Raw genomic sequence first — 272538 nt, 5'->3', positions numbered from 1 at the left:
AGAGAGATAAATTTAAATCAATGTGATTCTTAAGAAGAGCGCCCTTCGCCACCCTGTCTGTTAATTAATTTCCAGTAATGCCCATATGACCTGGAACCCACATGAATGTCACAGACATCCCTCACTGAACAAGAGAAGTATATAACTGTAAAGCTTTAAACAAAATATCTTGCCTTGCAGATTTATAAAAAGGCAGTTTGTCTGGCTTAGCTAGCCTATTTTAAAGCTTTCACAATAGCTAATACCTCTACTGTATATACAGACAATAGTCTGTGGCTCTGGAGCCCTCTGAATATTTATACTGTGAAACACTACAGCGAGACTAGACCTCTGCTTATCAGGGTCTTTGGATCCATCAGTAAAGACTTGCACACAGTCGGAATACATTAGCTCAACCCTTGAAGAAAAAAGCAGCTCAACAAATCTGCTTTCCCTTGTGTTTAAGCTTTACATTTAATAAATAGAGATCCACAAAAGGAGATTTCATTGCCCATGGTGGCATTTCTGGATTGTAACAGCTGGACAAAATCTGAAAGACTTATACCCAAATTTGTGCATATTCTGACATACTGCCGCCTGCTGGAGACACGAGGAAAGAAACAAGCTGAACACAACCCAGCTCACTTGGAAGCCGAAGCTTTTCATGACGTCTGGGAGTGAGGGCTGAAAGAACTATCTCCACCGAGGCTTCTGCTGGAAAAATCCTTTTGCAAAAACAGAAAATCCATAGACACAAGTAATTTCATACTATATATTGATGAAAAAAATTGACCATAAACAAATTTCAACAACAAGTCACGAAATGTGCATCCAAAGAGAAATGAAAATGTAGCTTGAATGATTAATTCTACTTCGTGTGGTGCTTAGCCCACCTACGGGCTTCGCTATTGGTACTCTCCGGCGCCAGCCAGACACTGAGACAGATCAAAAAAAGCTGACGCGCCAATCCACACACGCGCTGGCACACCTGCCCCGCCCTTCAACCAAGGGGATATAAGCAGCTCGAGTGCGCATAACGCCCCTTCTTCATTCTCAGCCTCGAGGACTGGTCATAGCAGCTCATCTCAAGACTCAAAGAATCCACGAATTCAAGAGAAGATTATGGACAAGCTGGCCGAAGAGCGTCGCCATCCGGCGGTTTGGGCCCTAACCTGCCAGGGCTGCGGCACCTCTGCTTCTCCAAAGAGGACGCCAACTCAGTGGTGCTTCACCTGCCTGGGCTGGCAGCATCAGCGCCACGGGCTTCCTGCTCCACCTGCCTCCGCTCCTCCCCTCTCGAGGATCCGAGCGGCAAGCGGCGATTATGGGCGCCGTTTCTCTGGCTTCCACTCCCGACAAGACCGACGTGGACTTCGCTGCGTTCCCTCCCGCCTCCTTCACCGAATGGGCCAAGTCGGGTGGGGATCTGCGGAGCTGCCGCGACTCCTCCGGCTTGAAGAAATCTATGCAGCATCATGATTCCCTCTCCAACGTTCTCCAGAGCAGCCACTTGAGTGCGCCCCACAGCCTGTGGAGTACCTCGCGGCGCTCTTCGCCTCCGTTACGGACCGCACCAGCCTTCGCTCCTCCCGCCGCAACCCCCGGAGCCGCGCAGCGCGACTTTACACTCGGCTAGCACCCAGTCACGGACTCCGACCCGGACTATGGTGTGTGTCCGCTGTGCCATCGTTCCAGGCCAACGTGCAGCGTGATTGGTGTGCCCCCTCACCGCCAAGGGCGCGGTGAAAGCTACTGTGAGTACTGCTGTGTGGACGGCTGGCCTCCTGTCTCCGGAGTCCCAGAGAGATAGAGGACTCCGTGAGGCTCTGCCTGGTATCCACCTCCCCCCCCTGGCCCGGCGGAAAGCCCATGCTGCCGTCTGAAAGAGACCGGGCACATGGCTTCCTTTCTGGACCGGTGGTTATGCTAATGGCAATCAGGTGTTCGCCTTAGTTTAACAATATGACCTTCCTCCTGGGTTCCATTGATAAGCTCCTGCCTACGAGCAGTCAGAGCTGTCACCGGAAGACATCGAGGAGATCCAGAACACGGCCGAAGTCCTGATGCGGATGTGCCGCGCCACACGCCATCAACAGAGGTCGTGCCAATGGCCAGCGCCCAGCTCGGTCTGAGACATCTGTGGCTCGTCTCTCCTCCCTCGCGGAACGGGACCAGAAGGGTATTTTGAGTTGCCCCTTTCTACCTCTTCCCTCTTCGGTCCAGACATACAGGTGATCATCGAACGCCTGCAGGCAGCGGCCCGAGGCTCGCAGCGCTCGCCCCCCACCTCCAGCCCCGCCGTATGTCAAATCCACCACGCGGCGTCCTGCAGAGCGGAGGAGGTCTGCCCCCTGGGATCCCGGACATCTGGCCATAGTTCCTCGTCCTCCCGGGGCACCGACCAGCCGAGACGGTTCCCAGGCTCCCGTGACACGGAGAACTCGTCTACTCGTCCTCCTGCATCTGTGGTTAAAAGTGTCATTAATTAAAGGCCGTCAGGCCTGTTCATCTCTAAAGAGCAGCAGTCCTCCCTTCTTCACCGTGCTCATACGGCAGGCACATGTCGAGCCCGGCTGAGCTCTCTTCTTCCCTCAACGGCTTCCCTCGCGTCAGATAAAGCAAAGAGTCGAGGCGAGTGATGAGGATGTGGCGGCAGCCCGGAGTTTCTGGCGTCTCTAAAGAGCAGTAATCCTTTACCACACTCAGCGCCGCAGGGCCATGCGGAGATTGGCCGCGGCCTTTTCTCCTCTGACGTGCCAGTCCCCGTCAGAGGTTCCCTGCCGCCATTCGATGCTGAGCTCCCGGGCCGCCAGCATTACTGTAACAGCAGTCACACAGCCCGCCAGCAATAAAGAGCACAACCCTTCACTCTACGCGGCGCCCTCACGCCAAGGGCGTGTCAGATCCAGCTTTGGCCCCCCCACCCTCCACGACAGCCCGGGAAGGCCCCGTGCTGTCATGGACCGCGGAACCCCCGGGGCTGTGACGGCCGCAGTGGTGGCGGTTTCTTCACGTAATCTGAGGCACAGGAAGTTCCTCAGATTCGCCGTAGGGCAATGTTATGGGCAATGTGTAAACTCTAACTGAAATTGCCACAATTGAGGCAAACTTTAAGTTACACTATCACTAAAGGTAGACCACAGAACTTGTAAAACTGTACAAGCTTGTACCACTGTGGCATTTTACTGCTACCTTTGCAATTGTAGCTAAGGAGTGACACAATGAAGGATAGAGCTCTTCATGTATTGGCAGGACAAGAGCCAAACAGCCCGGGAGGACTGATGTTTAAAATGTGTCTCAAATAACAACAGCAGACTGTCAAAGAAAGACCAGTGACTGGCACTAGAACACTTGATTAAATGGGCAGAGCAACTTGAGACAGAGGGAGTACTGGGAACATGAGAAGGGCAAACCAGTGATTATACAAAACTTCATGAAATGTAAAAAGAAAAAAACAAAAGAAAGAAGAGGAAACGGCGGTCGACCTTGAGAGAGCGTGCACCTGCAGATAACATTTCTCACGCTTCTCCAATCAGAGAGGAGAACACGCACACACACAAACACGCACAGGCTGAAGGTTGTTGTTTGATCCTGCAGAAAAGTAAGAGAAGAAGAAGAATAAGAAGAAGAGAAGAGAGAAGAAGAAAGAAGAAGAAGAAGAAGAGAGAAGATAAGACAGTGGAGGGAGTTTGGGGCATTTGGATTCCTTTCCTGCAGCAACAATGAGTTTAGTTCAGGCTTTGAGAGAGTTTATCAACCAGAGACTAACTGCTGCTGCTGGAGAAATCTTCACCGTGTTTGAAGCAACTATCGTCAGCTACGAGGAAGAGATGGCTCGTCAGCGCGAACTGCTTCAAATCAGCTTGCCAGTATCATCAGATCAAGTTAACAGGTATAGGAGAAGTCTGAATGGAGACATGAAAGTGACTGGTGGAGGAACTCCATCCTCGCTGAAACTCCTGTACTCCCTACACTCCATGATGTGCGACAGTGTTGACTTGTGGCTCTCTGGGTTGAGGCTGGGTTGTTGTCCGTCCGTGTCTGTTACTCAAAATAATGTTGTATTTCCAGCCATAAAATGCGAGCGCTGGATTTTCCCCCACCGTCGCCACGGTGGGTTTGTTTTGCTGCTGGTCTCAGTTTGATGACGTTGCACGCCCGGACACTTCATAAACGTGCAACATCGTTACGAGTTTTTCTATAAATTGATCAATATCGTGCGTAGTAACATCCTTTCAGCTCCCCAACATATTGGGGAAAAGTAAAGGAGTCGTTACTTGATAAAGTAATTTTGATATAATTACCACTTTTGACATAGTAATTCATTACTTTACTCTGTTACTGATTACAGCAGTTGCATTACTTAGTGAGAGATTACTTTCCAACACTGCTCTCATTTCATGGCAGCACTACGGACCTGCAGGAACTACGTGAAAGACTGACACCAAGGAGCCACTCTGTCATCAACTACCAAAGAGAATCAATGCTTCAAAATAAAGATAATCATGACAAATCTTTTTTTTTAATAATTTTATTTATGCATTTTCAATACAAATTTACATATTAAGTGTGTACCAGACACAAAATGACTTTTTTTACCCCCCCAAACTTAGAGAACCCCCCACCCACCCCAATCCCTCCCACAGCAAAGAAGAACAACGAAAAAACAAAAACAAAAAACACACACACTCGCAACGTTTATACTGTACGTGCTGAAGTAACCAGGAAATGAAGGTACAAAATGAATTCGATACAATTTAGAAATAAAGGTGAAAATAAGGGTAAAATGTAGAAATGTGCCATGGTGATGTTGTTCCTGTTATATTTCACTGTGGTAAGCTAACTAATTCAAACGTCTCTATATACCTTAGGAAGGGCTGCCATGTTTTTTCAAAAATTTCCATTGAACCAGCAAGTGTACACCTCATCTTTTCTAGATGCATATGCTGCATTAAATCAGCCACCCACTGGCTATGTGTGGGGGAGGATGCATCCCCCCATCTACATAGAATGAGACGACGCGCCATTAAAGATATAAATGCCACAACCCGTGGAGACATATTTTGGACAGGTGTTTTAGGCAGGCAGCACTCCAAAGAGCACAGTCAGAGGATTGGGAGCAAATTTAACATTGTAAGCTTCAGGTAGAGTTTGAAACATTTGTTTCCAATAATTAGTGATATTAGGACATGACCTAGTGAACCTAATCATGACAAATCTAACGGATAATTGATAGATTTGTCGACCACAAAAATAATCGTAAACAATTAGTTGCAGCCTATAATAAATTTATGTATGCTATTCCATTGCAAAACATGGTGGCAGTTGTGTTGTAGCCTTTATCCTTCTGGGCCACCCGTATAAACATGACTAGATCAATACTCAGTTGAAAGCTGTAAATTACCTCAAACTGCTTGACAATACAAGGCTGAAACAAGGCTGAAATAATCATGATATTCATTGAAAAAACATCTATCTTCGTACAAGCAGACTTATTCTTTACAAATGTTAATGTTTTGAATATAGCCTGTCCTGTCTCATCCTTCCATCACTGTAAAACATTCTCATCCATCACTTCAGTGACTTTTGTCTGGTTTCCCTGCAGAGAGTCTACAGAAACACATTGGTAACCTGAAGACGGGCTCCTTTGTGAAGCAGGAAGAACATGAAGCTCCACACATTAAAGAGGAGGATCCTGTTGAGACGACTGTTCCTGGTGGTGAAAGTGAGAATTCCCTGAACTCAGTGAGAGACTTGACCACCCAGCGACTCACTGCTGCTGCTGGAGAAATATTCACAGAGTTTGAACGAACTATCCTCCAGTACAAGGAGGAGGTGGAGCGTCAGCGCAGACTGCTGGAAATCATCAGTAATCCTCAAATCAGGTTACACAGAACAGGTATAGAGAAGTCCGAGTGAACACATGAATGTGACTTTTGGAGGATCTCTGCTGTGTTGGTTATGTTTGGTTTATCCACCCCAGACAGAAGCAGGATTTGTGTCTGTTAATTTGTTAGAATCCATATTCATCGTACCAGTCACTCCAAATATAGTGACTCTTTGTTTCAAAGTAAGAAATAAAAGTCACTCTTTGACGATCAGTTTCAACTCACGGGAAAAAGAAGCACTCGCGAAGTTTTTCGGTGAGCTCAGTATTTAATCATAAATATTATATACCTCTAAATGAATTATGCCTGCAACTAACGAGTCAGAGATTTCAGCAACATGTAAGTTAAAATCACCAATATTAAAATTATATTTGGAATTAATTATTTATTAAAGTTCTGAAAATTCACTGATAAAAAACGCTTGGGTACTGGGGGGCTGTACACTGTTAGAGGATTGAGGGACTGCTAAAACAAAGGGCATAGCACTTCAATGATGTTAAAACTTTTAAAACACCCTGCACACGCTCTCAACAAGTTTTTTTATTTTTTTTTTCTTCAATATAGACAGTCCCCCTACCCCTCTCCCTGTTCTGGTTAAAATTGGTGGAGAAGCCTTGTGAGGAGAACAGGTGCATCAGTGCCAAGCCATACCTCAGTTAAAATGAGACTATCTAAATTATTATCTATAATAACATCATTTATCATAAAAGATTTTTTTAAAAGAGAGCGCACATTCAGCAGCTCCATGTTCAGAGTAGTGGATAGGCTGGATGTGTGCGCTCTGTGAGTTTTACTGTCCGATGTTGTTTTAAAAACAGTTCGGGAGATGTGGCGACTGAAAGAAGTGATGACTGTAATGGTGGTGATAATATCTGGTGTGTCTGTGAGCCATGGGTGAGTGTGTGGTGGTGGTGGTGGTGGTGGGGGTGGTGGTGTGTGTGTGTGTGTGTGTGTGGGGGGGGGGGGGGGGGGTGCTTGAAGGCAGTCAATCAGTGGGGGATGTGTGTACTGCATGCTGAATGTTACCTGCTAAAATGGAGCTGCCCAGCGTGCTCGGGTGAAGTTCATCCTGTGGAAAAAAAAGTTGGGCAGTTCCAAAACTGGTTAAAATTGTCAATGAAGTAAAAGTTTGGAGCTGTGCAGGAGTGCTGGAGCCAGGTTTTGAGGCTGAGCAGTCTGGAGAAGCGCTCATCACTCCTTGAGAAGGTCGGTATGGGTTCATTGATAAAAACTGACCTCCCACAGCTCTCCAACTGGATAAAAATTTCTTTAAAATCTTGTATGGTAGCATCTGACTGCCACTGGGCTGTATCGTTAGTCTCGACATGGATGGTCACCCGGCAAACAGTGGAGGAGACAGTCTGCAGGAGCTCCGGGAGTCCATGGAGGATCGTTGGGACAGTAGTACCAGGAAGACACCGTGTTATGGCGTTAAAAAAAAAGGAATATTCCTGGTGGTTCTGTCCCCAACAAGGAATGATGTTGAGCTGAAGAGGAGACAAGGTAGGGGCAGATCGGCAGCACAGAGGCCAGGGGCTGGGGGGCGCTCTGCCAACGTCCTGGTTCTCTCTGGGGGGCTAGTGGCCCCCAGAACGCCTTCAAACGGCCTCCTTGATAAGCCTCTGGCAAGCCGCAGAGGGCGAAGCCCAGGGATGGTTGCTGCTGCTCTGGGATCGTGGAGGAACGGTAAGGCTCCTCCAGGACCGTGGCAGAGTGATCTTTCTTCGGGGCCGTGGCGGCGTGACGAGGTCTGGATCCAACGGGATGGGGGACCATTCACAGTGCCTTGCAGTGGAGGGGGAGCCATGACGTCCAAGGCATCCGGGTTGTAGTGGTGGTGAGCCATGGACCCACCGGAGGACGTCGGAGCAGAAGGGGCCGCAGCAGACCGAGGACAGTTCATCTTCCATCATGCCATTGCAGTCATGCTTCACCAGGGCCAGGAAGTGGTTAGAGAGAGGTTGTGGAGGCGGAACCGCGGTGGGCTCTGGGCTTGTGTTTGTCCCACACTACAACCTCTGTCCATGAGTGCTGGTGGTCTGGTGTGGAGCAGGAGGGAGCCCAGGGTGCTGTGTCAGCGGTGGCTGAGAATAACGCAATGACCAGAGATTGTTCGTGGGTCACTGCCTGGGTCTTAGCCAGAAGAGAGTCTTTCTCCCTGAGCTCCTCTGACAGCCAGTGGATGTCTTCCGTCAGGTCAGCGATGATTTTTGTCTGCTTTTGAGACTGAAAGGACATTCACGGTGCATGGCTGGGGTCATGTAGGCGCTGTCGGCGGCTGACAGCCCAGCCTCGCAGTTGTCCGACACCGGTACCCACAGGGACACACCTCTGGTCTGTGGTGCCTGGGTTCACTACCGGTGTAGCTGTGCTGCCACCTCTTCACCAGTGTGCTGCCACCAAATCTAATGTCCAAATTTATGTTCTTACATTGAAAAACAAATTACACACGGATTGTCACCATGGTCTAAAACTGATTCTCTCTCAATTAGGCACCTCTGAGCTCCTCACTTGGATGATTACATGACCTGACCCAGTTCACAGCAGGGATGTCCCATATGGCGGGAAACTGAAAATGAAAAGGAAAATTCATGAAAATGAAGCACATGTCCAGAATTACTTTTACAGTACTAACCTTTTATCTCGTCTCTCCAGAGCTTCCACAACACCATGACTGTACTGAGGGGCAGCTCTTTAAACTGGAAACAAAGTACTGTCTAGAGAAAGAAGAACCAGAACCTCCACAGATCAAAGAGGAACAAGAAGAACCAGAACCTCCACAGATCAAAGAGGAACAAGAAGAACCAGAACCTCCACAGATCAAAGAGGAACAAGAACAGTCAGAACCTCCACAGATCAAAAGTGGAAAAAGAAGAACCAGGACTCCTACAGTTTCAAGCTATCCAGGAGGAACCCAAGCCTTTAAAGTTTAAGGAATATGAGGAACTCTGTACCAACCAGGAGGGAGAGCGGCTCATCCTGAAGTTTGAAGGTGAAATCTTGAAGGTCCCTTCAGTTCAGGAGCAAAGCTACCTGAGTGAACCAGAAGTAGCAGACACTGAGCAGTTCCTCTCTCTTGACTCTGAAGTCCATGATGTGAAAAAACATACTGACTCAGAATCAACTAGAAATGCAGAGATGAAAAAAATCAGCGCATTTCAAAGTGACTGTGTGGAGAAGGTTCCTGTGTCAGAGAATCAGGCTGAGCTGTGAAAAGATTCTTTGTGAGAAAACCTGTGGGAAAACTGTCCATAAAAAAATTAAATTATGTCCAAACTTAAGAAGTATGACTGAGAAGAAAAACATAGTTTGTGAAATCTGTGGTAAAAGTTACAACTGGCAGAGTAAATTGTTGGTCCACATGAGAACTCACACAGGCGAGAAGCCATATTCTTGTGAAACGTGTGGGAAAAGTTTCAGTCAAATGTCTACTCTGAGATCTCACATGAGAACTCACACAGGTGAGAGGCCGTATTCTTGTAAGACATGTGATAAAAGGTTCAGTCAAATATCTGCTCTGAGATCTCACATGAGAACTCACTCGGGTGAGAAGCCGTATTCTTGTGTAACATGTGGCAAAAGTTTCAGTCTAAAAAGTTATTTGTCGAAACACATGAGAACTCACAGGTGAGAAGTCATGTTATTGTTGAACATGTGGGAGGAGCTTCAGTCAACACGGTGCATTGATGCATCAACTCAAAAAGAGATCTCATTCGGTAATTCAAGCTTTCACATGAAATCCCAAGTTACTTTACAGTTTAAAGGAATATTTATTTTGAGGGAAAATGAGTGTGGAAGAAAATTTGGATCAAAATCAACTTGTAATGCATGAAGAGAAATGCCTTTTCATTTTCACAATAAATCTGCATATTTGAGTCAAAATTAATACAATGCTTTTTCATGTTTGTTACGTGCCGAGGGCACGATCGGCTGTTGTCAGTACCGGGTCAGGAGGTTGCGAAAGGAGAGGCAGCGGAGCTGTTGTTCTTCTACAGGACTGCTTATTCTTCGACTTAAGTAAATTGAGAAAGAAAATGACATTTCAGATGAATTGCAATTGTTGACTCATGAATAAATTAATCATTTTATGACTTTTTGTGTGAAATTTGTTTTATGTGGATGGTTTTTTTTTTCATAAAAATAAAGTATGAAATTACTTGTGTCGTGGAGTGTCTGTATTTGCAAAAGGATTTTTCCAGCAGTAGCCTCGGTGGGAGATGTCACTGTGAGGTTGTGTTCAGCTTGTGTCTTTCCTCGTGTCTCCAGCAGGTGGCAGTATGAAGCTGAAGGTTGTTTATGATCCTGCAGAAAAGTGAGAGAAGAAGAAGAAGAAGCAGCCGCTGTGGAGGAAGTGTGCATCGTGTGGGTCTGTCTTCTGTGTCCTCGTGTCTCTTTTCCTGCAGCAACAATGAGTTCAGTTCAGGCTTTGAGAGAGTTTATCAACCAGAGACTAACTGCTGCTGCTGGAGAAATCTTCACCGTGTTTGAAGCAACTATCGTCCTGCTACGAGGAAGAGATGGCTCGTCAGCGCGAGCTGCTTCAAATCAGCTGCCAGCATCATCAGATCAAGTTAACAGGTATGGAGGAGTCTGGATGGAGACATGAGAGTGGCTGCTTTGACTGATCCTCCACAGACAGGAGGAGCAGGAGTCTCTCTGGTATAGTGTCAATAATGCCGCGTGCTCGAACAGGGTTAGAAGTAGGTGTTTTTGTAAACCGTGGTTGGGGACAGACCTCTCCGCTCTCGCCGTTAGTTTCGCTCGCTGCTGAAACCCTTTGACTGTATATAACGTGAAGTCACCCACAGCGTTCCGCAGCGGAGCCCGGGGTTCGAAGCTTCCTGCAGGACGTCTCCATACTGAACATTTGAAAGTGGCCGTGCATGTTATTAGTCAAGCCTGTCACGTGACCGCTTCACGTGGACAGAGGAGGCGTTGTGATTGGGTGATTTATTCAAAACTTTAAGTCAGTCAATAAAATCAAAGATGACATATGAAACACGAGTCTGGTCAAGCAGAGGGTTGTGGAAAGCAAAGCTCGTTTTGAAGTAAGTATTATATGTATTTCAATATGTACTCTGAAATTTGGAATTTTTTAATGGGTTCTGATGGGACTTGGGTTCTTTTTGACATAGACATCATCCCCCAGTTGGAATTTCCTTGGAATTACAGCTTTTCTGCACTTCCAAATTGGCTTTTCTTTGCCATATTTTCCACACTAGAGGTTGGCACCTGGTGTAACCAGAGTGAACAATTCAGACAACACAATATTGCAGATAATTGAAAATAATTAATTACATAGTTTGCCTGCAGTACCTATTGGTGACACCATGTGGGGCCAGTGTTAGCCCCCCCAGATGTGTCAATACAGTGCATGAGACAGAAGTTTCAGTGAGTGCCTGCAGAAAAAAAAATTGCTGCAATGAAAGTGCCATTGGTCTTAGTCTTGTATTGAAGCTTCAGGACGCAGGTCACACAGAGACATGCTGTCTGCAGGATTGCTCGCTCGAGACAGCTGCTCGTCATGCACTTTATAGACAGCAGACAGTGAATGTGTGAGGGAGGAGTAGAGTTGTGTGAGAGAAGACAGAAAATCAAAAATCTCTATTCAGCACATTTTTAAGACACAGAGGATGGTAGTGGATGCCTTCTTAAAATAATCACTTAAGTCATTTATTTCAGGTAACAAAAAAAAAAAAACGGAACCATTTGTTGAGTATATGATGTACTATGCTCATACTAAAGGGGTAGAATGTCATGATCTGTTCTGAGGATGATTTTATTACCATTACATTCAACCTTCATGAGAATCTCCTATAGCACATAGCTTCCATCAGCAATGAGACCCCACTCCTTCAGATGAAGAGGAGCCCACGCCATCACCGCCCAAACCTTCAATCCTTTAACGCACCAATATTACATTTCAGAAGCCACGTAGAGCTATCTGTGGGAGAATTTCTTTCTTCTTTTTCTTTTTGATACATTCATGTGTTGCTTGGGGAAAAAAATTCTGAATCATGTCAAACTGTAAACTTTTCACAAGTGTAAAATGAACTTCTTGTTTTTATATTATTATTCAAATCCTGCAGCTACAGTTAGTTTTCTTGAAATGATTTAATGATTTGAATGTAGCCTGCCCTGTCTCATGTTTCCATCACTGTAAATCATTCACATCCATCACCTCTGTGACTTTTGTCTTGTTTCCCTGCAGAGAGTCTCCTGAAACACATTGGTAACCTGAAGACGGGCTCCTTTGTGAAGCAGGAAGAACATGAAGCTCCACACATTAAAGAGGAGGATCTTGTTGAGACGACTGTTCCTGGTGGTGAAAGTGAGAATTCCCTGGACTCAGTGAGAGACTTGACCACCCAGCGACTCACTGCTGCTGCTGGAGAAATATTCACAGAGTTTGAACGAACTATCCTCCAGTACAAGGAGGAGGTGGAGCGTCAGCGCAGACTGCTGGAAATCATCAGTAATCCTCAAATCAGGTTACACAGAACAGGTATGGAGAAGTCTGAATGAACACATGAATGTGACTTGTGGAGGATCTCCATTGTTTTGGCTGTGTTTGGCTTATCCACCGCAGACAGAAGCAGGATTTGTGTCTGTTACGTGTTTAGAATCTGTATTCATCATACTGGTGACTCCAAATGTTGCGACTCTTTCTTTCAAAGTCAAAAATAGTCCTTCTCCTTTTGAGGAGGAAGCCTCGACTCGCGGGGGGGGGGGATGCACTCATGGAGATTTTTTCAAATTAAAAAAAAAAAATCCACGATTGATTTTAAAGGTGTAATACAGGATTTTCTCGAAAAGACGAAGCCAAACGTCTGTTACTCACTTTTTGAAAAACGTGCATGCGCCAGACCATCCGCCCGGCTCTCCTGCTTCTCCCAGAAAATGCCTATCAATGGCGGAAGCGTGCGAGCGCGAGCCCATCTTCCCCGGGCGTGCACGGCTCTGTTTACAGTTTCTGCGATTGGCGTCGCTCATAAAGCTTATTTTCCGAAACAGTTACAGTTTCATTATGTCAGACTCGCCATCGGTAAGTACCGGCTGAAACCGAAGCTCACCGGCTACATAAACACTCTGAATGCGCATGCGCAAAAGGGAGAACCTGATTGGGACGTACAACGGGTTGACGAAAGCAGCTCGTCAGAATTATTGACAAACAGACCCACCAGTTATTTTGATGATCCACCTGGAACCTCAAAGCAAATAGAACATCCTCCATTACACCTTTAAGGTGCTGTAGGCAGGATTCGGCATCTCCGCCATCTTGCTCAGGTCAAATTGCCATCTTACCTAAACAAGATGGCGATTTGAAACCCAGCACAGCCAATCCTGTCCTGTTTTCTCTGACATCATGCCCTCATGCAAGTTAAGCCCCCTCCCACAAGAACGTGCGATGAACGCCCCTCGACCAATCACGGTTAGAGCCTCAGGGGCTCTTCTGATTGGTCAAAGATACCTGGAGCTGTCGAGATTCCTTTTCAGCTCAGAACAGAGACAGATGGAAACGCTGCGCCCTCGCAGTAGTGCAATTATGCTACACTCCTAAAGGATTATCAATGGATACTCTAACATTTAATCCAAAGAAACACAGAAAAATTAGCATTGACCAGCAAAATCCTGCCTACAGCACCTTTAACAAACAAAAATATTCTTTGTGGTTGCCTTAAACACAAAGCACAAGTTTGAGTTCCATTTTTTAGTTCCTGTATATTTCTGCCCAGGCTCTGAATAGCTTTAGCGATGCTTTGCTGTCCTTCGTCACTGCTAGCATTAGCCGCCATCTCCTCCACGCCAGAGTTGCTATCACCCATGGTTTTGGGTGCTTTTCGTTTGTCGTGATTTTAATGTCCACCGAAGTTTTTTTTTTTTTTTTTTCTTGCGCATAATATAACATGTTTTAGTGGAGTTTTTTCTGAATTGTTAACTGGCCGAGTTAAGGATCTAAGTCGCCGACTTGGAGCGCTCACCAGAAGTCTCAACTAAACTTATTTCTTGTACTTTTTTGTCTCTCCAGAGCTTCCACAGCACCATGACTGTACGGAGGAGCAGCTCTTAAAACTAGAGATAAACTACTGTCTACAGCAGGAAGAATCAGAACCTCCACAGATCAAAGAGGAACGAGAAGAACCAGAACTCCTCCAGGTGAAAGAGGAACAAGAAGAACTGGGACTCCTACAGCCTAAAGAGGACCAGGAAGAGCGAAAACTTTACAGTTTGAGGAGCACAAGGAACTTGATACCAACCAGGAGGGAGAGCGGCTCGTACTGAAGTTGGAGAGTGAAACCTTTAAGGTCGCTTCTGTACAGGAGCAAAACTACCTGAGCGAGCCAGAAGTACTGAACAGTAAAAGACGTAAATTATGTCAGAACTTAGGAAGTGTTGCTGATAAGAAAAATATAGTTTGTGAAATCTGTGGTAAAAGTTACAGCCGGCAGAGTAAGTTTGTGGTCCACGTGAAAACTCACACAGGTGAGAAGCCTTTTTTTTGTGAAACATGCGGGAAAATTTTCCTTAGCCACAGTCAATTGTCGATCCACATGAGAACTCACACAGGTGAGAAGCCGTTTTCTTGTGAAACGTGTAGAAAATGTTTCTCTCTATATGGCAATTTGTTGCGCCACATGAGCACTCACACAGGTGAGAAGCCATATTGTTGTGAAACCTGTGGGAAAGACTTCAGTCGAAGAAATCATTTGTTGGAACACATGAGAACTCACACAGGTGAGAAGCCGTATTCTTGTGAAACATGCGGGAAAAGTTTTGGTTATCGAACGCATTTATTACACCATATGAGAGTTCACACTGGAGAGAAGCCGTACTCTTGTCAAACATGTGGGAGAAGTTTCAGCCTGAAAAATAATTTACTGAGCCACATGAGAACTCACACCGGGGAGAAGCCGTTTTCTTGTGAAACATGTGCAAAAAGTTTCAGTTATAAAAGGAATTTGTTGCTCCATATGAGAACTCACACAGGTGAGAAGCCATATTCTTGTCAAACATGTGGGAAAAGTTTCAGACGAAACGCTCATTTGTCGATCCACATGAGAACTCACATAGCTGTGAAGCCATATTCTTGTGAAATGTGTGATAAAAGTTTCAAGCAACAGTCTAGTCTGACCTCTCACATGAGAAGTCACACAGGTGAGAAGCCATATTCTTGTGGAATGTGGGAAAAGTTTTGATCAATAGTCTAACCTGAGCTCTCACATGAGAACCCACAGGTGAGAAGCCTCTCTCTTGTGGAACCTGTGTTCAAAGGAAATGTTACTGATTTGAACATTTTTGATTCTGTGCTTCAGGAAAAATGTTTCTGGTTTGTCAAAACAGATGAGAAGATTAAATTGTATCAGTTTGTGTTGAACTACAGAGAGGCCCACAGTTACATCATGAGTCTTGAAGTATATTTCATATTTCATTTCTAAAATGACTTCTTTTTTGGGGGCTTTTTAAATAACCGACAATCTTTTATGAACAGATGTGAACTTTGAAGAAATGGAGATATGTTTGTTACCAGTGATCATGAATGATTCCAATGATGATACACATTTGTATTTTACATTGTAACACACTACTCACAAAGAGGGATATTTGCATTGATGATGACTGAGTATGGAAGAGAATGCGGATCAAAAATAAATTTGAAATGTATTAAGAGATATGTCTTTTCATTTTCATTTTCAAAACATGCCCCAGCAAACAGGTGTCAACATTTATGGCAGAAGAAATTGCAAAGGCAAGCCAAAAGCAAAGCATGTTCCACTTGATTTGATGTTGACCTCAGAAAACTGACCAAAATCTGTTATTGAGGAACTTTAGAAATATGGATGAGAGGGAGATTGCACTCTTGATTAGAAAGTTGTTTTCAAAATTGTAGTTTGTACTAATGGGATATACCCGTCGGGATTTAAGGAGATCACCCATGGAGTACCCCAAGGCTCTGTCATTGGTCCACAATTGTTTATATTAATGACATTTGCCAAGTCACAGATTTGCTGATTTGTGGTTTTTGATAAATCGAAGTCAACATTTGAACAATTTTGAAAGGGATTCGGAAATCCTCAAATCTTGAGTTTGATAGGAATAAATTGTCTCTATGAAAACAAAACTCTTGATTTTGTGGAAAATAAGACAGAAATTGTAATATATTAAAAATAAGAAATTCTAAAAATGTGATTGATCACAAATTACCGTATAAGAAACACGTTTATATAAATGGCAAGTCACTGGCAAGAGATGTGCTGAAAAATAGAGATTTGCATGTGATTTATTGTTTAGTTATTCTTCTTAGGTGTCTTATTGCATAAAGCTAGGGATGTTCAAATAAACTATACAATGCATATCTTACAGAAATAAGCAATGCATCTCATAAAAGTATATTCAACAACAAAATAATCATATTATTTATGATTTGCTATATCATGAAATTATGCAAATGTAATTTCTGATGAGAAAGAGCCAGTATGTCTGTGATTCCAAGTTTGTTTCGACCAAAGCTAAGAAAGGTGTTAGAAGGAGATGTGCTTTGTTCGCTGGGGTTAAACTTTAGCCTGATTTCAAAATGTGTGACTCTTTTTTATAAAGCTGCTCTATACGTCTGTTTTTGGGAGTTACAGTTGTGAGTAGTTTATTTTTCTTCTTGTGCTTTTTTGTTGTTTTCTTTCTTTCTTCGATCCTCCAGTATTTGACAGAAGACAAAAATAGCTCAGTACATTCACCATCCAGGTATTGATCATTATTACAAATGAAAATTCACAGTTCATGCAGCACTTTTATAATATCCAGTGATGGGTGTAGTTGTGTTAAAATAAATGGCATTACTATTTTTAGTAATACGTAATATAACTAATTACTTTTGCCAGCATTACAATGCCATGTTTTTTTCCCCCAGTAGAGGGCACTCTTCCACTGGGCCGTCTAGTTTCAGTGCTGTGATTGGCTGTGACTACATTGGTAGCAAATCTGTTTCATGTTCTGGGCGGACACTTATTTCTCATATTCTTATCTTATTTGTTTTGTATAACTGCTGTCCCACAAATCTTGAAAAACAGGATCACACACAATCCTGACCTGCTTTGTCCAGACAACAGGCTCTGTGACGGTTACACTCCAGATGTCACTGGCCTTGGTTCACCACCGCTCTCTCAACTTGCGGTTACGATTTTGGACCACAGCTGTCATATTGGCTGGCATGTCCATCTCCTTTACATATTCCGAGTCTTCCACAGCTGTGCAGCCTTCTCTGAGGAACAATATATACAGGCTTGCTAACCTTTTTACAAGCTGAAGGGCAAGAAGTTCTGTGATTTCTTTTTGTGTTTGTACAAACTGCCATCTTGAGTTCGAGGCGATGGAATACATGCTTTGGACCCTTGTGTGAAGTTCATGTAGTTTCCTTGTCTGTATCGTGCCATATCTTTGTTTATTCATGCTTGAAAGTGCTCGAGCATTAACATCAATCATTTCACTTGGCTTATTCTCGTCTCTTTTCACCGGGTCGAATGACTTTGTATCAGGATTCAAAGGGTTTGTACTCATTCTCACATTATAGGCTCCTATCCATGTGCCACAGTACTCTTCCCCTCATCACTCACTGAAACTGCCGGTTCGGTAGTTGAGGGGCTTATTTCCATGTCCAGCCGCACCTCTGCTTCAGCAAGTGTCTGATTCTTCTTCATCCCCAGCCCTTAATCTCCTTGTTTTGTTGAACATGAGTGTTCTGGACACACTACGGACCAGACCAAACACACTTCACCGACATCACACTCACACACACACACACGTTTATTTATACACACCCCTGCTTCACAACCACCAACAACACACATATGGAATGGCTGGAACAGTCTGCATATATGACCATCAAGACCAAATAGTGCCATTTCGGTTAACTGACATACAAAAAAATTGAAATTCCAGAGTTAATCAGAGTTACTCTACCAAAATAAATACCGGTGAAGAGCTCGGTGCCCAGAAGTAGATCGACTACACAAGGGAAAAATGAGGAACGTCTTTCTCTTCAGCCCAAAGCATCATCATTTTTGATTCCACTGCTGATATGATCCACTCAGAACTCTGCTTATATTCGTGATCCTGGAATCCTGATTACTTGACACATCTGTAAATATGTCTGTACTATTGTTGACCAATTATTGTTCAAATTTATTGCAAAAATACAGTGAGATGAAAGACTGAATGTTATTTTTTTGTGAAATTGTAATTAATTGTGTTGGGTTTATTGTTTTTTTTTCTTTGCAGTGTCTTAAATGTTAAACCTCCAAAATGCAGTATATCAGTGAATTCATTGTGAAGCTAGCGCTACATTTTGTGTTCTGGCACCTATGAAGCCAGTATAGACACTGGAAAGTAACTGAACAGATACTGTTTAACGCCTGTGATAGAAATGTGAAGTGATATTTAATTAAAAGAACCATTTGGTTGTTTATGGACTAAACACTGTGAACTACAACCAGACAAATGTATGAACAAGAGTCTTAAGTAGGTTATGGATTTGAATATTCTGTTTAATAAAACAGGAGTTTGAAGAAGAAATGTGACTGGTTCATGTCTTCACTTCTGAAAACACTTCACCTGTTTTCCAGAGGGACAACGAACAACACTCTTTTTGTTACTGTGGTCACAAAACGTTGGGACCCCCAGCAATGACGTTGCTTACCTACCTGCTGAGAATCACTGGCTCAGAGGTTAGGTATCTAGTTTCATTTCACTGGAATGACACTTTCTTTTATTGCTGTGACCTTGAAGTCGATCATGAGTCTTATCTCAAGACTTGAATGCTGCCGAGATAAAACTGCTCATCAAAAAGAACCAACACTAAGTCATTAAACACTCCACTCCTCAGTAAAATTCAAAGAAAGTCTGTTCTCCAACAACTTCCGGGCTTGTAAAAAAATCCCTCTGAAGCCTTTCCGTCAGGTTTGTTTTTCGTCTGTGGGTAAAAAATAACCCATATGAACATTTGACAGAAGTACAAATCCCCTTAATGTGATTCTTCAGCCCTGCAGTTTAAACAGCTTTTCTTGATGCCGATCAAAACATATGAAAATGTCAAGTACTAAAGGATTTATACATTGTAATTGACATTTTACTGTAAATAGGGTTGGGATGACCTGGATCACACATATGAATATTTTCTGAGGAGCTCAGTCCTGGTTTCACTGGATCTTTTTTCTGCCGTCACACTATTGATGATCATAATATTCTGCGTCAACACTTGAAACACTAAGTGAGCATCTCTGGCACAACGACAAACTGGTTTGAATAAAACTAAGCCACTAGTTTCATGTTTGATCTAAACCAAAATTACATGCAGAGTTCCACAGGGCTCCGTACTGGGCTACCTATCATTCTGTGACATGCTTTTATGAGCTGACTGTGCTGATGGTTCTGATGTTTACATCCCATTTTAATCAGGAAATAGTGATTTGTTTCTAGAAAAAGCAGCTTTTGCATGATTGATTTCAAGTGAAAATATAGAATTTTTAAAAATAAAATAAAATTTCAAACGATTACATTTAAACTTGAAAGTGATGTGTGTTTGCATGGAAGTTGCAGAAACACTGAACAGATCATGTTCATCACCAGTGTGTTGTTTGGACATCCAGTGGGATCGTTTTCTTCTGGTTAGACAAACAGTCACAGTAAGTCGATAAGAAGCGGGTGAAAAACCTCATAAATCCTTTATCTGCTTCACATAAAAACCAATGGAGCAGAGCTGATGCTCTCATGTGTCCAACGCCTTTATTTTATCGTTTACTGGAAGATAAAACCAGATGATAAAGCTGAGACTCATTGTCAACATGATTGCAGCCAAAGTTCAAACTGCACCTATCAGAGCGATGGACTGAAAAGCTAAGTTGTGTTTGATTACAGCTGTGATGTTTGATAAACTGCTGAGTGAAGCAAACTGAGCACATCACCTACAAGCATATCAGAGCAGGGAGCCTTAAAAAATATGGGTTTGTATTTAATGACAAGTTGCGGGCTTCATTTTGTAGTTTTCACAGTTTTATATTTTGGTAAAACCACCACAAAAGTTTCATCTCCTTTTCCTTCATTCATTTGCTTCTGCACTTTATTTCTTATAATGTGTTTTTTTTTCCATCTCATTTGCCTGAAGAATTTTTTTTTCTTTCAAATTCTGCACACTTTGGTAACGGGGTGTTGATCTCCTGAGGACACACTCTCACTCATTACACTAGTACACACGCACTGATACGTTCAATTCCTAAACGCGCTCCTGTTTATGAACTTTGAAGTCAGAAAATCTGGCTAAAAGTAATGATGGTCAAAATACACACTTATTAAATATTTATTCACGCTGTGTATATTGTTGCACTACTACTATTAGCAGGAGTGGAAGTAAATAATAAAGTGCTCACGTTACTGTAATTAAGTAGATTTTTTTGGCTACTTGTTCTTTCCTGAGTATTTTTTTCAAGTGTGTATTTTTTCTCATACTTGAGTATGATTTACACCATGTAATCTACTCTGTTACTTTTAATTAACTTTTAATTAACTTCTAATATTAATGATGGAATCCAACATCCATGGGTGAAAAACTAAGTAGTACTCAGAGTTTGTTTTTTTGTTTGTTTTTGAGAAGAGTCATTTGTACTTGAGTGTTTTTCTAACACCAGTACTTTTACTTGTACTTCAGTACAAATTTTCATGACTCTTTCCACCTCTGACTATTAGTCGGAGACATGACATAGTTTAGACTCCGTGAGGTGAAATTCAGAGTTTTACAGCTTCACAATAAAGCTCGACGTTGGCTGGAAGGTCAAAGGCAGCGGCTTGATTTGCTGGAATTTTAAAGGGCCTGTGATGGCCTCTCCCGTTGTCACTGACTCCTCCTCTTTAACAGGAATTACTGACCTTTGAGCTGCAGAGCGAAACAGTTCACCAGCAGAACCAGTGAGGATCAGTGTTCACAGGAAGAGGAAGGCTTGGCTTAAGCTGGGACGTTTTTACTGTAATCTGCTGAGCAAGAAGAGAAACTGATCGAAGACTTGCTGTGTCTGAGGAGAGAAAATGGCAAAAAGAGGAGCTCAGCAGGACTCAGAGAAGTTCTCTTGTTCCATCTGTCTGGAGCTGCTGAGGGATCCAGTGACGGTTCCCTGTGGACACAGCTACTGCAGCAGCTGTCTGAAAAGACACTGGGACAAAGAGCACATCAAGGGCTTCTACAGCTGTCCTCAGTGCAGGAGGAAGTTCATGCGGAGGCCGACCCTGGAGAAGAACGTCATGTTAGCAGAGTTAGTGGAGGACCTGAAGAAGACTGGAGCCCGAGCTGCTGCAGCTGCTTCCTGCTCTGCTGGACCTGGAGATGTGTCCTGTGATGTTTGCTCTGGGAGGAAGCTGAAAGCTGTCAAGTCCTGTCTGGTCTGTTTGGTCACATACTGTGAGAAACACCTCCAGCCTCACTATGAATGTCCTGCTTTTAAGACCCACAAGCTGGTGGAGCCGTCCAAGAACCTCCAGGAGAAGATCTGCTCTCGTCATAATGAGGTGATGAAGGTTTTCTGTCGCACTGATCAGCAGTGTATCTGTTACCTCTGCGCCATGGAGGAACACAAAGGCCACCAAACAGTCCCAGCTGAAGCAGAGAGGAGGAAGAAGCAGGAGAAGCTGGAGGAGAGTCGACTGAACATCCAGAGGAGAATCCAGGAGCGAGAGAAAGACGTGAAGCTGCTTCCTCAGCAGATGGAGGAGATCAACGTCTCTGTCGATAAAGCAGTGGAGCACATCCGTCTCATCCAGCAGAGAATTTCTGAGGTGAAGCAGCAGCTCAGATCCCAGCAGCAAACGGCAGTGAGGGGCCTCAAAGAGCACGAGGAGAAGTTCAAGCGGGAGATCGCTGAGCTGAAGAGGAAGGACGTCCAGCTGGAGCAGCTGGCTCACACTGAGGACCACACCCAGTTTCTCCACAGCTACACCTCAGTGTCAGCTCTCAGCGAGCCCACACACTCCTCCAGCAACCACACTGCTGCTCCCAGATACTCTGAGGATGTGGCAGCAGCTGTGTCCGAGAGCAGACAGAAGCTACAGGACATCCTGAGAGAGACGGGGACAAACGTCTCAGAGAGAGCCACTGAACAACAGCTTTCACTGTCTCAACCACGGCCAGAGAGCAGAGCAGAGTTATTACAATACTCACAGCAGATCACACTGGATCCCAAATCTGTAAACAGCAATCTGTTCTTATCTAACAGGAACAAAAAAGTGAGTTTAAATGGGAAGAGTCATCCTTATCCTGATCACCCAGACAGGTTCACTGGATGGTTACAGGCTGTGAGCAGACAGAGTCTGACTGGACGGAGTTACTGGGAGGTGGAGATCAGAGGAAGAGTTGTGATAGCAGTCACATACCGGAACATCAGCAGAGCAGGGAGCTGCAATAAAGGTGGCTTTGGATTTAATGAGAAATCGTGGGCGTTATGTTGTAAATCTCAGAGTTTTATCTTTTGGCACAACAACATAGAAACTCCGGTCTCAGGTCCTCGGTCCCCCAGACTGGGAGTGTACCTGGACCACACAGCAGGTATTCTGTCTTTCTTCAGCGTCTCTCAAACCATGACTCGGCTCCACACAGTCCGGACCACCTTCACTCAGCCGCTACTCGCTGGAGTTAACTTTTATGGGGATTTAGGAGACTCTGCACAGTTCCTGAAACCTCAGTAAAGGACTTCCATCAGATCTCCATGTGCAGAGGCTTTCTGAATGTTGGACTAATTATTAAAGCCTCCACCTTTTAAAACTGTATTTTTTTAATGTACCACCAGAAGCAGCATCTTCTCCAACATTGACAGTTTTTGAACGAAGACTTTACTGCATTTTGCATATTTGCATTGATGAATCTTTCTTTTTTGATGATTCTTTTCTGACATAACGTAGTTCAGAGTTAAGATTTGTGGATTTTCTTTGTTAACAGTGAAGTGACTGTTTTGGGTTTTTGGATCTTTTTCTGTCACAAAGTCACAGTAACTTTGATTCTTTTAGCTGGAAATGTTTACTGAACTACAGAAATACATTCAGAGCTTTAATTTTTCCTGATTGAGTTTTAAACTTTGTAAATACTTACCTTGTTCACATTTAAAGAAGAAATTAAAAAAAAAGAGTTTGTATAGGTTATTGTTTGAATTTGTCACTGTATTTTGATTTTAATGTAATGTTTTAAAGACATGTTTTTCTTGTGGCCAGTTTTTCATCATTTATCTGTTTGTGGGAATGTTTTATTCACTTGCTAGAACAGTACAGATCTTGATGTTTTTGTTCATAAAACTCATTGGCTTTGATGTCTTCAGTGAGAATCTACAGTGTAAATCATCAAGATAAGAAAGGAAAAAAAACAATGAACGATAATGCAAGTCCAGATGTTTGACTGTCAGTGTTTGTTTGCATTGTTTTGTTTCTGTTTTTGTCTCTGTGCCTCATTGCTGCCTCTGGGCCAGGTCATCCATGTAAATGAGAACTGGTTTTTTAACTGACCTGTTTTGTGGAGAAAAAAAATGTAATAAAGATCAAATAAAATCAATGAATTCAAAAGAAATTCTGCAAAAGTTTGAGAATTAATTCTGAAACCGCTCATGAAGATCACTTTTTCTCAGTTTTTGTAATGAAGACATTCTGTCTCTCTCTCTCAGTTCTTTGACATCTGATTGAAAGTTTTTGTGTGTGCATCTTTAAGACAACTCATTTCTGGTGTTTTTGTCTTTTGTAGAAAGCAAATAACTGATTTCTGCAATGTCTTTGTTGTTCATGAAAGTGAAATGATTTTCTTTGTTTAGTGTTGTTTACCTGTCGCCAGGTGGAGATGAATTTGACTCTTAACTCTCAATGACTCCTGTTAGTTTACCTATTAAAAGGACACACACACACACACACACACACACACACACACACACACACACACACACACACACACACACACACCCTTTTTATCGGCATGAAACTGGCACAATCAGTGACACTCCCTTTCTCTTGTTGACTTGTCACCATCGAATGACTCCACCTGCTGCTGATGTTTGAAATGATGAGATGTTGCTGATCAGCTTGTTGCTGACAGTAAGATGTGAAGAAGGAAAACAATAAATATATCCAGCTGGAAGAACCACTAAACAATCCAGAGCTTGTTAAACTTCAGCTTTCAGAATTTCTTTTGAATTAATTGATTTTATTTGATCTTTATTCCATCTTCTTTCCACCAAGTAGGTCAGTTGAGAACCAGTTCTCATTTACATGGATGACCTGGCCCAGAGGCAAATGAGGCACAGAGACAAAACTATGCAAACAAACACTGACAGTCAAACATCTGGACTCGCATTATCATTTATTGTTTTTTTGCCTTTCTTGTCTTGATGATTTACACTGTAGATTCTCACTGAAGACATCAAAGCCAATGAGTTTTATGAACAAAAACATCAAGATCTGTACTGTTCTAGCACGTGAATAAAACATTCCCAAAAACAGATGAATGATGAAAAAAACTGATCACAAGTAAAACATGTCTTCAAAACATTACAGTGAAATCAAAATACAGTGACAAATTCAAACAATAACATATACAAGCTAAATTAAAACTCTAATTTTTCTTTTCTTCTTTAAAATGTGAACAAGGTAAGTATTTACAAAGTTTAAAACTCAATCAGGAAAAATTCAAGCCCTGAATGTATTTCTGTAGTTCAGTAAACATTTCCAGCTAAAAGAATCAGTTACTGTGACTTTGTGACAGAAAAAGATCCAAAAACCCAAAACAGTCACTTCACTGTTAACAAAGAAAATCCACAAATCTTAACTCTGAAGGACGTTATGTCAGAAAAGAATCATCAAAAAAGAAAGATTCATCAATGCAAATATGCAAAATGCAGTAAAGTCTTCGTTCAAAAACTGTCAATGTTGGAGAAGATGCTGCTTCTGGTGATACATTAAAAAAATACAGTTTTAAAAGGTGGAGGCTTTAATAATTAGTCCAACATTCAGAAAGCCTCTGCACATGGAGATCTGATGGAAGTCCTTTACTGAGGTTTCAGGAACTGTGCAGAGTCTCCTAAATCCCCATAAAAGTTAACTCCAGCGAGTAGCGGCTGAGTGAAGGTGGTCTGGACTATGTGGAGCAGAGTCATGGTTTGAGAGACGCTGTAGAAAGACAGAATACCTGCTGTGTGGTCCAGGTACACTCCCAGTCTGGGGGACCGAGGACCTGAGACCGGAGTTTCTATGTTGTTGTGCCAAAAGATAAAACTCTGAGATTTACAACATAACGCCCACGATTTGTCATTAAATCCAAATCCACCTTTATTGCAGCTCCCTGCTCTGCTGATGTTCCGGTATGTGACTGCTATCACAACTCTTCCTCTGATCTCCACCTCCCAGTAACTCCGTCCAGTCAGACTCTGTCTGCTCACAGCCTGTAACCATCCAGTGAACCTGTCTGGGTGATCAGGATAAGGATGACTCTCCCCATTTAAACTTACTTTTCTGTTCTTGTCAGATAAGAACAGATTGCTGTTTACAGATTTGGGATCCAGTGTGATCTGCTGTGAGTATTGTAATAACTCTGCTCTGCTCTCTGGCCGTGGTTGAGGCAGTGAAAGCTGTTGTTCAGTGGCTCTCTCTGAGTCGTTTGTCCCCGTCTCTCTCAGGATGTCCTGTAGCTTCTGTCTGCTCTCGGACACAGCTGCTGCCACATCCTCAGAGTATCTGGGAGCAGCAGTGTGGTTGCTGGAGGAGTGTGTGGGCTCGCTGAGAGCTGACACTGAGGTGTAGCTGTGGAGAAACTGGGTGTGGTCCTCAGTGTGAGCCAGCTGCTCCAGCTGGACGTCCTTCTTCTTCAGCTCAGCGATCTCCTGCTTGAACTTCTCCTCGTGCTCTTTGAGGCCCCTCACTGCCGTTTGCTGCTGGGATCTGAGCTGCTGCTTCACCTCAGAAATTCTCTGCTGGATGAGACGGATGTGCTCCACTGCTTTATCGACAGAGACGTTGATCTCCTCCATCTGCTGAGGAAGCAGCTTCACGTCTTTCTCTCGCTCCTGGATTCTCTTCTGGATGTTCAGTCGACTCTCCTCCAGCCCCTCCTGCTTCTTCCTCCTCTCTGCTTCAGCTGGGACTGTTTGGTGGCCTTTGTGTTCCTCCATGGCGCAGAGGTAACAGACACACTGCTGATCAGTGCGACAGAAAACCTTCATCACCTCATGATGACGAGAGCAGATCTTCTCCTGGAGGTTCTTGGACGGCTCCACCAGCTTGTGGGTCTTAAAAGCAGGACATTCATAGTGAGGCTGGAGGTGTTTCTCACAGTATGTGACCAAACAGACCAGACAGGACTTGACAGCTTTCAGCTTCCTCACAGAGCAAACATCACAGGACACATCTCCAGGTCCAGCAGAGCAGGAAGCAGCTGCAGCAGCTCGGGCTCCAGTCTTCTTCAGGTCCTCCACTAACTCTGCTAACATGACGTTCTTCTCCAGGGTCGGCCTCCGCATGAACTTCCTCCTGCACTGAGGACAGCTGTAGAAGCCCTTGATGTGCTCTCTGTCCCAGTGTCTTTTCAGACAGCTGCTGCAGTAGCTGTGTCCACAGGGAACCGTCACTGGATCCCTCAGCAGCTCCAGACAGATGGAACAAGAGAACTTCTCTGAGTCCTGCTGAGCTCCTCTTTTTGCCATTTTCTCTCCTCAGACACAGCAAGTCTTTGATCAGTTTCTCTTCTTGCTCAGCAGATTTAAAAGATCCCAGCTGAAGCCAAACGCTCCTCTGGTTTCCTCGTGTGATCCCTGATGCTCACTGGTGAACTGTTTGCTCTGCAGCTCAGATATCAGTGATCCCTCTGCTGTGAGCTCTTTTAAAGAGGAGGAGGCAGTGACTCAGAGTGGGAGAGAAGGGAGAAGTCACCAGAGGCGGTTTCCACTCCAGGAAATCAAGCAGCTCCACTTCACCTGCCAGCCAACGTTAATTTGCTTCTTCAACTGTAATGTGACATAATATGTAAAGATCCATGACAACTCTAAACTGTTTATAAGGCTTGCAGAATTACAAGACAGAAAAAAAAAGATTTGGTTGATTGGAAAATCAAAAGAAAATTGAACTGAACAAGATGCTGAATATCAAGTCCGGGCCATGATATTTCTGAAGACAGATTTTTCAAAGGTCTTTTTGGACTGATGAAATGAGAGTGACTCATGAGGGACCGGCTGGATTGACCCGTGACCGAAACAGCGCCAACTCCTGGTCCGGCTTTATAACTTCACTGTGTTAAACAGGAAACTTTTCTGAATTCAAAATGAAAAAACAAACAGTTGGGGCTGAAATGTGAAAACGGGACATCCAGTGACCTGTTGTTACATGACAGGACAGGAAATTACCAGAAGAAGAGGAAGGAAAAAAAATAACACAAACAGGAGAACAAAGTGCATTCAGAGAAATTTAGAATTAAAGGTATAATACAACATTTTCTCGAAAAGACGAAGCCCCACGTCTGTTACTCACTTTTTGAACAACGCGCATGCGCCAGACCATCCGCCCGGCTCTCCTGCTTCTCCCAGAAAACGCGGAAGTGTACGAGCGCGATCTCCTCTTCTCCGGCGTGCACGGCTCTGTACAGTTTCTGCGATCCGCCTCGCTCATAAATAAAGCTTTTTTTTTCCGAAACAGCTACAGTTTCATTATGTCAGACTCGCCATCGGTAAGTACTAGCTCAGAAGCTCACCGGCTACATAAACACTCTGAATGCGCATGCGCAAAAGGGAGAAGCTGATTGGGCGCAAGCACGGAGAACCGCCTTACAAAAGCAGCTCGTCAGAATGATTGACAAACAGACCCACCAATTATTTAGGTGATCCACCCGGAAATCAAAATGTTGTATTACACCTTTAATGAATTACTGTAACAAAACTTTCACGACAAGCCAAATAACTGAACAAAAGTTCAACCTACAGCCCAGTCAGTACTGTAGTTATGTTCAGCTCTGGATAGAGTGAGTGAAATGGAGAGAAATAATGATATTATTACTGGACAAACTAACGCATTTATCTCACATAAAAATGTGGTCTTCTTTTCGTGAGGCACCCATTCATTTTGAGATGGAGATTTTTCAGTTAAAACCAGAAGCCGAGAGAATTTCTTTCACCTCACTATTCCACTCAGCAAAAACACTTCACAAGAGGTCAAATACTCATCCACCTCACCTGATTTGAACACTTAAATAATAATAATAAAAAAGAAGGGTTTAAAGTCACACACCACAGAAAAATGTAAACTAATTTCTACCATCTGCTTCAGGGATGATATTCCATGGGAGTGTTTTTATAAGCAAACTTAAAGTCAACATTTTCCCTTTGTGAAGTTTTTCAGCTCTGAAAAACAACCTGCTCAGAATTAAAGCTGTTGCTATGACGTAGCTCTGTCTTTGCACAGCTCCACTGAAGCTGACTGAGCAAATTATTCCTTTTTACCTTCAACTGTGTGTCTGAATTCTGCTCAGTGTTAAAATGTTTCAAATGACCTTGTCTCTGCTCGACCACCACAAAGAAATCCAGGAAAAGATTTTCATTCATATTTTCAACAAAAAATTTATATTGAGCAGAAAAAAACTCAAATTTTTACACTGATTATTTGAACAAGCTTCAAGCTCTTCATTATTCTAACAGGTGAAAAATAACTTAAACAAATGAATGAAGGAAAAACTGTCATAGCAAGTAAAACACTTCTTCAAAAAAATGACAAGACAATCGAAATACATTTACAAATTCAAACTAAGAGAACTGATGAAAACTGAATTAAAACTCTAAACTATTTTTCAAAGTGTGAACAGGATCAGTGTTTGCCAAGTTGAAAACTTAGTCAGGAAAAATTCAATTCCTTGAATGTATTTTAATAGTTTTTAAACATTTCCAGCCTATTTTAAACCTGCAGCCCCCCATCAACCCCACACACAGCAAACTTGGAGAGTCACAAGTTATTTTGGGTTGCTTCCTACTGGATATATTTATTGTTTTGCTTTATTTCCATCCTACACTGTCGGCAACAAACAGGATCTTGATATTTCATAACATCAGCTGGTGCAGTCATTTGATAGTGACGAGTCAACAAAACGAAGGGAGTGTTTGTTTGAACCTGTGAAGTCGGCTTGTTTCACTTTCATGTCTACAAAAACTTTACAAGGGTGTGTCTGTGTGTTTGTGTGTGTGTGTCTTTGTGTGAGTGTGTGTGTGTGTTCACGCGCTTGTGAGTCATTCCAGCTCTCGAATCGTTTCTAAATTTGACACTTTCCATCTTTCCTCAGTTTCGTTTCTAATTCTTTTCATCGTTCCGCTAAAACGAGTCACTGAGTCGAGACTTCCGGTTGGGCAGCCTAATGGAGTAGTCGCGTTTCGCAGCGCTCCCCGAACTTCATTACTTCTACGTGGTCACCTGCCCCCTGAACCTCATTTTCTTTAAACAAACGGTTTTGCGGTGCGCAGTGTGCATCTCTTGCCAAACCATGCCTCCGAAAATAAAAAAGGACGACCAGGAACGGGAAGAGGCGGCCAGCGTTAGCGCCTTTACAGCTGTGCTAACTGCTAAGCTAGCGGAGACGAAAAGTGAACTCCTGGCTGAAATTAAGGACACCTATACGAGGTACGAGGCAAATCTACGGACTGTCCAGACCACTGTTGATAACCACGAGGAGCGCATCGTCAGCCTGGAACGATTTGCGGACTCTACCAGCCAGGAGCTCGCTGATGCGCGTGCCGAGCTAACAGCAATGGCCGGGGAGAATGCTAAGCTGAGGGCTAGGCTAACCGACCTCTCCGGGCGAAGCCGCCGTAACAACGTGAGAGTCATTGGTTTGCCTGAGCAGATCGAGGACCAAACGAGACCAACGGCCTTCTTCTCTCAACTACTTTTCGAGGTACTTGGTGCAGACATTTTGCCATCCCCTCCGGAGCTGGACAGGGCCCACCGTGCACAGCCGGCCCGTCTAGCATCGCCCGGTAGGCCGCGGCAAGTTGTGATTTGTTTTCATCACTTCCAAACCCGGGAGCTGGTTGTGCGAGCTGCACGGCAACTACGAGGCAAGCTCAAATACAAAGATGCACCCATTCACATTTTTGAGGATTATGCTCCGGAGGTTTTGGAACAACGCAGCCAATACCGAGACGTAATGAAGAGGCTTTATGAGTTAGGCTACAAGCCTGCTCTGAGGTACCCAGCTAAACTGTTTGTTGTGCTCGAAGACGGATCAAAGAAGCATCTCCCCACGCTGAAAGAGGCTGTGAAGTTAGCATCTCGACAACGTGATCAAGGCGAATCAGCAGTTAACTGACTTTCCCATTTATGGCTACTTGGAGGTGCTTAGCCGCATTTTGACTGTTTGTGGCCATACACACACTGTAATGGGCACTACTATCAGATCATTATACAGCTTTACTTTTGTTATCCTGAATGCTGTTTTTTGCTTTTTCTGGTTACTATTTGGTTGGTAATATGTTGACTGTTGGCGTGCAGATGCTCCCTGTGGCACTTTATATAGTAGTTTGGTAGGTAATAGGGGGGGATTGTTCATATGGATACTTTTATTCCAATAAGTATTTTCTATTTTTATTACTTTTTTTTTTTTTTTTTTTTTTACTCTTTTCATTCACAGATTCTTACTTATTTATTTTTTATATAAGAAGTATTTGTCTTTTTGGAGGCACTTTACATATTTGAAGGGAAAACAAACTTTTTGTTTTATTTTATTTTCCTGTTTTCTTACTTCTCTACTCTTTTTTATTTATTTTTATTTTTTATTTATTTATTTTTTTTTTTTTTTCTCCGAATTATTATTATTATTATTTTATTTATTTATTTATTATTAGACCATAATTTCTAGCGTTCTTGAATAATCTTTGCATCTTTTTTTTTTTTTTTTTTTTTTTTTCTCATCTGTGTATAATAAGGATGACAATTACTTGTAAGGATTTTCCACTTTTATTTTGTTTCAAGCAGATTTTTATCACTTCTGCTGAATATTACAGATGTACATGTGTCTGTTTTTGTTTTTTGTTTTTGGTTGAACAGTTATAGGTGGTCTGCCTTATTCTGAAGAATCCTTTATATACAATTTTGGACTGCCATGACCATTATTCGGATGCCTTAATTTTGGGGACTTGGACTTTTGATACTTCAACCAAGTTGGAAGTTCCCCAGGTGTGTTGGACACCCTTGTGCAATGGACACTGGATTTTTTTTGTTAATATGGGATATTCTAAGGCCAATGGGATTTTTTATTTTATTTTATTTTTTCATTTTATTTATTTTTACTCCTTTTTTCCTGTTTTTGTTCTTTTCTGCCTTTTTCTTTTATTTCACTTTTTCAGAGACCTGCCATACCCACCTTATTTCTCCAGGTTCCCGTCAGACGCTCGGTACCTCCCCTCCCCCATCTCTATAAATGACACAAGGTACGACAACCGCGGGCACAACACTTAGGTTTGTTTCGTGGAATGTGAAGGGGATGGGAAACATTATTAAATTGCAGCGTGTAATGACCCACTTAGACCAACTCAAAGGTGATATTTACTTCGTTCAGGAAACTCATATGCTCAATAAGTATGTTGCACGACTTAAAAGACGCTGGGTTGGGGATGTTTTTCATTCAACATTTAATGGTAAAGCCAGGGGGGCCGCCATACTTATTCGTAAAGGCCTCCCCTTCAAATTTGAGAAATCAGTTTTGGATCCAAATGGTAGATATGTCATGGTTTCTGGGCGACTTCAGGAAATGCCTTTTCTTTTTGTTTGCGTTTACGGTCCCAATTGGGATGACAGTCTTTTTGTATCTAGGTTGTTCTCCTCCTTCCCAGACATTCGGGATCACCATGTAGTTGTGGGGGGCGATTTCAATCTTGTACAAGACCCTCTATTGGACAGATCTTCTAACAAACCCGCCCCTCTCACAAAAGCGGCAAAGACGCTACTCTCTCTGTCCCAGCAGTTTGGGCTCACTGACCCATGGAGACATAAATTCTCACAGTCTAAAGTTTTCTCCTTTTTTTCCCACGTTCACCATTCTTATTCTCGGATCGATTTCTTTCTGTTGGATGTCAGGCTTTTGGCCAAAATAGTTTCTACGGATTATCATACCATTGCAATATCAGACCATGCCCCAGTCTCTATTGATTTAGCACTGCCCTTTCAATCCGCTCGGATTAAACAATGGAGATTTAATTCCGTGCTGTTAGCTGAGGAAACCTATAGAGAATTTTTACATTCACAACTTTCCCTGTTTTTCGAACTAAACGATTCACAGGACATAAGTAGAAGCAGTCTATGGGAGGCGTCTAAAGCCTATATCAGAGGCCAACTTATTTCCTTTGTTTCCAATAAAAAGAGAAATGAGACCGCCCGCATTAAACAACTTCTGAAGGAAATTAAGGAGGTTGACCAACGGTATGCCGGCGATCCTGCTCCTGATCTCTATAAAGAACGACTCTCTTTACAGACGGAGCTTGATTTGATTTCTACTACAGCTGTTAGGACTGCATTACTTCGATCTAGGCAGCGTTTTTATGAGTCCGGAGATAAAGCCGGCAAGCTTCTTTCCTATCAAGCTCGAGCAGAGGCATCATCTAGATTAATTTCAGCTATAAGGTCTGACTCTGGTGTAGCTCTTACTGATCCTAGTGACATAAATAAAACCTTTGTAGAGTTTTATACCACTCTTTACACATCGGATTCTCCACCTCCTCCGGATAACATATTAGATACAATAACCTTTCCTCAAATATCAGTAGAATCAGCAGAAGCCCTAGGCTCACCCATCACTATTCTGGAAGTTCAGGAAGCCATAGGTTCCCTCCAAAGTTCCAAATCGCCAGGGCCCGACGGCTTTACTACGGAATACTACAAAACTTTTTCCCTTATACTTAGCCCTTTTCTTAGAGACATGTATAATGAGGCCTTTTCTCTGGTCGGTTACCCAGTACCCTGTCGGAGGCCACAATCTCTCTGCTTCTAAGAAGGACAAAGACCCCTTATCTTGTAGTAGCTATAGACCGATATCTTTGCTGAATGTCGATTTCAAGATTTTGACGAAGGTTTTGGCTTCACGTTTACAGCGGGTTCTATCCCCTATTATAGACTTAGATCAGACAGGTTTTATGCCCAATAGGCAATCCTCATGTAATACTAGGAGGCTTTTGACATTATCACTACCCCTGGAACTGCGGTGCCTGAGGTCGTTGTGTCCCTCGACGCAGAAAAGGCCTTCGACAGGGTGGAGTGGGGCTTCCTGTACACGGTGTTGTCCAAATTCGGGCTGGGTAAGACCTTTGTGGATTGGGTTAGACTTCTCTATTCTTCACCCCGCGCTTCTGTTCGGACAAATGACACTCTCTCCCTTTCCTTCCCTTTATGTCGTGGTACCAGACAGGGCTGTCCCCTGTCCCCACTTTTGTTTGTCTTGGCTATCGAGCCCTTAGCCATTTGGTTGCGCTCTGAGGCCTCGTTTAGAGGTATAACTAGACACAATACTATACATAAGGTCTCATTGTACGCTGACGATCTTCTTCTCTATGTCTCAGATCCCGTTTCTTCTTTTCCTACAATTCTAAGTGTCCTTAACAAATATAGCCGTATATCGGGCTACAAGCTCAACTATCAAAAAAGTGAACTCATGCCTGTCAATGCACTTGCCAAATCACTTCCAACTACGATTGTTCCATTTCGATGGTCATGTAATGGTTTTCGGTATTTAGGTATCCAAATTACACCATTCTTGTCAGACCTGTACCGTATGAATCTAACCCCTTTGATGGAGAAGACCGTGGCAGATTTTGCTCGCTGGTCAACTCTGCCTGTTTCGCTGGCGGGGCGAATAAGTTTGGTGAAAATGGTAGTTCTCCCGAAGTTTCTCTACATGTTTCAACATCTCCCAATATTTCTTAATAAGTCCTTTTTTGTTAAATTAGATAAAACTATCTCAGCTTTCTTATGGGCGGGAAAACCGGCCAGAATTCGTAAATCAGTTTTACAGTCCCCTAAGGAGAGAGGAGGGTTTGCCCTCCCGATCTTCAGGCATTACTATTGGGCTGCGAATGTACAAAAAATTTTATTTTGGATGTATGATGAAGAGGACTCTGTTCCGATCTGGGTGCATTTAGAGAAAATGTCTTCGCCATTTTCTTTTCGGTCTATTTTATGTTCACAACTTCCCCTGCCACGACTGCATGGTTGTCCTGTTGCCTCAATTTCTTTGAAAGTATGGAGTCAACTTAGGAAGCAGTTCGGTCTTGTCGGCCCCTCAGCTCTGACATCTGTATTTAGAAACTGCGCGTTTGGACCATCCTTAGACAGGGGATTTAAAATCTGGTACAACATGGGCATTAAGTCAGTTATAGATTTGTATACTGATGGCGTATTCTTCTCCTTTGCCCAACTGTCTGATAAATATCACCTTCCGAGTCATAATTTTTTCCGTTTTTTCCAAGCCCGGGACTATGTCAAGAAAGTGTTTCCGCATTTTCCGAACCGTCCTCCAGAAACCCTTTTAGACTCTCTTCTTCTGGTTGACCCTACCATCAAAGGGGGTATATCAATTATTTACAAACTCATATGGTCAGAAATATTAACACCCCCCGATATTCTTAAAACTAGTTGGGAGGAGAGTCTTAATATAACAATTACAGAGAAACAGTGGAACTCTGCATTGGCACTTGTTTACGCGTCTTCGATTTATGCTCGACACAGATTAATTCAATGCAAGGTCATTTATAAGGTACACTATACTAATTCAAAATTAGCCAAGATCTATCCCTCGGTAAAAGACGAGTGCAGCCGTTGCCACCTTTCTCCTGCCGATCATTCACACATGTTCTGGGCATGTCCAAACTTGCAACAGTATTGGGCAGAAATATTTAATACACTGAGTGAGGCATATGGGTTTTATGTTACGCCCAACCCTATCTCTGCGATTTTTGGTGTTTCCCCTTCCTCAGATCTGCCAAAAGCTTTAAAGCGGGCTATATCATTTACCACACTCTTGGCTCGAAGATTAATTTTACTCAATTGGAAGGTTTCCCATTCCCCTTCACATGTCCGATGGATCCGTGAGGTGCTTTATAATCTTAAAATTGAAAAGCTGAGGTTCTCTATCAGAAGCTCAATCAAGGCATTTCATGCCACTTGGGGCCCTTTTCTGCGGTACTTTGACTCTCTAAATTTTCCTCAGAATATCGATTAAACAACATGAGAGGATGGGGGAGGGACTGTGGTATTAGGCTAAGCTGAAATTGAACTCTTAAGGTTTCTCTCTTATTTATGTACTATATTGGTATGTTTATTTATTTATTTATTTATTTATTTTTATTTATTTAATTTTATTTATTTATTTTTGGCCTGTGGGTTGGGTGGGTGGATGGGGATGGGTGTTGACAGACATCATTTTTTATTTTATCCTGCCTTTCATGAACCGATATACTGTCTGTTTTGTTCATTGAAAATGTTCCATAAATAAAATTGAAAAAAAAAAAAAAAAAAAACGAGTCACTGAGTCAAATTCATGCTCACCTGGTGACTGGTGAAGAACAAAAACAAACACAAAATAAATCATTTTAAATTTCAAGAGAGCACAAATCAGCTTTTTGATTTGTTAAAAAGACAAAGAAAAACAGAAGGAACACATTCAAAAAATCTGATTTGAAGCGGTCCAGACTGCTGGATTCTGCTTCATCCTCTGTGTCTGATGGTGACATCTTGTGTTTCCTCCAGTAGAGTTTCTCCATCAGAGAGTCATGGGGGAGAAATAAGTTGAGTTGTGTCTTCTTGAAGCTACAAACACAAAAACTGTCAAACTATCAGCTGTCAAAAAACCGAGAGAGAGACAGAATGCAGCTGTCATTGTTTCTTCATTTCAAAAACTGAGAAAAAAATGGGTGGTGGTTTCAGAATGAATTTTCAAACTTATTCAGAGTTTCCTTTTCAATTGGTTGATTATTTTTATTCCATCTTTTTTTCCACCAAGTATTTCAGTTGAGAACCGGTTTTCCTTTGCATTGACAACCTGACCAAGAGGCAGCAATGATGCACAGAGACAAACAGAAACAAAACTAATCAAACAAACACTGCCAGTCGATTATCTGGATGATCATTCAGTGTTTTATCTTTCTGTTGCTGATGATTTACATTGTAGATTCTCATATGAGAGCAAAAAAAAAAAATCTTTAATTCCTGACCCTGGCTCTGTCTCTGAGCGCTGAACACCTTGGACTGTATTTCTGGGTATTCCAGATAGGCTCTGGTTCTGGGAATATGCCAAAACTGGAGGACAATGGAGTAGCTTCATGCTTCATTTGTTGAATATCTTTAGTTGTTTTTCTGTGTCTTGCTATCCTCGACATAAATGTTTTCCGCTTGTTGACTTTTTGAAGCAAAACTTTTTATAGCTCTGTGATTGTGACTTGCCATTTTAAGTTTTTGACATCTCTATGAAAGGTTTTTCTTTTTTTAATTTTGACTTTTCAGTCAACCAAATCTCTTTCTTTCAGCACATTTTTTTGCCTCAGGAAAAGAATCTGTCTTGTAATTCTGCAAGCCTTGTAAACAGTTTAGAGTCATCATGGATCTTTACACATTACGTCACATTACAATTGAAGAAGCAATTCAATGAACTTTGGCTGAAAGATAAAGTGGAGCTGCTTGATTTCCTGGATAACGAAACCTCTGGCGACTTCTCCCATCTCTCCCACTCTGAGTCACTGCCTCCTCCTCTTTAAAAGAGCTCACAGCAGAGGGATCAATGATATCTGAGCTGCAGAGCAAACAGTTCACCAGTGAGGATCAGCGTTCACAGGAGGAGAGTTTGACCTTCACTTGGGATCTTTTACCTCAACAGAGCAAGAAGAGAAACACTTTAAACACTCCCTGTTGTTAACTGGAGAAAATGGCAAAAAGAAGTGCTCCGCAGGATTCAAGAGTGATTCCTTCTTCCAAGAAGAACATCAAGTTAGAGGACGATGTGGAGAAGACTGGACTCCAAGAAGCTGCAGGTGGTTCCAGCTTTGCTGGAGCTGAAGATGTGTCCTGTGATGTTTGCACTGGGAGGAAGCTGAAAGCTGTCAAGTCCTGTCTGGTCTGTTTGGCCTCCTTCTGCAAGGAACACCTAAAACCTCACACCAGAGCAGCTCCACTGATGAAACACAAGCTGGTGGAGCCGTCCAAGAACCTCCAGGAGAAGATCTGCTCTCGTCATCATGAGGTGATGAAGATTTTCTGTCACACTGATCAGCAGTGTATCTGGTGTCTCTGCAAGGCTGTGGAACACAAAGGCCATGAAACAGTCCCAGCTGAAGGAAAAAAGAGGAAGAAGCCGAAGAAGCTGGAGGAGAGTCGACTGAACATCCAGAAGAGAATCCAGGAGCGAGAGAAAGACGTGAAGCTGCTTCCTCAGCAGATGGAGGAGATCAACGTCTCTGTCGATAAAGCAGTGGAGCACATCCGTCTCATCCAGCAGAGAATTTCTGAGGTGAAGCAGCAGCTCAGATCCCAGCAGCAAACGGCAGTGAGGGGCCTCAAAGAGCACGAGGAGAAGTTCAAGCAGGAGATCGCTGAGCTGAAGAGGAAAGTCCTCCAGCTGGAGCAGCTGGCTCACACTGAGGGCCACACCCAGTTTCTCCACAGCTACACCTCAGTGTCAGCTCTCAGCGAGCCCACACACTCCTCCAGCAACCACACTGCTGCTCCCAGATACTCTGAGGATGTGGCAGCAGCTGTGTCACTGAGAGCCACTGAACAACAGCTTTTACTGCCTCAACCACGGCCAGAGACCAGAGCAGACTTCTTACAATACTCACAGCAGATCACACTGGATCCAAACACTGCAAACATCAATCTGTTGTTATCTGACAGCAACAGAAAAGTCAGCTATATCGAGGAAACTCAGCCTTGCTGTGATTATCCGGACAGATTCACTGGACGGTTGCAGGTTCTGAGCAAAGACAGTCTGACTGGACGGAGTTACTGGGAGGTGGAGTGGAAAGGACAGGTTGTGATAGCAGTCACATACAAGAACATCAGCAGAGCAGGGAGCTCCTATGAATGTAGATTTGGATTGAATGACAAATCTTGGGCTTTATACTGTGACAGGAAATGTCTTACATTGTGGCACGACAACATAGAAACTCCGGTCTCAGGTCCTCGGTCCTCCAGACTGGGAGTGTACCTGGACCACACAGCAGGTATTCTGTCTTTCTACAGCGTCTCTCAAACCATGACTTGGCTCCACACAGTCCAGACCACCTTCACTCAGCCGCTACACGCTGGAGTCTGGCTTAATGGTGATTCAGGAGACTCTGCAAAGTTCCTGAAACCCCGGTAGAGGACTCCCATCAGATCTGCTTCTGTAGTTTACTCAAGGAGCGTCCACATTGCAGCAGCTGCAGCTTTTCCATCATTGGGGGATTGTTAGTAAAAAATTCAGGAATTTTACTTTTTTTTTTTTTGTTTGTGTGCATTGATAAATATTTCTTTGTGATGTTTATTTTTGAAACATTCAGAGTGAAGTTTTTCGAACTTTCTTTGAAAATTAACTGATTTTGAAGGATTTTTGAAACTTTTTGTCACTAATTCACAGTAAGATTGATTGTTTTTGCGGGAAATATTTCTTCAACTACAAAACATGGTTTAAACAGGGTACTTGATTAAGCTTCAGACTTTGTAAATACTGATCTTGTTCAAAGTTTAAATAAATTAAGATTGAATTCTGTTTTTATTGGTCCACTTGTATTGTCACTGTAATTTAAATATTTTACTTGTGATCACAGTTTTTATTTCATTTACTTATTTGTGTGCATTAATAGTTTCTTACCTGTTCAAATAGTACAGAAATTGATGAGTTTGTTCTTAAAACTCATACATTTTTAGGAACTGGAAGATAAAACATTGAATGAGTGTCCAAATATTTGACTAGCAGTGTTTGTTTGCATAGTTTGTCTCTGTGCCTCATTGATGCCTCTTCGCCAGGTCGTCAATGTAAATGAGAAACTGACCAACTTGATGGAAAAATGATGGAATCAAAATAAAATAAAAACAATAAATTCAAAAGAAATTCTGAATAAGTTTGAGAATTCCTTCTGAAACTGCTCATGAAGAAATCTTCTTCCTGGATTCTTCTCAGTTTTTGTAAAGAAAACATAACAGCTGTCTTCTGTCTCTCTCTCAGTTCTTTGACAGCTGATAGTTCGACAGTTTTTGTGTGTGCAGCTTCAAGAAGACAACTCAACGTCTTTCTCCTCCACGACACTTTTAAAAACAAGTGCACAAGGTCAGCAGTGTGAAGAACAACAGCTGATTTGACTTTTTGCCTTTTTAAATGGTTGAATGTTCCGCAGTATTTTGTATCATGGAAACAATCCTTTGAAAAGATTTTAACATATTTTATTTGTTCTAGTGTTTTTCTTTGTCTTTAACATGAAGCAAAAAACTGATTTGTGGTATTTCTTTATTCTGATCTTTGCCTGTCACCAGGTAAAGGTGGATGTGATTCTTCTGCTCTATTACTCATTTATGCCGAACTATAAAATTGACTTGAAATGAAACTAAGTAGAAGATGTGAATGATTAAAAACGCGGAATCACACACACACATACACACACAGACACACACACACACACACACACACACACACACACACACACACACACACACACACGCTCAGTCTTGTATTTCTATCCTTGTGGGGACCGTCCATTGACTCCCATTCATGTCTAGCCCCTAACCCTGACCCTTACCCTAACCCTAACCCACACCACAATAAAGCCTAACCCTAAAGAAATGTTTTTGCACTTTTACTTTTTTCAGTAACAACAACATGGTCAAGAAAACACTGTTTCTCCTACTTAGGACCGGAAAAAGGTCCCCACAAGGCACGTCGTTTCACGTTTTGCTATCCTTGTGGGGACATTTGGCCCCAACAAGGATAGAAATACGAGAACACACACACACACACACACACACACACACACACACACACACACACACACACACACCCTTTTCATAGAAATGAAACTGGCACAAAACCAACTTCACAGGTTTGAGCAGTGTCACGCCCTTTCTTTTGAGTGGAGGTGAACATGGATCAACAGTCGATCTGAAATGTGTAAGAAGAAAAACCTTTCGATATTCAGAATAAAACTGAACTCATAATTAAAATCAATAATGACGAAAACTGTATTTTCAGTTTCTCCTCCAGGACTGTTTATTCTATGACTTATTAAAATGAAATGAATATTTGCTTTTAAGATTTAATTTTCCAAAGATGCACCAGTAAACAGTTGCTAAACTTCAATTTTAAAAGTCCAAGTCAAAAGTTAAAATGCATTAGCAGAAATTCCTTTCATCCCAATGCTATGGCTGTGTTAACTGACTCATAAATACAATGAATAATCATCAAAGTGTATTTTCATTTTCACCTTTATATTGCACATTTTGCTCTTTCATATTCATGCCTTGGCAGTCCAAGCGGCGCAGGAGAGTGACGTCAGTGGCCTCACTTCTTCTTCTTCTGTCACGAGCCTCTGAGCATCAATTCCCGCTTGCCAACAGCGTCTCCTGCTGTTCACTTGTGGACTTACTGTCTACTGAGGCATCAAACTCTTCCTGAAAGGCGGCCCTCAAAGGACAAAGTCCACTCCTCGGTCTCTCTGTATCTCTGTTCTTCCTGCTGGCGTCTTTTTTTTTTTTTTTAATAATTTTAATGGATTTTTGTTTGTCTAATCACTCTAATGTACTGTTGACCGATAAAACTCTCCCCAAAAGGGCTCCAGCTGATCATACTAGAGCGACTAGTTTGACAAACAAAGAGGAAAAAAACATAACTTTTAGAATTTTTTGGTCTACAGTATATTAGAATGGATTTATTGAACATTACTCACAAAAATCCATTACAATTATGAAACCAAGTGTTTTATGATCAGCAGGAGGCCAGCGAAGGCTGCAGTGCTTTCAGTGACACAGTGATGTTAGGAGATAGTTTAGTCTCTATTGCAGCAGTTTTTTGCAATTTCCAGACGGTCTCTGTGTTTATAGAGACCAATCTTATTTCTGCTGCTCAAAAGACAGATACTTTTGGTAAAAAGTTAGCTTGTAGCATATTGTCCACCACAAGCAGATGGAAAGAAGCATTGTTTGTATGTTAATGATGTTTCTTCAAAGAGTTATTGATGTCCGAATGTTATGAAGTCCGAATTTGTGAACTGCATCGAGAAAACCTCCTCATAATAACGAGAAACAGCTCTGAAAAGTATTTCTTTACTGTGGCCGTTACTGTAGAAAACTGAATTACAGGATACCATTATGAGGGTTATAATTTCCAAACGTAGTCTCCAGAACTTCAAGCTTTTGCTGCTGTCAGAAAGTAAATATGAGAACCATCTTCTCAGAGGACTGACACACAAGTCCACAGGAACGGTGTCATCTTGGTGGAGGTCCTCTGCCCCGGCCTCGACCTGCCCCCGGACCCGGTCCCGGTCCAGGTCCTCGTGGTCCCGGTGCCCGGTTGACAGGCCCTCTGGTGTTGGGGTTGGGCGACGCCAGAGTCACATCTTTCTCCAGGTTGACGCCTTTCCCAGCCGACCCGGGCTTCGTCTTGGTTGGTTTTGCTTCATGCGCCGGAGGTTTTTCTGTTTGGACCAGAGCGTCAAATCACAAGAGTCTATTAGGATCCTGACGTCTGTGCCTTGATGTTTGACTGATGGACAACTGTCGTATTCTCATGAATGTAACATTTCACGGACCGGGTTCTGGCGGGGCCGGGGGGGCCAGGGACCGATTGGGCAGCAGGTCCTCCAGGTCCTTCATGACCTGGTTGGTGCTGTCTGTGTTGTTCCTCCGGTTCTTCTCCTCATCCCGAGCCTAGACAGACAGAAAGACAGCACTGATGTGCTTTTCCAGTTGGTGTAATTATTCATTTAAAACTATGTTTAGTGTAATAAAAGATCAAACACAAACAGTTCAACATTTAAATACTAACTACAAAACCTTAGTTTTTAGAACACTAAAGGCAACAATTGGTTTCGAATGACTAAAAATGTGAAATCACTTCACTTGTTTACAATTACTGATTAGCAATGACAATGCATCATATTTTCAATTTAATGTAAGTTTTTGCTTGTTTAATATGTCAGTATTTGTTGTATTATCGTCCACATGGCAATGAACTTCTACATCTTATAGATCTTAGTTGTTTGAGTTTGTAAAAATGCCAGTAATTCAACAGCAACTTGACATGTTTTTTGGACATTTCACTGTATTTTGCACCAGGAAGTTTCATTGAAGTTGTCTTTCTGTTGACAATGTAGTAATTTTTAGAAGTAATTGTTTTCTGAAAATAGCATTTTCATCATGTAGTACACTTTCAGACACTATTTCACCAAGCTGGTCCACTCAAGATGAAATTGAGTTGAACTAAAACACACCTTATTTTAAGTATTTAATGCTTTTATCTCCATTCTCTACCTACCATCTGCATCTTCTTCTTCAGCTCCATGTTGGAGTTCTTGTAGGCCTCAGACACCGAGTTCAGATAATAGATGGCGAGTCTGCAGGGGACAGGATTGGGACAGGATTTTCATCTCAGTCTGTATTTGTTCCCGATGATGTGCAATGTGCGAGCTAATGTCAATACATATCTATTTGTATTTATGTTCACTCACATTTGTGATGAGTTTGTGTGTGTGTACTCACACCATGAGCAGCACAGCCGGTATAATGAGGCCTGGATTGGCCACATAGCTGAAGAGTGTCCCCATGAAGGCCGGCAAGTCCAAATCTATGGTCTCCATAACCACATCGAACATTTTGACCTTCCCACTGCAGACAGAACCTCGGTCAGATCTGATGCTCGTCTCTCCATACAGTCTCCCGTTAGGCTGCTTTTGTCATTATTACCTGAACGGGCCGCAGTCAAAGGAAGGTGGCAGGGTCATGATGGTGTAGACGACGGGCAGCAGGCTCAGGAAGAGGACCAGGAGCAGCAGACCCATGTAGAAGTTGTTTGATTTGGAGGCCTTGAAGACCTCTCGTGGGGGACGTTGGTGGCCATCACAGCCCAGCACTGGTAGTACATGGAGCTGAGGAGGCGGAGAACGTTGATGCCGACCAACCCCGGAGCGTAAAAGGCTCCCATCCTGGAACCAAGAGATCAGAAAAAGTTGACTATATTCTAACCTACTTTGCTCTACCAAAAATCAAAATATACCTTTGCTATAGCCAAGTCTCTTCTCCTCTACTTGCGCATGTGAATTTTTTTTCCCTCTGAAAAGATGTCTTGAAATGACTGTGTTGTATTTGATGCTCCAGAAATAAAATTGAACTGAACTGAACTGAATTAGAACACTTCATATAACCAGAATCCAGGGTTTTTTGTTTTCAGAAATTCACAAATTTTGAATGTTTTTAAAGGGACTATTAACCATGTTTTTAAAGTGGCATGCAGAGTCAGGGCCTGTTAACATCTCAACATTTTAAAATGAAAACACAAAGCTTTCATAGCGCTTTGGGTGTCCCATTACATGACATCAATGGGAAAATACTCAACTAGCACCTATGTGAAACATCACAAATGTTACATTTTCCCTCTTTTGAACATACTGTTATAAGATTTCATGGGTGACACCGTAATGTCACGAGGCACAACATAATATGATGATATTTATTTGATTAGTAGCTGCTACTATCTGTATCGTGTGTCCTTGCTGTTCAGAGTCCTGTTCACAGTGCAGCGTGGGTCCACTGCAACTTGAGCCCAAACTTTGGCCGCACCATTGGCTCTGTCCATTCTGCCAGTGACACTGGATACGTGTAGTGACACACACCCCTGCATGAACACATAATGCAGCCCGAACAGGTGTGGTGGAGGAACGGTGTTTGTACCAGATCATCCCTTGGTTGAAGACCAGTCCCAGGACGTTTCCACTGATGTCAAACTCCCCGTAGGACGGCTGGAAGGGATCGTTGATACTGGTTACTCACATTTACACCATCATTACCAGTTTCAATTCCATTTCAGACCATTTCATATGACGCAAGAATGGAAATACAACTAATCTTTGTTTACGCAACATTTCAAGTGAGAACCGTATCACAACACACAAATTATTCCTGAATGTTGCTGCTTTGGCTTCATTTTCAACAGTTGGACTCACGAATCCAGCTTCCAGGTCCCAGCACCAGCAGTAGTTGAGGAAGCGCACAATGACGGCTCTGGCAAAATCCATGATCAGGATGGTGAGGTAGGACACCTGGATGTCTGACACTGTCAGCTTCACAAACTCCTGGAAACACCACAAAGTCAAGCTGCTTTTTCACTGTCGACCATAAACGAATAGAAAACAATCATTCAAAATGTGACGGTGTTAAAAAAGGAATGGAGAGGCCCCATTTCATTTCATTTCATTTCATTTCATCCTCATGTTGAAACAAGTTGATAAACAGCAGATTCCATCTGTGTAAAAGTTCAGATCATCTGGCTGAAAAGCCTTCATGAATTATTTCTATGAAAAATAACATGCAATGCTAAATGCTTGTAATTTGACACCTGCCTCCTCATTGCATGACATGCTCCTTTGCTTGAAGCAGGCAGTCGTTCGCTGCAGCCTGTGATCGGTTTGTGTAAAGATGGATTAGACTGACTGTTGGCAGCATCATGAAGCTTCAGCTTCACCTTGTTTTCAATGTGTTTGCCTGGTTTCTGTGAGCACGCTTAGCTTAGCTGCATTAAAGGTGCTGTAGGCAGGATTCTGCATCTCCGCCATCTTGCTTAGGGCTACCTAAGCAAGATGGCGATTTGACTCATCTAAAATGGCGACTTGAAACCCATCACAGCCAATCCTGTCCTGTTTTCTCTGACATCACGCCCTTACGCAAGTTAAGCCCCTCCCACAAGAACATGCGATGAACACCCCTCGACCAATCACATGTCGAGATTCCTTTTCAGCTCAGAACAGAGACAGATGGAAATGCTGCGCCCTCGCAGTAGTGCAATTATGCTACACTCCTAAAGGATTATCAATGGATACTCTAACATTTAATCCAAAGAAAACACAGAAAAATTAGCATTGACTAGCAAAATCCTGCCTACAGCACCTTTAATATGGATGTTTCATGTATAAAAAGTGGACTATTTCGTTGCCAGCTGATGTAAACATGAAGCAGTTTTTTTACTATTCCGACAGCCGTCTCCCAGCAGGGCCCCCGGATGACGTCTGAAGGGTCCATGGGAGGCGGCGTGGCCTCGCTGTCATTGACCAGACGGGAGAAGTTGGCGTAGTATTCCTTCATGGCCCAAATGGAGGCATTCTTAATGGCCTCCTCTTCCTCTAGCTGAGGGGAAACAAAGAAAGTTTTGCATTTTGGAAACTTTTAAGCTTTAGGCTCTGATCAGGTTCTCAGAATGAGGAGAAATGTGTTCAGAGGAATGGAACGCTGCCGTCACACCTTGGTGTTGACCTCGTCGAACAGGGCGAACAAAAAGGTGTAAAGGTTTCCCAGGAAGAGGGCGAAGATGCGTCCCAGCTGCCACTTGAGGGCGATTCGTGGATGGTAGTCCTCCAGCTCTGCGATGGTCTCAAACAGAGGGGGACACACCAGGCCCAGCAGGGACATGATGATCTCCAGCTGGACGCACAGGTTACAGATACGAAGTGTGAGACTGTCCCTCTGTCTGGTGATTGTAGCTGCAGCAGGGCGATCCACCGTACCTCATTCTTCTCGTACCAGCTGAGGTCGTCCCTGGTGGCGAACTCCTGGGAGCGTTTCACCACGAAGTAGATGAGGTACCCGCTGCCTCCCAGGCTGCAGGTGATCAGGAAGTTCGCCAGGACCCTGAGGAAGCGGCGCAGGTGGATGTTCTCGTCCTTCTGGTTCTCCTGCTCATCTACGATGGACTCCTGTTCTTATCAGAAGACACAACGGGTAGGCTGATCGTGAACGCTCTCCTGTAAGACAACTGACAGACTGTGAGAATGCTGGCGTTACCTTGAAGCTGGTGGTGATGGAAGCGTATTTATTGTCCGCTGTCTCTGAGTTCCCGATGAGGTAGTCCCAGCTGGTGAACATCTTCCAGGCGAAGGTGAACTCTCCCTCCTCCCCGTCCCCGCCGCCAACGTCAGCATTCTTGGCCATTCTGAACACACACATAAAAAGAGAGTTGTTTTGGAAACTGGGTGAGAATGTTGACCGGCTGATGGGATTACAGGTGTCCAACATTATAAACAGTGGCACCTCAATAACACCCAGCAGTTATCAACACTAGCAGCTTTTTTGTGTATTTCTGACACAGCGAACTCACGTGCGGATCACCAGCATCAGGCTGTAACCAAAGTTGCCGATCCCGACCATGAGGTAGGACAGAGGCAGCCTGAACTTGAGCAGGCCGATGGTCCTCTGGTCGTTGTAATATCCATAGAAGAGCACCGAGTACTTACAGTAACCCTGATGAACAAAAAGAACAGTTTCACCCAACAGAAACTAGATGACTTGTTGGACTTGAGACCTTCCTTTGTGGAGTTTGCATTTTCTTCCTCTGGTTATTTGACTTTTCTCCAGGTATTTCAGCCCATTCACACAATCCAAAGATATGCTTCTTTGGTTGATTGCTTGTACGCTGAACTTTGTGGGTGATTCTCTGCCTCTCGATGGTTACCATCATATTTTGTATATGTTTTTATAAACAAACACATGAGACTCACATTGAAGTCCATGAGGACTGAGTAGTCCTGAGCCGTGTCTTGTTCAGCTCTGGGAACAGTTTTCCGGGGGATGGATCCATATGGAAGACCCATCAGCACCTGGCAGGCAGGAAATAGTGTCATTTCATTTGATGTGAGTTTCAGCCTGATCAGACACAGACGCCGACCCGGCTCACCTCGGGGATGACCACCAGACCGAACGTGAATCCAAAGAGAACCAGGTTCATGCCATACATCCAGCGTAAGAAGATAAAGTAAGACGCCACAGATGAGCCGAAGTGACCTGCGCGAAGGGAAAATGTGAAATACCAGACCTGCCCACCAGGAGGCGCTGTTTCCACCAACACAAGTGTGTCGTCCATACACCCTACTTTCAACCTCTTTGATCTTCCTCTCCCATGGGATACACGCTGTTCTGAAGTTCTCAAAGTCTCTCTGAAACTTGATCCATTTCTGGGAGAAACAGAGTTTTGGTGAGAAAACACACCAATAGAAAAGAGGGTACGCTTGAATCGAGCATCCTACCTTTGTCATCATCACTTTGTAGGCGTACCACTTCCTGCCTTTCCCTTTCCCCAAAGCTCCTTCAAATTTATCCACAAACTGTTGAGCCTCCCTGTCAAGACATTACACAGTTAAAAAACAAATCCTCATCTCAACCTTTATGGAGAACACGTGAGCAGGAGGCTACCTCAGGTGTGTGAGCCTCCGCTTCATCCTCCACGGTTTGTTCCTGATGTTGGCGATCAGCTTCTTCTTCTCCTCCACCTCCTCCATCAGCCGAGCCATCTCTCCCTCCGACATGGACTCCTCTTCCTCCGAGTTGGAGTTGGAGTCGGAAGAACTGGGGCAGAAAGCAAAAAAAGTTGACGGAAATAGACACTATTTGATATAATTGTGGAAGAGGCACAGGATCAGCTAAGAAAAATATTAACATTTAAATTTAAAGATCTACGTTAAGTAAAACAGCTTAAGACAGTTAAGTTGTAGCTACCTGTCATCCTTCTTCTTCTTTTTCTTCTTGTCCTTGTCGTCATCCTTGTCTTTGCCCTTGTCCTTTCCTTTGGCGTCCCCCTTCTTGCCCTTGCTGTCCTCCTCCGCCTCCTTCCCTCCTTTCTTCCCTCCTTTCCTTCCTTTCTTCCCCTTGGCGTCGTCACTGTCCTCCTCCTCGCTGTCCTGGGCTTTGCCACCTTTCCTCCGATTGACTGCAGCTCCCCTCTTCCTCTTGGGGGCCTCGTCTTCGCTCTCTTCATCCCCGCCGCCTTTCTTGGCCGGCTTCTTCCTGTTTGCTCCCCTGCGTCCCCTGGGAGCCTCGTCTTCTTCCTCCTCGTCCTCGTCCTCGTCGCTGGCCGGCTTTTTGCCTCTGCCCCTCCCCCTGGCGCCTCCTCTTCCTCCCGCCTGCCTCCTGTTGGTTCTCCTGGAAGTGCCACCATCTCCATCATGGAGCACATATACAATATTTCATGTTTTCATCAAAACCAGACTCGTTTTATTGAAGATCTGAGAAATGCCGTTTCATCCACTCACCATCGCTGTCACTCGCGTCCTCGTCTATATCAATCCCCACTGAGGAAGAAACAACACAATTACTGTCTGAATCGCCTCAAAAGACTGTAAAACATCCTGCCCCCATCGCTCCAAAGGGTCTCACTTTCTAACATTAATAAATGTATTCCTCCCTCTTTAAATTTGGCTTGTTGCGCCAGTTTTCAGTTACCTGCTAACTTATCAAGCGTGACCACTGGTTGGACACGCGATTTATCCATTCATATGATCATAGGTAATATTTGATACTATTTATGAATTGTGGAAAAACAGTTCACCTTTTCCCAGAATTTTTCTCCCTTGTGTGGCTGTAAAGGGAAACTAAAGGCCATTATTTCCATTGATCTGATATGTTGATTGTCTGCATCACAACAGAAATTGAGGGAGATTATTTTTGGAGCCAACATTTTGTTACTGACTTTTTTGATTCAGCAACAATATTTCTAAACAGGTATGTGTCACATTCACTGAAACTTTCTAGGGGTATGCAAAGAAATAAAGTAGGGAAGAACAGGACAGGTCGAGTGCTGAGTACTTGGTACAATAATTCAATGGCATTTGTCCAAAACCAATGTTTTATTTTTTTTTTCTCCACACAAATCTTGATGTGAATTTACCTCTCTCTGAATTGTGTCAATGGAATCTCCACTGGTGGTACATTTTTTTCATTGGACTTGATCCTACAACTGGCTTCTCCATTTAAAGACCAGAAAATATAGTGAGGGAAATACAGGAAGCCACTGACAGGAAGACAAAAGGCTTGAACCCCAAAATTAGGAACCATTCAGAAACTGACCCAGAACACACAAAAGTGGAAATCCACGTTGCTGTTTAATGTGGTATATTGTGGGCATGTTTTAGAGAAATATAGTCTGCATGGGTCAAAGGAGAGGTTATGTAGTAAATAGTTATGTGGCAAATGGCCACATGGCCACAGGCAAGCTGACATGGTGGGAAAACAGACCTAAACATAGGCCTACTGTGGTTTATTGATAGTTATTTCCAGGTTTTGCCTTTTTTTCAGGCCAAAGCAGCTCTAATCTATACAGGAGTTGATCATGAGGTACAACTACGTAAAGTACAAAAAGAGTCAGAATTGTTTTGTGTTAACTGACCAAGGATAGTGGTGGGGAAAGTAAATTAAATGGATTCTAGACATATTATAAAGATTGAATGGAAATAAAGAAACACTTTAAAAGAATCTTTAAATCCATCTGGATGAAATTTATACGTATAAAAAGTGTGCGTGCGTGCGTGAGTGCGTGTGTTTGTGTATGTTGAAAACTTCTGGCAGGAACCTCACGCGTGGTTCGAATCCAGTCCAGCAGCGAAATCCTTCCTACTCCCGTGGTTCCGATTGGAATATTTTGAGGCGTAAAAACTCAGATTTGGATTCCCAATATATAGATGTTTACTGCAGAAATACACTCGCCGAATTGCGTTACAATTTAAAAAAAAAAAAGTCATAGCACGCGAAAGTTAAAAGTTCCGTTATGTTATGGGGGGTGGATTAGAGTTTCAGGCGTAAAACACTTTGTGAATAAGGCGACGTACAGCTTGAGGGACGCCCACTTTTTTCTCACGTACGGGCGTCTCTGTGGCGCAATCGGTTAGCGCGTTCGGCTGTTAACCGAAAGGTTGGTGGTTCGAGCCCACCCAGGGACGCATCAGCTTTTTGAGTTTCTGACACTGGGTTAAACGGTAACAGTATTTTACTACGAATTTTGTTTTCTGGGATATATTAAATCATTTACATCCGCCAAAACCTGTTTTTTTTTTCCAGACAATATTTCAAATATTGGTCATTTGGCAAGAGCCATTTGTTTTTTTACCATTTTGTCCTATAGTGAATATGGTATTACTAAACCAAGTGATTTATACTGGCTGAAAATATATATAATTATGAAAAATAACACAAATTTGTTTGCCTTTTTAAAGCTATTGTCAATGGCTGCTAAAAAAAAAACTATCTTTTGGAAGCTGTAGAGTTTTCAGTGGATACTACGATGTATTATTTTATTAATAATTCTTCATTTGCTACATTTAAAATGTTTTACACAGCAATTCACCTCAACAGAGTCCAAGAAACGCGAGCAGATCTGGTTATTGTGAAAGATCAAAATCCACAGTATCAGAAAGTTTGGAAAACAATGAACAGAAATGAAACATGCTGTTCTACAGAAGCGACTGATCCAGTTTCCTGCAGATAGCATGAAGAAGTTATTCACCCTCTCCTGTGAAACTCACCCTCCTCCACATCAGTCTTTCTGGGCATGATGAAGACTGGATGGTGTCTGTAGTCTCTGCAACCTGCACCCAGCGGCGTCCTGATCTCCACTGCAGCCTGCACCCAGAGGCGTCCAGATCCCTGCCTCGGATCCACGCCAGCACCCAACTCAGGTAACCCAGGCAGACGTCACTATAGCGACCGCTGCACGTGACCTGCCCTTCACAGGTGAGGCATTTCTGCACAGGTAACCCACTTTGACCCTAAAATAGGATGTTTTCAATCTAAATTAGATCAGTTTCCAAATTCTACCTACTACACTGTACGAAGCAGGCAAATGTACTAAAGCAGCTAAAAACTAAAATTTAATAAAGGACAAAACAATTGAATAGGGTTCAATTTCTATATAAACTAAAAAATGGCATAGAATTGTAAATTATGGTTAAATTTGCTAAAAAAAAATTGTGTTGTTCTGACTAGAACGGTTAAAAGACATAAATTGCTTAAATGAGTCTAAGACATAACACAGCTCAAACAGTAAAGACTGACTGAGGCTAAATGTAAAGACTCTAAACTCTTAAACTATCAAGTTCAGGAGAATCTGGAGGAAAACATTGCTGTTACTGACCATCTAGTCACACATGTATAGAAGAATTATTTAGACATAGTACAGCTGATATAATTTAGGTTACACTTTATAAGCGGTGTGATCTTCCTTTTTGAACTCCAGATTATGTGATTTGCTGTAAATGGCTGGAGGCCGGCTCTCTCGGGGCTGCAGGTTGTTGCAGACGGGGACTCTAAACGTCCACATTAAGCCAAGAGGCCGCCGCACTCTCACTCGGCCTGTCACCGGAGACCTGCGTCCGGGAGGAGACCAGACATCCTGAAGATTTAATGAAGGTTTAGGTTTCTGCGGGCCGAGCCGCGGCTCATCGGGCTGCGCTGAAACTCCTCAGTTTGCTCGAGAAGAAAAGCGTTTAGGGGAAAATGCGTGTGTGCCGGGCGGGAGAATGAGAAAACACTGAATAATGGAGCAGCTGGCCAGGAGTGGTGTGGATCATTACAGCTGTTTAACCACTCCTCCTCCATGGGCTGGACGCACCCTGTTTGGTCAAACATCAGCTGCAGGCACACGCAGGGCACCCTGCACATCCTGAGGACCCCATATTCAACCTTCAATAGATTTTTTTTATTGAGGCCTCTGAAGCAGCAAAGACAAATGATTTTTTTATCCTCTTCAGAAATATAGATAAATGAAATACAGAAAATATTTTAAATTAACGTGCAAAATACAAACATAATAATTAGAAATTTTACAATAAAGAATGAATACAAGTAGAATATGGCAAAAACTTCAAAAATCGTGTAAAATAAGGACAAAAAATTATTCCAATCTTAAAAAAAGTTTAAATAAATGTAAAAACGTTCATTTAAATATATAAAAGGGTTTTAAAAATATGCAAAATCATCAAAAGGTTTGAGATGGGACGGATAATGTACTTCTTGTTATTTTGTTTTTCTCACATAGTCAGATTCCACAGGTCCTGTAAACATCTCATGGTCACCATATTACTACTAAACACACACTGTGCTTCTCTGCTCTCTGGTTCAACGCGCGCGCGCACACACACACACACACACACACACACACACACACACACACACACACACACACACACACACACACCTTCAAGACGCAGAGTGTACAAATGCAGGGTGATGATTAGATCCACACAGGGCCACTTTATCATTAATATGCACTTATAGGTGGAATACCTCACTAAAGCCTCATTTCCAGCCATCTCTGTGATTTGAGACGAGTCTGTACCTCCACCTAGTGGTTGTTTAGAGAACTGCAGTCCCAGACATAAATACATTTAGTTTTAAACTTTTTTTTAAATGTCTCTACAAGTGAAGTGGAATTTAAATGAACCTAAAAGACAAAAGTAAATAGTAAAACTTGCGTTTTTTTTAATAAGTTTTTGTGTGTGAATAGAGAAATATTACATTTTTGTATTTAATTTGAACAAGTTCAGTTCCTTCAAAAGCATTTTTAAACTTAAGGTTTGAGGCTGAAAGTTAGTCACAAGCCCTTTGATTGCTTAACTCCTACACTGAATACCGAGTATCGCAGAGTTGTCACAGCGTGGGAGGATGAATCGCTCAGCGGGCTGCAGCCACATCATTACTCATCCATGTTTTTATTAGAAGTGCTGCCGGTGGTCGGCGTGTTCGGGGACTGGTTCCCACTCATCCCGGCGTGACGACGGGCTGAAGGTCACATGTCGACGGCTGCTGCACGTGCGTGGCGTCGGTGTCACAACAGAGGCCTGGTGCTGGGGGGGTCGGGGGGTCACAGCAGGAGCTCAGGCTACACCGGTGGTACGGCAGATACGGTTTCCTCCAGGGAGACGGGAGTCACGTGGAAGCTGCTGCTGCTGGCGCTATGCCGCTGGCCATAGTAAATCCTTCTTCTGCACATGAACCAATAGATGGACAATAACGTTTGGCTCCCAGGCCATATTCTCCCGAGACTCGCTGGTGTTAGAGTGGAGTCACCCGGAATAGACATCCAACTTTGTCGACTGCGCACTTCTATTGTTCTCGTTTGCTGTGAATGTTTCGGCCATATATGTATGAGGTTTCATTACAAGTCTGTCAGCAGCAAGAAAAAAAAACAAATGTACTGATGTGTCCATGCTTTTCTCAGAGTTAAAAAAAAATTAATGAAATATGCAGCAAAGAGTCCAAATTCTACATTACTTCTAGAAACATTTGCCAGTTAAATACAGTAGAAATGGCTTTTCTGATGTACTGTAGCAGCATTCTGCCATTATGCAGTGACGTATAGTGGTCCCAGATGACGTCCATAAATATATTTCGATAATTATTTCTACTGGATAAATGGTGAGACGTTCACTCCTGGGCATACGGTGAAGGTTTTGTTGTGGCACTACAGCAGTTCTGTTGTCACACAGTGACATCTAGTGGTCAAAGATGGCGTCTACAGATAAAAAAAAAAGTGAAAATGGTAGTAATAGAAGTCGTCTAGTGTTCACAGATGTATACAGGTATATTTTAATATACATGTTGCCTGACCCAAAAAACAAAAACAAAAACAAAAACAAAAAAAACAAAACAAAAAAAAAAAACACTAATTTGCCCGCTGAAGCAGCCTCGACTCAGATTTGACCCAAATCTGTTTAAACGGATTTCAAATCGAGGGCATCTGTGGTTCGGCAGGACTCTGATCAGACCGTTTTAACGTAGAATAAATAAGATCTTTTGTTGCACATGTGATGTTTTTCCCCACCAAAAAACAGCAACAGCAGAAGTTTTGAAAGCATTAAAAGCAGAACTACGACCTCCTCCATCTGTATTTGTGAACATAATTTATTTACATCATACAATTTATTCTGTATTATTGGAAGATTACGCACACTGCAGTATATAAATAAAAGAGGTTTGTACAAACTTGCATAACTAAAGGGGTAAAAACCAAACACTCTGTTTAAGCAGCCAATCTGAAACACAAACAAACGGTAGGAAATGATTGACAAACTAGGACCACGGGTCTCGCTCAGTCACTCCCCGGCTTCTGATCAGTAACTACACAGACGCTGTCAAACTCACATTAAAAGTGGAAGAAATAGTGAAGTAAACCATGAAAACATTAGTGGAGCTAAACCCTAAACAACACAGCATACAGGCGATCCAGCTAGCAGTTCCGTGACGCGTCTCCGTGGATCATCAGTGGACCAAGGTTCAAAATGGAAATCAAACTAGGCGGGCTCAGAGGTCACGTGACCAGCCCGGAGTCCGGACGCTGGAGTCTCTTTCTCGTTCTCGCTCCGTCCGAGTTCTTTGCAGATCGATCAAAACGGCATTTAAAGAGGAATCGACGCTGGGAGAGGGCATGGGGGGGAAGGAAAAAAAAAAAAAAAAAAGCACGATATCCATTTTTTTTTGCTACTCAAGCCAGCAGAGAGCAAGCGCGCCTGCAGAGGGCGCCGTCAGCAGAGTCCACACAGGCCCAGCATGTCCTCCAGGAGGGGAACCGTCTCCCTCTCCAACACAAACTAAACCAAAAGCTGAAAACAGCAAAGTTCATGCACCGGGAGGAAGAAGAAGAAGAAAAAAAAAAACAGTCCTGAAACAAAAAAAGAAGAAAAAAGCCACAGGTCCTTAAAGGTCGAAGGTCGGGCCGGAGTCTGTTCTCTTTAGCTTCATATTCTCTGGATCTTATCCGCCACCACCACCGGGTTCTCCTTGCGGATCTTGGCGGCGGCCTCGGCTTTGTAGTCGTACGGGCAGTTGTGCTTGTCGGAGTAGCGGTGCAGACCGCAGAAGAGGTTCCCGCAGCGGCAGTCGAAGCCTGGCGGAGACAGAGAGCCGGTCAGAGACACAGAAAACACGGCAGGGTTTTGGCTCTCAGCAAATACAGAAACCATGACTCCCAAGGTGGAGGCGCGGTCGCCTTGGTTTACACTGATAAACATTCAAGGCCCTGAAGAAAACGGTTGGGAGTCACGGCGGCGTTCTCTCTCTCTCTCTCTCTCTCACCTGTGAGGCCGACCTTCTTGCGGCACATGAAGCAGCGGTTCTTCTTGGGCTTGGGGGGCTCGGGGGCCGGGGACTCTTCACTGCCAGCAGTTAAAGGGTGTGAGGCTGAGACAGTGGGCTGAGTCACCACTGGAGAGGACACACAGGAGGGGAGGGGGGATCGTTTATATTTACCACACAGAAACAGGTTCAAGTGTTTTCTATCAATCCATCCACACAAGCACAGATTCTCCAGAGAGAAAAACATTCAGGCACAATCAAGCGAGTACTAAGAGGCTCAGCGTGTGTGTTCACCTGGTTCTGAGAGCTCGCCATGGCTCACAGACGCTCCTTTCTCCTCCGAGGACAGACTCATCTCGGTCATCTGCTGGGTCACAGACATGGCCGTGGAGATGCCGCTGAGGGGTCGAAGCCAGACAAAATCAGCGACAGTCAATATTTCAATAAACCGATCCTGTGAAGGGAGAGGATTTTATGAAGCTGTGTTTCCGAAACTCACCTGAGAGCTTCAGTAGCGGCGTCGGCAGAAGCGGCGGCCTCGGCCGCCACCTCGGCGGCAGCCACAGCGGCGGCGGCCGCGTTGTTCAGCGTGGCCTCTAACCTCTGGATGGCTGAAGCCTCGGCGGTGGGGCTGCTGCCGCCGCCTGAGGGGGACATTAGAGGCGTGATTAAGACAGAGAGGAGCAGGGCAGCTGCACACAACAACACAAAGAAAGAGAGCTGCAGCAGGCTTACCCACGGAGCTCAAAGAGCCCACTCCGCCATTGTTTTGTCTTGACAGGTGCTCCTTGTGGCATACGGAGCACATGCCATTAGTCCTGGGGTTGCCATAGAAACCACAGCCGGTGGCACAGAGCATTGGAACTGGGCTCTGATTGGTCTCCTGGGCCATAGCGATGTTTGCCACCTGGAGACAAGACAAACAGAAATGCAGCTCACATAACAGAGGAAAAAAAAAATACTGAATTCTCTCATCTGTCATTCACAAAAATGCCACAAAGGTCAAATAGTTCAACAAAGGGATCAACAACTGCTCCTGCCCAACACAATCTCCTCAGGTCCATCCCCACACCATTCAGCTACTCTTAATCAATCACAGTCCATTATCAGGAACACGTGTTTACATCCGACTGTGTCTCGCTCTGTCACGTTTGTGAAAGAAAACGCGGATTTAATTCACACAAATAACACTGCAGTGACACCAGAGGAGAACTTGAGCCAACAGAGTCAAATGAGACCATATTTTGTAGATGACATCCATTTTTACTATCAATCCTTTACAGCGGGAATCAGCAACTCCAGGCCTCTAGGGCCAAGGTCCTGCATGTTTTAGCTCTCTCCCTGTTTCAACACACCCCAGCCTGATGTTGACGTCTTCATCAGGCTTGCAGAGCAGCCCAGTGATGAGCCCTCATTGCAATCAGGACAGACCTGAAACCTGCAGGACAGAGGCACTGGAAGCCCGAGGTTACCTACCCCTGCTTTACAGTAACAGTTATCTGTACTTCAGGTCACTTTTAAAATGGATAAAGGTAGCTGAGGCTCCTGACTGATACAGTCTGACCTCTTGGAAATTTAAGTTGTAATGTGGAAATCTAAAGGGGAAAAAAACAATAACTCAAATGACGTTGACTTATGCACACTCCTGAGATGTTCTGCTGGTAAAATTCACCAAAGTGAAGAAATGGTGCAACTTGCCCTGACTTGTAATACAACTTTACACCACATGCCGGTGTATTATGAGAAATAAACAAATTCAAAATAAACAGTGGACTGACAGTGTCCTATTTACTGCTCACACAACGTGAGAGCGCAGCATCCAGCCAAACATAGCCAGGAGACATGAAGTTGCATCAGCCTCATTATGACCAGTGTTGTTGAAGGAAGTTGTTCAAATATGGCCAACGGGGGCAGAAGATGTTTACACTCCCACAGTCAGGAGCACGGGAGAAAGAAATAAAGGGAAGAACAAACCTTTCTGAGAACTGGAGGTTTGCATCTGTCTCTTCCAACCTGCCACCTACACAGAAACTCAGGGCTCACATGGACGTGTGTATGACTGATCCCCACTGTCACACGAGTGCAATGTGACACTGATCTAAAACGTGTGCAGACACACACACACACACACACACACTCACGAGGTACCTCGATACACACACAGCCTGACTGCGTCTATTTATAGACATCCCGAGAAGTCCTGCAATCACAGCTGGGCATCGAGCCAAAGATGTGTGTGCGTGTCTTACTGGTTACTTCAGCGAAAACACAGCCACTATGCCGAAACGACACACTTCAATCCTGATCTGACACGGATTTATTCCTTTAAGTGAGAAAAAACCGTGGATGACCTGAACAACGCAGCATGTTTACCGACGAGACAAAGGGCAGTAGCATCTCCTGACCCGGAGGTGTACGCAACAGGGCCCTTAGTCACAGACCGCGCAAAACATCTGATATCACACAACATAAAACAACCACGGTTTCTCAGATAATCTCAGTCTGATCAAAATTGCCGATTTCCAGGTGTTTGTTGGCACACATCGGGCCACAGCCGCGACACTTCATCAAATCCACTGAGTCATGCTAGCAAGCTAATGGCCGCTGCTAACGCTTTGCGACACAGTCACCACATGTTCACGGGCTGTAAGATAGTTAACGAACGTGATTGTGGAATCGAACGTTTCAACTGATGGTTAGAAAACAACACAATCGCATTAAGGTCCCGAACGATTGTTGGCTAAGCTAAAGAAGGTTAGCCACAGGCAGCGTGTAATCCCATACTGTTAGCATGCGAGAGGCTAGCCGAGAGAAGGCTAGCTCTCTTGTTTGCTTTGTCTGTAATCTCAATCAGGTAATCACATCCCGACCCGAAGTCAGACTAAATAAAATTTGAGTGGTTGAACACATAAAAACCGAAACCAGGTTGGTAAGCTTAGCCGATTTGTGTTATCACGAGATAAAGAGCGTATTTTGGGTACAACGCTCGATAAAAAGTTTCCAAACACGTGTACGGGTTAAAATCACCAAACAATACTGGGAGTTACGTGGTCTCGCGGCTTTCTCCTTTAGAAAAACATGTCCTTAATGCTGTTTATGGTGTTTTGAATGTTGACTTTAAGAGATTATCGTAGCAGCCATGCTAGCTAGCAAGCTGCGCTTTGAATAGCCGTTTACCTACCTTCTGTTTTCAAGAAACGTCGGGCTTTCCGGCAAGTTTGTGGACTCGACGGGGGAACCGGGTGGACTGCTGAGCGGTACCTCACTAGGGCCGTCTAGGTAGGTGGTCCCTCTGCTCCTTTTTCGGTCTTCTTTCGCGGAAAAGCTCGGAGCTCTCGCTCTTCTCCCCCTCCTCTCCCGAGTGCGACTGCTGGCTGAGTCAGGCGACGTCCTCCAGTGTTTGTCTTTTAGGTTACGCGCTTACGTCACCCCACTTCCGGTCAGCGTCGCCATAAAAGTGATGCCTTGATTGAATTTCATTAATTTTATTGAAGATTACAAATCTATGAAAAAATAATTAAATTGGATAATTTCTCAAAGTCCTGTCTGTGGCATTTCGTTAGGCTCGAACTAAACTCTAAAGGAACGCAAAGTTGAAGAAGTAGAATGAGAAATAAGTAAACACTAGTATGTTTAATAGTGAATAAATACTTTATATTGACAGAAAAGAGCTTGACAGTAAAAAAAAAAAAACACTGGTTAGAGAGAATTCCTTAAGAATAAAGGATCTTGCGCAGCACCCTCTTCAAGGATTTATTTGTTATTGAAGTTGCCTTTGTATATCAAATGAGGGTGACACATTAATTCAGGACGGAAGGATTTCAATTAAAACTCATTCTTAAAGAAAAAAAAAAAAGCTAAGTACTCCCATAACAGAAAACAAAGTATAGTATTGTGAAGCTTTGTCCTAAATTGATTATTGCTCAGTGTCCATTTACCAAAAGTAAAGAAGTCTAAAGCACACTTCACCCACAGCATGGATGATGGCATTCTTTAGAGTTATCTAATTCTGAAGTGACGAAATTAGATAGAGGAAGTGGAAAGAAATTATATTTTAAGATACAAAACAAGCACTAAGAGATTAAAATAAATTAGGGCTGTCAAAAGATTATTTTTTAATAACACTTAATCACATTATTTCCATGGTTAATCACATTTAATCATGCTATGAATTGCATTTTAAAAATTCTGTTGTTTTGCATGTCAAGGCAGCTTTCAGCCCATCATGTAAAGCATTCTTCAGTCCAACAAATCAGTTCAAATGTTGAATTTAAGTAATTGTTGAAGTTTCAGCATAGTCGAAAAAAATTCAAAATATAATTCGTTAAATTCTCTTCCAAAATAAAGTGTCACGTAGACCAACTTAATACAATGTCTAAATTAAAAAAATCCAGTTTCAACCCTCCCCAAAAAAGCCCAAAGCCTAATTGTGTGATCAATCACTATTTTAAAAAAAAAATCTTTAGTCATCCCTACATTAATTAATTATGATTAACGCGATAAATTCTGACAGCCCTGATATAAATAAATACATAAATTCAACCGCTGACTTCAAAGATATTGAAGGACATTTTATAAAGTGCGAAAATAAAAGAGAGACATGACAAATTACAACAAAAAAAATTAAATTTCCCATAAAAGATTTGAAATATCTACAAAATACTAGTTTTATTCTCATGCAAATTCAAAACACACTAACACACAATTCTTCCTATGGGACACACATAAAATCACGATCAATTTGAGATTGAGAGTTCAGTGGTCGTCGGGGAGTGATACAGTTTTAGTGATACTGGATGAATGATCTCATGTAGTTGTTGTTGTGGCAGCAAAGGAAAACAGTCTTTCAGAGGAATTACTCGACTGAGTGATCTGGGTCATCAATGACTGATAACAGTTTATTACTTAATGCAATGCCAGATCTGAAGCTGCTTCCTCGTGACACAACTCCAAAGTACAGAGAGCTGGTTACAACAATCCGAGGGAGACTTGGGTGGTAGAGCTGTAGGAGAGAATAGATCACACTGTTCTAATGTTTAAGTGTCCCTTTGAAAGAACTTCGTCTTGATTAAGGTTGAGTGGCTTGCACGGTAGTCATCAGCATTGGTGTGTGTGTGTGTGTGTGTGTGTGTGTGTGTGTTAGTCAACAGATGAATGTCGCTAACAGTTTATAGTATAATACAAGTTCATTTTAAAAAAGGCTTTGTATAAATAAAATCCCATAACTATCTTGATCCACACAGTGATGGTAATCAGCTTTCTAGAAAGAAATATATCAATAATACTCATTATCAAATAGCTGCAAAGGTTTGGTTTTATTTGCTTTCCAATAAATATATCTTCCTTTGAATCAACATAAGCCAAAGTCTTTGGAACAATGCACTGAGGAACTGCCAGGAATTTGTGGCTCCACATTAAAGTACTTTACTTTAGTATTTTTAGACTTTTAGGAAGTCTGGTATCTCACAGATGTTCTGTGTCATCTCCTGCATAGCCTCCAGTCCAGTCCAGTCCGTCGTCCAATTGTACCCTTATATGTCCACACAATGTCAACACAGTCCCCTAGTCCCCCTCTCCACTCCTCATACAGTTCACAATCACAGTGCCATCCGTAAAAATTTTCCATGTGGCAGAACTCCAAGTTGTATTCTAAGTCTGATATGAAAGTGAACAGGAACAGAGTACGCATGGTACCCTGCAGTGTTCCCATTGGTGAGCCATGCTGTCAGGTCTGCAGTCACATCGACTGAGGTCTGTTTGTCAGATAGTCCGAAAATCCACACTATTGATGCTTTTTAACATTACAGGTACTTTTGTTTTCTTTCCCACTATTGAGGGTATTTTATTGAGACTTTTCACCATTGGTGGTGCTCCTTTGATACTTTTTAACTTTTACTGATACTTTATTGATAAATTTCACCATTCCTGGTACTTTTTTTTTTTTTTTTTTACAATGACAGAGCTATTTGCATAGTGGGTAGCGTGGAGGGGATACTGGTGTTAGCAGATGTAGGAGCAGCACACGGTTCATCTTGAAATGTTTCAATCCTAATTTTATACATAATTTTTCTGTGGTTTTTAAAAAACATGCGAAACGTGTCGGGTGGCCCTCGTCACAGGAAGAGGAAGTGACGAAGGAACGAAAACATACCACGTGACCACGAGTTGTCCGGGGAACGCATTCGAAGCGGTTGCTGTGGACCAATCAGAAGCGAGAATCGTTTAGGCGTCAGCCAATCAGCGCGCAGCGAGCGAGGATTTAAACGGAGACAGAGACGCCTTCAGAACAACGAGCTCTTCGGCACATCCCTGCGACTCTTGTCTGTGCAAGCGACATCAAAATGGCTCTCCGCGTTACCAGAGTGAGTAAAAGTAATTTATTTTAATGTCTCCAAACTCTCCCACCGCCGCTCATCAAACATCTCCCTGCAGAACCGCTTGGCCAGCGCCAGGTCCGACCTGGGTGGGAAAGCCTGCTCGGTGGCCGGGCCCACGAAGCCTCGAGCTGCTCTGGGAGAGATCGGAAACATCGGCGCTAACAAAGACGTGCAGAAGAAGGTGAGACCGTCCCGGAGGCCTCAAATGTCCCCCTGAACACCGAGAAGGAGCATGAAACTCCAGAGCCGCTGGTCAGGTCTGATGCAGGATGACCATGCATGCTAAGCGACGTGGCTCAACACGAAACTGAGGTTGTTTACTGATCTTAGCCTCACTAATGATTCCCTGTATAATGTAACCCGGTTTTGTGGCAGCATGCACTGCTTTAAAAACATTTACTATGCGGAAGTCTCGTCTGAAATGGCTTTAAACATTTTTGACTTTACAATGGCGGCCAAGAAGCCGCGACGACGCTCAAAGAAACAAATGTAAAACTGTTTAGTGATGTTTAATGTCTATTAACTCCTATAAAAAATGCGTGCTTGCATGACTTCCTAAAGAATAAATTTGTTGGCTATCCCGAGGATAGTAGTTCCTGGTCATCACATCTGAATTTAATGAGTGAATGATGAAGCCGTGCTGCAGACAGCCTGATAATGAGTCACTGATTACTATCAAGTGTGCTGAAATGAAGGTAGATTGAAGCCGTGCAGCAATGTGGCCCTCCAACGCCATGATTGCCTAGCCCTGGTAATCTATAAGCCGGCCTGATTGCAGCTGGGACAGACCCAAACTCTGCAAGATGGAGGAGTTTGAGAGTTAAAATTAGTTTTATGGTGCAATGCACTTTCGTTTTTCTTTATGATTACAATTAATTCCCAACGACAGTACTTTTACAGTACTCTGTACCTTTGTACTGTACTATTCTTTCATGCAGTAAGTCGTTCCAGTGTAGGACTTTTTTTTTCCCCCCCAGAAAGAAAGCAGTAGAACAGTAGATGGTGCTGTGTGCTCTTAAGAATCCTCAGCTGATCTCGGTGTAACAGTGGCTCTGGGCTGGTTGCCCTGACAATATTATCTGGAAATTTTCTACATTAGAGTTTTTTAGCTGTGTATCATGACTGCATTTTTCACAGATCTGCGATTTTAAGATTTTCAACTTATTCTTCACTCATCCTATAGAGGTTCTTGGACTGGAGTATCCAGAGCATGTTTCAGATTTTACTTCAAGACAATATTCCCTTTCCCACTTTTGCCTTGACTATTTGTTTTTAAAATGTTAACCTCCCCTTTTCCAATCCCAGGCTATTAAAACTGAAGCTGTTAAGAAGACCAAAGTTGCCCCGAAAGAAGCCAAAGTTGCACCACCAAAACCAACTGATGTTCCTGTTAAACAAGAGCCCGTTAAAGCGGAGCCTGTTAAGCTGGAGCCTGAGGAGCAGGTGAGTTTCTATCTGCACGTGAACAGCTTTATCCTGACTCATAAGCGTCTCCTTGACCTCCAGGTAGATGAACTGAGATGGTTGAAACCAGTAATGGCAGGACTGCTAGACCCGTTTGGAGCCTCCTGGTTTTAGATGACTCTTTGGCTCTTGCAGGTTCCCCCTGAGACAACGTCTCCCACTCCAATGGAGACCTCTGGCTGCGAACCTGCTGACCTCTGCCAGGCGTTTTCCGACGTCATCCTCAACACCGCCGTCAGGGACGTGGATGCAGACGACTACGACAACCCCATGCTGTGCAGCGACTACGTCAAACAGATCTACAAGTATCTGCGGGAGCTTGAGGCGAGTGGATTTTCCATCTGCCCTCGGTGATCGCTCCACTTCGATCTCGGCGTAATCGGGATCCTTGTGTCTTTCAGGTGGAGCAAGACGTTAAGGCCAACTTCCTGCAAGGCCAGGAGGTGACTGGCAACATGCGCGCCATCCTCATCGACTGGCTGGTGCAAGTGAACCTGAAGTTCCGTCTGCTGCAGGAGACGATGTACATGACCGTGGGGATCATCGACCGCTTTCTTCAGGTGAGTCATCCTGACATGATGCAGCTGCTACTGGTGTCTTCTAAAAAAATAACCTGCAACTGTTTTCCCATTGGGTATCTTAATGTTTGACGTTGGACTACAGAATTACCTGAAGCTGTTGCAGACATTTAGATGTTCTGGTTCACTCCGAACAGGACCACCCAGTCCCCAAGAAGCAGCTTCAGCTGGTTGGCGTGACGGCCATGTTCCTGGCCTCCAAATACGAGGAGATGTACCCTCCGGAAATCAACGACTTTGCCTACGTGACGGACCAGGCCTTCACCACGGCCCAGATCCGGGACATGGAGATGAAGATCCTCCGCGTGCTCAAGTTCAAGCTCGGCCGCCCTCTGCCCCTGCAGTTCCTCAGACGGGCTTCGAAGATCTGCGAGGTTTGTAGCCGCTGTAGTGAGTAACTTCACCTCCAGTGGCGATCAGTGTACTTAAACTTAAAACGTCTCCTTCAGGTGACAGCTGAGCAGCACACTCTGGCCAAATACCTCCTGGAGCTCACGATGATCGACTACGAGATGGTTCACTTCCCGCCTTCCATGCTGGCTTGTGCTGCTCTGGCACTCACCCTCAAGGTCTTGGATGCCGGTGAATGGGTGAGTATGTTTCAGGGCCCGTAGTCCTGTCGTGTGTTTAAAAGATTTAATTCAAACCAGGGGTGTCTAAACTCCATCCTGCATGTTTGAGGTTTCTGCCACGAGCAGGTTAAAGGGGGCTTCTCTGACTGTGGAAGATGTTTCTGTGGTTGTTGCATGTTCAGCTCGGTAACGCTGACCTGTCCTCCGCAGGACGCGACGCTGCAGCACTACATGGAGTACACAGCAGAGAGTTTGGTTCCTGTTATGGCGCACATTGCCAAGAATGTGGTGCGAGTGAACGAGGGGCTCACCAAGCACACGGTGAGTTTGAGGGGAACAGTCTTGCACTGAAGCGTATCACCTCAGCAGCGTCAAACTGGCTACTCACTTTCTTTCCTCTCGCTCTCTCTCAGGCCGTTAGACAGAAATACGCCACATCCAAGCAGATGAGGATCTCTTCCATCCCCCAGCTCAAGTCCGCCGTGATCAAGAGCCTGGCGAAGCAGCTCACCCAGTGAGAGAACGGTCTCTGGCACCATGTGCTGATTTGTACAGCCTAACTTAATGTTTTAACGTGACGGGTTGTGTGCTTTGAGGACCGTAGACCTTTTCAAAACCAGACCACTTTTACTGCAGTATGTTGTAAATTCCTTTCGCCTCGCCTGAAATCTACCCGCTGATCCAGTGAGTTTCTGACGGTGAAACATCACTCTGTATGCTTGAGTGTGGACATTTTTTGTAGATATCAGATTTCAGGAAGGTTTGAATTAAACTGTTTGCATAAGACTTTTTCCTCCTTTGTGAAATGTACAGCAATGTTTTAAAGTGATTTTTTTACTTTGTCTTGTTCTTAAATCATTTATTAAATCTTTTAAAGCAAAATGTCTGACTTGTACTGCTCTGTGGCCACCACTAGAGGGAGCTCTAACACAAGCTTTCAGTGTCTGTCACTTTCTGTGACTGAGTTGAAACCTTCGTGTAGGATGTTGATCTCTGAGAATTCAAATCCTCTATACAGTAAGGTTTGCAGTTTGGTTAAAATGTTTTCAGCTGCAGAGGAAGTTACTCTTGGTTTACTGTGGAGTTATTCTGTTTAACTTCAGCTGAAAACAAAGGTTTGATGCTGAAAATTAAACCCTGGTTTTCATTTTTCTACCAAAATTCCACATTTTTCCCTTTTCTTGGAAAGGGAAAATGTTGCGTCCCACGTCAAACACATGGCCTGCAAGCCTAAAAATTTGAAAAATGCACCAACAGGCCTGTAAATTTCAACTTAATTGGTCTAAATATGACCAGCTTCTCAAATTTAAAGAAAATGTTTCGGTTTAACCTTTTCAGATATGAAAGTTAATGTATGGTGTCTGCGTAAGGCAACACTGTTTACATTACAAATCTGTTTTGATTAGGATTCCTTCGGGGGTTAATTTGTAAAGATTCTCCACCTGAAACGGTTATGGAGTGTTTTGCTGAGTGATCCTCACAAAGTTCCTTCCTCAGTCACCTTTCCCATCAAGGGTGTGTTTTTTTTTTTTTTTTTTTTTTTTTTTTCCTTCCTGATTTCTCTGCTAATCTGACATCTAAAAATATCCAATGAATTTCATTTCCGGATGTGAAATGAGACACCTCCACGGTTCAGCTGTGAAGCCTTCCCGCCTCGAGTGCATCACGTCGGGACGCAAGTGGTTCGATCTAATGGACGGGGCCGAGTGGGAGCTATTATCACTTTAACCCATTCACAGCTGAGACCCCTGAGGGGGCCGGTTCCCCCCCCTCCTCCACCCTCTGCCCCTCAGGGAGCCTGAGACCACCTGCCGTCTGCATGACATCAGCATCGTGAGGCATGCTGGGTAACGGCTTGACGACATCTGTTAATGTGCAGGTCCTGACCAGAAGTCATCCGGTCCTGGAACAGCAGAGGAAACATTGCGACTGCTGATTTACTGAAATCTGATGAGAAGTTACCGGTATACCATTTATTTCTGTAGTGCCAAAGACAAGTCATTCTGTGTGTTTACGTGGGACTTTTTAATCATCTATAAATCCGAATAAAGCCTAATTCCGCTCTAAAATGGCCATGCAAACGCCTGAAAACTTTATTCAGAATTAAGTTTCTGAAAACTTAAATCTGAATTGACCGGTGGCTCGATTCTACTTCGGATGTGGAATTGTATGCTAATTAGGCGCGACTTCATTCTGGTCGTTCTGCGCATGCTCCGTCGTGATGACGCAATTTTCCAAGATGGCGGCTCGCGCGCCGCGGTTCGGAGACGATTTATTTACCGGCAGTTTTAGAAGAATGGGATATAACGGAAAGAGCGGATCGACGGGCGCGTAACACGGACATTTTCAATGCTGTAGCATCAAAGTTAATTGACAAAGAAAGACGAGAAAAACGCTGTTTACTTCCGGGAGACGTCAGTACGTCGCGGCCGCCCCCTGTCCAATCAGAACGCTTCGCAGACCCCGGCGTGAAAGAGGATTTAATTCTGCGTTTTTCCCATGCAAACACGACGCTCATTAATAATTCTGAATTACTTAGTTCAGAATAAACATATTCCAAATTAAAAACACCATGTAACCACACTCATTGAAAAATCCACGAGTAAATACGTGACTTGGTGGAGAAAGTGGGGAAAAGTCCCTTTAAACAGGAGGAAACCTGCAGGGCCAGACTCAGTTCAGTTGTGTGGAGCGATTCAAACCCCAGTCACACATCAAAGGCCTCTGCTCTCATATTTAAACAGATGTTTGCAGATGTTATATAATGCTAAATTACCTGACTCAACACCAACCTGTCAGCCCGATCTGCCGTTGTACCCCTTGACAGGGTGGCAGACCTTTCATCCATCCACTCCTGTGTCCTGCACTGTTTTTCACAGGGACTCACAACAATCAGGGTTCAGCTATCCCTCAAAGCCCGGCTTCTAAACCCGCAGATCAAACCGAGAGCTCATACTTGAGGACTGAGGTCATGAGTGGGCAGCCGCGTCGGTTTACAGGACTGGATTCCTCCAGCTCGTACGCCCGCAGCTGCCTGGAACAGCACTTGGCCTTTCTGACACGGATCGGGCCGTGTCACATTTATTACGATGGAAAATCCAACGTGGAAGCTGCGCAGTTCAGAACGACTCGGCTCTCAATCACATCCGTCAGATCGGACTCACACAGATTACAAAAACATGTCATCAACTTCCAGCGCTGCGGTTTAGCAGCCATGGGAATAGCTTTGGTTTTCATGTGTGGGGTTAAAGATTGGCCCCCAGCGTGTCGCTGGGACCACCAGTTAATGAAAAAGAGAAACTGCGCTCATTTTTCTTGCTCGAGACAGTTTGAACGGCGGCCTTAAAGACTCAACAGTTCCCCGATCAGAGTCAGATTGAAGCTGAAAGTCTGGGAAAATCACTTCCTCCATACTTCAGAAAGTTGAAGATTATCCAAGAAATTCAATCATAGACACACATTCATACTTTTTTTTTTTTTTTCTTTCCATCTGTTGAAATATTTGGGTTGGGGCGAACAGGTGAGGATTTGCATCTCAGAGCTGGGACCAATAAAATAAGACAAAAGTGTTCATTTTTGCTCCAGATTCAATTTTTGGGTCTTGGCATGACTGTGTGGAGATTGCATGTTCTTCATGTGGCTGTATGGGTGGTGTTAGGGTATCATGGTTTCTTTCTATAATCCAGAAACATGTTTGTTAGACAAGACAAGGCAAGTTTATTTGTATGGTATGGTATCATTCAGAAACAAGGAAATCCACAGTCCTTTACAAGGAAAGAGCAGCAATACACAAGGAGCAGTGAAGGCATTAAAACAAAGGACAATAAAGCAAAAGCAAATGTTTTAAGGCTGAGGTGTGAACTCATTTTAGTTCAGAGGCCACATACAGTCCAGTTTCAATCTGGACCTAGTGCCAGAATAACTTTTGAATTTCAACTTTGAAGTTTTTATTTGTTGTGGAGCAGAGAAAATGGGATAAGAATGTTACTCAAAACCAATTAATTCTGATTTACTGGCACTTTAAATGTAACAAAATACAGTGAAATGTCAAAAACTCTTTCCAGCTGTTGCATTATGCATGTTTTTAAAAACTCACCCTGAACATGAGTTTGACACTCATGCTAGTTTTCTAGATTCCACGGCAGCATCGCCAGTATCTCAGCTCACGTCTCACTGTTATTTTGTAATAGCTAAATCAATGTTTTCTTTGAAATTTGAATTTATTTTTTTGTAATTTTCCAAACATAACAGGGTAGAATAGTTTTGACCTTTATAATGTCAGAACTCAAAAAACAATCTTCTTTCACTGTTCACACACAGTACTGTCTTAAAAACACAACCATTAGACTCGAGTCCATTTGTCTGTCTGTCCAACACAAAGTGGTGAATGTGAATGATTACGTAAAGTGCTCTAAAAATGCTAAAGTGGTTAAAAAAAACAAACAGTCCTGCTCTGAAGTGAAGCCCTCTCATCTTTTACCAGGGTTCAGAAGTCTTCCGGTCATCCAAAATGGCCTTTCTGTCAGCTGAAAGACGGTTTTAATGTTGCTGGATGCGAACAAACGTAATCTTTTTCAGTAACGTTTTGATTCCTGGTCAGTGACTTTGACTCGCTGGATGTTGAGACCAGTTCCGGACGCGAGGAGACAACTGCTTGCTATGCAGAGTTTGTTCTTTCTGTATTTAATTAAACATTGTCTGAAGTGGAGTTTCATTGTATTGAATAGAAGAAGAAGAAAAAAACCTCAGTGAAGTCCCTCAGTGACGAGTTGTTCAGTGACAGCATGTTTATTTTAATACATTTTCCATCGTCATTAGAGCTCAAATGTTTTGGTCCTTTTCCGTGTTTATTGAAGAACTGTCCATTAAATGCATTTGTGAGTCTGACGTCCAGAATGATTGCAGAGCCTGGCTGCTCAGGATTCAAGAGTCTTTTACCCGTGAGCGGATCGTCTGAGACGAGAGTCAGACGTTTGGAACAGCTTCCGCAGTCTAAACACCGTCCGAGATGGCCAGAGGTCTAACAAGTGCGCCCTTCAAGAGGAGTCAATGCCCATTCTCAAAATGTGTGTTTATGTATGTGTGTGTGTTCAGTAATGACAAAGTAAAACAAACAGGCGCTGGCAGAGTTTCTTTGGAGTGCTAATAGCTGACATGCAGAATGAATCCTCTGGACCAGAATGAAGCACAAATAAACACAATCTTTTCACATTTAAAATAAAAAAAAAGATTTCCTATTTAAATCCCGCTCTTGCTGAACTTTCTCGACCCTTGAGTCACTCCAAGGTAATAAAAGACCCCATTGTGGCCGGAGCGGGGAAGAGCTCGAGTTTTGACCGGACCGCCTTAACCTCCACGAGTACAGCTTGAATGAAGGGCTGAACGCTTGTTGACCGGCGTCGCCTCTTTTCCAGCAGAAAGACGCTTCCAAGCTCGGGCACAAGACGGTCTGAACAATATTTTGCATTAAGTATAAATGGAAAAAAATGAATTATGCAGAGCTGTGGCGCACTTAGGGGATGAATAATGGGCTGTCCTGAATATAGCTCCCCATGAGCAGTGCCACCCTATAGGTTGATTGTGCAAGGGCATAACACAACCTGTAGCTCTAATTATGAGAGAACCAAAGGAGGTAATCAGGCCTGTCACCAGTCGATCAATACCACAAGCTCCGTGAGATGCATGCAGGTGTTACCGAGCAATACACAGGCCCGGATTGACATTCTTACACTTGCATGAATCCACTGGAAAATATCTCCCTCTGTGCAGGGATAGAAGCAGTTCAGGCCTGAAGTCAAAATGTTTTGGCCACTAATTCAAGGAACGCTGTGCGATGATGAGTAAATGTGATATACTGCAAGTCAAAGCCTGGCCCGACGACCGGACCCCGGAATGGCTTTAAAGTATTTACCCAGAATACATTAGCGGTGATTTGTTTACACATTTGCATGTGGAAATGGGGAAGTAAAGAAGACGCTATCACAAAACGGCCATTTAATGGTTCGTTTTATTTGCAAAGCACCATTTACAGCATAACGATCTGATGGCACCCTGAAGCCGAGAAGTCCGCAGTTCCACACGAGGAAACTCAGTCCGAGGTGGATAAGGAAAAAACTCCCAAATAGTTCAGGGAATAGTAAAAGAGGAAAAAACAAAACAAAAAAACAATTGGATCGCGAGCAACAAACAAGTTGACATCAGACAGAAAACGAGTCCCGTCGCTGCAGACTTGATGTAGGGCAGAACTTTCAGTTTAATTCCCAGAGAGGAGAGCTGAGACTGCAGCCACCGGGTTACTACCCAACCAGAAACAACCACACTCAGTGTTGTTTTTCAGTTATTTAAGATTTTTATGTGATTCTAAATGACCCCTGAAGTGTAAGGTGTTTCATAAAAGCACCCTGAATGTTTTTTGTAGAAGACATCCTCCCTTTGCATTAATGTTATTGGATCACCCTTTATGAGAAGACATGAAGAGCTGACAAAAAATGAAACCATATATAGGACACAAATGTGAAGATATGTTGCTTCCAGAAGGCTTTGGGAAATAACCAAAACTGCTGAAAATGAAGTAGAGGCACCTGGCTGCAGACTTCTGTGTGTTTTGGTACAGCAGGTCGTGGATTAATGTTTTCCATTTCACTTGAAAACATCACGTGAACAGGGCTTGGATCGGCCGCTGGTGTACCTCTTGGTACCTCCCTGGGGCCCCTTCTAAAAGAATTCTATGCATTTGCGCCTCCTCAGGAAATCAAAGAGATGGAAAAAGCTGTGAAAGTCAAATGAATTGAAACAAACCTAAGTTATATAGCAGCCATTTATCTTTTCTCCATACTGAGAGCAGCTGAATCCGACATGGTAGAGCCACCGCAGGAGGCCAAGACTTTTCTTACATGCATGTTTTGGCGAGGGATCTTGTTTTGGGGAGATAAAAAGGGGTTATTTTCTTGTTTCAGCTCCCAGAGATTATTTTTGGCTTCTGAGCGCCACTCCTGGACCAGAACACAGCAGTGTGGTCACAGTCGCTCGCTTACGCCAAATGGGATTTTTTCCGTTGGCCTTCGCCATGCAAGTTTGGAGGATTAATAGGTTTAGTCCAACGATTTTAAACAGCAGCAGTAGCCTCGTAGTTTCTCAAAGTATGAAAGCATGCCTTTGAAACCAGGAGTGGTTTGTTACTTGTTTTTTTTTTGTTTTTTTTTTTAAGAGAGCAGTATGCACTGAGGTCCATTTTGCATTTTAAAGAAAAAAGCATCTAAAGAATGTATTCCAGACTATTGAGAGAGTATTTCAATAGGTCTCACTTGTGATATGATGAAGATTTTTTTTTTTTTTTTTTTTTTGCTCAACCACTTCCCAGATTTGTGACAGGCGCGCTGATGGCCAGCTTCTTTTGTTTTCAGCAGCTCGAAACCATCCTCACCTCCCGATGGAGCTGAATACCTGGCTTTCTGCTGAATGACACCCATACACGATTACTACCACAAGCCTGGCTTTACTGCTGCATGGCAGCTTAGATGAATAGCCAGTCTTCAGATGAAGGGTTTTATTGACATTTAAAAACATTTTTAGGTTAGCCGCTCCTCAACTGAAAGTGAGTTTGGGTTCAAGGACACATGACTCAGCATATTCATCTCATTTGAGAGAGATCTGAAGCCTTCCACGGTTGTCACAGTTTAATTTACAACCATCAGGAGTTTGGCTCATTCTACCAATGTGCAGATCCAGGGGATAAAGAAGCTCCTTTGTTCCTTCTGCCATTGGTTCTGCTTTTGTATATCTGTGTATTGTATACATGCTGCGGTTTCTGTTCATGACTCACTGCTTTCTGCACCACAAATTGCCCCTATTGGGGATAATCATGAAGCTCACCATGACCTTGATCAAGCTAACTCGGTGTTTATCGTGATCAGTTCCAACTACATCTGAGAAGGTAATACTACTGAATCATCTGTAATACAGGTCTCAGTGGCAATCTGTAGTCTGAGCAGCAGCATCTTGGACATTTAGCTCTCGGTTTCACACCAAACAGGTGGATGCATTACACCTCTGAACCAGTAGGAACAATAAGAAGACAAATTGATAGAACAATGAAGCGATAGAGATGCATGGAGGAGAGTCACCTTGTTTTGATTTAGATCAAGCTGCAATATTCAAGAAAAAGAAAAAAAAAACATTTGAAAGGTGAGGAATTCCCGATGCATCCAAAATATATTACATTTGAGTAAGTAAAATAATGTACAATTATGTGCAATGGGTGTAAATGAAGAGAAACAGCTGTGGTGTTTTGATCATGTTGGGTGAAATACAACAGTCCAGTCAAACATGTTCAATCAGATACTGTTTATTGTATCTTCAAGTTTCCAGACTTTTCCAAGTACCACCCAAAAATCAGGGACTTTTTTATTAGAGCTAAACCTGAACCACGACTCCAATCAAAAACGCAACGTTGTTATTTGTGCAAAGTTTGAATGCAGATTGTGCTTCGAGCTGTCTAACAATCAATGATATGAAAATGACCAATAATGTAGTACTTTGGCCAAATTAGATTTAATTTATTACACCACCGATAATAAAACAGAAAAAAATGACAGCCATAATTGAGAGAGCGAATGCAACTTAAAAAAATAATGATTTAATGAATTATCTGGAAAAAACAACATTATTAGTTACACTAATGAAAAGTTATTATGCTACTGAATTCGATGAATTTGAAAAAGCCGAACTAAAACGTTATAAGTTGCTACACGGCTGCATCAAAGTTAAAAAAAAAAAAAAAAAAAAAAAACTTTCACAAAAACATCAGAGGAAAATTTATAATACTTTCCAAAGTAAAAACCAAGCTTTGGTGTAAAAATCAAATCAAATTAAGCTATAAATGATTTAACAGTAACCAAGACTGAACACACATTTCTCTGATTTCTGAAACATAACTGAGTGTTTTTGGAACCTTAATCTCATTATAGCAAGACGATGCCACCACGTTTTTATTGTTAGCTAGTAGGACTGTCACTTTAAAGCATTAATTAGTTTAATTAATTACACCACAAATTAACACTTCATAAAAGATTAATGTAAGATTAATTATAACACAACTGAGTGGGAATAGTGAATAGAACTGCGAGTTGCATTTTTTAGAGGCATGTTATTCATTTTGAATTGCTGTATTGAGTTAGCTTTAGTATTCATTTTGAATTTAGAGCCTATTTGAGATTCAACCTTATTTCATTTCAGAATTTGTATCTATATTTTTATTGCATTTTGAATAATGTGTAAGGCTAAATTGGTTTGCTGGGATGTGCTTGACCTTTTCCTTCTTTTGAATATCATTAATGAAACACACCAAAAGTGTTATTTGAGTTGTCTGACTGGGCTTAGAATTTATTTTGGACAAGATGCCCTGAATCAAGTTTCATTCATCCTCAGTAAAAATGTGAATTTGAAATCTTCTCTTCTCAGTGGATTCATTAGATGAGTCATGCACTACAATTCTGTAACGTCCTGGAATTGAAATTCTTTACTTGGGGACCAAAAGTATATGAGATGGAAAATTGATTAATTAGATGAATTAATTGCAAATCCTTTAATTAATTAGATTATTTTTTTATCACCTGACAGCACTTTTAGCAAGATTGTCTACACAAAACACAACGTGAGTTTTCAGTTTTCACTTATTAACGTGGTTTTGTAAACACGACCTGAGCCAGGAGTGTCAAACTTAAGGCCCGTGGGCCAAAGCTGGCCTGCAAACCACCAAGAAAATCGTAAAAATTTAGAAGAAAATAGATTTTTTAACAAATTTCTGAAGAGTAGTGGACACAACACAACACTGAGACTCAAACTGAGATATCAAGACCCTGCTACGACAGATAGCTAACTAGCTTTAGCCTCACAGCCGAGAAAGACGAGCTGGTACCTCAGTGAGGAAGTCTATAAACCCTCACTTTCAGTTCTTTTAGTCGTCTTGTCGTCAGTCCAGCTGAATTCAAGCGTTCAGAAACAAGTCCAGTCCTCGTATTGTGGCTCCGTCTCGTGACCTCCGGGTCACGTAGAGTTCATCTGGATCGATCTTAAACATTTCATCAGCCTGACTGACGAACCGATAGTTCCTTGTTCCTTCCAGTGTCAAACCGAACCTTCCTGAAGGGTCATTAATGTTTATCTGAGGGAGCATCAGTCCCGCTCAGAGGGAAACGGCCCAGTGTTTGCTTTTTGATTTATGAGATCGATAACGATGAGAACGAGTCGGCGACTGACTCCAGGACTCTGTCCTGAATTTACTCTGATTATCATGAGGAGAACTATGAATAAGGCTGTTTGATTAATTATTCTCAGAATTATTCTCATTCTATCCCCCTTTAAAGGCACTTAGAATAGTTTTGTGCCACAGGAAGTCACTGTGACGGGATCACCTTGTTCAGTCTGAAGCGGTGAGAACAGTCACAGCGGTCGTCCTTTAAGATGCCTGCTGGTCTGCACAGTGGTGTAATCTGACCAGTTTGGTGAGTCAGGCTGACTGGCAATCGCTGCCTCCGATCTGTGATGAATCCTGTCGGCGTGGAGGGGGGGTGGGGGGGCCACGGGGACCGACGGCCGCTCCTGCTGACACACTGTAAATCAACCTCTGGGGTCACTCGGCCGAACGCGACAGAGAGATCGGCATGCTCGGTTTTGCCGTTGGACCTCTGCTGTTCCTCGTGTGAGTCCATGTAGTCGCTAGAAAGTCTAAGTCTTCTTTAAAATTGAGTTTTTAAAAAAAAAAAAATCTCTTGGTGGTTTAGGGAGATGGCTAAATACTTGGAGTTTAAATGATTTTGGCGATTCAACAGAGAGAAAAAGATATTTCATTTTCTGAATAATATACAAAAATGAGACTTGGAGTTTAACTATGCCAACAACTACACTTCTGGTAAACATTTACGTAATCTTGAAATAGAGCCATATTTTTCTTTCTAAACAGGTTTTCCAGAGAGTCTCATCTCAGCGCTGAAGCCTTGAACAACTCTCTCCATCGCGGCTCGACTTACTGAAATGGCTGAATTTACATGATTACAAGGTTCCTTCCTCGTTCTAATCAGTCGATACCATCGTCTGCGGAGGGTTTTTTTAGCCCTGCTGTGGGGAAATGATATTTCTGATTGTTACAGATGGCTCCTCACCTGACAGCGTCAATTACCGCTGCGATCGGAGGCCCGCTTCCAGACGGCATCTGCTCGTTATTTCACTGAGAATCAGCCATAAACCCATTTGTCTTAAAGCGTTATGACGTGAAGCCACTTATTTTCGGTGGTTTTCATGAGCATTCTCGGGTCGTTTGGCTCATCATCCCACACAGACAGCGATCTCCAGGGCCCCGACAGCATGCAGAGGCACAGATATTGATTATATTAGTCAATAAAGGCTAGTTTCCTCCCCGACTATTACACTAATGCACTTAGGGCGAATGTCCCGGCTAGCCTTGCAGGCCAGGTTATAAAGTGCACCAGAGCTCCTAAATTATTCACTAGGCCCCTTCGCCAGCTCCACGCCTCCATTAGGAGGGGAAGGGGGGGGGGGTCGAGGACGGGGGGTTGATGTCACCCAGCCCCTCGGAGCCAGGCGGGGGCACGGGGGACCGGATGATGGACTCGGCTTTGGAGGACCGCGGGGGTTGCGCCGCCAGCGGACGGACCCGGCCGGGCGGGAGGGAACCCGCCACATCCGGTGTGTGTGAACAGGAGCTTATGTAATCCCGGCTGATGATTGCGGAGAGGAAAAATGAAGAGACGCGTCCGACAAAGGAGAGCGGTCTCAAGTCAATAACACAATATCCTATAGCTGATAAAGTACGGACGGATGTAGACGGGAGACGGCGCTTTTTCACCACCAGAAAGAATCTGTGAAACTACCGATGGCATTCATCCAGACCGGATTCTTTAATTTTGTATTCAAGGGTGAGACCCCGGAATTAAAAACCTCTTCAAATTTAATAGTAAACCTCTTAAAGTAGCTCCTCTGCGACACTGCAAACCTTTGCAGCGACAGCTGGAATCAAAAAGACATTTAGAAGCATTTCTAAAAGGACGACTCGTGCTGCCTAAAGGTCTCATTCATTAAAGCCTCCTTGAAAAGCTTTACAAATCCATTAGTAATCTGTGAAACCTGCGAAAGGCTCCCTGGATTCGCCTTCAGGCCCTCTGGTACGTCATGTAAGACCCTCAGAACCAGTCAAAGCAGCGGTTTTCTCCAGGAAAGGCTGCAGGCCTCCTCTGCGACCTGTGATCACAGTGGAGCCAAATGCCGGCGGACACGCCCGTTCTCACCGCTAAAAAGGGCAGAAGCCTTCAAAATAAAGTCAAAAGACGGTTATGCAGGTCTGCTCCGGATTCTGGAGAGTGCTTTGTTTTGTTTGACATATGCAGCTCAGTTTGAGGTACAAGTCCTCCAGGCTGGGAGCCGAGGACTCACTGAAGAACAGGAACAACTTGCAAAAAGCACCTACAAATGCTAATTTATTACTTTCACGACAATAAAAGAACAAGTTTCAAAGGATTTCTCAAAAATCTGACATTAATGGAGCTACAAAATTCTCGGAAAGATCAATTACTGACAAAAGCTTCTTGTATTTTTCTTTGATTTTTTTCACTTGTGCAAAGAAAATGAAAATATTGAGAATTACAACTCCAGTGTCTTTCAGTTAGCAAAAACAGTCCAGATGGAAATATATCGAGTCAATTATTAAAACTGGTGTGGCACTCTGCGACACTCCCATAGGAAAAATGTGTTGCTCATCTGTTGTTCAATCTCATCTCGTGAGATCAATTTGAGCTTCTCATATTCATATCATTCTGTGATCATTTGTATCTGAATTACTTCTCCTAAGGGTCCCTTAGGAGCAAGAGATAAGCTAAAAAGAGACAAGACATCAGCAAGACAAAGGAGGTTAAGTTGAGAAAACCATTTGAGCAACATTTGAGAAGTGGGATAAACAGATAAGATCTCATAATTGTATACCCCTGATCTCAGTTATGTCTTGGTTATTTGAAGGAGCATTAAAAGAGATTAACATGAGATGAATCTGAGACTTTTATGAGACAAATCTAAGAAGTATGAGCCTTAAAAGAGATCTCATCAATGTGTGTCCAATGTCTCTTCTATGTCTTGATTATTTCTCTTAAATGTCTTACTGAAGCTACATATGAGAATAATATCTGAGCCATATTTGAGAAATATGAGAACAAATTGAGAATGCAATTTAAAGATTAATTATCTTTAGTAATTAGAAATGTCAAAAACATACTCAATACTGAAAATTGGAAAATTTTATTTCAGTAACACCATTTGTACAATATAATGTATCAAATCACCATTAGTATTTGGGCAGCAGCATTGGTGAACTATTTAAGCAAAACAACAAAAAACATTCACAAAATTGGAATCATGCTGTTTACACCAAGAGATCTCTTTACAACGGTGTGAAAGCTTAACTTTAGATTAGCGTTTATGGAGCTGGAGTAAGCACTACGAAGCATTCGTAAACTTTCAAATTGCAGACATTAAACACAGTGACCAGCACCGCTGGGGTACGTGGAACAATTGCACTTGGGTTTGGCTCAAATATAGGAAACCATGTGAAAAGGAACTAGGAATCTACTAGTACTACTAATTCACACACTACCAAACCTCAGTGTCAACATGGCAGGAACTGGTCCATGAAAATGAATAAGAAAAAAAAAAAGTAAGCGACGGTGAAAAAGAGATAAAGCAGTCCACATAGGGCAGGCTGTATCAGTGGGCTACTCCTTAGAACCTGTTCTTGCCCTACATTTGTTGACAATGGCTTTCTTGAGCTTGGCCTCCTCGATATGTTCTCAACCAGGCAGAGTTGCACATCTCAGGACATAAACTGTAAGACAAGAGCAATAAAATCTGTAATGAGTGATTTGGCAAAAAGACTTACCATATAGATCATACACAACTGCAGTAAAGGTTAAAGGGATAGTTCAGGATTTTTGACATGAATCTGTATGGCATCCCCATCAGCAGTGTTGTGCATTCACACAGACTGACCCCTGACCCCTGACAGCGTCCAGTGAGCAGAGGTCCTGTCCGGTTTTGGTCCAGACGAAGGTAGTCCGGCAAGTTTGCTGGGGTCCTGAAAATAAAATGTTTTCTTCTCAAACCAATCTGTGTTCGAAAGAGAGATATATTTGCATCACAAAACCGTTGTCCACAAAAAAGTCAGACCTCGTAAACGCTTGGCACTATTTTCTCTCCCTTCATATCACTCTGCGCTGCCTCCAGATGGCAGCCGCGCTGGTTTCACTTTGGTTACAGTTTAAAGTTAGCTCCAGCTGGAGGCAGCACGGAGTGATATGAAGGGAGAGAAAATAGTGCCAAGCATTTACGAGGTCTGACTTTTTCGTGATGAACGGTTTTGTGATGCAAATATATCACTCTTTCGAACACATATTGGTTTGAGAAGAAAAACACTTTATTTTCGTGAATCCAGCAAACTTGCCGGACTACTTTCGTCTGGACCTAAACCAGACAGGACCTCTGCTCACTGGACGCTGTCAGGGGTCAGTCTGTGTGAATGGACAACACTGCTGATGGGGATGCCATACAGATTCATGTCAAAAATCCCGAATTATCCCTTTAATAGGAAATAACTCAGTGAGACGTCCATTTCAGTTGAAAGAATTTGAAATCAGCAAGTAAGATTTTTGGTACAATCATAAATACAAATGTAAGCAACAGTCTGTTATCGTTAAAGGTGCTGTACATGATACTGGATAAAACTTCATTTCTGATATTAAATTTCTATTCCGAGAATTTAGTCAGACAACTATGAAATGAAAAAATAAAACTGAGTGTAAGCATTGCAAGCTCAAGTAAAGCTTAGGTATCATTGAGCATGGATGTAGCAGGTTTTGCATTGGGCTGTCTCAGTTATTTATTCCGTGTAATGTCTTGCAAAGATCATTCAGGGAATGAAGTTGCTCCTGCAACTCTTTAAAATAAATAATAAGCAGATTTAATGGCAGGTAATTTCATTTTGAGCATAATAAAAACATGCCAAGATGATTACTAGAATTATTTGATTACTTGCCTATTCTCGAGATGATTTCATCGATCCTTCTCTTTTCGTGTAGGATTTTTTCAAACTCCCCCTTACAATCCTCACATGGTACCCATGCACTGACTGGTGGACCAGCTGCATGGCCTCCACCAGACGTTGAACCAGAGGTGTTGAGGCTGTTTGGTGGTGGGCCAGCTGCATGTCTTCCACCAGGCGATGGGCCAAAGGTGTTGAGGCTGTATGGCGATGGACCAGAGGTGTTGAGGCTGTATGGCGATGGACCAGAGGTGTTGAGGCTGTATGGCGATGGACCAGAGGTGTTGAGGCTGTATGGCGATGGACCAGAGGTGTTGAGGCTGTATGGCGATGGACCAGAGGTGTTGAGGCTGTATGGCGATGGACCAGAGGTGTTGAGGCTGTAGGGCGATGGACCACAGGTGTTGAGGCTGTAGGGTGATGGACCAGAGGTGTTGAGGCTGTAGGGTGATGGACCACAGGTATGGAGGCTGTATGGCGATGGACCAGAGGTGTGGAGGCTGTATGGCGATGGACCAGAGGTGTGGAGGCTGTATGGCGATGGACCAGAGGTGTTGAGGCTGTATGGTGATGGACCAGAAGTGTTGAGGCTGTAGGGCGATGGACCAGAAGTGTTGAGGCTGTATGGCGATGGACCAGAAGTGTTGAGGCTGTAGGGCGATGGACCAGAGGTGTTGAGGCTGTAGGGCAATGGACCACAGGTGTTGAGGCTGTATGGTGGTGATGGGCCAGCTGCATGGCCTCTGTAGGGTGATGGATCAATGGCCCCCCCTTTGGTAGAGCTATCATAAAATCACATAGAACCAGAAATGGCATTTCTGTAAACACAAATTGCCCATAACAGATATGACAAATAACTTCAAAGAACTGACTGAAATGACCAGCAGAGACATAAAAGAAGGTGCTGCCTTGACAACTGGTGCTATCAACTGTTTTTATGTATATGGTGGCTAGTACTAATAATATAAATAAATGTACTATGCCCAAAATCTGCCATATTTGTAACCATTTTATATTTTAAAAACATAACACATTTCAATAGTGGAAATAGCTGATCAACAACCTCACAATATGTTGTGGCATGTGAGCTTGTAAAGTGGCTATTTCCATTCTTTGTTAAAATATTTGAAATCTATAAACATTTTTCAACAGATTCATTTAATTACATTTTTTATGTAAAATATTCTGACCATTATGCAGAAATAATGACAAAACTAATGGCAAATAATTTTCATCAGGGCTCACACGTCATTCACATACTATTTACTGAAATAATGGGCTCTATGCACAGCTCCACTACTTCCTGAACTTAAACAAGCTCCTTTATTTCCTGTCTGACATTATTGGACAAATTGATTAATCCAGATGTGTCTGACCATTGTGACTACTCAGATGTAAGACAGAAAATGAAAGAGCAGCCTTAAGTTCAGGAAGTAGTGGAACTGTGCACAGAGGCTATTCTATGATCACAGATTGGATAACAAAGTTTTCCTAATGCTGTTTAGGGGGTTTTGAACTTTGCCAGACCTGTTTGGATAATGATTAAAAGTTTTGAACACGTGAGCCCACGGGGATTATATAATAATTATGACAAACCTACCCATTGGGTGGTGGGCCAGCTGTGTTGAGGCCTGTTGCATGTCCCCCATCAGGTGATGGATTCTGCGATGAGATTTTCTCGCCATGTTCAGACAGTGGGCTCCGATCTATTATAATGGTGTCAGACCCTGATGTTGAGTCTGATGGCTCATCGTCTTTTAAAATATGTAAAAAGGACTCCTGTGGAGTTGGGTGGCCTTGTGGTGGCTTAGCCTGATCTGATGAAACATATTCAACAGTGGCCCTATGAAATTTACCATCTGACCACTTTGCTAAAACAGAATCTCCTGATTTAAGATCTTGCAGCTGCACAGGAGCCTCATCTCTTGCCAAAATGTCAGAACCTCTAAAGACTTTGCTGGTATAAGCATCCTCCCATCTGACAAATGCAACACACCCTGAGAGAGAGAGAGAGGGGGAGAGAGAGAGAGAGAAAGAGATAGAGAGAATGTTTATATTCCATTTGTATTTGAGCACAACAATTCAGACTACTATTTTTAGACATCATATGGACCTTATGATTGTTACCCCTGCCCATCCCCATGCATAACAGAAATTATTAACTCAATACTTACCAGATTGCTCATTTGGGGGAGGGGAGCTCTGCAGGGCCTTCATTTTCTTCTTGGGAACCCATACCCTCTTTTTTGCAGGCATTTTGTTTTTATCCATCCTGTTAATGAAAAAAGAAATACTGTATCAACTATAATATAAATATACACTATTTTCACCTAATGCACGTCTTTTTGAGGCAAGAATTAGATCAAAATAAGCAAAAGTCAAATCAAATTATTTTCCTAACTGATTGTTAGTTTCATCATCTGTAAATATTTTACACACAGGAAACAACATCCTGCTGCAAAGTCTGCTTGAAAGCAAAGGCAGCGACACAACCAACTTACTGCAGCACCTCAGGTAGAGACCTGCCACCGAGTAGGAGAGGCGCTGCTCCCAACATGAGCAGGATATACATTTAAACGTTATACAAACTGCAGTAAGCAGCTAGCCAGCCGTCCCATTTTCACCGGTCTGAATGAAAATAGCTACAGTTCGGAGTTTCTTTGTTAATTACCTGTTGGACAGACGCCAAACTACCTAATCCCCACCTTCCAGCGTACCACTCCGTTACCACAACTGTTAATATTTCACCTTATGATAATGTCAAAAGAATTTCTTCACAGCATTACATACCACAGCATTCTTACCTCTCCAAGTTTCGTCGTGTCTGGAGCAGCAGCCAACGGACGCGTCTCCCTCTTTTTTCCCTCCAGAAATTAACGGTCAAGTTCCTTTTTCGGATTCTTCTTCTTGGCGGTTGTGCAGCGCTGCAGCGCACTACCGCCCCCTTTTGTTCTGGAAGATACCTTCCTGGAAAATATCATTATCATTGCACGCATGCAAATTTGGGATTGTTAGTATTATTATAGATTTTTTATATGTATTTTTTTCTCTTTCTTAGTTTGTTCTTTGGAAGATTATAGTCTGTAACTGCCCACTCTGTTCTCCTAAGCTACCGCTCAATAGGTGGCGGTAATGCTCCCTGAAATGGGTAGCAAACTGCCATAAACTGCCATAAAGAAGAAGAAGGACGCTCATTCAGCAGGCAGGAAGAAACAGCGCAGCGTCTCTGTAAAGAATAACGACTAAAAGTAAGTAATAACTAGGGCTGGTCCAGAATATCCGAATATTCGGTCGCTATGATGACATAGAAAACTTGATGACATGTGAATGTGTTTTATGTTCAAAAGCCACCTTCTCTGCTGTCTGACCTGTTTTAGCCACACCCAGTCCCAAGTGCAGATGAGAGAGAGATCCTGAACACAGTTAGTTCTGACTGAGAATCACATCAAGATATGGGGAAAAAAGAATATGCAACCATTAGCTGTATTTGCATAATGTGTTCAATTTCTGTCAAATTGCCTCTTGTGTTTTAAATGTTTTCTGTTTTTATTTTGTTATCTTTTGAGTTTCTTGCAAGAAATCTTTTCTTTGCTAATTGATGAAAAATGTAATTTAAGGAAAATGTGACTCTTTAAATATTTTAAGAGGGTCTGGATCCAGAAGAAAAGGTATGAACTATTGATGTGCTCTCTTTTGTGTCAGGAGGTAGCAGCAGGGGAACACGGCAAACGGCGTCAGAAACACTCACCATGGTCCAGGAGGCGTAAAAACATGATGCCCTGGGGAGAACGCAGGTTTACGAATGGTATGGGCGCTTTAAAAGGGGCGAAATGTCCATTGAAGACCAGCCCCGCTCCGGACGACCCGCATCCTCACGCACGCAGGAAAAGATCCGCGAGGATCTTTTTTCTGGAAGCCGAACACAGCGAGTCTGTGCCGCCTGGGCAGTCTGTTAACCAGAACCACTACATCCGAGTCCTGAGGCCGCTCCGAGAAGCAGTGACGCAGAAGCGTCCGGAGCTTTGGCGGGATGGTGAGTGGTGGCTACACCATGACAACGTGCCGGCGCACCGGGCCCTGCGTGTAATGCAGTTCCTGGAGAAAAACGGGATGATCCTACTGCCTCATCCACCCTATTCACCAGACTTAGCCCCCTGTGACTTTTTTCTCTTCCCAAGAATGAAGAAAGAGCTGAAGGGGCGGAGATTTGAGGACGTCGAGGAGGTTAAACAAAAATCGAAAGACACACTGCACGGCATCATTACGCACAAGTTTTCAAACGCCTTTGAAAGCTGGAAGACACAGATGCAACGGTGTATTCAAACCAGCGGGGATTACTGTGAAGGCGACAGCTTTGAACAATTGTTACAATTAAACACATTAAAAGTTATAACCAGTGTCCGTTTTTTTCTGGTTCTCCCTCGTATATATGATGCAGAAGTTTACAAACAGCTTGTAGATGATGGTGGTCCTCTTAGGGACCCTAAAAACATCTCTCTCCCTTTGAACACAGATAGGGTACCTATTTTCAAATCGTTCAAGTTTTCAGTGTGGCCTTTTTATTGTATCATCAAGTGAATTGAGCTTCATGGAACACACAAAGAGAGAATATGATATTTGCTGGACTTTGGTATGAGGATTCAAAACCATTCATGGTTACATTCCTTAGACCACTCAGTGACACACTAAGTGAGCTTGCAAACAATGGAATTCTTGTGCAACCTGCAGTGTTGATATCTGAACCTTTTGTGTGTAAAGTGCTCACCATTGCTGGAACATGCGACTTACCTGCTAAAGCATTAGTCCTTAATTCAGTACAATACAATGGGAAATTGCATTGTACTGAATAATCTACTGTATTATCAGGGTGATTTGAATGATTATCAAAACAGTATTTGCTCTATTATGTGTTACACTTCCCAAGACTCTGTTGTACTGCTCTATATAATAGAGCTTTGCTGTGAATTCTGTCAAAAAAAATTATCAGCACCATGTCAACATCTAGAAAGTTCAGACATTTAAAAAAGTCTCTAAAAGGTGTCTTTGAGTCCATCACGGCAGTTTGTTTTAATGGATTAAGTTTTGGAACTGAAATTGTAATGATGATTGATAATTGAAATGAGTTATTAACACATTTTGTAAGTTGAACATGATGTATAACAAACCATATATCTCAAATTATTTGCCTGAATTGATTTTTTTTTTGTCAAATTTTGCCATGAGACAAACTTAGATATGATTGAGGTTTTATATTAAATAATGTGTCGTATTGAGACTAATTTGAGAGCTTGCACTACTCTCATTTTTCTTTTCGCTGAAATTGTAGAAAAGAGACAACTGTAAGAGAATCTGAGAACTCAAATAGTGAGCAGTGAGAGACAGAACCATGTATGTTTCTCACTGAGACATAACAGAGATAGTGCTTCCAAGTAAGGATATCAGATTGAGACATATTTGAAAGCGGCAGAATAAGTCTCATTTTTCTCTTAGTTGAGATCAGGAAAAGAGACAGTTGTGAGAGAATTTAGAGAACTTGCATAGTGCTCACTGTGAGACTTAATTCTCAGGAGAAACATTTGAGAAGAATGAGAAAACCACTCTTTTCTCGATTAGTGCTCATTTATATCTAGGAGATGTAAATGTGACATAAAGGAGATCTCATCTTCAATTTTGCTTTGCTATGGGCTGTGCCATCCCTGGGACACTTGAAGGTGACGGCTGTATTTTAACGCCCCTGTATGATGTGTGAGAGTGTGAAGTGAGTGAAAGGCTGATTGAATTCCCTCCGCTGAGTGTGTCTCAGCCATACACAGATATCAGCTCCAGTCATTAGACGGCGTCTGGAGGAAGATGACAGCCCACTGCTCCCGTTCCCGGTCTCGCTGACCTCCTGTCTGCCGCAGTCTGAACTCGGCGACCTCTGCCGAGTTTCAGCTTATGATGACGAAACCCTGCCGATAATCCAAACGCAAAGACGCGCGAGGCGTGCCATGTGCGCTTTCGCCGCGGTGTGAGGTATTTCCTCTCTCCCGCTGCTCGGCTTCTGTCTCATTTCGGGGAAGTTCGGCTCGGACTGCAACGCAGCGAAAACACTAAAACACAGTGGAAAAACATCACGGTCAGCAGCAGAGTCAAGACAGACGGAGGCAGCCAAGATGCCGGGAGTCGTTCCTCCGTCTCCGGCTCGTTCTGTCTGTCTGTCTGTCTGTCTGTCTATGCCTGCTACTGGATCCAGGAAGGGAGGACGGTTTCACTGGAGCATGGGCGTCAAACTCATTTTAGTTCAGGAGCCACAAACGGCCCAGTTTCATCCTGAGTGGGCTGGACCAGTAAAATAGTGCCGTGATAACCTTCAAAATTAAGCTTCGAAGTTTTAATCTGTGTGGCACATGGAAAAAATCTCTACAATCCCAACATTTAGTCAATTTTAGTGAAACATCCTGGAGCAAAATTCACCAAAATGTCCAAAAAAACTTCTTCTATAGCTGTTTAAATATGCATGTTTTTACAAACTCACGCTGACAGCATAGCTTTGAGGCTAATGCTAGTTTGTTAGCTGTCAAATATCACATGTCTAAATGACTACAGACGATCAGCTATCAACACTGGAGCCATACTAATTTGCATACAGGGACAACAGATCGACTGAGGACGCCGTCTTCGTTGCGAACATCTGGAGCATAGAAGCGCCTGTGTGAGTTTGGCCTTCGTGGACTTGAGCTCGACAGTTTTAACTTTTTAAGTTTCAGTGTGGTTTTCCAGGCTGATCAGCAGCAGACACTCCAGCAGGAGGTGGACACAGCAGGGAGGATCACTGGGGCCACTCTTCCAGAGATCAGTGGCGTCTACACCACCACCCGCTGACCGAGCAGAGTGCAGAACATCAGCACCGCCCGGCACATCGCCTGTTCCACCTGCCGCCCTCAGGTGGAAGGTACACACCAGCAAGAACCACCAGAGGGGCCCTTGGCCTGGTGTTTCCATCGTTGTATATTCAATTAGTTTTTTTTAATTGAAAATACATGATTTTAAATAGGTCAAACAAACACTTGAACAACATCGGCATGATGGGAAAACAAAGGAAAACATGCACACACCCACACTGCTCCACCAAAAATACACCTATATGAAGTCCTTCTCTCTGTAAACACCCATTGAAATTCAGCGCTTCATCCCTGTACTTCTTGACAATATGGCTGAAAATGAATTTAATGTGGCTATTATAGATGGATTAGTTATTTTGTTTGAGCTGCACAGAAGCACAGCACAACTTGAAGGCGATTGATCTGTTTGTGAATGGAGCGTCTGCAATTAAATAGATTGTGGAGCTCTTCATCTCGGTAGAAATGAGTCGTATTTAGAAACAGTTTTGCTGAAAAAAAAAAAAGTCTCATTGTGGCTGTATAACTTTCAACCATCCTGATCTGCATGTCGCCAGACGCCTTTAGGTTCTCGGCGCCACGCATATCGTGGGACAGCTGCCGTCTTGTACGCCGATTACTCAAAGTGACTGAGAGGAATTCAATTAGCGCGGGACATCAAGGGGCCCTTTGACGCCATATGCCGCGTTACAGCCTGACCAAACGATTACACCGATCGCAAAACCTCAGTCGGACTAAATTAGATTTTGATATCAGGTTACACTCCTGTGCAGCTCATCAGCTGCAGAGGCTCGATACGCTGATGGCTCGGTCCAGATGTCAGCCACAGATGTTCACTCTGGACTTCAGACATCCAGGATACCTTTATATAAACCATTAACAGTCCAATATGTAGATGCATTTGTACCTTTTGAGGTCTCGACATGTTTGATGTGCGAATCACTTCCTAATGAAAGGTAGTAGAGGGAGTCGACACTCAGCATCACTCTCCTCATGGGCCTGCTGCATTTGATCGCCATTAAGGTCGTGAATAATTAGCAGATTAATAATTTTCCAGTTAGTAATATTGTTAAAACTGATGACATGTTGAACAGAGGCCTCATTTACGCAACAATATCAAGTGAAAACAGTAAACTTTAATGAAACGAAACACAAAAAAGATCCATTTTTGCTTGAAAAATTGTGTAAACAGGCTGTAAAAGCCACGTCTCAGTGTGACAAGTGTTAAACAAGACAATCAAACACACACATTCACACTGAGGAAAAAAAAATACAAAATATGAAAGTTTTGTCTCCTTAAATAATTTAAATCATAATTTCTTATCTGATATATGAAATTAATGAGCACAAAAGGTTGTGGTGAGGTGGTAGAAAAACCCGGTGCTTCTGGTAGAAAACTATTATGCTCGATCATTTAGTCTTATCAATGCAAAGTAACAGACTTTATTACCAGTTTTGCTGTTACAAAGTAAAAGTTTATAAATTTGTAGATTTGTTTAATGATAGTGATTTTATAAAGCAATGAAAAACTTTGAAGTTGAAATTGAAAGGTTATTATTGCAAAACCATCTGTCTCGGCCTCTCAGGGTGAAATGCAGCTGTCTGTGACCCCTGAACTAAAATCAGTTGAATCTTCTGATTTCCTCTGTTGCTGTTTGACACTTGACACTTCAGGCTTCATAAACAGTTGAATTGGACGGAGTTGGATGAGCATGTGATGGTCAGAAGGACTTTTAGAAAACCTTAAGCTTGAAATAGTGCCAACTTCAGAGAGCAGTAAAGAGCATTATTTCACCCATTCCATAACATTTCTCCTTCACTGAGAGTCGAACCGGGGAGTTTTTTTCGCTGTGAGGCATGAGACCAAACCACTACCCCAAATTATGAGCTCTCGTTAATTTGTAATCTTTCAGATTTTATTCCTCCCCCTTCTTATGCTTCTAAAACTGCTTCAGACATTTAACACACTCGCATTTCATTTCACACAGAAAACAAATAAGCTGCAGATTCTGCAGAGATTTTTTTTTTTTCTTTTTTTTAATCTTGACAGCCCAGACAGAATAATCACCTCACCAACAATCGCTTGCAGATGTTGGTTTGTTTCTCTCCACCGAGGTTGTAAACTATGCAGAGCGAACGCCGGCGTCTCCTCTCCAGGTATAATTAGCCTCCTTTCATGGCGTAAGCTGTTCCAGCACAATGGCGGTCGTCGCTGGCACGGCTCGCTCCGCCCGGCTGTCCGAAACATCAGCGCGCTGAACGGATCCCTGCTGTCTGTGTAACGACGTAAAGATGCAGCTCTGCTTGCCGCCTGCTAATCTGATGGAGAGTTACAGTACTTCCAGTACTTTGGATCCAGTGTTTAAGTGTCTAATTTGCTTAAAACGTGTTGAATAATCAAACAAAATGGAAGTTTTGCGACTGAGAAGCAGCAGCAGCAGGAGATCTCTTAAAAGAGGATTCCGGTCTGTGTTTCCCATCAACGAGCCCAATGTGGGTCTGTAGGTCGAGTTAAATCTGGACGTCGTTTCGAGGAAGCAGCTCAAACCGGCTGCAAATCAGGGATCCTAATCAGGTCATCGTATCAGAGGCAGATTTCGAGAAGTGTTTCCGAGACCTTGGGTTGGTTTTCCAGCACAGAATCAGGCCAGAGCCGAGGCTTTTCCTGCTTCTCTCAACCTATTTCTCTGCATTTGACCCATCCTGGAGGTCAAGGGTCACACGCAGGGACCCACATCTTTAGATGTTTTGGGGGTCCGTTTACTTTTTACTTGAATTGTTTTATGTGTGGCCTGAAGATTTGTGATTTTTTTTTTCAGTTGACTCACATGAATGTATTTTACTTCTGCTCCGCTAACGCTGGCTCCAGGATCGTCCTCATCATGCGTGAAAACGGACGCCACATTCAGCACGTATTTCCTTCTGTAATAATTCATATCTGCCGCCCTGAACCCCCCCAGCCTCGCATTTGAAAGGTATTCTCTGCGTTCAGCCGTCCAGAGAAGCTCCCTCGGAGCCTGACTGTCCTGGATGGGATTGTTCCGGGGAAAACGGGGCTGAGCGTGTCGCGCCGGGCCGACAGCCGGACTGTGCTCGTCACCCTCCGGTAATGAAGTCCCGGACAGTTTCAATGGAAAGCTAACCTTTCTTTCTCCTGCCGCTGCTTTGGCTATTAATAGCGCTATTCTTCCGGCAGGAGCGCCAGGCGAGGCGAGCGGGCTTTACAACGTCTGCCTGCAGAGGATACAAAGTGCCTTTTAATCCCTCGATTAACTGCAGCAGTTATGGGCCGAGCGTTCACAATCAAGTCAAACGCAAAAACTCAGGGGGAAGAAGTCAATAATTCATGACCTTGATGGAGGCTTTTGTTGCAGTTATTTTGATAATTAGAGGTGATGTGAGAGGAGCTTGAAATTTCCAGACCTATCAAAGACAGTTCTGTCTTTCTTCTGCTTTGATTTTCCAAATCTAACTTATTTTCTCACCACCTCCACTCCGCAGAGTTCCCGTGAAGCAGCACATTTTCACTGTTTTCTCCTGAAGGTGAAAACAATCTGCTGTAAATCACAGCGTCGTCAGCAGAGAGTCAGACTCATTTTGAAAAAAAGCATTTTTCATTGATCTTGTTGAAAACACTCTGGAAGGAGGGGTTGTTGTGTAAATTGGCAAATGCAACATTTTTCTTGAAAACATTGCGTGAAGCCTCAAATCTATCAAACTCAATGACAAATCGAGAATCTCTCTATGGTGTTTTAGGTGATTAAAATCCGCTGATCACACTCAACCTTTTAGCAGAAGATGAATTACCTTCAGCTAAAAGTCAAGCCTAAACAATTCATTTTTAAAAACCCTTTTATTTATTTATTTTTTTTACCAAGTTTCCAGATGTTGCTCCTTAATGTTTATCTGTAGAATCAAAAACCTTCCATGAAACACTGATCTGAGCATTTCTGAGGTTTAAAATGCCAAAAAGACGGCATTGTAATTTCTCATCATTTCACAGAGTTTATCAATCAAATCCATTGAGATGATGTAATATTTCAGATTGTTTGTGTTTGTGAGCCAAATCCTCACAAGTCCTGTGTCTGGTTTAGGAGTTCATTTGGCGTTATCGTGCATTTTCACAGACCAGTTCACATTTTAATGTTCACTCAAGTTTTTTCAGTTTTATTCATATTATGCAACTTATAATACGGCCTTCTCTCTACATAGCTCATGAAAAATTTATATTTAGTTGAATTTCTTAGAAGAAGTTGACATTTTTAAAAGAAAATTTGTGAATTTTCAACATTTCGTCATTAAAGTCTCCAGATTAGAACCTCTGGTTCCGGTTGTTACCCCCCGGACTGTTTAATAGTCTTCAACACAGTTCAGGTTCTCTTATCAAGTATTTCCAATGCATCAGATCAATGTTTCACAGTTTAATGGGGACTTTCTGTCAGAAAACTTCCATTTTTAGAAAAGAACAGGGTTGTTATTCTTGTTATCTTGTTTAATCTGGGATGTGTTCTTTTTTCCCCTGCCTTGTTGTGATATAAATACCCTCCTCTCAAGATCGTTTTCCTCTTTTTTGTGAAGTGGGGCAATAAATAGTCAGTCATAACTTTAGTACCACAAGATTTCAGATTGTGACTCTTGAGTCATTTTAGGGGAAAGCAATGCATTTCAGTCTTCCTGGATATCTCCTCATGTCAGCATCCTGATTGTTTTTCCAACCAGAGGCTTTTTTTTGCTAACATAGAAAAAAAGAAAAAAGGTGCAGACGTTCCCACAAAGCATGCCGTGCTTTCTGCTGACTCACTCCGGAGTCTGTGAATGAAGAATGTGTGTAAAAAGCCTGCGTTCTGTGCAGGCTTTACACACAGGCAGGCCGCCGGACCCCCAATAAACTGAATCATCCCACAACTGCCCCCATGCATTAAGTTCAAGCTAAATTATTAAAAGTTTCCCTCTTATCTGGGGAGTATAATGCGTCTCCATCGATCAGTGATTGCAGAGTCGGAGGTTCAGTTCTGTTCGGTTTACGGGCCTGATGCAGGAATCTGAACTAAATGGTGGCAAATCAAAATGATTCCTCTTCTCTAACCTGCACGACACGTCTCACTGATGGGAATACGATTTAATGAAAGCATTTAGATAAAGTCTCGGTAAAGGTCAGGGAGAGTTTAATAACTGCTATTTATTTTTCCACAGTATAATGTGAATATAATTGAGCTTACAAATAATTCTAAGGATAATTAAAATTTCCTCCCAAAGGGCCCATGAGCAATCTGATTTTGCCTCTTCTCATCCACAGGTAAATGATAACATCCTCTGACCTTTCCCGCAGCCTTGTCTCACCTTATTTTGGAGACCTGTAATTTCCTCATATCTGAAAGCATCAAAGTAAAAAATATTCTCTTGTTTTAGTGCTGCTGTTTTCCTTTGAGCTCTCATTACCTTAAATAGCAGGACTTAAAGGAACAGGACGGAACAATCCAGGAAGTATTCCTCAAGCGAGTTCGGGTTTGTTTCATTGTTTAAAAGGCACACATAGAAATACGTGGGAATTTCAAAAGTTGCTGAAGCAGATTTTCACACATTTTTTGCTTTTATATGCCATTTTGTTACACATAAAACTGTTTCACATGGAGGGGAAATTGTGGCATCTTCAAAAAGTTTGTTTTCTAACAGTTGCATTGTCCCGTGTGCACACTGAAATAAAGTTACAGCATTTTCAAAAAGTTGCGTTTCCAATTGTTGCCATGGAGACAGAGTCGGAGTGTTTACAAAAAAGTTCTGCTTGATGCTTGTGGTCTGAAGTTAAAGCTGCTGACGTAGCGAAGAAGCAAACTAAAAACACATTAAGCAAAATAGGAATATCAAAAACGTAGGGCTGTCAAATGATTAAGATTTTTAGTCAGATTAAACACAGCTTACAAATTAATTAATCATGATTAATCACAAATAAACGCAATTTCCAACTATGTCTGAAATATACCATTTTTTTCCTGTATTGCATTGACAAAAAAAACCACAGGACATGATTATATATATTTAACACGTGATGCGTTTTTTATTTAAGGCTCCAAATAAAATAAATATTCAAAAAACTAAAACATGCACACCATAACATAATGTCTGTGTGTGTAGTGTATTTGTACGTGCACCGCGCGTCGCCGCTCTGCGCTGCACGCCGCTCTGCGCTGCACGCCACGCTGCTTGTTATGATGCGCATGCATTAAACTGCGTTAAAAATTTTAATGAGATTGATTGCATAAATTAACGCCATTAACTAAGACAATAGTTCTTTCACGCTGCTCTGATGTGTCAGTTGGCTAAGAAACAGCACTTATGAATGACAAACAGCAAAATGTGAATAAATTGATTCCTACAACATTAATCCACTCGACCCCTGAGTTGCTGATGACAGATGTCACATTGTTATTAAAAAGCTTCTCCTGTTGGATTCAGATCAGGTATTTGGACCAGCAGTTACAGTTTGTTCTAGAATAAGCGGGAACTGAGTGATTTCAGAGAGTTTCCAGAAGCCTATTTGGTGTCTGTCATCTCCGTGGTTTTGATGGAAAAGCTGAAATGATTTTGCTCGTAGTTGAAGGCATGAATGACGATACCTGATCTGACCATCTAAAAGTGACTGAGTCTGATCATCTGGACTTGGTTTATGTCCTGGAAGATTTTTCACCCCATTATTCATGTGTCTTCATCAGTTCATTAGTTCACGCTGTTCCAGAGCCCAGCTGAGTCCAGTCGAAGTGTATAAAGGATAATCTGGACTGAGGGTCACGACGTTCTTAAGGCGGCCATTGTTGTTGTTTCATTGGCCCTGAGCATCGCTGTCGTACAAACGGACACACAAAGTGCAATGAAAGTTTTGTGTTTTCACAAATTCTTGTGTAAACTGGAGCTTAGATTCTTCGTACCTTGGCACATGAGAAGATGTACAAACATCACTCTTCCCACTGAAACAGCTCTGGATCTGTGAAGCTCAAAATCAATAGTTGCAGCGATTGCTCGACCTGTGAACAGCGGTAAACGTTCTCAACCGGGAATGGAACCTTCCCAACTGGTGACTTCCCCGGCTCCCAGCTGCACTAACAGACTGTATAAACCACTTGATGCTGTCTGAGTTTAAGAAGAGCGATCAATACAGTATTGGACAGAAAATGACAAAAGAAGAAAAAAAGATTTTCTTTTTCTTGGTATCACTGACAGCGAGAAACAACCTCTCAACAATAGAAATGGAAAAACACTTTTGCGATCCTGTGATTGAAAGCGTGGATCATTTTTATTGACATTTCTGAACGGTGAGTCACTTCAGCTACGCGTATAATAACTTCATAATTTAATAGTCTGTATCGTATCACCGGGACTCAGGTGTGTTTCTGAATGACTAAAAGGTCATTTTTTTTCTGCTGAAAAGCAGACGAAGGCAGACGTGACGGGCACATCTGTAGCATTTACAAAATCACTTCAGCGTAATGCCCCGGCATTCTCACAGCACACCTCCGTTTCCGAGGAAGACGAGTTCCTATGCCGTTACGAAATCCTCCTCTAAAAGTTCCCCGGGTTGCGCACAGCAGCCTACGTAAGACAGTGATCATTTACCAGATCTGATGCAATAAACTTTTCTAAAGAAAATCTGCAGGTGATTAAAGAAGAAAGGCGAGTTTTTGCAACGGACGAAGTCGACGAGGTGTCTCCTCCCTCCACAGATGTTTGTCTTGACCTGAAAAGCCTCTGGACGAAAACCGCTCAGATCCACCAACCTGCTGCTGCTTCACTACGCTGTTTTAAGATTCTTTTATTTCTCTATTAGCTTTTCAGCTTTTTAGATCATTGCTCTCAAATATGAGGCTTTAGTTTGACGATGCATTAAATAAGATTCTACCAAATAACAAATGCTTCAGATGCTCAAGAAATCAACACGGAACTCTGACCTTCAACATCCCATCTTTTGAGGAAAACAGCTATCAAACACGAAGAAGACAAAAAGCAGAATTCAATGACGTTTATTCTCTGATCTGACACACAGGTGTATGTTGCAGCTCGGTGAAAGGCAGGAACAGGATGTCGCGGTCGTCCTCTGAGCTGTCCTAGACCTCCCAGCACGGCCGGTAGACTCGTCCCACCATGCACCTCATGGTGTCCCTCCTCAGGATGGGGAAGCCCTGCTCCACGTCTCTGTGCTCCGCCGCCGGGCTGCTGTCGTCAGCTCTCCGCTTGTGGAAGGACGGCCCGCCGCGGAGCATCCGCAGCTCCCTCCACAGGCTGGGGTCGGCGGCGACGACGATCATCCTCGGCCCCCTGGCGTTGGCGGCGTTGGCCGCGGCGGCCAGGTCCACGTCTCCGAAGCTGTTCTCTGTCGCCTCGTCGCCGAGCAGCGAGGCGAAGGCTTCCTGCTCCAGGGAGTCGCCGTCGGACTTGCCCGTGGGTAACGCCACCGACAGGGCGTAGCACTGGAACAGGAGCGCTGCGGCGAACACGAGCGACGTTAGCGACTGCCTCATGGCGAAGGTCTTCGGGGAGGTGCAAGGCGTTGGCTCGGCTGGAAGAGCTCTTCTCCAGAAGTCCTGCTCCGATGTTCTGCCTCTGCTATCGCGTCATTGCCTTTTATACCTTTCGGGACGCTCTGGATTTGCCACGTTGGAGCGTTTGTCATCAGAGATCGTCCTGTTGCGTTCGGGAAAGTAGCATTTCAGTAGAACCCTTGCAGCGTTCAAGTATGTTGTTTTGCCGAAAAGTTAATTAAAATCTCCGTTGTGGAGGTTCTTTTTGGACACGTGGCAACAAAACAGCAGGGATTATTTGAGAAAGAGGCAACCAGGAAAGACACCGACACAAAACGGCTGCCCTTTAAAACAACGAGGACGGATTACCCACCCGCGAAGCTCTTGTCGTCTCGGGTACTTGACGATGAAAGTAACATTGTTGCAACAACGTTCAATAAGGAACCTGACCAGGGATTACAGAGAGCAGGAAGGCAAACAAATGCCTTCTGAAGTGTTTGTGTCTCTGAGGCGTCGGTTCTCAGTCGACGTGTCAAAGCTGAGAGGTTGGGAAGAAGAATGAACATCAGACCCGCTGCCGAGGCTGCGAGCCGAAGGAGAGGAGCTCGGTTTGATCTCACACATCATAATTACAAACCTCCCTGATCACTTCCGCCAGATGAGACGCACACCTGCACCTGCTCAGCTTCCACTTCAAATGACTTGATGTGATGTAACGGCGACTCTTCGGTCCGGTCAGTCAAGTTGGCGATTTTTTTATTTATTTTTTTTTTTGCCAGTCGTCTGGTTCCCAGTAAAGTTCTTACTTTCACCTTGTCAGCATTTCAGACGATGTATTAGAAACCGAAGCATCTTTGTGAAACAGGAGTTCGCACTCTGGCCTCACAGCAGGAAGGTTTCCTATTGCGGCCTTCGTGCTGAGGAGGCATTACCGAGCAAATGTTATGCAACGTTCATCAGAGCAGCCCTGGATCCGTCGGTGGTGGAGTGGCTTTGTATTCCAATTGCAGGTTGAAGGTTTAAACCCCGATGTGAAATGCTGCATGGCAGCTGGTGTGTGACTGTGTGGGTGGCTTAAAAAATAAGCTTAAAATACATTTTTTTTGAGGGGAAAAAGCACTATAAAAGTCAAAAATCTTCGTGTTGCACCTTTTTGCGTCTGTTTAAGGTCAATTTTGACCAGAATTTCAACAGTGCACAGAAGCAATTCTGTATGATTCCAAGTGAAAGTGTTTCACATTTCCATGTTCGGTTCCAAGTTTGTACAACCAGCTGAACTCCCTGACCTCCTTTCAAATGGCGCGTCCACTCTAAATCCAACTGTGTTAACATATGAAATTAGTGCAAAGATACGATCATAACCTGTCTTGGATCGTAGCAGATTGAGACAGAGCTACTGCGTAGGTCCACATTTCTCTCTGTCTGGATATAAACAAGTCTCTCTTCGGTTACCGGTTTAAAAAACACTCCGGCGAAGCGCTCTGCATGTTCCCTGACACTCTGTTCCACACGTGTTAATAGAATAAGCCAATAATTTGCCCTCAGATTCCAGTAAAAGCAGGAGGGGGGAGCGTTTTCCATGTTTGCCTTCGGATATGAAGCAGCAGCTGTCTGCCGGAGGTGTCTGAAGACGTGCAGGAGGAAAGAGAGACGGGGTCGGGACGTGTGCTGACCAGCCCACTGCGATGGACGCCGGCCAAAACACAAGGCCTTGGCTCCGCAGTCAGACGGCAGCGTTAAGAGAAAAAAAAAAGAGGGGGGAAAAGAAGAATCCCCAGTGGCTTTCGAATCACAGCAGCCCCCTCAGGCACACAATGGCGCTTCTCTTCATGACGCTCAAGTGTTATTCCAGCTAGGTAAACACTGCCATCTGACAGCGCCCGCCGTATTAACACTCGCAAATTGAATTATATAGTTTAAAATTCCAGGGCGGCGCGAGCGGCCAGACGGTCCCGAGGTCTGAACAATTTCACTCTCGGGTTTCACCCGCTCATGCACAGGTTAAGGATTTCTGCACCGCAACATGCACGCAGGACTTCCCTCACAGCGGCAGGAAGTCCTGGGAGCAATTCACCGCGCTCACATGAACGGCTGCAGAAATCTGCCCCGACACCGAGGCAGAGGGGGAATGGAACTCTGGAATTAACCTCGTAACTAATACTGAAGTTTGGTACATGTGAGCATTTTCCTCAGGGGCTGAGTATTTAGCATCATTTCAGTGAAATTCTGCATTTCTGAGAGCTGCATGTACAGATGAATATTTAACTTGTTTTTTGTTCATTTCTTCCCTTCTGACTTTCTTTTTCCTTATTTTTGTTTTTTCTTTTTTTCTCTTAATTTTTTCCATTAACTTTGTGTTAGTACATAATGTGACGCTACGTAACCTGACACAACATAACCCAACGTAGTGCAATGCAAAATAATGTACCACAATATAACAAAGTGTGTAGCGACGCAACATCAACAACACAACATAAGGCAACATACAACATGTCTATCGAGTGAACCTGTCATCAGACTGAGCCCCTCAGTGGTGGACTCAGCCAACGTAATACAGCTTTATGCACATTATTAACAGACTTAACAAGTAACAATACGATAAATGTCTTCTTATTTGGAGTATCTCGTAATAAAAATGCTAATGATATAAAGATCATATATATATATACACAGTGGATATAAAAAGTCTACACACCCCTGTTGAAATGCCATTTTTTTTTCATGAAGTAAGAAGATAACAGCAAGACAAATAATTTCACAACTTTTTCCACCTTTACTGTGACCTATAGCCTTTATAACGCAATTGAAAAAACACGCAGAAATCTTTCAGGGAGGTGAAGTAAAAATAAAACACTGAGATAATGTGGTTGCATAACTGAGGATGTGGCAGTGTTCAGAATTAACCAATTGCGTTCAAACTCAGGTTAAACTGGAGTCAGCACACACCTGTCACCAATTAAAGTGCCTCTGATCAACCCCGAATAAAGTTCAGCTGTTCTAGCAGGCTCTTCCCGACATCTTCCAGCACCAGCCTTGGTCCGCAGAGCTTCCAGCATCAGAGGATCTCATTATTCAAAGGTATCAGTCAGGTGAAGGCCACAAAAGAACCAAAGAAAAACATCCAAGCCCGAATTCATTTTACAAGAAGACATCTGAAATCCCCCAAACACGTGCGGGGAAATGTGTTCTGGTCTGATGAAACCAAGGTTGCACTTCTTGGACATAATTCCAAAAGGTACATTTGGCTCAGAAACAACACTGCACATCGCCAAAATAACACCATGCCTACAGTGAAGCATGGTGGTGGCAGCATCATGCTTTGGGGCTGTTTTTCTTGAGCTGGAACTTTTAGTCAGGGTGGATGGAATTATGAACAGTTCAAAATACCAGTCAGTGTTGGAACAAAACCTTCATCCCTCTGTCAGAAAACTGAAGATGAAGAGGAACTTCATCTTTCAGCACGACAACGACCCAAAGCACACATCAAAATCAACAAAAGAGCGGCCTCCCCGGACTAAGATGAAGGCTTTGGAACGGCCCAGCCAGAGTCCAGACCTCAGTCCCATCCAACATCTGTGGGGTGATCTGAAGAGGGCTGTGCTCAGGAGATGTCCTCGCAATCTGACAGATCTGGAGCGGTTTTGCCAAGAAGAGTGGGCAAATATCACCACACCAAGATGTGCCTCACTTATAGGCAGCTACCCAAAAAGACTGATTTCAGTTGCATTGTACAGGTTATAGGTCACATTAAAGGTGGAAAAAGTATTTCAACAGGGGGGTTTGGATTTTATATACATCACTCCAAAGAGATGTTTTGATGTGACCTGGGAGATAATTACATGTCACCAAACGGACCTGGAAAAGTCCGGCACGGCGCCAGGAGTGAGTGGAGCTGGTGGTCTGGCAGCAGCAGCGGGGGGGACGATGAAAGAGGACAGAGATGAAAGCTGATGTGGGGCCACGTCTCCGAGTGATTCGGCCAAAACCAGCGGCGTCTCCAAGGAAGGGAGCGAGTCTGAGCTAGGAGGAGACACAGATCAACGCGTCCATCCCTCATCGATACATCTGCAGAGATGCTGGTCGCCATGGAGACGGTCACGACACTTGTAATCACAGTGCGGCGCAGAAAATAGCAGCAGCGGCCGCCGTGTGTTGGAGACACATGCACAACGTCCTGCGAGGAACTTCTCTTGCTTCGTGTTTCTGATGGAAGAATGGGGATAAATCGGTAAGTAATAATAGGATCAGGCATCCCATTATTGATACACTCATTAACAATGAGCTGGAGCGAGTGTCACGCACAATAAAGCAAAAAGGAATGAAATGTTTCAATTTGTGTATAAGAAATCCAAAGTAAGTTTAATTATTTAAATGAAATAATCTGAAAATAAACTCATATTTTGATTTCAACCTGTTTACAGTATATCCCTAACAGATCATTTAAGCTTCAGCCTTACTGTGAACCAAATCATATAATCCTTCAGTTTGGTTATTCATCCTAAACAAGCTGAGGGATCACTGTAATAAATCCAATACTCATATTACTGGAAGCATTCTTGGTGTCTTGTAGTTTTCTAGAGTAGTTTTTGGGTAACACTTTACTTGAAGCACCTGGTATAACACATTATAAGTAGTTATAAACACTCATAAATGACCACAATGCTTTATAACCCACTATATGGCATAGGATCAGGGTTAGGGTTAGGGTTAGGGTTAGGTCCTGATGTTATAAAGCATTGTGATCTTTTATGAATGTCTATAGCTATAGTTATACAGTGCTATAATATACTTATAATGTGTTATACAGGGGGGCTTCAAGTAAAGTGTTACCAGTTTTTGTAATTCTAATCGCGTTATGTAACCTGCTATGATACTGCTGAAATCCCAACACCGACATTTAAAATCAACACTCAAATCTTTTAATCTGCACGTTTGCAGTCAGTTTATTCTTGAATGGACGCCACTGAATGTTGACAAAAAAATGTTTCCCTCTGTATTACAGTCAATGAGCTATTTTCAACCAACTGATCAGAGGACGAACGGCGGACGGCCGACGGTCTGCAGGCCATGACGAGGCTCAGTCACACAGCCTGGGAGTGGACCTCAGACTGGACGGAGAGGGGCTCGACTCCTCCAGACGCTCCGGCCGTCTGACGGCTTCTCTTCGCGCTGTCTCTCGGCAACAGGCGCCGCGGTTTGTCTCTGCGGTTCATATCCAAGGTAACAAGCAGCGAGTGTTAAATTTAGCAGCCTTTGCATTGATATGAATAAACGGTACGTGACTCCCAAGCAACGAGCGCTTGAACAAGGTTACCCGGCAAAAACAATAAAGAAAAGACGGAGGCAAATGGATGTTCGTCCTTCTGACGCCGCCGCTTCGATTTACAGCAGATTGTTTTCACCTCCAGGAGGAAACAAGAGAGAGCCGGTGAAAACAGCGAGACGCTCTGCAGGATGGTGGACCTACCGAGGCTCTGTTTACAACGTTTCCAAGCAGAAATGCAAAGATTTCGTGGGTTTTTGTGTCTGTTTACACGACAGCGGTGGTCTCCACCAAGGTGGAGCTTTTTGAAAGTGTGAAACTTTAACAAAACAGAGTCATTAAAAATGGCAAATCCTTAAAAACAGCTGCTGATGTTCAGCATTCTCTGAACGCTACGCTTTTTAACCTGGGAAATCACATGGCTCAGTTGGTAGAGCGGGTTGTCTCTCGTTTGGAAGGTTGCAGGTTTGATCGCCCATATGTCAAAGTGTATTGAGCAACGCACTGAATCCCAAACGACCCCCAGGGGATGGACGGAGCTCCGGGCATGGCAGCTGCCTCCAGTGGTGTGTGAAGGTATGTGTGAATGGGTGGATGTGTTAACATCGTAAAGCTCTTTGGGAGTGGAAAAACCACCGTAACAGTGAACTCCATTTACTTATATTTACTCCTGGGCGGAGGTGGTTTGCAGCAACGCATGCAAGCCTTTGCGTATCGTTTGCATATAGAGACTGATTTCACTCTCTCAGTTAATCTGGGTTTGATGAGCTTGTTTTTTTCTCATTTCTGGATTCAAACAGCAGAGAAAAAAAACCCACGCTGTCAGAGGTGGCCATGATGCTGTCGAGTGGGAAATGGAACCTTTCCATGCGGTAACGTTCCAATTTTCCAGCTGAATGAACAACAATTAAACATTTCAGCACATTTTGAAATGATGAAATAAACAAAACAACTGCAAGTGTTTTGAGTTACTATATTATTATTAGCTGTATTCATTTCTTAATTTTTTTAAATCAAAGTGAAGCAGAATAAGATGTATCGTGTTAAAGAAATGAACTTTAATAAGATGATCTAAATTCAGTGAATCCGTTAACTCTGTTGATGATTGTCACTTTTTTATTTTCGCTGTTCACGTTTCCATTTTCCCTGACATGAGCTGTGACTCGCAACAGAAGAACTGGAAATACGCGTGACTTCAGTTTGTGACCACAGCCCGACCAGGGCCGAGCGAACAATGAGCTCTGATTGGACGAATCAATCGGAGAATGGATGTAGAGTCGGTAACCAGGCAATCAAGTGGCCGGAATGTCATCCTCGACGGCTTTAATTGTACCTATTGGGACATGGCTTTCAACCGCAGCTGTCTTCTGGAGGCCAGCAGATACGCTTCTGTGCACATCGAGGAAAATCATCTCCAACTTCAACCATTTTAAAGTCACTAATGCATTTTTACTGGCAGCATTTTATGACTAAATCCAGAAAGTAACATTCATATTAGAGCGAGCATCAACGTTAAATATTTATATTTCATTCAAATAAAGACTGAGGAGGTGACTACATGCAGATGAGGGTAAAATCAAAGACCTAAGCTATCTGACAGCAGGCATTAAGTAGACCCGATTGTTTTGAAATCTGGTTACTTGCTAGGATTTACAGTGTGTGCTTGGTATTCTCTTGGAAATATTGTGCATTACTGTGTGAAATTCAATAAGACCAGCCTGTTCATTACAGAAAAACTCAGTCCACTGTACATAAAAAAAGTCCAAAACGTAACAGAAAGAGAAAAATAACAAGTCGTAAAGCACAAATGGAAGCCGAAAGCACAAAAACAAGAAGGTGGAGGAAATGGGAAAACTAGTGGTGCATAAATGGAAGTCCCTTTTATGGTACCTATTCAGTCATAAATCGTGAATAAGATAGTTTTCATGAAATGTTTGTGGAAATACCAATGAGTAACTAGGAAGTGGGAACTGTCCCTCCCCAGACTGGGAATAATCTAAGCTGAAAATAGTGGAACTTCCCACGTGCAAAGTGGAAAGAAGAATATGTTGGAATTCATAATGGGGGGGAATTATCTCGGGTGAAGGAGTTTCTGCATAATTAAAGAAAATAATTTCTTTATTCAATAAACAATACTTTTCTTGGTTGAACTAAAGTAGTTTACAGTATTTCTTCTATGTAGAGAAGATTTTGACACTTATTTACATGAATCATGAACATCCGTTTTTTTATTGTAATATATCCAACATTTTTCATATTTTTTCCGTTCCTGTAGTCATGTGAACACTCCAAAATGGGAACTGGGACTTTTCCATTTGATGAACGGCGAATTTCCCAGCTTCAATTGAACGCAGCATGTCACTGCAGCCCGGTCGTCGCCATGACGACACTTCCGTCAACTGAAGCCTGTTGCTAGGTGACATAAAGCGGAAACGCTGCGGCTCCAGTTCCCATCCCCAGTTCGGTTTGGTTCCAGCTGTTTTCTCGTCGATACAATGACGGAACAGGGAGAAACGGCGAAGCGCGCAGCGGCAAAATGTCTCCAACACAACTGGGTGGAAGAGGTGAGTGAAGAAACTCTGCTAGCTAACGCTAACCACAGGGATGCTAATACCAAATTAACTTATTTATAATGTAGCCTCTTGTTTTGGTCAAACCCAGAACACCGCTACACATTCCCAGACATGACTTCTGAAGTAAAACTTTAAACTGTGGCCACAAATCACTATTTCAGGTCCACAAATGACTATTTTGTGGCTACAATGGACTATTTTGGGGCCAGAAATGGCTATTTTATGGACATATGGGCCGTAAATTAATATTCTTTGGTTACAAATGACTGTTTCTTTGTCACAAATTACTACTTCATGGCCACAAATTACTATTTTGTGACTTCAGATTACTATTTCGTGGCCTCAAATCAGTAGTTCTTTGGCCACATGTTTTGTGATCAACAAATCTTAATTAGTGGACACAACTTAAAGTTTTATTTTGGATCTCATGTTCAGAGCTCTGTACATTTCAGAATATTTGGGTCATTTCCAGATTCCAAAGCTTCCATAAGCTTTAGAGTGTGTCATAGTGAGATTTGTTCTCTCATTATAACAGCAAACAGAACCAGACTAGCTAAATATCAGAGGTTTAGATAAGAAAGGTTCCACCTGTCATTTAGCAGAAAGGATTTCTGATTATACCGGTTCTATAACATTCACTGCTAGATTGGAATTTATCTTGTACAAATTAATATTTTATACAGTTGTGTGTTTGAATTGATGATCATGATTCATGATCAGTGCTTGTTTATTTTTGTACATGACTGCTTTTTTCATTTTATTTATTTATCTTTTTAAATATCAAAAGTTTGAATAACAAACTTGCTGCTTCCTAACCAGGTTCTGGAACCTTCCATATAAATTAATTGGACTTTTAAAGGGCAGAAATATACTGACAGTCTCATGTGACTTGTCTTTTGTTTTTGATTTATGCAAATTAAAGCAAAATACTGATATTGACTTGGATTCGTTTGTTTCCTGCATTTATGAGTGAATGAGATGTTTGAAGTTTCATGGAGTGAAACTGAAAAGTAAAGCTACCGATTCCCAACATGTAACCTGTGTTTCTCCTCAGAGGGCCGTCGCAGGTCTGGACACTGCGGAGGACAAGAGGAGGATCCAGAGACACGGGCACACCGGGATCCTCACCTTAGACCTGGGGGCTAAAATGGAAAACACCACCACCCTGAAATCTGCGTTTGTCGCTCCAAAGAGTCCCGGAGTGAGACGGAGAGGTACGTGTCGCCATCTGCCAGCATCCAGCGCCAGAGGCTGTTGAACCTCGACTGTAAGCCGTGAGGAGGGCACACTGGCAGTTCACAGGAACTGGAACCTCCTCATCCAGGTGGATGCTGTGTTACTTGCGATGCCCGTTCAGCTCATTACCTCCTATTTTCTTTCTGTTTCCACGATTCAGGCATCCGAGGCGAGCTTTTGGAGAAACGCGCCGCCCAGATGATAAGGTGAACCGACTGAACGAGCCTTCTGAGGCAGAATAACACGTTGTGGATGTGGTTTGTTTGTGGAAAGGGCCGCAGCTCGGGGGGAACGTGTCGGAGCGACGTGATGTAATATTTACACGTCTGGGTCTGGCCGGCCGTGCAATCGCAGCCGCTAATAACCGAGAAATCAAGTTTTACGGTGTTATTTCACGCGGGGGCTCGTCGTCCTAATGAGGGTGATAAAACCCGGCCCCACGCGTGTTTTTATTAACGCTGCTCATAAATTAAGTGGCCATAAAGAGTAGAAAACATCAGGTCAGATCTGAGCCTGGGTCTGTCCAACGTCAAGACTTCTCCCCCCAACTAACTGTATGCTACATTTACAATAACAACCGGAATAACAATCGAAAACACCTGTGTAAAACTATGTACAAAAAAGACAAGTAAAAGCAAGTGCTTTTGAAGTGCTATTCGATTTGCAATCTCATTTTAAAGACATTTTGCAGCAGAATCAGTACAAATTATCATCCGTTTCACAAAACAGGAGCCAGCTTCTCCTGATTTTTTTTCCCCGTTTGACCAGAATCTGGTAAAATATCCATGTTGACACCTTCATCCAGACGTCTTTGTCATTATCATCTGGAGTCATTTTAATCAGGCATTCCTTTACGTTTGAATCAAAGTGAACTTTTCCATTTTAAGAGTTCACAGTAATAGCTATATTCAGTGTGCCGCTAATTATATTTTCTCTGGTATTTTCGACGCCCCCTGAAAGCCTCTGTGACCTTTAGCCTCAGCCTGTGGTGCCTAATGGACCAGCCAGCACTGGGTCGCGCGCAGCAGCAGTAAATCTTCCAGTCAGTCTGCTTTCTGTTATGTTACACGTGAATAAAAAAAAAAAAAAAAAAAAAAGAGCTGGAAGCTTCAGTTTTAAAGCATCTAACCTGTGAATCTCAGAAGCGTCTCTTCTGCCAGGATGTTTAGGCGATGCCCACTGATCCCCCCTCATAGCGCTGCTCCTCCCACACTCTGCTGGACTGTGTGGGCTTCTGCGTCTTCTTCCACCTGCCACAACTTTCACCTTTTATTCTTTTTTCAAGTGACGGCAGCGGCTCATCCGTGTTTACTTCACTCGCATTATTCTTTATTATTAGTTACGTGCAGAGGTGGGAACAGCCGTCCTTACTTCTCGTTATCATTTCCCACATAATAGGTAAACTATAGATACGCTTCATTACTTAAAGGCAGGTTATGACCTGTATATAGTTATATTTCTGTCATTTGTTTTCCAGCAATGCAATTTTGATCGTATTTGTACACCATCTACTTGTTTTGCGGATAAGTGTGCAAATGATTGGAAATAATATTGATTAAGTTAATTATTTTCACAGCAAAAAAACTTACTTGTTTCTGCTTTTATTTACAATTGAGGCATTTTTACAATGTTTAAATGCTTTAAATGTTTGTATTTTAAACAGATAAACTGAATCAAATGCCAACTATTGACAATATAATGAAAACTAAGCGCAAGTAGTTCCTTGAATACTTGAAATTTCCCAAAGCTGCTGGTAAACAACCTGAAACTAGTTTTTAAACAAGGCAGTCTAAAATCGTTTTTGCTGCAAAACGTGCACAGCCCGAGTGTTTTCATCAACTCAGCCTCATGGAGGGTTTTTAACATGATGCTGTTTTATTCACTAAGAGGCAAAAAGCTTTCCTGCTGGAATCAGCTCTTCACTTCTGCCTTATTGTGTCGTGTCAGATAATCTCAGTAAACAGTATGAAGCGTGGAAGCTGCTTTTATCAAAAGAAAAAAAAGTCTGCTCACATTTCTGAATGATGATCCTTTTTGTATGTTATTCTGAACTGAATGAACGGAAGAATGAGATATAAACAGAGAAAGTGCGGTTGTTAGAAATGCTCATCGCTCAGTGTCGTGCTGCGTCCGCTGTTCTTAAGAATTTTTAAAAAAAGAATCATTGTTTCTTTGAAATTCATCCATTTTCTTGGAGATTCTTCTCCGGTTTGGCAGTTTGACACCCTGGAATGACTCCAGTCCTGATCAAACCTGGAGCTTCTTGTCAGATGTGCACATCTGGAGTAACACGGCACATCATTTCCTCATTTTAGCAGCCTGTTAACAGGCGTGAAGCCGCTTTCTGGTATTAATCTACTGTCACTGCCGGCGTTCATGATTGCTCCACCGCAGGAGGTGAAAACACCTGTCAGTGAATTCTGTAAAACACTTGATTAATCATTTGATCTGACCGTCAGAGAGTCGGCGCTGAAGGTTTTGTTTGTTCACAGAGAGGAGAGGAGGGCTGCAATGAACCCGCCGGCTCCCAAACCCGAGTACCGCTCCACCACCCAGAGGGATTTCAGCGCCCAGGGATTTCTCCCACTTCCACTCCAGTCCACTAACGTGCACGTAGGTCCTCCCAATGTTCTCAGTGCACGTGTTCACAAACAGGGAGAGCAGATGTGGAAAGTTCAGCCACAGAAATCTTTCTTTTATTGTGCAAGCGTGGAGGGTTTTGTATTTGTACGTGTTTGTTTTCCTCTTATTTTCTTTTACTTTTATCTTGTATTTTTTGTTTCCTGTTGGAATTTAATGTTCATCTTGCTCTGTTCGACAATGTTTATGTGATTGTGGATCATCATTATAGTGCTGAATCTGTCAGGAGATGACGATCGCTCTCATTTTAGCCCGCTGATGGGGAAGCTGTCAGAAACCCCCTCCGACATGCATAATAATCACGTTCAGCCATCCGGCTGACCACGGATGCTCATTACCGAGTTGAGCGGAGCTGATTGGCTGATCTGATCTTTATCAGAAGCAAGCTGCTCCGCAGGCTTTCTCCCGCTCCGGATCGGGCAGTGAGCACTTCGTGTTCCTTCTCCTGAGTTTTTTCAAGTGTTTTCAAGCTTCCTCCAGCTGAGGAACAAACCATTTTGTGTGGAAGAGACTGCGGCAGGTCAGCTGTGCAGTGTACAGTAGGTTACCATGGTGACACGCCTCAGATAGAAGCCAGTGTAGAAGAAAAATAACCTCATAAATAATATTTATGACACTGTGTCAATGTCACAAGCGCTCTCCAGGTCCTGACAACACTAATCCTTAAATCCTTATTTTGCAGTGGCACTTGGCCCGCATCTTATATTTTAGCTGATCTAATTGTAACCATCAGAGGAGACGTCTCTCACACACACACACACACACACACACACACACACACACACACACACTCAGAGAGGCCTCACACTTTCACATCACAGTTTGTCACACAACTCCTGAAACACGGTGCCGCGGCGCAGCTGGTTTCACAGCCTCTCCTCTCTTTTCCAGGGTCATGATTACAAAACGGAGCAGGCGGTGACATTCTGGAGTGAAAACTACCGGCGGATACAGGTGTGCCGCCCGCTCCTGTTTCTGTTTTCTTCTCTTTTTGTATGAGCACATTTATTTTTCCTCGCTAAGAGATGTAATTACGCTCTCGCCTAATGTGCACTGTACAGACACCTTTGATCGTATGCTCTGGAAACATGCAAGGCAAGAGAAATGCATTTCTATAGCAGCATTCAAACACAGAGCTTTATAAAGAAATATATAATATAATGAGAATATTCATCTGAAACAACTGAGACGATGAAGAGATTGAAATAAAGCCATTAAGAAAGACACAAAAAGGAGAATAAATTAAGTAAAATTAAGTATAAAATAACTCTTTGTGTTGGCGAGGTGCAGCTGTCTGGCAGGGTTCTTCTACTGAGACCTGGAAAGAGACGACTGGAATAACCCAGCCTGTTGAAAATAAAGCTTCTCTCATCAGCAAGAGCTAGCTCTTTAAACAGTTGATCAGCAGGCTTGAAGATGTGAGATCCTTCAGTTCCTGGGAGTTAGCAGGAAGCTGGTGCCATGAGGGAATACTGCTTCCAGGAAGGGCTCGCTGCCGCCGTGTTTAGATAGATGGTTCATGTCAACGTAGCATCCAGATGTCGGTCGCTGTTCTGTCGTGTTCATTTCTCAGACTCGGTCATCCTGTAGGTCCGCTTCATCAAGTGAATGAAGTGAGTACAAAACGTCAGTGCTTATACGTTCCAACCGTTAGACTGCCGTCTCTCCACCACAACATATTCACAAGCACATTACAATAATGTACCTGCCGTGCTGATGAATTCTGTTTTTTTTTTTAGTTATGCAACTTTTATAAAACCATACTTGCTATAAGCAGTTTGCTCCACATCAGTTTTTTTTTCCCAGCCTGCCCGGTCTGCAGTCTGTCTGTACGCCGTGTCTGAGTAGCTGTTTTTTTTTTCTGTCTAAAAACACCATATAGTGGCTAATGGCACCGTAGAATACGTCAGCGGAGAGCAGCAACAGCGGCAGAGAGCAGGAGCATTGCATTTATCTGCCAAGGTCAAGAGAAGGATGATTACAGACTCCGTCGGCGGCTCTTCCCCCCTCCATTACTGCCTTTCTGCTCAGGCTGTTCACAACGCCTGTTGTCTTGGTGTCAGATGCCTTCGTCTTGATGACTTTAAGTTGCTTTCGGAGCGCGGGGGGCCGGAGGAGAAGACGGAGAGCAGCGATCCCGGCGTCACGGCGTTCTCTGTTGTTTTCTGTGGGCGTCAGGGGTGTGAGCGCCGCCCGGACCTTGAAGGCTCCCTTCCGGAAGTCAGCTCAGTTCAGCACCCCCATCAGCGAGCGGCTAGGATGACCGGAGCTCCCGCCGACAGCTAATGTTCCCATATCATTACCACACTCTGCTGTCAATAAACTACAAGGCCCAAACGCTGAAATGTCTGAAGATGCTGTGGGTTTGTTTTATAACCATCTTAGGTCGGGATGCACTCAGCAGATTCTCTGTTGACATCATGAAAAAAACGCAGGCTTCAGCCTCGTGACATCTGAACTTTAACAAGCCAATCAATCTGCAGACTGAATCAAACACATGGACAAGTTCCTTTTTAAGGGTTTGGAAGAACATCATGCTCCATGTCTGACTGCTGAAGAATGTGTCTGTTTCTGCGACAGACTCTGGTCCATACTGGACCAGAGCTATAATGGTCAGAGACGCAGTGACGAGAGGAGCCAGAAAACATCTGCAAAATGTCTTCTGTGTCAGGTGTGAACTTTCACCAGCTCCATTTTGACCCCGTAAAAACAAGGCCACTCTAACCATGTTTATTTGTCTCTGTAGGCTCACTTAAATTACTATCTGTGGGTGTTTGGATGCAATGCGTGTTTTCAATTTGCTTTTTATTATAAGTGTTCTACTTCATGAGTTAGGTAAAATGGTAATTATGGTAATCCTGACAGCTTATTGAGGAATTCTCAGTGTTTTAAGAATGTTTCAACCCATATTATGATAGAAATGCTGAAAATGATGGAGTGTAAGAAAACCGTACTCACAGAACAATAGACTTTAACATTATCAGTGTTCAACACGGACATTCATATGGACTGACCGACGAAGTTGGATTCTCATTCTGGATCACTTTCCACTCTAAAACTAACCAGAAGAATAGGGACTGGAGTCATGATATTCCCCCGTTTCCATGAAGGCAACGTCGAATCGTATTCGTAAATAGACACCTAAACACAATAAAAAATTTTCCATTTTACTTGAAAATATTTGCAAACACGAGCCTGAATTTAAGGTACGCTGTAACACAGAAAACATCCTGTCACAAAATCAGCAAATAAAAGCCATGGTGGGCCAGCTGGGGAATGTAACTCACAACTTCCACACGTCCAATTTTTCATATTCAGCCGTTAGACTCTCGCTTTCATATGGAGAGAGAAATGGCCAGGATCAGGATCAGGTATGTATCTAATATATATTTACATTTCCTTGTCTTTGCACACTGTGTGAAATGTTGTGACGTCAGTGTGAGTTTGTGTTTGTGTGGATTTGGTCTGTCCTGCAGCTCTGTGCCGGTCTCAGCTGTTTTCCCTCCTCAGCTCTTCTCTCTCCACGTCCCTCAGTATTGATGTTTCCTTGCGTTGCCTCTTGCCTGGCCATGGGGGATGGGTTGGGGGGGGGGGCTGTTTACAGGCTCCATTCGTCATTTTCTATAATCCCTCTCTGCAACCTGTAATTATTACAGTCGGCAACACCGTCCTCCTACAAGATGTTGCTGCTGTCCTCAAAGAGAAGGAGGCGCCGCTGCAGGGACTCGAACAGGAGTTTGTTGGGAATTCTACACGTTCATCTGCGAGTTCTGTCAATCAAAACACGGTTCCCGGCTCCACCGATGTTTTCTGCAGAGATTAGCAGATGGTCGCCCACGGCAACGAGTGATTTTAGTTTATTTCTGGGCCGCTTTTCTTTTCAAAACATTTCATTATTCGGCAAGATGATACAGGGAAACTAATTTCCCTGCGAAACACAAGGCTGAAGAGCTGAAATGAAAGGCAGCACAGAAAATCTCTTTAATTCCAACCCCTGGATGTCTGAACGGACGAACCCTCACACGGCCGTTTCAGATCTGTTTCAGGTCAGAGAAATTATTTTCCAGATGTCCCAGTTACACGTGGATGTTAGGGTTTTATCATCAGAATTGCAATGTGAATGTGGTTTCACTCTTATGTTATTCTGAAGGTATTTTAGAATCTTTAAGATCTCGAAGCGCTTTCCAACCCGGCTGGATTCACTTCATTGAATGGTCGCGACTGGAGCCGACAGAAGAAATCAACATGTAGTTTTGATTTGCAGTCGCGAGTGAAGTGAAGCTGTAACTGGTGTCATTCAGCACTTGCACGGTTTCTCGTTAGATATTTGCGCCTCAAGGCGTGGGCCGTGAGGGTCGGGTGACGGGCAGCGGGGGTCGGCTCGGAGAGTTAACGGGTCAGCGAGGGGCCAAGGCGCAGACCCTCGGCCTGCTCCATCAGGCGCTGGCAGCATGCTTCTCTAACAAAGTGGGAGGTAATTACAGCTGTGCAGGAGGGAGGGATGTGCTCCTGCAGAGAACACACACACACACACACACAGACACACACACACACAGGTGCGTGCGCGCGCCTCTGTTCCATAACTGATAATGAGCATCTAATGAGCAGCGATGCAGCCGCCTGCTGCAGAGGCTTCTCTTCCCTTATCGCCACACACACACACACACACACACACACACACACACACACACACGCTGCATGTTATTCTAACACACATTCACGCTACAAACAATTATAATAATGCAGGTGGAAGGGGAAATAAGAAGGGAGGATTTCAAATAAATATATTTCAAGAATGTGGGTCTTGATCGTTGCTGTGAGTGTTTCTGTTCTGTAGTGACAGGTGGAAGCGTTCCCCGTCTAACCTTGTCTTGTTGTCTTGTTGTCTTGTTGTCATCGTGCCAACATCTAAAGAGCCGAACGAGACTTTCAGGAGGAGGAAGGCTGGCGAAGGTTCACGCTTTCACATTATCTCACAAAAGAGCACAATCCTCTCAATCAGTGCAGAGTTTAACCGTTTATTGCCCAGGTGGCCAGACTGAGTGCCTGTGGCACATCTTTTCCTTTTGTTCATTACGGACAGAAACCCTGTATGTATGAAAATTAACTTCAGTTTATGGAATATTTGTTCTAAAACACTCTCACAGTGTTTGGTGTCACCTCATATTCCCAATTAGTGCAACTTAAAAATTAGAAAAATTGTGCTTTTGCAAGAACTCAGTGTCTTTAAAACTACTGTATCTACAATTAAATCTACACCACAGGAATAAAGTAAAGGAGGCTGATGGTTCTAATCCACATTGTGTATTGTGTCATGTAAAATGTCCTTATTTTGGCCGCACTGACCAATGTAAGGACATTTTACATGACACATTACTTAATCTAGAGCAGGGGTCTGCAACTGGTCGCTCTGTCCCTCCGTAGTGGCTCCATGAAGCTTTCACAAAATGAAACGTGGATAAACTTTTAACTTATTTTTATTACGGAGACACGCCACAGTGCTATTCAAGATGATTCATCACTCTTCATTCAAAGAGATTCAAAAAAACGTGCAAGTAAAATTGGAGAAATGAGCTGAAAGCACAAGAAGAAAATGATAGGACAGTTTAAAAAAACCTCAAATATCAAAGTTTCTTCAGACGAAAATTAATAGCTTAAAAAGAGGAGTAAACTGTTAAAATCGGGTACGAAACGGGTTAAAAGTAAGAAAATGTTCCTATTCTGAACTGTAGTTCACTAGATAAACTGTAGAACCTCATAAATGCATCAGAAGATGTAGTTTTTGTTTGTGCATCAAAACTACATATGAAACTTAATAAGCTGCATTTGCCTGATTTTGACCAAGTTGACTTGGCAGAAAGTGACAAAAATGGGTCATAGAAGTTGCAGACTCCTGTTCTAGAGCATGTCAGAAGTGACCAGTTCCTTCATTTTAGGTTGAAATGATGTAAAGTGGTGTTTACACAGCTGCCTCCTATTCTCACACAGATGCCCTTCCTGCTTCACCTTGGATTCAATCCCAGGTCCTGACATTCGGACCGAAGTCTTATGAGACACAATCCTCCAATATTTTTTGCGGGGGGAGGGGGAGGGACGCCACAAGGTCATCTATAAATTCTTCCTGGGCTGAAAACACGCAGCTGAGCTTCAGCAGCAGGAGGATGGGCCCAGATCGGCCGGGAGCGTCAGGCGACAGTGAAGTTACGCAGCCGGGCTCCCGCCTGCTCCTCTCAGGTTTCTGGAACCGACCTCAGCAAGTAACCACCAAAGAAGCTCAAATACGCAAAGCAGCGGCCGTCGATACTGGAAAAGAGAGCGTTGACTCAGTTTATTGGACAAAATATTTTACAGTATCTTGGATATACATAGTTACAAGACTGTGGTGGTGGCGCGTGACGCGCTCGGTTGATCCCTGCAGTGACATCGGCTGCTGTGCCTCCAACTCCAACGACATTTCAAGGAAATAGGTATACGTCATCCACTTCCAAACACATTATACAATCTTAATATAGAAAGCACAAAAAATAAGAATTTATCAGTGAAAAGTACCCACTCTTAGGACAGAAATTCTTCATACAAAAAACAAGTTTTTTTGTCTGTTTTTCTTCTCTCTCTCTCTCGCTCTCTCTCTTTTTTTTTTTTTTTTTTTTTTTTTTTGCAGTTACAAGTTTGCAGGTAATAAATATACCTGGAATTCCCTCTGTTGTTGTCGGATGGGATTCGCTCAGGGAAAAATCACCATTAAGGACTTATTCTAGAACAAATAAGTAGTGGCTCAGCCACTGGAGAGCTTCTGCTGTGGTTCTCTCTAATCGCCGCCGCCGCCGCCGCCGGCAGGCCTCTCAGATGACGTACACGTCGTCTCTCCCCAAGAAGCAATACGTTCTCATTTTGCCTTTTCCCCTGGAAAAAAAAAAAAAAAAAAAAAAAAAAAAAGAAGAGAACAGAAATCAATGGGTCATCAGTGGGCGGCTGAGTGTGTGTATTCATGTACGTTGTGGAGCGGGCTGGAGGTTTATCAGGTCGACCTGAAGCTCCCAGCGGTAAAGGCTAATCACTGTCACCGTAACAGGTCTGATACTTCCTCAATGCCATGCTGACACACTGATTAAATCATCAGAGAACGCATCTGGAAGAGGTTGATTTCTCTCATTGTGAGCGATGATGGAGCGTTGACTCTCCGCGGGCCTCAGGGTCTTCATCCACGTCACACCCTCCAACAGCAAGTATCGTCTCCGGCGCTCCGTTTTCCAGTGTTCCAAAACCGTGCTGAACTGAAAACAGCTTGTCACAGTGGTGTAGTGGTTTGACCGCCTTCGCCTCATGGAGGGAATGTGATTCAGGGTTTGGGTGGCGTGGGATTTTTTTTTTTTTTCTCCAGGTCTACTGCTCAAATACACTGGTGGGCTCGCTTCAACTGGGGTCTTTGAACTCTATGTAGAAGGACTATCATGAAAATTACTGCAGTTAAACTGATAGCCTGTTCATCTTGCGAGATCTAGACAGTATTTAAAATGTGAGGAGTGCTTTCTGTGCATCGACTCCTCACGGTCACATGATTGTTCCAAATTAGCAGTGAAATATCCCAGCAGCATGAACACGCCATCCTCTGGCGGCGGATCCTCTCCTGGAGCATGTTGTTATTTCACTCCTCCTGACGGGACGTGGACCTTTCTAACCTCGTGTTCGCTGTCGCCTCGGCACGGCGTGTGCGAGCCGCGGGAAGTGTGCGGAACGCCGACCCTCGCTGTAACCTGTCTGAACACAACAGAGCTCAGACCAAAGTCAGCCCGGAAACAGAGACGGTTACCTGGATATTCAAGTAGTAGCTCATTATGAATTTGATGGCAGCAGCACACTGGTTTTTTTTTTGTTTTTTTTAAAGGTTGGAAATGTGGTTCAAATGACTCTTTAAAATCATCGGTTTTCGGCGTGGCGAACTAACAGAAAGAGATTCACCATCAAGCGTTCATCGGAACTTTAACTCTCTCTTTCTGAACTCGTGCCGCCAGTCAGGACTCGAAGAGCGGTGCTGGCGGACTGGTCGTCATGGCAACGTCTCCTCCGTGGGACCGGAGCAACAACAAGAAGACGGAGGTCACGCCGCCATCAGAACCGTGTGCGCTCGCCACTCGAGTCGATCGACAAGAACAACATTTCCTCCACATAAACGACGTCTATTCTTTTCTAGTGGCCCATCCTGTTTTCTACGTCGTTTCAGCTTTTTTGCCATTTCCCGTGTGAAACGGTTGTCGTGGAAACGAGGCTTGAGACTGTCTCCTGTGACTGTCCCGTGGACCTGAAGGTTAAATGAAATCACTCGGTTCAAATGGAGACAATCAGACTTCATTAGCGCCGTTTATTGGCTCGCTTGGCTCAAAATGTGTGATTAATGCTTTATTTATTCCACTTCATATTCTGTGGGGCAGCAGACGCTTCAAAGGTAAAGAAGCGAACATGTATTTGGGAGGCGAGCAGGTTTTAAATCCCTCTGAGAAAGGTTAGCCCTGTCAGTCCTTGACCCCCCCACCACACACACACACACACACACACACACACACACTGCCCCAAGCACGTGTGCTCAGGTTAACTACGAATAGGAGAGATTTTGTTTTCGGTGTTCTCTGCGATCTGTGAGTGGAGTTGGCGGTTCGGTCTCGCCCCCTGGGTCCCGTCCGCGGGTCGGAGTGTCCCTGAAAACACTGAGTCACTAAAACCTGCCACGCATGCTGCTGCGAGAGGTGAACAGGTGTTATCCAAAACCCAGTTTACTTCATGTTTCAAGAGAAAAGCACAAATTTTGGGTTTTTGTTTCAGAAAAACAGTTTGGGCGTGTAGAGAGAAATTTCCATTGACAAGGAAAGATGTAGTTTTCACATTCGGGGCCACTAGTAGGCGCTGACGTTTGTGATTGTCATGAAGAAACACACACGTGTTCAGAGAACGATACACTGTAGACATTGAAAATGGAGAGAAAACAGACATTTGTATGGATATAAAACCATTTTAGTCTGCTATTCTGGTGACTGGAACTCTTATAAACGGTCTTCTCCGCCGTCTCCAGGGCGGCGGGCTCAGCGGGTTACGGGTACCTTGTCTTGTACAGGTACCTCTGGGTTGCAGTTTTCCAATAGTTTTAGGCAACGCTTCTTCTTGGTTCAAAGTCCTGATTACAGCTGACTTCATGCTCATGCCTGGGTGTTGTATTCTGGTCTTCCCCCGAGATCCCTGACGCCTCCTTCCAAATAACTTATTCATGCAGATGCTATTGTAGCACTTCATTCAGAGGTCGGCTTTTTATTACACACGGCCAGAAAAAGGAATCAAGGTGCTTACCTTCATTTCTACGTCTCCCCGTAACTGGATATCGCAGTATCCGAACTCGTCCAGCACCTCCTTGGTGGCCGAGGATAAGTGGATCTTTAAGGCTGGAAAACAAGCAGAACAATGATCACGGTTTGATCGTTCTCATCCCCATCCCGTGAGGCATCATGGGAGCCAGACGAGCCGGTCGGGTCTCATCCGACGCCGGCGGCCGAAACGCAAGCGGTGATGAAACTCCTCGCAGTTTCGTCCAATTACAGCGCGCGGTGCAGAGATGCTGCCAGCGAGGCTTCGAGCTGCACGGTTTCTCGCCGGCTGAGGGCCCTCCGCCGGACGCGCTATCAATTATTTACCAGAGCAGGCACAATACAGGAAGCCGCTCAGCAGTTAATCAATACATCTGATGATTCACTGGCAGAATTTTCCAGCCGCGGCTTCATAACAGCCGCTCCTGTCGCCGGCAGTTAAGAGCAGAAAACGTCGGCGCAGATGTTTGAGGATCAGCAGCTCGGCGCGCCTCGCGTTCAGCCGACGGGTCACATTTCCAGCAGAAGACACTTTGTTTATTTCAGCGAGTGTCGGTTCCCAGTTTCACAGAGCGGAATGACAACACGGCGTATTTCGGATTAATAGAAGCATTTAGACGATAAGCTTCTCCATTGCTGAGTTGTGTCGGCTCCCGCCCCCCGCGGTGACGGAGGATGGAGGTTTTCGTGTTTTAGTGATTCAGTGTTAATGATAAAATGTGTTTGGTGCCCCTGTTTGAAGCAGAGGTTTCCAGAAATCAGAATCTGTGTCTGGGACGGCGGCGGTGAGACTCACCCTCGCCGTTGGACTCCATCCGGGACGCCGTGTGGACCGTGTCTCCAACAAACAGTACCTGGCATTTTCAAGCCACCACACCGGCACACACAGGACCTAGAAACAGCTTGGGTTAAATTTGTCTTGTACAGAGGCGACTGCTGCAGAGACAAATACATAAATAATTGAGAAAAACGTGGAAAAAAAAACAGCATCATCAATGTGGAAACCGTGGAACAGGCCTGGTTATCTGGACCACCTCACCGACTTCCTGTTTTTCTGTTCATCTCTGCTAATCTGCTCATTAATGAGCTCCGCTGACAAACGGATCAATGAGCGTCTGTACCTGCTGTGCTTACAGAGCGGAGCCCCGAGTTCAGCCGAGTGCAGCGCATGAGGCGCATCTGATAAACAGTATCTGTCTGTCCTGAACGTTGTTTGTTCCAATACTCTGGAGGGACCAAACACACACTCTCTGCCCTCTTAATCATCAGCATGACATTTTTAAAAACGTTCTTGTTCTTAAAAAGTGGCCCAGCATGAAAAAAAAACCCACGTCGTTTTCAGCATTTTTGCGCTTCGTGTTCTGTTTCTGTGTGAATGCGAAACGTTCCTGAACACGTTTGACAGCTGAAGCCGGAAACATCACGAAGTCTCTTCTGTAAATGTTGTGTTTGGAGTTTAAAATCGTCCCGATTCAGACAGTTGACTCTGCTTTGTCTGCCGCTGCGCTCATTAGCGGCCAGCTTCCCTTCTGGGGCCAATCAGCCGCTGATAGACTCCACGCCGGAATTACAAAGGGGGATAATCATCTTCCTGAGGCGCGGCGGAAATAACGGAATCGCAGAGAAATGGAGATGGATGCAGCCGTGGCGAGCGGACTGTAAACAACCTGAAGAAGACAAGGACCGATCCGTCTGCGGTCTGTTCAGCGTCTCGGCAGGATAAACAGCGGCGGCGCGGACCGGGGAAGTACGCCCATCCTTCACTTTCGGCAGAACTTGTTGAGAACAGGAGGGTGTTTACGCGACACGGATTCTGCCGAACCCCTTCAAACCCTCGAACGCTGACAGTTATTGAATGTTCAAAGTTCTCTGTGATTTAAAGACTGATTCAGCAACTTTACTTGAGTAAATATTAGTGACGATTATCACGGAGGCCAGGGAAACGTCATCTACTTCTCTTTTCAGTATTTAAATTTATTTATATGGAAAAATAAAATGTCTTTTGGCCAAAACGTACAAAACAAGTATATAAATACCACAAAAGCTCAGAGTACACATGAATTAACCATTATCATGACTTCAGTTGTTTTTGTGAACTAATATTTATAAGCCTTTAGTGATTCAATTAAAAACTAAAAAAGAAGTAATTTTCTATTGTTCTTTTGTTGTATTGGGTTCTAAACTGTGTCCGAGACTAAACAATGATGGGAGATTTACTTGTATTTCATACTGGCCGACAAAATCTTGAAATTACCCACAAATGAGAGAAAAAAAAAACAAACTGCGGATGAACCCAAAAGAGAGAGGAAGTAGTGACATGCAGGATTCCTCTGGAAATCACACAGCATGACAGTGAAGGCAGTGGTGGACAGGATGTGGTTAAAGCAGCCTGGAAACGCCACGTTTTACAACCCAGTGGCAGATTTATCAATATTATTATATCCTTTATTTAACGGGGTTAAAACTGAGATAATAAAATGTCTTTTCCAAGAGGAAACTGGCAAATACATCAGTCCTGGCAATGTTTGGTGAACTTCTCCTGTTATTTCATTCTTCGTCTTCTTATCGTTCAGTAGAACTTCATTGAACAAAGAAGGTACACACAAATAATTGTGCAAACACAACATTAGAAAATTCAACCATTTTAAATTGTAAACATGTAGCAGCGGCTGAGGATGAAATTAACTTCTCTCAAAGTTAATTGTACTTATAAGTGCTGGTTTCCTGCTTCTGTTATTGCTTGACGGATGGAACGGGATGGTGCGGGTGAGTGAGTGGGCGGGCTTCTCACCTGTGTGAATCCCTATCCTGAGCCTCAGCTGGTCGTTGGGTCGGTGCCGGATCTTGAACGTCTTCACCTGCTCCAGCAGGGCCAGCGACATCCCGGCGATCTCCCGGGCGTGGAGCTTCCCGTTGCGCACCGGCAGCCCGGACACCACCATGTAGGCGTCGCCGATGGGTCTCCACCTGAGGGAGCGACCACCGCCCGTCAGAGCGGCTGGGAAAGAGAGAGAGAGACGCCGGCCGCTCCACCCTGACCTACCTTGTATACGTCGAAGAGTTGTCGATGATGGCGTCGAGCACGTGTACAGGTCGTTGAGCAACGTCACCACCTGCAGAGAGACCGCGACGGCGGAGGAGAAGGGTTTCTCAATTCAACTGGGACCGGAGTGAAAAATGAGCCGGAGAGTGTAAATTCAACATGAGACAATATGTTTTCTTTAGTTAAAAGGCTGACAGATTGGGAGTGTGGCGAGCCTGCGAACGCTCACGGTCTCACATTATTCCCGTGGCTGGACGGCGGCCCACCGAGGCTCCCTGACAAACACACTCACAGCTTCATAAATCACTTCCACAGATGGAATATTACAAACACAAGCTGTGATGCATTTGGACCTGTGGCGGCTTATAGTAACTGTAACACAACAGTACTGTCAGAGGTTAATTATTTAGCCAGCGACTGTCAGAACGATTTACATTTCTTTGAATGAGCTTTTCTTTCTTTTTTTTTTTTTTTAAAGCTGCTTTTAAAAACTGAAAACTATGACGAAGCGAGACTGTCGAAGGAAGAGAACACGGCGGCGCAACGGACTCAACTCTGCGTCAACTACTCTCCCATCCAACGACCGAACTATTTTAAGTGTGTGTGGAAAACACACTGTAGGCAGAGATGTGATGCCAGCGAGCGAGACGGAGGGATTCGCTGATCGCTGGAAGTTGTGAGACGTGGAGGAATCCCAGGAAACCGGACTGGCGGCTGGTGTACCTGCAGCGGCGTGCTCTCGCGGACATGGACGTGAAGCCCACGATGTCGCTGAAGTAGATGGTGACGCTGTCGAAGGCCTCGGCCTGCACCGTCTCCCCTCGCTTCAGCTGCTCCGCACCGAGCTGCATGAAAACAGAGGCGGGAAAAACCGGTTTACAACACAAAATGATCGTTTTGCTTTGTAAGCACGAAAGTTAAAAAAAAAAAAAAAAAAAATCACTTTAAAACATCATCGAAACAGGGTCTTATGTCACTTGATTTGATCTTGATGAAGTAAAACCAAATTCTATCAACCATGTGACCCAGGAGCACACTAAGGAAGACGCCATTCTCTCGTTCTCCGTCTGTCTGGCTTTGATGGAGAAAACCGTGAGAAAAAAAGGACAAACGGCTGAGAGAGAGACGGGATTTGCCTCTGTTCGGTCCTTGACAGGCGCCTCGTCTGTCAGCCGTTCTCTTTCATCTGTCTCAAGATCGCACCGCTGGGAAACGGCGCTCCGTTGATGAAAACCCTTCGTTGGGAGGAAATCCTGACTTTTTAATTAATACGGGGATTTATCTGACGGGGCGTCGTCGGAAACGCTCGATCTGGGTCATTGGAAGTGTTTTGAAGCGTTCCATTGGACGGTCCAGAGACATTAAGTGTCCTCTTACTGCGGGAGGATTTGGTAGAGCAGGTTCTCGGCTTTGCGTTTCTCCTCCAGGTAGGCCTGGTCCGCTCCTCCACCAGGTTCTCCAGGTTGTTGGCGTACTGCGCCATCCCGGGACAGCAGGTTGTTCAGGATGCTGGTGCTGCCCTCCCTGGAAAACACACACACACACACACACCAGCACAGTGAGACCACTCAGCCCCATTCATCTGATTGCTGTTCCTGCTTTATCAATTTACACTGGTTGAAGCGAAAACATTCTCAGACCGAACCAGACCAGGGAGTCTTTCCCTCCACTACAACTGTAGATAATTGTCAATGAGGCAAAAATCGAAGGGTTTGCAGCAGCACGTATGCAGATGACTTACATCAAACGTGTGAATCTGGCACGTCGAGCAGAGTCACAATCCTCCACAAGCTGCCATTTTTCATCAGATTTTCCGAAACAGAGCTCTGTGTGAAAAGCCCTCGTCGCCCCTCGACGCGGGCTCGGGACGGCGATCTCGGGTTTCGCGCAGCTCTCGTGGGACTCACGCGTCGACGACACCGGGAACGAGTGCTTTCACCGCTGCGCATCGCTGAGTAAACTGACCTTTACGGGTACAACCGGCGAGCGCTCTGCATGAAAGGACGGCAGGAATTCAAGTACTTTTAGCACTTTAGCAGTTCTTTCAGCTTTACATAATTTCTGACTTTACAAGTTAAACGGTGGGTGTGTGTGTGTGTGAGAGTGTGTGTGGATGGCGGAGTAGCTCTCTCTCACTCTCTCTCCTAGTAAAGCCCATCAGTTTCAAGGGAAAAATAAAGTAAAGCCTCAAAGTGAGCGAGCGCCACAGAAGCTGTAAGCTACTTTCCGAGCGGCTTCTATTTTCATCCCCGCCTGTGCGATTCCACATCTTTTAACATCACAGAATGTATCGCTGCATTCATGTGCCTTGCGCACACACCGAACGCGCGTCGGTTTACTCCGACGTTAGCGAGAAGGAGGTGAGTCACCGTCCATAGCCACGGTGGCGGCTGACAGCGTCAATGTCTGGCACCCCTGCCACGTTTCCTCTGGTCACGCAGCCCACACGCGCCCACGCTTGTTTAGTTTTAAAGAAGCACTGATCAGAGGGAGACATGAAACGCCGGTGAGGATCAACACGATGGACGCAACCGAGCCGGCCGCGCACCGCTAACTGCGCTCACAGATATTTATTCCAGTATTACACTAAACTAGTAACGGGGAAACGTGAGGGAGCTCTGCTTTAACCAGTCTGAAGAATAACTGGCGGGGGGGGGGATTAGCACCTCTGCAATGCATTGTCAGTGTTAGCGTGTGAGCTAGCATCATGGAGCTAGCTAATGCAGCTAGCTTAGCCCACATTTACACAACAACGTTTCAAGATACTATTTAGGTTTAATTCTCTGCAGCTTAACAACCCGTCTTTAACAATCATCTTGGCTGGCTAAACAGTCAGTGAATCAATCCCATAATGCCTTGCACTTTGCACACGACTTCCCATTTGGAAGTATTGAAGATGGATTCGTTAGCTCATCTAGCTGCTACTGTCTTTAGGAAATGCAACAAAGGAACTTATTGTTTTCTTTCTAAATGAGCGTGAAGCATCGCTACTGTTACTTTCATTCAATCCACACGCAGACGAAGAATCAACGTCTCTGCTGTAGAAGCAGAAGACTGCAGCTGTGTGAGCAGAAGGATTCTTCATTCTAAGTGATTTTCAAGGCCTGTTGTCCAAGACAATAGGATTTTTCTCATGTACGTCATAGAAAAGGCAGAATAGACTTTAATCTGATTCTTTTGACTTCAGTCACTTCGATCATTCTGATACTAAACTGAGGATTCCGGATTGTTGACTAAAATCAGGATTCTGTTTTCAATTGGATTGTTAGACTTGATGTGACAGATCGTCCGTTCAGCCCGGCTTCTAGTGAACTCATGAACACCTTGTTGTCACCACGCCCTTCAAACCCAACACACACACACACACGAACACACAAACAACACGGCCAAAATAACAGCCATCCATCAGGTCATGTCAACAACATACATTTGGCTAATGAAAATACCGGACAGACAGTGCATTAACGAAGAGGCCTCCGAGGTGAAGGAAGGACTCGGGGTGCCGCTGTCAGGAGCATCCTTGAGTGCCTCCCGGGTTATCAATCACATCCGCTCTCCACTTCCAGCCACTCCGATGGAAAGCTATACATCAGCGGGCGCATCCTGTGCTGAGCTAGCGAGCGAACAGAGGGGGAGGTCGAGCTGCGAGGAGAAACACACAGATCTATTTACAGGACTTCCCGAACGCCTGCTTTATACAAATCCAATGCCGTCTTACTGTGTGGCTGTCGCGCCGGCACACAAGCTCCAGCGGCGAGAAACCGATGTGTCTGTCATCTTTTTCCATATTCTCAGTTTTCACTTTGCTTCAGCTGCAACCCTGAGCAGGAAATGGACCTCAGTGTGAATTCTGTCACTCTGAGAGACTCTTGAGCCGGAGTGCCGCCGCCTCACCTTGTGCCGTGATTACCTTTTCAACTGACAGAGCTGTCAAACATCCAGACAGCAGAGAGCTTTTTATTTCCCCGCTCATCAGAAAAATGACAGGATATATATAGATAGACAGACGGAAAAACTGGGAGACAAAAATAAAAAAAACAGGCAGAAGCTTCTGTTTTTGTTTTTTGTTTTCTTTTTTCAAAACCCTTCTAAAGGTACGGATGATGTGTGAACTATAAAACAAGTTTTGGTGATTTTCAGATCGGATTCAATCCACTGTATGCTTTTTACATTTAAACGCTGCAGGCTTTAGTTTTTTAAATTAAAATGTCTTATCTGAAACAGCTACTGCTTGTGTTATATGAACTTTCTTTCACCTCCTCTTGGAAACAGGGCATGTCGTTACTGCAGTTTTCCATACTTGTGCAAACTAAAATTGTTAATACTGTAAGAAATTCCGACTTCAGGGTTTTTTTTAACATGTTGAGGAAGTGACAGGCCCCCAAGAGGTAAATAAATGAGAATGAATCAAAAGTGATGCATGACATACAAACTGGTGTATGTAATCTCTGTAATGTGGTGCAGGAGATCCAACCTTAATCCATCTTCACTGCTGGAGCACTCAGAACCATCCACTGCTATCTACAAGTATGAGCTCACATAGAAAGAAATGAATGATTAATGTAGAAATTCCAAGACGCGGACACTTATGCACTATTTCTACTGAAGTCAGATGGAGAGCTGAGTCCGTTGCTATGACATTATCATACAAAACATACGGAAAAAATAAAAAGACGGACAAGAAGCAGGAACAAATATGGCTGTGCTGGCTAATCTGCACAAACAAGCAAGGACTGCTGGGTACACTAAAGGCATCCAGAAGTTGTTACAAAGCTGGTGCATGAGTTTCTTTCTGCTGTTCCAACACAAGTGAATCTAATGATTTTTCTCTTTTCAATCACGCACATCTAACAAAGCCATCCTCACTGTGCTCCTACAGCTCGCCGCATCTCTTTGTTACAGTGAATAAAACGCTGCAATCAGTTACTCTGACGACGGACTGCAGAGCAGCAGCTCCCATTCAGCAGCCAGACGCAGTTAAAACTTTCCGATGCTGCTCGATAAGGCAAAGTGAGCACTGCGAGGCAACGCTGCTCATGCCAACAGGTGAAAGTCTGAGCGATCTGTCAATTTTTGAGGCTGCTGGGGATCCTGCACGACACTGCAAAGGTCGCAAACCTCCAACAGGTTGTCATTCAGCTGGACGACAGACCATTAAAAGCACTTCGTCTGCATGCATGCTGCCCAAATTTCATTCACACTCCACAAGAGACACATTCAAACCCAAGGTGACATGTTTTACTGTTACACAAGAAGGAACGAGGTCTCAAACAGAGTCCTGGAATGAATCTTCTTGATCTAAAGAAGAAGAAGGTACTCTGGCAGCGGCGGAGGACATCGCTCTGGATCATGTCGGAAAACAGCGACACTGGCATTCATGTGGATGTTATCGATGATATACTACCTTTCTAAACATTAGCAAGGACATTAACAGATGACAGCCCTCTTCCAGTAAGTAACTAAACACTGCCACGCTGATTTGATGAATGCTCAAAGAGTTCAGGATGACTTGGCATTCAAACTATCCAGACTTCGACCGAATTGGGATCCATCCATCTTCTTACCCTTCTGCCTTTTCGTCCACATGGAGATGGCGTTACACACACCTGAGTTAGAAACACCTCCGACGAGATGCCACAGTCACCTCGACTGTTTTTTATAAATGCAGATGTACTAAACTCCGCCTTATCAGCGCACATGAGGATCATTTCAGTCTCCTGTATTCATCGTCTCAATCTAAATGAGATCTGTGGGACGTGCTGGAAAACCAGGTCGGATCAGTCGACGGTTCTTCTGGCGACTTACAGGACTTTCAAGATCGTCAGATTAGGAAATGACGTCTGATAGCCGGAGGCAAGTCCACGAGCTGTGGCTGGGCTGGTGAGCACAGATGTTACAGGAGTTTAAAGGGCGGAGAAAGGTCGGACGAGGTTTCAGCTCCATAATGAGCTCCATGAAATCACCATGATGGAGTCTGTCAAAAGAAAGTGCTTTGGCTTTCACGGTTGTAGTATAAATGTGTTTATACAGCGTATTTTGATGTGTGTGTCCTTTCATGTCACTGTGCTTCCCGCAGTGGTTCACACAGTAACTCGTTCTGACAGAGCTGCCCTCCTCCAGGGGAAACATGAGCGCCTGCCGCCCCCCTCCACCCCACACATCCACCCAAAAGTCAGATCTAAGATATTCATATGAATGATTCATAAGATCATCGGAAAACAATACCAGAAACACGGCCACACAAACACACTCCCTTCTGTTACACAAACACTGACACACACTCGGAGATGGAAAGGCAGCATCGCGTCCAGAAGTGCCTGTCAGGAATTACAATCAGTCTTTTATCTAAAATTGACTCCGTGATTTCCAGAACTTGATTCTTTCTTCCTGTTTGCCTTTCTGAATATCTCAAATGAATCAGCTGCAGTGGGCGTAGACAGAACACGGGGGTTCACAACACACTCTTTGTACACTGCTCTTAGGAAGCGAAGTTCTCTCTCACAGACCTCTGATCTTAGGACTCGTTTTACGTGACGAAGTTTTCAGGGGAGATTTGTCATAAATTGCGTGAACTGACCGTTTGAGGGAAAACGCAGTGGAAGAAAGCGAAGGGCGGTTCTCACTTGTTGAGTTTGGCCATGTAGATCTTGATGTGGCTGAAGTCGGCCCTCTCCGCCGGGTCCTCGGCCCAGCAGCCCTCCATCAGGATGGTCAGCTCCTCCGAGTGGCATCGGCTGTCTGTCGTCGGGCGGAAGTACGGCTTCTGGCCGTTCCTCACCTTCTGCACAATCTCTGCAGGGGAAAAGACAAAGTATCATCTATTCTGTCGCAGCTTTTTCATTCAGGCTGAAGTATTAGCAGAGCAGAGTTAAAAGAGAAAAACAAATGTGTTTGAAAAGCTACAGTGAGCTTCGTGTTATGCTTCACTTTGTAAGTATTTTGCTGAAGGGATTTCACCAGAAGGTGCTCTGGACATTGTCTCTCAGTCCTGGTCTCTGGGGATCGACAGCTCTCCATGTTGTAAATGTTTCTGCACCATCAGGTGTTTGAGCGTCTGTAATGGAGGGGGGGTCCCCAAGGACCAGGGTTACGAGAGCGTCTCAGGAGGACTAACAGCTGCAGGCCCAAGACGGACACTGTGTGTCCTCTATTGTTTTATTAAATGAGTTCATTGTCCTGTGGTTAAATTCAAACACTTTGAACATTTGTCCAGAAGAGTGTTTCTGCTAACTAAGGCTCCGTTTACATGGCAACGATTTCAGGTGAAAATGAGAAAAAGTTTTCTTGTGTTTCGGGAATCTCATTAAATAACAGTGGTCCTCGGAGCTACTGAAAACACAAATTAATGGAAACACCTGGGCTCCATCTCCATTCAGAATTCACGAATATCCACTGTTTCAGTACAACAACGCACAACAGCTCCCACTAGTGGCCCACTGTGAAAATTACAACGTTTTTTGTGTAACCGCAAAACTTTTCCTCAAACAAAAATGCAAAAACGTTGAAACGTTGCCATGTAAACGGCATCTAACAGAAGGAATCTCATGCTGGACAATTTAAACTCTGGAGGTTTTAATGCGTCTAAACTCTAAATGGAAACACATGTTGTGAATAACTTCCTCCATCTCTCTCTGACTGTAGGAGCTTTGTCTTTACACAACCCTCCTTCATCCATCAAAACCAAGGCCAACAGATAATACAGCACTTTGTAAACGAAAGAGTAGATTTCCTCACAATCACAGGAACAATAAGGAAAACGCGAACAAAAGGATCTCAAGTGGACAACAGTGATTTAATTTCTCCTTCAGCAGATGAACCTTTTGTTAGCGTTTGCTCTTTGTGTCTCATATCTTTGTCTGTTTATTGTGCTTGTTTTTCACCGATCAGTGTGCGTGTGTCATGATGCACTAAAAGGAAACATTCGTCTCTCTGAATGGCGTGTTTTAGTGGCGTTAAACGTGAGTCAACAGTTAAAGCAGTGGTTCTCAAAGTGCCACACAATTTCTTACTGAATCTGTTGCAAGCAGTTGTCCTTTAGGACAAATCAAAGTTTAAAAATAAACTTTAGCATGAAATCATCTGTGTAACAGTAGTTGCCAACAATGAGCCAGATCTGATAAAAACCTTAAATAAAGTGTGTTGAACAGCATGCCCACGTAAATACCGTGCATCAAGGATGTTAAACAAAAGGCCTGAGGGCCAAAACTGGCCTGAAAGTGGCTCCAGTCCGGTCCCAGAAAAACCAGCAAGCAAATGATTAAAACTTCAAAGAAAACACAGATTTAACACAACACTGAAACATTGAGTCATTTACAGTAGTACCTCTTCTTTTCACCATTTTTTTGGCAGTTCAGTGGCCAGATTAGAGCCAGTTTTGGCCCACGAACCTTATGTTTCACACCCCTGCTTTAGTCGATCAGGCTATAAACTTCTAACTAGTTTTGTATTGAATTTCAGAAGTTATGAACAACACTACTGAACAAAAAGAGTCTGACATTCACCCAGAAGGACTGCCTGGTGCGAGATAGAAGCTGTGGGCTGAGAGTTGAAGTTGTGGGGGCTGAAAGGGGGGGCGGGGGCTCATCCATCCACACTCTTTTCCAATTCTCTCTTCAATAATATTTCTCTGCTTTTACAGCTTCAGCTTTCTGTCAATTTTCTCTGAGTGCTCGATGAGCCACTCCTGCTCAATGCTTCAATGCCATTGATTCATTTATCATATCAGGTGAAAAAGCTGGAAGATTCCCCCTTTTCACATGATGATTTCTTCACATCCCTCACTTCATTTTCTGAGAATCGCTGTGAAAGATCGATAAAAGTGAAGAACGGAGTCATCTCTAAGCTCGTTTGAGCCCATTCACACATGAGGGGAGCAGGTGGCGGCTTTCACCGCCATCAGCCGGTTAATGGATGAGTGTCGAAGCGTGAGAGTGAATGAAAGAGAGCCGAGCATGCTGGGAGGGGTTTTCACACTTCTCCTCTGGACGCGGAGATGCTAATCCCCCGGCTGCTTCGGAGGCTCGCCTCCCTGGCTGTCACTGAGCAGAGGCAGCAGCGGAGCTCAAAGTGGATGCTACAGAAGAAACTGGTCAAACCGCAATGGCCAACATGTGTGCAGGAAGCTGCCGAGCCAAAACGTCAGCCGCGATTAGCGCGCGCGAGGCCCCGAACAGTCGGGAGGTTTCCACTGAGGGAACGCCGCGCAGCCAAAAGACCGGCGTGGAGGAGCGCTGACATTTCCTGCTGCCTGGGAAGAAGACTCAACCCTCAAACGCATCGTCGTGGTTCTTTGTCTCAAATTTTCTCTCTCAGTTCACAGTTTTTTCCACAGACCTGCGCTGCTGTTCATTTTCAATCCACGAAGAATTTTAATGCTTTGACGGAGCTTACATAGATCAGCTGGATCTCGTTTGTCTTCTTTGGACAAAACACATTTGTTTTTCTTAATGGCCATCGTTTGGACAGTTCCTCCACTTGGACTGAGTGTAGCTTTCTGTCTCGCATATGAGAAGTGTTGGTTTTCTGGACTCCACCTGCTTTGACATGTGGCCAGCATGTGTTCTTTGTTTGTGGACATGTCTGCAGGGGGAACCATTTAATAGCCCGGCCGTACAAAGGTCCATTCCCGAAGCCAATCTTAAATAAACCGTGCTGAATTATATCAGGGATGTGTGGTTTGGTGGAGAATTAGAGACACAAGACTTCATTGTTTTGATTTCTTCTCCTTCGTGTCGTCATGTTTCAAACTCTGCTCTGCTGTTTTTAAAGGATCTGGGTCGTCTGATGCCACGGGGGGTCGGCCGCCGTCGCCCCCGGAGGCCTGTAAAAGACAGTCGTGTTTACCTTTGGGGCTGAGGTCCATGCCTTCCACGTAGAAGGGCCCATTCCTCAGAGCTATTTCCTGCAGAATGATGCCAAAACTGTACACATCCCCCTTCTGGGTGCCTTGAGGAGGGTGTCTGTCGTAGATGAGCAGCTCCGGGGCCGTCCACAGCTTCTCTGCAAGCGACACGACAGCAACAGACGCTCAACGCCGGCAGATCGCCCCGCGGCGGATTCTTCCATCAAGGCCGATAAAACCACTTACTTGCATAGAGTGCGTGCGAGTCGTCGTTTTCGCAGGACGAGCGGAAACTGGCCAAGCCATAATCCGTAATTTTCAAAACAAATCGACTGTCCACCACGCAATTAGATGACTTCAGATTTCCATGGCAGCCAAAGTAGCTGTTGTGGAGATAGTTCATTCCCTGGTGCGGAGAAGCGTTAAGTCAAGCATTAACTGCTGTCTCTTCTTTTTCCCCTCCAACTTTCTCCTCCCCAGCATGCAACATGAAAACACAGACGTACGTCCACACATGTGGGAGTAATATGCCCTGACGAGCGGAGGTGTGCTGAGGACTGTGAAAAGGGGGACAGCCGCTGTCACGGGGCGAATTTCTCTGACATTACGGCTGATTCCCCCGGGGAGCGGTGTCTGGGAGGGCGCCACATTCAGTGGAAACGGTGAGTCAAGCGAGCTTCGGCGCTTCACCTGGGCTTCGCCGTGGCCATCGGACGCGTCCAGACGAGGCTTCTCCTGATGGACAAGCCTCTTCGTCCGAACCTCACCTCACCAAATTTTCTGCTGTGCCTTACTTTACATTAGATTACTGGAACCTTTACTGCAGTTTCCTGCACCGCGTTGAGCCAGAAGTACATATTTCTCACTGCATGTTGCACGGCCGCGCTGGCTCAACGTGCATGTGAAACCATGGCAACCCAGACATTTTCTTTTTTGTGCTTCTGGAAGACACACAAAGCCTCTTATGTAACACTGCAAAGTGACCTGTTTGCCAGCGCTTGTGCGAGACGTATACATGCGTGTGCCTCTGACTTGTGGTTTTCTGCTCGCCGTCGGCGTGAGGCGTACCTTCACGATGTCGTTGATCAGTGAATAGCGAAACATCCAGTCCAGGTTGATGCTTTCGTTCTCCAAAATGTCCTGAAAAAAAAAAAAGCAGAGAGAGATTAAAGTTTCTGCCTTATTCTCTAAAAACTTCTCAACAGCCTCCCGAGACTAAACACAGAACCACCTTCGGTCTGGATAAAGGCTTTTTCGTATTTTCAAGGTCAAGAAAACAGCGCTGCGGGACGTTAATGGCCGACTCTCGGAAGCCCCTGCAGCTGGAATCTGGAGCCAGCTCTGACATCCAGCCACATCACATCAGCTGCAGCTGTAAACTAGCTTCAAACACAAGTCGTCGCTCTCTGACAGCGTGACTGATCAAGTCCACGGCTCAGCTTCTCCCAGCTCATTGAAGCCGCCTGGCAGGTCCACACTTTGAATAAACACAATAAATCACAATTATTGTACATGAGATTAAAGATTAAGTTATGTCAAACTTTGAAGTCTAATGTCTTTTTTAATCTTGCGGTCAGTAAAACACAGAAAACAAGCTTCCAGTGCCTGGGATATGTGTGTGTGTGTGTGTATGTGTGTGTGTGTGTGTGTGTGTGTGTGTGTGTGTGTGTGTGTGTGTGTGTGTGTGGTGTGTGTGCTGGAGGGGTGAGGCCGCTACCTGCAGGCTGCCCCGGGGGCAGTACTCCGTCACGATGCAGATGTTGGGCGGGTCGATGCAGGCCCCGATGAACCTGGTTAGATGGTTGAACTGAACGTCCCTCATCTGAAAATAAGACACACAAACAGCGTAAGATTTTCCAAACATCACGCGGAAACAGAGGATGGCGGCGGCGCTGGACTCCAACTGACGCTTCATTTATATATACATCGCTGGGAGGATATCGCTGCCAGCGGTTCATCAAAATAGTCTGTTTGCAGTCGGGGGGGGGGGGGGGGGGGGAGGCACCGGGTCCTTCTCTACGTGTCGAGACGCATTCCTGCTCAGGGCACCCGGCTGAAACATGTGCCTGTGCATAAGTCGCCCCTGGAGGTTATGAATGAGCCAGTGTGCCGAGGGCGTTTTTTTTTAAAAAAAAGGAAAGACAAGAAAAGAGACGTTGAGGTGTTGAGAGGATGTACGAGCAGGAATATCGCAGAAACGTGCAAAACTGCCCCACGTGGATATTAATCAGCAAATGACACGCACCGCTTGGTGCCTCCGGGACGTGAATCACCGAAAGCGTGCGGCGGTTTGTGATTAGGAGCGGACGTTTCTTTGGGGCTGATTATCGACGAGAGCGTCGCTGCGAGTTCCCGGCGGCAGGAGGGAGAAAGAGGGACGTGTTTCTCCTCCGCCCGCGGGAAACTTCAGACACGGTGTTGGTGATTTCAGCAGTGTGTTTTTTCTTCTTTGAAGGCGGTGAGTGGCGGCGGCGAGCAGGTCGGGGGGGGGGGGGAAGCGAGCCGCTCCTGTTTCACAGCTCGGCCGAGATGTTAGCCTGACCTTCGGCCCATATAATTTCCCCCGCTGCACGCCGATGAGACGAGGAGCTGGAGGACAAGTGGTTAAGTTTCCACTGGCAGGCCTGTCTCTTTCCCTCATCTGTTTTTTTTTTTTTTTTTTTTTTGACAGCCGATCAGCCCCCCCCCTTCCTTCCTTCCCGGAGGGACGGGGGGCTTCTGAGAAGCTGCCAGCTCAGACAGCGCCCCCCCCCCCCCCCTTGGCCCCCGACGAGCCCGACGACTGGCCGAGAGGCCGCAGAGGCATCCGAGAGCTGCAAGGACATGGAGCCGTTTCAACTTAGACAAAGTCAAGAAAAGAAAAGCAAAAAAAAAGGCCTCAGAAATCTTCCCCACAAGCATCCATCTTCATTTATTTCCGAGTTACGGGTTTCCCCCGTGCCACACTGTGTTTCCCTCACCAAACCGCAGAAATCGTGCAAATTGTTTTTCCAATTCCAGCTTCTTTATCGCTCAATCTTAAGTATTTCTCAAACCAAAAGGGACTGATTCACGAGCCGCCGCCGCCGCTGCTGCCGATGTCAAAGCGACAGTTTGAGGTTGTTAACTCTTTGCTGTGAGCGACAAACGGCGTCCCGCTGCTCACAGACGCTAATGACAGGCTCGACCTGCAAACAGCTCGTAAAGACAGAAAATGATGCTTTTCCTGTCAGACCGAGGCAGAAAGAGAGCCGAAGGGGGGAATAGTTCAACCTTCTGAGGATTATTCTGTGACCAAAGAGTTAAATGAAATCAATTCAAACCGAACACGGCGATGTGAATGAAATGTTAGCTTCCCTTTCTCAAGGCTACACGCCAGTAGCTGTGTTGCTAGTTGTTTTGATTGTCATTAATTCATTAAAGAATCATGTGTTTAAATGTGGAATAAAGCCACGCTGAAGCAGAGATCTAATGTAAAGTCATGAAAGTAACTATAGTTTAAGAGAATCAACTAGAGAAGAACAGCTCGCTGTATTCTCTCAGTAACTCGATGGTTTGTACTGTTACTAAAAAGCAGAATGGATTTCAAAGACGTTTCAAAGCGAAGTCGATGAAAGTATTCGGAGAGAGCGGCACAAACAGAGCGTTTCTGCGATAAACATTCACAGCTGAATGGAAAAATTGCCTTCCGAGGGACAATAATTGAAGCCCCGACACAAAAACGTTGAATGTAACACAATAGCTGAGCGCCTGTTCAGAGGTACGATCCTTCAAAGGCTGCGTTTCCAGACCGATGCCACGGCGGCGCGACGAGGCCGTCCCGGCTCAAAGACGCCTCAGATGCGGCCAAAAATTAAGTCTTTCATTTCCCTGGAAACAGAGATCCAACAAGCGAGCACTCGCAGTGACTAATAACTGGCTTTGAAGAATTGTGGTAAAATGGTTCAACAGAAAAACACATTGTCAGCGTGCAGTTTAGCAGGGAAGAACAAATAAAAGGAGGTGAGTCAAGCAAACGAGTTCGGCTCATAATACAGTGAAGGAAGAATCAGAGTTTGATTTCAGAGAGAAAGTATTAAACCACCACAGACTGAATCCTCCTTTAGCTGCCTGCCAGTCTTGAGTCGGTCGGAGTTCCTGCTCAGAGCAAATCCAGCTACAAAGGTTCAATGAGTACTCAAGTTTGGACTTTACTGATGAGACGCTCATGAAAGAATCCCTCCAGTGGACCGTGGCGTTCACATGTATGTGGATGACTCAGTGCTTTTTAGTCTGTATTTAAACAAACAACAAAATGGTGGATTATTCTTTCTTTCTACAGCCTGTTATTATTATTATCATCATCATTGTTATCATATACTTCCTCATCATTATTTTCCCGTCATATTGCTGCTTGTGGCATTTATATATTTTATAACCTTAACTTCGATTGCAACGTGTGTTTTAAACGTCGTCATACATTATTGTGTGGGTATTAATCAATACGTCCAGCAGAAGACGTGCTCATTTTTAATCAAGAATCTGTTAACACACACGCAGTCAAGAGTTCTGCTGTCTTCTTTGTTCTCTTCACTGGTGTCACACAAGCGATACTGCACAACACTGCCCCCACAGGTCACCAGTGGTATTACTCCATTTTCAGAGGCATCACTTAACGAATGAATATGAAAAATGTGTCAGACTAAAGAAAAAGATTGATCGAACAAAAACAGACAGAGTGTACCAAGAAAGTTATGTGGAATGTGGAAAATGTTGGCACCTGAAGAAAAATGGTTGGAAACTAACTCTTTCTGCTAAGTTCCTCTGAATAATATTATTGTTTCCTTAAAGGTTTGATGCTTTTTTGGTGCTAACGTTGGTCAGTTTCTCCTGTTCTTCACAGAAAGTGATCTGAATCCATGTAAATAGGAGAAAAAGCAGTGATTCACAATATGAGAGTGAGGAATTAATTCATAATGCCAAAAAAACAGAAGAACGACTTACATGCTTGAGTTCCAGTAAAACCTGTCTGGTCAGCTCGATCCGCTTCTTGTTGACGTGCTTGATGGCCACCAGGTTCCCCTGTGTGCAACACAGCCATGGAGAGTTCACATTTCAGGACGTGGAAGGAGAGGCGTGAAAGCACAGCGAAAAAAGAAATGATGAGAGGAATCCAGCGTCTGGCAGCTGAATCTGGAGCCTGTTTCAGCAACAATCATATCTGCAGTTTGCTGTGTGAGGATCAGTAAATGAAGGCTTTTGTCACAACTGGGAGAATTTCACCAAAAAAGTGATGAGAATTAGCATAACTTCTCCTTTCTGAGGCTCTTAGGTCTTTCTGCGCTGGTGCATGTTTTGTCAGATTTAATCGCCTGTGGCCTGCATCGAATCGCAGAAGAGCATCGCCTCCTCCTCCTCCTCCTCCGTCGGTGTTCAAACTGCACCGTGACAGGAAGAAAAACCCAGCATCACTGGGCCGGAGACAAAGCAACCCGCCTCATTATTCAGAGGCCTCTCTCTGTCGCAGCTCCTCTGAGTTAAACGGACAAATTAACAGCCGCAACAAGTTGACGCTCACGTCCAGACTGCGAGGCGGGGAGCAGAGAAACGGAGAAGGAAAGAGAGAATAATAATAATAAAAAAAAAAAAAACCTGACGCATTCTGCAGCTCACATTAAAACCAGCTACCTAAATTCGCCCACTCTCTCTCTCTCTCTCTCTCTCTCTCTGGCTTTCTCTGCCAGTGTGCACATGTGTGGGTGGTGGGAAAGGAGTGCGCAGGAGTTGAAAATGTCAGAACTCGCTAAGCCTTACCTTAAAATAGCCCGTTTTTGCAAATAGCTGATATTTTCCATGGGCAGTTATCAAGGAGCCGTAGCTGGAGCCTCTCTGAGAAAGGTGGAGAGGGAAAAGTGAGGGAGGGGAGGGAGAAATCGTCAGTGTGTGCAGATTAAAGCGGAGAGGATTACATTGTGCTCATCGAAGAAAGCGCTCCGGCTTCATAAAAAAAAAAAAGTTCAACTGCTGACATTATGTTTTATTCACAAAAAAAAAAAAAAAGAAATAAATTGCCTTTTACTTCTATCAGCGAGCATAAAAGAGTTTTCAGTTTCCAGCTGGAGTCCTTGGGCGAATGTCTGCAGCGCACACACACTGAATCAGATTCAAGTGGGCGCGCTGCGTACAGACAGCCAACACAGTCGGCTACACATTTGCACAAAATGCAAATACTGGCAACGCGCGGCACGCTGGAAAATACATGGCTTTGGAAAAAAACCTGCAGTGTTTTTTCCAGACACACACACACACACACACGGATTATCCCGGGAAACTGCAGCGGGGAGCGGGTAATGAAAAAGGTGTGTGCGTGCATGTGCTTCTGGTGAACGCCCGCACGAGCCTGGAGGAGACGCCGCGGAGAGACCCACACCCGGAGAGCGGGAAGGGGTATTAGAGGCAGGCGGACGGGGGCAGACGGGGGCTTATTTTAACAATCATTTAATATGAAACTGAGGGGAGAAAAGAAGGGGGGAAAAAAAACGCCGGGAATGTTTCAGGAATGTGTAAACTCACAAAGGATATCGCTGGAGTGGGGTTAGTTAAAAAAAAAATCACCCAGAATGCAACAGCTACAGGAGAAGTGTGTGTTTTGCACAATTACAATCATTACAATTTTCTTTTTATGCAGAATTTCAATATTTTCATCATCTGCATCAGAGAAAAACTTTCAATTCAAAATTTAAAGGTTATAATTGCACTGTTTCACCAGTCCAGGCCTCTCCACATGAGACTGGGCTGAAAGTGGCCTCTGAACTGAAATGTGTTTGGCTCGCCTGTTCTTGAGCCTTTCGGAGAAAAAAAAAAACAAAAACAAAACACAAACTGTGTGTTTTTTTTCTTTTTAAACCAGAACAGGTAAACAGAGTGAGGCTTTCAACTCCAAACGTCCTCGATTACAGGCTGATAATCAGCTCCGTATGAATCAGAGCCAGTGTTGAGGCTGTCGCGCTGGCAAACACGTCCCGAGTTACCGTCCAAGTGAACAACCTGTTAATCACACGGTGGCCGGCGGCCAGCGGCGCCCTGCCCAGCGCCAGCTCCAGCTCCGCGCTGATATCATGCAGGAATCGGCTCACCCGCACATTCAGACCGCTTTTTTTTTTTTGTGGAGGAGCTACAAATGTGGGGAAGGCCAGGTGAACAGAGAAGGGTTGTGACTGACGGATCTGACACGCAGCTGGATGAAAACCAACATCCACAACAGAACCAGTGTCTTTTGATGAATTCACGAGGAACTGGGAAAACGGAACAGTCCCACTTCCAGGTGGGAAAAATAAGTAATGTGATTTTTTTTTTTAACCTGATGTGAACTTGTTAATGCACTTTATCATAAATCAACTTTGTTCCATTTGAAGTGGGAAAATTAATGCTCATTAAACTACATTAAGTGGTTGCCGAGCAACATAAAACCGCAGTGTTTACTGCAGACAGAACTGCTGTCGATCAATTATATCCACTTTAAATGCATCATTATGTTGGACTTATGAGGACAACATTGTCATTTATCTACAGATTTCTGAACAGCGGAGTTGTTCAGTTTAAAATTTCCCCAAACACATGAATGCAATTAAGTCGAAATCTACAACATAATTATAACAGTTTAAATATGATTTGATATCAGGCGCTTCTTCTCATGAAGCAGCAAAATAGGATTATAATACTAATAATAATAATAAACTGGGACAGTATTTCTGAAACTCTCTGTTAAAGCAGATGATTGCTTTTCTGACCCTATGAAACAGAGAAGGCTAAGCGTAAATCTATTTTAAATCTGCACTTCGTGATCATTTTGATTTTAGTCAACTAAATTATCTAAATATTTACTCAACTTAAATCTCTAAAATACTTTATTGATTCAAACTGAAACTAATGTGATGACTAAAAACAGACTACAACAACCTTAAATTATATTTCTTATAGAAGAGAATGACTGAAACTAAATGAACATTTTTGTGAAAAGTGAAAAAGGTGAACCTTTTACCAAACTACACCGTATGCTTGGTTTCCACCTTATTTTGTTGCCTCTTGCCAGAAGTCTGAGGTCCAGCAGGACTGCCGGTGTCTGTCTACCTGTGAGAGGGTGAGCCGACTGCCCGCTCGCTTGTGGTATTTATTGGGGCTCTCGAACTGAAGATCCTCCCAGCGAATCCTCCACAGCATCCCAGCCAGCTCCTTCTCCAGCTTCAGTTTCCTACAAAGAGGACAAAAAAAAAAAATGGTGGCGAAACCATCAAGGACGCTGCAAAGGAAGAAGTGTTTCAGGTGACGTAGATCAGCTTGGTGCTGCACCAGCGGGCAAAAAGCTCATTTTTTGTCAGCAGTTGTCTCAAGGTGGTCTGTGAACTCTCGGCTTTATTTCCCGTAGATTCGGTCTGTAGGAAATCACTGATCTCGTCTGCTGGAATCTGTTTGATCTCCTTGATTTCTGCTGGCGTTTCCTGAGGCACTGATCTCAGATCAGATTACACAGAACGTCATGCTCCTGCCTTTGCATTCAGTCATGTACGTGAGATGATGCATGCCGGCCCGGGTTCACTTTTTTTTTTTTTTTTTTTTTTATGAGATTTTAACATTTTTTGGTCCACATGGTGCACTCGTTGAGGATCGGTGAGATGGAAAAGTACTTCCCCTGGAGCAGATTTGGTAATCGTCCGGGACAAAGAGCCCCTTGTTTGAAGTAAATGCAGACATATGGAGCAACATTTGACAGTAAATACCTATACTGCAGTGCAGTGAAGCCACCAGATCTGAAAATTAATACTTCACCAAAGGATGATCGTGCTATGAATCCTCAAGGTGAATAAATGGTCACCAGACTGTCAAATTTCTGATTTAATTTCTTATTATTCTCTGCACACATGCGTGTGTGGTGTCATTAGAAAAACAGCACCCACTAGTGGACCGACAGACCAACTACACCGTTTTCAGTGTTTCTTCCGTTTCTTCCGAATCGACATGAGTCGATTCGGAAGAAACAGAAGAAACATTGAAAACGGAAAAGAAAAAATATATATATTTGAACTGATTGAAAGTCCACTCTCTGTACTGTATTCAAGCTAAAGCTTCTTTAAATCTTCCACTCTGAAATAAAGCGACGCCGTGGAGACTTGCTCCGATGACTCACGGGTCTTTCTACTGTTAGAAACAAATAGAACAAATAAGCAATGATTAGAATCCAGTCGAACTCCCACTCGCTCTATTTTAAACCCAGCTGGACTCACGTGTGCTGACCTTGCCTCGGAGCTAGCATGGTGGCAAAAGTAGTCCCCGGTCCAAGAACCGTAGAAACGACGGCCTCTTCCAACCAGAAGAATTGACGTAAGGAGACTGATGGCGCACGTGTGTGTGATTATAGTCCAGAGTCTGACAGTAAATATCATTTTGCAGTGTTTTACGACTGGATCGGTTTTAAAAGCGGCTACATTTCTCAAAAACAGTCTCAACAGCTGCATCAACAGGTAACGGTTCGGTTCCCTTAACGTCGTTTAGGCGCGTGACGGTCGGACGTTACGAAGCCGATAGAGCCGGCAAAATTAAAGTTCCTAACGTCTGGGAATCAATCCCATCATCTTCCCGTCCGCGATATTTCAGACGTCTGTTATTTTATCGGCATCGGTCTGACGGGCAGCCGCCACACAGACGGCGAAGCATTCCAGCCAGTCGACACATCTGGGACGGATCTGTCAGGAGCTGCTGTACCTCTGACACCTAACGATCTCCAGTCAAACATGTTCAGAAATAAAGTGGCAATAATTCTGGAAACTATCGCTTTTTTTTAGTGAGTTGTTTTGTCTTTTTTTTTTTTTTTTTTCAGGGGCGGTGTGGGGGGATTCTCTTTCTGTTTAAAACACTTAGACATGAAAAATGAGCCGAGGCCGCACATTCCAAACCAATCTAAAAGGTGTAAAACACTTCCAGATGGTGGCAGGAAATTATTGCAGCGTTTGCATATCGCCGGTATCAGCCCCCCCCCACCCCCAACCCCAAACCATCAGGGCTGGCCTCAAAACCCGTCTCCTTCTGCCGCTTTCTCACCGGGACAGGCAGAAACTTTAAGGGAAGCTTGTTTACGTCTGCAGAAAACCCCGAACCGCCCCATCATGGTGAGGGGAGGAAACACCATTAAAGCACCGGTGCCCTCCAGCTCCACCAGCCCACCACCATCAGTGGGGGAAAAAAAAAAAAAGAGGCACTTTTCTATTTAAGGAACCTCGTTTAGAGACCTCTGGCAGCCAGAAGGGCAAAGTGTGGAGCTCCACACTGGGCCTATTGTTTCATAAGTCCCATTTGTGAATACCTCTGCTCGGACCAACCCCTCCATTAAAACAACAGAGCCTCTGCTGCTCTGCTCAACATCGACTCACACCGATTCCGCCGCCGCCGCCGCCGCCTCACTCCAAGATCAACTGAGCGCGGGCCGACCCGTCCAGCTGCTTCGCCCTGAAGTGCTGCGGGACTCGGCTTCGGCAGCCATGAAATGTGAACATTTATGTGTGTTCTTTTACTTGGACCGAGCTGCGTGCGTTGCGCCCTCCAAAAACAAACCCAACAAGTCAGCTGGCGCGTTTTCCAGCTGCTAAAATGTTGCAGAAGGTAAAGCGGTGCAAACACGGTTTTCTGGACGGAGAAAAAAAAAGAGTTTGAGCTTCAGTTGTACAAATAAACTTGTCAACTAACTGTTATTAGATTACTGGATCTGTTGACTGTTTGATGTTTCTGTCTTCTCAGATCAGTTGCTAGCTAACTACGTCCTTTTCCAAACATTTCCAAAACACTGCTGCGTCAAATCGAAGCATTTCCGAAATGAAAACGCAAACGCGGCGTGTTTTCAGGTGAAGCGTTGAGCTAACAGAGCCTCAGTCCTGAAACACACAACTCTCCTCTATGAAGGATGGGAACAGGACTGTTTTTTTTTTTTTTTTCCTCACCGTTCCAGCTCCGGATCACAGGAGGTGTTGAGTGAAGATGATGTGAAGGTTTTCAAACATTTCACTGAGCATGCAGCATCAGGACGAGCCGTATATGTAAAATTCCTGGACCTCACGAACTCAGTCGTGTTGCACATACTTTTAGATATTTTTGCACACTGTTTCTTCATGTGCACTTTACTGGAAAAATGGAAATAGAAAACGTTGAAAAAAAAAGCTACTTTCTAAAATCTTCCTGATTAATCATGTTGAGGCTGGTGCTAAATTACCTTTCATCACGAAGCAGTACAAACAACCAGGTGATTCATGACACAGGTTTCTTTATTCAGTTGCACATTAATTCCAAACAGATTTTTTCTGCATATTCCGCGCTGGCAAACTTTCCATGTTCTGCCGATATAAAATACACCAGTAATGCTCCAGAAGGACGCCTTCCTTAACAAATCGTGGTTCTAGTTTTCATTTTAACAGAGAATTACTTTTCTCAAGGAATATAAATTTGATACCAGAAGAACATACATTCTTTAAAAATTATATTTTCTATCAATATTTCATATAAAAATAGAGAAAACACTCGTTATTTCTGTCTGAGACCACTTCATTGCTCCTTAATGTGAGGAATTGATCAGATCGACTGGCCTAAGCTAAATTCAGAGAAACCTTTAGTGGTGTAGAGAAGACGGGTTGATCCATTTGACAGACGTAAAGAGATTCCCCTCGTTGTCCATCAGCAAAACGACGCCATTGTCTGCAAAAACAGGAAGTCGTTTGTTAGCTCTCGCTATCGAACAGACAAAAAAGCACAACGTTTAAATCCTGAGAAGTTGTGTTTTTATTTAAGTCGGGCAATAATGAATCAGGCTGAAGACCAGGTCAAGTTTACACAACAGTGTTTCAAGTAAAACATATTTGTTTCAGAAAAGTTACGAGTTTACATGGCAACGTTTTGAAAATGATGTCCATTTACATGGAAATGGCAAAACCTGAGTCTGACCGAGACGACTGATGTAAATACCGCGAAACCAGTGCAGAAAGTTTAAAAAAAGACGGTCAAAATGTAACACAGAATGTGCCTGTTCGATTCCCATCACAGAAATATACACTTCAGAAGTTTTTTTAGAATCACATAAATACATATTTAATAAAAACTCACTGTCTAAAAGTCCGGGAAAACTAGCCAGCTGGGAAGTCGTCCTGCGCTCGATGGACACAAAGCTGAAAAAGACACAGAGGAAGGTGTTAAATCTCCTTAAATAAATCCCCCACTTGGCCTTTAAATATCTGGTAGGTATTAAATTATTGTCATGATTAAGTCAGATTCAGAATTAGTGGATTTACCTCGGGTGGAAAGCCGCTCCGCTGTCTTTCTTCCACCATTCCTCTTAAAAAAATCCATCGTGATTGGCTGGTGATTGATTAACACTGGACTGTGTTAGTTGATGGTCAGTATTACAGGTGATCACACTGATTGGTTAGTGAGATTGAACAAAGTCTCCCCTCTGAACACTTTACAGGAGGACAGTGTCGTTAACTGTCTTTGGATACCTTGGGGTGAAGAAAGGTGACGAAAGAGAGGAAAATAGAAACATTAATTTTCTTCCATTACATGCTGAAAATCCCCGTGACATTTCCCGCGGCCTAAAAAGCCTCGGGTGATTGCTGGGAGCGAGCGTGAGATCCTTCTTATTTTCATTACAGGGCTTAAAATGCCGCGACACAAACATGGAGACGGAGCCACGTGGGACACACCGTTTCATTCAGATTTGTTTTTACAGCCCAGCCGTTAACCGTCGGCGAAGCAACGGGCCACTGAAGACAGCAGGTAACGATTAAACAGCAACACTCAGTCAAAGGCTTAATCACACAACGCCAAGTCCTGCTTATTTTCAGCTCCAGTCGGTTTTATGTGGAGGATTTCACCCAATGAAATGAGATTAGTTTCTCTAAATCCCAATCGAGGCAGGCGAGCAAGAGTTTTTGAGAATCCTCTGATCGCACACACCGATCAGCCATAACATTATGACCACCTACATAGGAAGTCTCTTGAGAGCTGCTTTGGGGACACGCCGGGCAGCAAGTCAACATTTCATCAAGAAAGTTGATGATTAATAAAGGAGAAAAATGAAAAAGCTTCTGGATTTGAACACGTTTTATAAGGGTCCAACTGTGGCAAGAAGACTGAGGCCCACTTTACACAGCAAGGGGGATCCCGGGGATCGCACCTGTGACTTTTTGATTGAGAGACGGTGCATTGTGCCAATGAGAATGTTGATCTTTAACAGCAAAGGAAACAACTTCAACCTTAGACTTGTCTTTTTTGGATCAAACAAGGAAATATCTGAAGGTAGTTATTCAGTGAGCAAAGTTTCGAGTGGTTTAAAAACCATTTTTGAAGGTATTTCACAAAATTTTAAACAGCTTCATGTGAACTGTATAAAAGGTCAGTGAAAGTAAATCTCAGTACACGGTCCACACAGTCTCATTTATCCAGGTAGGAGACATCTCAGACTCAAAGACATCGAACCAGGTCAACTGGACCTGGTCTTAAAGATGTTTCACCACTTCGAGACATGTGACCACATCCAGTTGACCTGGTTCAATACTTTTGAGATGACTGAGTAAGCCGAGTCTTAGAAAGTTCAAGGTCCACCGTCCTTCAAAAACTCCTCTATACTCCTTTAATTGGGAATCAGTACTGGTACTCAATGGGACCATTTTTCGGTATTTTAGTGTGTGTTCGTGTGGTAATAAATGTTGCTCGTTGCAGACGAGGAGTTGCTAATGGATGCTAGCGTGCTAATGGATGCTAGCATATCAGAGGTGTCAAACACCTTTTGGTTGAGGAGTCAGATCCAGTCCAATTTCATCCTGAGTGGACCCGGCAAGTAAAACAATGCCGTATAGAAATCCTAAATAAGTTATTACCTCCGCCAGGAGGTTATGTAATCACGTCGGTTTGTTGGTTGGTTGGTTTGTTAGCAACATTACGGAAAAGGAATGGACGGATTGCAATGAAACTTTGTGGAAAGGTGGGTCTTGGGCTAACTTAGAATCCATTAAATTTTGGTGAAGATCCGGATCACTGTCTGGATCCAGGAATTTTTTTAAAGGATTCTTTATCATTGAGAGATAGGGCAGTCTTTCACACAGTTGGGCAGGCCCGCCGACAGGGGGCGTGCGGCATGCGGTGCGGCTTGGTGACTGACTTGACCTGTGGCGGAGGTCTGCGCTCTCCGAGTGCCAAATTCTAGTTTGTATATATTTTCATGAGAGTATTTGCTCACAGTGAAGTTTTCAGGCAGCAGGTGCATTCAGATGGATACTGACTCTCATCACGTCTGGCAATACGCCACAGACTCAAAAATTCTAAATTTCACTTAATACTTGAAAGAAAAGAATAACGAGTGGCTAATCATTGTTAACTTTAAGAAATGAATGAAAGAACTGGAGGCAATCCACACATTTAACACAGTGTCCCTGCTTCTCCACTTTGGAGGCAGGCAGAGGCTTCAGGGCAGCGACTACAAACTTAATATGGATAAAGATTCTGAGGGATCAGACATGTAATTCAAAACCCTGGAACTGTTATATCATAAAATAATATTTATCCTCGTTTCGATGAGCTTAGAGAGGTTGGTTTGAAGTGATGCTTTCAAATAGAAAGTGGAAACTTGTGCCAGTGGAAAACAGAAAAAAAAAAAAAAAAAACACATTCAACAGAGACAAATACAGCCTGTAACGCCATGTTAAATTATTTCTGAGGTAAATCTCTGTGAAATCTGACTTTCAGAGCCTGGAGAACTCGCTTCACTGTTTTCATGACTCCATTTCTTCTGTGCAAAGGTTTGTTCCACAGTGAGAGCGAACGGGCTGATTTTGGCTCCTTCTAATTGGATTTCACAGGGTTTTCATACGCCAAACGACTTACGGCGGCCTACAAACAAGACAGGCGTGTAATCCTTCAAGAGAGGCAAAAACAACAAACAAACGGGCCGGACTGACGTTTTCTCCTGACATCAGCGGCGTGGGAATTATTTAAAGCGGGCGCCGTTTCATCAGCCAGGGGAAAAGTTAACCGACGGGGTAATGATGGCGAGGTGAGAGTGGCGCTCCGCGACGCCTGGGCCGGTTCGTGAGCTCACCCGCCGCTTTACCGTCCTCGCCTGCTGAGCCGTTACCGCGGCAACTGTCATGTAAATAGCACGCAAGCACCTATGGCGGCGTGATCCGTAAATCCCGTTCCGAACGTCGTGCGAGGAGATTGAAGCGATTTAAAAGAAAGAGAGGAAATCAAAGAAGACAAAGAAACCGCGGTGCGTTTGCAACTCACCTGTAAATGAGGAAACTGGAGATGCCGAAGATGATGAGCGCCAAGCCGGAACCCACGGCCACAATCCCCAGAACTGGCAGGTGACCTGGAACCAGAGAGAGAGCGAGAGAGAGAGAGAGAGAGAGAGAGGGAAAAAATAAAGGATTAAACTCTCATGTGCTCAACAGATGTGCACTTTCATAACTTTGAAGGCCTCGGAAGGGAGAAAATAAAACTGCAGCTGTGACTTGCTGAAGTGCCGCTGCACTGCTGCAGCAAATCTGTCAAACCGCAAACAACCAGACAGGATCGCGCCGCTCGGCTCCCCTGCTGAATATTTAAAGCCTGGATGAGGAGTAATGATGGCACCTGCGGTAAATCACAGGATAAGCTGATTGAGCTAATTAGAGAAAAATCATCTCTTGTTAATCAGCAGCTGAAAACGTTCCATTTCAGAGCGTCGCTGGACATTTTGATCCTAATTGCTGCAGTCTGTGTGAACAGGAAGCAGGATTTCTCCTTGGTTCGTGCAGTGGAACTAAAAATATTAGTTATACGTTTGCTTTAAATTAGTAACCAGCCACTCAGCTTCTGTCTAGACACACACAAACCTGTAAATCAGATATATCACAATGTCGCCGAAAAGTGTTTCATGAATAACTGGGAGATGGGGGAGTGTGTTAGCGCGGACATTGATTCTGAATTTAAGGATTTACAAGTTATTAGTCGGTCGTTGATGTCTCCAATCATTTATTGGAACACGATAAAGGCTTATTCAGAAGACGAAGGCGAGCTATTAATCTGTAACCAACCTGCTCTCTGAAGAGCAATGTTTACAAGCACAGATGAGCTTATAGAAGATGCACTACTAGTAGCTGTGGTCTAGACTCCCCCCCCCCCCCCCCCCCCCCCCCCCTTGGTGGTCAGGTTGGTCCAGGTGTCTCGACTCCGGTACAGTCAAAGAAATGAAACACTGGTGTTGTTCAAATTAAATAAGTTCTTTATGGTGAATTTACTCCTACTTATTACATTTTGAAAGTCAACACAAGTACATTTTGTTGCATTTAAATAAAAATGTGTCATGTTAAGGTTATTAAATAAAGCTGTTTAAAACCAACGTAACCCACTTGCTTAAAACGCACCATCCCTTTAAGTGAATGAAGATTGTCCCCATGCGCTTTCCGTACTTGCACATGCGCTGTTGACTCCAGTGGCGATTAGCGCCATCGTTTTGCCTCATCTGTGACATGTGATTTGGAAAATCTCCATCACCATCCATCTGTGAATTGGTAAGTTTAAAACTCTACATATATTCCTAATACAACACAATATGTATGCAAGTATTTATATAATGATGGAGTATGTTTTAAGCAGGTTCTTATGGGTGAGCCGACTACTTGTTGCAGATTATGCATTTTTGCCGAATCAGAGTATAGCCCGAGCTTTATCTGTCATTATTCGTACTCGTGCTGATGGAAAATCGTCATTGGGCAAGAAGGACTGTATTTCATTCTGCTCAGTGCTCAACAAGACACTGCAGGCTCGTTTTTTTTTTTTTTTTTTTTTTTTTTTAATTCGGGCGTTTTTAAGTTTCGTTTTCCCGAGCAGTTTAGTTTTTTCTTTTTTTCCTCAGGGAAAGTGGTAGAAAATGGATGTATGGATGAAATTAAAGCAAGAGGATGATTTAGGCCTCTGTGTAGTCCTTTCATTTTTATTGATTTTTTTTGTTAATAAATGTGTTATTTTATTTTTTTCCTTTTTTACCTTTAAATTTAACCTGAATGTAACTTATAAGTTAAAATACAATTTGGTGTCCCACAGAATCCCAGTGTTGAAGTGAGGCGGGAACGCGTTCTGAAAGCTGTGTGCCTGTACTTGAATGAGAAGCCAGACAACCTCATCAAGGAGCACTTGGTAAGTTGCAAGATTCCTCACTAAGCACTGCCAAGATTTTGTGATGCGAAAAAATAAATCCAACATTTTTGATGGGTTTATTTGAATGTCTTAGCTCAGCTTACTGATGGATTGATGGATTTATTCACAGTGTGTGATATCATTTTGAACTTGATGTGAATAGTTCAGAACAGATTCCAAATAGAAATGTCACTGAAATCTCAACTTTAGAGCTCTTATCTGCTTACTTGTAAATTATCTTACTGAATATAACACCCAACAGTGAATTGCCAGTTGTTGGTTTATAAATTGGGACCATGAATATTTATAGTTGTAATCAGAGCCAGCCTCAAAAGTAATATAGAAGATGCATTGATATAGTTATGTAGTCAAAAAACAAAAATTCAAGATTTCATTTTTACTAAATATGAAGTAATCTAGACTTAAAGGGAAAGTACGGTTTGAACAGCTTTCACGTTGTTTGTAGAGATGAAGTAAAACAACATACTCGCCCAGAAGGCTTTTCTGATCCGAACAGTGCTTTGGGAGAAATTTAGATCCAAAATCAAGCGGCAGACATCCGTATACGTCTAGCAGACGGGGCATCGGTAACGCCGCTCCTAAAACAGCTTTAATTGTCCAAAAACTCATTAGTTTCACCAATATTTCATCATGATCCGCTCAGCCTCTCCACCCACAGCCCTCCCACAGCTCCCCTTTCGATGTGCTCTTCGTCTGTATACTCTGGCTCGAAACTTCATATTCAACGTTCTCGTCCACAACATCTTCATCTGATAGGCATTCGTCCATTTTGCACTAAACTGGAAGAAGAAGGTTGCTGTGTAGCCTTCGGTTGCCCCAGAAACAATGAGCCGTACTGCGCATGGCGCGGCAGCCGTAAGCAAACCTTTCAGTTCAGAGGTCAACAGAACCACAACATTTAAAGCGATACTTCAACATTTTGGCAAATTGGCCCATTTAGTGCAATTCCTTCGTCATTTCGAACAGCATACTTACTGTTTTTGTGAGGGCGAGCTGTTGTTTATTCAGAGGTGAGTCGGGGAAGGCTTTCGCGACGGACACAATGGAAGTGGATGCTAATTTTTGGTTCCCCTCGTCAAACTCATCAAATACACAATCCAACAACCTCAAAAACACTTTGGTGGACACGTTATAATCCGCACATTCACTACGCTCACTAAAACTGCTGCTCTAAGTTTCAGTCCTCCTTTTATTTATATAGAAATGAATCCTCAAACATCTGTGATGGCATTTTATTGATTGATTGAATCTTTTTGCCATTTCACGGATGTCGATCTTCAAGAAAGCTGTGATATGGACAGAACCATTTTGGCCGTGTACGTCATCCAGAGTGAAGAAGCTGACGCTACAGGTCCACCCGAGGATGTTGGCATCATTGTTGAAGGATGCTCAGTGCTCCAAGATTTGAGAGACGTGGCAAGTGGCATTACACTCTTGGCTTGGCGTGACATACTGTCTGAACTTCAGCTATCCCAAGGACCTGAAGTACAAGTTCGAGTATTAATCAAAAGTGCTCATGGATTTGGATGGGAAGAAGCTCTCCACAAAGGTGCAGGTCCTCAAGAAGAAACTGTGCGAATAAAGTCATTGGACTTCTCTTTAAGTTTTCTAAACTGGGACACTTTTTAAATGCTCTTTGCACATCAGGTTCAATTGTGTTCACTGTGTACATATTGCTTCTTGTTATTACAGACTTTGTGATGTTTGAAACTGCTTCTGTAACTTCGATTGCTGTTGGACAGTAGAAGCTGCAGTCTGAAAACAATTCTATTGTCTGAAGACCATGTCATTTTCCCAGTCACTGCACTGAATTTTTGTTTTTGTTGTTGTTGCTTATGAAAAGTCTTTATTTTGTTCAGGCAAGGTTGATGTGTCTTATGTTACTTGTGAATGTTTCTTTAACCCTTTAAGCCCTAGGCTATTTTTTAGGGGTGGGACGAGACACAAATTCCACGAGACGAGATGTCTCACGAGATCGAGTCCACGAGATCGAGACGAGACGAGACCGGGGGTGGGGTGCGGGGGGGGGGTACTCAAATGCAGCGTCGGAGCGGCGCAGAGCAGTGCTAACACGGAGTTTCGGGTCGGGGTGCCCCTTGTACGGCCACGGCGCCCTCCGCTCTACACTGCGCCCTAGGCGGCCGCCTTGTTCGCCTATTCCCATTCAAACCGCGGCGCACAAACGACGCCATGACTGCATTTGCACTTCATGCCACTAGGTGTGCTGTTTGCATGTTCAACCTTATTTTACACAGACACCACAGAGGAAGAAGGGCGCTGCAGGCTCTCTTTCATGTCCCTTTCGACCGGGTTTTTAAATATGAATATGAGCATATTCAGGGGTTTGCGCGTGTTCATATGGCTGTGCGCCATGTAATGTATCATTCCATCAATATTCCAGTTAATAAAGAGTTTTTGCCTGCATATAAACCTACTCAATCTCGTGGCATTCGATCTCGCGAGATCTCGTCCCATCCCTACTATTTTTACAATCTCTGAAATGTTTGCTGTCAGGCCCCCGATTGGGGGGCGCTAGGGCTTAAGTGGCGTTGTGTTTTAAGGTTGTCTGCCTGCCTGGAAGTTCTTAAAGCGATACTTCAAAATTTTGGCAAATTGGCCCATTTAGCGCAATTCCTTTGTCATTTCGAACAGCATACTTACTTTTTTTGTGAGGGCGAGCTATTGTTTATTCAGAGGTGAGTCGGGGAAGGTTTTCGGGACGGACACAATGGAGGTGAACGGTATTTTTAGTTCCCCTCGTCAAACTCATCAAATACACAATCCAACAACCCAAAACACTTTGGTGGACACGTTATAATCCACACATTCACTACGCTGTGAAATATTAATGCAAAATTACCAGATTGAGTTGTTTATGCGAAGATTGCTAAGACGGAACTACTTACTAAACATGGCGTCTGGGCGTAGTGATCTCAAAAGAAAAAGTAGTTCCCAGTATTTGCTTCAGTGTCGTAACGCTAAAATATTATTTGTTGGTGTTCCACAGCGTAGTGAATGTGCGGATTATAACGTGTCCACCAAAGTGTTTTGGGGTCGTTGGATTTTGTATTTTTGATGAGTTTGACCAGGGGGAACAAAAATACCATCCACTTCCATTGTGTCCGTCCCTAAAACCTTCCCCGACCCACCTCTGAATAAACAACAACTCGCCCTCACAAAAACAGTAAGTATGCTGTTCGAAATGACTAAGGAATTGCACTAAATGGGCCAATTTGCCAAAATGTTGAAGTATTTAGCTTAACACAGCGTATTTTAGTACTGTCATCCTGAGTGTCACATCATGTTAAACATTCAGTTTAATATACACACCTTGTGTATTATTTGTGGGATTTGTTAAGCCTTGAATGTGTCGAACATATTCGCGAGTGAAATGTTTTTTTAAAAAAGTGTTCGATTGTTTGACATGGATCCAGTCACGATTTTGTCAGTTGTCAGTTCAATAAAGACAGTTATATTGAATTGACTTAAGTTGTATTTATTGAACCTGCACACAGATACAGAGCAAATCTTGTTCGATAAAATTAACAAAATACTGCAATGTTAATACAGCTTGCAACAGTTTAGTAAATCAAACATAACAATGACATTTAAATGGAACATATTAAATATATTCAATATAATTTGTTTAAGTTAATGTAACTTAACTGGATCATGTATCATTTAATGCACACAGTTTAGTTGAATTTATTTAAAAATACATTGTCAGAATTAATTGAACAGTTGATTAATTGAACTCAGTTGAGTTGATTTACTCAACTGAGTTTTGTGGGACCGGTTGACGAAACTGGGTTGATTAAATACAACATTTCATTTCTTTGAGTGTATTTTCAGCCAGTCAGGTCAAGAACTGCTGCCTTCCTGAACCTCCTCATCTCATCTAGAAGCTAGCTTATAGTAGCATACCTTTTTTTCATAATAAATCAATATGAATGAAGGTGAAAAATAAAATCAAACTTAAAAAAAAAATTACATAAAAGACATTTCAGTGAAGCCTGTCTTATTTGTAGTTGAACTTCATCAGTCTGGCAGAGATGTTTTAAACCTTTAGGATGGAAAATGGTAATTTTTCACTTTCCGCCGAATAAACTTTGTCTTATCAACGGGACGCTTCAAAGTGGACCTTTAGACTTAAAACAAACATTCCTACAAAGGTAGAAGCGTATTGACTTTACTCGATATTATGTGGTCTGTGTGATGGAATGTTTCAGTGAAGGACAAAATATTTGGCTTCTGTCGATATCTAACGGGAGTAAACTCCTAAATCAGAAGTGAGTGTTTCTCAAATGATAACTGTTCTGGTTGTCATGGCGACGGTGATTGGTCATGATGAAATATTTTGAACTGAACAAGAAGACCTCGGTTTCAAGATTTCTTCCTGACACTTTGTCGAAACACTCAAAAATGAGTCAGAAACCAAAGCAGAACCGCAAATCCACTGAACGAAAGCTCTTCTTTTCGCCAACATTCATGAATCCGAACACCTGGAAAGTTACCGTGTAGCCTCTCTACTCTGAATATTGTTCCCGTCGGACTGGCGGAGCCGGTTCAGATTCATTGCTCCTCCGCCCGTTCAGAAATGCAGATCTCTCCCACTCAGTTCATCCTCTCTAAAAGTGTCACTCTGTTCGCACAACAAGCCACTTATCTTCCACTCCGTGTCACTTCAGCGGATAATAAACTTTACTCACTGGAGCTGGAATGAAACAAAAGCGAAACAGGACATTTATCAGCGGCGGAGTCGATGAAAACATGAGGAGTCAGATAAAGATGACAGGGATGATGAAAACAACGCATTAGCGCGCCGTAATATCCACCGGCGGAGCGACCCGTCGCGCCGGGCCCAGATAAAGACACAGATGCCATTAAGAGCGGCGCGATGCCTCCCATCGGCAGCGTTCAGGTCATACCGTCGTTGCAGGAGGGGTCGTCGGTGGAGAAGACGCAGGGGGGGTTGTCCAGAGGCGGACCGCCGCTGGGCCAGTGGATCTTCTCCGTCTGCGACCAGACGATCTCCTTGGTGGTCCCGTTGTAGAACGCGATGAGCTGCAGACACAGGGAGAGGACCTGAGATCAGCCTGCACTCCGACAGCAGCATCCATCATCTACAGCTGCTGTTTAAAGCCCATTTTCAGCCCATTCACTCACTTCCTAATAGCCTTCTCCAATACAGCACTCACCGGTTGTAATTTGACACCAGATTCATTGTCTGCAGAATCAGACGCAATGCAGACAGGCAGTGACACTTGGTGATTCCAGTAAGTCAGAGTAAAGCATTTATGCAAATGTGTTAAATGGCATTATGACTAGGATTGTTGTTCTTTTCACTACTGAGTTTTAAATGTAGACATTTTCATCATTCATCATTTGCACGGCAACAAAGAAAAACTTTTTGGTCCCTGAACTGAAATATTTTTGACACCAGTACCACAGAGAGTTATGGGCTAGATGTGATTTACAGATCATCCTGCTTCTTTTGGGCGGGGAAAGCCATTAAAAGGCCTCCAAAGTGAATTATTTCCACTGCTGCAGCAGTCTCACATCTCCTCATTTACACACGCCGATGGAAACGGCGAGGTGCTGGACCTCCTCTGAGAGGTTTACAGCTTCTTGCCCGAAGGCGGCGCGAGATGTGCGAAACCACCAACCTCCAGCTGATCCACAGCCATCTGGAATTATCGCAACCTTCCAGATCCTTCCATCGTTAATCTTCCAACTTATATTCAAAGATGTGCACGATAATGACAGCTACTCTTATGTCCTCAGCAACGTTTAGAGTCAATTCCTCAAACTAACACCGAAAGAAAAAACTCGACCTACAGAAAAGACTTCAACTCTAGAAGCAGGAACTTTTCTTATGTTGTGAAACCCGACTCTGATGTTTCCAGCTCGTCGGAGGAGATCTGAAGCTTTTCCATCCCTGGCTCCCAACGCCTTCTGTTCCTTCCATCAAACCCTGGAAAGCCGCGCAGAAGGTCATCCAAACGATGCAGAAGGTGAACGCTGCAGGCTGCACCTTCTGAAATGTGCTCGCCACAACCTGCTGTTTGGTAAATCTCCTCTTACGTGTCGTAACATGATGATCGCTGCTTATAGAGGCTCGGACATTTACTCCATTGACTCCCAGTCCATTTCTTTCTGAACATACCTGACACATCATGGAGTTAAAACCAAATCAAAGCGTACATATGCGGATATTATCCTTCAGTTCCAATAGATTATCTGCGTCTTTTCAGCAGAGCCTGATTTTCCAGTAAAGTCCGGATATCTCTGACAACACGGGCCCGTTCGATCGTCTGAGGCCGTGAAAGCCGACACCGTCTCTCTGATGTTTTTCAACCAGGCCACTGGATACTCGGGTCAATCGGCCACGTGGACGCACCAATTAAAAGCCGAGGATAAATGAGAGCAGGAAGCCCCGCTGACAGCCTCCCAGGGCCGCTCTGAAATTCTAACTGAAGTCAAATGTAGCTAACCCACTTCTCCTCCCCGCAGAGGGACAGGAGACGCACTCATACACTCATAGCGTTGTTTTCAGAGCTCTACACACACACACACACACACACACACACACACACACACACACGCTTTCATCAGGCTGCCAGGGAAATGTGAGGTTTTATGCATTTTATCATTAAAGAAGTCACGACCCCGGGATACCTCGCCGCTAGCTGTACTTCACGCGTATTTCCACGCTTTGGGCTGAAGTGCTTCTACGAAGAGCGTGAGCAAAGTCTGCGGCTGTGAACTCTGATTGAGTGACGGCGCTGAAAGGGACGAGGGGAGGCCGTTGTTGGAGAAATGGAGTTTTTCGTTGCCCGAAATAGTTTTGTGTCAGCAGCTTTGCGTCAACTGGAAATATTCATGTCCTCGTGAAGATGTTAAAGTTAAATCTGCAGCGCAAACAGCCACAGAGCTGCACTGGAGTTAAAAACAACAACAACAACAAAAAAAACTAACACCAAATCATCAGCGTATCAGAACAAAGTACTTGAACTTCACAAACATTTAAAAACCCTAAATACCAAGTTTCACACGATAACAAGCTGCTAGCATAATGCAGCATCACATTAAGCCACGGGGTAGGTAATGTTACTTATTGCACGTTTAAGCTATTTCACGCTACTGTATGCTATGTTAAGCCACATTATTTTATGCTATGTCATGTTATGACTTGGCTTTGCCATGTTATGCTAGTGTCTGTTAGCTTATGTGACGCTCATTAACATTATGCTACGTCATGTTATGCTATGCTTCACGGTGCCAGGTGATGCTATCATGCTATGCTATGTCATGTCATGGTATGTTATATTAGGCTATATATATATGCAGTAATTTGTGAAACATGTAGGCTTTTAATGAGTTCCATATGGTGCAAAACCCAGAAAATGTGAAACAGTTCTATAATTCAAGAAGTTTTGGGCTTAAAAAAAAACCTTCTACAATATTACATTTTGAAGCATTTCAGTGAGTGTTCAATAAATGCTTAAACAAACCCTCGGGACACTTTATTAGATTTCATAGCATTTCATAAGGACTCGTGTCACTCAGTATGGGCATGCGGCCAAAGGTTTGAACTCGTACTTGTACTTGTTTTCTAAAAGAGTGGTATCAGTGCACCCCGTTGTAAAATATTGAAATAAAGCTGAATTCATCGTTGAGTTTTAGTAAAACCGGCATCATGAAATCCACTCTATGAAATGTTTAACCACATGTTAAATGGTCAGCGTTAGAAACTTCAAGACAGGCATTAGCACCACATTAACAGATTTCCACGTTTAAACGCTCGGAGCTCATGTTTTATTGAAACACCAACATATTGCTTTGCAAAAAAGCTTCTTTCCAGTCGGCCATATTCTGCACCAATATTCGGCTGTATGGGAAAACACTGCAGGCCAAAGGGCTTGACTAAATTTATGGGAGTATGCTATCCCCACCCTTTGCTTTTTATTTCAGATCATTCCCAACAAAAACAGAGCTAACAATCTGAAAGAGCCATCAAAAGGACTCTGAAGAACTAATAATCACAATTTTATACTCAGCAACCACTTTGTGGTTTCGTGTCTGTGCCGAGCGGTGCGGCTGCAGCCGCCATTAACGTCTGTCCGCGGAGAGGAGGCCGTACAGGAATGTGATGAAAGGTATTAAATGTAGCTTTTGGCAAAAAGACGGAGATTAGCAAAAATTTTCCAGTCGAAAACATGCAGCGACAAATTTATCGGTATCTGATTTTCGAACTTGTTTGACTTTTGTGTGAAACTGGGCGTCGTTCAGCATCAAACCGTTTCTATATAAAGATGAAGAGAAAATAATCACGTCAGTCAACTGGATTCTTAAGAACATAAACGTCCGTGAAATCAGGCTGAAACCAACAGAAACTAATCCAGACTCGAACTAGCAAGAGCTAACAAAGAGAGTCAGAAAAGTGCAACGAAAAGGTTTGAAATTATCAAAAAGCAGCGAAAACTGTGAATAGACTGGAAATGGAGACGATATGTAGCGAAACTAAAGACAAAGAAGGGAAAATGCTTGAACTGTAACTGGCAACGACAGTCCAAACGCGGTAAAGAAGCAGTCTAAAATTAGCAGAGTGTGTCACACGAGCAAGCATGATTGAAGACATGATTAAAAAAGGCAAAGAAACTGCATGAAGCCAGCAAAAACTTGCAAAGCTAGTTATAAAACAGCACAAATACAGTCTGGAGCTGACAAAAACAGTCTGAAAACTGCAAAGCGGTAGTCTGAACTGTGGAAAAAAAAACCAACAAAAAGTTTGAAACTTGTAAAAAATTGTAGATACTGACTGAAAAGGTGACAATGAAACTGTCTGAAATTAGAACCAAAGTTAGAAAACAGCAAAAAAGAAAATACATTGAATGTTCAGCAAAAACAATAACTAGGAAAATGCTGTTCAAACTGCAACGATAGTCTGAAATTGGAAAAAAGAAAAACTACAGAAGACAGTCAAAGCTTTCAGCCACTAAACCCAAGAGACAACAGCGGTCATTGTTTTCGGTCCCGAAGAAGAAAGTTTAAGGGTCAGCGCTTATCTTGACTCCATGTCACTCAGGGTATCAAGGCAGAGATCTGGGTGTAAATCATCCTTCAACATCGAAGGATCAAAAAGCTTTAAACGCTCAGCCGCCACGAGCCAGCTGAAATTCAACAACCACATTAGGCAGCAACATTGAATTTAATGTATTTCTTTTTTATTTCTTTGTACAGCTTTAATGTATTTCTTTCTTTGAAGGACTGTGAATGAGCTCGAGTCTGAATGGCGCTCTATAAATTAATTTATGTTGCCTTGAAACTCGCAAGAATCAGCAGCAAATAAACAGTTTGAAATTAGCAACATCGACCGACGGTAGTCTCAAAACAGCGGGGAAAAAAAAAAAAATTGTTAAAACCAGCAAACATAGTCAACAAATCACAAAGTGTAAAAATAGAAAGAAAGCAGAACACACTCTAAGGTGGATCTGAGAGGTTGTAACCACAGAAAGCGAGGTCACATTCAGTTCGTCTTTTGACCTTTCACCCTCCGCTTTATCCTCATGCCACAGTTAAACTTTCTGCTCGTCTGAAGGACTTCCCTCGAGCTATCCTTCAGAAATCCCACCGCTTTTTGAAAGACACAAATGAAAATCCACCAAACACCAACCGAAACGACCGGCAACGGCTGTCTCCAGTGCAAAAACATACAGTTTTTTTTTTTTTTTTTTTTTTTTTTGTGGTTTTAAGAAGTACAGATCTTCACATTTGAGAGCTCGGACCTCTCCCCTTCAATTAATAGTTGTAGAGGCTGATTTATGTGGTAATGAGACGGCCATTAGTGAGCAGAGATAAGAGGAAATGAGGGCTGAGAGAGCCGGGGAACGACAGGCCACTAATGAAGCTTCGCCAAAGCTCAATCAAGAAAGACCATTTAGTCCCTGCGTCTCTGTTTCGGCCCGTCAAACGACTGCCGCTGCTTTCCATCAGACCCGATCACATCTCCAGCCTCATCCTTCAACGTCCTGCTCAGGAGTGAGTGAACCTGGCTTGTTAAGAGGATTTTTTTTTTTTTTTTTTTTTTATCTCATGATACAAAAACACAACAGAGAATGCTTTTAGTTTGTGGAACTTTTTGAAAACAGTTGTTCTGCACATGCTCAGTAGATGAACAACAACGTCTGAGGAGAAGGTTTGACTTACTCCGTATTCTCCCGTCTCCTGGTTGGTCATCGCCCACAGGTCCACGTCGATGTTTCGGGCATTTTTGTCATCTGTGGAAACGAGTCCCGTCACTCCTGAAAACACAAAGAAGGAAGGTTTATGCACAGCGGAAGACTCCCGAGTCTGTAGGGCCAAGTTTTGGATTGAAAATCGTGATAATAGCTGTGAGTTCAAGGGATTACCTGAGCTCACAAACACACATTTAGACACTTTTATGAGCAGAATTTCTGAGAGAGGCCTTCTGTGTGCAAAGAAAAAGTCTTAGATCTTTGAAACAGAGTTGCATTTATTTTTCTGTGTTCAGTGTCTAATAGCCAAGAACTGCACGGCCAGGTCTTTAAAGGCCTGACGAGAAACAATTTGAAGGTTTCACTTTTGAAAAGAGCTCCCAAAAAATTTGTGGTTAAGCTTGACACAGAGATTTCAGTTGAGGGGGGGGGGGTTGTAAGCTGAAAAGTGCTTGTGTCTAATAAACCAGGTAAGAGAATCCACGATAATGAGCTTTCCATGACTGCGGGCCTTGTTTTCTTTGGGCTTTTCTTTTTTCTCACCGGCGTGAGCCAAACAGCTGTAAAGCCGAGGCAACAGGATCCCATTGTTCGCAGTCCGAGCGCCGATCTGCCAACCGGCGGGGTAAACCAGGAAGTGTGCGAGCGCCCACATCAAGCACCAGCGGACTATTAACCGGAGTGCCGTGTGATAACTGTTCAATAACGCGGTGATTATGGTGTTGAAAGGGCGCGCTGTAATGGCACTGTGGGATCAGCGGCGCTTCTGACCGAGCAGGTCATTGTTAACATCGTTAACATCATGCAGGACAAATGAACCAAACGCAGTGGATTACGTTTACTTTTACTGGATCTGACATTTTACTTTTGACTTCATTTTATCAAATAGGTTGAGAACCTCTCCATCTTTCTGCACCTCAACGGTATTCTGTTGCTGTCTTGTGGGGATGGCTCCTGGGAATACTTTGCAATCAACTTCCTACAATTCACTCAATTATTGGCTTCACAGGTGATGAGAAAATCCAAAAAGTTATTACTAACTATATTCGACGGGGAAATCTACCTTGCAAATTACCTGAATGCTAACGGACCTGTTGATGTGACAATAGACTTTTCTGGTCCTGATAATGAGCCTGGTTCAGAGGAACATGGAAAAACAGAAAGCTTTCAGTACTGTGACGAACCTCACTTCATGCAGCGGTTTTATAGTATTCATCATGTTTTATATTTTGGTTTTGAGTGTATTTTAATCTGTCATTCCGTCTTCCTGAGGCAGTGATGCGTTAAAGAAGCATATTTGGGCCTTTCTCTTCCACTCTAACTGAATAACCGACCCTCACTTTTATTTGAAATACTTTTTTTATCCCATTCGGTCTTAATTTTCCGTGTCTTTGCCCTTCTTTTATGTGTTTCTGAGTGTATCAATCTTCCGGTGAATCACTCTGAATTGTACCAACTGTATGAAAAGTGACATAAAACCAAAGTTTGACTGACTGATTGAACTAGAATGGTGGCTCTAAATCTCTACAAGTAATAACCTTTCTGATTCAAAACGGCATTAAAAAGAAATTCCCCTGAGATGAGTCTTGAATGCATCACACACGATCAAAGATTGCGAGCATCAGGCTGATCCTGAAGGTGTGAAGCGGCTCTCAGCGTGTCGGCGTCGGCTCACCCCAGAAGTTGCGGTTCTGCGTCCTCATTGTGATGTTGATGCCGTCATTCTGGGCGCCGCCCTCCGCCAGCGTCTCCTGCAAGGCCATGGCGTAGAGGACGAAGCCGTCGTAGAAGCTCCCGGCGATGTAGTCCATCTGCAAGAGTCACCGTTGTTACATGAGATGAAATCTTCCGGTGCATTTTGGACTCTGTTCACACGACAACGGTGCTCAAAGCCACTGAAAACACAACTTTCTGAAAAACGGCTCCCAAGATGGGAATTTTTGAAAATACGATTCCGTCTCTCGAGAAACGTTGGAAAACCAGAGTTTTGCTGCTGCTACTGTGCATTTTCGTGGAAAGTCACTTGGCCATCTGTCTATCCGAATGTCTGTTTACTCACCATTCAAAGTGTACTGTTCTCTGCATCTGTGTGTAGTTTCATTAGAAACACACAGCCAAAAGCGCCCACTAGTGGCCTGGCATGTTAACTACATCATTTCCAAATTGTTTTTGAAAAACATTGCGGTTTTGAAACAAAAATGCTAAAATGATCCGTTTTCACCTCAAAAGGTGTGCAAACTTGGTCTAAAAGGTCTTGAAGGTATACTAACTTTGGAAAAATTGACCCATGCCCTTCATGACAAGACGGAAAGATTTGTAAAGATCTGGCAACCAATCCTGAATAATGTGAACATTATGAACCCATCTGAGTCTGGACCTTCCTCTGTTTAGTCACCAACATTCCCGTCAAAGGGGGGAATTATCATTTCTTTCCTTTGTTGTTCTCGTGGTTTTTCTTTTTTGATCTGTTTCTTAGTTGTTTTTTTTTTAATTTTTCATTGTATGTTCATGCCTGTTTAATGGTTTTTAAAAATGTAGGAAAATAAGGTTCTGTTTTAGATTGTTCTAGTTCTGTGTGAAAATATTTACCTCAACAAAGAGATTTGGGAAAAAAAATAAACTTGGTCTCAGACTGTTGGACCTCAGTAACTTTCACATAATCAGACAACCCTCACAAAAAAAACAAAAATGGTTTGGAATCTCTTCACCTCAGTGAAAAAACACCCAATATTCTGAAAGAATAGCCATTTTTCAGCCAGTGACGTTGTTATGGAGTTAAATGAGTTTTCTGGCTGAAGAAAGTGTGAAATATCAACAAACAGGCCTTCGTGATAATAATCACTTAGTTTTTAACGAGGACGGCTACTGTACTTCTATAAAATTGGAGTGGCTGAGATAAAAGCAGCATTAATACAAGAATTAACTGCTAACAGGACTGTAAACATCATTCATCATTAAGCGCTGACAATTATCCAGCGCAGCAGGATATTTCTCAGCACAGAAGAGCCTATAAAAGATGAAAGAGAGGGTGACGCTGTGCAGAGCTCACCAGCGATGGTTCCAAGTGAACGCCAAACTCCCTCTGAGCCCTGGCGTGGAGCCTCCTCTGGAAGTCCAGGTACTCGGGGTTATCGGGAGGTCGGTACGTGATGACGAACACAGACTGGAGGAAGCAGGGAGATAAAGACCAAGACGCAGCATTAATTCTTCAGACGATCGTCTGCAGATGATCCGCGGTGACCTCTGACCTGGCTACATGCATTGCTCCAATCCATCCTCGCAAAATGTGCAAAATGTGAGATATTTTGGTCATTTCACAGTGTCAGCTTACTTTAGGCTTTTGATGACGCAATCCTAAAGAAATAATAACTTTACAAAATAGTCACAGGTCTCAGTCATTTATTATTCTTCAACTTACATTGCAAAAAGGCATAAAGTATTTAAATGGCACAAAGAGAAGAGATCTCGCCTGCCCTTAAATTAAGAATGTGAAAATGAGCTCCTCTAACTGTGTAGCTGAAGCTACGTCGGCACTCTTGAATCAGAGGGAGGAAACTGAAATTTGAGTTAGTCTTAAATACTCACAACAGAAAAAGAGGAATTTTACTGGAATAAACAGAATTCTCAAATGATTACTTCAGTTGGCATATTTCCATATAGTGAAGAGATTTTTGAAATGTAGGTCATCATGGTAAACTTAAGCAACACTAGTGCTGGTTTTAACACTGTTTAGACTCCTTGAAGCGTCTGCAGGCCATCCACTATACTGCAGGTACTGCAGGGCCGAGACCGAGTTAAGACCGAGAACAGAGCACCTCTGGACGAAGACCAAGACTTCCAGTTCAAGTTCCAGACCTTTATTTGTCACAAACACAGTATGACATGCAGTGAAATGCGTTTCACACCTGATCCAGACCAAGACAAGACAACTATGATGATAAAAACAGAATTAGCATTGCAACAACACATCATCAGTAGAGTAAAACCAACCCGTCTCACCACAGTCCAGCCATCTCCGTTCCCTATTAGCGGGTGAACAATCCAACGCTTGATGAATCCTGCTTCATTAAACATTAAAGGAGCTGTATCATGCTTTTCCAAGCCTGCCAAAGTCATCGACAGTCAATAATAAGCTATTTTAGGACCCCGAGCACTACGGAGTAGTTTTGTATTACGAAATATTAGTAATTCTATATGCTGTGTGAAACAGCTCGACCTCACGCTACCCCCGAACCTGCATAACAGCAGAGCCTTAATGAGCATGCGCTGCCATGTTGTGGAGGATGTCAGTGAAGCAGCAGTGACTGAAAGTCTATGGAGGTAAGAGGTTCTCCTGGAGTGCAATATGATGCTGCGTATGCGGATATTTAACTCCGTCAAAAGCTCATGAAAGTACATTTTTCATGATAAAGCCCCTTTAAAAACACATGAGAAGGGGCCAAGACCCAGTCAAGACCAAGACCTTGAGACCAAGAATGGTCTCCAGCACTACAACACCGTGATGTACTGAAGGTTTACGGGAGTAGAAATGGGAGAAAACGTGATACTGATAACAACACGTGTGAACTCTAACCTATAACCTTCAACATAATTTAAAAACAACACACAGCACATCAGTCTCATTGATTATTAGGCATGTGCGACAGATAATATGCACAAAATCCTGAGGACTTCATGCTCATAGATTAATGTAGAACATGCATGATTCTCTCTGCCTGCACCGACGACAGCCGTGGTTTCAGAAATCAGTTCAGGCTTCAGCAGAAATCTGCAGTTATTGTGGTGAAAGGCTCGACCTCAGCTGGCTCCTTACTAAAATCTTTTCAGAAACTCTTCTGTTGCTCTTTTTTCTGACAGATCATCTCCAATAAGTACTTTTTCTGGCTTCTTCTTCTTCTTCTTTTTTTTTTTTTTGTAAATTGTCAAATCCAGGTTTATTCGTTGAAATATTTGACAATTTTCTGCACCCAACCTGTCCAACATGTTTTGTGTTTTTTCCACTTCATTGTGAGCTTTTCAGGCCTCACTGCCCGGCCGGTGCATGACGAGTGTCGTATAAAGAGCCTCAAACTCCTGTTTCACATGTAAACCTTCTAAGGTGGAAGCTGTCTGTCTCCGTGTAAACTGAGGAAAACACAACTTTTCTGAAATGCTTGCACTTTCAGCAAGCCTGTCAGTAGGTTTTGGGTTTGATTCCCACTGAGTGTTGCCTTAAGGAGGGCATTCGACTGTCAACGTCCAGATCCTGCTCCACTGTGGAGACCCCCCGAGGGTAAACAGCCAAAAGACAATCATCACAGCATCCACGGGGATTTTCTGTCCCACCGAGCCAGAATGGAAGGAATTTTTTTCAAAACAGAAGAGGAAAAACACAGTTTTCCAAAATAAGCGTCTGCTTGGGGATTAGGATTCAGCGGCGAACGGGAAGAGGAGCAGAGCAGGAGGTGTGCGACGGGAGGAAGGTGAAAACAGGATCAGAGGATCGAGAGCGGGCGAGGGCGAAGGCGAAGGCGGACGATCGGGAAACGAGGCAGAGCGATGGCGAGAAGCCGCATTTACAGCACGGCAGCAGATGGAAATAAGTGAAAACAGAAGAGGGGAAACTGAGGAGGAACGTACAAAAGGGCAACCACTGAAACAAAAACAAAGAAATACAAAAACCACACTGACAGAAACGCTAAAGGAAAGAGACAACTACTAAATCCTGGACTTATTCAGAGATGAGCGTCACTAACTCTGAGCAAAACGGTGAAAGCATCTTTCAGTCCAAATGCAAATCTATTGAATTACATGCATACATATGCATAATTAGCTTCAAAAAGCTGTTTAAAGGGAAGAAAAGTCAACTTCAATATCTCGGACTGCATTAATGTTTTTAGTCAAATGGCGTCTCACCATTCAGAAACAAAACATCATTCAACTGAGCAAACCATTAGAGTGTATACTGAAGGTTCGCCTCTCCACAATGGATCGCTGCTTTCAAATGAAACATGGCTTCAGGTTTTGAGAAATCCTCAATGACGGTCTGTGACTCAGTTGAAAAGAGAGCACTGAGCTGTTTTTCAAGCCGAACCCGAGTCACAAACTAATCACAGCCTTAAAAGACAGTCTTTGGAATGTACTGATGGCCGTCTGAAGGGATGTAAACAGCAATACTGGCCCACTTTAGCTCAGCTGTTGGGATTAAAGACGAATGCCTTGCGTGAAAAAAGTACAAATCTGAGCGCTGTGGAAAGGTACAGTCGCTCAGAGAGTTTCTATATCAAACCGAACCCCTTGAAAGAATCTGATGGATCTTTTTTATCATTCAATGGTAAATGGACTTTTCCGTCTCAACAGATCCCCAACACCAAAACCAACAAGTCTCCAGAAAGTATTCAATTAAAAACTAAGCCCTGTAAAGGGATCGGAGGTGAAAGAACCGTCTATGACAGTTAATGATTAATAAATCAGACGATGTCCTTTTGAACAGATCAACAGGAATAGAGCTATTTACAGGGCAAAGTAAACACAGCTACAAAAACAGCTGATGATGGTCTGGAGGTGAAGAAGAAACGCAGCCTGCTTTTCATCCGTATTTAAATGTCTGTAACGCTGGAGTCTGGGTGCGAGTCTTTCTAAATCTGACGCGGCAGAGAATCGACTGCACCTCATTCAGCCAGGTTCTCTGGCTCATTGGCTTGATCACTCATTTTGATCTAACTTGATTTTCTGCAATAAATCATTCAAACTGTGAGGCCTTCGCTTTCTCTCCCCACCTGGATCCATGGAGGATTTTACCAATGCTGTTTAAAATCATCAGACGTACAGTGGTGCAACGCTTTATCAGTCAACCTGCCAGCTGCGCGCCGCAGTGGCTGTTTATGAGACACAGTGCAGCTACAGTTACAGGTTGACCATCGGCAGTCAGATTGGTCCGATCTGACAGAAGTGTTGCAACTCCGTTCATGATCAGAGTCCACATGGGATTGATCTCCCACTGCTGGACCTTCATGTGTTTATCAGCCACGCTGCACCGTCACGCCACGCTGCGCACGCGGCGATTTGAGCAACGCAAAACACAACAGGTCGATGCAGCAGATAACAGGAGTGGAACGGGCCGGTAAACACGAAGTTTTTACAGCTTTAAAGTAAACATTACAGTGAAGCCAAAACACCGGCAGACACACACAAACAGGTTAGTCAAGGTTTTCTTTGAAATAACAAATCATATTTTCATGATTTCAGTGCAGGTGAACCTTAGATCGCGTGTCAGAAACCTCTGGGATGACAATCATGTGAGATACACAGCTGCTGCACGTCAATCTGATCATTCACACCCTGATCTGATTCTATTAAACCAAACCACCGTGGGAGTAAACACTGTTTTCCAGGGAACTGATGGCGTTTGTGCACTGACAGGCAGACAGTCTGTTGTTTTCCATGCTTTCACCATGTTGGTTCCAAACTGCTGCAGCTCCACAAACACTGACGCAGACCTTACAACCCAATCGAGCGAGCAGGCCGACACTTCGGGGCAAATATTTACCTCAGCTGCCCCGCGTAATGCTGATGCGGTCACAATCACGGAAACCCGTCCCTGGCGTTTCTGTCGAGGCTTTCACAATGTCTGAGGTCTCGTGTGGCCCGGCTGCAAGCCGTTGTTGGAGTTACGGCAGTCATTATTGGAACCCCAACCCAAACTGCCACAAGTAGCAGGCATGTTGCCATAATGAAGCCTGCTGTGGCCCGCAGACAAATAAACGCCTCCATGATCAGAAACATGAGTTCCAGAACCTTATTTTCATGTTTAAGAGCAGTTAGTGTTCACATACTGTGTTTAATATCAAGGCTGTTTCATATTTATTCACTGGGGAGTCCTCAATTAGTGACTTAACCCTTCATCAATCTGCCCTCTCAGCATGCATATTGAATAAAATCAGCCATCATAACAGAAAGTTCCTGCAAACACCAACGGGACGTGAATGAGCTGTGTGCATGGATCTCATTAGTGTCTGTGGATCTGTGTTGGAATTTGCCACCACAGTCATTTGTCACAAGCCAAACCATGTGCAAATGTGCTTTAAATTCAGTGAGGTATGATTATTTCCATTCAGTGCACTACAGGCAATCAACAAGATGTCTATTTCTATGTGTCTCAGGCCCCACGAGTGAAAACGGCAAACTTTCATCAGTCCATTTCTGTGCAAACGGACATCGTTTTTAAACGCAAAACGTTTTGGAAACGAAAACACAAAAAACTACGCTTTTTCACTTGAAATGTGGTGCAAACAGTGCCTCAGTTTGTTGCCTCCTGCTTCGGTGTGCTCGGTATGTCAGGGACTGACTGAACTTTCTCAGGTGCTCTGAGAAAAGCTCCATGTCGAATTAAATCCAATCATTATAATGTTCCAGTAATTAATCTATTGGAATGAACTGATTGAGTGTGTGTGTTGAGCTGTAGCTGAATTTTGTCTTAGCCTGTCAGCACAAGAGAACATCAAACCTCTGCTCCATATTGAAAAGTGTATCAAGACTTCATATTGACTTGTTTGCCAGTTTTTCTTTTGCAGTGTTGTAACCAGAAGATTCAACCACTGTGGCTATAAACTGCTGTGCTCTGAATATGGCACGAAGACGTATTGATTAGCATAGATGATTAGAAACAGTGCTTTCAGTGCATATTAACGTATTTTTTAAAAGCTATTTAATCAAGCTTTCTTTGAATATTTCATAGATGCTTTTCTTCCCTGGACAGAGGAGCACAGATCCTCCCTCCAGGAACAAGAGGATCCACGTTTTGAACGTGTTTTAAACACTTCATTCAAACGTCTATTATTCCATCGTGACACAATCAGCCTAATCAGTTTAATATTATTCCACATTTATATTCCATAAGCCCCTCTCCCTCAAAACTTTGGATTAAGAGAATTAAGTGAAGCGACTCTGACATTTAGGAGGATGAATTAGCGGAGCGACACATCTGTGCCTGCTCTCTTATTTCTCTAATTCGCCGGTCTAAATGGCTTCCTGCGAAAACACACCCCTCGTCCGTTAATGTCATGCAAGAATTTCACTCCCTTAAGTGGTCCTGGGAGCTGGGCTGGGGCTGGGGGTGGTCCGTGTCCTCTGGGAGACTCAATCTGTGCCCCGAAAGCTCATCAGGCCGTGCGCGGAAGCTTTTCTTATACACGTATCATCGTAAAAGCTTCACCTGCTTTTACTTTCCAGCTCCAATGCTCTGGCTAATATTTACCCAAGTCAATGGAAAGGTTTAATGGGTGACGGTGCCTGGGGCGAGGTTGGTGCAGCCCCCCCCCCCCCCCCCCCCCCCCCCCCCCCCCCCCCCACCTCCTGCACCCAATGGAGGTCTCACATTAGTGCCAGTGGCCACAGCTAATGATTATATCAATACATCTTTTACTGAATTTACTTCGTGTGTGTGGTCTTTAAAATGTGAATAAATCATGGAGAGTAAAAAAAATAAAAAAATCATTCCCAAAGCCTGAAATCCAGATGAAATATCAAGTTTTGCCCAAACAAACCAAAGCATGTGAATATTTGGAGCATGAAGAACTATGAAACTGGAGATATATTCATTTCAGGATCAGCTGATTTTCCACATTTTCCATAAAACATTCATGGATTATTAAAAAGATCGATCAACGAGTGGAGGAGATGAGACTATGACAGTTGGTATCTAATAAAACTCAAAACATATGTGGACATCTGAACAACGCTCTGTGCCGATCATACCTTGAAGACCTCGATGGGGTCGGCCCAGTCCGACTCGGGGCTCTTCCACGGCTTGCGGTCCGTTAAGCTCTCAGCAAAAACATCCAGATAAAAGATGGCGTAGTTTTCAGGGTCCTGAATCTCAGTCTGGAACAGCTTCATGATGGCCAGGAACGTCTCCAGGGGCCCGCAGATGTATACGACTGCAGAGAGAGAAGCAAATACCACCGTCAGCTTTCAAAAACTCAATAAAGCACACAATAATTTTCAAAAAAGTTGCATTTTTGGTGAGATTTCGATCATCAAGGGCACGCACACAAATCGTGAGTCAATGTTTTACGTGGGTATGTGAACATTGGGTCTCTGGCTGAAAACGTGGCTTCGGCTGATCAATAGTTGATACAGTTTGTACTTTCTTAAAAGAGCAATTTATCACGAATGCATGTGACCACAGCACATTTTAAAAATGACAGGCCTTGAGGGGAAAACTGTCTTCAAGCACGTTTGTTGTCAAAGCAAGTGCTGGGACTGAGAAGGCCAACGGCGTCAGCAGTGGGGCAGTTCCTAGAGAGTGTGAGGGTACTTTCTCCACTCCTTCAGTTTGAGGTCTGATGCAGATTATCCAAACACAATAATCGAGAACAAACATCTTATGAAGCAGTGGATCAATCGCTCTCTATACCCATGGACAGTAAGAGTCATAGAAACATAACTCCATCCATGAAGAGTAAAGTCGAAGTGACAGCAGCAAAGTAAATAAAAACCCACAAAATTGCATGCAAAAGCAATTAAAACTGCGTGAAATGGAGCATTGTGATTTTGGCTACCAAGGTGGTATTTTGTCTACAAAGTAAATCCTAATTCCTCTGATTTTATAGCCCAATTTACACAAAAAAATGGAGATATTGATGTTTGTTTTTGCATATTGTATGATTGTGAGAGCTGTTTAACACATTTGAGAAGGAGGAACAAATCGGTTAACTTTCAGCAGAGATGCTGCTGTGGTGCTGAGAGGATTTTCCTCAGCTGGGCCCCACCATGACTTTTATTTGTGAACTTTACTGTAAGGTGTTTTCTGTGTTGTAATCCCTTCCCCCATTTAAGCACAGGATTGCAGTAAACCAGACAAATCTGGAGTGGTGTAGAAAAAGGACTGATAAAAGAAGGGAATGTTGTTTAGGAACATACATTTAACTAAGAATTCAATAATCCTTTTTAGCTCTATTTCTGTGACAGTTCTTTTAGAAGAAAGGTTTAAGGGCTTCCTTTGCAATCTAAAAGTTTGCTACCATTCACCAAAAACCAACCACAACCAGAAACGGGTAACTATCTTTTCCACCATTTCTTTTGGTCTCATACAACAACACAACACAAGCACTGATCGTACACTTCAACATCGAGCAAACGCTTTAACTTTCTTCATGTCTGAATGTAATAAACATCAGAGAACCGGCTGTAGGAGGTGGAGGAGTAAAAAAAACTACCATCGCGGGCCAGCCAAGAAAAACGTTTCAAAGATGAGAGTGAACGTGAGGAGGAAAAGAGAGGTGCAGAGGAGAAGCTGGACGTTATAAATCCACAGATACAATCGTAAAAAGGTACTTTTTTAACGATATTTTCCCAGACAGCAGCTGACTGTGGGCCGAGTCTGCCCACACACAGAAGATCAAAGTTACCCTCGCTCCTGCTTCCCTCTCCCGCTTCAAATGCAGCCTGGCTGTAGAGGCTTCGTTTCCAACCCGGAGTCAGTGAGCGGAATGAAACGCAGAGAACAGCTACAGATGAATATTGTGTTGAAATGTATTTATTTATTGATTGTCCTCTCTCATACATAATCTCATGGTCGTGCCCTACTAGTAATTTAGAGCCATTAATTAACCTCACATGAATGTTTCTGGACTTACACCACCGTGTACTGACTATTTTTTTTAGATTGCCCTCAAACTCTGGCTGGTAATGTTTGAGTCAAGAGTGATTATTCAGTACGAAGACACTCGCTGTTTTAACTCTTCGGACCGGTTTTCAAAAAGCTGGAGCTCAAGACTGAGCAACAAATGAGAAAAGGATTTCAAAAACCTCTCCGTCACCGCTTTTAAACTCAACACTGTTGGCCACATTCATCCGCACGTCAATGGTGATAGTTGCCAGGCAACCTCACACATCAATCGGAGCTGCCGGTGGATCAGTGTCTTCTCCAAGGACACTTCCACATGTGTCTCATGGAACAAACCGCCGATCATCAGTTTGAATCTCCACCGGCTCCATCAGCTGAGCCACAGCCACAAAACACATAAACCGTCTTTGTGACACAGAACAATAATATAAAACTGACAAAAACATATACAGATAGTTCAGAGGCATCGATAAGCCTCAAATGCATGTTTTTTTTTAAATGTGGGTGGAAACTGGAGAAAATCCAAGCGTGCGCAGACAGAACATGCAATCAAGAGAGTGACAACCACAACAAAACTCCAGGGCCCCAAATTCCTGTCTCTTATCAATATTCACCGACCGGAAATGTCTCCATCCGTCTTGAAAAAGCAGCAGATCAGATAAAGAGTGGAGAACAGTTAAAGTTATCAAGCAGCGAGACGTTAAAAATGAAACCGTGCCGCTTGTTTTCTTTGAAATCAAGCTTCAGACCTTGGCTTCACCGCTGACAGGTGTTCCGGCGAGTCATTAAGTGTAGGACACCTTTCAACGACAACGATTTGAAAATAACTGACTTTTCAAGAATGTTTCGGCTCCGCTGTCATGTAAACGTTGACGCTGGTTGCCATGCTCCAGTTCTTGAGCCATGCGTAAACAGATGGGCAACAAAAACATCTGCCTCCAGAGTGTCATGACTCCCAGTCCAGATTCTCCAGGGCCTTGACAGTTTTAGAGTTGAGTCACCCAGAATAGCAGTGTAAATACACACGACAGCACCCACTAGTGGCCAACACTCGTAACGTTAAATGTAGAAAGAGAACATTACTCTCTTCGGCGGTTAATGTCAGAACGGCTCAGCCCAGCGAGCAGACATTTCCTCAAGTGTTGGACCGGAGTCTGCTCCCGCCTCGACCCCGACTCTCATCCCGTCCAACATGGCTCGCCATGCCAAGGAGCCCCGCTGTCTCCTGGACGGCTCCCAAAGTAAATGTGGTGCACAGCTGGGGGAGAATGTCCTCCTGGTTTGCAGCAGTCACACTCGACTGTCTGTGGACCCGAAGCCTGCACCGAGCTGTGTTTTCATTCGATTTTACAAGATACGTCCGAAGCTCAAAGAACGGAGACGCTTTTTGATGCGGCTCCAAGGATTCGTCAACAACAGACACACTGAAAGAAAAAGCACCTTCCCCTTTGGGAACATGAAATATCCCTCTTTTATGAAGTGTTGTACAGCTTTTATCCGGTGGGTCTGTTTGACTGTGCTTATTCCGATTCAATGCCAGATATGAAAAGCAATGACAATGCGAGTGCAATACCGAGCGTGTCAAAGACGGGCGAATGAGCGCTCTTACTGCTCTGTTCTTGTAACCCGGCAGTCTGTCCTGTTTCAAGATAACAGCACTCATTTGAGGAAAAAAAAAACAACAAAAAAACACAGGCCTCAACCAGAGGGCGCGCACCTCAGAAAACACAAAAGATAAAATGCAGTAATCTCATAAAATGAGTCATGAAGGAGAAAAAACAACTCGAGAGGGAATAATAGGAAGGGTTTTTTTCTCGATGTTCCAGGCATATTTTTCAAAGGATAAACACAATACTTCTGCCACAATCATAAAAGACTTTTGTGTCTGATTGGCAGATATTAATGTCACAATACTTAATTTCATACATCGTATCAAGCAGCCTCTCGTGTCTCACCATCTCCACATAATAAGCTCTTTCTGAAGTTTTCTTTGTTAGTTTCGCGCCAACAATCGACTGAATCTCACAGCGGATCTTCTTTGTTTTCATTTCTTTGACCCTGTTAACACGTTTACGTGGTCCCGACATGCGAATCCGTCATCCACCCCAGGTGCAGGGGCCCAACTTCTTGATTCATGTGAGTTAAAGGTCAAGCTGAAGGGTCGCTGTTTTAGGAAACTGGAGGAGATCCGGCTCACAGAGCAGATGGGCCACGGCACAATCAGATGACAGGACTTCCAGGGAGGTCTCCAAACCCGGAGACCTTCAAGGACAGGACCGATCCCCTGTCCCTCGAGGCAGCAACCCGGCTGCTACGACCATGAAACAAACAGTTCAGCCCGCCAAAGCCTCCAACTCCCACTGTCCTCGACACTTTCTCAGTTTGGAAAGCTGTAAACTCTGACATATCCTGCCTACAGTCAACCCCGAAACTCTAAACGTCTGGATCTCATACAGATTTGTTATCAGCGACTGAAACCCGGAGTTGTTTCAAAGGTCCATCATCTACACGGCGTTGTCGAAATAACACAAGATCTCTTCAAAGTAATGAAATGCAACAGTACAACAACCAAGTAAGTAAACCTTTAAATTTGAGTCCTTATAAATAGCTTCAACTAACATTTAACCAGACATTTTTAGCCTTTACTACAGGAATGTTCTATTTAAGTGCAGTTACAGCGAAGTTATGGGGAGCAGTGAGGCCTCAAGATTAATGAGGTGAGCCTGTAACCCTTTGTGGGAGGAATATTAAAATCTGTGGCATTCAGCAGAGTTTATGTCAGAGGTTTGAAACTCGTTTTAGTTCAGGGGGCCGAACACAGCCAAATATTAACTCAAATGGGAGCATAAACAAGCTATAAGTAGACGTTTTCCATGATGAAAAAACCTTCATATGATGAAAAAACTTACATATATCTTTAATAACTTTAAAAAAAAGTCCTATTTATTTGACATTTAAAGGGAAAATGCATCATTTTTCATTTTCTTTCAATCAAGTTCAGCAGCATTTTGAAAACAACGTCCATTTACACGGAAACAGCAGACGTAGTTTTCATGTTGGGCCACTAGTTGGTGCTGTTTGTTGTTTCTGTCGTGCAGCAAACAGGGAGCAAACTTCACCGAGGCCTTGAGTGCAAATAAGAGAGTTGGTAACTAACTGAAGCGTCCCGCTGCCATTCATCTCCCGGCTCTTCTTACGGCTAAAGCGCCGCGCTTCCGTCTCCTCTCCCCTCGTCCTTGCTCGCTCCAGGTGTACTCCGGAGCGTCTTCCCATGAGTGTGCACCGCGACGAGATGAAAAGGATGAAAGACGGACGAGTGAATGAGGGAGGCCTTGAACAAGATGAAAACCGAAGAGTTTCGGGACAATATGTGAACACTCAAACTGCTTTTGCCGACTGGGGCGTTCAGCTGTTTTTGGGCGCTTCTTTGATAACCGCATGCAAGCGTGGATGTTTTTCAGCGGATTAGGTTGGATTTTCCAACATCCTGTGTTTGTCTTGTCGCCGTATCGGAGGAGATTAGCCTCCGACTGGCTGTTTGTTCATCTTCCAATCGGTCTGGATTTTATGGCTCTGTTGTGAAGTTAATGACTTGAAGCTCAACATGAAGGGCCTGTTTACACGACGGCCTTTTCAAGAGTCATCGAAAGCTTTGGCTGAAAATGCAACTTTTTGAAAATGTTCCTCAAAAACGCAACTTTCCTGAAACGCTACCATATAAACGGGAATGAAAACTTCTGGGAGTTACGCCTACAGACTACCTGAGCTCCACTTTCTTTCCTAACTTCCAAACCGCTGCCACATGGAGACGAAACGCACACAACAGCACGGTGTGATGGAGTCATCCGATCGGAGCGGAAATCTCCCCTCCTGGGCGCCATTAACGGACCGAAAGCATCAAAGCTGGAGCGCGGCTGAGGAAGCGGCTGAGGAAGCGGCGGCAGCGCTGCGTGTGCAAAGAAGGGGGACGAAGACTTCACCTTAAAAAAGTCCATTCAACTGAAGTACAAGAGGAAAAAAAAAGCCATTTTATAGTATTTGCTCAATTTTAATGAGTGAAATTTCACTTTCAGTCCACAAAAGCATTGAAAATAGTTCAAATGTTACAAGAAGAGCGACACGCAGCCGGGCCTGGTGCTGTAAGTGGGACAATCTGTGGCCGAGCTGTCCCTCCAAGCAAGACAGCCGAATTGCACTGTAATTAAAATAACAACGTGTAATGAGTTCACCCGTGGCCAGATGTGGCGATTAGCGAGCGCCAGTGCAAAGCAGCGGCGCGCTTGTTACCCGCACATCGTTTCCTGCAATCCGCAGCGCACCGAGGAGGCGGAGCTGATCTACTCGAGGTCTGGATGGATAAAACCAGACAGGAGCCAGACGCAGCAGGAGGCGCTGAGGATGCAGTCTGACTGATGCTCCAATCAAAACACAGAATCGGTTTAGAAATGGATTTCTAATCTACTGGACGACTTTACATTGATAATATAGAAAATTAAAGAGTTGTGATCAAATCTGAGTCAAAGTTCTTCCTCTACTTCTGCCTCACACTCGTCAGAGTCGGTTAAGCGTTTTTCTCTTTGCCTGCGTTTGGCAGTGCTGTAGGTTATAAAACAGCGGTCAGCTGTAGACTTTTAAGAGTCGTTGCACACCTATAAAGTGAGAGCAGGCTCGCCGAGGCGTCGGGCCGGGCTGTGCGTGCGAGGGGGTTTGCTTGTAATGAGCTCAAGGTAAACATCGCAGCTTCATATTAACAAGAAATTTAAAACAATGAATCATTTCAAACTCATTAGTCTCCCTACCCGAAGGTCCCGGTTTGGAATAATTTCATTAATATACCATTAGGAATTAGCCAACGCTGCTGGGAAGCGCTGCCAGAAAGCATCATGGAGGTTTCTGGGGCATGGCGTCCCCACTGCGTCTCCATCATGGCTCCGTCCGTGAAACAGGTATCAAATCAAATCAAGTGCTTTTAAAAAGGCTAATTTTAAGAAATCCTTTTTTTTTTCTTTACTCCATTCAGACACGAGCTTCTGGTTTGGTGCATCGGATTAATTGATCTCTTTCAAGCCAGACACCATCTCCATGGCGATGTTTCCACTCACTGCTTCTGGAGCTGACGTCCTCGGACTGGATCCCGCCCACAGAGGAATATCTATCTCCCCGTGCGCGCTACCTGCATCCCACAGCTGCTAGTTCAGGTATTAAAAGTGAGGAATTCGGGGATTTGGAGGCAGCGGCGGGGCCGCCGTGTCGGGGCTCCATTAACGCCCCGCTCTCGTCTCTGCCTGCAACAGGTGACGGAGCGGAGCTGGAAGCCCCGGGGATATCCGCCAGCCGAAAGCCGAGCCGGGACAGGCCCTGACAAAGCCATTAGCTCCCGTGACCTCCAGCTCCATAACTCATCCCAGAGCAGGGCTGTTTAGCCTCCGTCTTCTCACCTCCTCTCCCTCCGTCCCTTTAATTACCTGCGTTTATCCCATTATTTGTTGACGCCGTTCCCGTGACGACAGATTAGGATGTTTCAAGCCGGGGTTACTTCGGCTGTGCCAGAAACCATCGCGCTCCGGGATTCATTGATTCACAGCTGTCTGGTTTTTGTTTTTTGTTTTTCCCAAAAGATGTTGAGCACTTTTAAAGATCCCTCGGAGCATGAGGCCCTGTTTACACGACAACATTTCAAGTGAAGATGCATCTTTTTTTTAAGTTTTAGTTGCACAAAATTTCGCTTTTACATAAAGATGTCCACTGAATGGCATGTAGTTTTCATGTCGGGCCACTAGTGGGTGCTGTTGTCTGTTTATGCAGAGGACAATATCATATACTAATTGACAATTGATTAATATTAATATCTGAGATGCGTCTTTATGTATTTTTTTACCAAACAAAAGTGGAAAGTCAAGTTTTCTCCAACTTGAAGGTTTCATTTTTTTTTTCACCTGTTTGCAGACAAGAGTCGATTTACACGTTCAGTCAAAACATACACTGGAGGTGAGACGAACATGTGTCATCGTCTGCTGAAAGAGGCCAATGTGTTCGCCAAACCGGAGGACAAAGTAGGTCATTCGTAGAAAAAGAAAAAAAAAAAAACCAACCCTGGGAGCGGTTTTCTGATCAAACAGTCTCGTCAATACAGCTTTGAGCGTCCTGAACTGTCACCAAGTGTCATTAAAGAAACACCAACATTAGTGTTTCTGCAGTGTGTGAGGTTTGCTCGCCAAAGCACAAGCCTACATTTGTACCTTTACGTTGTGCAGAGTTAAACAAACAGGTTTATTAATAAACCTGAGCTGCGTTCTGGGGAGTCAGAACCAGATCTCAACATCTGAACATCCTTCATGTTTTTCAAAAACTCCATGTCGCTCAGGCTTTGTTTTTTTGTAAAATTCAGTCTATATCAGGGGTTTCAAACATAAGGCCCGTGGGCCAAAACCAACCCAGAACAGGCTCCAACAAAGCAGCAAACAAACTGTATGGATTTCACAGAAAACACTGATTTTTAATAAAATTTCTAAAGAGTTAAGGACACAACACAACACTCTGGTCCGAGATGGGAAATCAGTGATGCTGCAATACAACCTGGCAACCTTAACGCTGTCCAGCTAGCCTCAAAACATGCTGTCAGGGGGAGTTTATAAAAACATGCAGAATGCAGCAGCTGTAGGAGAAGTTTTTGAACATTTCACTGGATTTTTGCACCAGAAAGTTTCATTAAAATTGGCCTCATATCGAGGCTGTTGTCATTTTCAGAGGGGGTTGTTTGGTTTTGCAAAAACATGAACATTTCCATCACCTATGCTCTCCTCCACAACAAAGAAAAACATTTTAAAGTTTAGATTGAGAGGTTGTTATGGCACTGATTCACCGGTGTGGTCCCTGAGGTCAAACGTGTCTGACACACCTGATCTACAGTCTGCAGGCCGCCGTGTTCAGGGCTCTAAAAGAAGGAATCAGATATACAACTCTCTGTTTTACTCCTTCGGAGGTGATTTTTTTTCCGACACATTCAAATAAATAATGGAAAAGTTTGATAAGCTGTGCAGAATAAACCAAACTAATGCTAACCTCACGGTGTGTTCTGTTCTCAGCTGCCAGAGCACTGAAATTAAGTATTAAAGACACTTAATGTGATATTTATACAACAGAAGTCTATTTTAATGAGAGATTTTATGTTTTGGATTAAACTCTCAAACTGCTGATCGTAAAGACAGTTATGTTGCAATAATATGTGACTGAAAAAGAACACAAAAATAACTCTCTCTCACACACACACACACACACACACACACACACACACACACACACACACACACACCGCCTAGCTGTGCAGCACAAATCTCCAGACGGAGACAGAACAGTGGTTTCTGAGCACCTTGCTGTCAGAGGTGAAAGAAACATGTTACTAATCCTCACATTACTGTAATCAAGCCATGGTTTTGGGTGTTTTAATGAGTATTTGGAACTTAAATGAAAATATCTTGTGTACAAGACAATTAAATTAGAACATAATTTACAGATATAAGTGCATTAAAGTGGGCTTGTCAAACATAAGGCAGGCGGGCCAAAGTGGGCCCACAAGAGGTTTCAATCTGGTCCACCAGACCAGACATTTTTTTAAGACATTTGTTTTACACCAGAGGGTTTTATTAATATTGGCTTTATGTTGAGATGGCTGTCATTTTCAGCTGTAAATATTCATTTTTGTGAAAATATCAACATTTCCTTCATGTATAATTTGCACTGCAACAGAGAAAAGCTTTAAAATTTGAATTAAAAGTTTATTATGACACGATTTCACATCCGTTATAACGGGTCAACGCAGTGTTTGAACGGAGGCCGGATACTGAATCAAATGATTACTGCTGGTGATTAAATGCGGTGAAAATGCTTCAGTACTTTACCTGCCAATGCCTTTAAAGCCAGGTTTAAACACCTCAGTATTTAATGATTTTTCTCTTTTGATTATGATTCACAAAGTACTGCTGTGCATCGGTTTGAACAGAGCAGAGACATTTATAGCAGCAAATGAAATCAGACACTGAAAATTAAATTAAGCTAAAACGAACTTTTTGTAGGGAAATATTTTGTAGTGAAGCTTCAGTATTTCTGACATGTGACTGCATTTTAAGACGTGTAACAGTAGTTTCACCCATTTATTGTTTTTCTCTTAGGATTTATTTGTTGTTGTTTTTTTTTTCTTAAGTGTTTTTAAACCTTTCTTGAGTTGTTTGTTTTTAGACGTGGGCTAACTTTGCCTGTGCGTGTGCGTGCGTTGTGTGTGTGTGTGTGTGTGTGTGTGTGTGTGTGTGTGTGTGTGTGCGTGTGTGTGTGTGTGTGTGTGTGTGTGTGTGTGTGTGTGTGGTGGTGGTCCTCCACAGCCCATAAACCAGCAGCAGACTGCGCACAGCCTAAACATTCCTGTGTAATAACTCCGGAATAAACACGCGCGCTCTCCCTGCTGCGGGGGGATCAACTCTCCACCCTGTGGGGGGGCTCAACACTTTACCTTCACCCTGGAAACTCAACTCATCCATTTTTAAATTGTCTAAACTGGGATCTGAGGGCATTTTCGCAGACCGTTTCCCTCTCAGATGGTCCAGATTGGAGGAATTCCCTCGTGCTCTCTCTGACTTTATCTTTACAGTAACCAGCTGCTGCTCTGCTGCACACAGAGATAAGGCCACGAGCTTTAAATCACGTGGAAAAAAACATCCTGTGAATGGATGAAAAATGCGCTCGGAAATTTCTCCCCCGCGCGCGGACTTACTTCTGCCCCGCTCCTTCATGAAGGCGATCAGCTCCTTGTAGAACTTGGAGTCGTCCTCGTACGGCTGCGCCTCCACCGTGATGTTCATCTCCTCCTTCAGGTTGAGGTAGATCCCCTCGGACAGGAAGTAGTGCGGCCGGTCGTCCTGCCGCAGGTCGTGGAAGATGACCACGGCGCGCGACGTCCAGTTGAAGTGCGCGTGCAGCGCGTTGGCGAAGTCCCCCAGCTTGGTGGTGGACGGCCCGCTGCGCACGATGGTCCGGTACTCGTCGCGCTTGTCGAAGCCGTACGCGGGACCCCCGGCCGTGATGAGCGGCAGCTTCCAGTGGGACGCGAAGCGCCCGACGGAGGCCAGCGGGTACACGCACCCGGGCCCGATGAAGGCGTCCGGGTGGAGGTACAGCTTGGCGTCCACGGCCACCACCTGCGCGCGGCTCTCGGCGCACGAGCCCGCCGCGGGGTCCTCCGTGCTGTAGTTGAGGATGCTGATGGAGCGGCCGAGCAGCAGCCGGTGCTTCCCGTGCAGGTCCTCGTGCGCCATGAGGATGGCCGGGAAGACGCGCGGCAGCGCCCACGGGTACTTGAGGTGGTTGTCCGGGAGCATCACGGCCACCGTGATGTTGGCCCCGCAGCGGGGCACGAGGAGGAGGAGGACGAGGAGGAGGCAGCAGGAGAGCGCCGCGAGCAGGCAGCGTCCCGGCAGCGCGCGGCTGCGGCCGCGTGCCATGTCCCGTCCCGCGGAGGAGAGCGCGCCGTGTGGAGAGGCAGCCCGGCGCCGCAGCATGAGTCCTCCACCCTTCGCTCTCTGCTCGTGTCTCAGAAGTGGCTCCGAGTCGGTAAAGGCTTCATCCCGTGGACCCGGGCCGGCCGTGCCGTGCCGCGCCGCGCCGCGCCGTGCGTCCCCGCTGCGTAAATCCACCCCTCAACAACTTGTGGTAGTTCCCAGAGCGCGGCGCCGTCCTCAGCCTGGCAGTCTCTCCCTGAGAGTGATAACACGCACTCAGATGACTGGAAGTTAAGGCGCAGCAGCCCTCCGCTCGGCCCCCACACGTCACACACACTGCGAGCAGTGCGCGCACACACTCCTCCGTCCATAAATCACTCCGAGCAACTCTTCCAAGTGAATCAAGGCGTCATTACTCGTTATATCTTCATCCTTTATCACAAAACAGGATTGCATTTGTGTTTGAGAAAACAATAACTGAATCTTAAATCATCTGGATTAAAAAACAAAATAGCAACAGAAACGGACTGAAATGGATTAAAGAGGTTTTGTTTTCATCTAAAGCAAAAATCAGAAACGAAATAAGATACTTCGAATTTTTTTTTTTTTATGCTTTTTGCAGCGTGTGTGGAAATATTTACCCTAAAAACCCAAACATGTGTCGCCTCCTGTCGGAGGGTCTTCATGTTGCAGCAACAGACAGCTGTGATGCGCTTTAATTTTATGTAGTGTTGTTAAGTTTGTTTGTTAGTTTGAATAATTTGCATTACCTGGATGTATGATGTTCAGGTTATTGCTTCATTTGATGGTCAAAATGTTTCATCTGCTTGAACTTCATGATTAGACAATACATTTCATCCAAATTTATCTACGATGAATTCGTCAAATACAAAAATAATCTGAAAAGTGAAATCCAAAAATTCTTGATTCACAATGCTAATTTATCCCTCTCTCCGTTGATGTGCTGTTGAGCATTACAGTACAGGTGAAGGTTTCACCATAAAAGGGTGACTAAACCATCACAACACAAAAATACGTGCGTTTTCATGTTTTTTTAAACAGAATATCCAGGAAAACCCAAAAGACATCCTGGAAGAACATGCAAACTGCACAGAAAGGCCAACCTGGACTCAAAGAGGGAACATTCCTGCTGTCACCCATGTTCTCTGTATCATTAATATGTGTTTGGGATTTGCAATCAAGCAAATTGCTTGAATAAAATAGTCGCCCCTGTAGCGGAGCCAGAGTGGGGGCAGGGGGCGGTCGCCCCAGGGCCGATAAGGTCATAGGGCCCCGTTTCATGCGATGTGTTCACATTTACTCGTGAATAAATTATTATAATAAAATGTGCAGTGTGTGCGAGAAGGTATTCGCATATGGTTGTGGGCTCCAATTTGCCAATTCTTAATTTACGACTGTGCATGAATGCATCAGAGCTGTAAGCCAGCGCTGATTGGCTGAGCGGCATTAACAAGGTTTTTCTTTTGCACTTGATCTGAGCTCTTTGGATGAAGTTCAACAGTATGCTAAACACTATGCTAGCCGCTAGCGGTACTACCCGAAACCTAACATCGGAGCCACTGGTGAGTCAGTGAAACCTTCAAAAATATTATCTTTATCAGAATGTTGTGGTCTAAAACACCTGCCTATTTGAATGTGCCTTGTGTTGCCCTCAACTATAAGAGACCGCCGAGTCTATTTTTTCCTAATATACGTGAATTCCAAAAGATATTGATAGCTGTGTCTATATCTATCTGAATAGATTGTGTAATTTTAGACCAGCTGTGTTGATTTTATATTTAAGCTGTATCAAAGATGGTACAGATTTAGCCCGTGACTTTTTAATTGAGCTTTCAGCACCATGGACAGCGGACGCTCTGAGTGACAGCTGTCAGCCTGCAATTGTATGTGTGTGTGCGTGTGTGCATATGTGTATTTGTTCTTTAGAACAAGTTTGTGAACTGGTTTGTGGCTTTATTCTGTTTTCTGAGGCATATAGGTTTGCTTGGCTCAATAAAAGTGAGCATTAGTGTGTTGTTTGATGGTAGCATGAGGAATTGTTTGTAAAATTACTATCATAAGGGCCAGTCGAGAACGCTCCGCCCCCTCTGTACTGAGACCCACGCTCCGCCTCTGAGTCGCCCAGTATGTACACAAACTAGAGGAGAAACTTTATACCTGCAAACAGACGGCCATACTCTGATAAAATGTTGGGATCATAAAATGTGAATAAAATCAGGATGCACTCGGTTCAAAATCTTATCCATATTCAAAGTAATAAATTTTGAGAACTTGAAGGCATTTTTCTGTGTTAAAACCAAGAGTTGCTGTTAAACAAATTTTACATTAAAGGAGCATAGCACAGTTTTAAATATTAAATTATCAATTATTCACACCCACACACGTTTTCACCTTTGCCTGATGGGCAGCAAGAGCTATTTCTGCAAGATCGCAGTCGCTCCTATTTTCCTGTGCAGGGCACTGAAGGCACAGAAATATGAGTGATTCGGGTATGAATCGCTCTGAGCTTGACGTAATGCGCGCTCCCGCTGGCCTGATATCCTTAAAGCTAGGGTAGATGATGTTGTCCAAAAGCATTTTTTGTCATACTGAGTGAAATGCTCCTCGCCCCCTGGGAGAAGTCAATACATTATGTGGACGGAAAAAAGTGCGGAAAAAATCTGACCACTGTAGCGGCCACAGGAGTGTAAAAACTCCGACCAATCGTATCGCGCGGACCGCTCTTAAGAAACCAATCAAATCCCTTCGCCGTTCTACCAGCCCCCTACGCGTTCATTTCAATGGCGTGCACTGGCTCTGGTTCAGTGCGCACGCGCGTTGCCAAGGACCTCTCGGCGCTCGCGTGAAAAATAGAAGGAAGTGGAGCGGTCGCGCTGCGCTCCTATGCGCGTTGTGCGCGGGTAGTCAGAAAACTTAATAACATTGGAGGCGATCACAAACTCCGAGCCCATGGCGCTTCCGAGCGCGTGGCGCTTCCGTGCGCGTGCGGCCCTTCCACATCCAGTGTGTTCGCTCCCAACGGGAGCTCCTCCAATGGGGTGGGAGCTGGGCGGAGCCTTGGGGAGATGCTACATTCGTGCTGCTTGCTAGTTTTCCAAGATCGTCGACCCTAGCTTTAAGTTTCGTTTTGTCCGCCATTACTCCGCCAGATGCTTAGCAGCAACAACTGAGCAGTATTGAGGATGGAGCTTCCATAAAGTAAGAAAAGACCGGCTTCTAGCACTGCCACAACTCCAGCACAGAACCCACCAGGCAAAAGAAACTTACATTTTACTCGAGTGCTGCTAAAAGAGCGAGGAAGGAGTTCCCCTCTTCTGTGCACATACATGGGCGCAAGCCACAGACACGAGCGTTTCACTAAGCTGCAGTTACGCCCAAGGCCTGCAGGGGTCGGTGTTTCACATAAAACGAGCAAACTGCTTAATGCACCTTTAAGCACCATTTTCTGATTTTAGTTGTGTTTTATGAGCATTAGAAATCTTTAAAGACTTGTTTTGTTTCTGCTGATACAGTTGAGGCAAACCAAACTTACTGCCAGTGGTTTGAAGGCTGCAGATTCAAGGCCGGTTTTCAGGGGCCTGAACACCTGAGAGGCGTACGGAGGTGTGCCTGACATGATGCTGCTTCAGAGCAGAGAGGAATTACTCATATCTGAGCAGATGAAAAGGCTCCGGGGTGGATGTTTTCACTGAGCGTTAACCCCTCCACTGCTGAATCAGGAATTGTTGCAGAAAAAAAGATGAATCATGAGCGGTTCATTGAAGGTGCTGCGGCGTGGGCGAACGGCCGCCGGCAGCAGCTCTGAACTGAACACAGAGGGAACATGCAAACTACACAGAGAGGCCTGGATGGATGGATGGCACAACCATAGGCCAAATACTACACTGATCGTTTGATCCAATCAGATTATAATCAACATCACTGACTTCAGTGCTTGGATGACACATTTTAAAGGACAGGTTATTAAAAGGTAGTTATGTAGGATTCAGTCAACTTGTCCCAAATCCCTGTTGTCATACGTGAACATATTTAGAGAGATGATGTTTAAAATTAGTCAGTGTTGTGATGTTAATGGTTATAATCATCATAAACTCCTGGTCACTGAAGTCATCTCCTGCTGTCTCCTCCCACAGTGAACTGACATTTCTCCACAAAAGAAAGACTGAATCAACTCCACACACTCCAACTCATCACACCTTGCAGACATCCTGAACCTGCTCCAGTCCATGTAGACCTGAAGCAGAGTGAAGTGGAGCCAGTGGAGTTCTGCCCTCTAGTGTTCAAATGCAGCTACTTCATGGTTCTGCTCCTCGCTGAATTCAAGAACATGTCAGATTGTGTCTGTTAATCTGAATGAAAAATGGAATAATTCATGTTTCTAAAGTCAAATGTTGAAATTGTTAAAACTTTGTTTTACTGACTGAAGACAGAGTGAGTTTGTAAAAACATGCAGAATGCATCAGCTAGTGGAGAAGTTTCTTAAACATTTCACTGCATTTTTCACCAGAGGGCAACATTAAAATTGGCTTTAGGTTTAGATTGAAGTCATTTTTCTGTAGTAACTGGTTTTAGATATAAATGTAGCATTTACAGCTACTAGATATAGTTCGTAAACTGAATATGCTGCAAAACTTGACAGTTAAAATAACACTGACAAGAACGGATGTGAATTAAGAACTTTATTTTCTGTAATAAGGAGCAACATCGATTAACATGACGGATAGCTGAGACATGTTGACTAATAGTGTTCTTTATCAGGGTGGTTGAGATACACTGACTTCATACAACCTCAATATGACACATGGTAATTTTTGGTGCTGAAACACTAATCAGTCAGCTTTTACATTCATATTTCCCATTAGCCCTTTGATCTATTCACTTAAAGTAAAACCGATCAGAACCAATGAACAGATGATTGAGCCAACAGGAGGCTGGTCCACTTCAGGGTCCGCCTGGCCGCCGTCACTCCTTCAGCCAGCCGAGCAGCTGAGGTGTGTAGTAGGTGATGATGATGTCGGCTCCTGGGATGAAGAACAGACCATCAACAAAACCGCTTCCGGCCAGTTTGGCTGTTTTACCTCCTTCAGCTGATTTAGAGATAAGAACATTTTTGAAAATGGGACTCCAGCTGTCCACTGCGGCAGGGAGGTTTGGTCTGACGGTGGGAATATCCAGGCTGCGAGGGAAGATCCCAGACTCTCACCTGCCCGGCGGAAGGCGGTCATGGCCTCCATCACGGCCGCCCGCAGGTCGAAGGCCCCCGCCTGAGCGCCGTGCCACATCATGGCGAACTCCCCCGACACGTTGTACACCGCCAGAGGGTGGGTGGGGAACTGGAGACACGAGACATGAGACATGAGACATGAGACACGGCGGGGGATCGGTGAGGTGTGGACGAGGACCGCGGCGGTGGCGGCTCACCTTGTCCTTGACCTGCCTGACGATGTCCAGGTAGGGCAGACCCGGCTTCACCATCAGCATGTCGGCCCCCTCCCTCACGTCCCGCTCCACGGCCCGGACCGCCAGGCCCCTGGCGCCCGGAGGCAGCTGGTAGCAGCGCCGGTCCCCGAACGCCGGCTTGGACTGAGCCGCGTCCCTGAGGGGAAAACACACGGCGCAGCGTCAGCCGGCTTCGGGCTTCGCCGGCACAATCCGGGAGAGGCCACTCACCTGAAGGGACCGTAGTAACACGACGCAAACTTGGCGCTGTAGCTCAGCACCGAAACCTGAAGGAGAGGATTTAAACATCACTGATCATAGATCGAAACACAGGTTCCAGGTTTTACATTGTGGTGATGTCTGCAGGTTTTAGTCGCCTTTCTTTACCTTGTTCCCCAAACCATTGGATATGAGTGCGTTTTTTATGGCTCGGACTCTTCCGTCCATCATGTCGGAGGGAGCGATGATGTGGCAGCCTGCAAGAAACCATCAGTAGGTTCAGTGCAAAAAAAAAAAAAAAAAAAGGAGTGGCACAACATGGAACCTGCACTGTCGTTTTCAAAACGTTTCTGAAACAAAAATGCAAAAATGATCCATTTCTACCTAATAAGTTGCGTAAAAAGACCTAAATCAGTGGCTGTTAGAACCAGAGAGGATCAGATTTACCGGCTTGTGCGTACGCCAGCGCCACTTCGCCCAGACGCAGACAGCTGGCGTCGTTGTCCAGAGTGCCGTCATCGTTCAAGATGCCTGCAGGGAGAAGATCAGGGATCAGTCACGACTCGGCGCCACGTTGATCGTGCCGATCTCCGCTTGAGACACCGACCGCAGTGTCCGTGTGACGTGTAGGGACAGAGACAGACGTCGCACGCCACCAGCAGCTCCGGGAACAGCGACCGGATCTTCTTCACCGCCAGCACGGCCGGCGTGTCGGCGGTGTCGGCGCCGGAGCCGCGGTCGTCCTGACCAAACACACAGGGCATCAGAGAGCCTCAGAGAACAGGCGTGCAGCTCGGCTGGGGGAGAACATGAAGACAGGCAGGAAACCTCGGCTCAACGCACCTTTTGGATTTTTGCAGGGACGCCAAATATCAGGACGCATTTCAGGCCGTTGTCCACCAGCGGCCGCAGCATCTCCTCCAGCTTGTTCACCCCGTATCTGCAGAGGACGTCCAGTTGAAAGTGGAATAAATACATCTTGATATTCTGTTCAGCCACTGGTCTCCAGCATCAGCTCACTTTGTGATGGGAATACATTACATTACATTACAGTGAAGCCAAAATGAGAGCAATAGCATCTGATCTGGTGTCAAACATAAAGCCTGTGGGCCAAAACCGACCCCCACGATGCGCCAACACGTCCCGCCAAACCAACAAGGAAATGATGCAAATTTCAAAAGAAAACACTGACTTTTTTTTTCTTTTTGTAACAAATTTCATTTTCATTTCAAAACAAATGTTTTATGAACATTTCACTATATTATTCACAAGAAGGCTTCATTAAATTGTTTTATGATGAGACAATAGTAAATTTCCATAATGCTTCTTAGTTTTGTGAAATCATAGACATGTCACCCCTGAACTGAAACGTGTTTGACACTGATCAGCGCAAAGCTTTGAAACTGATCTGAGGATATTACAGCTTGACAACACACAAAAACAGCAAATGGGAATGTATAGAGGGAAATATTCCTTTTCACTTTCAATTTACTGAACTTTGATAAAAAAAAAAAAAAAAACCTCTTCATTGAAGTAAAGCTTAAACTAGCAAATAGCAGTTGCCTTGAAAATGTGCGTGGATTAGAAGATCTGGAAAATCTCATGACATCTTGTGACTGATTGATTGATAAGTCAAGAACTGAATCAAAATTGACTCACTGCTGTGAGACAAAGTGTGTGTGATGTAGTTGGGGGTTTAAGCTGTGAGGAGGGAGGGGGGCTCACACTTTAAAAAGCTAACGGATTCTCTCCTTATCTTCAGCTCCACCCTCCTGTTTTTATCTGCAGGCGAGGCGACACCCCGAGCACGAGTCACAGCTCTGTGTCGTGTGATTTTTTTTACTATTTTTTTTCCTAAATATATTAACACATTATTCACAATCAATGTGATGGACATGTAATTTTTCTGGGGTGAGGCTTACCTTGCCTGTCCCGGCAGGCTGCCGATGGGCTCCACTGCATCCGCACTGTCTCTGTAAGAAAACAGCGCAAGGTTTAGATCTGACACATTCTGCTGTTGATTTGACCTGTCGTATGATTACAAAAATCTAAATTCCACTCACGTGATGAATATGGGGTAGATAAGATTGTCCGGTCTCAGATCGGCCGCGCAGGTCTGCCAGCACCTGAGCGTGGGGTGGAAGTACCCGCTGTGGAGGATGGACTCAGCTGGCGTCTGCATCTTTCAGCCTGGAACAGAGAGGACATCAGCAGCAACGGGAGTGAGTCAAGGTCTGTTTCGTCTTTACCCTGAGAGCAGAACCAAAACAAAGCCATCACAGTTCCTCCTCCTGATTCGGCTCAGCCACGCTGAAAAGAGAGCAAGCATGCGTGATGCTGCTGGACCAACAACCTGCAGGCTTCCTCTGATGCTTCTCATAACACAGAGAACAAAACTGGAACTGTCTAGACATGATCAAAAACAACCTGAAGATTCTCTTGATCACTTTTTTCTTGACAGTGGAACACAATAAATTAATCTGAGCATGAATTTAATCATCTGTGTGTGATCATAGTCTAAAACACAACCAGCTCCAAACTGCCACTTTAAGATGACTCACAGCAGGTAAAATAAAACTTCACTGACAAGTCCTGATTACAACCCATACTTATTGAACAACGTGAGAGGGAGAGAGCCACGTCTGGATTACTGAAAAATGAAAACCTGTTTCACCAAAAAACAAGAAAAACTCTCTGATCGTCAATGACAAATACATTCCATTCATATTTATTTTAAGGTTGCTTTAAAGCGTTTCATGTGTCAAACTGAAGAAGGTATGAGCGATTCTGTATAAAACACGGCATTTCCTGCACTAAATAAACATAGTTTTGAGTAAAATTGGCAGATTTTATCAAGTTTATGGAGTAAAAGGATGAAGACATGTGAGATGAGATTAGATTACAGGTTCATTCAACCTCGTACAAGTCTAAATGTCACCTTGCTGAAATAGACATCCTCACGCCGGCGATACATGCAGCGTAAAAGCCACTGGTGAAGCCGCAAACAAGCTAGCAGACTGAATATATGATCAGAAAATAAGGTCAGAGCCGTGATCTTACCGGGCACTTTGCAACTCCTCCACACTTCTGTAAGGACCGCGTCTTCTTCGTTTATTTTAATCCGAGCACCTCACGACCGCCGCCTACCGACCGGGGTGTGGCTTGACTCTTATGTTTCGTCATTATATCTCAGTTTTTAAAAAAGTTAGATCCAAAAATACTTGGTTTGTATGCACACGGACTCTCAAAAGTAATTTAAAATCTTAGTTTGGCGTTAAATCCTCTACAAAACCGGACTACCGGAGCTAAACGAAACCATCGCGAGAAGACAGCAGCTGGCTAAAATCACGTTAGCACCCGAGCTCAAGTGGCTGTTATCTCGCGAGAGTCTCCTGTGACAGAGTCCGACTGGGTTCTCGCGAGAAGACATCAGCTGGAGCTAGGAAGCTAACATCTTGTTAGCACTGTTGTGTTCTGACTCTTTCATGGAGAAGAAGACTTTGTAAGCCGATTTAAGGTAAAATATTGCGTCTTTTCACTTAAATACTTTTTGTATGCTTGCGCGAATGGGTTGTTTTTAAGTAGAAAATGCTCCATTGTGCCTCTCTGTCTGTATTTAGCATACACTGTTAGATGGATCGTCGTGATTTCGGCTAGTTTAATTTAAAGTGATTTTCTCTTTAACCTCATTTATGAACTCGAGACGGCGAACAGCTAGTGTCATTTATACTAAACAACCAACTGACAACCTCAGTAAATGTGATATGTAATGTGTATACCGGGCTGTACTCACTAGCTGCTATCTGGATTACCAATGGGCCTTTACAATGATATAAAAATGTTATTTTATGGGTTTATACTGTTTCGGGTCAGAATGTGATCATTTCTGACATTGTATTGTATTCAGCCTGTTTGTGATCATCCTCAGGGTGGATCTGAAGATGTAGCCAACAGTGGATCCTCTGCAGAAGAAAACCACCCCTGACGTCCTCAGTGATCCCTCCTCTTCAGTCTAGTCCCGGAGGACTTCAAACCCTGACCAGGGTCATCCTCAGCCTGTCCAGGCCCCTCCTGTTCAGTCCAGTCCTGGAGGGCTCCCCACCCTAACCAGGACTTTCCACGGTCCTCGTCCCTCAGTCCAGACCCCTCCTGCCCCGACTATGCTGTTCTCCCTGAGGGAGCTGGTCCAGTGGCTGGGCTTTGCCACCTTTGAACTCTTCCTCCACCTGTTGGCGCTGCTGATCTTCAGTATGCTGGTAGCCCTGAGAGCCGACATGTTCACCCCCTCGCTGAGCTGGTGGCTCGTATTTGTCCCGCTGTTCGCCGCCGACGGCCTCAGCACCTACTTCACAGCCATCGTGTCCATCCGGCTGTACCAGGAGAACGAGAAGCGGCTGGCGGTGCTGCGGCTCCTCTGGGTGCTGACGGTGCTCAGCCTGAAGCTGGTGTGCGAGGTGCTGCTGTGCCAGAAGCTGGCCGAGCAGGAGCAGGCCAGAGACCTGTGGTTCGGCCTCATCGTCTCACCGCTCTTCATCCTGCTTCAGCTGCTGATGATCCGGGCATGCCGAGTTAACTGAAGAACAGCGCATCAATCGTGCAATCACTGACGACGCGGAACCAGAGAGCAGTTTTCATCTGCCGTTAGAGATTTAAAGTGTAACAGTGGCGTCACCTTTCTTCCGGCTAACAGCCCCCTTCTTACAGAAGACACCAGAGATTTTCACACTCCACATCACACAAGGATCTAGATTTCTAGAAATGGTTTATAACAGCTTTAAAACCAACACAAGAAACATGTTGTGATACAGTATCTGAAAATAGATGCAGACAATCCACTGTGTTCACTTTCCATGAAGTTATTATCTCCATTTATTTAGATCTGTTTTATTCAGGACAGCCTAATGACTCAAAATTGTCAAAATCCTTTGAAGATGATGAAAGTGTGTGATTGAAACACAGCAGTGCCTCGACAATGTGCAATCATTGGTAAACAACAGACCACGAGGAATACCTAAACCAGAGTTAAGTTTTAATACACGTTGATCCAGTGGGCTGGTGAAATCTGTAAGCAGTGATGTTTGTGGTAACACTCCAGAGATTCCAGGGTGTTTGTGCAGCTTTGTTGCCCCCCCACCTCGAGGAAGATGCTGCTTTCCAGCATAAATGGAATTTCATTCATCACACTGCGTCTGACTTCTGCTCGTCATTGTTCCCCCTCATCACATCCTAACTCGTCAGTGAGAATGTTTCGGACTGACTCGCCTCGCGGTCTGTTGAAGGAACTGAATGTGATTCCAGCAGCGGCTTATGTGCACACAACTTCCATTTCAAATAGCTGTTTATTTTCACTGTTTCTGTACCGCATGTAATTTAAAGCCTCGTTTTAAAGGTCAATTCCTGATGTGAATCCTGTGTATTATGTATATGTTTGGTTATTTTTTTCAAACAAAAATCGTTATATCTTATTTATCTTGCGTTTTTGCTATGGAACCTTTATTGTCATCTGTACATACATGTAAATAAACCATCCAACGTCCTTAATAATCAGTGCGAGTTTGTGGTTGGAGGAGCTGCTGTACACTTTCTGGCCACCAGGAGGTGCTGCTGTATTTATATGTGGGTGTGGTGGTGAGCCAGCCTGCAGGCCCATCTTTTATTTATAAATCTCCACCTCTTCACAGTTTATAAATGACAATTTAAAATAAAAATCCTGAGGGCAGTGATTGTGTAGAGGTTCGAAGACCACTGCTCTCAGCATTTCTAGTTTTGCTTGACTCTGGATCAAATAGGTTGTTTCCCCATTTTTAAAAGATAGTAAATAAATGTAACTTCAATTAAGAAATGTTTGTATGCTGTCATTGTAAGCTAATACATAACCTTAATTAGAGTGTAGACTTGAACAGCTGTTTCACACTATTGCTTTAACCAACTTAAAGTTTCAGGAAGTTGATCCTGACAGACAGGAGGGTACGCCCCGGACCGATCACCGCTCCATCACAGAACAGGAACAGAAACAGCGGCACACATTCACATTCACAACTCTTTTAGGACTGCTGGGAAAACTGAAGAAAACACACATAAATATAGAGAAGATCAAACTACACAGCGATTGTGTGATTATCTCCAGCACCCTGTGACCTGACCGTTCACAAAATAAAGGGGTATAGATTGGAAGAGGCCTGATAAGCACTTCTTATGCAAGATTTTTTTTTAATCTTGTTTGCACTGTATTTGCTGCACTGTCCTGCAAACTGCAATGTTTTCTAGTATAGTCCTACATTTTTATTCTGTAATTCATTTATGCTGATGTATGCTGCTGGTTCAGAGAAACAAATATCATCTTCATTTGTAACCTTCAAGTATGAAAATGACAGATAAAGAAGTTGAACCTTGAACTTTCAGGAGGAAAAAAGTTGGGAAAATGTATTAAGACCTGGTGTATAATAAAATAAATGAATAAATGGGAAATTTATCTGTGAAACATGCAGTAGGATTTCTTTTCTTTTAAAGTTGTGTTTCTCTGGCTGTATGCAAGAGACTATCATATGTATTTTCAAAGTTATTAAAATAAATTCTTGGTTTGTTCTGTAATGCTTTTTTTTATTTTGAAAATAATCACTTGAGAAGATTTAAGAAAAAATAAAAGGGAATCTGCGAACATAAAACGTGTGAGAAAAAACTCAATAAAACAACTGAATATCATCAGGTGAAACAAAAAATAACATGTGAAACGTTTGGATGGATAGCTTTAAATCACATGTTCCTCTGTCACTCCTTCTGCTTAGCTCTTCTTAATTATGGCTCATGATAAATATTTGAAGAGGTGCAGTAATCTCTTGTAGTAGCCGAGAATAGGCCTCTAAGTGCTGATTCATGTGCATCTCCTCATGTGTTTACTGTATCCGGATTATCGACAGGTGGCATCACCAGCAAGTAATCACCAGCACGCCTCATACACCATCATGCCTGAAGCAAGGCAAACCTTTATCATCCATTGGATGTAATTATGTAGCACTGAAAAACGTAAATATTGATTACTGATGTCTTCACATTAATCAAATACATGGTACACCTGCTAAGAGTAGAAGCCGTAAATTCGAGTTGCATTTGAACGCAACATATTTGATTGATAGGCGCGTCTCGCCCGGTCAACAATAGAAACGGGAGTGGTTTGCGTCAATGTGCGTAGGGCACCATAAACAAAGGGGGCGTGTCCGTCTGCAGCAGGAGCCAATCAGAGGGCAAGTGGGCTGGCCATAGCCGCTGTGTCTGCAGCGGAGGGGCGGAGCCGCGTTCAGGGGCGGTGGGGAGAAACGGAGGCAGGCGGTGTGCAGGCAGAGGAGAGCAGGGAGAGAGAGCCGGGGGTGAGTGAGCGGAGAGCGGCGCTGCAGGTACACACGGAGCCGGACACGAGCCTTCCACAGCCGCACCGGACCGGACCGGACCGCGGCAGACACCGCCTCCGAGCCTTCCTCTTCCCCCTCCGTATTGCTTCCCAGTGACCCTCCGCGATGTCGGGCGGAGGAGAGGTTCGCGTCCTCCGCCAAGAGCCCGGACAAGAGAGTCCGAGGATGCCGGCCTGGAAGCGAGAAATCCTGGAGAGGAGGAGGGCGAAGGGCGGTGTGTCTGGAGGAGCCGGGGCACCGGAGACCAGCTCCGGCGCTGCGAACCCGCAGCCGCGGCTGAACGGGGAGGCAGCGGGGAATGTGAACGGCAGCGGCGGCGGCGGCGGCGGCGGACCCAAGAGAGACAGCGGAGCGAGCGGCGGGTCCGGGCGGAACTACACCATCACCACGGCCAGTCAACACTTCAGCAACAACAAAGAGACGCGGTCGGAGACGGACGGCCAGAGGACGACGCCGAGACACGAGAGCCTGGTGCTGCAGGAGAGCCTGGGGCCGCTGGAGGAGAACCCCTTCATCAAGCTGGAGAAGGAGTGGAGGAGGCGGCAGGACCGGGACAACGCCGCCCGCCCGGTGCAGCACATCCTGGAGCTGTACGGCAGCGTGCCCGGCATACGGACTATCCGAGCGGATAACATTATCATCATCGAGTCGGACCCGGATTTCTTCCAGGAAGACGGAGGGGCGAGGACGGGCTCGAAATGGCAGCAGAACGGCGTGAGCAGCTACAGCTCGCTGAACGACCTCCTGGACCGGAGAGGGAGTGCTGTTACCGAGATAAGAGCCAAGGAAGTGGTCATTTATGACACCACGTTAAGCAAGAGCGAGGAGAACCTGAGCACCCTGGGCCGCCCCGACCCCCAAGACCCCTATGAAACGGGAGAGGGTCAAGGCAGGGTCAGCCGGATCCTGCAGAAGTTTGACAGCAACTACGGGAAGCTGCAGAAGAAGTCCCACAGCACGGAGAACCTGCTGGACCTGGACTGTAGTGCCAGCAGCAGGCCGAGACTCTGGCCCAAGCCACAGCCAGATCTGGTGCCAAAGCCCAGGCCGAGCCCCTCGGTCAGCGGCCCGGGCAGCAGCCAGCCATCGTCACCCGTCTTCCAGAGTCCCCGGTCTTCCAAACCAAAGCCACACCCCACTGTCCCGGAGCCGGGCAGCCCCCAGCGCTCCCCCGCCACCCCACAGTCCGTGTCTTCCTTCCGTCAGCGGTTTGAGGACAGCGGGTCCCAAGGCGTGGCGGTCGCCCCCAGGGACGAGTCAGACAGGGGGCCAAGCAAGCTCACCAGGGAGAGAGACTGGGAGGGTTCTGAGGTGCCCCCTAAACCCAAGGTGCCATGCTCCCCGGAGACCCGGCGTGCCCGTGCCGAGCCCCCCTCCAGTCCCATCTCGTCCAAGGTGGCGCACTCCTCTCCCCAGTTTGAGATCCGTCCTTCCCCAAAGCCGGATCTGAATCAGATTCCAGACGGGGACGCCCAGGCTCGGGCTCTGGCCAACCTGCGCCTGCAGTCCCGGAACTCTTTCACGGTGATCCCCAAGCGGCGTCTCGCCGCCGCGTCATCTGTAGCAAGCAGTCCTGTACCACCTGGTCCGGTGAAGTCCTCCCCCTCTCACAGGGTGGCAGAGGGGGCCAAGTCCGGCGTGCCAATTTCCCACACCGCCACTGTCACTCCAGCGTCATCCAAAAGGAAAGAGACGGTGCAGGAGGTGGAGAGAGTGTCGAGGGAGTCCAAGCGGGAGTCGTCTCCAACCGTTGCCACAAATCTCACTCCTCGTCTGCCCTCTACCCCTGTATCCCCCACAGCAGCTCCCCCCTCTCTACCTGTCCTGACTTCACCCCCGGCGTCTCCTGCTGTCCCATCCTCACCCGTCTTCACCCCGACTCCCTCAGACTCTGCTGCGCCTCCCTCTGCCCCGTCCGCCCCCTCCTCAGCTCCGGGGCAACCTCCCGCCGAACAGCTGCCGGTGACAAACATCGACGACATCGAGGTGGAGGCCACACAGAGGGTCCCCGCTCCCAGTCCCATGGTGCAGAGGAAGAAGGCCAACACCTTCACAGTGGTGCCTAAACGCAGGGCGGAGTCCGACGGGCTGCCGGCCTCCCCCGAGCCCCCACAGGAGCCTTCGGGCGAGGCTCCGCCGGGGTCCACGCCTCCTCAGGCGCCCTACGCTCAGCTGGGCACCCTGCTGAAGAAGCGCTACCCTGCCGTGGAGGAGATCGAGGTCATCGGAGGGTACCTTTCTCTGGAGAAGTCCTGCCTCACCAAGACAGGCTCCACGGGGAAGAAGGTGAGAGCAAAAACAATCACTGACCTGATTTTACAACTTGTGCTCAGATTTTAGCAGAAGGAATTTATGCAAAATGTTTGCCTTCAGCTCTTTGGAATGTTTTATATGACTGAGTATTTGTGAAAGCATGCATTATTTACTTGTGGCCTCACTTTTGCTGATGTGGATGTCTTGATGTATCGAGTCGGACTAAAACACGTTTGTCATATAGATTTTAGATATTTAAACTTAAAAAAAATCAGATTTTTGGTGACAGATGAAAGGTTGACAGGTCACCATGCCCAGATTTTCAAAGTTTAATAATGATTAATAGCAAAATTCTGGCAAATTTGACCATTTCTGCCTCCAAGAACTCTGTAAATTACATACTTGCCTCACTTGATTTTTTAAAAATTGTCTCCACGCTATGGAGCATCATTGTTTTGAATACATGTTGCACCCTAACGAAGACGTACAACTGAGCCTTTATGTATGCTCATATATTGACATGCACTCAGTTTTCATAATTGTGCTGTTCCCTCACATATTTTTCAAGTTAAAAACATCCATCGGAGATATTTCAACCAAAGCAAAGGGCGCCGCATCATCCCATATTCTCAGATATCCATTGATTTTCAAATTAAATCTTCAGTGTCAAACTTAGCTGAAACCTCCATCTTTTTCCCAGGGCACATCCTCCATCAGCCATTAAAAGCAGTAATGTTGCTTTTTTTTACACAACCCTCCTGCCCAGCACGTGCCAAATGTTTCTGGCGGGCTGATCCGAGTTTGCTCTGATCTTAAGTGGGGCAGTGAGGCGTCAACACGGGAGCGTCTCCTGTTTTTGTTTCTCCGAGCAGCTCCACGCACCTGCCACACTTCACTGTTCTCCAACCTGGCTGTACTCACCCGGTTGTACTCGCTGCCCGTGTGTGGTGTGTTCGTGTTGCTCTAAATCCCTTTCCGTCGCATCTCTCGACCTGCCGCATGCCTCTGGTGCCTAAGTGGATTAGAAGCATGTGTTTACACACCGACTTGGAGCTGCACGCGGCGCTTTTCCCCCCCCTCCTCTTTCCTAGCTGTGAAGTGCTTGCCCACAAAAGCGAGTTATTCGTCGCTGAGCTCATTATTGGGTTAGGTGGAGGTGGCCCTCCGAGCTTATTGGCGGAAAGATCCCATCAAGGCTGTATTGGGTTCCTCAGGAATTTGGCTTGTGGATTCAGGCCAGTTCTGACCCGCCTCTCTTCTAGTAGAGAGGGAAAACTATATTTTCCAAATGGACCACATTGATTTTATTTTTTTTAAAGAATCAATGTTTTCTTTGAAATGTTTATAATTTGCTGGGTTTGGTGGAGCTTTTCGTGGGCCAGTTTTGCTTTGTTTATGCTTGACACTCCTGGAGGAAACCATAAGCCGAACTCAAGCTGGTATCGCTCAATAAATCAGAGTACATGACCTGGTTTCGATAAGCTACCAATTCCGCTCTGCATGAGGCAAGTTCTGGGACTGAACTGCAAGTCCTGATCAGGAATTGTGATAAAGTGATGTTAATAGACGCTCTCGTGCCGATTAATCACTAGTCTGACTCTGTCCTCTTGGGACAAACGTTACGTTCAGATTTTTAGCTCAGCATGCTAACACAGTGAAGACTGGGGAAGGTGTCCTCTTTAAGATAGGATACATATTCTGAATAAGGGCACTCTTCAGTGTTTGGGATTGTGAATTCAGTTGTGACATTTGTTGCGTTTTATCACGTTTCTCAGATTTTTGTGCCTCTAATTTCTTCAAAGTATAAAATTTGAAGAAAGACACTCCATTAGCACAGTCCAGTGCAGTAGGGCTCCCTCTGATGAGCCTTATTGAGTCAGTCCTTTCTGATATGTACGTTGTTAATATAAAGATACATTTGCAATGTATTTCAGATTGTAAAAGAAATCATGGCCATCATCAAAATCAAAGCAAAGCAGTTGTGTTTCCTGCCTGGTAATTCCTTTATTCAGTCCATAATTGCAGTCTGACCTCACTCAGACATCAGTCGAGAGCACAATACCCTCGTCTGCTCTTACATGAGCCGCATTACAGGTTCTCCTGATTCATTCTGCGCTCCGTTTTCCCCTCCCTGGCCCTAAATCATAATTAAATGATAGCGGAGGGGTGTGTTTTGGGCACGGCTGCTATCTTAATCACCGATCCGCTGCTTGCCTGGTGAGGGTCTTTGCTGCACGCCGCTCCTGTTTCATGTGTATTAGGGATTAATTAAATATCAGCCGAATGTTGCTAATTAATTTTTGCGAGGTGCTGCGGGCTGCGTTGGAGCCCGGCATGCCGGGCTTTATTTTTCAGCGCGTCGGCGTTTGTGCTGCACTGAGGGGGGGAGGGGGGAGGGGGGAGGGGCTGGGGGTGGGCTCCAGCCCTCTAATGTGACACATTAGTGTTATTGACATGTCGTTGGGTTTAGATGTAGCAGTTACATGTGGCAGGAGTCCAGCTATCTCATCCCTCATGGTTCCTCTCATCTGACCACACACACACACGCACACACACACACACACACAAAATGCACAATGTGTTCGGTTACATCACAACCAAAAAAAACTGTCTGCTCTCCAAAGCGCCACATCGCCTCCAATTCAGATTGTGTTGAGGCTGGCGGCGGTTCAATCCAGGCCCGCGGCGTAGCTTCTCAGACTCCCGCTTCCTTGACCCGGCACGCTGTAATCCTCTGCTCTCCCGAGCAAATCCAGGCACCTCGACCCGCAGGCCAAGAGCCGCACTCACAATCTCATCACATGATTTTTACGGTCTCGTCTCGTTCGGCCGTTTCCTTAACAGGAAGGCCACGAGGAAATATTAAACATTTACCCACATGGGTTGGTTATCAGTAGTAGTGACAATGTCACATTTCTGTTTCTCCTAAAAACTCTTAAAAATTTACTCAACAGTGAGTTTACTGTGTGAAGTACCTCCATAGCACCACTTTCACACTTTTCAGTAAATAACCTGGACTTGAGACTGTTGTCTACGACCAGTTTCCTTAACCACAGTTAGTTGGAGCTGTGTTGTAATCACAGTGTTTGGGAAGCTGGGAATGATGACCATGGTGTCAAATTACTGGCACCTGATGCTCCTGCTTGCTTCCCTTTGTGTCGTTGAAATTTCCTGTGCTATTAAATGGGAACAAGAAAGTACTGCAGGTAATCCCAGTCTCTGATGGGGTTTTTAGTTGCAAGACCCTGAAACAACCGGATGCACATAAGATAATGAATCCGGTGTCAAATTACAGGTACTTACTAATCATAAGGAAGTCGGCTTTCAGGTAATAGATGAGGATTCGCTTTGGTAAAAATGGTGTGTGACGTCCCTTTTAATCACAGAACAGTGAGCCAGTATTGTAATGTCAAGATGATGGGGCTGGTGTCAAATTACAGCCACCAAAACCTGCCGCATCAGTAGCATGTAGTCATTGATTGGCAGATTCAGCATGATTGACAGTCACAAGAAAAGCAGTATTACAGTTTATCACGATGTTTGATGTTGGTTTTAATCTCAAAACTCAGTTTATCAGATGCCAATAGGATATTGAGCCTGGTGTGAAATTACAGGTGCTTGATGTTGCTGCTCATAGCTCCTTTGAATAAACTCTGTTGTGGTTGTTTGAGAAAGGGTTATTCTAGTTAATCACAGTAATGTCATGTCTTCTGAGATCACATGACCCTGAGGAGATTTACTGACCATTGTAGAGCCTGGAGTCAAATAACCGGTTCTCGATGCCATAGAGGTGATCTGAATAGCTGCCATCGATTATAGCAGTCTCAGCAGTATTTCCGCTCTGACTTTGCTTCATGTTGAAATCTGTTAGCGTCTCCGTAGCTGGATTTCGCCTTCTTTTCCCTTTAGTTCAGTGAGAATGCAGCGAAGTGGCATTTAAGTGAACTTCTGCGGCTTTTCCCCTGATAATGATGACCGTACGGAGCGTGCAGGTTTGGTCGTGCAGCCTTGTTCCTGTTGCGTAGATCACTTCCGACGGCCCATCCTGGCATTTGTGCCCCAGTGGCTCAAACAAACCAAACACTTTCTTCCTTTTGTTGTCTGGCCAGCTCCTCCCGGTCATCATCAAGGCCCTGATTTCTTTTCCTTTTTTCTTCTTCTTTTCTCTCTTGGGCAGGGCTGTGCAGGCAATTACAAAAGCACAGAGGCTCGGTCTGGCCTGTGTAATTTGGGTGGAATTTTTTTTTTGTTCTTCGCTGCTTCTGTATGAGAGCAGCCTTTTGAACGGCCTCGGCGTCCTAGTCGGGGGATTTTTTTTTTTTTTTTTTTTTTATGAGAAGCTAGGCTGGAAAAGAATGTTCCATATGCACGTCACCAGTGGAGATGATGAAGTCTTCCTCTTGCTTTCTTTCCGTCGTCGTTCTTTCGCTGCACACCCCCATTATTGCGAGGTCCTTTCAGGACCTCTAAAGATGCTGGTGGACCACATCCAGCTCTCCTTTCTCTCTCCCTCCCCTCCCTACCCACAGTGCACCGCTTTATTCCTGTGCGGTGGTGGTTAATAGGGCCCGTCCCCTCGCTCCCAGCTTCCTGTGATCTCCTCTCTATTGGGGAAGGAACGGTGGAGGAGCTATGTAGGTCAAGTGCAGCTTCTTGTACCACATCACTTCCACATTAGCATAAAATTGACTCTTCTTTTTTTGTGTGTGTGTGTGTCTGTGTGTGTGTGAGACACAGGCCAGAATTGACTCAGTTTCCATCAGCACTTTGATTGGATTGGGAACTCCTGGCTTAGCTAACGCAGGCAAAATTGGCAGATTTTTCTCTCTCTCTCTCTCCCATTTTTTTCTATCCCTGTGGTAAACGCAGCAGCTCCCTGTAAAGCAGAGATGCGGCTGGAAAGCATTCAGGACGCCGGGGGAAGGAGTGGTCTGTTTTTAAAGCCGCTGCTCCCTGACTGGTCATTATGGGAAAAGGAAGACGGGCCCATGTGTTTGTCAGCACAGCATCCAGAGAGAGCGAGGCAGAGGAAGAGATTTTCTGTTGCACCCCGCCTTTCTTTCTTTCCCCCCACAGGTCACGGTTTCTGTGCACTCGCAGGGGAAACACATTGCCGGGATTTAAATAGCTCGACAGAACGCTCATAATCACACATAAATATGCTAACGGTCGTGTTTAAAGAGGAGGTTGGAGTGCTTGTTATTGAAAGGAATTCATATAAATGCCTCTTATTGTAACGAAAGCTGGATTACAGTTTAGGTTGGTTTCCTCTCGGATGGAAACGAGCTCACGATTGGACGGACAGATTTTGCCTGCTTTGGTTTGCCGTAAAGTTTCAAGTGGATTCTGGCGGATCTGGTCTGTGGACCACGGCAGCTGCAGAGCTAGTTACAAATCTAGTATTTTCTTAAAAAGCTATTTGTGGTGTAACACTATTCATCTAACCACATCCATACATTTTATTGGACCAAGCTTCAGTTTTATAACACTTGAGATCGTGATATCCCCAAGAACTTTTGTGTGACTTTTCAGAACTTTCTAAGATCTTGCAATAACATGGACATGGTCTGGTCTTTTCCTTTTTTTTAATTCTCTTTTCCTTCTTTTTGGATTGCATGAACTCCTGATGGCAACAAAACCAGTCAAATATTGCAAATAATGTAATGACATTTTGTTGAAATGCACCGTCCTGTGGAAAAAAGGCAGTATTCCACTCCTCTATGTAGCAGCAGTTAGCATATTTCTGTCATTTTGAATGGTATCATAAAATGTTTGAAAACGCATGGAGCCATTTTTCAAAAAGTTGCATTGTCAGTGTCTCTGAGTGCGGTTCTCATGTAAACAGACGCCCAAAATAAAACAAAACATTTGTGTTTTCGCTTAGACCGACACTTTTAGAGCCCTTTTTACCCAACAATGTTTGATTCCAGCACTCCACAATCCTTTGATCGCTTCCTGAAAGGGTTTAGTAGAGTCTGTGCATCAATATCTGGAAGAGTGCTTAGTTGGTGGTTAACACCGAGCATGAAGCTACTTTACAACGATCCATCTGGAGCAAACGATGTGTTTTTAATTTCCCAGTTGCTTCAGTATGAAGCCCTCTGGTTGACTTCAGTAGAACAGAGCTGGTCGTTTCGTGCCCTTGTGTTTGTGATTCAGCGGGTGTGTCAATGGAAACAGTGGGCCGATCCTCAATCATAAACGCATTCCGCATTCCTTATCTTTTATTGATAGAACTCGAGATTCCTCTGATCGGAAACTCATTCTTTCTTCCTGAACTTAAACCCCAACAGCTCCAGTATCAGAAAGCAGAGCAGATCAGCCTGTAGAAATGAATGTTATTTACAACACGTACCGCAGTGCATTGGCTACAAATCATTATATTTGACAGCTTAGACAAAGGTGTAGTCAGCAGCTTCAGAACTCTGATTCTACAAAGTAAGTAGTAAAACATGTAGTTTAAATTCAGCGGAGTGATTCCTGCATGCTGTGGAACAGCTTTCTTCAGTTCTGTGAAATATAAATATAACTTATAGTTTCAATTTTGTTTGAACGTGACAATAAACGCCGGGCTTTTCCCCAACGCCACAGGAAGTGGGTCGGGTCGCACAAATGTGACTCAGAACGCGCCCAGCCGGCTCTAACGTTGTACTTTTTATGACGCTGGCGGAGATCACCTCCACACTCAAGACCTACATGGAGAAAGTTAGTAGCGGTGGCACGGAGCGACAGATAGATGGACGAGTGACGGCCCTGCTGCCTGACCACGCGCTTGTGCTTTTAATTGTTAGAATCAGACTTTAAAATTACAGTTTATTTCATTATTGGACAAGTTAGTGCTTCCAAAACGGTGCCTGAAATCCAGGCTCTCCTACTTGTAGTTAAATGTCAGGCCGGCGGGGTTAAAAACCCCGCTGAACCTCCAGGGCTGAGGCTCGGCGTAACACAGGAAGGCCGATGAAAGGGCACACTCCTACATTTACATTGTGCGCCTGCTCTACAGGTGTGAAAGTCCATTGTGTTTAATTATTTACATTACCCCCCCCCATCTCCTCCCTCAGACTTCCTGACAACTCGCCACTGCGACCCGCCCCCTGACTTTTTCTTTTTTTCCCTCCTTCTTTCTTCAAGCCACGTGTCTTTTGAAATAAAAGCCAGACACCCGGTGTGCCGACGGCTTCGCTCCTGCATGGAGGATGCAGATGCAGGAGGGAAAGCATGTGGCTCCTGTAGACAGTTAACTCTCAACACTTTGTTTTGACAAATTCAGACAAAGCTAGACTGTTGTATTTAACCACTAACGACTAACTGCGTCTGTATCTGAGAAGCCGACGTGAACAAACGACAGAGAAAAACATAAATGTTAAAGCTGCGATCTTTAAACAAACGGCTATGGGATTCAAAAGGCTTGAAGTTTCCGGATTTAGACGCCGAAATTTTTAAGCTGCAGGCGTCAAAAACACGGAGATTTACACCAAAAAACATCAGGTTTCTAAAAGATTTAAAAAAAAAAAGACCTGGAGTTCGACAGCAAAGCTGTAAAACAGACCACTGAACTTAAAAGGTTTTTTTTTTTTTTTTAAATGCTGAGGTAAATAGACAAAAGTAATCATTGAAAACCACAAAAAAATAAAAATCAAATTGATTTTTTTTGTTGTTTTCAAAAATCGATTTATTTTTCCATATTAGTTTAACAGTAATATACCTAAATAACTTGTTTATGACAGGGCTTTTTGTATTGTATTGAGAAATAAAACTATACTACCGCCTGTAATGTACTGTATTTTGAGAAGACATGGGAATGGGTTTTAACAGAGCTCCATTTTTTTCATGCTATTGTTTTTGATTCTTTTACACACAGTCGAAGCTTTTGAAAAGAAAGTTCAAAGGTAAAAAAAAAAAACAATAGACTCAGATGTAATGTGTGCATTTTTTGGGGAAATATGGGTCCTGACATAGTTAGTAGACTAAAAGACTTTTTCACATGGTCTGTCAAATCGTCTGAATCAAAACATTTGAGTTGCAGATTCCTTTGAACATTGAAATAAAGTGTGACATTAACCGTTGCAGTTAATGGGAAAATGATGCGTTTTTACATGAAATGCTGTGTAAACGGGGTTTATCGTCTGAAGTAATGCAGGAATGGCTTTCATGGAAGTGGATCTGCTGCTTTCTGACTCCTGTTTTTGGATTTACCTGGCTGCCTGTTTTCATCCCGTCGTCGTGATATTTTGGGAATGTAAACCGATTTGCTATTGCAGGCCTGCTTCTTTCTGTGAGGTATTTCGAGGTTAAATCCAGAGTTTTTACTCTTTGCAGCAGATAGAACTCAGACATCCAGCTCTACAGGACAGGTCTGCACCGTAGACTGCGACGTTGTGATGAACTGGACGCTTTGACCTGTTGGGTATCTGCGTTTGGAACATCGAAGGAGCTTACTGACTGCGCGCAATAGTGTCTGTCCTCCTCAACTGAATCTCTCAGTCTTTTTCTTCACTCGTCATTTGCAGAACTTAAACTTTTTTCGACATAATTCCAAAAGAAACTTCTAAATGGCTGTTGCTCTGCTTGTTCTGCTTTTATTATTGATATGACAAACGCTTGTTTCTTCTGAGGCTTACCCACACACACACACACGCGTGCGCGCGCGCACACACACACACACAGCTGTGCTTCAGTGCTGCATAGACACACACACACTCGCACACCTTGCAGGGTTTCCCACACCACCCCGAGGCACATGTGCAGCCCTGCGAAGTGTGTGTAATTAGAATTCCGGCGAAGCCGCCACGATCGTCGTCATGTTTAATTCAGGGTGCGTTTGTGTGTATCTTTAGCTGCCGGAAACCAGCAGACGAGGCGGACGGAGGCTTTGTCAAAGTTTATAAACAGAAAGCGGAGTGGGCGAGCGAGAGTGAGAGACAGGGCGAAGTAAAGGCCACCGGCTTGTGCTATCTGCCTCTGGATGGTGCCGCTTGGTTCCCGTTATCTCGATCGCTGGAAGGCGAAATCTCCCCATGTGGCTAAATGACGGCTTTCGGCTCCGTGTCCTCGATTACCGTCCCAAAACACAGGCGGCGGCGTGGCGTGCGGCGCTCTCACTGCCACATGTAAATGTCATTCAAATGCACCTCTCACATGACTGTTTTCATGCTAAATCTGTTTCCTTGTTCTGCTGTGTGTCTCTACAACTTCACGCCTCCTCCTCCTCCTCCTCCACGCACCCGTCACATATCCATGGCGCCTGTCGCCGGGGCAACGCCAGCCGTGGCCATTCTATCCTGTCATTAGGATTTCCGCGCGCGCTCCCGCCGCCCGTGTTTTCTCCCGTCCTCTGTAATTGGTGACGGCGCTCCGACGTGACGTCGGAAGACATTTGTTCTGTAATCAGCCGGAGCCGAATCCGTGTTTCGGTGGGCGGAGGACCAAACGACACGGCGTCTTCATGCTTTAGGCAACGCCGCCGGTGGGTTTCATGAAGCAGGCCTGTCATTTCCCGGGCGATATCTTCCTGCTTTGAGATTAATTCTTACAAATAAATTAATTGCATAACTTTTGTTAATCAGCTTTTTCACACATAAACAAGAGCGGAACAAGTGCTTGCTGTGACTGTGATAACAGCGTTTCAGAAATCTTACGCTTTCCTCCGTTTCCATGGAGACAGAGTCGGAGCGTTTTCAAAAAGTTGTGTTTTTGCATGAATTAATGAGACACATTTTGGAATTTAGAAAATCTGGGAATCCCCCCCTCACTGGTTGGGTTGTGCTTCAAAATATTGGATGACAGAAGCGAGTTTGGCAAATGACGGGCCAGAGAGAGGCGGCTTGGAGCCGTTCTCATGGACAATCTGAGTGAGATCTCCGGGGACAAAAAGGCTGGGAAACACTGAACCAGATACATTTCCTCCAATCAGCATCCAGTGTGTGGCGTCCTGCACCATCCTTTGTCCCAGACACACCCATCCACCCTGCCATTCACCTCAGAGTCCAGGAGTGAGCCGTCAAAAGGTCCCGAACGCTCCCACAATGACGGCACATGCACGTGTGTGCGTGTGTGCGTGTGTGCGTGTGTGCGTGTGTGTGTGTGTGTGTGTGCAAGGTGGGGATTGCTGATAGGTTTCGATCTCCACCCTTCCCGTGCGGCCCTCCATTTAAAACGAGCTCAGTTCTGCTCCCAGTCGGGGCCTCTTTCTCCGGCTCCTCCTCTCTGAGCTGGAGGTGTGACGGCTCACTGATACCAGGAGATTCTCCCGTCCCGTTTTCTTATCAGTCAGATAATCCCGCGGCGATTACAACGGGCACGCTCGCCAACGCCGGGCCACAGCGGACGTACTATTAGAGTGACTCACGGCAGCGGAGGAGAGGTTTCATGCCGGGCATCGTCCTCTGCCCGAGCTGCGAGCGCCAGGCAGACACCCACATGCGTCACGGCGTTTCCACAGCTCGCTTTAACAGTGTTGTCATGCTTAATCACCCACAGTTGTAGCACTTGAAGCGCTTCCATATGAAAACAGCGTTTTACTGGACCGTCTGGGTCAGAATCCCTGCGTGCCGGAACTTCTTTTTATCATTACTGTTGGAAATCTGAAAATTACTCATAATTTCTACTTATTGTAAATGAAATGACTCATACCAGGTGGGCTCAGGAGTCACATTATTTTCACATTACCGCCTCAGCTTCTTTTAAAAACCTTAGAAAGAAATCCTTCACGGCTTTCCCAGAATCATACCGTGTTAAACTTCCATTTAATTCCTGCAGTCGATCAAGGTTGTTCAATGGAGCGGTGAGGATTTTTAATCAAGGACGCACTAAGAAGTGAATTGAGGGAGCGGTGATTGCATTGTGGTGTAATTGTACCTTTGTGCCTGACGTATAATGATGCACAACATGCCCTTCTCTGTTACACTGTCCTAATCTGGCGGCTCAGCGGCCGGGTACACAGCATGCTTTGTTTGCGTACGCGCAGGCTTTTGTCATCCCTCTCCTCAGGTGCTAATGCCGCTGCGGCTGAACTCCTCAGCCGGTTCTAATATTATCCACCTGCCGGGGGATTAGCTCTAATCGGGCACCTGGTCGGTCTGCCGCTAAGCAGCATCCCTTTAAGTGGACTTGAACGTGCCGCGGACTTGATTTACGTGTTTACTCGGGCCGGAGCGGCGGGACGCCTCGCTCGGCCTCAGGTGCACGGTCGAGTGTCGCCGCCTTGGCAGACGCGGAGGTCGGCGTGAGGAGACTCAAACACAGAGCGGCGCCGCCGCTCGCCCGCTCAGCTGGAGCCGCTCGTCAACAAAACCAGGACACGCCATGCCGGGTGGCCCGGAAAGACATTCCTGGCACGCTGCCCATCTCGCCCATTGGCCAAGACCCATTCATAAAGACATAATCTCATCCACCAGCTCTCCTCCTCCGCCTCCTTCATGTCTTCCTTTGTCCGTCTTCACTCTTCGTCTGTTCCTGAAAAATATTGGCTCCTCAGCAGTTTTTTTGGGGTTTTTTTTCCTTAAGGCAAACCTACCATATGAACGAAAAAGAGAAAGACATTCGTATCTTTCATACTCTACGCCAAAACTAAGAAAACTTTGAAGTTTCAGGGTTATTTAGGCCATGTTTTACCGGTCCGGCCCTCTCCAGATCAGATTGGACTGTTTGTGGCTTCTGAACTGAGCCGCTGGTCTAAATGCTGCCTCAGCAGGTGGAGCATCATGTTTCCACGCCTGCTCTGCATGGTGAGGCGTTTTTTTGGGGGAAAAAAAACAGAATCTCTGTAGAGAATTGAGAAGTTAACAGTGGAGACAGAGGGCGAGTGTTGCGTTCACGCCGACCTTGCCTCAAGATAATCTGTCCCATAACTCAATTCGTCTGACCTGAAAACGCCAACCGTGGATCCACTTTCCAGAAGATGCTCCTTTGTGTCTTTCTTTATGCCAGCAGAGTTCTTCCTAACCTTTAACCTAAACTTAGACATCTCATTTCTGGAGGGTTTCCACAATCGTGTTAATAAGGTGTCCCTGTACAATAATTACAAGATGAGGCTGCAACACATGCATGCGCTCGTATTGCTATAAACAGAGAGTCTTTGATTCGTCCTGGACAAAGCCGGCCTAATAAGTCAGTTGTTGGTGTCCTGGCGTCGCTGCAGCGTCCCGCGGTGAACAAGAAGGCCGGCGGGCCTGAAGCGGGCCCCAGTTGGCTCGTCCCACAGCCCGGGGACACAAGACCGATCGCTTCTGCCTCCGCGATGCCGGCGTTTTATCAGAGACGGCTTCAGCCGCGATCACGATGAAGTGGGTGTTTTCGGTGTTTTCTCTGCGTTTCTCTGAATGACGGGGAGCGTCGCAGTCTCACCTAACAGGGAGTCTCATGTGAGACGAGGAAAAGTGAAAGACGGTGAAAGAGGAAGCGAGCCCAGCGGCCAGCTTGATTTATTGATGGGACTGGCTTTTGGCATCCAGAGACTTCCTCTAAGACAGGATGTCTGTTTAGCAGGGAAACACAGGCTTGGGTTTTTTTTTTTTTTTTGCTTGCAGTGTAAGATTCTACACAGGAACTAAAGAAAGCAGTTTGAGGGGCTAAAAATAGGCGACGTCTGGGAGAGAGATGCTAACATTGTGTCTGTGTATATACACACGGCACTGCCCTGTGTGAATTGTGCTGCCTGTACAGATGTGCAAAAATGGTTTCTTCTGCTCAATAGGAGGAAACAGCAGCTGAAAAATACATGCCCAGGTAAATATCCGATCTCTCTGCAGCATCTGTTAATGGGAGCAGTGATCTCGCACTGTTTTCATTTCACTGGCTCTAAAACAGAAGCAATTGTAAGCTTTCCGATGTTAAATACCTCCAGAATAATCCTGGGGATGCATTCAGGTCAGCATTACTGTGGAAGTCAGTGCAGTTTCCCACAAGACTTTGGTGGGTGGGCTTTGTTTGAACGGCCCTGCTGCCTTGTCTCACTCTGCAGAAGTGTAATATGTTTGTAAATAAAATTAGTCCAAGTAAAAAATATCCCATGCAGGACAACGTTTAGTGAAGATGCATGGTTTTTTATATCCGGAATGTGAGCGGAGGGCTGATCTGAGGATGTCGTGAGGAAGTCCGGGGAAACTCCACTGGAGGAACAAAGTTTCGACTGTGATCTGCGTTTTCTTTCGATTCAATCGGCCTTCTGTATGGATCTTTTGGTTCAATGGTTAAAAATTCCAGTAAGAATACAGAACGAACTGAATCGGAGTGCTGTCATTTTTGGAGGTTTGAAGAGCATTTTTCTGGAATAAATCTTCGTCCAGAATCTGTATCTTTTGATATTTGACATGACCGTACAACTTTTAGTGCCAGACACGACTACATCGTATTCTATAAAAACTCAACTAAAGTGTGGTGTTTCAGGCTCAGCCGAAAGGCTGTTGACCTGTCTGGAATCTATAAACACTTGACAATGTTTAGTCATCACTTCAGAGCCCAGTAGATGAACTCCAAGTTTACAGTATGGGATGGCAGAGCTGGCAGTGAATCTAGTGGATGAATGTTTTCTGCATTCACTCATCGGATCGTCGTTAACCCTGCAGCGCTTGTGGATTCCTGGAGGATGTGGGAACGTGGAGGAACGCAGGTGAAGCGGGAGCTCGGAGCGCAGCGGCCTGGTTGAAGCGGAGGCGCCGTGGCCGGGTGGCGGCCTTGTGATGCAGATTAGAGCAGATTTAGATCCCCGGCCACGGCGTGGATGGAGCCAGGTACAACACGTTAAGAGCAGTCAGCTGACTGCCTCGGGGGACAGACGTGGACAAACCGACCGGGTTTATACGAGCCGACGTTGATTTATCGGTTGATCTCCCTGGCAACTCGAAAGAAAAAACATAAAACCTCCTGTGGACCGCCTGCATGTGGCCAGAACACATGAACAGTGACTTATTATAAACTGTTTGTGGTCTTTCTGTTAACTTACAGCCTGATGTGCATATGAGAGCTCAAAGGCAGAGTTTGTTTTATAGGAAGCGAAACTGAATTTCTGTGCAGTGGAAAGTCAGAGAGGAGCCACATCGAGCGGCTGGATGGTTTCTCTATAAACTGACAGACGCTTGGTGAAATCATGTTGATTTTCTGTCCATCTTCTCATTTGTCCAGGAAGGAATCGCCTCAGGGAAAGTTGTTTTCTTATCTTGGAAAACATAGTGAGAGAGTTGCGCCAATGGCCGTTTGGTTCTGCCATTTTTTGGTCCAGTTCTGTCGTAACTCTCTCACTATAGGGCTGTAGCCCGAACCAATGTGGCGCCTGAGGGCAGATTTTCTATCCGGATTTACAAACACTTAGAAATTAAATGAAATAGCATGAACATGAACCTTTTCGGTGACCCCTGAAGGCCGCAGCGACCTTTGGATTTGCCTATATTGATGGATCTGACGTGATCCATAAACCTTTGAATGTATGGGAGTAACCCACCTCAGCCTGCCGGTCGTATTGGATCTGTCCCACCCCCCTGTTCGCAGACCGAAAAGCCCCGTCGATCAGTGGCGAGCAAAGAGGCCTCCGCTCCGCCTCAGTTCCAGTGCAGACGGCGTCTGGCTCTCTGCGAGAATCGCCAATTAAAAGCCCTGCTGAATAAGTCATGAAGCGGCCGCTCGACGTCGGGAATGGACCGCCGTTAGCGCTGCATCAGCAGATGACTCCGGCTCGTGATGGCGTTCGATTTAATCGGCGCGCCGACGAGGATGTAATAACTGCTCATAAAACGCTGTCCGCTTGAAGGACCGGGCTCCGTTTGGTTGGAGCTTGATGTGCGGATTTTTCCTGGAGCATTTGGTTTGTGGTTTTAGTGCAGTAATCAAATTTTTTTTTCTGTCACCCTCCAGCTGAAGATCTCCTTCAACGAGTCCAGCCTGCAGAGTACGTACGAGTACCCGTCCGAGAGCAGCGTGTGGGACAGCGGGGAGGAGGACGAGGACGACAAGCGGGACGGGAAGCCGGCGGACGAGCAGCCCAGCATGGTGGGACGCATCCACATCCCCAGGCCCAGCTTCACCGTCTCGCCCACGCACACGGGCAACGGTGAGACGCAACACACTCCGCCGGCAACACACCACCGTCAAGGTGCGCTGGTTCCTCTAGACGCGTTCACGGAGATTCCCAGGGAGCATCTTGATATTCAACTAGACGAATGGTTTTAGCTGTATTGACTATTTTTCTGTTTCTGAGGGAGGAAAACAAAGCTGCACGAACCACTTTCACCATTTTAGTTTGACAGTTTTTTCCTGTATTGCTTCATTTCTTTGAGTAATATCAGTTCGGGTTAGGCCTCGCCCTCACTTCAGTGAGAAATACTAATGAAATAATACTAAAAATAAATATTTATTTTGATTCCGTATTGTAAGACCTTCACAGAGCCAAAGAGCCGCAGGTTGCAGACCCCTGCTTCAGGTTGACTTGACTGTTTATTCGTGATCTCCCGATAACCTTTAGCATTAATGTCAAAAGTCGGAGAACAAAGGCTGCAGAAACATGAAGTCGTGTGTATGTGTGTGTGTGTGTGTGTGTGTGTGTGTGTGTGTGTCCTGTGGCTGTACCGTGCGTGTATTTGTTGACTGATGGAGGGGGAGTGCTGGCTGGTTTTTGTTGTGTATTGTGTCTGCTGGCTCCATAAAGAGAAGCGCGGCCTTTTGAAGTCCGTCTCGGGCTGAGTCACCGAGGTGTGCAGACGTTCGAGAGCTCGGCTCCGCTTCCTCTTCTGCGACCGTCTGCGGTTTGAGCCCGGCGAGATGTGAACGACTGGAGGACCGAGCTGAGAAACGATGGCGATTGCGGCTCTGACTGCCTGACGGTTTCAGCTCAGCGGCCTCATTGGTGTGGAGAAGGCGTGAGCAGGGAGGGAGCAGAGGAGCAGGGCGACAGAGACCTCTAGTGGCCAGACCTGGAACTACGGCGGAGTGCAGGCTCGACGCTGACCCGTCTCTGCTGCGTCCGCAGATCTGTCCAACTACATTCCCAAGCACTCGGTGGACTTCAGCACCTGGCAGGAGCTGAAACGGGACGAGAGCGCCCTCCAGGAAGAAACCACGGCACAGCAGGCGCAGCTGACCGAGGAGGTGATGGTGAGAGAAACACACTGGGCGAGCATCGACACACAGACTGATCAAACACCGGTAAATGTTCCTAATCTACTGAATTTGTGCGACAAACAGGTTCTCTGTATCGTAAAACTCAGAATTCGTTTGAAATATGAAAGGAAAGTGTGATTACTCTCTAAAATTCAATGCGGCTAATCCGAAAAAGTAGTTAAGGGGAAGCAAGAAAAAGAGCACTGTGATTTTGAAGAGTGTGTGTGTGTGTGTGTGTGTGTTTGAATCGTATTTGCACGCCTCCTTGACGTTTGCTCGGCTTCCTCCCCAGCTCACGCCGGCAGACAGCTCCTCGCTCTCCGACTACAGCAGCGAGCCCGCCCTTTACTTCTGACGGTCCAATCAGCCGCCTCCTCCAGAGAAGCACACCGCCCCGACGGGCCCGGCCTCCCGGCTCTCTTCGTTTTTCGGGGCCGATTTCCTGCCACGGTACCACTGCAGCCTTCCCTTCTCTCTCTCTCTCTCTCTCTGTTCCTCCCTGAAGAAGAAGCAGCTGGTCTGTCTCGCCGCCACTCCGCTGTCTGGACAGCCGACACGTCTTCACCACGTCCTCGCCCCGGCAGATTCTTTCCTTTTTTTTTTAACTCTCTTTTTGTACGTGAAAGAGCGGCGAACGCGAGGAAAAGGGAACGTGGCGGTTCGGCCGCCGGTCAGTGTTAGCACGGACACTCGAGGACTTCCTCCAGAGGAGCTGGGGAAAACTCCTCACCGCAGATTCAAAACACACAATGAAAGGGTGCCACAAATGTTTCTCCTCTTGTTTTTGTCGTCCGTCGTCGTTCTTGTTTTTTATGTGGCATGTTTTGATATCAGCTCCGTCGGTCCTCTCTATCAAGCTTCCGTATGCCTTTTTTTTTTTTTTTTCTACGTTCTCTGGCAAACTATGCTGTATCCAAGCTGCTGGACGACCGGCGAGGAGGGAACATATGCACCCCCAGAGGGGGGAGGGGAGGGGAGGGTCCTGTCAGTCAGTAGCAACTCTGTTTAAAAAGCTTGAAAGAAGTGACCTTGGCCAATAACGTCTGTAACGTCCATACTGCTGGTGAGGAAAGGAAGCGTCCCGCTCTAGAATGTCTGTATATCCTCTGTGGAGAAACTTCTCGTGTATTTATTCCTGCTTAAAGTTTTGCATGTTTGAAAACCTGCTCATGTACAAAAAAAAAAAAAAAAGAAAGAAAAACGACACTTCTTTGCTTTGTCGTATAAACGTTCTGCTTGATGTGGGAGGAAGCAGAACGGTTTGTTTCTGTATTGTTTTTTGGTTTTTTTTTTTTTCCCAGTCGGACCTCGCATACTTTGACATTCCGGTCCATTGAAGACGACCGTCGCTGCCCGATCCGTCTCAGAAGCCTCTCTTGTTCAGCGGATGCTGCAGATTCAGGCCCCGGGGCCCGGCTGGTCGGCGGAGCCTCGTCATGCAGCGCTAACCGAAACCAAGAAACGGTTTTACATAAGCTAACGGTTAGAAAAGCCACATGAAGCTCTGCCGTTCGGTACGTCATGACCACGGAGTTCGCCGGGCCAAAGGCCGCTCTGCCAGCTAGCACAGCGTAAAACACCAGCCCTGGCATCAGAAACAGGCCAGACAAATGGAGTTATGCATTCTGCACTCAGTCAGACCTCGACCTTACGGGGTAAGAAACATGTTGGCATTATAATCTTCAAACCGTTTACATTGATTTACCTTGCGTTGACAGAAAGCAGCATTTAGCATCGAACAACTGAGAGGTCTCAGCGGATCTGGGTAGTGATTTTTACCGTGGCGACGACGATTATGATCATCTGTGAGAACGAATGCCAGATTTTTGTGTGTCAGAAATTGTCTTTTTTTTTCCCATTCTGATTTTTTTTTTTTATATCTTTTTTTTTTTTTTTAAGTCATCATGCCAACTGATTGAAGTGTTGCTGTAACGGCCTCACACACACGCTCCTTCCGTCCGGGATCGACGCCCCTTCGGCCAGTATTGCTGTACAGTTTACACCCGTGTTTTCAGAGGGTCCGTCTCCTGCACCCCCCCGTCCCTCCGTCCTCTTCTGTTCTCATCCAATCAGATGAACTTTCTTCAGTCTTTTTACTGTACGGAGACCGTTTGATAAATCTTTTGTATCGTCTTTGATGTTAAATGTCTTTTTTGCACTGTCATGCTTAGAAGCTTTGTTTTGCACCTCATGAGTTAGAAGAAGAAGAAAAAAACGAGGCGACAGAGGAAACGTGCACTTAAAGAACAAGACGCCTAGATGAAGAGCTTGATTTTAAAAGGTCTGTCAGGGTGATTTTTTTTTTTTTTCTTTTTAACTTAAACTGGAGGTACAGACTGCATTTTGAAAACAAACTCTTCACTCCATGATGAATGCACTGCCGATGATTGCCATGTCCACGTTTTAGATTTTTTTGGGTTTTTTTTTTTTTAAACTTCTATGCCACAGCCTTGCATCAAAACTCTTACAAGTGTCGGCCTTGTCACTGTGACCACTGACAGCAAACTGAAAACTCCTTTTAGCAACAGTGTTGGCACGATTTAGCACCTCTGCTACAGGTAACCTGAGCTTGACGGCTGATTTCCACAACTTCAACCTGTTTTCTACAGTTTGAATGTATTTTCTTAGAGGTGCTGTACAGATCAGTTAGCAACGACGCTCAGCAGAGGACGAGTTTGGCTGTGAAATGCCAAAAACTGAAGATGTATATACATACAAGACCTATACATGCAAGTTTGGTAAAAGATTTCCTTATATGGACATCTACTCCAGCCACAATCATGTGAGGCTGGTGTCAAATTACCAGCACGAGAAGCGTACAAATTTGACCAGATGCTTTTTCCAATTGCACGTCTTTGGTTGGAAACCGAGTCTTTTCTCAAGACTTTCAATAGCTACGTAACGCAGCCAGAGAGGCTGGTGTCAAATTACAAGCAGTCAGAGTTGCCCTGTGGAAGACAGACTGAAACCTGTGGGTGGATCAGACCGTTTCCAGTTGGTAGCCGAGGAGCTAACGCACGCCAACCCCTGACTCCTTCCCGCTGTGGGGGCGTGGCCACCGGTCACATGACTTGACCCGCCGGCCTCTCGACGCGCGGACGTCAGAGGTGTGACGCGGAGAAGACGTCCTCCGTCCGCTCACACTGTAGCAAATCTGTGGTAGAAGCTCCATCTTTTTTTTTTTTTTTTTGTTTCTCCCCTCGTCTGTAAATCTACATCGCAGATGTGCTTACTGTAAAGTTATCGTTGATCCGAGCAAGTAAAAAAAAAAAGAAAGTGATGTCATACTTGTAAAAATAAAAGCTCAATAAATAGAAAAATTTGAAGGAAAGTGGCTGCTGTGTTGACAGGAATCTATTTATTGAAATATATTACAATTTGAGGTCTGTGGCTGTGCGACCTGCTCCTTCCTGGGGAGGTCAGGGGTCACGGGAGGGGGAGGGGGTGGGTCAGTGCTCCTTCCTGCGAGGCTCCGTGGCTTTGCTGAGGTTTCCCGCCTCCTGCTTCAGGACGCTGAGCAGCGACTGCGAGCTCTCCAGGATCTGCGGGATGAGAAGGGAGTCGTGTTGTTTCTAATCAGAGCGGCTCAGGAGGGCCTGTTTGTGTTCGAGTGGGACGAACCACAGACATTTACAGGAGGAGGAAAATCATCCTCGCAGGAAACTTTGCAACATTTTTAGGGATTATTTAACAGGAATTCATAATAAAACAGACATAAATACAGTTTAAAACTACATATTCCAGCTCATACGTTTGAAGAGCTGACTGTAAAGCCCCGGCTCAGTGGACCCCCACCTTGGTGTAGGCCGCCTCGGTCTCGGCGATGGTCCGGTCGAAGGTGGCTCGGGCCGCCTGCCTCTGCGACAGGCTCTCGCTCACCCTCCTCAGCTTCTCCGACAGGACATGGATGTCGTGCTCCAGGCGCTCCTTCTCCTCCTCCTCCTGCTTGATCTGCCGGTTCAGCTCATCCCTCTTGGAGCACAGGTCCTCGATGCCTGAGCGGGGAGATTTCACTCGTTTACACCACAGTGCGAGTTATCAGCACATTAAAGAAACGTTTGGTCACGGGGATTATTATGACCGCCGTGGGGCGTAAAGCGCAAATCCACAGATTCAAACACTTGTTGAAGTGTTCAATGTCCACCGCTTCTGCAAACCATGAAGGACAAACAGCAGAGCTGGTTCGAGAAGGAGAAGGACATGACTGCCAGGAGAGATGAGCTCCCCTGCAGGACGGCTCAACAGCCCACAAAGAAGAGGAGGTGCCGGCCGGCCAGGCTCCTCACCTGCTCTGGCAGCAAGTGAGCAGCAGCTCCAGTCCAGCTTCCCTTCAGTCTCGAAACTGCAGCATCATTTTCAAAAACTTTAAAAATGTGATATTAGTCCTGTATTTGGTTCATGCGGAATTTCACACGGTCGGGGGACGGTGCCTCTGGATTGGCAGACCGGGGTGGTGGTCCCCCTGTTTAAAAAGGGGGACCGGAGGGTGTGCTCCAACTATAGGGGGATCACACTCCTCAGCCTCCCCGGGAAAGTCTATTCCAGGGTACTGGAGAGGAGGATCCGACCGATAGTCGAACCTCGGATCCAGGAGGAACAATGCGGTTTTCGTCCTGGTCGTGGAACAGTGGACCAGCTCTATACCCTCCATAGGGTGCTCGAGGGTTCGTGGGAGTTTGCCCAACCAGTCCACATGTGTTTTGTGGATTTGGAGAAGGCATTCGACCGCGTCCCTCGTGGTGTCTTGTGGGGGGTGCTCCGGGAATACGGAGTCCGGGGCCCCTTGTTAAGGGCCGTCCGGTCTTTGTATGACCGGAGTAGGAGTCTGGTCCGCATTGCCGGCAGTAAGTCGGACCTGTTCCCGGTGCATGTTGGACTCCGGCAGGGCTGCCCTTTGTCACCGGTTTTGTTCATCATTTTTATGGACAGAATTTCTAGGTGCAGCCAGGGGCCGGAGGGGGTCCGGTTCGGGGACCACAGGATTTCATCTCTGCTTTTTGCAGATGATGTTGTCCTGTTGGCTTCATCGAACCAGGACCTACAGCATGCACTGGGGCGGTTCGCAGCCGAGTGTGAAGCGACAGGAATGAGGATCAGCACCTCCAAATCCGAGGCCATGGTCCTCGACCGGAACAAGGTGGCTTGCCCTCTCCAGGTAGGTGGAGAGACCCTAGCCCAGGTGGAGGAGTTTAAGTATCTTGGGGTCTTGTTCACGAGTGGGGGACGGATGGAGCGTGAGATTGACAGGCGGATCGGTGCAGCGTCTGCAGTGATGCAGTCGTTGTATCGGTCCGTTGTGGTGAAGAGGGAGCTGAGCCGAAAGGCGAAGCTCTCGATTTACCGGTCAATCTACGTTCCCACCCTCACCTATGGTCATGAACTTTGGGTCATGACCGAAAGGACAAGATCCCGGATACAAGCGGCCGAAATGAGCTTCCTCCGTAGGGTGGCTGGGCGCTCCCTTAGAGATAGGGTGAGGAGCTCAGTCACCAGGGAGGAGCTCAGAGTAGAGCCGCTTCTCCTCCACATCGAGAGGGGCCAGCTGAGGTGGCTCGGGCATCTGTTCAGGATGCCTCCTGGACGCCTCCCTGGGGAGGTTTTCCGGGCATGTCCCACCGGGAGGAGACCCCGGGGAAGACCCAGGACACGCTGGAGAGACTATGTCTCTCGGCTGGCCTGGGAACGCCTTGGGATCCTCCCGGAAGAGCTGGAGGAAGTGTCTGGGGACAGGGAAGTCTGGGCATCCCTGCTGAGACTGCTGCCCCCGCGACCCGGCCCCGGATAAGCGGCTGAAGATGGATGGATGGATGGATGGAATTTCACACATGCAGGGCAGTGAAACAGATCAGTGATCTGAACAAGAAGTCATCAGAAGTTACTGTTTCACAAATAATGACAAGCTTTTTTGTAGAAAAAAAAAATCTGTTTGTGGAAATTTGTAGTCTAGTGTGCTGAGCACAGTTTACCATCACTTGATTGATACCTCCAACTTTAATACACTTGGGGTGAAGTAAAAATACTCAGGCATCTGCCTGTTTGAAATGTTCCTGCATGTAGCCTTTGTAAAATATTATTAGTCCCAAAATAAGCCACTAAACATTTAAGCTGAGTATATTAGGTGGAAAGCATCCTCCAATAGATCATGTCACCCTGTCATGTTATTTGAAACATGATCTCAACTTTTTTAACTCAGGGTTACTCATCAAACCTGCTTAAGAGTCAACGAAAGTTACAGATGCTGCTGGAACTTTGTAAATTCCCTCATTATGGTACAAATAAAGGAATAATTATCCATCTATGTTTAGACTGCTTGCCGGTGCCAGATAACACACGGTTAACATTAGATTGCAGTGCAGTGGTCTGCAGAGGGTTAAAAGTCTCTTCCAGCTGATCGACAACATAATCTGTGCAGGTTAATCAGATTGTGAGGTGCAGGAGCTCACTGAATGAGTGAAAACCTGACCTGGATCGATCTTAGTGCTAATTTCAAACACAAAACCAATCTAAACAACGATGAAATGTTACCATTAAAGCGACAGAACAGAAGAAAACATAGTTTAAAGCTGGTTTACTTACACTTGACAAGTTCATTGTTGTAGGTCTGCAAGGCGGCCGCTTGTTGGGTCATGATGCTTCAAGCCTATTAAACACGATTATCCTGTCTCTCTCGGTTCCGGGAGTCGCTTTTTGTCCGCACGGCAGTTTTCGGGAGTCGGTATTTGTCCACACAGCAGTTTGAAGAGTCGGTATTTGTCCACGCAGCTGACTGAAGGAAAGCTGGAGACTTTAATTTAAGAGCTGCCGGGCTCCTTCATGGCTTCCGGTTTCCCGGTCAACTGGAGAAGTGACGTTGTCACTGTCGACCAATCAGAGCGCAGGCCATCTTCTTCGCGTTATTTATTCGGATTCTCTTTAATTTGTACTTGGGCTCCCCCTGGCGGTGATTAGTATGTACTACAAAGATGCATCAAAACGACAATACGGTGCGGGGCTTTCGAACACATTTTAGTTAATTTTCCAAACAACCCAGTTTCATCTTGAGTGGGCGAACTGGTAGAATAGTAACATAATGACTTTAACTTTTAGACTTGTTTATATATATATATATATATATATATATATATATATATATATATATATATATATATATATATATATATATATGTATATATATATATACATATATATATATATATATATATATATATATATATATATATATATATATATATGTTTTTATTTGTTGTGGCTCATAGCATACATTTTACAAGTGCATTTTCACAAAACCAAACTAAAATGTCTCTTCACCAACACAAAGAGTGGGGAGCACATCCCACCTGAGCTTCAGTCTCTGCACTGGCTGCTTGTGTGTCAAACAATCGACTTCAACAATAAAAAGATGAACACGGCTGAACTGGAAACACTCATGAACCATCTGCTGGGTGACACGTTCTGCGGTGTCTGGGCTTCGGATGAATTACAGAACCGTCGCCCGTCGAAGCTACCCGCATATTACATCGTAAACACTCACCCTCACCATCTACCCGGTGAACACTGGTGAGCAATCACGCTGGAGGCGATTCAACCTATTCTGACTATTTCGGATAAGGTCCTGACAACCAACACTATCCGAAAAGCATCCTTCATTTTCTAGAAAATTATAGTGGGACAAGGAACATCAGAAACCACAATCGTCAGCTCCAGCACGAACTGTCTACCATGTGTGGGCATCACTGTCTTTAACCTGTGTCATAGAGCCAGTGGTTTGTCTTACAAACAAGTGGTATCTCGCTACACAAACAATATAAGAAACGTTATGGTGAAAATGTTCAGAAATATCAGCGCTGTATTTGCGTTTCTTCTTCTCATCAACTCTCATGTTCATTACAAATGTTTAAAGATTGTTATAAAATTTGAATTGTATTGCTTTGTTTTGCTTTTGTGGAAAAAAACCCCCATCAGACTCTGTATCTCATTCATTTCTACTTTATTGATGCTAGTAAAATTTCAAAAGACAAAAAAGAAAAACAAACTCTGGTCATGGTGAATGAGATCATGGCGTGAAGTTGATCCACGGAACATTTCTCTTCTTAGACTTCTTCTGTCTCGTCCCGGTACTCGGCGGTGATTGTGAGGAGAGCATTTCATCTTCATGAAAGTCTGTATGTGCTCCTAACCTCAGTGGAGGAAACTTCGGTCTCATCGTTCAAACCAACCTGCTGCTGAAACCGCCTCCCCCTTTCTACAGCCCGTGAATCCTTTCATTTGAGATCTGGGAACAGAGCCTGTCAGTCCTGTTGTACACGATGTAGAGCTCACTGCGCTGGGATTTTCATTTATGTACTTATTTTGTTATTTCTGATATGTAACATCATACTGCTCCAGGATTTCTTTCTTCACAGAACAAAAGTCTATTTCAATGTCGTCCAAGCTCTTGCCGATGGAACGCTTCAGGTCATCATACTGGTGAAACTGGATCTCTCCACGTGTCAAGCAGCCCATTAGAACTTCGTAAACTGCTGCTTTCGCCCTCAGAAGCATCGTCTCTGCAAAAGCCTTCACGATGACGTTGAGAGCAATCTGGTTTCCTCCCGAGCTGGTATCTCCGACAGAAGAATCTGAATTTAAATGGGCATGTAAAAAAGTGATTATATATATATATATATATATATATATATATATATATGTATATTAGTGCTGTCATGCAATCAAAAAAATTATCTAATTAATTAAAGTATTTTTAATTAATTAATTACCTCATATCTGCTTTAGGTCCCCAAATAAAGAATTCAAATTCTAGGAAGTTACAGAATTGACTCATCAAATGACAAGATTTGAAATCCACATATTCATTAATGATGAATGAAAGCTCAGTCAGGGCGTCTTGTCCAAAATAAATTCTAAGCCCAATCAGGCCACTCAAATAACACTTTCAGTGTGTTTCATTAATGAAATTCAAAAGAAGAAAAAGCTTAAGCACAACCCAGCAAACCAATTCGCCCTGGTGTATTATTCAAAAATACAGTTCAAATATAGATAAAAAATTCTGAAATAAAATAAGGCTGAGTCTCCAATAGGCACTTAAGCAAACTAAATTCAAAATTAATGCTAAAGCTAACTCAATACAGCAATTCTGAATGAACACTACAAGTAGAACATGCCTCTAAATAAGGCAACTCAATTCACACTGAATTGCCACTCAACTGTGCTATAATAAATCTTAGATTAATTTTTATTACATGTTAATTTGTGATTAATGAAATTAATGCATTAAAATGACAGTCCTAATACATATACATATTATATACATATATATATAGTACAGAACATTCGAGAGAAAAAAAATAACTACGACTACTTACCAAGCACAGAGTTTGCGCCTCTTCCTGTAAAGCCGTGATTCACTTCCATCTGCGTTGGTCCTGAAAATTAAAAGAAAAAAAGAAATCATGATTACATACATACACTATATTAGGGCTGAACGATATGGGCAAAATCTCATATCTCGATATCCAGGCCAGATATCTCAATATCGATACGATACATTACAATGGATTCAGTGAAAGTTAAGCATTTTTCAGAAAAATAAAAACATCATAATACAAAAGAATGTAAAAAAAAATGCAGTTTTATTTATGAGAACTCACTGCCACGACCACCAAACTCGTTTGTGCAGATTCTGCAGACGCCCTCTGCCATCAGCTGTCAACCAGTAAAGGAGGTTTGTGGTTGGCTGGCCTTACCTGTGCATGGGCGAGCTGACATGCAGGGCAAGCAGGGGAAATCTTGATATCGTTGATTTTGAGAAACTAATGTCCTGAATGTTCATATCCCGATATCGATACGTTAACGATATATCGTTCAGCCCTACACTATATATAGATATATATATTTGGATATGTGTATATACAATGGGGGAAATAAGTATTGAACGCATTAACTGTTTTGTCATTACATTTATTTCCAAAGATGCAATTCATGTGACATTTCTTCCAGACACTGGTATTAACTCAAATAATCCACACATGAAAAGAAATCACAACATTCAAATCCATAAATAGTGATTATGTGGAATTAAGTGCAATAACACAGGAAAAAAGTATTGAACACACCATGGGAAAGCTGTATAGTTTGTCAAGGAAAGGCACCATACCATCTCACACCTGAAAGTAATTAGTCTTTGTACTTCCTATAAGTGCAAACCAACATCAGCTGGGTTAGTGCTAATTGATGGCCCTATAAACAGGTTGTTTTTTCACCAAGTAGTCAAACAAGACACATCTCATGATGGGTAAAAGCAAGAAGCTCTCTTAAGACCTTCGCAGCCTGATTGTTGCTCAGCATCAGAATGGAACTGGTTACAGACTTATCTCAAAGAATCTGAGTATTCCAGTAAGCACCGTTGGGGCCATTATCCGCAAGTGGAAGAAGCATCACCTTATCATCAACAGGCCGCGCACAGGAGCTCCTCGCAAGATTTCTGACCAGGGAGTCAGAAAGATGGTCAGAAGAGTTCTCAAAGAGCCAAGGGCCACCCGGAAAGCACTCCAGCAAGACATGGAGGCAGCAGGTACAAGTGTTACAGAGAAAACGATAGGCAATGCACTCCACCGCCATGGCCTCTATGGACGCTCAGCCCGCAAGACTCCGTTCCTCAAAAAAAGGCATGTTGAAGCTCGTCTAAAGTTTGCTAAACAGCATCTGGATAAGCCTGTGGAATACTGGGAGAATGCTGTCTGGTCAGATGAGACCAAAATTGAACTTTTTGGCTGTCATACTACACACCACGTTTGGAGGAGAAATGGCACTGCACATCACCCAAATAACACTATACCAACAGTGAAGTTTGGTGGTGGAAACATCATGGCATGGGGTTGTTTCTCATCTCGTGGTACTGGCAGACTTCATATAATTGAAGGAGCAATGAATGGAAACATCTATCGGCAAATTCTTGAGATGAACCTCCTGCCATCCACCAGGATGATGAAGATGAGACGGGGCTGGACCTTTCAACAGGACAACGATCCGAAGCACACGGCAAAGTTGACTCTCGAATGGTTTAAAAAAAAGAAAATCAATGTGTTAGAATGGCCCAGTCAATCACCTGACTTAAATCCGATCGAACATTTGTGGAAAGAACTAAAGATAAGGGTTCACCAGAGGGCACCAAAGAATATTCAGGATTTGAAGACAATCTGTGCGGAGGAATGGGCAAAAATCACACCTGAGCAGTGTGGGCGATTAGTTCATACATACAACAAGCGTCTGGAAGCAGTCATTGCAAACAAAGGCTTCTCCACAAAGTATTAAACGAGTCTCAGATAGTGTGTTCAATACTTTTTTCCTGTGTTATTGCACTTAATTCCACATAATCACTATTTATGAATTTGAATGTTGTGATTTCTTTTCATGTGTGGATTATTTGAGTTAATACCAGTGTCTGGAAGAAATGTCACATGTATTGCATCTTTGGAAATAAATGTAATGACAAAACAGTTAATGCGTTCAATACTTATTTCCCCCATTGTGTGTATATATATATATATATATATATATATATATATATATATATATAAAAATAAATACTTTGTGGATTTCAGCTCCGCTTTCAACACCATCGTCCCAGGCCTACTGCAGGACAAGCTCCACCAGCGTGCCAGTCTACAGACTTCCTGACAGACAGGAGGCTTGATTAACTCACCTCCGACTCCCCTCAGAGCAGTGTTCTCTCCCCCCTGCTCTTCTCCCTGTACACCGACAGCTGCACCACAACGGCTCTGCCCCGGAAGCGTCGACAATATGGTCTTCAGCATTTCCATGCAGGTCTGTTGATTGTCCATTATGGTGTCCAGTCTGCGGTCACACTTCTCTTCCCGCTCCTGCAACATAACACACACACGCACACACAAAAAGTCAGAATCCGAGGAGTGGGAACACCATGACATAAGATAATGACAGACACACACTAAAGGTACCCTAAGAAGTCTTTCGAAGCGTGCATCTTCGAGTGCTGTCCGCCAGTCGTCAGACGCGTCCATCTTCTCAAGAAGCACCTCTGTGGTGTCGACAAATTGTTGAAAGTCCTGGGAGTTATTTATCCTGTGGGCCTCTGCCCCTGGGATGGGCAGCCTCCTCGAGGTAGCAGCATCCCGAAACGGCAAAGGATCTGTGAGCCCTGTTTGAGCGGGTCCTAAAGAGCCGGTGGAGGATGACTCTGCGTCTGCTGGCCCACTCCGAGAAGATGTGGCCTTGGTGTCTGTGTGAAGCAAAAACAAATGTATGTCAAATTGTGTCAATGCCATGGCGAAAAAAGAAACGTTATTTCCAAGTTGTTTTTTTGTTGTTGTTGTTTTTGTTGTTGTTGCATAATAGAAAGGAAACCTGAAATACAAATAGATATGTGTGTATAGTTATTGCAATCAAGATAAAAGTGCATTTTGACCTACTCCTGACAGTATATGTAGGGAGTTACAGTAAATATACCCCGTGATATATTTACTGTGCAAATACATTAGATTGCAGCACGTGGGGAGTAAAAATACTCAGGAAATTGTTTATTTTCTAACATCCCTTACAGCTTGTGGAGGGAGTTACAGTAAATATCTTCCCCAGTGATACCGTAAATCCTCTAATACTGACCTGTATTCCATTAAAAGTCCGTCTCCGTCTTTGAAGAAAGCTCATAAAAGTCGCCTCCCAATATAACCCTGTTTTTTTCTCTCTTCTTTTTTTCTGTGACGCGCTGCGGCGCTGTACTGACAGTAGTCTGTGCTACAGCGCCAGTCCTCCTGGTATGGCGACTGTGTGTATTACATGCGTCTGGTAAAAAGTGGCGGAGGGAAAACAAACTCGATGTTGAGATTTAAAGGTGCTGTAGGCAGGATTCGGCATCTCCGCCATCTTGCTTAGGATTATTTGACCCATCTAAGATGGCGATTTGAAACCCAGCACAGCCAATCCTGTCCTGTTTTCTCTGACATCATGCCCTTACGCAAGTTAAGCCACTCCCACAAAAACGTGCAAAGAACGCCCCTTGACCAATCACGGTTAGAGCCTCAGGGGCTCTTCTGATTGGTCAAAGATACCTGGAGCTGTCGAGATTCCTTTTCAGCTCAGAACAGAGACAGATGGAAACGCTGCGCCCTCGCGGTGGTGCAATTATGCTACACTCCTAAAGGATTATCAATGGATACTCTAACATTTAATCCAAAGAAAACAGAAAAATTAGCACTGACTAGCAAAATCCTGCCTACAGCACCTTTAATTTTTTTTCACATCGATTGAAAAAAAAATAGAATTATTCGAATTAATTCGATACATCCCCCAGCTCTAAACTGCACAACTGTTTATTACTGTTTTAGTACTGTTTGATACTTCTTTTCAATAAATAAGCTCAGTACATTTTACTCGGTTCAAACTGACCAAAAAGATCTTTCTGCTCTTTTTGAAAACTTCAAAATATAAGCTTCTCTCTTATACATGCCTCCTTCCATTAAAAGCCTGGTGCCAGCTACAGAGACAAATAAAAGCCCCGGCCACTACAAGAAGATTTACGGTATATGCACTGTTTAAATACATTAGCTCGCAGCACGTGGGGAGTAAAAATACTATGAAAAAACAGTGTATTTTCACAAATCCTTTACAGTGTATGCAGAGGGTTACAGTAAATATCTTCTCCAGTGATATATTCATCGTGTAAAAATGTTAACATGCAACACGTACGGAGTAAAAATACTACGGAAAAGGGGCGCATTTTCAAAAATTCCAGAGAGTATATAGGAGAAGTCACAGTAAATACACCCACCAGTCGCACAATCCTCGGCGACGTCCACGGCAGCCCCGGGGACGGACTGCTCCAGGACCCGGGACTCCAGGAGATCAGCTGGATCCGCAGCTGGAGTCCCCCTGAGTATTGCGTGCATGCGGTCGTACCAGATGAATTTTTGGCGTTCTTCGCTGCTCCCGCCGGACGTTTTCAAGGCGTCCCGAACCTTTATGTATTGTGCCCTTAATTTTTTGGCCTTGGTCCGGCACTGCTGGACTGTCCTGCGGAAGCCTCGCTCTGCCAAGGCCTTCCGGAAACCCCCGTAAACGTGCGTGTTTTTGTGTTTCGTTGAGAGCTGTACCCCGCTAAAATGTTCGGCCCAGATGTCCAGAAAAACGCTGGTCTCGCTGGAACCCCAGGTCTGCCCACGGTTGCTCGCCGCCATGCTCGATGTCCGCGCTCAGAATAAACAGGAAACGACGTGCGGTACGGAAGCCTCACACGGACAAAAGTGCGGCAAACGAGGAAAGTTGGCTCGACCCAGGGAGCGACCGTGTCCAGTGGAGAAGAGCAGAGTCACTTCACATCGAGAAGATTATTAAAGTTTTTGCTACCAACCATCAAAACAGGAGAATTCATTTGATGTAAGATGGATAAACACAGAATTTGTGATGTGTCCTAAATTTGCATTTGCATTTCTTAATTGTATATAGTTTGTCTGTTTGTTTGGTGCAGTCTTAACAATTCAGAGTTAAATAAAGCTAGAATAAAGTTGTTGTCTGCTGAATGAAAGCCAGTGTTTCACTTTATGCCTTCATCAGGGCCATGAACATGAAGACTGTTTGGCTCTTCTTTTTTTTGCCAGGTATGTTTTTATTTAACCAGAAATGGTAAAAGAACATATTTTAAAAATCAATAGTTAATATAAATGATAACACACTAAACAAGTAAAGCTTAGGTTACCTTTTACAGGAAGTTTTTAAGAAGGTCCATCTTTATTTTTCCTGTGACCTGCATCCTCCATCACCGTCTGGTTCACTGCAGCCACGGTCAGAGACAAGGACAGACTGCTGTCGGAAATATTATGTTTGATTGTCATTGTTACATGCTTTCTTTGTTAAATGTTGTCGTGAGCACTGCACAGAAAATTGAAGGTTGACTCAGCAGGATGGGAGAACTGCCTGCATTCTGCTCAATGCTGACTGGGTGTAGGTTATCCTTTTCCTGTTGTAACTGCTGCATCTGTTGCAATGTTTCCATACAAACAGAATGTTTGAAACCGATGTTTTCCAAAGAAACACTTGTAAGCCCCTCCCTGTGTTTGTGAATAAAAGCTGTGAGGAACTGCATTAAGGCAGAAAAAGGAAGCTACCATACGGGTGAGCTGTTTCTCTCCAGGTTCTCCTTGCAAGTCGTTTTGACTCTGCCTGAATCATTCTGTTTTCGTGTCCTAGTTTTCTTTAAGGGAAAGAACCTGACAACTGCAGAGAGTCATCCACTCTGCAGAAAAGATCATTGGCTGCAGTCTGCCTTCACTCCATGAGCTGTACACCTCCAGGACCCTGAGGCGTGCAGGCAGGATGTTGGCCGACCCCTCCCATCATCGTCACCCACTCTTCCACACTCTCCCCTCTGGAAGGAGGTTCCAGTCCACCAGGACCGGAACCTCACGACACAAGAACAGTTTCTTCCGCTCTGCCACTGCTCTCACGAACAAGGACTCAGTCCCCTAATGACAACACCCCCCCCACACACACACACACACATACACACACACACACACACACACACACACACACGCACAGTAACGACTACGCATTCCGGACAATTCTCAGCCCCCACAAACACCACTGTAAATACTCCTGACCTCTGTAATTTTGTATTTTTGTAAATTAAGTCTGTAAATCGTCACCATATTTACTGTTGCTGTTATTGCTCTTGTCTAATTGTTTGTGTCTTCTGTCTATACCTGTGCTTTTTAAAAACTGTCCCTTCTTTTGTCTGTTTGCACCTCCACCAAAACAAATTCCTCGTATGGAATACTGTACCTGGCAATAAACCCGCTTCTGATTCTGATTCTGATTCTGAAATCAATCGGTACAGACTTATCATCAACAACACCCTATGCAAAAGAGAACAGTCCATTTCCCCCTGAAAAGCAGAGTGCAGACTGTCCAACTCATTCGCGGGATTGACACAGAGGTTGTATCGGATACAATGAGAGATGACATGGACAAGCAGCGTGTACAAAGTTACAACATGATACTGTTGTGGAAATTCTATTAATAAATGCACCAACGATGAGTTTCTTATTGATTCCTTTTATTCCAGTTGCAACAGGAGAGAAGTCACGACTGCTCAGTCAGGGTGAGTTCTGCAGTTCTGAGATACAGGCTAGTATTTATACTCTCTCCTGCATTAGCATGTCTTAGAGTCTGCCCTCAGTCAGGAAGAACACATATTTAACATATGAAGTGACAAAGGAACAGAAACTACAACAACCCAACCCGCTTCAGCCCCCTGTGGCTGCTGATGCATCAGAGAAGAACAGCATACAGACCATAGATACCTTTTGGAGATTACGCCAGGTCAGGAGGAGACACATTTGTTTAGCATGTAACAGGACAAACAGGAACGAAATCCCCCCCCCGCTTCTCGGCTATAGTTGTGTGAGGATCCCAGGGGGCCGTCTGCTGGGGAAGTCTACTTACAGTTGATAACCATCACATGCATCAAATACATAAAAATTTCCATCACAGTACTTAGCTATGGAGGGAGAATCTTTAGACAGTTTGTGTACAATCGTCTCAAATACATGCGACAGACTGGATTCGGAAGCGCTCGATGCATCATTTTGCACTATTACCCTGCAGGTTGCATGTATGCAAGAAATTCCCCATCTTCTGAGACCTCTTTTCACTCGCCTCTCCAGCAGTCGCTGAAGCGGAGTGCCCTGATGACTTAACAAATTACACCCTAAACCCTGTAACATAGAACTTCACAAAACATTCACAGCAGGTGTTTGATCCATGAATGGATCAATCAATGTCCTGCTTCAAGTAGGATTGGGTTTAACAGTCCTCCACATCACTCTATCACAGAAAGACAGAGAAGCGAACGTTGTCCTCGACCACATCCGACACTGATGACTTCATGAGAGCAATGACCTGATGAACTGGGTGATGGAGGCCACTCGGCTCAAAACACATTTAAAAAAGGTGGGAGGCTCCAAGTGTCACATCAGACCGACTGTGTCCAGACTGTCCACAGACCACCTGCAAGGTCTTTGAACACACCACCAGGCAGATCTGTCCAGTCACTACAGAACTGTCCTGCACTGTGTGAATGGGACAGTGACAAGCCCAGACTCCCTGAAGACCATTTATCCAGTTATTGACCCCTGATGATCAACACAGGCATGATTTCATCTTCATGGACCACAATGCTCCAGTGCATGGACGTGGCATCATCATCAGTGAACGGCTGCTGGAGACGAGGGAACCTCGGATGAAGTGAGCTGCACTTTCTGCAGACCTGAATCAAACAGAGGATGGATGGATAAATGGATGGTAATGAACTGACAGTTTAGAATATGTTTTTAAGAATAAATATAAATATTTAATTGACGGATGACTCTTTATTTTAAAAAGAGAAGAAAACCAGGATTCTTTTTTTACGACTTGTCTAATTTCTTTCTGCATTTTGTACAGAGAGAGAGATCCACAGCATCTGTTTAAGGTTTTGCAAGCCTCAGGTTTTGAGTCTTGCCATTTCAATGCTATCGGGGAGATTCAAGCTCACCAGTCTATATGAATCACTGGACGACACTCAACATGTTCACTGCATTTGAGGGATCCTGCATCTAAGCTCTTCTTTTTTTCCCCTGTATGTAAAGGTTAGCCATGTATGGAGACGCTCAGGAACCCGTGAGACAGCTGTGCTTCCACCCACAGGCCATCTCTGCACTTAAAATAGACAGTATTCAGGAAAAGGTCAGGCAGGTCAGAGCTGAGCCCGCTTGATCCCGTCTCCTCGTGGCCTGTACAGTCCCTGAAGTGTGAGAATTCATTGAAGAGCAGCGTGATCCACCTTTAGAAGTGGATCCACTTGTAGAAAAGCCAACAACAGCAGGCTCATCAAATATACAGAAATCAAAACTATGAGAAGAAAAAAAAAACATGTTGCAGTCAAAAAAGGGAAATGAACCAAGAAATGAAGAAACTTTAATGTGTGGAGCTTCATGTTCCTCCTGCTCCACGCTGGAGCTCGTCTTCTGGTTCCCTGTGTGTTGCTGTGGACTCTCTGGAGGGAAACAAGACAAAAGTCCCTGATGTGATGGATGTGAAGGTTTTACAGTGACGGCTGGATGAAACAGGACAGGATACACTGAAAATACAAACATTCAATCACAACAAAACCTGCTCTGCTCAGTAAAACTGACAGTACCTGTGGGCTTTAAAGCGTAAATGGGAAAACTGTCTGGATGCAACGTTACGTTCTCTGAGCTCTGAAACCTTTGTGGGAAGTTTCCAACATGATATGTTTCGCACTTTTTTCCGAGCAACACTTGAACGCATCATTACTTAACGATTTACTGAACTGTCTAAACGCATGTTGAGTTTCCTCTGTTCCGCACTTTCCTCTGTTTCTGATCCAGAAGCTTTCTGTTACTTCACTGTGAACAAGAACTGCAAAAAAAAAAAAAAGAAATAAAAATCCTGCCAGCAGAGGGCTCCTCTGAGCCTGGGGGCCCCTGGGCAGTGCCAAGACCTCCCATATGGTAGATCCGGACCACTTTATAATTGCTGCTGATTTGTTCACTGTTATTTGTTGTGTTTCCAAATTCAGAGTGGGACTTTTTATCCTCAAAACTTTGTAAAATCTTAGCACCATTTCTGAAACTCTAGTCATCCCCATCTTGTCTTCACTGAAGCTGTTTTCTCTTACAGTGTGTTTCATTAAATCATGCGATTGGGGGTTATTACATTTGATTCTCTGACCTCTCTGAATATGTTGACAATGGCACTGAGAAGTTCTGATGTATCTGTGTTTCATATTGTTGCTTTAAGCTTTATATTGTTTCTCATACGTTGAGAGTCATCATTGGCTGGTAAAAACCGATTGCTTGTTGCAAGGAGTTGACAGCTGACAGTGAGTTATTTATTTAGTTAGCTGAGCTTAAAATAATATTGTAGCAAGTAGACTATAAAGAAGAATGATTTCCTGTTTTACCATGATAATGTCTTTGAGTACCGAGGAGTGCAGAACCATGAAAATGTTGATTTAGGTGTGGAAGATCTGTTCTTTCACTTGGGGAATCCGCCCAATATTTTTGGAGGGAACCGGCAGAACTGGAACTATGAACAGCGTTGGTGGCTAACCTTTATGGTACTCACGTAGATGTGTGGAAATAAATTACTGTACTTCCAACATTGTGTGCAAAATTAATTTGAAAAATCTAAATTTGCCTTTTCAAATTCTGTTAAGGCCTTTAAATCCGTGTATGTTTATAAATAGATAATAATCTGTATTATACAGCAAGATCTTTTATATTGCAGTATAATCTGCGTATGTATTTTGTTTTATGTTACACTATTTACTGATAAATTCAGTATTCTTTATGCCTTTTTAAGGGAATTTGTGCCAGCTTTATTTGGCATCATTTGGATGTGTTTATTTGAATAAGTACAAATGTGGTGGCAAAGCAAGTTTTTCATTAAATTTTATAATTTACTTTAGTTTCACAGTATTATGAATATTTTATCACAACATAGACTTTCATTATTGTCACAGCTTCTGCCATCCGTTTGTGTTTCTCCTTCTCTTCTGTGTCTTTGTCTGGTGGACAGAGTCTGCATGATCAACTCTGTTTCCCTGTGCTCAGGTTTTGCCTTCACAGTAACTCCCTCTCCTGATCTGATCTCTGTGTGGAGGATTCACTGATCCTCAGCTCCAACTCTTCACTCCCTTGGATCACAGTTCCTTCAAACCAGCTTTTCCCTCACTGTTATAAAGTCATCCAGCCTCGGTCAGCAGGTTCTCAAAACTCAAATGGGCTGTGATAGCCTGCCTACCGGGATACTGGAGGCTGGAACGCCAGGGTGGGTGGTGGGGGACTGGCTCATGGTGCCGCCTATGAGGACCGGTTCTCCTAGGTATGGTTATGGCCCTCTGCCTGAGAGGGTGGGAGTGGCTCCTGGGCTCTTGGAGGCCCTGGGCCCTCTGGTCTGCCTGCCCTGCCCTGGGCGTCCGGCGGGGTCATGCCTGTTGGTCTTGGCCCCCTGGAGCTTGAGCCCCCTGGCTGCTGGGGATCTTGGCCGGGGCCTGCCTCGACTGCCCTCTGTACTGATGCGTGGACGTCGTCCTGGTGTGGTGGCTGGGATCTGTGCTCTGGGATTGCTGCAGATTGCCTGGGTGTTGGGGTCATCTCTGGTCTGTTTCCAATCTTCTCAGAAACGTAGTCATATTTGCATGATATCTGAGTTATCTGGGGTATGTCATTGAGCAGGGGCCGGAAAAGATGGACCCAGCCAAAACTCAAGTGGTGGCGGAGTGGCTCACACCTACAACCAGCAGCTGGAGATTCGCTAAAAGCTAAAGACAGTTTGTCCATCACTACAGGAAGGTAGCAACCTGACTTACAATTACAGACAAGGCCTTGGGGACACTCAAACAGCTGCCCTGTCAGGCCTCAGTGTGGGCTCATCCTTCCACACAGTTAATCATGGTGGTAAATGTCTCAGACTCACTACTGGGTGCAGTACTGTCTCCACAGGCCCATGACTTCTTTTCAAGACGCCTTTCCTCTGCTGAGTGTGACTATAATGTAGGAAGCTGGGAGTTGCTGGCAGCGGCATTGGGTTTGGAGGATTGGAGACCCTGACTGGAGGGAGCTTCTCAGCCATTTATATTCTGAACTGACCTTAGGAATCTCTCTTATCTCTTCTCAGCCAAACAATTCATTGTCCTTCAGGCATGCTGGGCCTTCTTTCTGGGGTGATATAATTTCATCCTCACCTTCTATCTCGTTCACGTAACACCAAGGCCTCTGACCACTGGTGCGAACTTTGTTCCCGGTCTGCCCCTATCAGAGGGGAATACTCTCATACTTACTGTTGTTGACCATTACCCAAGGCTGTGCAGTTGGTCTGCCTCTCCAAACTACCTTCTGCCACTTGATAGATTCAGATATGGACCTCCTTCTGTATCTCCTCATGAAACCTTGGCCCAAGGGCAGACTAGACATTTTTTAAAATTCTGATGACTGCCAAATTATTTATTTGCATGAGAAATGTCAGGGGTGGCGTGGGACATGTGAATGGGCCAAAATGCGTGAGCGTTGAGAACCCTGTTTGGTCCATTTGCGAACATGTAGCTAGTTAGCATTACCTCCTTGTAACCATTACATCTCTGTTGTCTTCTCCTTACTTAGAGCATTTGTGGTGCTTGTGGGGGAAGAACAAACATCTGGTGTCACCAGGTTGGAGGGGGTACTAGTGAACCAAGAATGACATCCCCAATGGCACAACTCCGACTGGCACGTTTGAGTGGACTTTTTCAGAAAGGTGAGCAGAGAGGATTGGCTCATCTCACTTCAGGAGGGGTTGAAGATAAGCCCCAGGTTGCATATTATCAACGTTGAGAGTGCTATGGAGCGTGTACTTCAGGATTCTGAGTATCTTCAAATGATTGTGAGTAAACTGTCCCTGTGTATCCACCAGATAAAAGCAAATGTCCATGAATGGAATGTCCAGCCACAATGACGGATCGTCAATCCATCATCGTGCCTTCAAACTCTATGGATTGAGAAAAACACAGCTTTCCGAGTGATACCCCAGGTTCCTAACATACCACTTCAACCAATAAACTTTACAATTGACTTCAGGTTTCAACCAATAAAGTCTGAACATAACTCGATGATTGAAGGGATTTCACAGTAGCATAGTTTGCTTTGTTGTTGTCAGCCATTGCTACTGGAGGGAAGTTCATGTGATTTTAGAAATCATGTTTGTGAACAATCAACAACTCCTTTACCCAAAATTTCCTCACCAGTTCAGCAGCAAATATATCCCCTTTCATAGTGTCATGTAGATGTCAACCTCTTTTTTTCAAAGACAGGAGGAGAAATAGGTACAGTAGTGCCATCCGTACATTCAAGTCCCTGCTGGAAAGAGATTCAGGCTGCTCTCCTCTGCTCTGCTGCCCTCAAAAAATGCCTCAGGGGTCACTACAGGACCCCTGCACCACCTATCAATCCAGACAGAAGGAGTGGTTCTTCTCCCGTGACCTGGAACACCATGTTGAATCCCATAAGCTCCCACCCCTCTACACTGGGCCACATGAAGTGGACAAGATTAGCAGTCATTCTGTGGCTTGACTCAAATTACCCTAGACTTTGAAAATCCACCTCTATGTTTCTCTGTAAAGCCTGTGTCTTTCCAGCCTTCGGTCTCTTTGGACCGACTTGCTCCACCATTATCCCCTCCATCCATCCTCCATCTTCAGATTCTCAGAATGCAAATTAAAAACCATTCATTCACCTATCTCATCTCTGTATCAGCTTTTGGGCCAAACGTGCATGAGCCCTAGCAAGATTAGTTGACAGATCCTGTATGGGGAAATTCAGCTGTCATGGCAGCTCCTCACTGCACAAAGATATGAAAAAAATATTTTGTTTATTATACTATAATATGTTTTTATAATATAATGTATAATTATATAATATATTATATTATAAGAATAATAGACAGTAGAATGCTAAATATTACTATTTAAGTGTTCAAAACACATTGACCATAATAATGAATTAATAACAAGAAACTTCTACAATAAAAGCATGTTGGCATTAAAAACATAAAATGAAAAATAAATCACTACATATCATAGAACAACTTCTGTAACTGTTCTGTAAGGTTAGCTTTTATGAGAAAACGAACTAGAATTAAATATATCTATATGCAAATAAAGCAATGTTCATCCTCCACAAATGGAAGCATCAACAAGCAACAATTTTACTCACTGTGGATAAAATTCCTTCTGACACTGACAAGTCGTTCACCCAAAACCCAGGAAACCAGCCAATTATTATCGCCGTTGTTGTTATTATTATTGTTGTCTCTCAGGTGTGGTGAGTTCCAGTGTAGCGGGATCATAAGTGTGACGTGTACCGGGTGGGCGGGGTTTAGGTGCAGGCACCATGGCTTCGCTTGGGACGGAGGTGAGTGTGTGAGCTTTATCTACGCCGAGCTTCTTTTACTTTATCGCCGTTTTCTGCGCTTCGGAAACCATACTCCGTCCCGGCAGCCATGACGCCCGGCCTGAAACGGGCGGGTAGCCGGGGCTGCGGGGTCGCTGTGCCGCGAATTGCCGGCTGCCAGCCCAGAGTGTTCTGCTTTTGTGCTGGACCGGAGGGCAACTGAACGTGCAGGAAGATGCTGCGCCCCGGAACATGAATGCCGGCGGCTGGCGCGCTGCGGGCTCCTCGCCGGGTTGCGGTCATTCATGGTCCCGGCTGGTGTCACTGTCCTGCTTGTGTCCAGCTTTAATGGTTCATAACAAACCGGACTTACAGATGTAAACATTTACCGAGCTGTTGTTGTCCCGTACGTCAATCGTGTTGTTCATTACCGGCTCTGTGGCGGTTCATTCTCATACAGTTGTTAAGCTAGTTAGCAGCGATGCTAGTTAGCAGACTGTGTACACTTTGAGTAACGAAGGCTCCAAACAGATTAGAATTTATCATTTTAAACGACAGACTCCAGTCGCTATGATATCGGAACCCATGCTGTTAAATGCTCTGTTGGTAATGTTCTGTCCACTGTGCTGGGTGTACTGTTAGCTTCACGATAACTGATGCAAATGAAGGATCCGTGGCGGTGCAGCCAGCCACAGCCTCCCCCTGCATACATATGGCGCCAGCTCCGAAAGCCTCTTCCTTCTCTGTATTTCTCTGTTTTCTCATCACAAACTTTCAAATAATATCATATTCTTGCTGCATAATTGCCATAATTAGCATTATGCACATCTGTCACGGCTCTCACTCGGCATAACACACAGCTGGTTGTTGCAGCATCACTTGCATTGTCTTGTTTCAGTAGATAATTCAACTGTTAATGTGTTTCTGTCGGTGTGATGTGTCGGTTGCAGGCATACATTAATGCACACATGAAGCCAAAAAAAAAAGGAAAGAAAATGAGCCTTTTGTTTCATACAGTCGAGCAGATGCAGGAGAGTGCACAGCCAGAGCCAGCAGGGGGCGCTCCAACACGTTATGTGATCATGAGAGGCCAGTGGGGATCTCAGGTCTGTGCAGACACTTCTGGTCCATTTATTCTATTTATCCATCCCTCTTGTATATTGCTTAATCCTGTGCAGGGCTGTGAGGTGCTGGAACCAATCCCATCTCACCCCGAGTGTGGACAGGATACACCTGGACTGCCAGTCTATCACAGGACAACACAAAGATGACCATGCACTCACATTCACAATTAACATTTAACCTCACCTGCATATTTTGAGGCTGGAAACCTGAATACCTGAAGGAACCTCACGCCTCAACGGGGAGAACCATGATCGCCACACAGAAAGGCCTGGTCCCAATTTGATCCCAGACCTCCTCACTGTGAGTGAGGCCTGACCAGTCACCACTGCGCAGCCCCAATTTATCCTTGATATGAGTGAATAAAGGAATGCCTGTGGCATCTCTTTGACAGAAACCTTTGTTGGATGTTAGGAAACCTAAAAATAAGGTTGAGACCAAAAATTGAAAGTAAATCATCCAAGCAGGTACCCAAACAGTGATGGAAGTAAAAATGTGAGTTGCCTACTTTAGAACCCAACAAATGTACATATTCGTTTGGAGAAAAAATCTCAAAATTGTCCTTTCCTTGCCAGAGGAAAACGGTACAATGTACCAGCAGCACCTGGCAGTTCAATCCTGTATTATATGATTTGCATCAGTCAACAGTTCTTAGTTTCAACGAAATGCAGGAAACATGATCATTTTCCTGACGTTGAATTTAACCTTTCAAATTGCACTCATTGAAATACCTTTTAATTTGACTGTTCTGCTCAAAGATTGTTTGGGGAGCAGAAAGCTGACAAAAATCTTATTTCCCAACTTGTGAAAAACAATAAGTCTGTGTTATTATTAGACTTCTAACTTTCACAACCTTGTTGTCCACTCCGACAGACTACTTGTTGCCAGCGTAGTGTGAGATTTTAGAACTATCGACACACCGATACAGTTTTTTTTAAGGCCGAATACTAGTAAAAGTAATAACCTTCAGTTACTTGCTGAGTACCAATGCAAGTATTTATTGAATGTCATGAAGTAGGGGTGTGACGAGACACTGAGCTCACGAGACAAGACAAGACACAATATTGGGTTCATGATTATGAGACGAGATTTCCATTTTTAAGAAAACTAAAATATCACTGGAAAAAAATGCACCTTTTTTTAGTAAGTAACTAAACAATACAGGTGCATTTTTCAACATTTTATCATTTGCTTACATGCATGGCCTAAGCATAAGTTTTAGCATTAACTTCTTTCCACAAATAAAATGTTCTCCATCGAGGCAGTGTTATGCCATTTTTCCTTGCCCCGTCCCCTTCCCTGTTTACCTCAGGTGAGTTTGTTGAGGTGTGTTGGCAATCAGATAATAAATTACACCTGCAGCTTGGAGTGGCCCGCTCGCGACTCAAACCGCTTCCTCAGAGTGACTTTTCCAGTGCCCCAAGCTGGTTATCTGCTCTTTCATTGCAAATTATTTATAGAAAATTAAGCACATGCTTATCATTTAATTTTTTTCTTCTTATTATTCATTTTTGTAGTTTCAAAGTTGCGCGGTGGGGGCGGCGTCATCAATCCCTAATCATTAGGGGTGGGACGCGACACAAATTCCACGAGACGAGATGTTTCACAAGATTGAGTCTGCGAGATTGAGATAAGATTTTAATGTTTACATGTATCTACCTCGTCCAGCGCGCGCGCGGGGGGGGAGGGGGGGGGGGTAGTGTAGTTGCCGCACCGCTGTTTCTCATGCATGAAGCGCTGCGTGCGCACACAAGCTCGCCAGGCGCCAACCTCCGCTCATAAAACATGAAGATAATGCGGAAGTGCAAAAAAGCTGTAATTCCGGAGAGATTCCAGCAGGGGGCGATCATGCTGGTTTCAAAAAGAGCCCCGGTCTCATTGGAACCCATTCAAAAATGCCGATTTTCAAGAGTGCAAATAAACATATAAAGCGCTCGGTTTCAGGACATATTTTGGTCTCTATCACTAGTTTCTATAACCGTGTTGGCTTCACCAGACTCTGATTTTCACATAAATCATCTTGATTTTATATTACGAGTGAAAGTTTTGCATAAATCACCCTATTACAGCACCTCCTCTGTCCACGTGATGCGGTCACGTGACGAGCGGGACCAATCACATTTACATCCGGTTTCAAATGTTCAATGTAGAGACGTCCTGCTGGACTCAAAGTCTTCAGAATGGCGGTTGGGAACTCTATGGGTGACGTCACGAAAGGTCTATCCATTTATATACAATCTATGACGCTCGCTCGCGCACACGTTGCTCTCTTTGTTTTTTTTACCGCACAAACTTTTTTTTTTCCCCCCTGCACCTCGCAGTCCACCGGGTGACTGGTTCAGCACCCCTGGTTTACATGGTCAGCGATATCCCCATTCAAACCACGGCGCACAGATGAAGCCATGGCTGCATTTGCACTTCATGCCACTAGGTGCGCTGTTTGCATGTTCAACCTTATTTTACACAGACACCACAGAAGAAGAAGGGCGCCGCAATCTCTCTCTGCATGTTGTTAGAAAAAGAGTGTGAGTCGGCAAGACGTGGTAGTATGTTCAGTGATGCAATGCATCGTTTTTTCAATAAAAGAGAGGAACTAAATGATCGTTTCCGCACATTTTATTTCCGTTGTATTAATTAAAGGTATACTGGAGGATCCTTAGAACCAATCAGAATTGTATGGTTCCAACTTATGATTGGGCAGTCGTAATGCCAATCAATGTGGGAACGCGTTTGCGTGATGACGTGTCATGTGGAGTCGCCACCTCTGTGCGCGCGCTTGTCTCGAGCCGCGCATGCGCAGAACATTGTTTAGGAAGTGACATGCAGCAGGAGCGATCATTGCAGAAGCGGCTTGTTCCCCTCGCGAACACCTCCGAACAGGGGCGGGGTGGCCATCAGGAGGTTCGGGAGGTTTCCTGAACGGCTGGTGTGTTCCGGGCCAGTGGGGTCTATTCTGGGCCGGCGGCCACAAGGCCCCCCCCCCCCCCGTGTGCGTGTCCGCTCTCGGGTTATTATCGGATAAAACGGGTCTCCAAACGAAGCTCCCAGAGGATAGAAGAAAGGCCATAGAAAAGAAGGAAGAACCCGTGTTTACTCGGAGATTCCTTTCCAAGGTGGCGGACATTCAAAGCACAAAAGGGATTTAGGACTGATCACGACGTGGGGAAGTTTCTGCTGGACAGGTAACATGCTGATTATCCCATTCTAATGTGTTTCTGTTGCATAAACACGTAAGAAACTACTTTACGGATTGTATTCTTACGGATGATTGGAAGAAGACTCCGACATGATTACAAATGTGTTTTAAAATCCTATGCGGAAAGACGATGCTCCAGCCCCGCGGATGTAAACAAACTGACATGCGACTGACGTGCGCGCTCCCACAGTCCTCATGCGGAGGGAGCCGCGCATGCGCAGTGCTCCAAAAATGGCAAATGGGCCATGTTGTACGAAATCGGCGGAGAATCCTCCAGCATACCTTTAAACTGTATCGCAAGTAGTTTGTGTACTCAAAAGACCAAGATTCCTTGCAGATAGAACATGCGCAGAACAGTATTTCATGTCCCTTTCGACCAGGTTTTTTGGGTTTTTGCACGTTTACATGGCTGTGCGCCATGTTATGTTATTATTCTCTCAATTTTCCAATTAAGAAGGGGTTATTGCCTGCATGTAAACGTACTCAATATTGTTCAACGCATGGACGAGAAATCTCGCGGCATTTCGATCTCGCGAGATCTTGTGACACGAGATCCCGTCCCATCCCTACTAATCATCAATCAAACTATTGCAGCTCCACAAGCTTCATGACCTTAATAAACACCTCTTAACGTCCATTACTGTATCGGCTTCCTTTCTGCAGCTGAACCTAAGACCTGCGCCATTGACAGTATATTCAAGATGGCTGGACCTCACGTGACGTCTCCCACAACGTTCTGAAATCCTGTTTTGAGGCTTCGAGCAGGCTGTTCCCATATTAAACATTTTAAACCGGATGTAAATGTGATTGGTCCAGTTATGTGACCGCATCATGTGGCCACGGGAAGCACTGTGATAGGGAGATTTACGTAAAACTTCAACTCATAAAATAAAATCAACAGATGATTTATATGAAAATCAGAACCTTGTCAAGCCAACACAGTTGTGGAAACCAACATCACCGCCCCCTGCTGGAATTTCCCCGAAATTTCAGCTTTTCTACACTTCCGCATTGTTTTCAGCAGGCGCTTAATGATGGATAGTCAGAAGACTATAAATCGCGGTTGTTTGTGGTTAGCCGTTAGCTGCTCACCGGCTGCTGGGGCGGGATAACGGTTTTGGTACAGACCAATCAGATGAGCCGGATTTCTTCTTCTGCATGTATGGTCAGTGTTTATTTCGGCCAGCAGCACTCCCAAATGAGCAACTGTTGTGATTGCATGATGACGTCCGTTTGGTCTGCTCTTGTAAATGCTGTGTGCAGCGAGCCGAACCAAAGGAAGGTGTGAAAATTCTGTCTTTTCGTGGAAATGCATTGCATCTGAAAATAGCACGCTTGGTGGGCATGCCACTTGAGGCCACTAGCTCATGTTCAGATAAAAAGAGAGTTTCCTTCAATTGCAACACTTTTGTACAGGACAGGGCAGTGCATAGCATCTATCGACACACTGTTGTGTTGTGTACTTCACATTTGCTCCAGTTAAGGAATCAGTCACACATTAATCATGTTTAACATGCAGCCTCGTTGGTGTGTGAACCCAGAAACTCCCTAACATGTGGTGTGTAGCATAGCTCCAAGTTATGTAGCTGCACCTGATTGGACGAATGCGTCACTCCAGGCTGTCTGCTGCTGGAGACAAAGTGTCAAAGAAACAAAGAATTCATGACTAAGATGTCCTCATGCCACCTTGTGAAAATGGCAAACATCATCTGTACAGATTCATCCAATTTACAGGAGCAAATGTCAAAAAGTAAACCTGTAATACACTGTTCAAACCAATTTTGTGGGAAAGCTACATTTGTTGATAGTAAAACTATCGAAAGTTTTAAAAATGGCCCTTCTATTGAACACAGTTGAACAAAGTCACCAAACGTGAGGTTTCGAATTAAAAAGGAAAAAGTCAGAACAAGTGAGGCTGAAGTCCAAATATGAAGAATTCAGCTGTGAAATGTCGGAAATGTTCAATGTGCGACAATTACAGCTGCGGTTTCCAACCATAGTGCTAGAGGGCATTTGCCCTGCATGTTTTAGATGTTTACTAGCTTCCACACACAAGCCTACAGATTCCGTCTTCACCAAACTTCAAATAAAATCCAGTTCATAGATTCAGAGAATCCAGTTTGTTTTATAAATTGCCATACACTCTCTTGCCACTAGTCAGCGCTGCAGTGCCGTAGAACATCTGGAAAGCTAAAATAAGTCAGTGTTTAGGGTCTGTCAGAACAAAATAACTGGTTTTGAATCACTTCTCGGGAGCAATACACAATAAATCAACTCAAGTTTTTCAAGCTCTCATTTGCTACTAGCTAGCGACAGTTGAGCTGATTTCAGCTCTTTATGTAGCCCGGTCTGAGATAACGGCGCTTCTTGTCACAACATTGACCTACATCTACTTCCTGAAGCCTTTAACTAAGTTATGTAGAAGTTAATGGAATAGATTGAGCCAGACTGTATCTCCCAAGGATGCTAAAAGTTAACCTCTTTCGCAGCATTTAGAAACCAGCCTGGTTGTTGAAGGTTATGATCAAAGGCTTTGAAGGGCTCAGAATGTGATTACAATTTTTAGACCAGTTGGCTTGTTAAAATGCTAATTTATTCACCAGGAACATCCCACTGTGAATTTTTGAAGAATTTTCACCAACTTGCAATCTGTCACATAAATGTTTCTGAGTGAACTTGGACCACCAATTCAGGAAATATTTGCATTCAATGCATTTGGAATATATTGGCCTGTACCGAAAAATTAAATGAGTAATTTGATCACCACATCTATGGTGTTGCATTAAAAGTTATTTCCCTTTTTGCTGCCCTGAAGTGTTCAATAAAATGGTATTTGTTGGATGGACTGTGCTGAGGTCAACTTCTCTGATACATTATAAAGTGATTGGAGAATTTGTCACCTCCTGGTTGAGCGAGTCAGTCACAGGAATCTGATGCTGCCTCTTTCACGGGCCAACAAGAACCTTGATTATATAAAGACTAAATAAGATAGAACTGCATCTTCAAAGGCCCTATTTGTTTTTGTAATAAAACAAACATTGCGCTATAAAAGTTGAAGGTCAAGAGTACCCTATATTTTTATGAAGAGGTGATGAATTGATGCTCATAGGGTGAATCGAAACTTTGAAACTACAAATACACACCATACAAATAGAATATGGACTAGTAGTCATGCCACTCGGGAGTCGGCCACTTTTGTTATTGTCTGTATACCCATGAGTAGAAGAAATATTTACGATGGTGGTCATGCACATGGCCACAAGCAGTGCTCCCGCCATTTCTCGGGGATACTCGGAACGTTTCAGGAAAGTACCACCTTGGAAGCCATTTTCCAATAGTGTCGTATTCCATGGCAACGACTACCGCTGTTGTGACGATGAGTTTTCAGTTGTTTTGGTGTCGTGTAAATGGGGGTGTAAGGAAGGCCATGTACTAGCCATGAAGGGGACTGCTTCAGGATTCTGAGATTTATTTGATTGATAACCCCTTGAAAAGTGAAATATGCTGTGCAACAGGGTCCAACATATAAAATAGAAATACTTCATTAATCCCAGAATTCACTCCACTGCAGTATGTAAACACTTTTGGTCCAAGAGTGTTAAAGAAGCTAAACAGTTAGCTTGGAGGCGTTTGTTCCGATGGTGGCTCGCAGTAGCGGTCCCTCGCCTGGAGCCTGCCGCTTCCTCCACGAGTGCTCTCTGCTCCCTCAGGGATGGACACCTCCAGCCCTTCATAAAGTGTAAAATAAAGTACAGTTTTAAAAGCTGCTGCAATAAGCAACATTACGTGACATTTTTACCCCGTCCCTGCCCTCCCCTTAGCAGAATGTCACTCAGGTTGCCGGTTGGTGAAAGTTTAGGTGAGCCAAGGAGAGCAAGGCATTGTTCATGGAGAAGACAGGTTGTTTAAAGGGATTGTTTCTTCAACAACAGCCGACTAATTGGAAGGATTTTAGTTATTTTTATAGGACTTTTGTTACTTATTGCACCTTTAAGTAGAGCTCTTGTTATTTTATTTTAAATCCAGTTTGGTGGTGGTGTTACGGTTTCCACCTTTTCACAAAAGCCCTGTGACTATTGGTTTTATTATGACATTTTTACAAGAACTGCCTTGCGGGGTCTCCTGAAGGCATCGAAACAAATTCATCTGTTAAATGACAGTTGGTTGGAATGTTTTTTTTTTTTTTAAATTAAATGTCCAGAAGACTTAACCTGTATTAATTGTAACATTGTTTATTAAAAGATGTTTGGCCTCATAGGAAATGATTTACAGGCCAGTACTTGTCCAAAGCTCGGTTGTTGACGTTGTGTGACCTAAAAGATTGTAAATCTAGCTCTTTTTAAGTGTGTTATTGTCCTGCAGTGACGCAATCATTTGATATTCAAAAAGACAATGTTATCTGACATAATGTCTCACATCTGATGTGCCACTTCCCCTTGAAATCCTACTGCTACAGTCCAATTGGTCACATGTCTTGTTGCTTTACGAGCAAGAAACGCTGTTGATCAAAATGTTTTCTGAAAGTACGATGGCAAATTTAAGTAAATTAGTTTTTGTTGGATTTGTGATTTCAATACAAGCCAATGCCTTTTTCTACTTGTCCAAAGGTAACATTAACAAACCCCCCCTCATAAACTCATTCTTACTTCATTTACTTCACATAATTTGAGACCAGTATTGTAGAAGCCAGAAGTTGTAGGGGTGAACACCCGCCTGACGTAAGAATCATGTATTTTCAAATTTGCATGAGAATAGAGGAAGAATGGGCAACAGGAACTACCCGGTGCCTCGGCTATGGATCTATTCTCTCACAGTGCTGCAATGAAGGGGCCCCCTGTTGCTTGTTTCTCTGCCCCCCCTTAAATCTAGCCCTGCCCACCATGATTGTCCAAAAGCATTTGATACCAACAGTATCATATGGAGTGTTTGTTGGGAGCATGATGAAACTGATCCAGGGGCAGAGCATTCCAAGCCTGCTATAAAGGTACACATACGTATTGGATTGCTCATGGGAGGTCTCAGATTTGGTTTGAAACAGCTTGACAACTTAGTTACATTTGGAACCGATGATATTGCAGTGTGAAACGATGAGAATAATTAAATTCAAGATAGTCTGATGCCATAATTAAAAGTGCTCAATGAATTTTATGGCAATCCAGACGGTCAAGCAATAATTGAAAACATAAGGTGTCATTCTTTCAGGCTCATAAACCTTGTTGGGGTTGTGGCCTTTAGGTTTCCAACCTTGTTAGCTAGCATGTATTCATCAGGAGGAGGTTTTGAAGTAATGAGGAAGTCATTAACACAGTGATCACATTCTAGGATTAGGAAGGTCAAACTTGGTGTCATTCTGACTTTCTTATGAAGACCTTGTTCTCAATTATGGTTTTGACTTTTTTTTTTTTGAGTTCTCTGAAAACACTTCAGACAGTGTGATGCAGTTTGACGAGTGATCCAGTAGAGGAAAGATCCTAACACCCTGTTCACATGTTTTCAAGTGAAAATGGACCAGTGGTAGTCTACCAAGGAGCTCAATCAACAACTTGCTGTTGTGCGATTTGTGGCCATTTCACCTCTCCAGTGTTCTCACTGTGTGTACATGGGAAAAACAAATTAAATCCTCTAACACTGGGGGCTGCGAAGTGTTCTGATTGGACAGGGGGCGGCCGTGAAGTTCTTACATCTCCCGAAAGTAAACAAAGCATTTTTTTTAAACAAAGCGATCTTTCTCTTCTTTCATTCTCATTTAACTGTGATGCTACCGCTTTAAAATATCATTATTATGTGCCTGTTAATCTACTCTTTTCAATATATCCATTTCTTCTCAGGCTCCCATTAAATAAATCATCCCCGTATGAGTCGAACTGTGGGCTGCCATCTTGGAATATTGCGTCATCGCAACAGACAATGAGCAGAACAACAGGAATAAAGTCGCTCCTAAATTACATATAATTCTGCTCCCATAGGAGAATAAACCGGACAGTGTATACACATTCAAACTTAATTCTGAACAAAGTTTTCAGGCATTTGCATGGTCGCTTTAGAGTGGAATTAACCTTTATTCGGATTTAAATGGGAATAAACAGTCCCATGTAAATGCACTAACTGGAAATGCATCTTTTCGAAAATGGCTCCCAAAGTGGAATTTTTTTGAAAACACCCCAACTCTGTTGAAATTCTGGAAAACAACTTTTTGAAAACACTACGACTGACTGTGTGCCCCACGGCCAGTAAATAGTTCTTCTGCACATACATGAGGAGATGATCGACCTTTGCCTGTAGTTTGACAGATAGATACAACAAAACAGCTACGTTGTTCTCAGTGTTTCTGCAATTTTCGTGTAAATGGACATCATTAATTTCAAAACGTTGCTGTGTAAATGCAAAACTTTTCTGAAATGACTATTCCAAAACAATGTATTTTCACTTGAAACGTCATGTAAAACTTTGCTGTAATTGTTTAACTTTTGTGTACCATGACCAATCACTAAAAAAAAAAGATGTTAATATGTTGTTTCAGAGAACAATTAGAAACACAGCCCTCGCAAGTTCACAATATTTTGGGTTCTGCACAGTGGACACCATTAGTCCACTTTCTCTTAAATGGGATCAAAACTTGTGCAGACACTTGTGAATATCAGAAGTGAATCCTCCTCGGTTTTAACTTTATATCCAAGCTCACTCACATTGTCTCATTTGTACCTTTTCTTTGTAGGGAGGGTTTTCATCCATCCCTCTGTGTTTTTTATGTTGCCAATGCTGTATCAGTTTGAGACCAAGTTTCACAATGAAAATTCGAACTCAATCACCTCTACTCTAAAACTATGGTTATCAGCTCTTCTAAGACTGTGGGGGGAAAAAAGGGTGCGTCTGTTAGTTAATAAGGTGAATTTCATAGGGATAATTTTCAAATTAATTTAGGCTTGATATTTTGAAGAAGTGACAGATCTATTCTCATAAGTATCGACTCTTTAGGTGTTTCAATCCTCTGGGGAGGTAGTGCAGTTTCACTGCAAAAATCAAAGTCCATAGTCTTCACTTGTTTTTCAGAAGCATGTAAATGCTCAGTCGGACGGGTCATATAATGATTCTGTAGGGTAGTCATTTACCATATCTATCTTGAGTTTCATAATGCTGATTTGTACGTTTTGATCGTCAACATGCAAAGCTCAAGGAATCGGCAAGATAAAAGGTCACGAGTTAGTGCTTTGCAAATTAGAACTAAAAACAATTTTTTTTTGGACAAAACCTGGGCCCCAACTCAAAACAAAGCTCAGAATATTTGATTAATGCTGCCAAAGTGGCAATGAGGAAGAACTGAATTTTTCCTCATCTTTTAAGTCTGTGCTCTATACTGTGCTATATACAGAACAAATATACTGGACATGCTGACATTCTAATGTTTACAGTGGCAGCGTGTGCGCTGTTAAACTTGCTGGTGTACTTTGTCGTCATGCTTATGTTTATTATAGGCATAAAAGTCAAAGTACAATTCATGGTTATGCCCTTCTTGTTTTCTTAGCTGTGTTGCAAACCTGGCAGCTAATTATGTCAAAACCTATTCGCCTTAGACCCATGAAGCTGCTGCAAGACATTTTTAAAACTACAACTACCATGCTTGGGCATTGTTTGGAGAGAGTATAAATGCTTTGAAGCTAACAGTTGGTCATTATACTTCTCCCTTGTTAAGGCTGAAGCCATCTTCTTGGTGATGAAGCTTCTGAGTACGGTTGCTACTGATGCTACCATTAGCTGTAATAAACACCGAGTCCCCGACACACTCTGGAATTGAAGGCCCAACTGAAGAATGCAGATATTTAGGTTGAAGCCCCATTTACATGTTTTCAAGAGAAAACGCAAAACTTTCGTTGCGTTCCGGTCCTCTATTTACATGACAACAGCGCTCAAAGCGACGGAAAACTTTTTGATAATGACTCCCCAGTCGGAACTTTTCAGAAACGTTCCAAGTCCGTCTCCGTGTGGATGGAGGAAACTCTGCTAGCATAGTGAATAGTTCTTCTGCACATGTGCGAGTAGATGGAAGATGACGTTTAACTCCCAGTCCATATTCTCCTGGGACTTGGTAGTTTGAGTAGACAGTCACCTAAAACGACAATCAGTACTTCATCAATAATAATATTGATGTTGTTTTTTTTTTGTGGACAATCTTTCCACTGAGATATCTGGAGATTCTCAAATTTAGGCCAGAATGTCGGTAAGAGTAATGTCTAGACTAAATCTTACAGTAATTTATCATCTTGTTTCAGAGAGAGCTGCTCACTAGTGGTCTTTGAAATGAAAGATACCTGAACAATGAAGAGACAGATTCACTGAAGTCCGTTGAAGCCATTTGCGAGGCCCAATTATGAATCAGGACTAATTGAATAAACACACCGATAACATCAGCTTGGCGACAGTTGAGCACCTGGTTTTTCAAATTATCAATCAATCTTGTTGCCGTAATGAAAATCGAATTAGTGACTGGCTTGAATGGTTGCAAGCACTTGATAGGTTATTGAGTTTAATATGGTGTCATATGCATGGGGTGTGTTTGGACTGTGGGCTTTGTTCTCAACAGTTCAATCCCAAGATCATGTGTCATGTTGTGAAACAAGAGACCCCACAAGAATGTCTTAGCTTTGCACTCCTGTGTCAAATGTCCTTAAAAAGAAAGTGCTACTACTGTCTGATGGAAGCCTGCAAGTTTGAACATTTATTTATTTATTTATTTTTTTTAGATTTTATTTGGGTTTTGACTGCATTAAAGTATCAGATTTAGGTTTAATCCTTTCTTGAATGAAAAATAAACATATGGATGTAAAAATATCGATGCCATTGTTGCATGCATCAGTAGAAACAAATTCAGTACATGTAGGTTTAACTCTCGTGCAGCGTTGGTATCTGCCAGCCCCCCCTGCTCCTCCGCCATGTCTCTGACTCTGTGTCTGCTGCGTGGCCTGGCAGTGCTGCGTTTCCCTCCGTTCTCCAGCTAAGAGCTCGCTGGAAACAAAAGACGTGCCTGTCAAGAGGTTCACAACGTTTGAATGCGACTTGAGAAAATTCAGCTCTCGTCCTTATTTTTTGCTCGCCTTGCTCTCTTGTGTTCTTCCCCTCGTGCTGGTGAAACGTGGACAGAGGCTGTGGAGTCAGACTTGATGGACCAAGATATGTTTTTTTGAATGATAGCCACTGTAGCAGAGAGAGGAGAACTCGAGATATTTGACTCGAGTTATGAGATGAAAGCTTTTAGCTCCATAGAGGCTGTGCATTGCTGGGTTGTTCTCTGCTTTCAGTAGGTATCTTCAAATGACAGATGAGACGAGGTCTTCCAGTTCACAGGAATGGAGGGATGTTAGTTGGAGCATGCTCTGTAGAGACCTCTCTGAAGAGGAGGACCGACAGAGGGAGCCACAAGGTCACATGACCGGCGAGGTGAATGTGCATGCGGGGAAAGAAAAGGAAGCGAGGAACAATCTGTTCGGCACATTCTCTCGCTCTCTCTTTCTTTCCCTCCCTCCTTCCTGCTCTGTCCCCCCCTCCCTCCCTTTCTTTCTCACTCTCACTCACTCCCTCCCTCCCTGACGCCTTCTTCTCCTCAATGGAGGCCGTGAGAAGAAAGCAGGTATGATGCTTCCTGAAGGCTCACAGGGGAAAAAAAGACACGTTAGCTTTGTGCTCTCTTCACCACAGGTTGGCTTTGAATGGTCGGAGGAGATGCACAGCCTTGTTACCCAGCTTGTTTTTAATCCCGAAAGTTGCTCTCAATTCATCCGGGCTCTTGCTGTGTCCTCCCTTCAAGATGGTCTGTCAGTTGTGCTCCTTGAGACAGCTGCTGCCGCTTTTATCAGCACGTTTAATTGCTCCCGATTGCTGAAACCTGAACGAACCGACCTGGAGGAGATGGTGATCTCTGTGCGGTGGCTTTATCAAAGAGAGATTTGTGAGCTCGGCATGTTGGATCCTGTTGATGGAGAAGGCTCCTCGTGGATTATCACAAACAGCTGTATTCAGAGCAGCCGCAGCATGGCGAATGTCACGTCCCTCTCGATCGGATATGGAAGATCTGGGAACCACGATGATATTTTGAGCTTTCACTTATGCCGTGCTGCTTTCCTTTATCTGTTCCTGTCCGTGGTCACTGTATAATAAGGTCCCAGGGGTCTGAGGATGTATGTGAGGAGGAACCAACTTCAGCACGTGGGCTACAGTTGCTGTTGATCAATTAAAAGGAAGTGCTTGTGGCTGTGGTTACGAGCGACTGTTTTTGCCAGTTGTGCTCGGTCTGTGGCCCAGGGCCCGTCCTGATATTTGGTGGTTTTGCAGCACCAAAAGTAAAGTCAGCAAAAACAGAAATCTTCAATTTACAGTATTAGAACTTCTGATTTCCCTTTTTAACATTAAGTCCCTGAACTAAAATTAACAGCCTTCCAGCTCTTTTGGCATCATTAAGCTGTTGCCATTGAGCCCCCCTCTTGTCACAGTTAGTCGTAGGTCTTTCTTATAAATTGTTCTCAGTGTAATCATAAAGGTAAAAAATAAAAAAAGCTACTGTTAGTTTTTAGGGGATCTTGATTAAATCAGGGCTGGCTTTGTCGCTTCACAGCGACAGTAGTTTAGATTCAAGTCCCTCCTTGAGGTTAATTGGTAACCTATAGGAATGTGAGAGCTAATCTGGCTGTTTGCCTTCTTCCAGACAATCTATCTTCTTTTCATCATCTGGGAATGAGATTGATTCACAATCGACTCGTTCCAAATTTTAGGTGAATAAATTGGGATCTAAAACACTTTTCTTTCACTTTTAAAATCCCAGCAGTTTGAGTTTCTATTCACAGTGAAAACAAAAAAAAAACATTTTATTTCACTGAAGTCGGTGATAAATTTGCAATAATAGTCACTTCTTAGTTTTTGCTGTTTTGAGAAGGTTGATTAAGTTCATGAACAATTTTAGCTTGAGACTGCTGGAAGGTTTTGTTGCCTGAAAGGTAAATGTGGGGGCCATTTCAGTTTATCTTCGAATAGTCAACGACTAAAGGAAACAATATTTTCTTACTATGCAGAGTTGAACAGCAACCCATTAAGAAAAAAACTCCAGAAGAAAGTACCGATCTGGAGGAGCCATGAGCAGTGTGCTTGAAATACACAAATCAGGTCTAGAAGAGGTGGAAGAATGAATGCTTTCATCGAAGTTTACCGATTATATAACAATCTATGCTCATTTTTAAGAGTGTAAAGTTGTCATCTAATCGAAAAGGCATTTTTTTCCCCTTTACTCACTGCAACACTTAGAATTTGAAATAGATCGACTCTGTGGGAAGTGCTCCTATTTAATGTCAGCCGCACTGATTTGATACGCATAAATCTGTTCCCAGAACTGAACTGGTATTGAGCCTTTCTGGAATATAAAATGAACATATATTCATTGAGGAACTGTTTACAGAGCACCAATAAACTCAGGATTGTAAATGTGTTAATGAATTGATGATGCTTCAGTAGGTAAAGAACCGTTACAGTACATAAACAGGAATTCATTGATAACTCTTTAATTTGACTGTGTTTGGAAATGTGCCCACTAATCCATCTCTTCCACATTTTTCTTTTTTTTTTTTTTTTTTGCTGTTTATTTGTGCGGTACTGTATATTGTATCCTGTGTCAGCCTCTGAATGAGATAAAAACAGGCTGGTCTGAGAGGAGAGAATCAATCATCATCAGACAGCTCGCAGCCAAAGGACGACGCTTCAGAATTGGGGTTGCTTCATTTTTTTCCGCAGAGTGAAATGGAATTTTTCTCCCGGTCTGTCTGATAGGCAGCGCTGGAAATGATCCCGGTTTTATCTCATTGGGGTGTTGGCCCTTTCATGTGTGTGTCTCGCATTGTGGCTGCTCGTTGTGCAACATTGTTTGAGGCTTGCCTTTAGGTGGCTCGGACTTGTTTTCAGGTCTCCTGCTGCAGATCTAAAGATAGGTCACATACCAGGTTCACATGACATCGTTACAGACGGCGAATGACTGAGCCATTAGAAATCAGATACGGCCTGTTCGCAGCTCATTTCTGGCCATTTTTGGTTAACCCATATGCAGCTCACTGCAGAACCCAATCTGGCGGCTTGTCTCTGAACCATTGGGGCCTTTTTTCTGCTGCCTGCTCTGAAGCTTTTGGGCTCCTCTGCCATGCTTCCATTTTTAATGAGCTTCTTAAAGCTCGTGATCAGCTCATACAGCCTGAGCCTCACCTCATGGATCCACAATCCATGAGCTCCCAGAGCCCCCCCTCAGTCCCCATCTAGTGGCAAAGCGCTGCAATGGCCGCGTCGTGGCAGTAAACAATCCGGTTGCGAAATGGCGGAGATCTGCAGACAGCCTTCTCTGCCTCCCTCCCCCCACCCCTTTCTCCTTTCTAATCTCCAGTGTGGCTGTTCCACGGTTCGCCACTAGGGGGGAGGAGAAGGCTGGTGTGTGTTCCTTTTTTTGGAAGTGGTTTTCCTGAACCCATGGAAAAACCTGAGGGATTGTACTTCTCCTCACCCATGTATGTTCAGTGGACCTCTCCATGCTGACGACACAGCCGAGCAGCAGTGCCCCATGCTTGATGTTCTTTGGGAAACAGGATTTGTGCTCACAGCACCAGCTCTTGGCCTCGCTGTTCGGCTCAGAGACCTCTGAGTTGTTCTTGTGGTCTGGGTGTCAATTTGCAGGCAGACCGGGGCTCACACTGTCTGGTTAATCTTAGGATTTGACTCTCGAAGCCCCGTGAAGAAGGAAATGTACAGTAACTGTCTGAATCCTCTCAAGCTGAAGCTCACTGCAGCCTCTGTCACTTGTAGCCCTTTTGATTGGCACAGTCTGAAGGGAGAATACTTCCTTTGAGTTCCCGGGACAATCAGACGCAGCTCCTCCTCAGTATATACTGTTCCAGCCCCACAGCCAGCAGCCACGTCTCTATATTTGCTTTTAATTCTGCCTGAAATGAGTCTTTCTCTTCATTGCCAGCTACGGTGTTCTTCAAGGTCGAACTGACCTCGTTCCCCACTCCCTTTTCATATTCAAGCTGAAATGGTGTCTCAGATTGAAGCATCTGCAACAAAAGGATGTGGTTCACAAGTGAAAGGCAGATTTCAGAATGTCCCCCCCTCCCCCCACTCGGGCCTCGTTTCCTTCAGGTCTAACTCTCCCAGAGGGTCAACTGTGCTCTCGCGAAGACGACACGAGGTTTGCATATCCTGGTGTTGCCTCTGTGAGACGTAAAGACGGTGGCTGTGTGGTTGAGTTTCCATTGAGGCCGCTGCTGCTCATTTAGATTGGCTATGGCAAAGAAAGAGAGAATGGAATCACAGGGGGCGGCCTGCATTCAGTCGACTCACCTTTGTAGTCTTTCAGAAAAAGCTGAAAAGCACAAAGAAAAAGGTGCAAGATGCTCAATTCACAAGATGATTTTGCTGGGAGTGGGATGTTTGTGCAGGTGTGAGATGAGATTCGTTCTGCAGATCTTTACATTCAGGAAGCAGAGACTGTTGTTTCGCTCATGTGAAGAAAAAAAAAAAGTGAATTGCAAAACCAGCACAGAAAAGAAGCAACATAAAGGAAGCAACAGTCATGAAGTACATGCACATTTTTGATTGGCTTTACCACCAAGATCACAAATACCATAAAACAATAGAGTTAATCAGCACAGGAGGTCAGCAGAGTGAGATCCAGTGTGGATCAAAGGTCATCGGAATCACACAATGAGTTCCCACATTAACACTGATTGACGTATTCAAGAAAGGAACCCCCGACTGCTACGGGATGTTTGTTGATGAAGATTCTTTAGTCTTGCTGAAGACATGGTCTGTCACGTAATGATGCTTTTTCTAAACAATGACGGGGAATTTGGTAGAAGTCTGTCATTTTTTTGCCAGATTAGTTTACACGTCTTTTTTGAGACTGAAAACAGGAAAAGGAACCACGCTTTCTGATAAGATGTGACATTTTGGATTTCTTCACAAACAGGAATAAAAGTTATCAGAGAGGAAGTATGATTTCTCTTTCTCAATAATCCGTGTTGCTTTGGCCATACGAAACAACAGAGCTCACTCCCCAGCATCGCAATGACTGTGTGAGGAATTAGCCGTCTACACATAAAGAAAATCTCACCTCAGAAGCTTTAGAGCTTTAGGCAGGGCCAGAAAAGACAGCTGGGAAAGGTACTACCACTCTGGACTCGGTGCAGAAGGACTAATCATTTTTCAGTTTAGCCCTTGAAAAGCTCAAGAAATGGACTTTAAAGCAAACTGTCTTTGGTCCTGGGTCTCATGAGAAGTTTCCAGAAGGAAAAAAAATAATTAAGAACTGAGATTCAGCTGTTGGAAACCCCCTGGAAAAGTGTTCGATGTGTAACTACTTAATGGAGTGGAGAAGAGGAAAGCCCAGACTTTCCTGGACTGGAGGGAATGGGTGTGAAATGTTTGTCAGGTGGAGGTTCCTTCATGGTAACAGCCAGGTAAACTGAGAATGTATCAAACCAGGTTTACAGCCGGGTTTTGACACATCAAGGGCTCGATGGACAAAGGCTCCAGCAGGAGTTGCTGTGTCACAAGGCCCAGGCTTAGATTTTTGAAGGTAGAGGGCGCTGTTCTGCCATAGATGTGTAACTCAGATTTCATAATCAACCAAGCTCTGCCAGTGCAGGCCTCGTAGTACGGTGGTAGAAGGAGTAGGCCTCAACCACTCTGACTGTAAGCTTCTGGATAGGAGTGGGCCCTGCTCATAAACATCTCCACTCAAAAGGAGTTCATTAGTTTGTGGAGCACTGCCATTCTGATTTTGCTGAAATCTTAACATGTTCAGTTGTTGCCTGCAGTTTCTTGCTTGTTTGATTGTATAACTTGGTTTAAAAATCCTCTCATGTCAGGGATTCTGCGCTTTTTTAATCATACTTGGAGTTTTTGTGGAGATGTCGGCCAGAAAGTGCTTTAAATCAAGTGTGCTTTACAAGCCAGTACTTCTGGACATTCTGATATCATGCCTCTTCAACGCTTTCCCATTTATCGAACTGTAGTTAAAAAAAGGCTTCGGGTTAAGATCTGCTTGGTATTTTGTTTTTACTGGGATTACTCAATCAGTTCATATCATTATCAGCATTATTGACAAATTAACCAACATTTCAAGCAACATTTCTTGTGTTGCTGCTCTGTGCTCACTTCCTGTGTTTTTCTTTCCCCTGGCAGCCTGCTGCTTTAGCCAGGAGCAGCACAGAGGGTGCGTCCGCCAAGAAAGATGGACTCAACGCAGCGAGCAATGGCGAAGAGAACTCAGGTATTTACTCTTAAGTGCACTCAAAGAGCAATTTGTTGGCTGGAGATGAGGTTTTAAATTCTAATTCACTTCTCTTTACGTGACTCTCAGACGGAGGCAAAGAGGTAGCAGCCAGGCTGGCCTTGTCCCCGTCGGCGGCGGAGGCGACGCTCAACGGCACCGACTGCCAGGACACCAGGCACAAGAGCCCGACGGCGCCCGCCAACCGGACTGCGCTGCTGGTCAACGAAAATGGCACGTCGGACTCGGAGCCGCCGCACGGTTCCGTCACCGGAAGCAACGGTTTCATTCTCACCAAGCAGCAGCAGCAGGAGGAAGAGGAGGATGATGATGACGAGGAGGAGGAGGATGAGGAGGAGGAGGGCAGCGGTACGGCGGCAGGTGTGGGAGTTTCCTCCCCTCACAGGACTAACTGTTTGTCCCCCGGCTCACCGACGGGGGCAAAAGCCGCCAAGCCCCCTCCCCCCGCCGCCACGCCCGGGTGCACACAGAGCCCCGGCGCGCTAAGGACTGCCCCCGGTACGGGGACCGCGTCGGGACGAGGGACGCCAGACACTAAAAACGGCGGCGTTTCGTCGCCGCTCCCCGCCCCATCGCCCGTCACCATACACAGAGCCCGCAAGACGATGTCCAGACCTGCTGTCAGCCCGGCACAAAAGGTAACGCCGACCATCGCCTCTCATTCAACCGGCGCTTTATCGGTGCGTCCTCAACCACGAGCATCAAAAAGCACAAACCGGAATGGTTTCCCATTAAAGCTGCATAACACAGCCACTGGGACTGTTTTAACCACGATTAGCGCAAACCAAACGCATAGTGTTTATTTGGATCTGTTAGTGGCTCTCAAAGGCTTTGAAGATAAACTCCAGTAGTTTTACCACCGCTGCTGCTTTTTAAAGTCTGATTTATTTTAAGGTTGGTGTGTTTGATCCCATGTGAGCGAAGTCATTGCGGCCAGCTGTTCCAGCTCACCTACTCAGGAGAATAGTGTGTTTGAATTTGAATCTTCAGCTGAATATTTTCACGGATTTGTATTGTTGGCACTTTAGACGCCTTCGATGTCGTGTTTGTACTCTAAAACTCACTGAGGATTGCGTCTGATAAAATAACTCCACTTTTTACTCGTGTTGTAATCTTTCGTTTTCACACGCAGTAACACCCACAGGAATACTCATTTCAATACTCCTGTTGGCGGTAGATATCAGTCACAACGTTATTCTTTAGTGATGACCCTCAAAATGCACCATCTGTTGTTGTGAACACGCTTTTTCTTTATTTGCACAAAATAAAGATTTACAAGTTGATAAAACCAGTCACCTCCAACTCAGAATCAGTGGGATACTGTTTCTATTGGGCATAATTGATTAATTTAGTTTTTAAAAGGACAAAAGAGGAAAGTGATTGAGATGATTTACAGGGTTTTGGCCCAGTTGCCGTCTGGAGGTTCGACAGAGTCATAAATAAGTTTTGGGTTCCTCGTTGGGTTGGAGTGAAAGTCTGAAGACAAGAGGAGAAAGTGGTGGGATGTGTCTGGAAGGTCTGGTTGATGATTAATGAATTTTAACATACATTTGCATGTTTGTAGAGCATTAATAGATGAAACTGGTGAAAGTTTAAACTTCCTAAACCGCGGTGCAGTCGACCCATGAGATCATCCTGAAGACTTTGGTAGTATTAGATGTGAAGTGGTACAATCATATTAGACATGACTTATTGTCTAAATAAGTTCTCCTTCAGGAGCCCGTTCAATTTCAATACTGTTAATTAGTATTTTTGGTCATTTTCAGGACTTTTTTGTTCTTATTTTGGACGCTTTGAACCATTTGATGAACCTTTGAGCCATCGGTGCTTTGGGGAGGTCTACAGACGCTTGCAGCTCAAAACAAACACGTCAGATACGTCTGAACTTCTCAGAAATATCCTGACGAATACTCTCGAATTAGGAAGGCTTCTTCCTCAAAGGATTCAACACATATTCAGTTGTTTTAAAATGTAGAACTGAGACAAAGAAATTGAATTGAAATAGTTTGATGCACATTAATAATTTTCTCACGTTTTTTTTCTTTCCTCAGATGTTGTTGAGTGTTTTGATTTCTGAATTTCTCGACTGGTTTCTCCCAACTTCGATAAATTCTCAAGAGCAAAAAGTCAAGTGAGATTGAACTTTTGACTTGTTTGTTGCAGACTGCTGTTGTTAGTCTGAAACCAAGCTCCGCGGTGGCTACGTGGGGGGAAAAAAGAACAAAGCCAGGAGTGTCAAACATAGGGCCCGTGGACCAAAATTGACCCACAAGAGGCTACAAACCACTGAGCAAATGCAGAAAAAATAAATTAAAAAAATTTGAACTTTTTAAGAGTAGTAGACGCAACCTACACTGAGATCCTATCAAACTTCTCTCGAAGTCATGCTGTCAGAGTGAGTTTGTAAAAACATATGTAATGCAACGGCTACAGCAGAGGATTATTGGACATTTCGCTGTATTTTACACTGTCGTTAGAATTTGCTTGATTGATTTTCTGAAAATAGAGACATTTTGTTCAGGGACACTTTGCCCTGCTCCTAATGGAAACTTTAAAAAGTTTAAATTTAAGCTATATTGAGATGAAATTGGACTGTATGTGGTCCCTGAACTAAAACGAGTTTGACCCCCCAGGTATGAGATGAAATTCTGGCTGCGTGTGGAGAGCAGAACAAACTTTGACCAGCGCTTTGGAATCACCTCATGTTTACCTTCATTTGTGTCTCGTCCGATCTTATATTTTTTTCAGGAAGCTCATCTGAGGGAAAAAAACTCAACAGTGGACCTTCTGTGTTTTAATCTGACTTGTTTGTTCTGTTTTTGTGACCCGCAGCTTCTGAACAGGGAATTACGAGAAGCCAAGAACGCCAAATTAGAGAAAACGGAGAACGTGGTTGCGCCCGGCACGCGGAAACCCTCGCAGCAGTCCCCCGCTCAGAACCATCTACCTCAGAGTCCCCTGGAGACGCCAGCTTCAGCACAAACCGCCCCATCAGCTTCACCAGCACCTCCGCCGCCTCCCGCTCCACTCTCGGCTTCTCCGGCTGCGATACCAGCCAAGCTTCCGCTAGGTCAGGCCCGTTCCGCCGTCACGCGGCTCCGAAGCCGGCTTTGCTCTGCTCTGTCTGGGGTTTCGGCGAAACGTGGGTAACGCGGGTGATGTCTCTGATGTGGCAGGCTCGTACTCGGCAGGGTTGTCGTCGCGGAAGAAGAAGAGGAGGATGGGAACGTACAGCCTCGTCCCCAAGAAGAAAACCAAAGTGCTAAAGCAGAGGACAGTGTTGGAAATGTTCAAGGAGCTGCAGCATTCTGCCAAGAGTCCGCAGGTCTGACATCCACACGTTCACCAAAGCAACCGCAGCCCGAATGGTTTGGTAACGTTAGACATGCCTTCTGGTTCAGTTAGACTTACCTTGTCTTAGTCTTGATTATTGGAATGAAGTGGCAGGAATGAGAAGCATTTTTCTGCCATTTCAGACAAAGAGAAAGTAACTTCTGCTCTTGTTGGGTTACGTTTGTAAGTGTTACCTCCATGTACTGTTAGAAAGAGAACTCAAATTGTAGATGAATCCACAATTAAATAAATGCTTTCTTAGTCTTCGGGGAAAGAGCGATGTTGGATTTAGGCAGCAGATCTGTTCCGGACGTCAAGACTTGCAGTGTAGAGGCGAGTTTAGTCACCTTGAAATCTGTGGTGTGGAGTTCTTTAAGATGACTAGATGTCAAGAGGTGGAAGACTCTTCAGATGTCTGGACAGCTCATGTGAAGTGCTTTCAGATGAACACCACAAGGACGAAGGATCCGTTTGCTTTTTTTCTTGTTTCTTTTCCTTGAATAAATGAAAAATGGTCCAGAACGCAGCAGCTCATGTTCTGACCAGAGACGGTACAGATGGCCTCTCTGCGCTGGCTACCTGTTCAGGTCAGAGCAGGTTTTGAGATGCTGCTGCTAACGTACGAATTGTAAACAGAATTGCAGCACTGTGTCTGTGGGATCGGGTGAACCAGTGTGTTCCCACAAACAGGCTCGCTGTTGAAATCGTCTTCTATTGACGTATTTCAAACAAATCTGAGGACCCACTTGTTCATGGTTACGTACGAGTCTTAAATTGTTAGTTTTATTGATGTCTTTAAAGTACTTTAAAAACACTTTTATTATTATTATGGAGCACATTTATGACGTCTCACGCTTGAAAGAAGAATGTTAAGATAATTTTAGAAATCTGACTGTTGCAATATCATAGATGCGTGAAAAAAGTATGTGAATCCTTTGGGATTACTTGGATTTTCTTCATAATTGGGTCATAAAACGTGTTCTGATCTTCATCTAAGTCACATCGATAGACGACCACAGTCTGCGTGTATGTTTTTATTAAACACAACACGGAAACATCCGCAGTGAAGGGTGGGAAACGTATGTGAACCTCCAGGCTGATGGCTTCTCCCAGAGCTAATTGGAGCCAGGAGTCGGCCAACCTGGAGTCCAGTGGCTGTGATGGGATTGGATGTGTTGGTTAAAGCCTCCCTGCCTCATAAAAAACACACACACCGGGTTTGAGTTGAAGCATTGCCCGATGTGAACCATGCCTCATGCAGAAGAGCTCTCAGAAGGCCTGCGATCAACAGTCGTCTACTGCATGAAGCTGGAAGGGGTTACAAGAGGATCTCTAAAAGCCTTGATGCTCGCGTCTCCAACGTGCGACAAATGGCGAAAGTTCAGCACGGTTGCTACTCTTCCTCGGCGAGGTCGTCCTGTAAAGATGGATACGACTTTTGCAGATTCCGGTTTCGCATCAACAAATCTCAACTTGGACACACGGATTGAGATACAGACAGACAACTCTGTCCGCCTTTCGTGGTAGTTTTGCTGTAATAATGCCCTCATAGCGTGTTTGAACTTTGAAGAAGAGCACCTGGATGTTCCACAGCTCTACTGCCAAATGTTCTGTGGACGGATGAAACCAAAATGAAGGAGAACTAAAGGTAAACACACAAACATGAGAACCTCATCCCAGCTGTGAGGCACGACGGAGGAAGCATGGTTTGAGGCTGCTTTGCTGCCTCATAGCCTGGACGGATTAATTTTGGTCGATGGACAAATTAAGTCTCAAGCTTATCAAGACATTTTGCATGAAAACTTCTCACCATCTGTCAGGACAGTTGACACTAAACAGAGGATGTGATGCAAACAGGACGACGACCCAAAGCACAGCCGTTACTCTTCAACAGAGTCCTGATCTCAACCCGATTCAGATGCCAGAGGTTCCAAGACTTTCTCTGCACTGAAACAGTTTTGCAAAGAGGAATAGTCAAAAATGCATATTAAATTCAAAGGTTCACACACTTTTTCCTCCCTGCTCTTTGAATGTTTATAAAAACATGAAAACATGCCATTTTTTTTGTGCACTATGGAACTGCTGTTTAGATTTCCTTTGCTCTGATCATCCTGCGCTCTCACAGAATAAAGAAGTTACGAATGTGAACGGGGAGAAGATGGGCAACGGGTCGGAGGAGGAGGAGTCAGAAGATCTGGAGTCAGAGGAGGAAGACAGACAGCAGCCAGCGGGAGAAGGCGTCAGCGCTGTCCAGGAAACATCCGAACCCACAGATCAGGTCAGAGGACAAATCCTCTCTTCCTTTTTCATGCAGAGAAAGTCTCCAATTTATTGAGATCTGTTGGTTTTAGCCGTTTCTGTCAAGTTTTTACGTCAGACATCAGAAAGTTCAAAATCCAGTTTGCTTTGTTGGGATTCAGTGTTCGTTGTAACTTCTGCATTTCACTTTTCTTGGTGCAGTTGAAAGAGGAGCAGGAGTCTGAAGAATCTGTAGAGGAAGACGGAGAAGAGGAAGGCACAGAGTCGGACCTGGTGAGGCCATTTCAGCATCATCATCGTCAGAGAGTCAGATCTTATGTGGCGTTGCATCTTTTCGCTAAACACTCAAGTCAATCCGTCGTCTGCCTTCCTCAGAGCTCAGAGTCCAGCCTGAAGAAGAGGCTGAAGAAGAAAACTAAAGCAGACAGCGCGTGGCTGCGGCCCTCCAGGAAGAGGAAGAGGAGGATGAAGGCTAAAGGTAATCGCACTCGCATCTCAACACGGCCGCTCTGCTTCTCGCCAGGTCAGAGGTTTGATTCACTGAAGACGTCTTCCTTCTGGAAAACGGATTCTTTTTCACGTGTTAAAACTCATCACAGGGTCTGAGGCGTACTTTCCTTCTCTCGGCTTAAACGACAGGAAGGCTTCAGTTCTGAGCCAGAAAACAATAAAAAGCTCATCTCACAGAAAACTAGAATAAAATATCAGGTGTTGAAGCTGAGACGGTAAAGGAAGCATTTCAAACACAGACGGGTCGAGACTGAAGGTGGAACCACCAACTGAGCCACAACCACAACTTCTCCTGGTGTTCTGAACCCTCAACGCTCCTGCTGGTCGTTCAAAGTACTGCAGGGTCGGAATGGAGGGAAGAGCAGGTGGATGAACTCCTGCAGGGACGACAGTGCATTCCTTTAAAAAGACTGGAAAGAAACAACTACTTGAGCCCCGCTTTTTTTTTATTTTAATTCAGGCCTCGCTCACACGGTGTTTCAACAGAAAACAAATTGCTTTTGCATTTTTGCTTTTTCCAAATTTAATTTTTTTACGTGGCAAATTGTTTTCACCTAAACCGCAGAAACACCAAAAACTCGAGGGTGCTGTTTGTTTTTATAACTAAAACCACACACACAGGCAGAGAACCATTTGCTGTAAACATTAACAGCAGCGACACTGGAGGCAGACGCTGTGGTGTAAACAGGCCCTCAGTCTGTAGCTGCCTTCGGCTTGAGGTTTCCACTGCAGCCGTACCAGGAAGAGTTCAGAATAAACTCAAATAAGATCACTAAATGATTCATATAATTTTCAGGAAGGCTGTTTTTGGGATTATTGTGGAATCATTGATGGATTTGAAACTTTATGAATGTAATATTTTAGGTCTTTCCCAGTTTCCCGGGATTACAACACAAAAAAATGGGAATATTTTCTCTGAAGTATTTACTTTGAAACATTTATACAGCTAAAGATGATACGATATAAATCACAGCGTGGTGTTGCTTTATTATTCTGAATAAAATAGACAACATTCTTGCTCCTTGTCATAGCGCACGGCGATCCAGGTTAAACAGTGATTGATAATTAACATACATTCAGAGGAGAACAAAGTTCAGTTAAATCACTGAGATGCAGCACAAAGAAACGTACATACAGTCAGTTCCTTCATCAGCTAGATCTAAACCATAAACATAGTGAACAAATCCGTCTGTATTCTGTCAGAGGTTTGCAGTTCATCCTTATCCTTTCTGCTGGTGGGGTTGACGGCCTTTATCCTTTGCTTGGTAGATTTCTTCTAGAAATCTCTTAGATCTCTTCCACTCATCATGTTTTAATTTTGCTGCACTGCCGCGGACAATAAAACTGTGTTCTCTTGGCTTCTGTACATCATGTGCATGCGAAGTGTCATGTTGTCGTCCCAGGTTGTGATTTCTCCGTTGTCTTGTCCTTCTGCTCAGAACCCGAAGCGGCGCCCGCTCAGCTGGAGGCTCCGGCCCGTGACGACGAGCCGTACACGCCGGTCACGCCGGCGGAGCCCGCCAACCTCAGCAAGCCTCCGCACAGTAAAGGTGAGCTTCAGTTTGGTTCACAGGGTTTTACCAGAAAGACATTCAAATGTACATGAGCCTGTGCACGTTGAAGTTCAGAGGCGGTTCAGTGTTACAGCCCGCCTCTGGTCCTTCTCCCTGCAGAGCTGGTGGCGGAGGAGGCCCAGGAGCTCCCGCTGTGCAGCTGCCGCATGGAGACCCCCAAGAGCCGGGAGATCCTCATCCTGGCCGACAGGAAGTGCATGGCCACGGAGAGCGTGGACGGCCAGCTGACGCGCTGCCAGAGCGCCGTGCTCAAGCACGAGATGATGCGTCCCTCCAACTCCGTCCAGCTGCTGGTGCTGTGCGAGGACCACCGCGGCGGCATGGTCAAGCACCAGTGCTGCCCCGGCTGCGGCTTCTTCTGCAGAGCCGTGAGTGGACGAGGAAATTCCTCTCAGATCTCTTCACCCTGCTGTACAAGGAAACTCGAAATTTAAAATGAATTGAGGATGTGATTCCCATCCTGTGTTGGTTCTTCGCGGCCCTCAGGGGACGTTCATGGAGTGCCAGCCGGACGTCAGCATCTCCCACCGCTTCCACCGCGCCTGTGCCTCGGTGCTGAAAGGCCAGAGCTTCTGTCCGCACTGCGGGGAGGAGGCCAGCAAAGCCAAGGAGGTCACCATCGCCAAGGCCGACACCACCTCCTCCACGGTGCCGCCGGCGCCGGCGCAGGGCCCGGCCACGCCGGGGGCCCCCGAGGGCCGAGCGGACACCACCACCGGCAGGTAAACGGCGGCTCGGCAGCAGCCTCCTCTCTCTCTTTACACCGGCTCTCTCACGAACCCGAACGTTTTGTCCTCGCGTCTCCAGCTCCTCCTGTCCGACCCTGGCGGCCGAGGTGAGCGGCAGGGCCGACAGCTCGCTGTCCATCCGCTCCCCTCATGCTCCGGACGCCGCCGCCGTCCCGGGCTCGTCCAGGACGGCGTCCCTCCAGGCCGCCCCGGGAACCCCAGTCACGCCCACGCTCCCTCTGGGACAATCCCGAGAAACCCTGGACAGCATCCTGGTGGCTCTGGACATCGAGAAGTGAGGAGGACGTGCTGAGAATCATCTGTTTCCCCTCAGTCGCCAAAACCGATAACTCTCGATTCTTTTATCCATATTTCCAATCAGACCCAAGAAGCTGCGTTTCCACCCCAAGCAGCTTTACCTCTCAGCCAAGCAGGGCGAGCTGAAGAAGGTGGTGCTCATGCTGGGTACGTTTCGCTCCTCACGTGGTTTGGTGACGGCGTCTACTTGCCTGCAAGATGACTGTTTTAACATCAGAGGTTTCTGTCGCCCGCCTTCCAGTGGACGGAATCGACCCCAACTTCAAGATGGAGTCGCAGAACAAGCGCACGCCGCTGCACGCGGCGGCGGAGAGCGGACACAAGGACATCTGCCACATGCTCGTCCAGGTGAGGGTCCTCAAAGTGTGCTTACGCCCATGTTTACGTGTAGAAAGATCACCTAAGTCAACAGCCATCACACCACTTCTTCACACTCTTAACGTGTTTTCTTTCTCCAGGCCGGAGCAAACCTGGACATGTGCGACGAGGACCAGCGGACGCCGCTGATGGAGGCGTGCGAGAACAACCACATGGAGGTGGTTCTGTACCTCCTGAGAGCCGGAGCCAGCGCCACGCACAAGGTGTCCGTCCCCCGCAGGCTCCAGCTCCAGACGCAGCACCAACAGGCTCTAACCTGTCCGTCTGTCTGTCTGGGCTCTTCTCAGGACGTTGAAGGGTTCACGTGTCTCCACCTAGCGGCCAAGTCTGGTCATTACAAGATTGTTGAGCATCTTCTGTCCACAGGACTGATCAACATCAACTGTCAGGTTCGTACAGTTTCACTGTGGGATTTAACATTTTAGAATGTGAATATAGATGGAATGTAATGATTTGCAAGTCTCATAAATCATTTATTCATAATAAAACATAGATGGCAGGAAGGCACCTCACTACTCTGTTGAAAACGTTGTCTTCATTCTTTTTTTCGTCGTTGCAACTCGGCTCAAAGAAAGTTGAAAATTCACAAAGTGAAGGGTTTGAGTTTCTTCAGTTTTGTTTTTAGGTCAAACTGTTGTTTTTTTATGTTTATATGTTCCTTATTATGAACATAATCTGAGCAGGGCTTAGTTCAGAGCCTTGCTCAGCAGAGAGATTTTATTTTTCAATTTAAATCTTTATTAGAAAGCACATTTTTCAAATACAAACCAAAGAAGCATTTTATATTTACTAACCTTGTCTATCCATTTCTCATTTTTCATGATTCAGTATTGTTTATTTCAGTCCTGTATTCAGTCCATTTCCTCCATTTCTTTCCACTGTTGTGCTTTTTGGCATCTGAGTGTGTTTTAGCTTTTCCATTGAACATTTCATGAACTTTAGCCACTGATCCCCTGTTGGTGGTGTTTTTTTTTTTTTTTTAATTAAAAAAAAAAAAAAATTTTTATCTCAATTTCTCCCGGTTGCTCTCAACCAGCAATATTCTCACCAAATATTTCTTCTGATGAGAATATTCTGTTCTGACATTAAAAAAAACAAAAAGGTTCACATCCAAGTGTCCAGTTGTGTTGGACATGTAGCTGCTTGATTTGTACTTTCTGAATAATAAAGCAGTGAACCAGATTCTTCCAGGAGAATTCGAGGATGTTCTCCTATCTTCATCTGTCATGTCTGCCTGAAGCTCCATTTCCCAGAGAGACTCGGTGAAGATCCACATTAATGAAGAACGGAGTTATAAAAGCTCCGCCGCGTTCTGCCGTGATCAGTTTCCACCTGGTGATATTAAAAGCTTCAGCAGGGATTATCTGTTCAGACTCTTCTGGCGTCATTACAGCTGAACTGAGCCTCGGATGATTTTACCTGCTAATTTAATGAACCGCCTCCACTTTTACGTCCTGGTTCTTCTGGTCTGAGATTGGGTGCTTCTCTGCAGGACGACGGCGGCTGGACGGCGATGATCTGGGCCACAGAGTACAAACACGTGGATCAGGTGAAGCTGCTGCTGTCCAAAGGAGCCGACATCACCATCAGGGACAAGGTCAGACTCGGCGCCGCGCGCCCGCCTCACCTCGCCTCTGCTCCTCAAGCCGCCGCCACGTGACCTGAACGCTGTTTGCTCCTCCAGGAGGAAAACATCTGCCTCCACTGGGCGGCGTTCTCCGGCAGCGTGGAGATCTCCGAGCTGCTGCTGAACGCCAACTGCAACCTGCAGGCCGTCAACATCCACGGAGACTCGCCGCTGCACATCGCCGCCCGGGAGAACCGCCTGGACTGCGTCACGTGAGTCGGCCCCTCCCCGGGAAGCTCGACGGCGGCCGGCTCTGAGACGCTGACCGCCGGCCTTCCCTCCGCAGGCTGTTTCTGTCTCGAGGAGCCAACGTGTTCCTGAAGAACCGAGAGGGGGAAACGCCGCCCGACTGCTGCAGCCACAGCTCCAAGGCCTGGGCGGCGCTGCAGGCCAACAAGAAGGAGAGGGACGCCCGGAGCAGCCGGCTGGGCCAGACCGAGGAGAAAGTCCTGCACAGGTGGAGACTGGGAGCTTTTCACATCATGAACAGTCGTGGTAGAGCGTTTGAGGCTCTGCAGCGGGAGCGTGAGGACGGATGAGGTTCTACTCAGCAATACACATAAAATACAGTCAAGATTATCACATTAATATTTAAAAACACCTCCATTCATTCCACATTGATCTTAAAGGAACCCTTCGTGTGCTCTGGACGGCAGCACTGAGTTTATTAATGTTATTATGAAATGTGCCTTGAAATAGCTTTTAATTGCATTGGGCCTGTTAGTTTTTCTCCATTGGTTTGGCTCATTTCTTGAAACCGAAATTACATTTTCAAAACTCTAAGATGATTTGGCAAAACGGACTTCCAGTAGTTCACTTTCTAAAGCTCATCTCTTTCCCAAAACTGTTCACTCATGTTTCAAAGCTGCATTTCTTTCCCACATAAACAGACAGAGCCTCCAAAATGTGAAGATCCTTCTCAACAGCTTTGGCTCATTCCTCCAAACAGACCGGAAGTTCTCAATTCTTTTGGCTTCCTTAACAAAAACAGCCTGGAGGCTTCAGCAGAACCACATGGTTCCCCTGTCAGAGATCACATCTCTTTCAAAACCGTTCACTCAGGTGGCAAAACTAAATTTCTTTCTAAAACAAATCGTCAATTCCCTCAAAATGCTTCGTCCTTTTGGCATCGTGTGTCTCTGACAGTCAAAATGTTCAGATGTTTTGTCATTAAGGACGGAGGACCATTGAAATATTCCTCCTCTACCTTCCTGTCTGAGCCCAGTGCTTCAGTCACAGTGGTTCCTGTGATAGTTTTTATTTTCTTCCTTGGGTTGTTTAGCTAACAGAAGACATATTGTATAATAAAAGGAATTAAAAAAAAAAAGCATTTTACAGTAAGAAGAACCATCAAGTTCCGATTCACACGTTGCTCTCATACCTCCAAGGAAACTGTTATAATTTTTATTCACACACAAAGCAATTTCTGTCCATCAGAGCTCAATATCCTGTAAAATAAACGCAAAGAAACAAAAAAAAAAAAAAAAAGAAAAAGGTATCTAGCCCAGTGTGCTGTAAATGAAGCTGGAGTTTCACAGCTCACTTCCTCACTGGTCCCCCTCCTCACCCTGCTGACTGTCCTCACTCTCATGCAAACAGATCCATCTCTGGTATTCATGGTACTGAAGTGTGTTCTTGACTGATTTTGACAGTTGAACAGATGATTTAGCAGGAGGTGACTGACACAATGAAATGATGCCGATATGTTATTCATCTGCAAAGCTGATCTGAGACCTCGAGACATGCACATTTCCAATGTGATGAAATAAATGAGAAATACCGTTCTGTTTTCTGTTGGGAGCCGTTTCCGCGTAGTTTGCAGATTTGTCCATGTTGTTTTGAGAATGTAACTTCGGTTTCAAGAATTAAGCCAAACTAATGGAGAAAAACTGTAACACCTGTTGGCAGTCACAAAAAAGGGTCTAATAATTACAATTCATAGGATAAATTATTTTTATTCTTAAGCTGTTGTGACTTTTAAACAGTATTTTTAACAAGGTTTGCTTGAGTTTCATGAAATACAAAATACTTTTACAGAAATGGGGAAAAAAGGGTTAAAAATAAAAAGTTTAAAGGTGGAAATCATGAGAGAAATGTCAAAAGTTTGACTTATTTTTAAGAGTTCATTAAAAAGTGTTTTTTTTAATGCAAAGTGAGTGAACATAAGAACAGAAAATACTTGATATTTCATTACTTGTGTAAATGTGGTAGTTGCGATGTTTCAGCTTCAGACCTCATGGTGTTCATCGTTCTTTCACGGACTTAATAACACTAACAAAAATGTCATTTTATTCCCCGTTTTATCCATTTGCTTGACAGTAAAAATCAGTTTTTATTGTAACAATCGTGCTCAGTGTTGCTTTAAAAGTTTAGTTTGGATCATATTTTCTTTGTGGCCACTCGGCTGTGTGATCCATGTTGTGCCCCCTCCTCTGACGCTGCGTCGGTTCCTCCTTCAGCGACATCGCTTTAGGCCAGGAGCGAGTCCCCATCCCCTGCGTCAACTCGGTGGACAGCAAACCCTACCCCGACGACTACAAGTACATCTCGGAAAACTGCGTCACGTCGCCCATGAACATCGACAGGAACATCACTCACCTGCAGGTCCGTCCAGCCTCGCCGCAGCACACCTGTGGTGGGAAATCCCAGATTCCTTCACTTCTCTCCGTTTGTCTGTGTCCGTCTGCAGTACTGCGTCTGTAAGGAGGACTGTTCTGCCAGCATCTGCATGTGTGGACAGCTCAGCCTGCGCTGCTGGTACGACAAGGTAAGGAGCCGCACGGCGAGCTGCGGACGGGAGGAGGGTTTATCTGCAAAGAGATGAAGAATTAGATGAAATGTTATCTGCCGTCAGGTTCAGATTGTAGGATTAGGATCATTTTTTTCATCTTATTCAATTCCTATACTTGATTTCTGCCCTGAAAATATAAATACAGAGGAAAAACTCTTGATATTAGGTCTAAAATTAAAATCTGTTTAATAAAAAGGAACTGTGTCCCTGCAGGCCGGCTGCCTCCTGCCCGAGTTCTGCCGCGAGGAGCCGCCGCTCATCTTCGAGTGTAACCACGCCTGTTCCTGCTGGAGGACCTGCAAGAACCGCGTCGTGCAAAACGGACTCAGGTACGTCGGGATGTGAAGAGGCAGGAAGAAACGCGCAGAAGTCCGGACGTGCCGGATTTATCTCCTGCGTGTGGATTAATAACGGCGGCGTGTGTGTGTGTGTGTGTGTGTGTGTGTGTGTGTGTGTGTGTGTTTCCTCCAGGACCAGACTGCAGCTGTTCAGGACCAGTAAGAAGGGCTGGGGCGTGCGCACGCTGCAGGACATCCCACAGGGGACCTTCGTATGCGAGTGAGTCCAGCAGGAGACCAGCAGTAACAGAACGGCCCGGCTCCATATTCTAGTTTTATAGTCTCTATTAGTGATTTTTTTATTTCATCCACACAGACCCTGGGTATTCTTGATTGTTGATGTTTATAGCATGATGTTCTCTGCAGGCAGCAATACTATTTAATGGTGCTAATATCACTATTTTACTGCTCAGGGTGAAACTGACGTGTGTGTTTGGCACCTCTGGATTAAACCTTCAGGATCCGTCGAGGGTTTATTGTGATGTTGATATGATATAATCCAGGTTCCAGGCTGCAGGAATGTGGATGTGTGTAATTTCACGCTGCTGCCTGCTTCTCAACAGGTACGTGGGAGAGATCATCTCGGAAGCGGAGGCCGAGATGAGGCAGAACGACGCGTACCTCTTCAGCCTGGACGACAAGGTGACGGACGAACCCAGATCCCTCTCCTCCTCCTCCTCCTCCTCCTCCTCCTCCTCCTCCCCCTCCTCCTCCTCTGCTCAGCTCAGCTGCCTCCTCACCCCCTCCTCCCCTCCCCCCCCCCTCCTCTTTCTCCATCAGCCGCAGGATCTGTACTGCATCGATGCCCGTTTCTATGGCAACATCAGCCGCTTCCTCAACCACATGTGCGAGCCCAACCTGTTCGCCTGCCGAGTGTTCACGACGCACCAGGACCTGCGGTTCCCACACATCGCCTTCTTCGCCAGCGAAAACATCAAGGCCGGGGAGGAGCTGGGGTGCGTTCCGTTCCGTTGTTCTCACTCGGACTTTGTTTCTGTTCAAGCCCGACACTTGATTTAAAACGGATCTCTTCCTCCTCCCCCCTCTCAGGTTTAACTATGGCGACCACTTCTGGGAAGTCAAGAGCAAGCTGTTCAGCTGCGAGTGCGGCTCGTCGCGGTGCAAGTTCTCGTCGGCGGCCATGGCGTCGCTGCAGGCCGACAGCACGCCGGAGGAGCGGCAGCAGCCCAGCGCCTCGCCCGACACCAGCTCTTCCAACAGCTCCTCCTAAACCCCCCCCCCGTCCCCACAAACACTACGGACGGACGGAGACTCCTGTGCTCGTACTGTACCTGAACGGACCACCCGGCTTCACCACCACCTGTACAGAAACACTGCGACTCAACCAGATGCACAATCAGCCGGGACGACCAGCAGGGGGCAGCGCCGGGACACAAACCTGCCGGGAGGAAGAACTTGGCCTTTTGTCTTCTGTCTTTTCTGGTTTTTTTACTCTTTCTTTCCCCGGAGCGTCCAGTGGTGGACCAGTGGATCCAGACCCCCCACCCCCCCCCTTCAGCGCCCCCCATGAACCATGAACCATTCCAGCACAATTTAGCTGAATCATACTGAATTATGTTGCCACTTCGTTTTTTTCTTTTTTGTTTTCGTCGTGTGTGTTTGTGTCATTTCATCGTTTCCGAACGGACGCTTCCCCACACTCGATCAACGAAAAGAGAGATAAGAAGGGAGGGGGGAGGAGGAGGAGGAGGGTGGGGGGATTTCTGCCCCCGTGTGGTTGAAGAAGCGACACCATTCCTGAAAAAGCGGGCAGAAACTGGCTCGCCTGTCGTTTGTGAAGCATGTCGAAGCGGTTTGAAATGTGTTGTGGAGGAATGAAATCAACTAAAACACCAGAAGGAAGAAAAAAAAACAACCAACAAATCAAGACAAAAAAAAAAAACAAACCCGGTGCTGACTCAAAGGTTTTTACTTTTCATTTTTATGACCCACTTGAACATACATTGTAAAATAAGAGAATGTTTTTACGTTTTTGTTTTCATTTTGTATAATTTTATCTCCGTTTTTTTTTTCTTTTTCTAATTGTAGTTACTGTAGCTAGGTTTTAATTTAGATTTTGCCGACAGAAGCCAACCCGTCATTTTAAATGTTGTTAGTAAAGCAGTGACTGTTGTGCAAAGTCTTGAAAGGTATAAAAGAGAAAAAAAAAAAAAAACCTTTAAAAAAAAAAGTGATGAATAAAATGCACTTCCATTACCTTCTGTTACATATTTCTGGACCGTGAAACAATCCATCTGATTGGTTGTATCTTTTTTCAATAAATTTAATACTAATGCATTCATATCTGGATTTTTTTTTTTGCCTGTAAAAAAAAATAATGAATCAAGTCCAGCAGTATGGCGCTGTGCTGAACTATTGAACTCCCGTCCGAACAATCGAACTCAACCGAGCCGCTCGGCAGTAAAACAGGGCTGTAATGAGCTGCAGCCATGTAAAAACACCCTGTGGGTTTGGTTCAAAGCGGCCCTGCAGCAGCCGCGGAGGAGCGAAACCCTGCAGGAAGCGTCGCGGCTGTGCATGCACGGCCTTTTAGAGGCTCCTAATCTGTCTGATGATTGCTCCCTTCCTGATTAGCAGGGCGGACGGTGAAGCCGGAGTCCATAATTGAATCAGAGAAATCTCTCCCCGAGACGGCCGGTCCGATAAGGAGCTTCTGAACGGGCCGGACAGGAAGCGGCAGGCTTTCCGCATTCCTCGGCGGGAGGAACTTGTCGAGCGTCGGGTGCCCCTGCCCCGCGAAGGGACAGACGGGCAGACGCTGGGCAGACGCTGGGCAGACCCGGAGCAGCCATGAAGAGGACGGTTCCCTACAACTCCAGGTGGGCCGAGCGGCGGTCCACCGTGGTCTACGGTACGTTCTCCCCTCCTTCTCCTCATCGCAGCCGGAACAGCTTCATCTTCAGCACGATCCAGTTCGTACAACATGATCTTCCTGCCACAGTGGCATTAATGCCATGAGAGTAGTACATTTAAACTGCGGTACTCAAGTCGAGGTTCCTCGGTCTCCTGCAGCCTTTCTCCGCTGTTGATGCCTCCTCCGTGCACTGTCTTTATCGTCCTGACTCCTGTATTGTCCAGACCTCTTGGTTGCGTCTTTCTCTCAGTTGGTGAAAATCTTCTATAAAAGTTTGAGGAATCTTCTTCCTCCACTGGTCTCAGAGGAATGGTAAAAAAAAGGCTGATTTTGTTTGTTGTTTTTTTTACATTTTTCTTAAGAGTACCAGACAAAACCCAACACTGAGACCCGAACTGAGACATCAGAGAGGCTGTTATAAAAGCTGTGTAACCTCGTTGATTTCAAACTAGCCTCAAATCCATGCGGTCAGGAGGAATTTGTAAAAACATGGAAACTATAACAGCTAAAAGGAGAAGGGTTTTTTGTTTGTTCAACATTTCACTGTATTTTGCAGCAGGAGGTTTCATTGAAACTGACTTAATGTTGAGATTGTCGTCATTTTAGTAGCAGCTGTGAGAGACACTCTGCATCACGATAAAGAAATTGAATTAAAGTTTTTACCAGTCCGGCCCACTCGAGATGAAGTTGGACTGTTTGTTTCGTCTGAACTAGCCTTGAGTTGTTAACCGGCTGCTTGGGCCCTCCAGCGGTGCGCTCCGCCACCTTCGGCTCCTGGAGGATGCTCACCCTGGGGGCGGAGTACGAAGACACCTGGGCTCCGTCCCCCGACAGGAGGGCCCAGCAGAGGAGGCCGAGGCCGGAGGAGGAGGAGCCGGAGGAGGAGCGGGAGGAGCCAGAGGGGGAGGAGCCAGAGGGGGATGGAGGAGGAGGAGGAGGAGGAGGAGGAGCGGAGTGGAGAGCCGTCCACTCCCAGCAGAAGTACGAGGCGGAGCTCCGGCTGGACGGGGCGGGTCGGGCGGGGAGGAGGGACGGTGTCCGGCAGGCCGTCAGGAGGCACCAGGCTCTCCACAGCAACCCGCTGGCCGGCAGGTAAACACTGAAATAACATTAACTGGAAGCAGCTGAACCTGTTCAGCTTAAAGCGATACGTCAACATTTTGGCAAATTGGCCCATTTAGCGCAATTCCTTCGTCATTTCGAACAGCATACTTACTTTTTTTGTGAGGGCGAGCTGTTGTTTATTCAGAGGTGAGCCGGGGAAGGTTTTCGGGACGGACACAATGGAAGTGGATGGTATTTTTGTTTCCCCTCGTCAAACTCATCAAATACACAATCCAACAACCCCAAAACACTTTGGTGGACACGTTATAATCCGCACATTCACTACGCTGTGGAACACCAACAAATAATATTGTAGCGTTACGACACTGAAGCAAGTACTGGGAACTACTTTTTCTTTTGAAATCACTACGCCCAGACGCCATGTTTAGTAAGTAGTTCCGTCTTAGCAATCTTCGCATAAACAACTCAATCTGGTAATTTTGCATAAATATTTCACAGCGTAGTGAATGTGTGGATTATAACGTGTCCACCAAAGTGTTTTGGGGTTGTTGGATTGTGTATTTGATGAGTTTGACGAGGGGGAACAAAAATACCATTCACTTCCATTGTGTCCGTCCCGAAAACCTTCCCCGGCTCACCTCTGAATAAACAACAGCTCGCCCTCACAAAAAAAGTAAGTATGCTGTTCGAAATGACTAAGGAATTACGATAAATGGGCCAATTTGCCAAAATGTTGACGTATCGCTTTAACGAGTCCACGGACCTGTGCTGATGGATGTGACCCTAAATCCAAACAGTTCAGGACATTAGTGCTGATAAAACACCAGAAATGTTCCATAAGAAATAGATCAGATCAGAAACAACAGGATTCCAAACACAGATCCCTGAGGAACTCCGCATCGATTCACCTCTCTGAAAAAGCTAATCTCTGTGAATGAAACATGTTTTCTCCTGTTCTGAAAATAAGTTGTAAACCACTGTAATAGTGTCATGAATTAATTATATATATATCATGAAATATTTCAGAAATAGAAATGAACTTTACTAAAAAGATAAAGTGATTAATGATATCAGATATTCGAAGTTCAGTAATTGGAAATCTTTATTTCATGAACAAGAACGGAAACTTTTAGTGGTTTTGCTCATACTCATAAAGTTAAACCAGCTCATTTTTTTGAAATGTAAAACATGTTACAATTGAAGCATTTCTGTGTCCATTTAGTAAGAAAAACTAAATGATTTTAAGAGCTTTTAGCCTTCATGGCTGTAAATCCAAGATTTGATAGAGGAAATAATGTGAGCAGAGACTGAGGTTAAGCAGCTCTGTCATGAGAGGAAACATCAGCTCCGGTTTATGGAGACATTTCTCCACAGCAGGTCTGGACAGACAGAATCCGAGACGCTCGGTGCAGTAAAGCAGGCAGACCAGCAGATGTCAGTCCGACTGCCCTGCTGGAGTCAGGAGGGAGATTTAGTGGAGGGGAAAAATGAAAAGAGGCAAATATTGGAGTTGGGTTCACAGGGAAAAACTACAAAAAAATCCCAAAACAATGGGAGGATGTGCTAAAGCATATCGAACATATCAAATAATGAAACACTTTCTCCACTGTTGTTGTTTTTGTTTGAAAATACTCCAATATACTCAATCTGAAAAGAGATCTCTGACCTCAGTGGGGTCCCGAATCACAGCTTGGAAACCACTTTCATAGAAGTTATGGTCTTCACTGTTGAAATAAGAGAACATTATTTTATTCTAAATGTTTAAATGTTTTTAATCTATTTCCAGTCCACTTTATTGAGCTTTTCCTTCCCTGTTTCCTGAAGCTCTGCTCACTCTTCCAGCAGTGTGCTGCCTCCAGCCCGACGCTGCCATCGAAGTGAAAACGAACCAACATTTTCTTTATTTTCTGTCTGATATGTTGATTTTAGTCAGTTGTGGCCAAAATGAGACTCGCTGTCATTTTCATACTCAGTTTACACATTTTGCTGAAGTTGTGTGAAATAGATGTGTGTGAGAGAAAGTGTCAGATGTTAGATTTTCTCTGTGAGTGTGTGTGAGTGTGTGTGTGTGGGCTCCCTGTGTTTACTTCAGCGAGACGTTGGTGGAGTGGACAAAAGGAAGCGAAGGCTGCAGAGGAGCCTCCGATCATCATCAGCCGTTTGTTTTCGTGCGGCACATTTTGGGAATGTGAGTCCTAACAGGAGGTGACTCACTCCCAGGACCGGCTCGCTGCGAGGACAAAGCTTTCAGGCTATTTTTACACGACGCCTGCTGCTGGATGGCTGAAAAAAAAAAACCCAAAACAAAACACAACAAAAACACAGGATGTGGGAATCAATGATTTAAATGAAAAGAGGGAAAGTTTCAGTGCTGTAATCAGATTCATTGTGTTGCCTTGAAACTCATAATTATCCTTTTCCAGTAAGCAACACACTCAAAACATCCCAGAGGGGCAGTCAGTCTTCATCCTCGCAGATTTATAGGAGGATCCATATAACCACACAGCAGCGGACCGGCGTCTCCAAGAAATGACCGAGTAATGGCAGAGCTGGTTCCTGAAGAAGAAAATAAGAGTAAAGAAGGAGTTAAAAAACAGATTTTCATTACGATGTTCAAGGATGTTATTAAACTTTACTGCAAAATTGAGCACATTTTCAATAATAATGTAATATAATAGACAAAAATGGTGTAAATTTCACCTTTTTCAACGTAATAAAGTCTATAATGTGACATAATATCAGAGCTTTTATGGGAAAAACATTGTGAAATTCCAAGAACTCCAATATGAACCAGGGGGCTGAGGGGCCGGGTTGCTATGGCAACACTGGAACATTATACAGACCCTCTTTACCATGAGCTGAGACACAAGGCGAAGACACAAACATCCAAACCGGTCTTTTAAAATACTAGTCCCCTTACTCCCCCAAGAACCTCAACTAAACAGGACTGTCAAACATAAGGCCCGTGGGCCAAAACCGGCCCAAGAGGCTCCAGTCCAAAGAGACATGTCAGTGATAGCGTTCATTTTTTATAGATAGAGCTCATTTTTTAGGTATCCTCCTCAAAGTTTAACCGTCCATCCTGGAAATTCTGTGGATCTGAATTCTAATGGGAGGAAAATAAAGAAAACAATCCCCCTGAGTTGGAACGGGACTTCTGGTGGAAATCTTTCACCTCCAGCAGCAGAGCTGCAGCTGAAATACAATCATGTCAAGGCTCCACTCGCTGTCGTTTACACAAACAAACAAGCAAACAAATAATGAATAACTTGTTTATAATATAGTAAAATGGAAAGATTTTCAAAGATTTGTCTTTACTATAATTGAGACAGTGCTGCTTTAGTACGTTTCTTCATGACGACTGTGCCATCTCATATCCTTATTTATTGTTTATAAAACGCACAAAACCTGCAAAAAATAAAGTTTCATACAAACTGCACTAAAGGCTGCTGTTATTGCATTTTGAAAGGATTTCTTAAAATGCTTCCCCTTCATGTCACAACTTATTAGATTATTGCAAAATGTCATTATGATAATGGATCAAATGTCTTACTTCACTCCTGATAAATAATTGCGTTTTGTCTTTTGCTTTTAGAGTGGCTGAAAGTTTTACATTATTGGCGTGCATGGCGTTATTTTTGTTCCAGTCCACTGGATGTGATGTTTGAGGAGAAGAATTCAGGATGTCCAGCCTGATGTTTCCCGGTGAAAACGAAGGAATCTCCTCAGTCTGATCAGAATTACCTGGAACCTTTAGTTAACGAGGCCATAAAATCCTCCTTTAATGGACTTTAAACTCGAGGAGGCTCAACTTCTTCTGCGTTTTATTGCAT

At 44.4% G+C, this 272538-nt stretch overlaps 15 protein-coding genes, 1 long non-coding RNA gene and 1 other non-coding gene across 18 annotated transcripts in view; 8 read left to right on the top strand and 9 right to left on the bottom strand.

Moving 5' to 3' along the window:
- Positions 1 to 14284, top strand: part of LOC115382828 (uncharacterized) — a 172610-nt gene extending 158326 nt beyond the window's left edge. Inside the window, exons 1-3 of one of the 2 annotated variants that reach the window (XM_030084748.1) lie at positions 10218 to 10445; positions 12079 to 12372; positions 13897 to 14284. In XM_030084748.1, coding sequence (XP_029940608.1) covers positions 10385 to 10445; positions 12079 to 12372; positions 13897 to 14150 — 609 coding nt within the window. In that variant the 5' untranslated portion in view covers positions 10218 to 10384 and the 3' untranslated portion in view covers positions 14151 to 14284. Of the gene's footprint in view, positions 1 to 10217; positions 10446 to 12078; positions 12373 to 13896 lie in introns of those variants that run through there. The other variant, XM_030084746.1, reaches the window with a different exon arrangement.
- On the top strand, positions 14278 to 15071 carry LOC115383406 (oocyte zinc finger protein XlCOF22-like). The gene is given in 2 exon segments (XM_030085586.1): positions 14278 to 15042; positions 15044 to 15071. Coding segments are annotated over 2 exon segments (651 nt in total). The 5' UTR covers positions 14278 to 14419.
- A 5862-nt stretch (positions 15072 to 20933) lies between these two features.
- Positions 20934 to 25555, top strand: LOC115383405 (E3 ubiquitin/ISG15 ligase TRIM25-like). Its single transcript, XM_030085585.1, has 2 exons — positions 20934 to 21977; positions 25544 to 25555. The coding sequence occupies exons 1-2, from the start codon at positions 20934 to 20936 to the stop codon at positions 25553 to 25555; spliced, it is 1056 nt and encodes a 351-aa protein (XP_029941445.1).
- Positions 25556 to 25592: 37 nt separating this feature from the next.
- Positions 25593 to 26566, bottom strand: LOC115383404 (E3 ubiquitin/ISG15 ligase TRIM25-like). Its single transcript, XM_030085584.1, has 2 exons — positions 25721 to 26566; positions 25593 to 25622 (listed from the first exon to the last, which is right to left on the bottom strand). The coding sequence occupies exons 1-2, from the start codon at positions 26564 to 26566 to the stop codon at positions 25593 to 25595; spliced, it is 876 nt and encodes a 291-aa protein (XP_029941444.1).
- A 14761-nt stretch (positions 26567 to 41327) lies between these two features.
- On the bottom strand, positions 41328 to 50423 carry tmc2a (transmembrane channel-like 2a). Its single transcript, XM_030084701.1, is given in 21 exon segments — positions 41328 to 41536; positions 41651 to 41768; positions 42376 to 42454; positions 42600 to 42725; positions 42804 to 42930; positions 42933 to 43042; positions 43788 to 43855; positions 44060 to 44188; positions 45078 to 45236; positions 45351 to 45530; positions 45614 to 45802; positions 45891 to 46038; positions 46204 to 46346; positions 46604 to 46702; positions 46780 to 46886; positions 46975 to 47056; positions 47129 to 47219; positions 47295 to 47447; positions 47598 to 48008; positions 48127 to 48169; positions 50396 to 50423. Coding segments are annotated over 21 exon segments (2799 nt in total).
- Positions 49740 to 49813, top strand: trnan-guu (transfer RNA asparagine (anticodon GUU)). The gene has a single exon. It is a non-coding gene; the product is annotated as a tRNA-Asn (tRNA).
- Positions 50424 to 53753: 3330 nt separating the features above from the next.
- Positions 53754 to 58308, bottom strand: LOC115382830 (AN1-type zinc finger protein 5-like). The gene is made up of 6 exons (XM_030084750.1): positions 58123 to 58308; positions 55677 to 55848; positions 55441 to 55585; positions 55236 to 55339; positions 54942 to 55070; positions 53754 to 54753 (listed from the first exon to the last, which is right to left on the bottom strand). Exons 2-6 carry the CDS (start codon positions 55831 to 55833, stop codon positions 54605 to 54607), a joined length of 684 nt encoding a protein of 227 aa, XP_029940610.1. The 5' UTR covers positions 55834 to 55848; positions 58123 to 58308; the 3' UTR covers positions 53754 to 54604.
- A 2915-nt stretch (positions 58309 to 61223) lies between these two features.
- On the top strand, positions 61224 to 64758 carry ccnb1 (cyclin B1). Its single transcript, XM_030084731.1, has 9 exons — positions 61224 to 61303; positions 61374 to 61499; positions 62624 to 62761; positions 62918 to 63106; positions 63184 to 63342; positions 63498 to 63734; positions 63810 to 63950; positions 64143 to 64253; positions 64346 to 64758. The coding sequence occupies exons 1-9, from the start codon at positions 61283 to 61285 to the stop codon at positions 64448 to 64450; spliced, it is 1227 nt and encodes a 408-aa protein (XP_029940591.1). The 5' UTR covers positions 61224 to 61282; the 3' UTR covers positions 64451 to 64758.
- A 29248-nt stretch (positions 64759 to 94006) lies between these two features.
- Positions 94007 to 94477, bottom strand: pmchl (pro-melanin-concentrating hormone, like). The gene has a single exon (XM_030084755.1). It carries the CDS (start codon positions 94418 to 94420, stop codon positions 94007 to 94009), a length of 414 nt encoding a protein of 137 aa, XP_029940615.1. The 5' UTR covers positions 94421 to 94477.
- An 18232-nt stretch (positions 94478 to 112709) lies between these two features.
- On the bottom strand, positions 112710 to 177140 carry npr2 (natriuretic peptide receptor 2). The gene is given in 26 exon segments (XM_030084761.1): positions 112710 to 113034; positions 115469 to 115560; positions 116279 to 116374; positions 118274 to 118443; positions 118511 to 118562; positions 118565 to 118603; positions 119256 to 119370; position 119830; positions 119903 to 119963; positions 119966 to 120008; positions 120010 to 120049; positions 125149 to 125317; positions 128369 to 128524; positions 128613 to 128772; positions 129435 to 129506; positions 130084 to 130188; positions 133329 to 133406; positions 134139 to 134213; positions 136455 to 136575; positions 143643 to 143727; positions 150485 to 150620; positions 155766 to 155860; positions 157470 to 157605; positions 158844 to 158957; positions 165530 to 165711; positions 176167 to 177140. Coding segments are annotated over 26 exon segments (3237 nt in total). The 5' UTR covers positions 176951 to 177140; the 3' UTR covers positions 112710 to 112974.
- On the bottom strand, positions 139660 to 140753 carry LOC115382842 (uncharacterized). The gene is made up of 3 exons (XR_003930598.1): positions 140651 to 140753; positions 140466 to 140527; positions 139660 to 140060 (listed from the first exon to the last, which is right to left on the bottom strand). It is a non-coding gene; the product is annotated as an uncharacterized LOC115382842 (long non-coding RNA).
- Positions 177141 to 181581: 4441 nt separating the features above from the next.
- alad (aminolevulinate dehydratase) lies at positions 181582 to 185781 on the bottom strand. The gene is made up of 11 exons (XM_030084741.1): positions 185630 to 185781; positions 184633 to 184759; positions 184492 to 184542; positions 183413 to 183509; positions 183177 to 183312; positions 183017 to 183100; positions 182738 to 182826; positions 182582 to 182637; positions 182333 to 182507; positions 182115 to 182244; positions 181582 to 181932 (listed from the first exon to the last, which is right to left on the bottom strand). The coding sequence occupies exons 2-11, from the start codon at positions 184749 to 184751 to the stop codon at positions 181874 to 181876; spliced, it is 996 nt and encodes a 331-aa protein (XP_029940601.1). The 5' UTR covers positions 184752 to 184759; positions 185630 to 185781; the 3' UTR covers positions 181582 to 181873.
- Positions 185782 to 185971: 190 nt separating this feature from the next.
- tmem203 (transmembrane protein 203) lies at positions 185972 to 188722 on the top strand. The gene is made up of 2 exons (XM_030084754.1): positions 185972 to 186086; positions 186498 to 188722. The coding sequence occupies exon 2, from the start codon at positions 186730 to 186732 to the stop codon at positions 187144 to 187146; it is 417 nt and encodes a 138-aa protein (XP_029940614.1). The 5' UTR covers positions 185972 to 186086; positions 186498 to 186729; the 3' UTR covers positions 187147 to 188722.
- A 1213-nt stretch (positions 188723 to 189935) lies between these two features.
- Positions 189936 to 208897, top strand: tprn (taperin). The gene is made up of 4 exons (XM_030084700.1): positions 189936 to 192261; positions 207076 to 207271; positions 208187 to 208311; positions 208610 to 208897. The coding sequence occupies exons 1-4, from the start codon at positions 190081 to 190083 to the stop codon at positions 208670 to 208672; spliced, it is 2565 nt and encodes an 854-aa protein (XP_029940560.1). The 5' UTR covers positions 189936 to 190080; the 3' UTR covers positions 208673 to 208897.
- A 2489-nt stretch (positions 208898 to 211386) lies between these two features.
- ssna1 (Sjogren syndrome nuclear autoantigen 1) lies at positions 211387 to 215193 on the bottom strand. The gene is made up of 3 exons (XM_030084758.1): positions 214894 to 215193; positions 212113 to 212312; positions 211387 to 211859 (listed from the first exon to the last, which is right to left on the bottom strand). The coding sequence occupies exons 1-3, from the start codon at positions 214943 to 214945 to the stop codon at positions 211767 to 211769; spliced, it is 345 nt and encodes a 114-aa protein (XP_029940618.1). The 5' UTR covers positions 214946 to 215193; the 3' UTR covers positions 211387 to 211766.
- A 1094-nt stretch (positions 215194 to 216287) lies between these two features.
- Positions 216288 to 222533, bottom strand: LOC115382819 (uncharacterized). Its single transcript, XM_030084732.1, has 5 exons — positions 222122 to 222533; positions 220293 to 220573; positions 220019 to 220196; positions 217680 to 217739; positions 216288 to 216935 (listed from the first exon to the last, which is right to left on the bottom strand). Exons 1-5 carry the CDS (start codon positions 222525 to 222527, stop codon positions 216670 to 216672), a joined length of 1191 nt encoding a protein of 396 aa, XP_029940592.1. The 5' UTR covers positions 222528 to 222533; the 3' UTR covers positions 216288 to 216669.
- Positions 222534 to 231254: 8721 nt separating this feature from the next.
- On the top strand, positions 231255 to 267002 carry ehmt1b (euchromatic histone-lysine N-methyltransferase 1b). Its single transcript, XM_030084685.1, has 26 exons — positions 231255 to 231299; positions 250801 to 250888; positions 250979 to 251547; positions 253742 to 253979; positions 254086 to 254234; positions 256368 to 256520; positions 256703 to 256774; positions 256877 to 256979; positions 258451 to 258561; positions 258685 to 258953; positions 259072 to 259307; positions 259393 to 259608; positions 259696 to 259778; positions 259873 to 259979; positions 260090 to 260212; positions 260297 to 260398; positions 261502 to 261606; positions 261694 to 261848; positions 261923 to 262093; positions 264096 to 264240; positions 264326 to 264403; positions 264641 to 264756; positions 264899 to 264985; positions 265329 to 265407; positions 265546 to 265721; positions 265816 to 267002. The coding sequence occupies exons 1-26, from the start codon at positions 231279 to 231281 to the stop codon at positions 265994 to 265996; spliced, it is 3933 nt and encodes a 1310-aa protein (XP_029940545.1). The 5' UTR covers positions 231255 to 231278; the 3' UTR covers positions 265997 to 267002.
- Positions 267003 to 272538: the final 5536 nt, after the last annotated feature.

Source organism: Salarias fasciatus (assembly GCF_902148845.1).
Source record: "Salarias fasciatus chromosome 7 unlocalized genomic scaffold, fSalaFa1.1 super_scaffold_4, whole genome shotgun sequence".
Classification (NCBI taxonomy): domain Eukaryota; kingdom Metazoa; phylum Chordata; class Actinopteri; order Blenniiformes; family Blenniidae; genus Salarias; species Salarias fasciatus.
The sequence above is the reverse complement of the archived record's forward strand: the minus strand, read 5'-3'. Positions and strand labels throughout refer to the sequence as shown.

Coding starts and splice junctions, on each gene's coding strand:
- ssna1 (XM_030084758.1), bottom strand. CDS start 214,945: ATGACCCAACAAGCGGCCGCCTTGCAGACCTACAACAATGAACTTGTC. Junction 212,313..214,893: donor CAACAATGAACTTGTCAAGT/GTAAGTAAACCA, acceptor CTCCCCGCTCAG/GCATCGAGGACCTGTGCTCC. Junction 211,860..212,112: donor CCGAGGCGGCCTACACCAAG/GTGGGGGTCCAC, acceptor CTCATCCCGCAG/ATCCTGGAGAGCTCGCAGTC.
- LOC115383405 (XM_030085585.1), top strand. CDS start 20,934: ATGGCAAAAAGAGGAGCTCAGCAGGACTCAGAGAAGTTCTCTTGTTCC.
- tmem203 (XM_030084754.1), top strand. CDS start 186,730: ATGCTGTTCTCCCTGAGGGAGCTGGTCCAGTGGCTGGGCTTTGCCACC.
- LOC115382830 (XM_030084750.1), bottom strand. CDS start 55,833: ATGGCCCAGGAGACCAATCAGAGCCCAGTTCCAATGCTCTGTGCCACC. Junction 55,586..55,676: donor GGGCTCTTTGAGCTCCGTGG/GTAAGCCTGCTG, acceptor TGTCCCCCTCAG/GCGGCGGCAGCAGCCCCACC. Junction 55,071..55,235: donor TGGCGAGCTCTCAGAACCAG/GTGAACACACAC, acceptor TGTCCTCTCCAG/TGGTGACTCAGCCCACTGTC.
- ccnb1 (XM_030084731.1), top strand. CDS start 61,283: ATGGCTCTCCGCGTTACCAGA. Junction 61,304..61,373: donor TGGCTCTCCGCGTTACCAGA/GTGAGTAAAAGT, acceptor ATCTCCCTGCAG/AACCGCTTGGCCAGCGCCAG. Junction 63,951..64,142: donor TCTTGGATGCCGGTGAATGG/GTGAGTATGTTT, acceptor TGTCCTCCGCAG/GACGCGACGCTGCAGCACTA.
- ehmt1b (XM_030084685.1), top strand. CDS start 231,279: ATGGCTTCGCTTGGGACGGAG. Junction 256,521..256,702: donor CATCCGAACCCACAGATCAG/GTCAGAGGACAA, acceptor TTCTTGGTGCAG/TTGAAAGAGGAGCAGGAGTC. Junction 256,775..256,876: donor AAGGCACAGAGTCGGACCTG/GTGAGGCCATTT, acceptor TGCCTTCCTCAG/AGCTCAGAGTCCAGCCTGAA.
- LOC115383404 (XM_030085584.1), bottom strand. CDS start 26,566: ATGGCAAAAAGAGGAGCTCAGCAGGACTCAGAGAAGTTCTCTTGTTCC. Junction 25,623..25,720: donor CTGAGCTGAAGAAGAAGGAC/GTCCAGCTGGAG, acceptor ACACTCCTCCAG/CAACCACACTGCTGCTCCCA.
- alad (XM_030084741.1), bottom strand. CDS start 184,751: ATGCAGACGCCAGCTGAGTCCATCCTCCACAGCGGGTACTTCCACCCC. Junction 183,313..183,412: donor TCCCTGCAAAAATCCAAAAG/GTGCGTTGAGCC, acceptor GTGTTTGGTCAG/GACGACCGCGGCTCCGGCGC. Junction 182,827..183,016: donor GCTGGCGTACGCACAAGCCG/GTAAATCTGATC, acceptor GGTTTCTTGCAG/GCTGCCACATCATCGCTCCC.
- tprn (XM_030084700.1), top strand. CDS start 190,081: ATGTCGGGCGGAGGAGAGGTTCGCGTCCTCCGCCAAGAGCCCGGACAA. Junction 192,262..207,075: donor CAGGCTCCACGGGGAAGAAG/GTGAGAGCAAAA, acceptor GTCACCCTCCAG/CTGAAGATCTCCTTCAACGA. Junction 208,312..208,609: donor AGCTGACCGAGGAGGTGATG/GTGAGAGAAACA, acceptor CTTCCTCCCCAG/CTCACGCCGGCAGACAGCTC.
- pmchl (XM_030084755.1), bottom strand. CDS start 94,420: ATGAGGCAGTCGCTAACGTCGCTCGTGTTCGCCGCAGCGCTCCTGTTC.
- LOC115382819 (XM_030084732.1), bottom strand. CDS start 222,527: ATGGCGGCGAGCAACCGTGGGCAGACCTGGGGTTCCAGCGAGACCAGC. Junction 220,574..222,121: donor CGCCGAGGATTGTGCGACTG/GTGGGTGTATTT, acceptor TGCTTCACACAG/ACACCAAGGCCACATCTTCT. Junction 216,936..217,679: donor AGGCGCAAACTCTGTGCTTG/GTAAGTAGTCGT, acceptor ATTTAAATTCAG/ATTCTTCTGTCGGAGATACC.